Source organism: Ochotona princeps, chromosome 7 (assembly GCF_030435755.1).
Source record: "Ochotona princeps isolate mOchPri1 chromosome 7, mOchPri1.hap1, whole genome shotgun sequence".
Taxonomy (NCBI): Eukaryota; Metazoa; Chordata; class Mammalia; order Lagomorpha; family Ochotonidae; genus Ochotona; species Ochotona princeps.
The window spans coordinates 14,062,996-14,351,353 of record NC_080838.1 but is presented as its reverse complement, the minus strand read 5'-3'; the positions used below and the strand labels follow the sequence as shown (position 1 = coordinate 14,351,353).

At 42.2% G+C, this 288,358-nt stretch overlaps 2 protein-coding genes across 9 annotated transcripts; both read left to right on the top strand.

The window, feature by feature from the left end:
* Positions 1 to 67,316: 67,316 nt before the first annotated feature.
* GAB1 (GRB2 associated binding protein 1) lies at positions 67,317 to 201,901 on the top strand. 7 transcript variants are annotated; one of them, XM_058666812.1, is made up of 12 exons: positions 67,317 to 67,453; positions 160,655 to 160,949; positions 172,012 to 172,234; positions 172,565 to 172,645; positions 176,253 to 176,854; positions 178,430 to 178,515; positions 178,710 to 179,013; positions 189,826 to 189,915; positions 191,506 to 191,599; positions 193,646 to 193,769; positions 197,692 to 197,814; positions 201,096 to 201,901. In XM_058666812.1, the coding sequence occupies exons 1-12, from the start codon at positions 67,382 to 67,384 to the stop codon at positions 201,252 to 201,254; spliced, it is 2,253 nt and encodes a 750-aa protein (XP_058522795.1). In that variant the 5' UTR covers positions 67,317 to 67,381; the 3' UTR covers positions 201,255 to 201,901. The 7 variants fall into 7 exon arrangements, with proteins under 7 accessions (XP_058522795.1, XP_058522797.1, XP_058522796.1 ...); XM_058666817.1 differs by lacking the exon at positions 67,317 to 67,453 and adding an exon at positions 77,518 to 77,761; XM_058666816.1 differs by lacking the exon at positions 67,317 to 67,453 and adding an exon at positions 120,561 to 120,650.
* Positions 201,902 to 241,273: 39,372 nt separating this feature from the next.
* On the top strand, positions 241,274 to 283,389 carry SMARCA5 (SWI/SNF related, matrix associated, actin dependent regulator of chromatin, subfamily a, member 5). 2 transcript variants are annotated; one of them, XM_058666810.1, is made up of 24 exons: positions 241,274 to 241,603; positions 244,798 to 244,872; positions 248,746 to 248,912; positions 251,779 to 251,879; positions 253,654 to 253,754; positions 254,926 to 255,105; positions 258,210 to 258,365; positions 258,455 to 258,586; positions 261,837 to 261,905; positions 265,070 to 265,179; positions 267,108 to 267,334; positions 269,274 to 269,395; positions 269,474 to 269,626; positions 271,029 to 271,161; positions 272,908 to 273,056; positions 273,212 to 273,331; positions 274,658 to 274,768; positions 274,981 to 275,094; positions 275,790 to 275,912; positions 276,624 to 276,756; positions 277,677 to 277,795; positions 278,146 to 278,358; positions 281,697 to 281,804; positions 283,093 to 283,389. In XM_058666810.1, exons 1-24 carry the CDS (start codon positions 241,418 to 241,420, stop codon positions 283,156 to 283,158), a joined length of 3,168 nt encoding a protein of 1,055 aa, XP_058522793.1. In that variant the 5' UTR covers positions 241,274 to 241,417; the 3' UTR covers positions 283,159 to 283,389. The 2 variants fall into 2 exon arrangements, with proteins under 2 accessions (XP_058522793.1, XP_058522794.1); XM_058666811.1 differs by lacking the exon at positions 244,798 to 244,872.
* The last annotated feature ends 4,969 nt before the right edge of the window (positions 283,390 to 288,358 follow it).

Sequence of the window (288,358 nt, the reverse complement as noted above, 5' to 3'; positions counted from 1 at the left end):
CAGTGAGATTGGTCTACATTCAGAACTCTACTAACAACACCTGCTAGAATGGTTGAGGGGAGAAAGGTGTCATCCTTTCACTGCTAGTAGGAGTGCAGACCTGTACAGCCATTATGGAAGTGAGCATGAATAGTGCTAAGAAAATTGAAAATTGATCTGTTGAATGACTCAGCTGTCCTACTTCTGGGAATATGTGGAAAGAAACTGAAATCTACATATGAGAAAGTGACCTGCAACCCTATATATTGATAGCAGCACAATCTACAATAGCAAAGTTATGGAAACAATTCAGATGTCCATCAAAAGAGGAATGGATAAAGAAACTACGGTACATCTACTCTATGGAATACTATTCAGCCACTATGTAGAAGGAAATTCTACCATTTGCAACAAAATGTTCCCAACTAGAGACCGTTATATTTGGTGAAATAAGCCAACCCCCAAAGGACAAATATGTTCTCTCTGATATAAAACAAACTTCATGTTAAATACAAAATCAATAGATAATGTGTGTAAACATGTATAGCCATATATTCATCTGGAGGAACTGTGTTGTGGAGACTAGAATACCAGGAAATGATTATATGGTTGCCATTTGCATCTCTACTCCTGAATAAAAGATGGACTCCCAGTGAAACTGTTAAATATGTTGACAACATGATACTAGGTTTTCTGCCATTGCCTATACCTACAATGCCATGATATACTTAAATAGCAGAATGATATACTTGTGATATGGGGGGAGGTGGGAATCTTGGTGGGGATAGAGTGAGTAGGAGGGAAGAGAAGGTTGAAAGGCGACAACCTATATCTGTAAAAGCATATGATGAAAACAAATAATAACACAAAAATGAATCTTGGCTATTAAACAAATGTTCCAACAAAAGTCTCACAGTATTTCTGTATAGTTAGACGTTTTCATTAAAATGTTAAAAATAAAGATGAAAATAAAATAAATACCAGTGATTCCTAGGGTAGCAACATTAGCATCATCTGGGATGTTGGTAAAAAATGCAAATGCTCAAGTTTCACCTTGATCTTGCGGCAAAGTATGACGTAATTAAACAAGCCCTGCTGGTGATTCTGATGCACACAAAGGTTGGAAACACTGCTCCATACTTATCTTGATTTACTTTGAATTGCTTGAAAGAAAGATAACTCTCTGTCGTTGAAGCCCTTGCCCAATCCTACATAACCCAGGAAGCCTTCCAAGTCTGGAGAGACTAATTTCAGTTTCTCCTGTCCTCTGGAAAGGAACACCTCCCCCAAATCCCAGCCTCTCCCAGACTATCCCAGCACAGGATATTCACACTGTTCCTTAAAAGACAAATAAATAAATAGAGAAAACTAAAATCAAAACTTCAAACCAACCACAAAAGCACATCATGTATGTTTAAACAAAACGGGAATAAACATGTGATATGTTTATTTTATCATTTTAAACCTCAAATTCTGCTGTAAAGGATCTATAACATGCTTTTTAACACTGGCTAATAGTAAAACCTCTCCCTAGTCATAATTATCTGCTATAGAATCACACCACTGGATTCAAACCATGTGAATATCATTTAAATTTAAAAATTGTTCCTCAGAGATTATCTCTCTGTTGTGCTCTAGTCGCTGCATGGAATATATGGCAGTTCTAACCCTATTCCCGTGGCCTCTTCCCCCTGGCATTCTGTGCTTCTGGCTTAGCTGTCCCTGGGAAGAAAAACTGAAAACTTTCTTGGTACTGAGCCATGCTCCCATCTGGAATGGAGATTAAGGAAGAGGAAAGAGCTCTTGTGCACATTATAAATGCCAGATGCTACCACTTTAACAGCCCTGTAGATCCCAATGGTCCTTACTTCAAACTTTTGATTTTCCAGGCCTTACTCAATAGAATGTGTTTATAATAACCATCAGCAGTCACAGAGGAGTGGCTTTCTGCATTCATGAGCACTTACTCCAAGTTTGCCACTGACAGATTAAAGAGAAATCCCTAGACCTTATTGTGGCTTATCAGCTTTCACACGAAGCAGTGTTTCCCAGATTGGAGATTGCTATAGCCCAGGGAATCATGAGAATTGCTGAAGAGGTCAGTACGTCGGCTTTGAGCCAAGAGGACATAAACCACTATCAACAACAAGCGTTTAGCCTCCAGAGTTAGTGTTGACTTACAGCAAACCACTCCGTTATTATAAATAAAAGGGTTCTTTGATCACATTCCCTGCAAAATCGAGGAAGAGCAAATGGGTCAATGCTGATACCCAGAAAGGGGAAAAAATGTGATACACAACAGAATAAAGGGAAACAGACAAATCCAAGAGAATGTGCAAAGGTAAACAATGAAGAGGAGCAATATAAGAGCAGCAACACTCATCGGCACATTTTCTTTTGTCTGTACTCTCCTCTTTCTTTTCCTTCCTTCCTTCTCTCCTTTCTTCCTTTCTTCTCTCTTTCCTTCCCTCCTTCCCTCCTTGGTTCCTTCCTTTCTTCCTTCCTACAACACAGATCTTCCATCTACCCATTCATCCCTCAAATGAAACAGAGTTAAGCCAAGCCGGGAATTCCATTTTTGTCTCCCACATGTCTGCAAGGGATCCAAGTACTTTAGTCATCGTTTGTTGCTTCCCAGCATGCACACTAGCAAGAAGCTGGATCAAAGCAAAGAAGTAGAACTTGAAGCACATGTTCCCAATTGGGATGTAGGTTTGTTCCAAGTGGCAGCTTAACCATTATGACAAATGCCTACAGTCAACTCAATTTTTAAGTCAATGTTTTTCACTACAGTAATAATTTTAGGCACATTCTTTAAGAGAGAAATAGTTATGAGGGAGCATAAATAAGCTCTATTAGATCAGTATTACTGTGTTTTCCTTTTGGCTTTAGACTCCAGTATATATTGTTATTTATCCTATCTTCATGAACAGCTTCAAAATTTTGTCCATGATGAATTTTCTTGCATTAATTTTAATTAACTTTAAAGTATCTCATTAAAATATAGTTTATCTTATTACTGAATTTTTTGGTAGTCCCTGAATTCTACACCCCAGGCAATTGCCTCATTTGTCTCATCCTGATCCAGACCCCACTTGTCATACATTTCTTCAACATTTCATTTGGTGCTGATAGAAAAGCAGATATTTCTCTTTTCAAAGTTTTTAAACTTTATTTTTACTTATTTTAAAGGGAGAGAGACAGAGAGAGGTGTTCTAGCTGCTGATTCAGTTTCCCAAGTTCCGCAGCAGCCCAAGCTGGGAAAGGTTGAAGCCAGGAGCCCAGAATTCAGTGTGTACTTCCTGCGTGGGTGCCGTAGATCCAAGACCTTGAGACATCACTTGCTGCCTCCCACAGTGTGTGTTAGCAGGAAGCTGAAAGTGCATGCGCCATGGAATATGAGCCTATTGGCATCTTAACCTCCGTACAAAACTTCCATCCCAATATTGCTTTCTTTTTTTTTTTTTTTTTAAAGATTTATGTTTATTGCAAAGTCAGATATACAGAGAGGAGGAGAGACAGAGAGGAAGATCTTCCGTCCCATGATTCACTCCCCAAGTGAGCCGCAACAGGCCGGTGCACGCCGACCCGATGCCAGGAGCCAGGAACCTCCTCCGGGTCTCCCACGCAGGTGCAGTGTCCCAACGCATTGGGCCGTCCTCGACTGCTTTCCCAGGCCACAAGCAGGGAGCTGGATGGGAAGTGGAGCAGCCGGGATTAGAACCGGTGTCCATATGGGATCCTGGGGCTTTCAAGGTGAGGACTTTAGCCGCTAGGCTACGCCGCCGGGCCCCAATATTGCTTTCACATGGAAGATACGAGTATCTAGATTCAAATGAATACAGGTTTTCAGGCTAAAAGGATATTTTCACAAATTATGCAGATGAAATAATGATTGTGCCTTGAAGATTTAAGTATGCAAACTTACTCTGACCAAATTTTTTTCTGGGTGTTCATTTACATATCTGCAAAATCAGGCAAACTCTGGTCTCATGATTATCTCCTGCTCTTTCACAGATCTAAGGCCCTGACATGAATGCAGATTCTTGTCCTGCCAGTTCTGGTGAAAAGGGCAAACCAGAAACTTAACCAACTCTAAGGTAGGAGCTGTAATTTGAACCTGATAAGCTTCTCCTTGGAATCAAGTAAGAAGGTTCAGGAAAAACATGTTTTGAATGTTATCCCTGTGGGAAAGGATATAGAGAGCTGGCTTCATTTTAAGTGTGGATCTGTAGACTCACAGAAAATGGCAGAAATACACTTGGAAAAATTTTTGTTGAGTAAAACTAAGGAGACAAACCTGAGGAAATATGATTTTCTGTGACTTTGAAATAAATGTGTAATAGTGTGTTCCTCCTGCAAATATAGGCAGCTCTGAAATTTGGTTCAAATGGTTAATGATAATGGTTTTTATTAGTTTGCTCTCATGTTAAGGAAGAAGAGAATACTGGGAATTTTACTTACATTACAAGAATCCTTCAGAAGAGTTCATGGAAGGTACCTGTGCTATGGCAGCTTTATGGATTAAGCCTCTATTGTGATGCCAGCGGCTCTACTTCTGATGCACCTGCTGATGTACCTGGGAAAGCAATGCAAGATAGTCCAAATGCTTGAGCCCCTGCCATTCATGGGGGAGACTTGAATGGAGTTTCAGGCCTTTGGCTTTGGCCTGGTCTAGTCCTAACCATTGCTTTGGCCGTTTGGAAAGTAGAAAAATAGATGGGAGATTCCTGTCTTGCTCTTTGACTCAGCCTAGTTTTCTATAGCTCTTTCAAATAATTTTTTTAAAGTTCATGAAAAATTGAATTAAAAGATGTTTATTGGGCCTGGCTGCGTGCCCAGCGGCTAAAGTCCTCACCTTCAACGCACCGGGATCCCATATGGGCACTGGTTCTAATTCCGGCAGCTCCACTTCCCATCCAGCTCCCTGCTTGTGGCCTGGGAAGGCAGTCGAGGACGGCCCAAGGCTTTGGGAGACCCGGAAGAGGCTCCAGGTTCCCAGCTTCAGACTGGCGCGCACCGGCCCGTTGTGGCTCACTTGGAGAGTGAATCATCGGACGGAAGATCTTCCTCTCTGTCTCTCCTCCTCTGTGTATATCTGACTTTGTAATAAATAAATAAATCTTTAAATAAATAAATCTTTAAAAAAAAAAGATGTTTATTTTGGTGCAAAGCATTTTGAAGTTTATGCATAATATTAGCATAATATACATTTCCTATCATTTTTTGAAAATATTTGTATGTATGGGTTTCCAAAAATAATGCAACAGTATAAATTTTTTTCATTTTACTCAAGCATTTTGATGTACATTAATATTATTTTTAATCTCCCAAATAAGCAGGAGTAGGATATTTTACTCTCCCCATTTCCACATGAGGGAACTAGAGCTTAGAAAAGTGAGTTTTCTGCAGCCAAATCAAACACCTATTATCAGTGGCTGAAGCCAGATTTTTATCCCAACTCTGGCTAATTTTAAAATCCCCATGCTCTAATAGGGATCTGCCAGTTAGCACGCAAAAGCCAAGTTGGCTATGCCACTGCACAGTCTACAAGCAAAGGATGGTTTATACATTATAAAATGGCTGAAAAATATTAAAAGAATACTTCTGTGGCATTTCAAAACAGCATGATACTTTAGATGTCAGTGCTCATAAGTCAAGATTTACTGGAACATAGCCAAGCCCATTGCAATTCCCTGTGGCTGCCATCACCTTACAATGGCAGAATTGAGTAGTTGTTACAGAGATCCTATGGCCTGCAACCCTGAAATATTTACTGTTTGGATCTTTAAGACAAAGTTTCCCAGCATCTGCTTTACATCACCTTTCCTCACAGCTTTAACATTCTTAATCTCCTCTTTGTAAATAAAACCAAAACTTCACATTAATAGTTAAATCTCCCTGCTTGTACTTCTGATCTGCCAGGGAAGTCTTTGTCCTACTTAATATTCTACCAGTCATGTCAAGTTTACCCTTCTTTAACTTCATTCTACTCCTCCATTTTACTTACATGTAAAATGTTTTGTTTTCTTTCCAAACTTAACAGCAACTTTGGTCCAATGATCTCAAAGCTTTCTGCAAGAGTAAAGTTGTCCAGCAACCAGGACATGGTTGTGACTACGACAAGCCAAGAATTTCTGTCATAATTCATTGTGGAAACCTTAAGAAGCCAGGAGACAGCACACTGAAGTAGCAACAGAAGAATCCTTTTACAAGCTGTGTAAGTCCATGAGTGAAGAATATCAAAGTTATGGCAAAGTAAACACCAACGCACCACATTACAAATGAAAATAAAGGAGCTATTGCAACGTTCTGTTTGAATCTTGTTTTAAACATCTAATTCCAATGGATTTTTGCTGCCTGCATTTCCTTTGACAGTCACTCTGCTGACCTAGCATCCCAGACATCATGATGTAAAATGTTCTGGGAATCCAGCAGTCAGGTCTGAGCGACTTCGGTCTGTCCTCCAAGTGTTATTCATAATACTAATGTCATTGCTATGAACCAGTTGTGTTCCCATAATTCCCTTCCTTCATGGGAGGAACAAAACTCTAGAGAAATGTTTACCCCTGCATATGGGCACTGGTTCATGTCTCAGCTGCTCAACTTCCCATCCAGCTCCCTGCTTGTGGCCTGGGAAAGCAGCTGAGGACGGCCCAAAGCCTTGGAATCCTGCACCTGTGTGGAAGATTGGGAGGAAGCTCCTGGCTTCAGAACTGCTCAGCTCTGGCTGTTATAACTAGCTGGGGAGTGATCCAGTAGACAAAAGATCATTTTATTTGTCTCATTCTCTCTGTAAATCTGCCTTTCCAATAAAAAGCAAAAAAGAAAAACAACTAAACCTTAAGGAGAAAAAATACATTGGACTAATGTGAAGTCTTATTATTAGAGCTGGCAGAATGCGTTTCTGTGGATCATGAGGCAGAAGTTTCTATGCCAAAATAAATTTTTGTAGGTAGAACGTTTACATCTTTGCCTAATCTTCAACACTTTAATTTTACTTTTACCAGTCTTTGGCCTTAGTCAAATCATCTTTTCATCAAAAAAATGCTCCCAGCCATCTAACCACACAACTGACTTTCCATAAAAATAAATCCTATTTCTTCACTTTCCTGGCCTCCCAGGTTTTTAACACATTTGATATTTACGAGAGTCTGCCAAAGTCTCAGGAATTTTTTAAACACATCATGCACCAATCTGGTTTTCAAACCAATTCAATGGGATGAAGTTGAATTTTGACAGGCTAGGAGAAAGGAAATGACTTAAATCAGAAGCAGGCTTGGTTTAAAACTGTCTTGTCTGTGTGGTTGGTTATTTTTTCCTAGCTTGTTCCAGAAAAAATAGATTCTTGAGTGTCTACTTTGGAAATTGCTTTTTCCCTTCTCTGTCTTTTCCTGCATGATCCCAGGGGGCCAGGGAAGAGTGAAGGAGGAATCAGGGAAGACCCATGGCTCTTATCAACTTAACCCTTTCTCACCCAGAGTGGCAGCATATGAGGGAGTTGCCCTGTGAACCAGCAGTGGAATCCCTATTAAAGGCTCACCTGGCTCCTTGACATCCATAAAATGTCTTTTGGTCCAGAACCCAGAACAGTTTGAAAGCTTACGTTAAGGATCTGAATAATATATCAGAAATGACTTAGAAATGGTTTAGAGAACGAGGTAGTTCTAGACCAAATCTTTAACATCCAAAGTCTTTAGGGAAAAAAATAGGCTTTTAAACAAGACAAACCCTAACAAGAGCAGAGATAACACTTTAAATTGTGGGAAGGAGCTGAGTCAGACCCCCATCAGCAAGCTTCACTGAGTACCAGGAACTTGTAGCAACATGTTTTGTTTTGTTTTGTTTTGTTTCCAGACTTGACAGCAACTTTGGTCCAATGATCTCAAAGCTTTCTACAAGAGTAAAGTTATCCAACATTCCACTAGAGGGGCCAGGATGTTACCACTGTCACCATAACCAAGGTTTCTCAGTCAGCACTATTGACATTTTGAGTTGGATCACTCTGGTGTGTGAAGTGGGATGTTTAAGAGCATGCCTGCCTACTGCCCACTAGATGCCAGTAGTAAACACCTTCTCTGAATTTGATCCCTGTGACAATCAAAAATATTCCTAGACATTACCGAGTATCATCGGGAAAAGGGGGCAAAAGAGCCCACACTTGAAAAACACCTTTCTACATGAACACCTCAAGGCACCAAGCAGCCAGTAGCACACAGCCAAGTAGTATTTGCAGAACTGGAAGAAGAAGCTGATGGCTCTCCAGTGCTAAGCACATGAGCTGGCTTATACCACCACTGCTCCCAACCTACATCAGGAGAGGCTCATCTCCCAGACCACCTCTGAGCGGCAAATTGGTTCCCATGGTCAATCAGTTGTCAGTATATATTTTCCCACATGCTACACAGAACTGTTGGCTGTGTTGGCTGATTGGTGTTATTCTCCTGGGAATCCCTCAGTGAATTCCAAGCCTAACTTCTGTCTCAAAGGGGAGAATGTGCCTGTGCCACATGAAATGGACAAGAAGCAAGCCAGTAGCTGCACATGCAGGATCATTCATAGCTTAACCACCAAAAGTACAGAGCCTCTGGCTGGACAGAAGGAGTGGGATAAGGAATCTTTAGAATGACAGCCTAGCATATGAACACTCAAGTGTTATCTTTTTTTGCACAGCACTTCTTGGAATTGGTTGCAACATGTATGTTTTCCTAATTGATTTATTTAAACAGAACATTTTGTTTCCATATAAATTTTTTGATATGTCAGTACTTGCCGCAATAAATTATAAAATGCCTGTCCCCTCCCAGTTCTTTATTCCCATCAGCATGTGAACTTGCTGATCCCTCCAAATGAGTCAGTGAAAGCAGTTACAGATTAACTTGAGCAATGAACCACCTCAAGTATTTGGGAAAGAGACAGGTGTAAAAAATCAGGTTTAAAACCGGAGCTCCAGCAGACACAAAAGGAGCATGAGATGCCTTGCCTTTATAGCTTCTATGCACAGCTGGGTGTGAACGTGCTCCACTTGACTCTGCGTTCATTAAACAGGCCGCATAGCTACTGACTGCAAGGCCCAGTGTTAATACTATAGAGAGTACAAGAAGACTAGAAGTTAGGCTTTGCTTTTTTTTTTTTTTTTTCTGGCATAAGCTAACAGAAGGGTGTGCAAAAGTATTTATGCTACGAAGCAGAAGGCAATCAGTAATTTAAAGGAAAAATAGGTGAAGCATGTGTTTTTGGAATTCACACTTTTTGGCCTCACATAACCACAAAGAATTAAATTTTCGTGAGGAGAGAGCAGGTGGTGGATAGCTGAAGGTGCCCTAAATTTAGGATTTAGGATTGAAGAGCTGTAAGCCGTGATTTCTCCATTTTCTAGTTTTGTTTCTGAGCAAGTGACATCTGTGAGCTTCTATCGCCTCATCCTCAGACAGAAAACAACTGTGCCTCCAAGTGTAATTATGAGCAGCATAGCTTCTGCTAAGTCTTCAGATGGATGTTACAGTTTCGAGTGTTGTGAGTCAATAATAGCTCTACTCTGTTACTTCTTACCTTGTACAAAAGCCTTTAACATAACCTACACAATAATCCTATAAAATAAGTATTACTAGTCTCCTTTTATAGATGAGGAAATCAAAGCCCAGAGAGGTTGAGAAAGTTGTTTAAATGACACAGCTAGCCTTCAACAGATTTCATTATGCCAATCAGACTCAAAACAATGCACAATTTCCACACCTCCCCATGGTCTTTATTTTGCATAAAAGAACAAAAAATATGAATAAACACGTTAGCATGGTGCCCATTGACACATGACCATTTCCAAAATACCCATCAAGGATAATAATACTAAGTTATCACATTTCAAGAGCAAAAAATCAAAACAAATACAATACCTTCAATTGGACACTTACCAAAAATGAGACAAAATTAACTTCAAATTTGAGACGGAAAGTCAAGTGTGAGGCGTGAACAAAGGTCCTGTCCTTTCTTTGAACTAATGAGTTCCAACACATGAGTAGAATGAGGGCCAGCAAACTTAGCAGCTTTTCCAAGTTCACATTTAAGCTCAAAACCCATTTGCCCCTCTCTTACGAAGGGAAGAAGGAAAGCAGCAGGCCAAATCTATATTTCAGGGTATAAAGAAAAAGAAAAAAATCCAACCAGCTCTTCTTAAAAAAATGAAGATTATTTTTCTTTTGGTAGGTCATGAGGAACCTATGAGATGAAAATAGCAGATTTCTACATTTTAAAGATTGAAAACATGGAGACAGAATCATGAAAAATAGTCAAGGTCATACCTAAGAAGCCGTTGAACTTGACTGGACAATAAGATGCTGGACTCTATGTTTGGTATACGCTTGCAATGGGGGAATCTCAACTGAACTTGAGCTGTGGTTATGCAACAAGGTGGAGGAATCCACCATGGTGGGAGGGTTTGGGCAGGGGTGGGGAGAACCCAAGTATCTATGTAACTGTGTCACATAATACAATGTAATTAATGAAGTTAAATAATAAATATTAAAAAAAAAAAAGAAAAATAGTCAAGGTCAATACGGATTTATTTTTTTTTTTTAATTTTTTTTTTAAGGAACACAGACACATACTTACACACAGTACCCTATTTTTGGGTTGGCTACATTAGGGTATTTCATCTAATCCTTATGAGAATCATGTGAAGGACATACCCCTTCACTAACTTGTCCATGATAAAATAGAGGTGCAGTGACCTTTATTTCTCTTAAGCTATCACTGAAGTAGTCATCTGTATTGCTTTATGAGAACTGGCCAGCTGCAGCATTGGACAGTGTCCTCTCTGGCTCCTCCCAGGACTGCTTGTTCCCCGAATATGGTTCACGACCCACTCAGCCTGCTCCACATTTCACTGTGCATTGTCCCTCTGGCTCAGAGAGGGAGCGCCAGCTGATATGTAAAGTAACCCTGTAGATCTCTCCAATAGCATGTGACCCTTGAGCTAACCAATGTGTCACAGTCAACCCTCAATTATCTATAAAAGGCTTGCACATCTTCTTGGCAAAATCCTGCCAGACAGATTGTATTCCCACAACTAAGTGAATAATTCTGACAATGGAAGGGCATTTTTATCTTGGCTTATGCCAAGTACCAAGATAGATTTGCAGATAAAAGGAAGCATAGAGGTCTCCAAAGTCAAGGAGAAATTTGTCCTCTTTGGGTTATCTATTGCTGTTTTCCATTAGGGCAGACATTTGGGGTTACCTAAATCTCCTCCCTTACGACACTACTGAAAGCTAGGTATTAATCTACTTTTATAGGTGATGAAAATGAGTCCCAGAGGTTAAGCAATTCGCCTTGGGCCATATGGCTGTTGGGTGCCAGAACTGAGACTCTTCGACCTCACTTACCTTTGTTAAGGTACTCCCCTCCCAATAAAACAAACAGCAGAGTGAAATGAAGGGAAAACGCTCCTTTGTTTTAAGGCATAATTATAAATAATTGAAGTTTTTGACTCAATTCTCTAGTCACATACTTTCCCAGCTACCTGTGCTGAAAGTTATGTCCATTAAATTTCTGTCCCCATCAATGCATGTGCTTATTGACTAAGGGGTAATTTTAATATTAGCCCAAACATATATAATTGCAAGGACAAAATCAGAGATATGTGAATCATCCCAAGTGAAACAGGAATATTTATTAATTGCAGATCTAGGTTTGAGTCTATCAATTTATTTATATCAACAGTAAATTTCTCATTAAAACATTGATTATGTTACCTCTGATTTAGAGAGTAAAGGTTATTATTCCAATATCAACTTGAGGAAATTTAAATGAAGTAAGCCACTCAAGACTATTGGCCTAGTAAGCACTAGAACCCGGATGCAGACCAAGGCCTTTCTTTTTTTTTTTTTTTAGCACTGAGCCTATTTAATGTGGTTCCAAGATGAATACAAAATCATGGATCAGGAGCGAAAGCAGACCAAGGCCTTTCTTACTTGCAAGTCTGCAGTCTTACTATTGCACTAACACCCATGGAAAAGAACTGTCTGTATGAGGATTTCAAAAGGCTTGAGGAAAACTGGAATAAAAGAGAAGTTTATTCTGGTGCAAAATGCTTCTTAAATTAAATATGGAAATCTTTATATTGTAACTTTTCAGTCTCTCAATAAATAGCAGATAGTAGAAAGGCTCAAGACTTCACTGCTGAACTGGCTTAACACTTCAAATGTTCATTCTGCCAGTCAGTCAAGCAGAAGAGCTAATTAAATGTAAGAGTAAGTTGGAATAGACAGAACCAATGAACTTGCGGGAGGAAAGTCCTGAAACATACTCAGTCAAAACAATTCTCAGTGTACCCATGGCAGGGTAAGGGCACTGAATAACCAGAAATAGCAAATATCCTCAAAGACTAGCTAGGCTTGCCCTGGTTGGGGAAACTCCAAGCAATGCATAAAAATTACTTGTGTAAAATCTTTCAATAAAGTAGTAGTTAATCCAGCATTAGGGCTCAGAGTACTATCTGCTCTTCAATAAGGCTAGTGTGTCTATACCATGTCTGCAGGAAACAAATTGTCAAAATCCTGATTGCGAGGTAACCAAGTGTTCAGGCTACCACATGAGTGTTAGCAGCTGCTCTCAGTAAGTTTTTTGGTGAGACTCAGGAGCAATAGGGAACACAGCAATCTTCACATGGAAGATTTGGAAAATTGCAGATTAGCTGGAAGAGGAATGAAGACAAAGCCATGTTTGTGGACAGGAAAACATCATAGAGAAACTGTTTGCCATAGGGAGAAGTTTAGGCAAAAGAGAGGACCATGTGAAAGACAATGGAATAAAAGAACCTGAAGACATTTTAAAGATCTTTAAGACTAGCCTTCCCTTCACAGGCTGATTGAGTGTCAATTTATTTCAAATTTCTTCCAAATTAGAGTCTTTTCAGGAATGAGCCCTAGGGAACTCTCCTGCCAGAGACCAGCTCCAAATTCTGGCTCACCAGGTCTGGATGTGGCTCCAGTTGGGGGAATATATTAGCACTGTCTCCATGGTGCTTTTCTTAAAATTTTATTTTTCATTATTTTATGATACAATTCCATAAACTCTGGGATTTCCCTTACTCCCTCCCCAAATCCCATCCCTCCACTGATTTCCTCTATGTTATTACAATAGTATAGTGCTTCATAAGCAGTCATAAGTCCACCATTCTGCTACATAAGTGAATCCTGATATTGTGGGTACCTTTTTTACAGGTGTACAGAATGTGGCTTCGTGGCAACCTTCTCCATGGTTTCAAAAGCGTGGGTAGTTTAACAGAGCCCCTGCATGGAGCAGTGTGTAGTGGAGCTGTGAGAGTGGGCCTGCAGAGAAAACAGCCCAAAAACAGAGGTAACCAACAGTAGGACACATCCACTGTGGAAAGCTGCAAGCAGTGAGGGAGATCAGCCGGGAAAGCCAAAAGTATTAACGGGTCACCTCAGAAAGCAGCCATGTGGACCAGGCCCTAGATGGCTGTAGACATTGGAAGTTTGAACCTCTATTTAAAAGGTCCCTCATCCCTAATCAAGGCAATAGCTAGTGGAGCTGCAAAGACAAGACTCAGATCTGCCGACAGTGGACACTGGCTGTGTTCAGCAAAGTTGTAGAGACAAGGCTTCCCAAACCATCAGGACCTTGGCCTTCAGTACAGTGAGAGGAGGCCAGACTCAGAATATTGAGAGTTAATGTTTGCCTAGCTGGTTTTCAATCTTGCTCTGGCCCAATGAATCCTTCTTATTTCCTTGTTTCCCTGTGTGCCTCCCTCAGCATTATAACTTAGAAGTGAATAACTTGGGCTCAGCACAGTAACTTAGTGACTAAATCCTAACTTTGCATGCCCAAAATCCCATATGGGTGCCAGCTCATATCCCGGCTGCTCCACTTCCCAACCAGCTCCCTGCTTGTGGTCTAGGAAAGTAGTAGGGGATGGCTCTAAACCTTGGGATCCTGCACCCATGTAGGTGATCTGGAAGAAGCTCCTGGCTTCAGATCGGCTCAGTTCTAGCTGTTGTGACCACCTGGGGAGTGAACCAGCAGACAGAAGATCTCTCTCTGTCTTTCCTTTTCTGTAAATCCACCTTTCAATAAAAGCAAGATAAATCTTTTAAAAAGGGGGTGGGTGGAGAGTGAGTAACTTGTTGTGGTTATGCAGGTTCACAGCTAAGATAGTTTGCTTTGAGTCTTGGATGAGACTATGGAAAATGGACTTTTAAATTAGTATTAGACTGAGTTAAGGATATGGAACTTCCGAGACTAAGTGAATTGTGCTTGTATGAGACAAACTCGTGAGTTGTGGGAGTTGAGAGGCAGAATTTTATGGACTGAATAGGACTTGTCTCTCCCAAATTCATGTACACTTAAACTCTGATTTCTCAACATCAGTGGTTGGTGGATTGAGGGTAGAGAACTGAAGTGGTTACAGCATCTGAAAGTGAACCTTGTGGAAGATGCTGAAGTCATTGGGGGCATGCCCTTGGAGCGTAGGTCTCATGAAAGGTTCACGATTTGAATCTCAGTTCTGCTTCGCTTTTTCTGCTTCCTAGCTCGCTACCTCACTGTTCCTCTTTGTCTGCCACATCCAGCCTCCCCAGACACCAACTCTGGGACTGCCCGGGGCCGAACGAAAACATCCAAACTGCAATTTGAAATAAACATTTTAGTTACCAAGAAGTTCTGTTGTAGATTTTTATTTTCGCATTAAGATGTTAGTAATGCTACAACTGTTTTGTGTCACACCTCTTACTCACTGCTGGGTCCTTTGTCTTAGGACCACAGAGGGTGAGGCACATGGATAAGAAAACTTGAGAAACAGGAAGGAAGTGTATGAAGCGAAAGAGAAAGAAGAAAGCTAAAGAGGAATCCTGAGGATAGGATAGACACAAAGGGAACATGCCTTGGGCTCTTCAGGGGTCCTGAAAGAGAGGCTCTTATGGCAAATGAGGCGTTGTACAGTGACTGTTCTGATTGGTCCTTGGGTATGGCAACTGGGTAAAAGTTCAGTCTCCAATAACAGAACTTGGCTACCTAACTTCTCTCATTTTGTCTGGTGCTCATGATCGAAGAGTGAGAAGAACCCAGCTTGGTCCCTGTCCACCCTGCTGAGGATCTATTTCTCTATCAGCTCCACTTGCGCATTTCAGTTAAAGTAACAAAAAACAAATACAACCGCACTTTCAAAATCTCTGTAACACACGTTCATAATTCTGTGCAGCTTGCTACATCCCCAGAAGCAGGAGGAGACAAGGTAAGTTCAAAGACATAAGGGTTAAAGCAGCTGGCCAACCTCTCCTTTTCACAAAAGGTTAGAGTTCTTTAATTCTCAATCCTCTCATTGCACCAGCCACATGACAAGAAAAAAAAAAGTCAAATGAAGCATCTGAGAAAGCAAAATAAGTGGCGCTTCCCCCCATAAGCTATTGTATGCAGCAGAGTAGGAAAGTTAGCCCTCCCGTTCCTCTCCCACAAACCACAACCCCCATGGTGACCCAGTGATGATCATTTCTGTACAAGATCTAACCTGAAGCTTGTCTGTGTCATTCACAAGGGTGCTAGTCACATGCTTCACCAGACAAGTGACATTTTGCAAATTCTTTCATAGTTACATAAAGAAATTGACACATCTGCTAAAAATATCAGCGTAGAAATGTTTGACCACCAGAGAGAAACACACAGACATGATCAACACACACAAAAGTAGTCAACACTGGCACCCTGCAGTTATTTTTCCTCCTTGACCTGTGGTTTCTATACTTTCAACCATGCAAATTGGGGAAGTTGAGGTTAATCCCACAAGGCACTAGATGGTTGCTAGGATAACTATTGATTTTCTTTCACCTCAAGTGACATTCAATTAAGAAACATGTACAAATTGTCACTGCCTCTGGCTTGAGTGATAATTTATGAAGTTTAGCAACTAGGACATTTAAAATATTTTCAGCTTGGAAGATGTGATGCAGGCTGGAATGTTTGTGGGAAATGTTCTCTATGTGAAGAATTCCTGCTCCAAATATCTTGATTAATGAACAGCACTGCTTTGAGGGAAACGGGGACCAGCATCTCACCTCTGGCAAGGCCTTGGCTGGACACTGACAGGTCCCTTGCAGGATTTTTTGGAAACTTCAGAGTGTGCCAAACATATTGGTCAGGCCTCTTCCATTCACGGCTGGGCCAGGTCCAGAGAAACGCCTGGGGCTTGGGACTGCTCTGGAAAAGCTCTGTTCTAGTTGGCAGCCAATCAAAATCCTTTTCTGCTGCTGCTCCCTGGTCCCCTGAGAGAATGAGTCAGCTTGGAGCTCTGGAGGTGTGGGCTGCTGAGATCTGGAGGCCCCGTTAAGAATGGCTCCATTACCTTGCTCTGCTCTCTGCGTCTGTCATGGAGAAATCTCAAAGCAAAATGAAGCATTGTAGGAAAGAAATATGGTATTTACTGAGTGTTTCCTGCTGAACTTCTTAAACTTACTTAAAACAAAATTATTTTATTTATTTGAAAGGAAGAGTTACAGAGAGGGAGAGACAGACATCTTCCACCCACTGATTCACTCCCCAAAATGGCTGCATTAATAGGGAGCTGAATCAGAAATGGAGCAGCCAGGGCTGTGATGATGGCTCGACTGATTAATCTTCTACCTCCAGGCACTAGCACCCCATACGGGCACCAGTTGGTGTCCCGGCTGCTCTACTTCCCATCCAGCCTCCTGCTTGTGGCCTAGGAAAGCAGTCAAGGATGGCCCAAAGCCTTGGACCCTGTACCCACCTGAGAGGACCAGAAAAATCTCCTGGTCTCCCAGCTTCGCATCGGCTACCTGAAGAGTGAACCAGTGGGTGGAAGATCTTTCTCCCTCTCTCCTTCTCTCTGTAAATCTGCCCTCCCAATAAAAATAAATTAAATTCTAACAAAAATTCTTTTGAGCATCTGGGATTCAAAACAGTGCCAATTATGGGATCCCAACACTGAAGGAATCAGCTTTACCCACTATACCACAATGCCAGCTCCTCAACTTACTTTAAAAATTATTTTGGCCTCAAAAAGTTATTTGGTCTCACATTAACCCTCAGAAATGAGGATTATTGCAAGATCTCCCATAATGAGGGAAGATGAAGGAAGATGTGCTCGAGAGTTTAAGTCCTATTTCCAGCATCACACATGGCGCCTCATTGGTAGAACCATAATTAGGACCAGAGTCCATTTCACTCTTAAATCACCATCTTCTCCATTAGATCACTGTCATTTTCCCACAAGAAAGGGGACAATTCAGAGCAGCTCTATACTATTTAAGCCATTTAGACACAGAGTGAGAAATCCATTAGTTTGGCGGTTTTTCTCCTTGTCAGAGATTGATTCGTGTCACCAGGACCTTGGATAACACGGCAAAGAAGATGATGTTGAATTTGTCATATCCTTTCTCTCAATTTCCCTTTCCTATTCTACTTCCACCACCTGAAGCCCTGTTTTCTTCTCTATCAGAGCTCCCCTCTAGCTGCTGAGCTTTCCTGCAGCCTGATGTATTTCCCATCCAATGTCATAAAGCCCATTTACTCGATTTATTGTCCTCCACTCTATACAAGTAGAAATCCGTCTCATAAAAATCTTGGTGGCAGGCATCCTTACTAAGAAATCAATCCTTTCTCTTACCACCAACACAGTACCAATAAGAGGGGTATTCAATAAATTCATGGAAAATGTGCACTATCTGTTAAATGCACTTTGCCATGAACTTTCTCACTTGATCTTTTTTTTTTTTTTTTAAAGATTTATTCATTTTATTACAGCCAGATATACACAGAGGAGGAGAGACAGAGAGGAAGATCTTCCATCCGATGTTTCATTCCCCAAGTGAGCCGCAACAGGCCAGTGCGTGCCAATCCAATGCCGGGAACCTGAAACCTCTCCGGGTCTCCCACACAGGTGCAGGGTCCCAAAGCTTTGGGCCGTCCTTAACTGCTTTCCCAGGCCACAAGCAGGGAGCTGGATGGGAAGTGGAGCTGCTGGGATTAGAACCGGCGCCCATATGGGATCCCGGTGCGCTGAAGGCGAGGACTTTAGCTGCCAGGCCATGCCGCCAGGCCCTGATCTTTTTTTTTTTTTTTTTTTTTAAGATTTACTTATTTTTGTTGGAAAGTCTGATACACAGAGAGGAGGAGAGACAGAGAAGAAGACCTTCCGTCCGATGATTCATTCCCCAAGTGGCTGCAATGGCTGCAACCTGAGCCCATCCTAAGCCAGGACCCCGGAGTTTATTTCAAATCTCCTACGTGAGTGCTGGATTCCAAGGCTTTGGGCCGTCCTCCACTGCTTTTCCAGGGAGCTGGATGGGAAACGGAACCACTAGGATTAGAACCGGTGTCCATGTGGGATCCTGGTGCATGCAAGGCGAGGACTTTAGCCACCTGGCTACCACACTGGGCCTGCTCACCTACTCTTATACTTCCAATGCTTCCACATACCTTGTTTAACTTGTGAAATGAAAGTAAAATGCTATCTGAGTAATCTGTAGCACTTAACAGTAAGTTCAACTGTTGAAAGATATACCTGTATTGTATAGGAAGTACTTTTAGTGAATTTTGAACTTTGAGCAACTTTCTTTTTGAGAAGTGAAATTGTTTATTGCAGTAGCTATAAAGCAGATGTTGATATGTATTCTAATTCAATTTTCAAAAATCTGCTAAAGCAGTCGTCACTTAATTATTAAGAATAACTCGTTAAAAAAAAGAATAACTCGTTAAGTTTGTTGTTTGTAGTTCAAAAATTTGGGCAAATGGTGTTAGCATATATTTAAGTCTGTAAGTATAAAAAGAGAATGTGAAAATAAAATGTAGATTTGGGAGCAAATTCTCTTCTTTTTTGTAAACATGTTTCCTCCCTGACTCAACACTTCTCACTCCCATTTCCCAGGCAGCAAGTGAGCAGTCAGGGAGCCAGTATCCTTCCAAAAAACATGTCAAAATTCGGGCCTGGCGGCGTGGCCTAACGGCTAAAGTCCTCGCCTTGAAAGCCCCGGGATCCCATATGGACGCCGGTTCTAATCCCGGCAGCTCCACTTCCCATCCAGCTCCCTGCCTGTGGCCTGGGAAAGCAGTTGAGGACGGCCCAATGCACTGGGACCCTGCACCCGCGTGGGAGACCTGGAAGAGGTTCCAGGTTCCTGGCTTCGGATAGGCGCGCACTGGCCTGTTGCGGCTCACTTGGGGAGTGAATCATCGGACGGAAGATCTTCCTCTCTGTCTCTCCTCCTCTGTGTATATCTGTCTGTAATAAAATGAATAAATCTTTAAAAAGCAAAAAAAACAAAAACCCAAAAAAACAAAAAAAAACATGTCAAAATTCTATCTGAATGGTCTCCGTTTTTGACTTAAGAAAAACTTCCTCGTCCTGTGGTTTATCCTGAATAAGAAGATTTGATATTTTAATGAATAACCTTCTACCTAGGAATGGACTAGGGCCAAGAAAACACTTCAGAGCTCAGAGATACATGTGGTTTCAAACTTCCAAGAATTAAATTGGCGCAGTCTCCCTCAGATATATTATTAAACAGTATATATCAGCAAACATTGTTCCCTGTTCTTTTTTTTGTTTGTTAAAGTAACAAAATTGTTCTTTATTCTGATAGGCTACTTGCTAAGGATTATTGAAATTAGCTGGTCTTATTTAGCTTGTCTTATTAGCTAGTTTTATTTAGCACTGAAATGCATGTAACTATAGCTAGTGCAATTATGAGAAGGTAAATCATGTTAAACTTGATGTTTAATTTCAAATCAAAAGCCAGATAGCAGTATCTATTGCTTATTATTAAGGATTAACTGCCTTGTAGTTTAAAATAAGGCACTATGCTTTCCAAAGCAGAAAGGATGAACAATCCTTATTAGTATGGAAGACGAAGCTTGCCTCTATAAAAGTTCAAGATTAAGGGGAGGGGAAATATGAATCTGTGAAGATGTGGAAAACTCTGCCACATACTCTTTTTTACTCAATTAATCAGTCAATGCCCGACTAGTAACTCTTTGGACATCTTCTGTAAGTAGCAAGCTGCCTTGGTGTGCCGGAGAACCAGCTTTTACAAAAGATTGCTCCAGACTGACTCTTCCAGACACACCATCCCTTCAGCCCCATTTCCCACCTGGCTGTTTCTCAGTCATACTCATACTGCAGCCACATCCTCTACCAGGCACATGCTCACCAAACCTCCATCATTCTTAGGCTGACTGCATGTTATTCATATTTTAATGACCCATTTCAAACGTTACTTTCCTCAAGTTATCACATGATTCCGGAACGGGCACATTTCTCCCTAATGGGGGTCAAACACTGCCTTTGCATTTACCAAATCTGTTACAATTCTTTGATTTCTTCTTTTCGTTTGTTTTGCTTTATTTTTATTTTTAAAATTTTCTTGCTTTATTTTCTATTTTAGTTTTAATGATGTTTACATAGTTGATTAGGGTGGGAAGTTTCGAGGCTTAGATGAAAGTGGGTGAGACCGTTGTTCCCCAAATTTTTCTTCTTCCTGTATCTGGGGGAGGGAGGAAGAAAGGGGAGAAGCTGCACTCAGCCTTCCAACTACCTCAGTACCTGGGGAAGAGGAACAGCCATCTGATGTCATCCCAGGGTCCCCAGTGCGGATCATGCTCCAAGGATCTGCTCAAGTGGAGTGCTGAAGTGCTGTATGAAGTGCTCCAAGGATGCGCAAATCCTTTCAAGGTCCTTTGGCTGACACAGACCACCTTACAGTCTCCATTCATCCATATATTTGTTGTCAACAATTGTCTGGGATGGTTGACCAATTTGTTCTGCCCTCCTTCCTCTGTTATGCTTCCAAATGTCCTCCCTAGGCCCCAATGGACTGCTGTATCTTCCATGTGCATCTGAGTATGCCATACACTGCTGTGTCTTAGCCACTGAAGAAGCCCAGTTCTGACACATGCATCCCATGATTAGACCACAGATCCTGCAGTTCTCGCCATGGTTGGAGTTCTAATTCTAGTGTTTCTGTTGTGGGGGTTCCCCAAGAAGCCTCAGCTGAAGTGATCCCAGACCTGACTTGTGTGTGCTTGCAGTATGGGGTTCGCCTCAATCCACAACCACATCAGCCTACACAAACACTGGTAATTGCTGAATCGGTTCTATCTCCAGCTTTATCTCTTATGCAAACCAATGGATGCTGTGGCCAATCCAACCCAACCCACCACACACTTTGCCCTCATGTACACCAGTGGGAGCTGTAGCCGTATGGAAGCAACCCCCAGCTCTAGTTCCTGTGTTTGCTGGTATGTGCGATTGACTGGTCTGGTCTGTCACACATTCCATTCAGCTCCCGTACATATCAATGGACATTGAAGCCTAGCTCAACCCAACTGACCCCACTATTCAGCCCTCACTTGTGCTCAGAGCCTACATAGTCAGCACCATCCCCGCCCTTGTCCCCAATCCTGGTTCTCATGCTTACCAGTGGTAGTCACAGGCCTTCAGAGAGGTGCCCACAGTTTCCCTACTGAACCTACTCCCAATCCCAGATATCCCACGTTCCAAGAAGTTCTGTGTATAGCTTGACAGGATTTGCCACTTGTCCCAGCACTTGCCAATTGATGCTTTAGCAAAGCTCAACCAGACTTCACTTACTCTGGCTCATGCATGCACCAGTAGATACAGTGGGTTAGCCAAGCCTGGCTCTCCCCAACCCAATTCACATGCAAACCAACAGGTATTGTAGTACTGCCTGCCCTAATCTGCTCCCAGTTCTAGTTATCACATCAACTGTAGGAGCAGTGGCCCAGCAGGGTAGTCCCAACAGCCCTCCATCAGGCTCACACACCAGCCCCAGGTTTGTGGGGTTGTGGGGGCCCAGTCTGGCATGGCCTGCCTCACCTCAGCATTTGCTGGCAGGTTTTATAGCCTGGTCCTGCCTGATCTGCCCACAGTTCCAGTTCATGCTACTGGGTGCTACAGACTAGCCCAGCCTAGCCAGCCACCAGTCCCAGCCCTAATGTGAACTGGCTGGTGTTGTGGCCTGACCCAGCTTGTCCTGTACCCCATCCTGTTTCTCAGATCAGACAGTGAGTATTATAAACTGAAGTAGCTAGCCTGCCCCTAGACATGATCCATACCATATATTGGTGTGTACTGTAACCTGGCCTGGTTTAGGCAGCCTCCACCCTTGGTTCTTGCATTGATCTGCAAGGACTGTGTCCTGACAGCAGAGTTCCCCAATCTCCTCTATCAGTTCTCTTCCCAGTGACAGAATCCGCACACACTCCTGGGTCCTTGGCTCAGACTAACTTAGTTCACCTTTTATCCTGGCAGGAACAATGGCCTTGCCCAAATGCTTTGCACCCATTCCAGTTCTTACTGTTGGGTACAACAATTCAGCCACTCTTGGTCCATTTCCAGACACAGCTCTCATGTGGTTCTGCAAGTGTTGAGACCTAGCCGAGTCATTCTACAACCACTCTGGCTCTTGCAAATATCACTGGGAGATGGAGTCTAGCCCAGTTTGACTCATATCAGACCCAGTCCACACCCATGCCAAGGGACACTGAAGTCATGTCCAGCCCAGATCACTGCCACCCCAAATCTGGCTGTTGCCTTCACCAGTGAAAACCACAGCCCAGCTTTTGGTTCCCCAACCAGGCCTATCCCATCTACAGATCTTGCATGCACCAGTGGTTGCTCTGACCCAGTTCTGCATTGCCCATCTCCCATCTTGGCCTTTGCCATTGGATGCTTCAGCCTGGCCTGACCCTGCCTGTCCCCAGTCCCAACTCTTGCTGGTGGGAGCTGTAGCCAAATCCTGCCCAGTCTGCACCCATTCCCTGGCTCATACAAACCAATAGGCATGATAACCTAGCCCAGAATGACCCACACTCCAGCTTAGCTCTTGCACATGCCAGTGGGCTAAGGCTTGGCTAGGCCTACCCAATCTATCCCTGTCCAGAAACAACCCACACACTTGCCGACATGTGGATCTACCTTGCCCAGCCTGACAAACAACAAGGCCCGAATCACATGCTCACCAGCAGGAGCTACAGCCCACCAGGGGAGTTTCCAAAGTTCCCCCACCAGGCACACTACCATACCCAGATCTCACAAGCACCAGCAGGTACTAGACCCTTACCCAGCAGAGTCTGTCTCCTCCATCCCAGCCTTTGTATGAGCTAGTGGGTGTTGTAGTCAGACCTATTCCATTCCCTATTCTTGGGTGTGTCTCTGGGTGCTACAGCCTGAACCAGCCTAGCCTGTTCCTAACCCAGCTCCCATGAGTGCAGGATGGCTACGTGGTTATGCCTAGCTCAGCTTGTCACCAGCCTCAGCTCTTAAGAAATTTAGCTGGTATGGCAGTTTCACAAGGATGAACCCACATATCCCCCACAGTATCTGTCCCCCAGTCCTGGTTCTTTCTCATATTGGTAATGTCATGCCCAACCTGACATAACCCATCTCCTGTTCTGACTCTCTCTGGTAGGTAGTGTGATCTAGCTCTGCCAGGTAGATGCCCAGGTAGATGCTAGCTTTAGTGTGTGCACTGGTGAATGGTAGTCAGCAATGATCTATGCTGACTAGCCCAGCTCATGTCTTCCACGTGGGCTAGTGCATCGGTCTGACCCAGAAAGGTCCTCCAGTTTCCCCCTTCCAAACTACTCAGTCTAGTCCCCTCACTTGCCTGCAATTACAGTGGCCTTGTCGATGGAAGTTCTTCAGAAGTCATTCCTCACCTGCAACATTCCCTGTCTCCCAGTGGAGATTTGTGCTGGCCTGGATCTCTTTCCACCCACTAGGGTCCCAAGTTCATGGCACATGTGCTGCCCTGGGACCTTATCCCTCCATGCATCCAAGATCCAGGTCCATTCACAGTTCCCCAAGCCTGGTCCACCAGCACACCAGGCCATCATGCTGACCTGGGGCTCTCCCTTCCCCTCTCCCTACTCCACCAGGGACCAAACACTTGCGGAAATCCCCAGGATCGCTCCACCCACTTGGATGTGAGTCCCAGGTCCCTGCACACTCTGCCAGTCTCATCCCCCAGTCCCCCAGCAAACCTTCACCCTAGACCCCACGAGCCTCCTGCCCTGGGTGCGCAAACACCTGGTATTTTGATTTCTATACCTCTGCGCTCGTACTAGAACTCCAACCAGAAGAGTTGCTTTCAATGAGATCTGATACAGGGTTTTGGATCAAAAACGTGAGTTCATTTTCCAATGGGAGAGAAAATTGCAAAAGGGTAGAAAAGAAATATGCCCAGAACATTTCTTCCTTCCTTGGGTAAAGGAAACAGAAATCATTCTTAAGCTTGCATTATCTCCCAGGACTCTTACTCTTCCTTATTTCAAATAAGAAATTAAATAGGAAATTTGCTTTCTTCTTTTCAGATTTTTCCTTCTCTCAAAAATAGAAATACTGATCTTAGAGTTGACAATGGACATGAACTATTCTTCATCATTGGAAAAGAGGAGTAACAAGAGACCAGAATTTGGTTAACCAGAAATTCTTGTTTCCCACAGTGACTCACATTGTGGCCTTGTAAGCCAATCTATTAATTAAAACTGCATATCTAGACTGAAAAAAAATTATGGTTAGCCTATGATTTTACTCACATTAGGAGACTTCCAACAACAGGATCTAACTAATGATATTTATTTATTTGAATGGCAGAGAGAGATTTCACATCTACTTGGTAGCTCCCCAAGCTGCTTGTAGGAGCTGAGGCTGGGCTTAGCTCAAACTGGGATTAGAAAACACATTCTGGATCTCCCACCTGGGTGCCAAAGACCCTAGTGTTTGACTTGTCCCTTGATGCCTCCCAGGATCTACACAGGCAGGAGGCTGAAATGGGAAATGGATAGGCAAGCAGTTAGGTTGTTCTATTAAACCAGGGGTCACAAGCTCCCATACATAATTTTATCCTCCTGTTTGTCAATCAAGGTTTCCCCCTTTGCTGGGATGTATTGCTTCATCAGAGACCTAAAAGAGGGTGCCATGAAAATGCAAAAATTAAGCCTCATGTGATCCTTGTGGCTTGGTGGCTTCATGTCTAGAAGCATCACCCTTTTCCTCGTAAAAGACCAAGAACTAGGAGGGACTCTCTGTCCTCCTCTGTGGGCTCTGGTTACAAGGGAGGCTGGGAACTCTCTCTCTCTGTTTCCCCTTCCCCATCTTTCTCTTGTCCTGTATTCTGCTGGCCCAGTGCCCACTCCTGACAGGTAACCCATGCCTCTGTGTGTGTGTGTGTGTGTGTGTGTACACGCACGCACTTACTTTCTCACATTGTAGACAAATTCTATCATTTTGTGGACATTATATACATTAGCTCTTAGCTTATTTATCTTTGCCCATGGCAAGAACCCAGAGGAAAAAAGTTAATACCCTTACCCACAACAGAATCAGGAACAGAACTGGGACTCACACATGTGCACTGCCATTTGGGAAGCAGAAGTCTCAAGTGATTTCTTAAATACTGTGCCAAATGCCTACCCTGACTTAAAAATGAAAAATCAAAATGTAACTTTAGATAACACACAGAAAAGATTCTTTAAGGTGAGTTTCTGCATCTTTACTGCTTACCCTTGAGGCATTTTAACATGGTGGCTTGCTGTATAGCAAGGGATTCTAGCTTTCTGCACCCACTGCTACAAAGAGTCTTCTGTGTCCACCACCTGTGCCTTCCGCAGCCAGGGGCACAGCCTCCTAAACCCTGAGGGAGGCCTGTTCCCAGATGGCCTGGCCTGCCGACAAGAAGGCAGTGTCCACCAGGGCAGTTTGTTCAGTGTCTGAGAAGCTTTGGCTGCTCTCCTGGGGTGATATGAGTTAACGAAAGGCTTGCCCTAGGCGCCCATGCGTCTGTTCTGGACACTGCCAGGCAATGTGTTCCAGGACAGCCTCCTTCTTCCTTTCCCACCATCCTGTGCACCCTGGCAACCGTGACTCCAGCCAGGGAACTCTCTCATAGTCTCCCTTTGTTACAGTAGAAGCTCCAGGGTAAACTCAATAACCTGTTTTCACTATTTAAAGTCTAGATATGCAGATGAAAACTGGATAGAACCCATGTTTCTTTAAAAAAATTTTATTTATTTATTTATTTATTTATTTATTTATTTTAATCGGAAAGGCAGATTTACGGAGAGAAGAAGGGACAGAGACTTACCATTCGCTGATTTACTCCCCAGGTGTTCGCAATGGCCAGAGCTGAGCCAATCCGAAGCCAGGAGCCAGAATCATCTTCTGGGTCTCCCATGTGGATGCAGGGTTCCAATGCTTTATGCCATCCTCTGCTGCCATAAAGAGGAAGCTGGATGGGAAGTGGAGCAACCGGGCAACCAACTGGTGCCCATGTGAGATGTTGACGTGTAGAGGTGGAGGATTAGACAGTTGAACTATTGCCTCTTCCCCAGACCTGTTCCTTCTTTTCTGGCTTTGTCATCTCTAATTTTTCCCAGGGAACAGGACAATTAGATGCTGCAGGGACCAAGCAGAGAAGCACAGGCAATAGAGGTGATGCTGACAGCTTAGAGCAGCAAGGTTTTCTTCTGCAGGAATACCTGGGCACCTTCTGGATGAATAATTAAGAGAAGAGGAATTTCCTTGTTAGCTTGGCTCTGAGGGTCTCCTGCTCCTTCCCCTGACTATACACACACACACACATCTGTACCTGCTTTCAAACTTCCCAGCCTCAACATTCTTTCCCACGCATCCCTCTTTCTCATGCAGCTGCGAAAGCCCATGGATCAAGCTGCTTTTGCTTGATTACAGACCAAGTGAGAAAATGCTAAACTTCTCACGTCAGTGCATTTTCATCTATGAAAACAGTGGCTCTGTTGCTACATTTGGCATACTGATGAATGCCCTGCTGGGATTCGAGTGTCCCCTCTTAGAGTCCTTGGGTTTGAGTTCTATATGTACTCCTGATCCCACCTTCCTGGTAGAATACACACCTTGGGAGGTAGCAGATGATATTTCAAATACTTGGGTTCCTGCTACTTATATGGGAAGCCTAGATTGGATTCCCAGCTCCCAACATAAGCTTGGTCCAACCCCAACTGTTACAGGCATTGGAGAATATGTGGCTGAAGTAACTCTCACTCTCTTTTTCTTTCTCTCTCTCTCCTCTTTCTCTCATCACATTTTATCGTTAAATTGATTAAATGAAATTCTGAAAGAAAAGAGTGGTGCTACCCAACTGCCCAAAGCATGAAAGCAAAGTTGGAAGAACCCATGATCTTGGGGTCATCCACATTCTCCTGAAATTTATCTTCAGCTCTTTTGCAGTACTGAAAGCTGTGCACAGGAGAGATGCGATACTCATTGGTTCCAATAGAGGTCGGGGCTCAGAAGAGAACCAACCCAGGGGTTAAAACCATCAGCTGATCGGAGTGATGGACTGTGGCGGGCACTGTGCTTACTAGTAATACATGTAGGAGCCTGGACTGGGAATGCCTCAAAGTTTTTTTTAGGGGGATTCCCCTGAACAAAATGGAGGAATCAAAGCATTAATCAAAAAAAGATGGAAAATGGAGTAGATGAATCAACCACCTCAGCTTTATGCTTGCAGCGGAAAACTGGACAAGGGGAAACCCTAAGACGGACTATGTCAATCAGTGGACTCTGCACCAGCCTCATCATACCTGGACTGTTGCTGATGATATGTTGGTGCTTCTAATTGATCGAGGTGACGCTCTGCTGGCTCTGCCTACAAACCTGAGAGGGCCTCCCTAAGAGGCGGTTGAACTTAAACTGGACAAGTGGGATGCTGGACTCTGTATAGTGTAAACTTTTAATTAGGGAATCTCAACGGAACTTGAGCTGTGGTTATGCATCAAGGTGAAGGAATTCATGATGGGGGAAGGGTTTGGGGTGAAGGGGGGGGAATCCCAGTACCTATGAAATTGTGTCATGTAATGCAATGTAATTAATGAATAAATGAATATTAAAAAAAAAAAAAAAAAAAAAAAAGAAAGCTGTGCACAGAGGTGCTGTTGTATGCCCCACAATGGGAACACTAGTTACCTGGCATGTGATGTCACTTCCTGGGTGCACCTAATCTACATCCCTTGGGCAGTTTTTCCTGGTATGGGGGGATATTAAGCTTGTCTATGTACATGTTTCTTAAATGACAGAGAAAATGTCATGTTAACACGTTTTTAAATCCAAAGCTGAGAGACAGCATAACCACTATGTGTTAGGCATTGGTTTTGCTTGAGAGACAGAGACAGAGTCAGAGGCAGGGAGCGCCCATGTTGGTTCACTCCTCAGACACCTGCAAAAGCCTGCAAGAAATGCAGTCCAGATCACCTATAATGGTACCAGGAGCCCGATTTCTTTGACCATCACCTGCTGTCTCCCGGTGTGTATTTACAGGAATCTAAAGTCAGGAGTGCAACCAAGACTTGAACCTAGGCAGTTGAATATGGCAGGTGGGCATCCCAACTGGCATGCTAGGCACTGGGCCAAACACCCACCCATTGCAGTTTTAAAATCAGAAAAGTTTGCATTTAAATGGTGAGTCTATAATTTGTTGCATTTTAAAAATCTTTTTGCTATTGTATCACCCACTGGTTTTATGACAGTGAGCATGATGTTTTGGCTTTCTTGACCTTATGTCCTTCAGTTATTGCTAGGAGCTGTGAAGATAGGGCACGTGGTCAGCACAGCAAAGACTCTCTGGAAATTATTCCCAGTATTGGATGAAGACCTAGTCCATCTGGTCTCATGTGTGAATGTGTTCCCTGGAAGTGCTCCATGAAACACCTTCAGAAATGCTTTACCCTGAAGCCCTGGAAAGATGCAGGTAGAGGCGAGGACCCTTGAAGGTACACATAAAACAGAACTTATATAACTAATGGGTAATTCAGTAGTTGCAATTACATTTCCAATTTTGCCAAAGTATAAATTTGGTTCAGGGCAATTCTGGGGTTTGAGAGGATGCATGTTTTATTATTTTTTCCTACATCAAGGGAACATAATGATATGTTGCAGAACTGATTTAAAGACTTGTGTTTGTGATCAAATGAACACCTTGGACTTTTAAAAAGAACACCGTACAAACAGAAGGAAACTTTATAACCATGCATTTATGTTAGGAAATAGGAGAATTTCTGAGTAAAGTACAGGAGTTGCCAATCAAATAAGACCTAGACAGAACAATCAGACATAATTGTTACCATCATGAAAGCTTCTGGTATAAAGAGAAAAGGTTCTTAACCTGAGAATTATGAAAGAGTCTCAGAGAACCCACAACCCCAACAGTCAGACACACAACTACATTTGTATTTGTAAACAATTCCTGGTCAGAATGTCCAGAACTTTCTTTAGATTCTCAGGGGGATTTTAAAAACGGGCCTTAATAATCACAGGTCAAAACTAAAGAACCATATAAGGTTAGTAAATTTTCTGTGAAATGCTACTAAAAAGAGCTAATTGTACTCATCAAATTGGGGTTTCTCTCACTGGTTTCAAGAAAGGGCACGTTTACTTTTTAGGCTATTGAATTTAAAGATAGGATTTGTCTTCCACTATCCTGTGAGTAAAGGAGTTTTCAATATATTTGAGATTCTCAGAAATTGTTCACAAAACTTATGCCAAGATTCATGCTTCCCATGGTGTTATACTTGGGCTAATCTGAGCCACACGGTAATTTATGACCAGCCCACTGTGTTGAGCCCTTCTCCCTGTATGACTAACAGGAAGGGAAGCTTGGCAGCAACACTGCCTTAATGAATGAAAAATGCAAACCTTGCAAATCCCTCTGCATTTAAATCCCCCGGAGTCCTGATGCAGACACATTTGCAGAAAGCCTACATTTCCAAGATGAAATTTACTGCCTTTACAGGTTCACTGTGGGCCACCCGAAGTACTAGGGCATAGACCATAATAAAATAGACTTTATCAGACAGATATGGTGATTTTTATTACAAAGCAGGAAATTTGATGAAATGAGAAGTGATAATCATACATGATGTTGCATGCTTGTTTCTATTGTACACAGTATGGACAGTGGAAAATAGATCTCTGTTTCTACATTGCTTCTCTGCATCCCATCACAGTATCTTAAAGAAAGAAGATGTCTCCAGACTGCCTGTCCCCTTGCACAGGGAACTCATTACAAAAACAGTAGTGCTACAAAAGAGAACTTCACTTGAATTGTCATGGGCAGAGTAACTTCTAACAATGGCTTTTCATGTGTTGTGGGAGACTCTAGGAAAGTGTGGATAGATGAAAACGCCTTTGTTAGTGTGTAAACAATATGCCTTCCTGAAGCATAGTAGCACAGTTCATCTGGGAAGAGGGGCTTATTATCAAGTGCAAGACACAAATCACAGTGGAAGTCCAGGGTTTATTATGTAAAGCCTTTAAGGCCAGGTGTGTTTCAGAGTCTGGAATTTTTTATGTTTTTGAAAGAATAACTTGATGCATGGCCTAGGTGAGGAAGACAGGGGGCAGCCCACAATCACCCAGGCTCTCCATTTTCCCATCTGTCAATAACACAGAGTCAATTGTGTCTCCGCTCAGGGTCCTACAATGGAGATGGGTATAAAAGGAATGAGAACATCGCTTTCATACCGTGACAACCATAGCAGAAAGAAAGGTCAGAGCTTCACTTTATCTCTCTTTCTAATCAGAGAAAACCTGTTTTCTAAAAGCTCCAGAGAGATTTCCCCCTGGTATCTTTGCCCAGAGCTGGGTCTCAGACATAAACCAGTACAAATTCCAGAAGGACATTCACTCCCTGCACTTGGGGAGCACGTATCTTTCCTACGTATACTGGTGCTCTAAATGAACACAGCCAATGCTCTTAGAAAAGGAATGGCGAAGGAAAATTCCATTGACTAAGGCAACACGTGGGAACTAATGCCCAGGTCTATTCAGAAAGTCAAGGCAGAGTGGCAGTTCCTAGAGTAGGAAGTACAGAAATCACCTAAGTGGTATTTCATTAAAGAATTAGCCATTCAAAGGCCCAAATCTGTATGTCTCTTCTAAGGAGACCTCATGTATTTTTATTTGTTACTCAAGTGCACAGACTAACTTATGTGACTTTATCCATCAAAGATTAGCATACAATCTTAGGGTTTTGTATTATGGTACAGTGCCTTACCCTCAATGAAAGGAGAGATACGAATGAAAATAGAGGAGGTGAGAACAAGAGTGTGAAAAATAAGGCTATAAGATAAGTTGCTACAATGTGGACAACCTATGGTGCTTGGGCCACATCTATCTGTTGCCTATTTTTGTAAAGATCTGTTAATATGCAGTGATACTCATTGGTTACTTGTTGAACTAAGTTGAGCTAAGTAATTGCAACCGCATGCCTGCAAAGCAAAGATATTTTCTATTCAACCCTTCATAAAATTTTTTTATTAATCCTAAACTGTGGTACTTCTTGAGGCCAGGTGATAAGTAAATAAACGTAAGAAGATGACAATCTCCATGCTCAGATCACAGGAATGGCAGAGTGATTAACAGATCACCAAGATGGGCTAGTGTAGCAACACAAAACTTAGAATCAGTGCCCTATAGTCTAGGTAAAAGACTACAGGCATCTGAGAATTCAGTCATCACCACTAGGAGAAGGAAATTGCCAGAGTAATGCTGCATCCTAGAGCTCACAGCAGGACCAAAGGATTAAAACATAGCTTGGATAAGAGCTTGACATGAGGATGGTTTTTTTTTCCCAACCAGGCTTCTGAATAAAAAAATAAGGGAAGATGATTTTGTGTGTGTGTGTGTGTGTGTGTGTGTGGTGTGTGTGTGTGTGTGTGTGTGTGTGAATTCAGAAACTGAAGGCAAGAATTCCTGTTTGGGGCTAGAATACTAAAAATAAGCAAATTACAAATGGAAGAACTATAGTGGTCAACATAGATTTGTTGTACAGAACCAGATTTTGGACATTTTTTAAAAAAAGATTTGTATTATAGCAAAGTCAGATATACAAAGAGGAGGAGAAACAGAGGAAAATCTTCCATCCGCTGCACTCCCCAAGTGGCCATAATGGCCAGAGCTGAGCCCAACCAAAGCCAGGAACCTGGAGCCTCTTCCAGGTCTCTCATGTGGGTGCAGGATCCCAAGACTTTGAGCCATCTTCCACTGCTTTCCCAGGCCACAAGCAGGGAGCTGGATGGGAAGTGGGACTGCCGGGAAACAAACCAGTACCCATGTGGGATCCTGGCGCATGCAAGGTGAGGACTTTAGCCACTAGGCTACTGCACCAAGTCCTGAACATTTTATTTAGAACAAATCTGAAGAGGTGAACCTGCAGCAACTGAAATGATTCCTACTTCATGTTGTCACTGCTTTACAAAGTGCCCAGGACTGAACCATGCTGGGAGAGATGTAGTTCAGCTGAGAGTTTCCAGATCCAGTAGAAGTAGGGTGCTGAATAAACCTAAGCATTTTGGTTTGGGGTTAATTAACTTGCAACAGTGCATGTAGGATTACCATCTACTTTTGGTAGTACTGAAGAAAACCAATTATATACGCTCTTGTTTCAGGAAGCCTCCTGTTCGCGGAAGTACAAATACATCAACCGCATCCTTCTTTGTCATTCTGGGTTTTAATTGGGTTGTTGCAAAATGACGTATGATTTTATTTCAGGTAAATATTTCTTAGAGGTGGCTGGAAAGGTAGTATCAATATTGAAAATACTTAGAAATTGCATGTTCAGACAGGCTTCCTTTGGACTCTAAATCCACTCAACAGAGTGAGGATTCTGACAGTTCTATCAAAGAGGGTGTTTCCTTCTGGCAGGTGGGTCCTTGCCTTGTGCTGTTTTTCCATAACTCAGATTTCATAAAAAAAATTCTCTGGATCTTAGAGATTTAGATAAACTTGGCTTGAACTCCCAGAGTGGCAGCTTATGAGTTCATGCTTCCTTAACATTTCTAAGATATCCTGGCCTTCTAACTTCATGGTTCCCTTTATGTTCTCCTCTATGTATGTTCTGTAAACTGAGTTTCATTCTGCCTGAGTCAAATGATATCCTCCAAGAACAATGGGTCAAAGTTTTATTCTCAGCACCTTAGAATGTGATTCAGAACCAGGTAACCATACAAAGTATGGTTCAGCTCAAAGCAAGCTTTATTGGCAATGCTCCCCGGTGAGATTCATGGGACTGGTACAGACCTCTGCAAAGATACGTTGAGGCTAGTGAAGTTTTCTTGTGTTGTTTGTGGCCAGAGGGAGGCAAGAGAGAGAGATAGCACCAGGGCTCCATCTGTTGCTTGGTGTCCCAAGGTTACCAGGTGTTCTGGCTTGTGATAAGTTTCCTTGTCCTCTGATGTACTCAGCCGCTTCGGGAGTAGCTTCTGCTCAGCCCAACAGGTTCAAATCCAATTATGATAGATATCCTTATAAACATGGGAAATATGGGCACAGAGACAGGCCCACACAAAACGAGACTGAAGAAACGGGTTGGTGACTTGTGGCAAAGGGTGGATTAGTGGGGAGGGATAGGAGTGGTTTCTATCTATAAATCCAAGAATTCAGAGGCTACTGGAAGTTAGAAGAGATTCTTAGAGTATCAGAGAAAGAACATCCTTGTTGCTATTACCTTGGGACCTCAGACCTCTGACATCCAGAACTGAGAAAATATGCCTTTGCTGTTATAGGCCATTGAGTAGCTGACACATTGTTGCAGCAGCCATAGGAAGCTTATACTCACAGTCAACTGGTCCCCTGCCTGGGAAATCAAACAAATCTGCTTTACCAGGCCTTTCCTGAGTTTGTTACTCAGGGTTATCAACAGCAGCAGCTCTACAACCTCTACATGGCAGCCCCTGCTAATTCACAGCCCTTGCTCCACACTCTGATTCAGGAACAGCCTCTAGAGCAGGAATAGAGAATGCCTGGCCTGTGGGCCACAAAATCATTTGGTCTGTACTTGCCAAGACAGCAGCAGGTGGGACTTGAAATCAGTAGCACTCCAGTAAGCTAATTTTTAAGTTGATAATTCTACAGGATGATGCCAAGAAGAACCAAATGGCTCTTGGCAAAAAAAAAAAAAATCTTCCTTGGAAGTACAGGCTAGGACATTATCCAAGTCTGTCTGCCTTCTTAAAAGCTCCCCAAGTTCTGGAGAACACTTTCCCTGATTGTAATGCTTAATCCTGGAGTTCAGGATGCTATCTAGATTTTCACCTGCAGGCTCTGCCTGTTGACACACAACAGAGCAGTGACAGGATCTAGATGCTACAGTTAAGAGGTAGTAAAGGAAGGGCTGGGAGTTCCCTGGACTGTTGAGAGACAGTGCAGCTGCTGGATCTGAACCTGAGCTATTCACACAGTGAGCATTCGGCATGATCAAGTAAGTACAATCTTTCTTTTTTTTTTTTTTATTGCAAAGTCAGATATACAGAGAGGAGAGACAGAGAGGAAGATCTTCCATCTGGTGATTCACTCCCCAAGTGACCACAACGGCTGGCACTGTGCCAATGCGAAGCCAGGAGCCAGGAGGATCTTCTGGGTCTCCCACGCGGGTACAGGATCCCAAGGGACTGCTTTCCCAAGCCATAGGCAGGGAGCTGGATAGGAAGCAGGGTTGCCGAGATTAGAACTGGTGCCCATATGGGATCCCGGTGCATTCAAGGCCAGGACTTTAGCTCTCAGGCCACTGCACTGGGCCCAGTAAGCACAATCTTGATGCCAAATGGCTCATAGAAGAGATTGACTTATTTGTCACATGAAATAAAATTGCTGAACATATTGAAGTACTCAGGTCTTTATGACCAGGATGACTTATAAATACAAAATCAAGATGCTTGTTTAAATCTTTTGATTGTGGGGGCCCGGCGGCATGGACTAGTGGCTAAAGTCCTCGCCTTGAAAGCCCCGGGATCCCATATGGGCGCCGGTTCTAATCCCGGCAGCTCCACTTCCCATCCAGCTCCCTGCCTGTGGCCTGGGAAAGCAGTCGAGGACGGCCCAAAGCTTTGGGACAATGTACCCGCGTGGGAGACCCGGAAGAGGTTCCTGGCTCCCGGCATCGGATCCGCGTGCACCGGCCCGTTGCGGCTCACTTGGGGAGTGAATCATCGGACGGAAGATCTTCCTCTCTGTCTCTCCTCCTCTCTGTATATCTGGCTGTAATAAAATGAATAAATCTTTATAAAAAAAACTTTTGATTGTGGCAATTCAAAGTTAGACACAACTGAGTATGAATTATAGTTCTGCCAGTTAATGCCTTTATAATCTTATGCAAGTGCAAGAGCCTCTGTTTTTTAATCTGTAAAATGAACATCAGAATGTTGTACTCATTACTGTCATAATCAGTTATAAGAATTATAAGAATTCCCAGCGGCATGGCCTAGCGGCTAAAGTCCTCGCCTTCAAAGCCCCAGGATCCCATATGGGCGCCGGTTCTAATCCCAGCAGCTCCACTTCCCATCCAGCTCCCTGCCTGTGGCCTGGGAAAGCAATCGAGGACGGCCCAAAGCTTTGGGACCCGCACCCGCGTGGGAGACCCAGAAGAGGTTCCAGGTTCCCGGCATCGGATTGGCGCGCATCGGCCCCTTGTGGCTCACTTGGGGAGTGAATCATCGGATGGAAGATCTTCCTCTCTGTCTCTCCTCCTCTCTGTATATCTGACTGTAATAAAATAAATAAATCTTTAAAAAAAAACAAAAAAGAATTATAAGAATTACACAAGGTAGCAGGATTGTTGTACACTGAGGTAAGCTGCCACTTTCAACCCCAGCATCCCATATTGGAGTGTGGATTTGAGTCTCAGCTGTCCAGTTTCCCAGTCAGCTTTCTGCTAACATGACTAGGAAAGCAGCAAAAGATGTGCCAAGCACTTGAGCTACTACCATCCTTCTGGGAGATGCAGATGGGGTTTCTATATCCTGGCAGCCCTCTGGCTCAGATTTATCTGTTGTGGTTATTTGCCGGATGAACCAACAGACAGAAGACTTATTTTTCTCTCTCTCCCTCCATTAGTCACTTTGCCTTTCAAATGAATAAATACATCTTTTTCTTAAAAAGAAAAAAAAGGATTACAAGATTCAATAATGCATGCTATTGTTTAGTGCTGTGCTGATGGGGGCAGGGCTGTGGCTGCCAGATGGTGTCAGCAGTTGTGTTTGGTTGCTGCTAATGGGGACTCAAAGTAACAGTGGCTTAAAAGCAACACAAGCCCTTCTCCCTCCAGTCTCTCTCATCATTGATGAGCATCTCAAGGCAAGGATGGACAGCTCAAGGCATGACCATGGACTCACACTGTTACCACTTTTTGCTCAGCTGTCATTATCATGTAGCTTCCTTCTTTAAAGTCACTTCATGGTACAACTTAGAGTCTCAGTTCTTACATCAATACCATAGCATAACATCTATTCTTTCCAGGAACCTCCCCAGAGACTCAATTAAAAGTTTCTGTTTACATTTCATTAACCAGAATAAAGCACACGGCCACACCACACCTCACTGCAAGTAGCCTGGCAAAGGTGGTCTCCTGGTTGGACACCTTGCTTTTGCAAAAAAATCTAGAATTTTCTTTTTAAGGAAGAAACAGATAGTGGATTTTCATACCCAAATCTCATCTTAAGAACAAGAAAGAACCTTTCTCTTTTCTTTTCCTAACTTCATCTTCACACAGCTTGGAGCTGTGGGGGATCTGAGTCCTGTGATTTCAGGAGAAAAGCCAGTAGAGTGCCGAGCCTTGGAGATGAGTCAGGATCTCCTTCTGTAAAAACAAGTAATTTTTGGAGGAGGAAGAACACCTACAGGAAACAAAGGTTGTGATTTGATGGATGTTCACTAACTCTAGAGAAGCATTTGAGCAACTCCCTATGTCACTCTCCTTAGGAGCTAGTGCATTTTTAATGCCAGCAGTTACTGTAAACCAAACCCTGGACGAGAAAACCTGGCTCTGAATTGGCTCCATTGCTCTCTTATGGAAGGCTTTGAATATGTTCTCTCCTTCAGAACAGAAGAGAGGAAAGGAAATAACCTTGACTGCCCTAGCTCAGAGAAGGATGGTATTTGTAGTCTTACATTCTTTACATCAGATTAGCCTACTGCTGTGGTTTAGATATCAGCCTCTATGTCAAATGACCTCCAAAGATCCATGTGTTAAAAACTTGGTCTCCAAGGTGGTGCTGATACAGTGTAACTAAACAGTTGATAACAGTTTAAGAAAGCTTGAATTATCATACCGCTGCCATGTAACCCTGTCTCTTTAACTGTTGATTTGATATGCTAACCTTCCTAGGACGTACCCCTCATATCTGAAACCTGGGCATATGCTATGACTCCATCTCATTTGTATATACAATTGGGGTACCACCTCCTTCCTTTTACAAAGAGCTGGAACGAGGAACAGTGTGTGCTTTCAACTGTGGGCCTTACTTAGAGGTGTTGCTCCCGTTTTCTCCCCACCACAGAATGTACTGGGACATGTAGGTCTCATTGGCACTGGTTTCTGCTGCAGGCTGCCTAGGTCAGACCTCTCCTTCCTTCCAATTCTACTGCCCTTCCACTTGGATGTGCCTCCCCATTAGAGGTACTGTTTTTGGATTTTCCTTCCTCTGTAGTTTCCAGGTGGCTCTTTCTGCCAATTGAGCAGTGTATTTCTCTATGTGTTGTGGCCCACACCCATGTGTGACTATGTGTTTATTCCCTCATTGCTAAATAAATTCTGTTCCTATTTACAAATGATACCAGTCTCCATTTAGTATTTCCTTCTCTATAGAAGGCAAGAACCTGGATTAAAATTAATACATTCATTGCCCACATGAGGGCTATTGGGAGCAGGTGCACGAGTTTTAGGAGGTGAGGCTTCATGGGAGGTTCTTAGATCACTGGAGACTTTTCAAAAGGGTTGTTAAAAAGCCTAAGTTTGGGTTCATCCACTCTGTCTGCTTCATGGCTTACCATGTTCTTTTTCTGTACCTCTTCCACCACTGACATTCACAGCCTTCTAGAGGGCAAACAAATAGGGCCATCCTGTTTTAGACTGGAACTCCAAAACTGTGCGCTAAATAAATCTTTTATCTTTATAAAGTTATTTGTCTCAGATATTTCATTAAAGTAACAAGAAGTTGACAAATCTGTCAGCAAATAGGTACTCTTTAAAAAAAAAAGTTTGTTAAATTTCCTTAAAAGGAAGATTGATAGAGCTCCTGCATCTGCTGGTTCACTGCCCAATTATCTGTTGTTTCCAGGACTGGGCCAGGCCAAAGTCAAGAGTCCAGAACTCCATCCAAGTTTCCCATTTGAGTGGCAGGGACCCAAGCACTTGAGCCAATATCTGTTGTATCCTGGGATGCTTTAGCAGAGAGACTGGATGTAAACCAACACATCTATCGGATATGTGGTGGGTAGCGAAGTCCCCAAGAAGGGATACAAGCCTTTCCACCACAATGCCCACCCCAAGGTAGATCTATTTAGCCTTCAAGCAATAGTAAACAAACTGAGAATCACAGAAGTTATGTAAATTTCCACAAGTCCACTCAAGTAAGAAGTATCCGAGTCAGGTTGAAACTGAAAGCTGACTAGAGCTCAGTTCTCACCCACTGACATGGCCAGGCTCCCATGTCCTTCTTATTTAGCTTTGGCAAAAACTTTCAAGGGAAGTGAGTGAACTGGAGTCCCAAGAAGCTCAGCAAATTTGATCAAAACCTAAAAATTCTTCCTGTATACATTTTGCTGGGCATTCTCTTGATTTTCTTATAGTGCTGTCATCTCAGGCACCCTGTTAGTTGATGTTAATAATGACAACAATGACATGATGATGGCTGGTCCTTGGTCTTCATCCTCTTGAAAAAACAAAAGGGTTTAGTGGTCATGACCTTTAGAAAATATGCCGTATGATAGCCCCCTTTGTAATACTCTCAGTGCATAAAATCTCACAGCAAGTAATTTGATTTAATTTAACCTGCATGTTTAAAAATATTTTGTTTTAGCAAATTTTATCTTCCATCCCATTACTCATATTAGTCACTGTCAGACTCAATACCCACTCACTGCCTCCCACACATACTCTGCTCATTGTTGCATTCTCACCTGCCACCAGCTTGGTATAAGTTTTCTAGTCTCTGTGTAACAGCTACTTAATTGGATTTTTCTGCTTCCAGATTGTTTCTCTTCCAATCCTGTACTCCATATGATAGCAAAGGTCACCTTAAAACAGAAAAATCACCTTGCTATGCAAATCTTTTGAAAAAGGGTGGGGTCTCATGTGGGCTCTGGTTCAAGTCCCCAGCTGCTCCACTTCCAATCTAGCTCCATGATTTGGCCTGGGAAAGTAGCAGAGGATGGCCTGAGCCCTTGGGCAGCCCTGTACCCATTTGGGAGACCAAAAGAACCTCCTGGCTCCCAACTTTGGATTAGCACAACTGTGTCCATTGTAGCCATTTGGAGACTGAACCAGAAGATGGAAGATTTCTCTCTCTCCTTCTGTCTCTCTCTGTAACTGACTTTCAAGTGGATAAATCTTAAAAAATAAAAAGGGCAGGGAGTGATGGCATCCCTTAATTGGTCCAAACTCTCACTCTGGTAAAAGCCTTGATATAGCTCCAGTCACACAGAAATCTTCTCAGGTGTTCAAATATCCTACACGATCTCCATTCCATGCCTTTGTGTAACCTCTGTCCATGCCTGACAGAGTATTCTTCTCCCTCTTCATCTGCTCAACTTTAATGTGTCCTTCAGGTCTTGAACGGTCCCTTCCCTCAACGTTAAACCAGAGACCATGGGTTTCTACACATCTCCTTTAACTTGTCTTGACTTTGAGAAATGTCCTATTTAAAAGCTGTCTCTCTAGTGAGAGCAGAGCTGATGACCCTTTTTACTGCTGAAATATCCACTTCTAACAAAAACACTGACATGGTCTAAGTTTCTATAAAACATTGGTGAAAATTCATGAATTATTTCAAATTAATTGGACCATAACATTATTTGTTGATTCAGATTCACCACCACTACCCCCTCATATTGGAAAACATTATTCCACATGTTAAGACAAATCTCTTTCTCAAAGATTTCAGGCTTCCCAGAGCTTTTCCTGCCTTCCAGACCCTGTTGCCTAAGCTCACCTCTGTGTGTCTGGGCCTTGATAATATTATTCTCTCCATCTGTAATGTAAGATTCTTGTATCTTATCAGACCGAAATGTAACCATTCACCAAGATCCAGCTCAGATTCAACCTCCTCCACAGAGCCCGCCTTGTCCCCACAGCAAGAAAGTATTTTCTAATTATTCCTTCATTTTCTTTTTTTTTTTTTCCTAAGGTTTATTTATTTTCATTGGAGGTCACATTTACAGAATAAAAAGAGAGACAGAAAAATCTTCTATCTGCTGGTTCACCCCACAAATGACTACAACAGCCACAGCTGAGCCAATCTGAAGCCAGAAGCCAGGATCATCTTTTGTCTCCCACTCTGGTATAGGGTCCCAAGACTTTGGGCCATCCTCTGCTGCTTTCCCAGACCAAAAGTGAGGAGCTGTATGTATAGTGGAGCAGCCGGGACATGAACCAGTGCTCATATTGGATGTTGGCACTTGGAGATGGAGGATTAGCTAGCTGAGCCAGCCTCTCCTCCATTTTCTAAATAATATGTAAAAGATCATGCCAATAAACTGAATTCAACTTTTTAAAAGATTTATTTATTTATTTTGTTTGGAAGGCAGACCTTCAGAGAAAAGGAGATACAGAGAGAAAGATCTTCCACCTGCTGGTTCACCCCCCAAGTGGCTGCAATGGCTGGAGCTAAGCTGATCCAAAGCCAGGAGCCAGGAGCCTTTTCCAGGTCTCCCACACAGGTACAGGGTCCCAAGACTTTGGGCCATCCTCACCCATATGGATTTCCAGTGTATGCGAGGATTTAGCCACTAAGCTATCATGCCAGGTCATGAATTAGATTTTTATGCTCTTTCTGTATAGACTACAAAGTTTGGTATAAATGGGTAGGCTGAAAGATTGTCTTCCTAACTTCTGCTTCTACTGCTGTATTCTGACTCCAGTGCTTACATGTCCATCTAATATTCCCATGATAAATATGTGTTTCATCTGGGACCAGGAGGGAGGAGACGCCACGATGACCAAATTGAAGTTCATGAAGCTCCACAAGGAGACCCCATGAAACTTCCAGAAAGCCTCATGTCTACTAAGCCCTACTATATCTCACTTGGATATTCAATTAAGGCACCACCACATAAAGGAGGCCTGTTACCATGAGAGTGGTCCTCATGCTTTCTGGCTTTTGGTCGTTATTTGTTCCTTCCCTGGCCTGCTCTCATGTTCCGTCCTCATCAGCAATTCTGACTCGCCCTCCCTGTGAGGTTGCACATACTCATGCATGAATATACATTCACTTGCTTCTCAATAAATCCTGCTCTCAATAGTGCACCTTACTTATACCTCTGCCTTAAATTCTTACATTTGTGGAGGCTAGAATTTGCAATAAAAAATGAGGCACAGGCTCATAACATTCCAAATTTGCAGCTTTGAACAGCCTTACTTCTCAAATACTAGCCACTATTTTCTCCCTGGGTTACCTGATCAGTTTCTTTTTCCACCTTCATTTAAGCACATAGTCAAATCTGAGTTCTGGGTACAAAGAATCAATTTCTAGAGTGATTTTAAGAGTGAACCTAAACAGGGACTGGCATTATGGCATAGCTGGTTAGCTGCCTGTAATGCCAGCATCCCATTGGGGTGACAGTTTGTGTCCTCACTGTTCCACTTCCAATCTATCTCCCTGGTAACATGACTAGAAGGTAGAAGAATATGACCCAAATACTTAGATTCCTGGACCCATTAGGCAGACCCAGATGAAGCTACTGGCTTCCAACTGGTCCATTGCTGGCTACTGTAGCCATCTGGAAACCAGCAGATGGAAGATCTCTGTCTCTCTATTTCTACCTTTCTTTAGGCTAACGGTAGGTCCCAGATAGAGTACTTCTTAGTCTATTCCAGGAACAGAACCCAAGGGGTATGGGAATGGAAAACAAGAGGAATTTCCAGTGATATTGTCAGATCACAGAGAAATTGCAAGGTATCTGAGTAGATCAGAACATTCATGAACATCACAAATACTCTTCACCTCTGTTGGGTGAAGTAGGAAGTAGAGTAATCTCTGGGCCTTCCAGGCATAGCATAAGATTGTTCAAGCGATTTGCAAAGCCAAAGGGGAACTTCGTATTAAGCCAGAATTGATAGATAGCCCATTCTGTTTGAAGAGAGGTAGAATGCAGGACACCTTAGCAGCAATTTATATGCAAAACAACTGGAATCACTCAAGAAACAAGCGAGATCTTTTCCAACGTCTTGGAATTGGAACTTGGACAACCTGGAGGTTAGCCTACTAGAAAATATACACCTTGTTTGAAGGGAGTTCATAGAATTTCCTCTTGGAATTTCTTCACATAGTATCTAGGGTGGAATCTTTTACAAGAAAAAAATTAAATAAATATGTTCCCTACAAGGAAATTCCAGACTAAAACTGGAATCTCCCAGAGCTTATATAAGAGGAATGTGAGTGTACTTCTGAAAGTTTATAGAGAATGGAATTAAGTTTATTTTTCACTGATGAAAAAGAATTGAAACCCATATACATTTTTTTTCATAAAGTGTATTTCCCCTAAGCCTTTCAAAGACTCCTATCAAATTTCTCTAAATCAACTTATTAATGTCTCAAAGACTAGGTAACACATTGAATACCAAAACCTAGTAAAAAATAAACTATTTCAGCCCATTCTGGAGAGGAATTCAAATGTTAACACTGAGAATGCCTGCTGTTGCTCTACGGGGCAGGATGGTGAATGACTATTTGGTGGCCTTGTCTTACCTCATTGTTATTATTTCTTTGTTATAAGAAATACAACTCAATTTTTTCCCAATTTCTTGCCTCCACAGAGATAATAATTCAAAGCAGAGCCATAAGTAAGGGTTATGAATAAGAGTAGAATTTATTCAGAAGTGCAAGAGTGAATATACATTCACAGGGTGGATGTGGATGGCACCGTAGGGAGAGATATCCATCATGAATGGGCCAAAGCGTTGCCTATGAGGACAGACTGTGGGAAGAGGCCAGAAAGAGAACAACAGCAAACACAGGAAGTCACAAGGCAGAAAGAGCTGCTTTCACAGGTACTGTCCCCTTTATGGGTGACACTTGGTTCCTAAATAAATACAGATGAGGTGCAGTTTGGGCAGGACTTTGCGTGTGTGAGGCTTTCTGGGAGTTTCATGATACCTCCACACGGATCTTAGTTTCTACTCATGCATTACAGCATCTTCTTCTTGATTTGAGAGAAACAGGTTCATCTTGTGAGAGTGAATATAGTAGACTGACAAGAAAGAGTTTGGGGTTGCAGCACAGGACTGGAGGCGAAATGGTGAGGACAATCTTCCAATTTTCCTAATTGTCCAGGTTATCTTCCCCATATCATCTTTTCCATGACCAGGAAGCCATGTAGAGAACAACATTTCAGGTGAACCTCAGAGTTCTGACTTTTCTTGCATTCACCAGAGAAGACAGACCTAATGTCTACAAGAAGTTCTTCTTTGTGTTCTATTGGTAATGTATGAGTTCCCATCAATTTACTGAAAAGTTTTATTTAGTGCACATTTCTGCACTTTATTGAAGTGCAGGAATAAAAAAAGGTAGGAAAAAAAAACTTCTTTCATAGAAAATACTACTGCACAAGCTTAAATAACCACAGGAAAAGTTTAAAAATAAAATCCTGAGAAAGTATAAAAGAATACCAATGGTTTCATTATTCACTCAAAATAGCATATATTTACGTGGCAAAAGCATGAAAAAACTTGAGGATAAAATAATAAGATAATAAAACCTTGACTAGAAAGTAATGCTACTTTTGGAGGTCACAGTGTACAAATTTTAATATGTTATCTTCCATTTTATTGACCAAAGTAGCTTTAAGTTGTAATAAAATAACTATGTTTTTTCTCTTAACCTTTTGTTTTTGCTAGCTTCAACTTGCTTTCTTGCAAGTTGAAGATTATTCATCACATATCCAGGAACTCAAAGATGTAACTATTTCCAAATAAATACCTCAAAGTTTTTCAGTGAGGAAATCTCATCTCTTAAAAATTTGTAAAGAAAAGACAGAGAAGTATCTACAAGGAACTATATGACTAAGCAATTTGCTATAATTTGTGCAAAATAACTTTTACATGAACACAACTGGTCATTGGGTTCATGAAGACATTTTTTTTGCAAATGCTTTTTTTATTTTATAAATTTTATTTTTTAGAATATTTAAACAGTGGATCAGGGTGGGAAGGATTGAGGTTTAAGGAAAATTGAGTGTACCCATTGCTTCCAACTTTGCTATTTCTTCTTGTTGTTTTGGGGAGAAGGGGAGAGACAAGGGGAGAAACCACTCATGACTTTCCACACGTCCCAGTATGCAGGGATGAGAAAGCACCACCTCATATCAACCCAGAGTCTCAATGTGCACATATTCTGAGGGTTCTGTCCAAGTGGTTTGGATAGTTCTGAAAAGCTTCCAATTTCACCGATCTGAGGATGATGTCACACTCTCAATGTCCATTGGCTCCATTAACCAAGATTTTTTGCTGTCATTATTTGTTTGGGATACTTGTCCAGTTAGTTCTGTTCTTCTGCTACAGCACTAAATAAGCTGCCATATTTTCCTTTTGCAATAGGGTCTGTGTCCACTGCTCTGCAAAAGTAGGATTTTTGCATTAAGTAGGATATGTTCTTGCAAGTGAGTCCAAGGACCCGGGCCAGGCGGCCCAAGCCCTGCTGGGTCCGCCCCCCCTGGGGCTCATGTACCCCTCCCTCACCCATCTAGAAGGCAGACCCCAGGACCCAGGCCATGTCAGATCTCCCACCCCTGGGGCTCACGAACCTGGCCCCCACCACACAGGTGTACCCCAGGACCTGAGCCAAGCTATGCAAGCCCTGTCAGATCCCTTGTGCCTGGGACTCATGAACCCAGCCCCCATTGTGCCCAGGCTGGCATGACTCACCTCACTTCAGCATCTGCAATCTTATTGTGCAGCCTGGCCTAGTCTAGTCTGCCTCCTGTTCCATCTCCTCCTGGTGGGTGCTGCAGGCTATCCCAGCCAGTCTGGTTGCTGTCCCAGTCCAGATGTGAACTAGTTGGTGTTGCGGCCTGATCTGGCTCCTCCTGCCCCCTGTCCTGGTTCTCAGTTCTACCAGTGGGTGTTATGTGCTGGCTCAGACTGGTCTGTCCTCAGACCTGACCCACATGTATGCCAGTTGGTACTGTAACCTGTTGTTGTCTGGGCTGCTACTTGCCTTGTTTCTTGCACTCACCTGCAAGGACTCCATCCCAATGCAGGAGTTTCCCAAGCTCCTCCATTGAGTCTCCTTCCAGTGGCAGTTCTCAACCACACCATTGGGTCCTTGGCCCAAGTTGACTTTGTCCACTTCCTGCCCTGGCAAGAACGGTGGCCTTGCTCAGTCAGCCACACCCATTATGGCTCTTGTTGGTTGTTGCAGCCCATCAATACCTGCTCTGCTCCCAGACACAGCTTTCACATAGTTCAGTGGGAGTCAAGACCTAGCCTGGCGTGTTCTACACCCAACCTGGCTCTCACAAGTACCAGTGGGAACTGGAGTCTAGCCCAATCTGACATTCCACAGTCACAGTGCACACCCACACTGGTGCAGGCTGTAGCCATGTCCAGCCAGGCCTGATGCCCCAATCCTACTCTCATCCTCACCAGTGGGAGATCCAATCCAGCTGTGGCTTCCCCTTAGCTCCCCAGCAAGGCCTGACTGCATGTGCAGTTCTTGGGTGAGCCAGCAGAGATTGCAGTTCTACAAGAGTGAGCACACATTCTGCCACAGATTCTGCTATCAGACCCACTTCTCTTACTCTCGTTCTCCCCTCCTAACCAATTTGGTGTCAGCCCCCTACTTACATACACATGTCGTGGACTTGTCTGTGGAAGTCCCTCAGCTGTAATCCTAACCTGGGCGTAAAAACCACAGGTCATTCTCACTCACTACCACCTGTAGATTCCATCATTCCTCTGTAAATCAAGACCCTTCAAACCATGAGGATGCACCGCTGGGTGGCCCGGGGCACCAAAGGCATTGGGCAAAGCCACCCCAGGCCCTTGAGGGGGAGGGGCAGCCACATGGCCTGGCTATAGCACCTGTGCTGGTCAAAACCAAAACCAAAACCAAAAACAAACAAAAACTTCCAGGATAGGGTGGTCCTGGAAGCCCGCTGAGCGTCCACCTCCTTCCTCCCTCCCTCCCCTCCAACCAGTGTGCTCAGCTGTTTGTACCTGGCCAGTTAGAAAAGCCTCCAAGCAGGGAGTTCTGAAGCACCTACCAGTAGTGCCCCTCTGCCAAGGCAGCCACACAGCCGGGCTACTGAAAACACGTTTTTTAAATGGGGAGGGTTTGGAAGCCTGGAGAGATAGAACTGGGACTTGCAAGTGGCCCTGTCACTACAAAATACTCATCAGTCTCCTGTAGGCTCCTCTATCTCCTCTTTTTGCACCCTGGATTCTCACTTCTGTTTAGATTTGTCATCTCATTGTGTATTAACACTAAACTTGCTTCTTCATAGAGTTCTAGACCTGAAAACACCCAGATCTTTGGTGGAATTGTCTTTGATGCTGTCCTGATCAGCATTTCCATGGAACGCGTTGGAGGATGAGTCTCATACTTCAGTAAAGAACTACTACCCTGGGAGCAGTTCAGCAAGTCAATGAGGCAATGGATTTCACCTGCTCAAGTAGATGAGGCAATTTGAGGAACAAATCTTCTAACAGTATAACTTGGTTTCCCATCCCCACCTTCTAGGTTACTGAACTTTGTATTTGCAATAATCCCAACACTAGTTATTTTACTTGGTATGTAGTTCAACTTTGCTCCTGGCTCCAGATTTCTGACATTTCCTAGAATGTCCCTCAGTGCTTCTCAGGAGAATATCTGTTGCCAGTACAGCCCTGTGACCATAGCCCAGCCTTTCAAACATTGGGTAAGATCTGATACAGAAGTGGGACTGAATCTAAACCCTGACTGGGTTTTAGACAAGTCTAATTTATACAACGGTAAAATAGACCAAAGTTTTCAAATCTGTGGGCGAAACAAAGCTAAAAGAGGTGGCTCATATATGGAGACTGTTACAACTTATGGGAGCTTAGAAGACTGTTTCAAGAGAACCAGAATGGATTTTAACAATCCTGAAGTTGGGTTCCAGATACCAGCTTGTAAATAATGATGGTGGGGAAAAAAAATGTCTTGATTATTTTATGTGAAAAAACCTGTTTGTGTTGATTAGAAGAAGGTCAGTGTGATGTGACTTAATTGCTCTAAAGGTTAATCCTCTTAGGAGCAGCACTAGTAAAACTGAATACAAATCGCACAAAGCAGTCATTTCAGTTTGCTCACCTTCAACTAGTCTAACACCAGCTGCCTTCTCTGTTGTCATCTCCTCCCTGTAAAAGGGTCGTTAACGATAAAGTAACCAGGAGGAGGAGGTAAAGATAGAGCAGCCTGAGCTCTTCGTTGAACAAGGAATGGTTGGGACAGCTATTCGGCCAAAACAGAGTCTCTATGTCCACAAAAATTCTCTTGGTTCAACAGGTAAATTGTTGGCTTAAGCAAAAAGGCAATCTAACTCAGACACGGCTATCATTCAGATGAGATGCGTAAGTATGGCTGAACTGGTTGTTTATCTCTGGCATCTGTTCGGATTCTTTGGTTCCCATAGAGTATGCCTTTAAATATTTTGAATATCACCCCTGGAAACAAGTGTGTCTCAAAGAATCCAAGGATAGGAATACAGCTGAGCCTCAGTGAGTGTTAGAGCCAGGAAATGGAATGTCACTGGGAATGCTGGCAGCACTGGCTCTGTGCACCTCCCCTCTGCTTCATTCTCCTTTGTCTGTGTGAGACAGCTTCCTCCAGACCCTCATCTACTTGCCAGGAACCAGCTGCCTCTCAGTCCCAGTTCCAAATCCCCAAAAGAAGGGATTTGCTTGGCATAGCTCGGGTCAAGTACCTACCCTGTGTCCATGGTCAGTGGCCAAGTGGCTGCAGTACCTTGAACAAACATGGCTGCTAGAAACCTGCCAAGGTGAACTGAGCTCAGCATGATAATGAGACCATTTTGTGGCCGACAAATGCCCTCAAATGTATCATATCCTTTTCTCAACCTCCTACAATGTTATAGGACTCCTTGAGAAATAAAAAAACATAAACACACAATTTTGTTTATATTTCAAAGATGTTCCAAGAATCTTGGGGTGTAGCCATTGATTCTGAAATATGAAACCTTGACCTAAAGAATGAAATAGTTATAAAATAACTGTCAAATGGCTTACAAATTATTAGGGAAGGAAATTAAGATATGCTTATGCCTAATAAAAAGATTGTACTATGTGAAAATGAAAATACAGTTCTTTTTGGAGGTAATATAATAAATGATTCTTATTTTTTGTGTATGATCTTCAGTTATCCTACTAGAAACATACATGGTTACTTTTATAATCAGATAAAGCATAACAAAAAATAATTAAATTTTCAACTGTCACAGAATCTAGAATTGCAGATGAAATTGGCAAGGGCTCAGACTTGCAGCTAGTACTTGTTACTGGTTCCTTAGGATAAATCACACTGATTCTGTGTCTACCCTAGCCTTCCTGTAATCTGTCCTCAAAACAGAAGCCAGTTACATTAAAACCCAAGAGTGTGTGCCTCTTTTCAAACCTTTGCAAAGGCTCCTGCATTCACTCAGCATAAAAGCTAAAATGCTGGGTCCTGAATTACAGTGTAGTAGGTGAGGTGGCCACCTGTGATGTGAGCTTCCCACACTGGAGTGCTGGTTTCAGTCCCAGCTGCTCCAGTTCAGATCTATAGCAGATGATGTTCAAGTGCCTTGGTGCTTGTCACCCACATGGGAGACAAAAATGGAGATCCTAGCTCCTGTGTTTGCCCTGGCCAGTCAATGCCAAGATCAATCAATCTCTGCCTCTTCTCCCCAACACCCTCCTGCCCTTTCTTCTGTCTCTTGCTCACCATGTTTTTCTGCCTTTAAAGTAAATTATTTTTTTAAAGACCTAAAAGGGGCCTCACATGATAGCCTAGTGCCTAAATCTCTGCCTTACAATGTGCCAGGATCCCATATGGGCACAGATTCATGTCTCAGCTGCTCTACTTCCCTTCCAGCTCTGTGTTTGTGGACTGGAAAAGCAGTCATGGACAGCCCAAACTCTTGGGATCCTGCATCCATGTGGGAGGCCCGGAAGCTCCTGGTTCCTGGCTTCGGATCGGCTCAGCTCCAGCAGTTGCAACCACTTGGGGAGTGAACCAATGGCTGGAAGATCTTTCTCTCTCTGTCTCTCATTCTGTCTGTGAATCTAACTTTCCAATAAAAATAAATAAATAAATAAAGATCTTAAAAAAATACCTAAAGAGGGCCAGCATTACGGTATAGTGGGTTAAACCAGCACTACCTGTGACATTGGCATCTCACATGGTTGCTGGTTTACCATTCTGTTCCCTGCTAATACAGCTAGAAAAGGAGTGGAAGATGGCCCAACTACTTTGGCCTCTGCACCACTCTTATGGGAGGTCCAGAGAAGCTCCTGTGGCCTGGCCCAACACTGATGTGACCATCTGAAGTGTGAATCAACAAACAGAAGATCAGTCCCTCTCTCTCTCTCTTCTCACTCTCTCGCTCTCCAACTCTGCCTTTCAAAAAAATGAATTAATCTTTAAAAGAGCTCAAGTATTTTCGTTGACCTACAGTTTACAGCTTGCACAGAACTTGGTCCTGGCTATGCCTTCTCATGGAGTGATCTCTAAAACTGTCATATGTTCAATGAGGCTCACCTTATTTTAAATTGTAATACTTCTCCCCATCACCATTACTTTCCTTGTCCCTAACTCTACTCCTTTTCTTTTTTTTTTTGAAGATTTAGGCCATCCTTGACTGATTTCCCAGGCCACAAGCAAGGAGCTGGATGGGAAGCGGGGCTGCCGGGATTAGAACTGGTGCCCATATGGGATCCTGGCGCGTTCAAGGCAAGGACTTTAGCCGCTAGGCCATGGTGCCAGGCCCAGATTTATCATTTTCTAACATACTGATATAAATCAGTGATTTATATATACATACTTTTAAATGTATTTATGTAGTTTTTATTTGTCTGAGAGACAAAGAGACAGAGATTGCTCACCTGCCAGTTCATTCTCAGAAAGTTCTGTAACACCCAGAGGTGGGCCAGGCCAGTGGAGAGTGCAGTCATGTGGGTCTCCCACGTGACTGGTTTGGCCAGGACTCAATGCCTGAGTCATAACCTGCAGGAAGCTGGAATCAGGCAGAGCCAGACTGGAACCCAGGCACTTCAATGTAAGAGTTAGTGTTCCAAGCAGTGTCTTAACCACTGTGCCAGATGCCTGTCCCAACTTTCTTATGACATCTTTCTTATGTCCTAGTGTGTTACATTTCTCCTCACTTGGATATAAGCAGAGAATTTGTCTTTTTATATATTTGCCTAATTTGTCTAATGCCAAGCACCTAAGTTTGCACTTGTTGAACATTTGTTGGAGGGAGGGAGAGAGGAAGAGACGATAAGAAAGAAAAATGGAGAGAAGGAGACAGGGTGTGTGAGGGCAATCACTTAGAGAAGTTGAGCAAAGGCGGAGCCACTCTCCCAGTGAAGGGACTCCTGAAATGTGGGAGAAGTTCAGTTTGGTTTGGATAGCTGGAAGTTTCCTTGCAAAACTAAGATTCTATGATAAGATTCTCACTCTCTGCCACCACCACCCAGGCTTGTACTTATTCAGATTTAGTACTTGCCAAATGTTTTAGACAAGAAGAATTTGGGTGCAAGGAAGAGAGGCTACTCATGTTTCATTAAATTAAAAAAGGGAGGCTTTCATTTAACACTTGAAACCCTATCAACTACAAAGGCAAGGCTTCCAACGCAGAAGCCAAGATGACCCTTTGGCCTTTGTGATGTTTCATAAACATTCAGTCGCCTTCCCTCAGCAGACTTCTCATGTCTAGGTAGTGAAGACCTACCAGACACCCAAGCCCCAGAGACCATCATTAACTAACTAGATGGTCTTCCAATTCCAAATTCTTGAAGAACCAATCTGATAGGTTTAGCGCATCTTACCAATTGTTTCCCTAAAGTTCAAGTGGTAGCATCAGCTAGCACCAGAAATAACAGCAACAGAAGAGTAGAACCATGCCTAGAGTCTACCCTGGGGGCAGGCAGGGACAGGGAGGCAGTTTTCAAGGAAGAAGCCTATGAGCTGAACAGGCGAATTGGCTAACATGCCAAGGAACCGCTCCACTAGAATCTCACTGCATTAAACATTCTGAACAATCTAATTGTGTTTCCCAAGCAATTTCCTGTCTGGAAGAGGTTGCTGATTTCTTTGAAGCTAAAATAGGCACATCCCTCACTTATAAAAATAATAAACAGCTTTCTGAGAAACTTCTGAGAAAATATTTTTTTGCCACCTGGAAAAGCACAGTGAGAGAATTCAGCTCCCAGAATAGGAGTGGCAGAGATTCCCCTCAACAGAGCTGACAATTTGTTGTGAAATTCTGCACCGTGCCATGCGTATATAATTTTTATTACAAAACGTCTTTAAGTTGAAATATAGCATGCATCCAGAAATATGTGCAAATTTTAAGTAATCAGCTAAATGAATTTCCTAAAGAAACACTCCCATGTCACCAGACCAAGATATCAACATTATCGTCCTCTGGAAACAGCTCTTCCCTCCCTCATATCACCCCAAAAAACAGGCCTCCTCTTGACTTCCACAGATTAGTTTTGTCCAAAATTACTTGTTCAAGTCTTTTGCTCCTTTTTCTTTTTGCAGCAAGCAGCCTTTTATTTTTTAAAATAACTTTATAATGGCACATTGACATTCAATAAAATACACATTTAAAATGTGTAATTTAATAAATTTGGGCATATATACAAGCCATGAAATCCATCATTGACATCACCAAGACAGTAAATGTGGGATCCTATGCGGTGGTACAGGGTGTTGCCATCACCCTGACTATTTTTCTTCCAATACAGCTTCCTACTAATGTGCCTGGGAAGGCAGTGGATGGTAACCAAAGTACATGAACCCTTGCCACCCATGCGGGAGACCTGAATGGAGCTCCTGGCTCCTAGTTTTGCCCAGGCAGAGCCCTGCTTATCATATCTATCTGGCAAATGAACCAGCACTGAAAGCTCTTTGTGTCTTCCACTCTTTGTCATTCTGTTTTCCAAATAAATAGTAACTTTTAAAATATGTATATATAGTATATTCATTCGTTTCAACTCCATAAATGCTAATGTACCTTCTGTCATTCTAGAGTATATATTTTCTAGAATTTTTGTATAGATGGAATTATATGGTAGGTCTTTATTTTTGTCTGACTTCTTTCTTGAACATCCTGATTCTGAGATTTCTCCATGCATTACATGTATCCTAGTTTATTCCTTTTTCTTACTGAGAAGTGGAACATTGCTTGGATATGAGATACATTACTTATCCCTTAACCTACTGATGGGCATTTGGGTTGCTTCCAGTTTGGGGCTATTTGAAATAAAGCTACCCTGACCATTCATACACAAGTCTCTGTACAGGCATATGCTTTCATTTATCTTGAGTAAATATTTGGGAGCAGACAATTTAGATCATATGGCGGGTGTATATCTAACTCTATAAGAAACTGCCAAAATGTCTTCCATTTTGCAATCCCTAAATCAGTGTATGAAAGTTTTAGTTGCACAATATTCCCACAAACATTTAATGTGACCCATCTTTTAATTTTAAATATTCTGATATAGGTATAATGGTATCTCATTATGGTTTTAATGTGTACTTCCCTAATGAATGGTGATTTTTGAACACATCTTTTGATGTGTTTATCTCTCAACTGTGTGTCCTTTTTTTGTGAAGTGTCTGTACAAATCTTCTGCCTATTTTTAAATGGATTGTTTTCTTATTAAATTTTTGTAGCTCTTTTATCATCTGGATTCAGTCCTTTATCAGATGTGGTTTGCAAATATTTTCTGTTTGTAGTTTGCCTTTTCATTCCAAGAAACTTTTAAAAACACAGATTCTTGATTTTGAGAAAGTCCCATTTATCACTTCTTTCTTTAATGAGTCATGCTTTGAAAGTTGTATCCTTGCTTGATCCAGTGTCACAAAGGTTAAGTCGTTGCTTAGGATACCACATCCTGTATCACAGTGCCTAGTACAAAACCCAGCTCCTTTGCTTCTGATCCAGTTTCTTGCTGATGTGCACTCTATAAGGCAACAGATGAGGGCTCCAGTACTGGGTCCTTGTAACCTATATGGGAAACCCAGACTGAGTCTCTAGTTCGTGGCTCTGGCCTGGCCCAGCCCATCAGTTGCAGGCACTTGGGGACTGAACTAGCAACTAAAACATGTGTGTATGTGTGTGTTTGTGTGTGTGTGTGTGTGTTTAAATATCACACAGATCGTTTGCATTTTCTTCTAAAGGCATTAGTTATGTCCTATATGTAGGTCTGTGATCTGCTGTGAGTGCACACGCATTTGCTGCAAAGGCCGGATCACAGTTTCAGTTTCTCTGTGTTTACATTTGCATACCCAATTGTTTCAGCATCTTTAAAAAAACATCCGATTGTTCACCTTAATCACGGACAGCGAGAGATGGATAAATATCTTCCTTTTGCTGATTCATCCAGAGTTGGGCAGGCCAAAGCCAGAAGCCATAAACTCCATCTGGGTCTCTTAGGTAGCAGGAATTTGGACACCATCTACAGCCTCCCAAGTGCATTAGCAGAGAGCTGGGTTGGAAGTGGAACAGCCAGGACTCAAACTCAAGCAATGACTTAATTTGCAGCACCATTAACAGAAGATCCATCACCAATTACTACACTTCATCTTCACCAAAAGGCTGAGAAGCAATCTAGCATCAATTATTAAGAGGTGATCCTTTCTCTTTTGATTTCCTGTGTACTTTTATTGAAAATCAGTTGACTATATATGTTGGATCTATTTCTTCACTCTATCAAACTGTCCCATCAATCTGTTTGCCCATCTTGACAAATCATTGCTACCCCATTTCCATTATTGTGGCTTTGTAATAAGTCTAGAAGTCAGTAGTATGGTCATTTGCTTTTGTTTTCAAAGTTACTTTAACTTGTCTAAATACTTTGCATTTGCACAAGAATTTTTAGATCACCTTATCAGTTATCCAAAAGAAAAAAAACCAAGGTTACCTGCTGGTAGGAATGCCTGGGTATTGATTGGGGTTGTCTTGAATTTATAGATTAATCTGATGAACTACTAACAATGTATTTTGATTCTGAACTCACCATACTTAGTATTTTACTTTTTCTCAGCAATGTTGTCTCTTAGATCTAAAGGATTACAGTTGTGAAAAATCCAGATAATTCTTGTACACTTTCTCGTAAAATTTACTTCAACACTAACCACTCCTTAACCCCTTGAGGAATCCATTGATTATTTTAACTGGTCCTATTTTCATTAATGCATAGCTCTTACTTTGTCTGGTTTTTCAATTCTCTATATTCAAACTCAAGAATCATCTGTGTATTTAACCTATTATTAATCGCTTGCAAAATGCCTTTCATGCCAGTTACTGTATTTTACACTTTTGGAAGTTTGATTTAGTCTTTATGGTATCTTCCACGTGACCACATAACTGGTTAAGTCATTCCTCTAACTTCCTTGAACAACTACTCTAGTCTTTTGGCCACTGATTTTATCATCTAGATCATTTCTAGGTTGGTTTCCACTCATTTTGGATCATAATTTTCTGCTTCCTTGTAATCTTTAATTGTATTCGAGACACTGAGACACTTGAGATTTTAGGTTGTTGAATGTGAGCTCTTTTTGTTCTTTTTGGGTGTGTATTCAGTTTTGTTCTTGGACATAAGTGAGTTACTTCGTAACAATATGAACCTATAGAGTTTTGCTGTAAGTTTTCTTAGTCAAGACCACAGTGGCATTTGGTGTGGGGCTAACTTTGCACCTCCTGAAACAAAATCCTTCAGAGAACACTGCAGTGTCCTGTGAATTACAACGTTTTCCACTTGAGCTGGAGTGAACAGAAACTTCTCTTGTTGTGTGTGATCCCTGCTGATTTTGTCCCCACTAATCTTTTCCCTACTGTCAGGTGGTTTCTTTACCTTCACTTGCTATCAGTATTTAGCTGAAGAGTCTAGGGGGAGCCACTTGCAGGGGCGTCACCAGAGCCCCTGTCTGCAGCTGGATGCTGTCCAGTAAGCTATCCTTCAAACTCTGTCTTTGCCTTACTGTACCCTCAGATCTATGGGCTCAACTCAGGAGACCTCCACACTCTCCAGGCTGACTCTTAGAAAGTCCCTGCAGGCAGTAGGCTGGAAAGAGTGCTTGCCTTGCTGATTTTCTGTCTGCAGTTCTGATGCCCAGGGTCGTCCAGGGTCATAAACACTGGTGTTTTACATATTTTAACCTTTTGTTTTTAAGTTACTACAAGGCAAGTAAATCTACTCTCTTTTACTCTATTTTGATAAGAAGCTTGAGTCTTAAGTTATCTATCATCACATAGATTCTGGAGGCATTTCATATATTCCAATGACAAGCGTTTTGACAAATACATGTACTAAAATAGCTTCATCTGGGTGCTGACATTATGGTGCAGTGGGCTAATCCATCACTTGCGACATCAGCATCCTATATTAAATGTCAGTGAGAGACCCAGCTGCTGTGCTTTCAATATATCTGCCTCTAAATGGGTCTGGGAGAGAAGTGGGAGACGGCTCAAGTGCTTGGGGTCCAACCACACACAGGGAAGACCTGGATGAAGTTGCAGGTCTCTGTCTTCAGCCTAGACCAGTCCTAGTCACTAAGGATAACATTTGGGGAGTAAACCAGCAGGTAGAAGATCTCTTTCTTTCTCAGTCTGTTCCTCTCTCTGTCTCTGCCTTTCAGGCAAGTAGAATAAATATGTATATATATTTAAAAGAAATAAAAATATCTACATCTACTTCATGACCTATTTTTCCACTATTTTGGCTTTTTTTAAAAAGATTTATTTATTTTATTACAAAGTGAGATATACAGAGAGGAGGAGAGACAGAGAGGAAGATCTTCTGTCCCATGATTCACTCCCCAAGTGAGCCGCAACGGCCGATGCTGCGCCGATCCGATGCCGGGAACCAGGAACCTCTTCCAGGTCTCCCACGCGGGTGCAGGGTCCCAATGCATTGGGCTGTCCTCGACTGCTTTCCCAGGCCACAAGCAGGGAGCTGGATGGGAAGTGGAGCTGCCGGGATTAGAACCGGTGCCCATATGGGATCCCCGGGCGTTCAAGGCGAGGACTTTAGCCGCTAGGCCACGCTGCTTTTGATTAAAAAAATGTCAGGGGGTGTTTGTTTGCTTCTGGGCTTAAGATTTATTCATTTCAGGTCCAGTGCAGTACCCTAGTGGCTAAAGTCCTCACCTTGCACATGCCCCAGGATCCCATATGGGCACTGGTTCTAATCCTGGCAGCCACACTTCCCTTCCAGTTCCCTGCTTATAGCCTGGGAAAGCAGTTGAGGATGGCCCAAACCCTTGGGACCCTGGACCTGTGTTGGAGGCCTAGAAGAAGTTTTTGGCTCCTAACTTTGGATCAACTCAGCTCTGGCCATTACGGTCACTTGGGGAGTGAACCAGCAGATGGAAGATCTTCCTCTCTATCTCTCTTCCTCTCTGTATATCTGATTTTCCAATAATAAATAAATGAATGAGTCTTTTTGAAAAAAGATTTAGGAGCCCAGCACAGTGGCCTAGCAGCTAAAGTCCTCGCCTTGAATGCGCCAGGATCCCATATGGGCACCAGTTCTAATCCTGGCAGCTCTACTTCCCATGCAGCTCCCTGTTTGTGGCCTGGGAAAGCAGTCGAGGACAGCCCAAAGCCTTGAGACCCTGCACCCTCATGGGAGACTTGGAGGAAATTCCTGGCTCCTGGCTTTGGGTCGGCTCAGCACCGGCCGTTGCAGTCACTTGGGAAGTGAAGCATGGGACGGAAGATCTTCCTCTCTGTCTCTCCTTCTCTCTATATCTGACTTTGTAATAAAAATAAAATTAATCTTTTTTTTAAAAAAGATTTATTCATTTCTATTTAAAAGGCAGATATTAGAGAGAGAGGGGAAGAAACAGAGAAGGTCTTCCATCTACTAGTTCACTCCCCAAAAGGTGGCAGCAGTTAGAGCTGAGCTGATTGAAGCTGAGAGTCAGGAACTTCTGCCAAGTCTCTAACACAGGTGCAGGGTCCCAAGCACTTGGGCTATCCTAGCTGCCTTCCAAGTTAATAAACAGAGAGCAGGATCAGAGGTGGAGCAGCCAGGACACAAACATGGGACACTGCATGGCGCTATGCTGGTCTGAGATGGCATATTGATGTTGCTCAATGGATGACTTTGTAATTTTAGGGTTAATGTATTCTGTGTTGATTTACCTTTCACCCTCTAGATTTAGAAATATTCTAATTTTTTTCATTCTGATTTTTAAATGTATTCTCAGAATTCTTTTTTGTATATGTTAGAAAGCACAGGATAGGAGTGCTTTTTATTTTTTCCCATATGGATATCCGGTTGGGCCAGGATCATTTATAGAAATGTCGTTTCCGCACTGTACTTCAGTTGCAACTTTTCATAAGGAGTCTGTTTCTTGGTTACTTGTACTCATCCTATTAAATTTACCTTCATAATTAGCAGTAAGTTGAAGTAGTCATTCCTAATTTTATGTTAAAAGGAAAACTGAGTTAGGTAAATGCAAAGTTGTACTTATTTACAACTTTATATGGATAAAAGCATTATTGCTTATCCAAATGAAGTACATTTTGAACTCAAGTATGAAAAGGTAATGATTAAAGCAGATGGTTCTAGCAATATAAATAGAAAATATTATGTGTAATATTTTCCGGTTAAAACCACAGAGGAATTTTTTTAAAGATTTATTTATTTTTTATTGCAAAAGTCAGATATACAGAGAGGAGAAGAGACAGAAAGGAAGATCTTCCGTCCCATGATTCACTTCCCAAGTGACTGCAACGGCCGGTGCTGAGCCGAACCGAAGCCGGGAGCCAGGAACTTCCTCCAAGTCTCCCATGAGGGTGCAGGGTCTCAAGGCTTTGGGCTGTCCTCGACTGCTTTCCCAGGCCACAAACAGGGAGCTGCATGGGAAGTGGAGCTGCCAGGATTAGAACTGGTGCCCATATGAAATCCTGGCGCATTCAAGGCGAAGACTTTAGCTGCTAGGCCACTGTGCTGGGCCCCTAGGAATTTTGTATATATTTTCAAATGACATCTCTTTTAGTCCAGTGAGCAGTTTAAGTTTTGAAATGCTAGGATAGAAAATAAAAGTATACAGTTTAGGCAAATGATACCATAATTTGTTTAAACTGGTCATACCAGAGTAGACATTTGGCACATCAATTAATTCGTCAGGTGAGACACCTGCACCATTATAATGTGCTTGGGTTTGAGTCTCACTTTAGCGCATGTGCACCCTGGGAATCACCAAATGATAGCTCAAGTACTTGGGTCCCTGCCAAACATGCGGGAGACCTGAATAGAGTTCCTGGCTTTAGCCTGGACCAGACCCACCTGTTGCTGACATTTGAACAGTAAACCAGCTGATGGAAGCTGTCTCTTTTTCTGTATTCCTTTCTTCTTCCCTTCCTCCCTCCTTTCTTTCTTTCTCTCTTTCCTTCCTTCCTTTCTTTTTAGGATGTATAAGTGTCCAAGTTATGGAATAGGAAGCAAGGAGAGAGAGGAATTGAGATATTCCATGTTCTGTTTCACTACCCACATGACCAAAATGGTAAGGTAGGAATAGAACCAGGCCAAAGCCAGGAGCTTCATCCTGATCACCCGCATGAGTAACTCAAGCCCAAACATATAGGTTGTCTTCCATTGTTTTTCCTAGGTCATTAGCAGGGAGCTGGAACAGAAATAGAGCAGCTGGTACATGAACAAGTGCTCATTTTGGATATCAGTGTCACAGGTACTAGCTTTAACCACTATGCCACAGCACCAGTTCCACCTGTATTAAAAATTCATTTTTTTTTATGTGAAAAGCAGAGTTAGAGAGAAAGATCAATCTTTTGCTCACTGGTTCACTCTTCAAATGGCTTCTTCAACAGCCAGAGACAGGTCAGGTAAAAGCCAGGAGCCTAGAGACCCATATATGTCTCCCACACGGATGAGAGGGGCTCAAGTACTTTGGCCATATCCTCCGTTGCTTTCCCAGCTATTCTCAGCCAACTGCATCAGAAGTGGTGCAGCTGGGATTCAAAACGGTAATCTGAGATGCCAACATCACAGGCAGCAGCTTAACTTACTGTATCACAAATCTGGCCCCATCTTTATCTTTCAAGCTGAATAAGTAAAACAAATAAATAAAGTTGGGGTCTCCTTACCCTGGGTTACACAGGCATATCTCTGTAGTAAAAAGACTTTTTAGGGACTGGCATTGTGTAATAAATAAAGCCACCACCTCTTATGCCAAGGTGTATCAGTTTGTGTCTTTACTTCTGATCCTGCTCCCTGCTGATGGCCTCAGTAAAACAACAGAAAAGACTGTGACCCCTGCCACCTCTATGCCACTTGAAGCTCTTGGCTCCTGGCTTTGGTCCAGCCCAGTCTTGGCCATGGCAGCCATTTTGAGGGAGTGACCAATCAAATGAAACATCTCTCTCTCTCTCTCTCTCTTTCCCCTCCTCCTCCTGTTCCTCCTCTCTGTAGCTCTGACTCTTCAATAAGTAAATAAATAAATATTGTAGAAAAGACATTTTAAATAAAGAAAAAATGTATCACATCCCCTAATTGTGGTAATTAAATGTTCTAAAAACAATCTATTTTTATCACTGTTTCAAAAGGCTATTTTATTATGTATGTGATTCCAAGATTTAAATACAACTTTTCTTAGAAATACTTAGATGTGTGAAAATCTCAACTTAGGCTTAAAAAATTCTTAGTGAAAAGATATTCAATGGCTTTCACTTATCATGGCTTGAAGTAAAAATTTTCTTTATGAAGTAATCTACATCTTTTATAAATAAATCATCAAATAGATACAAGATAAAAATTTATGAAGGAAAATAATTACATCTTTAGATAATGATAAGAATCATGATTTCTTGGGGCAGAGATGTGGTGTAATAAGCTAAGCTTCTGCCTGCGGCACTGGCATCCCATTTAGGCACCAGTTAGTCTCCCGGCTGCTCTACTTTGGATGCAGCTGTCTGCATGTGGCCTGAGAAAGCAATAAAGGTAGAGGATGGCTCAAGTCCTTGGACCCCTGCACCTGTGTGAGGGACTCAGCAGAAGCCTCTGGCTCCTGGCTTCAGATCAGCTCAGCTCCAGCTGTTGCAGCCATTTGAGGAGTGAACCAGTGAATGGAAGATTTCTGTCTCTGTGTTTCCTTCTCTCTGCAACCATGCCTTTCAAATAAAAGTAAATCTTAAAAAAAGAGAGCAATTTTTTTGTTGTTGTTAAAAGAATCATGATTTCTCTCCTTTGATATCTGTCGCGCTACTTCCCCTCCAAGTCTGGCATTGTTTCTTGCAGCCATTAAGCAACAAATAAATGGCACTGGATCAAAGTCCTTCCTTCTTTCCTTCATTCATTCATTCACTCATCTGGCAAACACATTTCATATGCATATACACGTACATATATATACATACACTTAGTATATTTATATATTTTGCATCTATCAGGCACGTTGCTATACATTAGAGGTCTTGGTAAACTAAATAAACAAAATAGATTCAATCCTTTTCCTCTCTAGAATCCATCCTCCAGTGAGAGAGGTATTAATAAAGCAGGCACTTGAAAAGATTAAAAAAAAAAAAAAACGGAAATAATCATACACATTCCACGGGACAGGTGCACAGGAGAGTAAGGGGGTAGGAAGTATGACTCAACCGGGGTAGGAGAAAAAGGTTTCCCGTGGGAGAGAAGGCTGTCCTGGGAGCTGGAGGGTGGGCAGGAATTAACCAGTCTCAATAAAATCAAGGGGATGGCAGCATGCCAAGCACAGCAACAACAAGAATAGAAGCCTTGTGGTGCAAAGAGAGCAGTGTGTTTGAGGAATCTGAAGGCCTGAGCAGCGGAGCCTGGAGGGAGACTGTAGCACACGGGACCCACACAAGCTGGAGAAGACACGGCATGCTCTGTTTGGCAGGCCAGGCTAAGGATCTGAGTCCTCAGCTTATGCTCAATGGGTAATCACCAAAGTGATCATACCTATGTTTTATAAACATCAATGGAGTTAAAAATTTTGAGAGTCTATTGATTAGGGAAAGAATATGTAGATGCACCAATATGAAATCCAGATGAAATACTAAATAGCTAGAAAAAAAATTGGGAAAGGGAAATGGATGGATGGAAAAATATTCCACAGGCAAGCCAACATTGGGTAATGATGAGAGACGGAGGTAAAAAGGATGATTCTACAGAGCTATTTAAAGAGACAAACTGAAAGAGGACACAAGATTTGATGCGGTGTGGGGAGGAGCTCACGGTTCTGTGAGGCCAAGCAGTCAGAAGAAGGCAGTTACAGTTACAGGTTGGTTACTGGGCGGGGGATAGGGGCTTGTGGAGTGTCTGTGTCTGGAGAGTAATTTATGGTACCACACACACGAGGGTGCAGAATAAGAAAAAAGTCTTAAGATCAGCATCAGAAATGCCTGCTCAAAAATCCGAGATAGAACAAGCAGATAGAAATGTTCAAAACTGTGATATCTCACACACCAAAGTTATGAAGGATCTTTGGAAGGAATACACAAGAAAAATCCATGTCTGAGGTAATAATATGCAAGTTGTTGGGAGTGACCACGCGAGGTAATTTTGGCAAGAATGAGGGAAATGTGATGGTGACCAGAATGTGGCCAATGGAGAAGTGAGTGAAAGTTGAGTAAGTAGTGATAGACAATGTTACTAGAAGTCTGTGAAAGACAGAAAAGCTAATGGCTAATAAAGAAATATAAAAGGAGAAGGTGTTCTTAAAACTTCCTTTTTTTATTATTGGAAAATAGATTTACAGAGAGAAGGAAAGACAGAGAGAAAGATCTTCTATCTGCTGGTTCACTCCTAAGTGGCTGCAACAGCTGGAGCTAAGCTGATCCAAAGCCAGGAGCCAGGAGCCTCTTCCAGGTCTACCATGCAGGTGCAGGGTCCCAAGGCTTTGGACCATCCTCGATTGCTTTCCCCCACAAACAGGGTGCTGGATGGGAAGCAGGGTAGCTGGGATTAGAACCGGCACTCATATGGGATCCCGGTATGTTCAAAGTGAGGACTTTAGACACTACGCTACCATTCTGGCCCTGGATTCTGTACTTTAAAAAGGTAAATTTTGGGGCCCGGTGCAATAGTGTAATGGTTAAGGTCCTCGCCTTGAATGTGCCAGGATCCCATATGGGTACCAGTTCTAATCCCAGCAGCTCCACTTCCCATGCAGCTCCCTGCTTGTGGCCTGGGAAAGCAGTCGAGGACAGCCCAAAGCCTTGAGACCCTGCACCCTCATGGGAAACTTGGAGGAAGTTCCTGGCTCCTGGCTTTGGATTGGCTCAGCACCGGCCATTGTGGTCACTTGGGAAGTGAATCATGGGACGGAAGATCTTCCTCTCTGTCTCTCCTCCTCTCTGTACATCTGTCTTTCCAATAAAATAAATAAATCTTTAAAAAAAATAAAGGTGAATTTTGTAATATATAAGCTGTATTTCCAAAATGTCAGTTAAAAAAAATATTGCAGGGGGCCCGGCGGCATGGCCTAGTGGCTAAAGTCCTCGCCTTGAAAGCCCCGGGATCCCATATGGGCACTGGTTCTAATCCTGGCAGCTCCACTTCCCATGCAGCTCCCTGCTTGTGGCCTGGGAAAGCAGTCAAGGACGGCCCAAAGCTTTGGGACCCTGCACCCGCATGGGAGACCCGGAAGAGGTTCCAGGTCCCGGCATCGGATTGGCGCGTACCAGCCCGTTGCGGCTCACTTGGGGAGTGAAACATCGGATGGAAGATCTTCCTCTCTGTCTCTCCTCCTCTGTGTATATCCGGCTTTCCAATAATAATAAAATCTTTAAAAAAAAAATATTGCAGGGCCTGGCACAATGGCTCAACAGCCTAATCCTCAGCATTGCATATCAGCACTAGTTCATGTCTTGGCTGTTCCACTTCCAATCTAGCTCCCTACTTATGGATTGAAAAGGCAGCGGAGGATGACTCTAGTCCTTGGGCCGCCCCTGTATCCTATATAAGATTGCTTTTTGAGTCCCTGCTGCTCTGCTTCTGATCCAGCTACCTGCTAATGTGCCTGGGAAAGTAGTGGAAGATGGCCTAGATACTTGGGCTCCTGCAACCCACGTGGGAGACCTGGATGGCTCTCTGGATTCATGACTGTGCCAGGACCCACCCCAGGTCATGGAGATAATTTGGAGAGTAAATCAGCAGATGGAACACATCTTTTCTGTTACTCTGCTTTTCAGATGCATAAATCTTTCAAAAAAAAATATGACTTGGCAGTTAACTTAAAAATGGCATAAATGAAGTATGTCCAAAAATGAATGGAAAAATAAGATTCAAAGGTCAGTTTTGAAGACTATGTCTTTTCCAGGAACATTTTGAAGATCATTTCTGTGCATGGATTTCAATTTTTTTGGGCCCCAAATAAACTTATCTTTTAAAGGCAATTTTAACGAAGATTTTATTTTCTTGGTAGGCAAAGTGACAGGGAGATGCAAAGGGAGACACTAGCTCACTTTCCAAATGGCCACAATGTCGAGGGCCAGGCCAAGTGTATGCCTGGGGCCTCAAATTCCATCCTGGCAGGGGCCCATGCACTTGGGTCATCATTGGTTTTCTTCTCAGTGCATTAGCAGGGATTTGGATCAAAAGTGAAACAACCAGGCTCAAAATTGCGCTCTGATAGGCAATGCTGCATTGCAGGCAGTGGCTTAATCAATAATGCAACAATACTGGCCTCTACACTGAGGCTTTAATTCTGTTTTCCATGGACTTTCTGAAATACTCTGTTAACGTAAAAGTAATGGAAATTTCTTTTTGAAAATACTATACATACATAGAAACATCTTAAACCTCTCTTAAATCCAGATTTGATCTCCAGAAAGAAACACAAAGGACAAAAGCAAAATCACTTAAAAGGACGTCTTATGGGGAAATAATTATTTACTACAAAGTGGGGATGGTGTTTGGCACAGTGGTTAAGACACTGCCCCCTGGGATGCCTGTATCCCAAATCAGAAGCCTAGATTTGAGTCTTGGTTCTGCTCACTGCCCTCTCCAGCATCCTAAAATGTGTACCTTGGGAGTTAGCTTAAGTGTTGGGCCTCTGCCACCCACAGATGTGACCTGGAATGAGATCCTGGCTCCTGGCGTCTGTCTGACCTAAACTATTCCTGGCTTTTGTGGGCCTTTGGGGGAATGGATGAGCGGATGGCATATTTGTTTCTCTTTCAAACAAATAAAACTAATTTTTAAATAATAAGAATTTGCAAAGTCCAAAAGCTAAATAATACAAGCTATATTACATTTTTCCAAATAAGAAACACTTCATAGGAAGAATACAGGGAGCAATAAATTGGCTAATGCCAGCAGTTAATTGTTGACAGGTCTTAGCAATGCTAACTAATTCAGTGTACACACTGCCTTTGGGAGTAGTCGAAAACACATTTGGTGATTTCTTTTCATTTGGAAGACTTGTGGGATGACTTAAGTTAACATACTTTTACAGAATTGCTTTGGTTTATTAACATTCATAAAAATTACACTTGCTTGTGTTCTAAAATGCAGTAAAATCCTCTGACATCTGCACAGCATTTAAAATGGTATCATTTCTAATTTTCATTAAAATCCCTTAAAGTCAGTATTATTTCCATTTCACGTACCAGGAAAGGAAAACTCAGAGACACCGTGTACTTTGCCCAAGGTCACAAGTACTAAACTGGTGATTTGAGAAATGAAACCAGATCTGGAAGAAGCTTCGTCTTCGTGGTACTCTGAAGGACTCACCAACAGATGAAAACCCCAACATAACCAGGTCTCCTCAGAAGTATTTTCTACTAACGATGCTCTTTATAGAAAGTAGCTTATGAATGCCAGCTTTATTTTCCGGTCACCTACTCGGTTACTTAAGTAAATGTCTTCTATGCTCAGGATATTTCAGAGACTGATGACGGTCACAGAGATGGGAATCCAAAGGAGAGTTGGGGGAGGATGAAACCAACTGAGTATAATGGGGGTGTCTCTTACCAGCTTAGGGGGCTGCAGCTTGGAGCACTCAGCACCTCGCTGGCTTCCTACTGCCACGTGTGCTCCTCACCAAATGACACCTTTGTTGCTTCCTTCTCTTTCAGACTTACACTTTGTGTTTTATTTATGGAGGGAAAAAAGCTAAGAAAGCAGAGTCTCCTTTCTTTCAAGCCTGTAGGCCTGTGGCAAAACACTTCCTGGAAGAAGACAACCTCCTCATCGGGTCTAGTCCCACAGCATGATTCTTTCACCTTGCTGTGTTTATCATCACAAGAGCACACATGTTTGCTGCACTGTCTTGCTGACCTTCTGTTTATTGTCCTGCGCCACCACCTCCCACGGTTGCAGGATCTTTGTCCAGTCACCACTGACACCCAATTTTTAAACTCCACTCAGGTAACATCTTGCACTCACAGGAACTCTCGAATATGAATGCTGTGCTAACAAGAAAACGCCTGAGGTTATTTTTTCCTAGACATGTCCGTTTATCTCCCCCCATATTCTCAACTCTTTTATCTGATTATCTTTCAAAATGCACACGGGAGCTTTGCTTTTCAGAAATAATCTTAAAAGTGTTCTATTATAGGGTCGTGACCAGACATAACTGTCAAACACGCAAGGTTAGGCAAATAGAACCAGGAAACCCAGGAAGGTTCATTTTCCTAGCCAGCGTCCCGAGGGTAAAATTTAAGCACCCAGTGGTGCAAACAGGCACCAAATGTAGGGAATCCAGCCTGTCCCAGACAGAGCTTGGCGCCCCCAGCCCTCCTTGTGCAGCGGGACAGTCCAGGTGGGTCTCTGTGGTCCTCCAGTCTTGCAGGGTGGTCGCCATGGCGCGCTCCCCGCGCCTCGTCCCTAGGATCCCAGCGGTGGGGGGGGGGGGGATGGAGGGGGATCGCTGCCTCCCTTCTGGGCTGGTTTCTCTATAGGCTGTCAAGTCGGACAAATCCCCCAAACTTCAGGTCTCCGGCACTATTTAAACTTCAGCTGACACCTGGATGGAGTCAAGATGGCAAACCCGGGGCTGATTACTCGGATGTCCCTCGCCCCTCCTCTCACCCAGGCCCTGGCGGCGTCGCCCTCCGCTCAGGCCTGGACTGCCTTTCCCGCCGGGCGAGGAGGCGGTCGGGGGCCGCCGAGCGCCTGAGGACCCTGCTCCAGCTTCCCGAACTACAGATCCCAGGGTGCCTCTCGGACTCGCCCCCTCCCTCCCTCGCTCCCTCCCTCCGTCGGTCTCCTCCTCCTCCTCCTCCTCCCCGGCCCTTGTTGTTGTGGCTGGAAGCGCTCCGACGGAGTTTGCAGAGAAAAGTCTGGGCACCACACGGAGCTGGGCCCGAACGTGGGAAGGGGCGGAGGAAGAGGGAGCTCGCCATCCGGAGAGGGAGGGCTCGGGACCGGGGGCAGAGCTGCTTAGAACCTGCCGCGCGCCCCGGGGTGGGGGAGGCGGCCGGGGAGGAGCGCGAGGGGACGGGACAGTGGGATCCCTCCCAGGAGCCGCGCTGCCGAGCGCCTAGTTCCTCCGCCGCTCCCCGCCCTCCTCGGCGGCCCCGAGAGTGGACCCACCCTCCGGCCGGACCCGCGACCTCTCCAGCGCCTGCCCGCTCTTCGCCTTGGAATCGGCAGCTCCCTTCCCTGGCCTGGGACCTTCCCTGCGTCCGCTGCCCGCGGGGAGCTTGGCGGTTTCCCTTTTCCTCCCCGCTTCCCGGGCGCCGCTGGAGCAGTGACCCGCCCTCCTCTGAGGAGAGGAAAAAGGAGAAAAGATCGCGCCGGGCACCCCGCGACCGAGGGCGGACAAGTGGGACTGGGCTCCGTGTATGTGTGTGTGTCCCGCTGTCCCTTTCGGAAAGCTCTTGGCGGAGGTCCGGTCCCTCAGGGGGCGGAGCGCAGAGGACCGAGGCTCCGGCTCCGTGTCGGGGCAGAGTCCCGGGGAGCCCCAGCGCTGCTGAATTCAGCGGCGGCCGGCGGGACGGCGAGGTGGGCGCGCTGAAGACAGAAGCCGGCGCCCCTTTGGTCCCGCGGCAGCCCCGGCTCACGTTCCGCTCCCGCCCGGGGACCTTCGCGGGAGAAGCTCGATCTCACCGCGCCAGCGCGCCGCCGAGCCTTGCCAGCCCCGACGGCCCGGGCTGCGCCCACCCGCCCCTCCGCCTATCCTGTCGAGAGCCCGATAGGCGCGCACCATGAGCGGTGGCGAAGTGGTCTGCTCGGGATGGCTCCGCAAGTCCCCACCGGAGAAAAAGTTGAAGCGTTATGTAAGTAAGAACCCCGGCCGCCGCGCCCACACCCCTCCTCGGGCGGCTCTTCTCGGTTTCTCCCCCGGCCGCTGCCCGGGCAGCCTCGGGACTCCAGTGCTGTTCACTGTCTCCCTGGCTCCACTTGGCCAGGAACTTTACAGCTTCCGATTACAGCCGTGCTGTTTCTCGGGCCTCGTCGCCCCATCGGAGGGCCTGGGCTTCCAGCTGAACGCTACTGCATGTTTTCCTTATTCCTTGCAGCAGGGGTGGGGTTCTTCGGGGAGGGGAGCCGTAACCTCGCTTTGATAGCTGCCAGTCTGGCCCCAGATTTCGCGTACTAAGAAAACCACCGCCTGCCCGCCTCTAGTCCATTTGTCGCTCCTTGTACCCTCTAGGCGGACCTGAGAAACTGATAGGAAATACCAGCATCTCGAATGCGCGCAGAAGGGCAAAGAAAGGAAAGTTCTTAACGCGCCCTGCCGTTTGCCTAGCAGGGTTCACATGTTCGCGTTTTTGAATTGAAAGACAACTGAGGTTTGGCTGGAGAGCTTTGGCGGTTGCTTGCGAGAGGAGGGCGCTGGGGGGAGCCTAGTGGCTGGTGTTTGTGCGCGTGGGACTCGCTGTCAAGCCCCGCAGGAGTGGTGGGGAGTTAGTTGGGCAGCTGAAGGCAGAGGGTTTCTGTATGCTGCGGTCTTTTGCCAGGGCAGCAGAGTGGCTTATGGTATTTCTGTAATTGCTACAATATGCAGACTTTGTGTGAAGTCGTTTTAGCTATTAGGAACAATGTTCCTTGAAAGAAGCAGCCTTGCTAGAGTGGGAATCAGTGCCCTCTTCAGGACTCTGCTGTCTTAGTCCGTCTGCTCTTTGGTTCTTTTGTCCCCGACCCCTGCCCATATCTTTCTCTAAGATGTGTTTTCCAAATAAAAGGAGGACTCCTTGACCTCCAGAACGCTACTGGTGTGAGTGGAACCTGCTTCTTGCAGAAGGACACCTACATTCCGTATTGAGCACCAGTTAATCCTGTTAGTCAACTGTTGACTTGCATAGCAGAGTGAAGTGTGATATTTAACTTCAGTGACAGCTCCCTAGTGAGTTTCTGGTTTACTTTCCATTTGTTATGGAAAACTGATGTTGTAGAAGGATTGGATACCACCGATCAGAAACCCGGCCTCTCCATCACTCATATCCTGGCGAAGGTGCATATTTTATTCCAAACATTTAGCAGAAGCAAGGGCAGGGTGGTTGTTTTGTTTGCTTCCGTTTTTAAATCCAAAGGGAGGATAGATGTATTTGTCTTGAGAAGGTGCAGTTTAGGAAAGACATGAACCTGCAATTGGGTTCTTGGGAGAACTAAAGAGTAGAGCATTAGTTAAACTCGCTAGAGGTTATAGGATTGAGTGCTTTCTTTTGCATGGTTAGTTTATGACTCACTCAAATAGACATCAAGTGTGTACTAGGCACCAACCCTAGTGTTAGAAAACCCAATGGGAAAGAACCCTGCCTCTTAAGCATGCGGTGGTAGGTAGGAGTTCTCAGGAGGGGGCCAGTGGGTTGGCGCAATTGGCTAATCCTCAGCCTCCGAGCAGTGGGATCCCATGGAGCACTGGTTCATGTCCCAGACAACCCATTTCCCATCCAGCTGCCTGCTTATGGCCTGGGAAACAGTGGAGGACGGCCAAAACTTTGGGATCCTACACCTGCATGGGAGACCAGGATGAAACTCCTGCCTCCCTGTTTGGATTGGCTTATCTCTGGCTGTTGCAGCCAATTGGGTAGTAAGTCGGTGGATGAAAGATCTTTGTCTCTCCTTCTCTGTAAATCAGCCTTTCAGTTACAGAAAAATTCTATTACATATATATATATATAAAGTTGTCAGAAAGAAAAGCAACCAAAACAATTACATATTGGGCCCAGTGCAGTGACTCAGTGGCTCAATCTTTGCCTTGCATGCTCCGGCATCCCATATGGGTGCCAGTTCATGTCTCATGTCCCAACTGACTGCACTTTCCATCCAGCTCCCTGCTTGTGGCCTGACAGCAGCAGAGGACAGCCCAAGGCCTTGGGACCCTGCACCTGCGTGGGAGACCTGGAGGAAGCTCCTGGCTTCAGATGTGGAGCTCAGAGTTGGCCATCTCTAAACGTGTATTCAGGATCTAGTCTCTGACTCTGTATTAGTTAATGCAAGGAACAGGTAGGCCATGGCTCAGGTGCACAGCCCTGGTCTTTGCCTTCCAATAGATTAGTGAGTCTGTAGGGTGATGAGATGAAACTATGTGAAAACATTGGCTAACAGTGACCAGATGAGTGGTTTAGATATTTTATAGCTTTTTTTAAAAAAAGATTTATTTCTTTGAAAGGGTTACTGGAGGGACAATGGAGGGCAGTAGGGAGAGAGAAACAGAGAGAGATCCATCTTCTGTCCTCTGCTTCACTCCCTAAATGCATGCCACATCTGGGCCAAACTGAAACCAAGAACCAGGAACTTCATCCAGGTTACCAAGTAGGTGGCAAGGGCCCAAGCACTTGAACCATTTCCTGCTGCTTTTCCAGGTACATTAGCATGGAGCTGGATAGGAAGTGGAGCAGCCAAGACTGGCACCATATGGGATGCCAGTGTTGCAGGCTTTGAATTAACTTGTACCACAATGCTGTCCCCTTTATGGATATTTTAAAACATAAGCTTCTGTAGACTGAAATCCTACAGATGCTTGAGGCAAGCCCTAAGTGTTATTTTTTCTTTTTTTATTAATTATTTTGCATTATGTGACAGTTTCATAGGCTCTGGGATTCCCCCCCACCCCTCCGCATGCCCCTTCCCCACGGTGGACCCGCCCCCCCGTTGCAGCATTACAGTTCAAATTCAATCAAGATTCTTCCCTTGCAAAAAGATGCCAAGCACATAGTCCAGCTGCTCATTGTCCAGATGGATTGAACAGCTTCTTGGGGAGACTATTTAGCTGCAATCAACCCCTAGTGGTTTTAATATTTCTCTAGTTATGAATCACTGCCAGTCTCGCCACTCCCAGCTCGATGAGGTCGTTGCAGAGTTCACTGATTGACACTGTCCCTCATAGAGTCTTCTTTCGCCCAGTTTTCGCTGCCAACATATATCTGAGATGGTTGATTGACCCGTTCTGTCCTCTGTCTTTTCTTGGCTAGGGTTCTGAGTCCAGCTGGTGATCGCCACAATCAGCTTGTAGGTGCAGTTCCTGGGCTGGTTTTGTTTTCGGATTGCTAAGTGTTATTTTCAGTAGTGGGTAGTATTTGCTGGTGCAGCAGTAGTTTCCTTTAAAAAATTTTTTGTAACATGTATTTATTTTATTGGAAAGGCAGATTTACAGAAGGTAGAGGAGAGACAGAAAGATCTATCCTTTGGTTCACTCCCCAGATCGCTGCAGTGGACAGAGCTGAGCCAGTTTAAGCACAGGAGCCTCTTCTAGGTCTCCCACGTAGGTGCAGGGTCCCAGGCTGGGTCATCCTCTACTGCTTTCATAGGCTGTAAGCAGGGAGCTGGATAGGAAGTGGAGCAGCAGAACACGAGCTGGCACACATATGAGATTCTGGTGCGAGCAAGTGGTTAGCCATTGAGCTATTGTGCCAGGCCCAGCAGTTAGTTGGTTAGTTAGTTAAGTAGTTAGTTAGTTAGTTTCTTCCTTTCTTTTTTCTTTAAGGTGTGTGAGTTATTAAGAGAGAGATCTTCTATTTGCTGAGGTTCACTCAACAATTGGTCTTAACTGCTGGGGCTGGGCAGGGCTGATTCCAGGAGCCTGGAGGAGTTTCACCCGAGTGTCTTAGGAAGGTGTAGGGCTCCAAGGATTTGGGCCCTCTTCAACTGCTTTCTAGGCACATTAGCAGGGTGCTGGGTCAGAAGGGAGCAGCTGGGACTTGAACCTGCATGGGATGCCATTGCCGGTGATAGCTTTATCTGCTGTACTATAATGTTGGCCCTGGCAGTTGTTTTTTTATGAGTAGCATGCATGCAGATAGTATAGTAGGACTGTAGGCAGAGAGCCTCAGAATTGACGGCCCAGGAGTGTTTCCTTGTTGTATCTGTTGAAATAGTTGCTTAGAATATTTTGATTTGCTCAGATTAATGATCTTTTGGCTTTAGTATCTGCCGGAGTCCAGCTCCGGCCCGGGGTTCGGAACTCGTGAAGTGTGCGTGGAGTCGGCGCAAAGAGAGAAAGAAAGAGACGGACCACTAGGATTCCATGATGATTGTGGACTACGCAATAAAGCCGTCCGCTTTATTTATACAGAATCAAACTCTGGCTCAGACTTTCCACGTCATGGTCAAGTGGGTGTTTCTAAGGACAACCCTGCCACCTGCTTTACCCAAAAACAATGGAAGTTCCTGCTACAATTCTTATTCTACAACTTCATCTTGTATCACAAAGAAAAGGAGAACCTAAAGATCAAGGAAAGAATGAAACCCTAAATATAGGTCCCTTGATTAGCATAAGGTCAATGGGGGACAGCCAAGACAGTAGGAATGATAGAAGGCCCTTTTGTAAGACATTATTATTGATATTAACCTCCAAGCTCACATTGTGTAAAAAGCCAGTCTCACTGTAGCAAAAATGCCTGGACAGATTAAAATTCTTCCGCAGGATGGTCCGGTATCCATGCAAAGGAAGGTGGAGCTGCATCCAGGTGGCTGTAGATATCCGCTAGGCCCTGCCTCAGCGGAAAGTTCCCTGTGGCCCTGCCTACCATGGAACAATGTCTTCACACCCTCATGTCCCCCACATCCACTGCACGGACCCCAACAAGTATCTAATTAGGATGCTTTCTGCTAAGTAAGTTTTGGTCATGGAAATGCAGGTATATACATGGATTTTCTGTGCTTGTTTTCATGTGGACTATTTTTTGTATAAAAGGGAGCATTGTTGGCTACCCAGTTGGAAAAATATTGCTTGATAATGGATTTTAATGAATGGATTTTCTGTGAATGGATATCTTGAATGGCTTAGAACTATAATTATTAAATAAGAATTCTGGCATTTAAGAACATCCTGATTCCATTGGGAAATATTTCCCCCATGGGGTTTTGTCAGTTGTCTCAATGTTTACAGTGTTTATAGAGTAGTACAAATACTGATTACTGTAGTATTAAGGGCTTTGAAAATGAAAAATCATTTTAGTTTTATTTTTAAAGATATCTCAAATTATGGCCTTCTGCAAGTCCTTTTACAAATCCACAATAAGGTGGTCATTTCTTGGTCAATTTCAGCAGCGTTGTTTCTGTGCATATTGTGTATGCATATACAAGCCTCTCTCGAATTTTCTTAACTTTTTAGATGTGTTTATTTACATATTTGAGAGGCAGAGAGTGATCAAGAGTGAACCCTGGCCCTCTATGCTGGTTCACTTCCGTGCCCTTGCCACCCAGTCTGACTCTGGAATAGACATGATCCAGTTGTCCCACACTGGTGGCAGGAGCCTAGTCACTTGGGCCATCACCTTTGCTTTCTAGGGTCTGTATGAGCAGGAAACTGGAATTGAGAGCTGGAGCCAGGATTTGCATAGAGGTGCAACTGGTGGGTTAACTGCCAGGACAGACTCCTACCAACTGAGGTTTCTAAAGAGAGGGAAAGAGATGAAATAAAAGCAAAGAAGTTGGCAAAGACTGGAGTGCTAAGCAGATGCTCTAGCTTTTTCTTACGTTTTTATTTAAATATTTATTTATTTTTACTGGAAAGGCATATTTACGGAGAAAAGGAGAGACGGAGAGAAAGATCTTCCATCATGTGGTTCATTCCCTAAATGGCCACAATGGCTGGGGCTGAGCCGATCTGAACCCAGGAGCTTCTTCCAGGTCTTCCATTTCCCATGTGGGTGACAGAGGCTCAAAAGAACTTGGGCCCTCTTCTATTGTTTTCCTAGGCACATTAGCAGGGATCTGGATGAGAAGTGGAGTCGCCAGTACTAGCACTGGTGCTCATATGAGGTGTCGGCTTAATGCACTGTATCACAACATTAGTCCCAGTGAGAATCTTTTATTTCTATTTATAGTCTTTAAAGTCTACTTAAAACAGAAGATTGAGGCTGGCATGGTAGCCTGATGGGTTAATCTGTTGCCTGCAATGCCAGCATCCGGTGTGGGTGCAAGTTTAAGTCCTGGCTACTCTACTTTTTTCCCTTGTCTTTTCTTTCTTCTTCTTTGTTTCTTTTTTCTCTTTCTTTCTTATTTCTGATTTCTCTATTTTATTGGAAACGCAGATCTACAGAGAGAAGGAGAGACAGAGAGAGATCTTTCATCCTCTTTTCCATCTGCTGTTTCACTCCCCAAATGTCTGCAACTGCCAGAGCTGAACTGATCCAAAGCCAGGAGCTAGAAGCTTCTTCCAGGTCTCCCACACAGGTGCAGTGTCCTAAGGCTTTAGGCCATCCTACATTGCTTTCCCAGGCCACAAGCAGTGAGCTGGATGGGAAATGGAGCAGCCAAGACATGAACCAGTGCCCGTATAGGATCCCGACACATGCCAAGGCGAGGCATTAGCCACTAGGCTATTGTACCAGGCACTGCTCTATTTTTGATTCAGCTCTCAGCTGGTGTACTGGGAAAGTAGCAGAAGATGGCCTATTACACCATAGTGCTGGCTCCTCTAAAATTTTCTTAAAAATGCTTTGTTGAGGTTCGGAGTGGCATGGTATACTGATTACTGTTGTTAGGGTTAAATAAAACTGTTGGCACTGTGCAGTCAACAGCAGTGCTCAGATTTTTAAGAATTAGAGAACTAATGGTGGAATTTTCAGCATGCCTTGAACTACTGTGTAAGTCTCTAAACAAAGGATTGCTTGAAGCCATATGGCTACAGCTAAAACCCTGCAGGAGGTGCTTGCCTGCAGCTTGCCACAAGCTTGGACACCAAGTTCAGGATCCTCCCTGGCCAAGCTATTGGTGCTGGGCAGGTGCACACCTCAGCAGGAAAACCTGCTTCTGAGGACAAAGCAAGTGGCCGAGGAGCTGCCAGCCAGCCTGGGAGCAAGGCTCAGCCTGTTCTTAGGTGGGTAATCTGTGCTCAGCTTGGGCTCTGTCTGATCTGCAGCTGTCAATTAGTAAGACAGCTCTTGTCTGGACTTTGAGAACACACCCCTGGTTCTGGAAATGTGCCTAGAAGCAGAAGTAGCCCCTCCTGCTGGGTGAGCACCTGACATCTGACATGAATGATGGAGCGTGGGCCAGCATCTCCTTGGTTCAGGGACAATTGAGAACCTGTGCTGGCGTGTCACACAACAAAGTGATGTCTGGAAGCTCCTTCTGCCCGGTTCAGCAGAAGCAATCACAGATGCTGATCTTTTACTTGGTGACCAAATGAGCCTAACGATTCTGTTGACGGGAGTATTTTCTTGCCCTCTTGGTGTAAGGAAACATTTGATTGGGAATTCCTGATGATTTCTTTTTGCCTTTTCAAAAGTAGCAGGAACACTAACTATTAGCAAAGCATCAATAATTACTTTAAGATTTTATGATAGTTAGTTGTTTCATTGTGTCTAGGCTTAGTGATAAGTACAGAACTCTTCATGTAAAATTTGCTGAATCTTAATCTGATTGTTGACTACTGGGATTGAAAAATTACTCTTAGGAAGGCATATCAACTGGGAGAGTAGTTTTAAAATTTTCCTGCTTTTGCAAAAAATTATTTTTAAAAGGAGCAATATAGTAATATGGCAAGAACTACCCTTTCATTGTATTTTGCTTTAATAAGTCAGTTAGGAAATATGCAAAATATAAAATGACAGGAATCTAGGGAGTACAATTCCATATTCTGGACTTAATTTTTTCTTTTTAAGATTTATTGATTGAAAGAGTTACAGATAGAGAAGAAGAAATAGATTTTCCTTCCTCTGTTTCACTGCGCAGTTGGCCACAACAGCTGGGTACAGGCTGAAGTCAGGAGCCAGAAATTTCCTCCAGGTCTCTAACATGGGTGCTGGAGGCCAAGGCTTCGGGGCATCCTTTGCTGCTTTCATCCCTGTGTTAGTCAGCTGGATTGTGAGTAGAGCAGCACCCACAAAGAATAAGGTTTTCATAAATCCCAGATTGAGAAGTGTAAGAAGTGTTTGATTCAAAATGTTAAGTGCCAGCATTCTGATTTGCTTACAGAAATAGAATGTGATAGTAGATGGGGTGGAGTACCATTTACTTTTGCAGGATTTTATTTTCACCAAATCTTTTGACACAAGCACGGATGCTTCCAGTGCTGGAAGGAAACCCACGCGGAGTGTAAAGACCTGCACTCAACTTGGCTTGGCCACACACTCATTCACATGTGATGGTTTGACGCTTGTGATCCAGTCCTCCTTTATGGGAGAGAGGGAAGAGCCCAGATCATCCTGCAGTTTAGTGTTCCCCTTTGCAAAAGTTTGCTTGAGTACAAGAGGGTAGAAGGGGGGAACTTTTTTGGTAGGCTTCCTTCTGGGGAAATAAATCTTAGCGTATTGTTTATCTTGAAGAGTTCAGTGAATGTGTGGGGAACTGATGAAGCAGAATTCTTTGGGGCTTGGCCAGTGTTTGTCTTAACGGAATACAGACATGCTCACTGGCAAGGGTTTTGGCTGTTGTGCTCCTGTGCTGGGTGCAGGATGCAGTCCCTGGAGAGGACAGTGCCTGGTTCACAGTAGAAGTTCAAGAAATATCCATTGACTGAATCAATGTATTGAGGAAGCTTTTGTATCATGCCATGCGTGTAGTGTAGTGAAGGACTCATGCCCTGCCATGCAGGAGTTTCTAATCTGTTTGTGAAGACAAGCTGTAAATGCACAAACATTTAAATAATTTTACAAGAGATATGTTACAAGGCCATGTATGATTAAGTGTCAGATGAGGGATACAGACTGTAATTGCCTAAAGAGTTGAGATTTTGAGTGGAAGCAGAGGAGGGCTGCCAGCAAGGAGTTCCCAAAATGTGTTTCAGGCTCTGTTGTTGGAAGAACTGAGTTAACTGCTGGCAGAAATAACACTAGCAAATGGGAAGGCTAGCTTTACAGGGAGGAGGAGGAGGACTTCCTAGTGAAAAGAACACCCCAGTTTCAAGCCTAGAGTTTGGATGTCAGCAGTAAGTTCTAGCTTGAGAAGTTTTGGGTTCTGCCATGACCCACTGCTGAGGTTGGGTTCCCAACAGCAGATGCATTTTCTGCGTCAAACCAGAAGCAAACAAACAAAACAACTTGTTTGGTCACCTGAACTGATTAAAATTCAAAAGGGCATGCATTATTTAAGGTTTCTTTATGTCTGTTTTGAGCTAAATAATTCATTCTGGCAAGCATTTCATTTGCAACAGAGAGGGAGCATGTTCTGGTGGGAGGAAGAATAAAAGAGCCTTTGATTGCCTTGCTTCTGAGTTCCAGCAGGAGGCCAGGGCCGCCCTGGGCTAGCGTCTTATTTTGGACGTTGGAAGCCATCTTAGCCCAGTGTGGGAGGGCCAGCTAGCGCTGGAAGAAAGAGAATAATGCCATCGGATCACATCACATCCTTGGGGCTGTTGATAGAGGAGTTTCTCTCATTTCACATTCCTTGCGTAAACATGTGGTTAATTTCCACCAAGTTAAAGCTGTATCTTGAATGTGCCATTTGAACTTGTACTGAAGTCAGAATATCTCTGTGACTCCTTTTATCTCTTGTCTGTCAACCAAGAACAGAACACTTAACAAGTCACAGGTCTTTTTACCCTGCCTTTTTGGACTTGAGCACAAATAATGTTAGCATTCTTTTCTTCTTTGAATTACTCTGGTAGGGAGAAAAGTGGCCCACTGTACCATGGATTTGCACACGTATTAAATAAGTAGCCTCTTCAGTTGCCAGCTTGATGGTTCCAGGATCCTTAGTGCCTGTAGCTGGCAGTGCAAGCCCGCAGACTTGCTGGCAAGAGGCCTTTAAGAACTGAGGAACGTCCAGGCTTTATGTGTGAGCACCTTAACTAATACAAGAATGGACAACGCCTGAACTGAAACAAAGAATCTTTTGTATTCTAGGCAATTCACTTATTCACAGGTCAAAGGCTCCCAGTTCTTATTGCTGAATGGCACCTAGAAGATCTAACCTACCACTTTTTGACACACACACACCCTCCCCCCCTCCAGCAAGTTTTGGCCCAAAAGAGTTAAGACTGTGTGCACTGTAATGCATATTTGGGTGTTATCTCTGTTACATTAGCTCTTGAAGCATTCTGATTACAACTTGTAGCTGCCAAGCCCTGTCCTGCAGTATTATCTGGAGCAAAAAATTTTCCATGTGGTTGTACTGCAGAGCGTCTGTATGCATGAACACATTGCATATGAAGACGTACGATATAAAGGAATGGTGCTTTTAGGAGGGTAAATGTGAGTTAAAGTTTTTTTTTCTTTCACCTCATTGTTCTTTGCTTACTTCTTTGCATGTTTTTCAGAATTGTTTATCATATTTCTAAATTAAGTTTTCTTTTTTATGTACTCAAAAGAATGCCAAATTTAACGAGTTTTTATGTGATGGTGTTTTTTTCCTCCCAGTTTTTTACTTTGATTTCGTATTTTGCCTAGAGACTGCCCTAAGTTATGTGTTTAAAAAAAAAACAAAGCACAGTGTCCTGAAAGGAAAAAACAAATGGCTACATTGTTCCATGAATTAAAAACAATATACTTAGGACACGGGGTCCAATATTTCTTTTCACTTTAAAATCTTAGGTCTTTTTTTTTTTTTAAGAAGAAAAATACTAAACTTTCACTATCCTGTTCATTATTTTTCCTTTCCCTTTCTTATTTATTTTCTTTTGCTTGGACTTGTATACTTTAAAGTTTCTTGAACTAGTTTCCTGTGCTCTTCTTTAAGGCGGTTCTTTAAGAACTGTGACTACTGAGAGAAACCATCTCAATTGTATTTTACATTTCAAGGAAAATGAGAGGAGGCCATCCTCTGGTCTGGTGGTGGGGTGGGGGCTGAGAGGAGAGAATGTCAAATGGCCCCAAGGTTTTGTGTGACTTACTTTCATGTTGCTTGATCACATTGAATTCATCGTTGTCGCCTAAAGATACTAAGCTATTTACAGGGGTCCTTCAGACAACTCTTGGGGAGAAGAAAGGAATTAAAAGATTGTGTGCATTTTTCCGTGAACATTTTGAGGCCCTCTCACTTGGCTGAAACTAGCAGATAAGTGATAATTTACAAGTTTGTTTTTGTGAAAGGTATGAGCACAGGGCAGCATTAGGAACAGGCAGGAGAATGCAGCCAGTTTTTGTTTGGGTTTTTATTGTTATATGCAATGCACCCGTTGGCCTGTTGCTGTCAAGTTTTATTTGCAAAACAGCTTTTTTAAATAGGAGGAAGGTGAAAGTACTCTTTATCCCTTGGTTGCCTGTTCACCCTGGCTCTTACTGGTTTTCACGTGTTCCTCCGTTAGAGAAACCTAGCCATCAGTATCATGAGTGTTTCTGCGGACTTCAAACATACCTATTCTTTTGCCTTTTCTCTGAAAGAGGAGCGGTGTGAATTTATATTGCTGTGAAGGAATGGTGATGATCCACCCAGCACACACATGGTTTTCTTCTCCCAAAATCCAGTTCTTAGTTACTACTCTATTGGGAAATGTGGTCAGCCCACTTTCTGACTAGCCGGAACTCCTCCCTGGGGTGACTAAAGAACTAAGTGTCTGGTGGGTTTTCTCAGCCCCAGTCCATACCCCACACCCGTGGGTGCTTCGTCCAGATGATTGCCTTTCTGGGCTGGAGGAATGATGGACACTGGGATCACTGGGAGTAAGAGAGGTGTTTTCATCCTTGCCTTTGGGAAGAAACATTTAGTAAAATGCTACTTTGGTGTTTGGAATTCCAATGGTGTTGTGTAGAGCTTGATGAGGAATAATTACCTCATTCAGGTAGGGAGGTATTATTTGAACCCTCTGCCTTCTGGCAAAGTTATAATTGACCCCCAAAGTTATGTAGGAGTATTTGGAGTTGACAGGTTTTGCCTGACGGTCTCGGGCTGCAGATTTTGGAGCACTGATAAAAGGTACAAGAAAATACTGACTGGTAAGGAAGGTAGTTGTTTCTAGTGATGCTATTTCATAAAACCAAAGCCTTGTGAATAGTGTTAACTGGGTTTATCCATCCCCAAAGAGAATGACATGCAATTAAATGGGTGCTTTTGGACAGTATTCTTTGTTGTCTCTCTCTCTTTTTTTTCAATGAAGTCAAATCAGGAGAGGGTCAAATTTATGAATGTCTGGTGCTTCAAAAAGGAAATGTAAATCTAATGTATTTTTGTAGGTGGTTTTCATAATGACCCACAGCATGCACGGTAAAAGGTGTATACATGTGATCTGTTAACAGAGAAAATTACAGCTTTTGCTTATCATTCTCTAGTGTTTGTAATAGGATATTACTTTCCAGGGGACAAAGATGGCATTTGTTCTTTGTTTAAAATGTGCAGTGTGGTACCTTGTACAATCTCTTGAACAGCATGATCAAATAGTTCTAGAATTTTGAACCTAGATTATAAACTGTGTTGTCCAATATTTCTCTAATTTTTCTAACTCATTCCTGTATTGCTAGAGCATCCTTTTGGCTTTCAATCCTGTCTTACATTCTACGACTTGTATTACAACAACAGTAAGTACATGGAGTATCTTTTTCCCAGTTCCACACATCTCCTCTTCCACTGGAGGGAAATCCAACCTCATTTGACAGGGAATGAAAATTTGCCCCTGGGTGACTAATGGATTTGTCCAGAGGTCATGCAACTTAGCCAGCTGTTCTGTCGGGGTCAGATCCCTCACCTGCCTGGTCAGTCCCTTCAGCCTCTGATGGACGGCCTGCCATGAGAAGGAACCGTGAAGAATTCAAAGGGAGCCAAAAGGAGACCGTCTTTCCCTTGCAGTTTACGTGCTGCTAGAGAGCGCAGGGTGCACCCATTGTTGTGAGTTGCACACTGTGCATGAGGTGAGCACGGAAAGGCTTGTTGAGGGACTTTGTGAAGGCTCCGTGAAGTCAGCTGGTGTTACTTAACCAGAATTTATTCTAAGATAGGCACAGTTTTCGAAGCTGGGACTAGAGTGAGACATGATTTCTCTTTGTCCGTTTCCTGTCAAACTCATGAGGTTGGCTGGGTACGCCATGCTGCTCCTCACTGTCCCTGGCACTCATTTCATAGTGGAATGAAGCACGCGTGGCTCCTTTTCCCATCACCCTGGCCTAAATTGTTCTTGCAACGTTCCCTCAGTGGCCTCCTTGCTGTCAAGTTTAACAGACACGTATTAGTGCCTGTTTTTCATGGGACTGTAGAGTTACATGTTGTTGGAGATGATCCGTTTGTCTTCTCAAAGTGTTGTTTCTCCTCTCCCTCACACCAAGCTCTAATTTTCTTAGTGTCGGAGTTGCTGAAGATTTCACTGTTAGCCCTGGTTGGGCTGTCTTTCCCTCTCTGTTAGTGCTTTGTCATCAGTTGTAAGGTTAGGAACTCCTGTGAAAATTTGATAAAAGCTCTGGGCTCTTAGTCTCCATGAGGCTTCTAGACACATACACATCATAGGCTGACATTTTTCTGATCTTCAAAGCTGATCTATGGATTAAAAAAAGTTTATTTATTTATTTACTAGGCAGAATGACAGGGAGAGAAATAGAGAACGGGATCTTCCCTCTGCTGGTTTATTCTCTAAATTGCTACAACAGCCAGGTCTGGGCAAGGTGCAAGCCAGGTGGCAGGAACTCCTTCCCATTCTTCCACAGGAGTGACAGGGACCTGAATACATGGGAAGTCCTCTGCTGTATTTCCCTAGTGCACCAGCAAGAAGCTGTGTCTAGAACTGGAGTAGCTAAGACTTCAGTATGGGATGCTAATACTACAAGTATAAACCACTGCACCACAATGCCAGATCCCTGTGTGGCTTTTCATGCCCCATTACATGCCTCCAGGTTATTTGCTGATGATTGGAGTACTCTGCTTCTCAATCCAGACCTGTTGACCTACCTGGTTAGGTCTGTAACTGCGTAGCGACCCTGGCTACTGAAAGTCAGCCTGTCCTTTCCTTAGCTAGCTCTGATCCTCCTTTCCTCAAACCTGGTGCTCTTGGTGTTCCCACTCTCACCACCATCCGTTATCAGCCAGTGGCTTAAGCCAGAGGTTTTCTTCAGCTTTTTTCTCTCCCCCATTCTCCATGCCCACTGACCAGACCTTGTCAGTTTTACTTTGCCAGTGTCTCTTGACTTGTTAGGGCTTCTGCTGTGTGAGATACTTTGCCTTTCTTTGAGGTTGCCCCTTGGGTCTCTCTGCCTGAGGCCTATGCCCCTCAACACTGTCTTCATGAAGGCAGCTGGAAAGGCCTTTGCAAGACAATTCTGATCCTGCCCTTTTCCTGCCAGAAGCAGCTCTGTGGCTTTTCTTTTTTAGGAAGACCTTGGGCTGTTTCCTCTGCTAGCAAGCTTATCTGAGAGGGGCGCTGCTGCAGGTGTCCACAACCGCTGGGTGCTGCCCTCTGCACACTGTCAACCTCAAGCCTGCTGAGCCTTCATGATCCAAAAAGGTCCTGGGGGTTCCCACTCTGGCCTTTACCCCTTTTGTTTTCTCATCCTTTTTCCACCTCTTCCCCACCCCTCCCCCGGGCCCCTCTGGCAGTTTCCCCTGAACCCCTGCTTCCCTAGCATAGCACCTGTCACACTGGATTCTGTCTGCTTGGTTGATTGTCCAGGTCCCCTTAGATGAAGGGATAGGACTAGGCGGGTGGGTATTGTGACTGTGAACCCCAGGCACTCTGGCTGTCATGTGTACTCCTTTCTTCTCTTAAAAAATTAAAAATTATATTCTGTAGCTATGTTAATACAAACATTACAACCTGGATTGGTCATTATATTCCTTATTATCATATGCTTATTGAGTTTTTTTTTTAAAGATTTATTTTTATTGCAAAGTCAGATATACAGAGAGGAGGAGAGACAGAGAGGAAGATCTTCCGTCCGATGATTCACTCCCCAAGTGAGCCGCAACGGGCCGGTATGCGCCAATCCGATGCCGGGAACCAGGAACCTCTTCCGGGTCTCCCACACAGGTGCAGGGTCCCAATGCATTGGGCCGTCCTCGACTGCTTTCCCAGGCCACAAGCAGGGAGCTGGATGGGAAGTGGAGCTGCCGGGATTAGAACCGGCGCCCATATGGGATCCTGGGGTGCGTTCAAGGCAAGGACTTTAGCTACTAGGCCACTGTGCCGGGCCCTATTGAGTTTTTTTTAAAGATTTATTTATTTTTATTGGAAAGGTAGATATACAGAGAGGAGGAGAAACAGAGAGGAAGATCTTCCATCCCATGTTTCACTTCCCAAGTGGTTGTAACAGCTGGAGCTGAGCCAGTCCAAAGCCAGGAACTCTTCCAGGTCTCACGGGTGCAGGCTCCCAAGGCTTTGGGCCGTCCTAGACTGCTTTCCCAGGCCACAAGCAGGGAGCTGGATGGGAAGCGGGGCTGCTGGGACTAGAACCAGTGCCCATATGAGATCCGGTGCATGCAAGGCGAGGACTTTGGCCACTATGCTATCGCGCTGGGCCCTGCTTATTGGGATTTTAAAAGAAAGTTATTGTTGAGACACTTTTGGGTACTCCTCAAAGTGCCATCAAACCCTTCTGTGTCAAGCCCATCTCTGCCTTCTGTGTCTGAGGCAAGTGTCAATTCTGTTCAATGATAACCTTGGGGATGAAGTTGAGAGCATCTGTCAGCTGATTAGGACTGAGAAAGTTAAGGAGACCACTTAACTCTGTTTTCTTACACTTTTGTAACAGCTTAGTGCACTGAACAATCATGGTTTAAATAAAAATTATTTTGTTTGGTTATTTGCATAGGAGAGAAAGAAAGAAAGAGTTTGCTTTCACGTTTGGCTCTCAGATACCTGCAGCAGGCAGGGTGGGGCCAGAAACCAGGAACCTGATTCAGGACTTGCACGTAGGTGACAGGAACCTGCTCTCTTATACTGTCACTGCTACCTCCCAGGGTCTGCATTCACTGGAAGTTGGAATCGTGAGTCAGAGCCAAGAATGGAACTTAGGTACTCTGACGTGCAGGAATGTCTTTGTTGCTAGGACAAACTTGTGTACCCACAGAACTTATTTTTAAAACAAAGTCCATGATAGGTTCTATGAGCTGCTTTACTAACAGGCATGTTTCTTCCTGAGGTTCATGTGTAGAGCCAGCGTTTCTACCAGGGTGTAGAAGCTAGTTTGACCCTTTCCGGGGGACATTTAGCATTGCCTGGAGCATCTGGAGATCTCTTGCCAAGTGCTTCCCATGCCAGTTACCAGCAGCAGAGGTTGGCACAAGCAGATGTAGCTGACCTAAATTTCAGCATGTCCAAGATGAAAAACTTTTGCATGGAGCAATCTTTCTGAAAGCTTGATGCTTGCATCTTTATTCTTTAGTTCTCCCCTAACCCCACTCCCATCATTTCCGGTAGAAGTCATGATTGGGACATAGGATTGCATCATGTGACAAGAGCCGGGCGTTGATTCTTCTCACGTTGCTAATGCTGAGGAGGCTGCACTTGGGAATGCTGGAGGTCGGGAAGGGTTTCTGTGATAGGGAAGTGTCTTTCTGCAACAGGCCGCGGCCATTTAAATCCTTACCAAAACACTGTTTGCCCTTGCCCTTCTAGTTGGAGTACAACCTATTGTTGTCTGGGGGAGGGGGTGCTGAGTCATTTATTCATGCTTTTTATTACCTCTTGGCTGGAATATCACCATTCATTGTTCACAAGCTGCCCTGCTTGTTTACTTTTTTATAAATTACATGTAATCAAGTCCTCTTGCAGGTCTGGCTACTGTAATTGGCAGTAGCCACAGAGCAGGGCTGACGAGTCTGCTTTGTGCTGATGTCTCACATTCAGTTTAGGCTCCACTTGCCACACTTTCTTGCCTCTCGTATCTGTAGTTTAAAAGGAAGGCAGGGACTGGTGCCATGGTGTGGTAGGCTGAGCTTCTACCTGTGTCACTAGCATCCCATTGTGTCCCGATTGGTGGCCCTGCTGCTCTGCCTCTGATCCAGCTCCCTGCTTACGGCCTGGGAAAATGGAGGAGGAAGGCTCACCTTCTTGGGATCCTGCACCCTCCTGGGAGACCTGGAAGAAGCTCCTGGCTCCTGGCTCAGTGCTTAGGATTGGCTCAGCTCCAGCCATTGTGGCCATTTGGAGAGTGAACCAACAATGGAAAATTCTCTTTCTCTCTCTCTCTTTCTCTTTCTCCCCTCCACCCCAAGTAATTGCCTTTCAAATAAGAATAAAAAGGAAGGTAAGAAGGGTACTGCGCTTCTGTTGTTTTCCTCTCAGATCATCTGAGGATACCAAGAGCCTGTGTTCCTCGTTTTAGGAAGGGTTTTGGGTAGTGGTTCTCAAACTTGAGTGTGTAACAGTCACCTGATTCACTTGTAACACGGAGATTCTTCATTTTCGTGTTCTCCCACATGTGATATTTTTAGTGAGTGTAAGTGGGTTAGGGCAACTCCATTTCCAACTTTAACCTCTGCTGACTCTGATGTGGATGTTTCTTAGGTCACAGTTGGTGAGATTCTGTGTTGGCATGCATGGGGAGGAAGATGAAAGAGAGAAAATCTAATAGAAGTAAATACAGAGGGATTCCGGCATTGTGGCACATCACGTTAAGTTGCCACTTGTGACACAGGCATCCCATGTGGCCACCAGTTCTAGTCCTTGCTGTTCCACTTCCAGCCCAGCTCCCTGCTGCTATGCCTAGGAACGCAGCAGAAGATGGCCCAAGTTCTTACCATCCTGCCATGCCCATGTGGGACAACAGAATGGAGTTCTAAGCTCCAGGTTTCAGCCTGTCACAGCCCCAGCTTTTATGGCTATTTGTGGAGGGAAACAGTGGATGAAAAAATCTCACCTGTCTCTAACTCTGCGTTTCAAATAGAGAAGGGAGATACAGAGAATGTAATTAGCAAAGAAAGGAAGAATTAAAACTCAAAATATAACTGTAATCTCTCTTCTGCAAGATGAAGGTGATAGCTGTGATCCTTTAAAAAAAGAAAGAAAAAAACAGAAGGTATGGTGATTAGTATGGTTAAGCCACTGCCTGCAGCAGTGGCATCTCATATGAATATATGTTCAAGTCCTGGTTGTTCCACTTCCTGTCTAGCTCCCTGCTAATGTGACTGGGAAAGTAGTGGAAGATGCCCATGTACTCTAGCTCCGGATACCCATCGCCCTTGTAGGCGATGGATGGAGTTCTAGGATCTTAGCTTCAGCCTGGTCCATCCCCAGCTTTTGCAGCTATGTGGGAGTGAACCAATGGGTGGAAGATTTGCTCGCTCCCTCCCTCTCTCTGTCTCTCTCTTCCTTCTCTCTCACTGCTTTTGTCTCTCCCTCTGTAACGCCACCTTTCAAATAAATCTTTATTTCAAAATAGATTTTTTTGCTGTTAATGATTATGATTAAACTTTCATAGATGACTTCTAGAAAGTATATGACAAAAGTGAAAGGGGATTTTTGGAAAGGTTAGCATAGGAGAAAATACCTAAGTATCACTGAGTATTTCAAAAAAACTTTGTTCAGTCGCAAAGGTATTAAGTAAGTATCGATTTAAGAAAGAATGTGCATTCCTGAATCAAGAGTGTATGGATGGCTTATAGCTGAAGAGCAGAGATGAAGGAGGCTCAGCTGTGTTCCAGAAGTACTGGTTATTCTGGTTATGGAGTCTGAGAGCTTGTTATTAAAGAAAGCATAGTCTGCATTTCCTGGAATGGTTCAGAATTCAAGTATTTTTGCTCTATTCTATGCAGCATACTTCTTGTCTTAATTGGTTGAGATGTGGTTGACTTCAGCTTGGTGATTGTGCACTTTTGTGTTTAATGACCATATTAGAATCTATGCCTTTTTTAAAAAAAAAAAGCTTTATTTTATTTTTATTGGAAACACAGATATATAGAGAGGAGGAGAAACAGAGAGGAAGATCTTCCATCCGATGGTTCACTCCCCAAGTACCACTCCCCAGGTACAACGGGCAGAGCTATGCCGATCCAAAGCCAGGAGCCAGGAGCCTCTTCCAGGTCTCCCACATGGGTGCAGGGTTCCAAGGCTTTGGGCTGTCCTCGACTGCTTTCCCAGGCCCCAAGCAGGGAGCTGAATAGAAAGTGGGGCCACCTGGATACAATTCGGTACTCTTATGGAATCTTGGTGCACGCAAGGCGAGGACTTTAACAACTCGGCTACCGCGCTTGGCCCCGAATTTATACCTTTTAACCTCGACTTTGATTAGAGAAGAAAAGCCAGAAAGCAAGAGACAGACTATATCTAAAAGAATGGTTAAGAAGTAGACAAGGTGGAAATGGTTCTATAATCCTCAATGGCGGTATAATGGATTTTGTTTCCAACCGTGTGTCTACTAAACTTTTGTAGAAAGCTTTCCTTTTCTTTTTTTTCAATGACATTGCACTTTCTTCAGGGGAGAAATTTGGGAGTTATTTATAAAATAATGCAGATAATGCATATCATCATGCTTTGTTAAATCATTGATCTTTCCTCAACCACATGTGCATAAAAATATTCATTTTTCCATAAATATATGCTGGAAACCCATATTGTATTTGAGGACTTTTCACTGCTATAGCACTATATTAATTAGTTTGGTCATCTTTCTTCCCTTCCTTTTTTTTTTTCGCCATCTTTCACGCTTCCTTCTTCACTGACGTCCTCAGGAGTGTGAGTTCCCTGAGTTGCATTTACCTGCCATCTGCCCACAGATCTTATAGAATCTTCACATCTGCTTTGTAAGTGTTAAGGATCATTATTGTTATTAAATGGAGTGTCTACCACACCCTCTGCTTGTGCTGAAAGCTCCGGTAGGTTTGGTTAGTAGATCATTTAGCTCCTGAAGTGAGAAGGGCTGTTGCTATGTGCTGGTGGAGACCCAGGACCAGCTGCCGTTTATTCTGGCAGCCAAGGAATGAAGACACCCCCCAAACCATGGTTCCTATCCTGCACTGAGAATTACAGACTGGACTTGACTTACCTTCATTTCAGGTGACCTTGTTTTCCAGCTCGCTTGTATTTTTTAAGGCATGTTTTGGTAGATTTTTTTTTCTTACTAGCTTCATAATATTCCAAATTACTTTTTTCAGTTTCAACCCCTCTGTTTATTATACTGGTGGGTGTTTGTATTTACTGAAAACAAGCACAGGTGCTCTTAGCAAGAAGTGCGAAATTAAGTAGGCACCCAAGTGCAACATAAAAAAGATACTGCCGATAAATATTCAGTGGGAATATTTTCTCTGATGGTTTCCTTTGGGTTTAGCATATGGAAAAATGGGTTATAAAAGGTTAGCAGATTTATTGCTGTTTACATGAGTTACTAAAGGAAAGTGTTTCCTTAATGTAGATTTCCCATTGACTTATAATATTTAGACTCATTTTTATATTTGAACTGAAAATGTAGATATGTTGACTGAAAATTGGTACTCATACCTCTTTATCTGTTTCTTCCAATAGTTTTAAAACAGATAATAAATGTTTTATGAGAATTGTATGCATACTAAGGATTATAGTGAATGTGGTGCGGTTTCTGTTTTGCTTTGTTTTGTTTTTGCTCAAGTGGAGTATTAGCTACATGTTGAGAAAGTCATGCTCTCACCAGGGAAATGGAATGTGGATGTGAAAGATCTTTAATCCTTCAGATAAGTTCTAGCCTCAGAACCGTGCGTATGTATTTTCACATAGGGTTCTGTTGTGTCTTAAAGTCATGTATTTCTAAAGCATGTATTTAAAAGACAAAGTGACTCAAGGAAGATACAGGGCAGTTAAAAAAAAAAAAGAATGAAAGGGCAAACGTTTTATTACTTCTCCTATTCTTAAAGAGAAAAATGAGGCTCTTAGGGGAGTTAGGCCTCAAAAGTACAGAGCCCAAAGCCATTGGCTTTCTACAAGTTTGATGCCCAGCCTAGAGCTATTTGCAGTTTTCCACATCTTCCTTTGTCCATCATCAGGGAATTGTATAAATTCTAAAATTCATACCCCTGTACATTTCAAGAGCCTTCTAGCTGCCTCTTAGAGTAATAGCAGTATCAGAAATTTGTCCTGAGTTCTTTTACCTTTCTTTCTTTCTTTCTGCATTTTTTGGTAAGATTTATCTATTTATTTGGAAGGCAGAGTTAGCTCTTCATCACTCCCCAGATGACTGCAACAGTTGGAGATGGGCTGGTCCAAAGCTAGGAGCCTGGAGCTTCATTCTGGTCTCCCTTGTTGATGCATTGGCCCAAGCACTTATGCCAGCCTCAGCTGCTTTTCAAGCCCATCAACAGGGAGCTGGATCAAAAGTGGAGCAGGTGGGACTAGAACTGGGACCCAGCTTGCCAGCTAAGCTCCAATGCCAGCCACTATGACTTTTAACTGTGATTAAAAAAAAAAAAAATACTCCACGTAGTATAATGATGGATCACCTCGACTGTCTTAATGTGTACAGATGGAGGTATGTTGCTGTGCCAGCCCAGTCCCTTGCTTCTCCATCCATCCCGCACAGCCTCCTCAGCGGCTTTGTAAGGCGCTCTAGCACAGATATCTTTCAGGAGGGCATCTGCCTCACCTGCGCTTCCTCCGTCCCAGCAGTAGGAAGTCAATTATGTGGGATTTGCTCACTTGATCCACACAGATGATCCTACTTGATGCACACTGAAAATCCCACACCCCTTTCTGCCCCTAGGAAAAGTTCCTTCCTGATTTTAGATTCGGTGGTGTTTAGCGTTGGGCATATGAGGATGAGTCACCGTGGGTAAGTGTGTGATGCCATTCGTACCTTCTTTCCAGCTCCCCTTTAACTTCCGAAGATGAAGACACTAGGTTCCAGTTTACTTCGTAAGGCCTGGTGATGTGGAGACAAATGTAGGGACTGGGAAGTGTTGAGATGTTTTTGGAACCAATGCTTTCTGTTCCGAAAAGGAAGCTAGCATCATGGCCTGAGTTCTAAAATTCAGACTATGTGTGGAATGTCTGTGTGGATGAAGAAACACGCTAATGCTTTTTTGGGGGAGGCAAGGAGAAAGAGGAATGAAACTTTTAAATGTTGTTTGATTTTTTTGTGGGGAAAATACTGGAATTTTTGAAGTATGTACAAACCAGAGATGAACAGGGAGTTGCTTTGTGATCTTTTTATTGTGTCCATGCAGGAAATAAGAGATAATTATAGAATAGGTAAATTAACTGATTAATCACTGTGTCCTAATCTTGATTTCATTCCTCAATACAGTACATAAATAGAATTTTCATTTCTTCCTTCATGGAAGAAATATTTCACCAAGACATTATTTTTAGAAGAATTGTCAAGTATGGTGGAATGTTTCGGTACTTTGAATATGGTTCTCACAGAATGCATGTTGCTAGTGCTTATGTTTCTGCACTGTGAGAGGAATATGGGAATGGGAGTGATTTGAAGAGCAAAATGAAAAATCTGTATCCGTTTATAAATGGAACATACATTTCAGGGAAGTCATTCTCCCTAAATGCTTATTTTAAATTGGCAGTTGTTCAGCCAACAGCCAGTAATCTCACTTAGCAAATGTTTGGCACGCCTGTTTTAACCTGCACAGGTTCAGTTCACACAAAGAAAGGGAGGGTGGGGTTATGTGATGCAAGCACCACGTTAGCCTCATTAACATATTTTGAATAACTGTGTTTGACTGTCTGCCAGCTGCTAGCCTGTTTGGAGGGCTGCCAGAGGAACAGTGGGAATTTCTGATAGGAATGCAGAGATTTGAGCCTGTAAACTTCTCACTTTTTCTTCTTGTGGGGAAAGATTGTAGAAAGTGCTAATTAGGGTACTTCCCTTCCTCTCCCAACAGAACAATCTTTTATATTATTGTCACTATTTTTTTTATTGGTTCTGCATAAAATTTCAGTCTTCTCATTCCACTGCATTTTTATGTATTATGTGTTTTTAAATTTCACACCGTGGGACATGTCTTCAGTATACCTATTGATGTCCTCTCCCGGGTGGATTTGAATGATTTGAATTCCTACTCGCGTGTGTGTGTGTGTGTGTGTGTGTGTGTCTGTCTTTCTTTGCAGACTGTGGGAGGCTGGCTGGGCAATCTCATCTATGAACTGATCCTGTGAACACAGATGGTTGGAACAGGACAGACAGGCTAAACTAGGGTGCCTGTGGCGTCAACTCCTACTTAGTGGGTGCTCAGATCATAAAGATGCCAGCTTGGTCAACTCCCTGTAGTATAAAATGGTCTTTACAACGTTCTAGTTCTGGGGTCGGGGTTCTGCATTTTTCCAGAAATAACTTTTTTTGTTTGTCTTTGATACCTTTCTGGCCAAAACCACAACACTGGGTTCTGAGAGTAGAAGAGGATGGAATCAGTTTGAAACCAAGGGCTCTCAGGTGTTCCATCCTACAGGGCTTTAGGAGTGAGACGGTAGTTGAGGCAAGATGTACTTATTTTGTGGGCTAGGTCCCGGGAGTATCAAAGTCACCAGAGAGCTTTTTTAGAAACCTTCTTCCCCTACTTGCACTTCCTCCAGCCTGGTTACCATTGTGGTGAAGGGTGGGTTAGGATGACAATGTAATGAGCTGGTACTTGAATCTAAGATCTGCAGAAGGTGTGGGTGCTTACCACAGTGTGGTAGTTTCCAAGGTTAGGGCCAGTTTGCAAGCCTGCTTGTGCTTATTTAGTCTTGCGTATGGTAAGAGCCTGATGATACTGAATCCCACTCTTCCCCACCAGAAGAGGGCATGACCAACCCTGAAGGTATCTTTCTCCTGTATTTCTTCACCGGTGACTTTTCGGTCTTCCTTTTGATCACTTTATTGGGGTATCAGTAACAGGAAAGAAAACATTTAATAGTGCTATCTCGTTTTGAAAAATTTACAAAAAAATAGAACCTAGGTAAGAACTCTAGAACACTAAATCAGGTCCTAAGTTTTTATCAAACATGAGTTGCCATAAAGTATTTATTTTCATTATTTAATTGGACTATTTTAATATATTTGTGACTTACATGTTAATGATGTGTGATACGCTTTTAAATGTCTAGATTCAGGCTACTAAATTTCAGATCTTCTGTTAAGTTTCCATGATTCACTTGAGCTTGGCCAATTTCATGTCTGAGTCTCAGTTATGATCATCACCTATTTTGAACTGTGTAACACAATTACATTTTTCACAATTTTTAAAAAATCTATGACAGCTTGTTGAAAAAATTTATAGGTGATTATAGCTATTACAAATCAATATAGATTAAAGAATACCTTGGATCACATCAGTATTTTTCCTTTTTATTATAAAATCTTAAATATTTCATTTGTAGAGATTCTCTTTGTGTCATTTTGTCTTTCCATAGAAACAGTTGAAGAATTTTACCCGTTTCCCTATTTACTATGTCCTCAAAAATCTCTGAAGGTGGTAGAGACAAACTGCTTTACAAACAAGCACACGTGTGAAACTAAATTTATTCTAGTCTTTAAAAAACTAGTGAAACTCTGGTACTGACTTGGGGCCCATTTAAAGCTGATAGAATGTGCATGTGTATTTAAAGAAGGTACGAATTATTGATAATTTGTTTAGGTGTATTCATTTTATCAGGCCCAAATATGAGTTACTCAATTGGAATACCAGATTTTATTTATCTTTTATCTTTATTTAAATATTTATTTATATTTATTGGAAAGGCAGATTTTATACAGAGGAGAGACAGAAAGACCTTCCATCCGCTGATTCACTCTCCAAATGGCCGCAACAGCTGGAGTTGAGGCAGTCTACAGCTAGGAGCCAGGAGCTTCTTCCAGATCTCCTACATGGATGGAAGAGGGTCCCAAGGCTTTGGGCCGTCCTCGATTGCTTTCCCAGGCCTGGGTCAGGGAGCTGGAAGGGAAGTGGAGCAGCCAGGACAAGAACCAGTGCCCATATGGGATTCCAGTGCATGTAAGGCAAGGACTTTAGCCACTAAGCTAACGCGCTGGAATAGCAGATTTTAAAAAATGAAAATAGTGATTTTTGTGACGTACTAGTTGGTATTGTCAAGGACATGAATAACTTGTTAGCAGTTTTGATGTTCTGCATATTTTAGCTTATAAAGCACCAAGAGGAGAAAAGTGAAGAGGCTGCCTTCAGGTGTAGTAAGGTTGAACTCATTTCGCCACTGTTGGGACTTGTCAGGCTCCAGCTGGCTCAGTAACTCATTGGCTTATTTACATATTGTATAATCCAGACTGGCTGGTCCTGTTTTGTTGGTTTGTTATAAAGTGCAGAGCTAAGTAAATGTGTGATAACATTTTGAATGGAATTGGAAGTTAAACAGTCCTTGAGGAGTGACAATATCAGTAGGCCCCAGCTGTCAGGTGCCCCCAGGTCTCCTCTGGGACACTTCCATTTTCTATGAGTAACAAGAAGTCAATCTGAAACTATGGTAACTAGAGTAACACCTGGTCGGAGTTCTCTGCTTCATGCAGATGGCACTCTGCCTGTTGCATCTGGTATTGAAAGTTAACTCTGCCCAACAATGAGTTTTCTGCATGAGCCAAACAGACAGAACTGGTAGAATCATTTTTCGTCTGTTAAGTCCCTACATGAAGACAAGGAAGGCTAGACAAATCCCATCTCCTATTTCAGTATGTAACAAGAGAACACTTCCATGAGCTTTGTGAAGAGGGTCTGTAATGGCTGCAGGATGCTGTGTTGCCCCAGATTCAAGATATTTGGTTTCTGAAAACCTTCACGAGTCCTGTCTGACTCCAGGAAAGTTGGACCTTGTTCCTAAGACCTTTGCAGGGCTGTGTGCCCCGAGTAGCTGTTTTTGTTGTTCATTTTAAGTCAGTGTAGCGGCAGAATGGGATCTAATAATGTATGTGGAAGTCTTTCCCAGAGCACCTCGTCTCTTCAGAGTGGACCTGTTGGCAACTCTAGAGGTCCTAGTGCGACATGTTTGTTGAACTCAAGAGCCTGCCTTCCTTGTTACATGGTGTAGACTGTCACCTGCTCCCATCCTGGGGCTCCTCACTGGAGAGACTGCAGAACTCTCACTGGAAAACTTCAATGTAACAAGCAACCAATTTTCTTTTTTTCTGTCTTTTTAACCCATGAGTCACTCTTAGTTCAAAATACCCTAAAAAAGATTCTTATTTCTGTAGGCTAGGCAGGTTGCAGTCTGCTTGATTTTTTTTTAGTATCTTTTGTTTATAATAATTAGAGAATAGGAGAGGAAATGGCTGAAATGACATGGTCTTGTGCATATGACCTAGCTTCATATGAATCCTGACTTCAGTGCGTGTTCGTAGTGTCCTGCTCAAACATGAAGTGAGATGGCACACAGACCGCATGAATGAAAACAACTGGAATTCAAGAACAGTCAAGTTTTTCAGACTCTTTTTTTTTTTAAAACACTATTTTCCCTGTTTTAAGGGTGCTTTTATTATTTGAGGTTTAAAAAAATCATTTCTTTTTAACTTGATTTTTGGAATAAAAATTAAAAATGCACATTTGTGGAATTACCATCATTTTAGTGGTTAACTGTTAGGCTTTACAGTAAGAATGTGGAGATCTTTAGAGGACAGAATGGAAAAATTAAATCCGATTTGAGGGTAAGGAATTCTGCTTGGACATTGCAAAATAGGGAAAAAGGGGGAATGAGTAACTGGCAACACAAACCCCTTTTCCTGTAAGTTCCTTTTCCCTAAATTCTTGCCATCATGCTAAAAAAAGGTTGTTGTTTTTTTTTTTTTTTGAGTTGATTTTTCTCAGAATCCTGCTGCTTGCTGTTAATAAGAATTTTTCCATGTGCCAAAGTTTTGCTTTTCATGTGACTTCTACAGCAATTTGTGTCTTACCAAAAAGACTGATTTTACAATACAGTGATGGAGGTTATTGGTAATAAGTGAAAAGGAAAATTTAATAAAAATTTCTATATAACTTAAATGCAGTGACTACAGGAAAACAAATGTATTGTGACACAAGTTAGTTTTTTCTAGGAGAAATATCAATTCTAATTCACCATAGAGTATGTATATCTAGTTTCAGAAATCATCTTTCTTCCTTTTCTTTTCTTCCTTTTCTTTTCTTTTCTTTTTTTGACTACATAGTTGAGAAGGCTGCATCCCCATGTGGACCACTGATTAGGATGGGAAGGGTTGAGGAGTAGGTGAAGGTGAATGAGACCGTTGTTTGCAATTTTCTTTTTCTTCCTGTGTCAGCAGGAAGGGGAGAGAGAAGGTGAGAAGCCACACCCAGCATCCAACTGCAACAGTACCCAGGGATGGGTGACAGCAAAGTGATGTCATCCCAAGGTCCTGAAGAAATCACATTCTTTATTATTATTTTTCCCTTCTATTTTATTTTTAATTTTATGATACAATTCCATAGACCTTGAAGTTTCCCTTACCCGCTTCTCAAACTTCCTCCTCCCAACTGAGGGCAATCACATTTTAAAAAATTTCAACCTGACCTTCCCTCTCAATGATGTGTTTTTTTTAAAAATTTATTCATTTAAATTATTTTTATTTCTTGAAAGGCAGATTTTACAGAAAGAAGGATACATAGAGAGATCCTCCATCGGCTGGTTCACTCCCCAAATGGCCTGAATGGCTGAAGCTGAGCCAATCTGAAGCCAGGAGCTAGGAACTTCTTCTAGGTCTCCCACAGGGCTTGGGCCATCATCCTTCACTGCTTTCCCGGTCCATAAGCAGAGAGCTGGTGGGAAATGGAGCATCTGGGACTTGAACTGTTACCTGTATGGGATGCTAGTGCTGCAGCTGAACAATCTGTTTGATAGATTCAAATTAATCATTTTAGATTACTGCTATTAAGATAGCATGGTTGGGACTGGTATCATGATATAGCTGTTAAAGCCACTGCCTGCAATGTTAGCATCTCATATGAGTGGCAGTTCATGTCCTGACAGCTCTACTTCTGACACAATTCCCTGCTTATGTGCCTGAGAAAGCAGCAGAAGATAGCCCAGGTCCTTGGGCCCCTGAACCCTCATGGGAAGTCTGGAAGAAGTTTGTGACTCCTGGCTTCAGGCTAGCCCAATGCTGGCTGTTGTGGCCATCTTGAGTGGATGGAAGATTTCTCTCTCTTCTGTGTAACTGGCTTCCAAGCAAATAAATCTTTAAAAAACACTCAGCATGATTGTGTATTCACAATATTCCTTTTATTATTTAATTTCAAAACTGATTTTTGCTTCTTGTTTTGAGTAGCGGAGAGACAGGGAATGACAAAGAGCCAAAGCTGAAAGCTAGGAATTCAATCCTGGTCTCCCTGTTGGATAACAGGAGCCCTCACTGCTGCCTCCCAGGGTCTGTGTTCATAGGATTCTGGAGGTAGATGCTACAGCCAGATATTGAACCCAGGCACTCCGTTGTAGCATGTGGATATCTTAGCCCATAGGCCAGATGCCTACTGTTGCTTGGTCTCCTTTATGATATGACTTCGGAAAGGCCAGTAGCATCCTGCTCAGCAGCACACCCTGACACCACTACTTACTGAGAAGCCCCCACTGTTCTTGTTCACATTATCCTTTGACCGAAAACAGTTAAGACGTTACCTGACTTGGGAGATCCATGTGGATTTGAAGTTGTTGGAAAATGGATGTCTAATTCAATCAGAAGAGTGTATTAAAGACATTAGGTAGTTCACAGCCTGGGAAAGCTGGGAGGCAGCTTAGAAATTCTTCACCCAGGAACAGAGGCACTGAACTGGTCCAGGGAGCACAATCTCTGTGACCATTGCTGTGGTGCCCTGGTCTCCCACGGCTGATGACCAGCGATGCCAGCCACTGAGCACAGCCACTGCCACTGGACACGGTGTTCACTGCCCAACCTGCAAACCAGCATTCTTCACGGCCCCTGCTTTTCTGTAGCTACTTGAATTTAGGGTGCATGTATTGGATAGGGCCAGTGTACCTGAATTGTTTGCCTGCATTCTAGATGTAAGAGCAGCAGAGAAAGCAGTGATTGGCTTTTATGGTGCTCGGGTGGATGGGAAGCTCATGAGCCACATGAAAGCATCAAATATCTCCCGCATCTAGATCACTGTCATTTAGATAAATGAATACATCTTTAAACAATAATCTAATAAATTATGAAAAAAGTTACAACAAAGTATGTAATTTTTCAGAATTTTTGTTAACAACAGTATCCACAGATATAATGAAAACCAACACTGTTCGTTAAATAGCTGCTAGGTACTGAATAGCATTTTTTTTTCTGTTTATTCCTAATCCACACCACTACCTTGAAAAGTACACAGAATTGCCTTCGTTGTTACAGGTAAGGAAATTCATGCTTGGACCACTTTCCAAAATGATGTAGCTGGTGTTTGGGAGCTATGAGAGGCAAACCATGCATCTAATTCACAAACCTCGGTTCTTGGCTGTGTGTCCATTTTCCTCTGCTGGTACTCAGGAGAGGGCACAGTTGACGCCCCTGAGTTAAACTAGAAACTTTCTCAGGTGCTTCTACATGGATTCCCTCGATCTATTGCTTATTGCTTATCAGGTACTGCAAGACTCTGTCCATTTCAGAAGTGATTGGAACCTGAGAGTCCCTGCATGCTTTGGGTATCAATGATGCAGTCCTGGAAGAATTTGTAGAGTAAGAGATGATGAGGCCTAACTAGTTTTGAGGGTGGGTCAAGGAAGACAGTGGTTTAGTACATGGTGAGAAAGCCAGATTAAAGGACCCAAAGAGGATGGTTTCAGGAGGAAGGTGTGATCAGGAGCCTGGCACTAAGGGAATCCAAATAGGATAAGATGGAAAACAGGCCAGTGGAGTACACCTACCATGCAGGAAGTTATGGTGGCCGTGTGCAATTGAAAATCGTATTCTGGAGTTGACTGTTCCTACTGGTGCATGCATAGGTCAGAGTGTGTGTGCATTGGTTGGGCTCTGCCGCAGCATCAGCTGGCAGATGCTGGCACGGGGGCAAATTCTGTCAATTTAAACTGCCGAATCACCTAGAGTGATTCCACCTGGGAGTGGAAGTGGGTCAAGTAGGGAAACAATCTCCCTCCTGGCTTGCCACTCCGACTGGTGAGCATGAGAACCAGGACTGGGGCACCAGGACTGGGGCAGGCATGACTAGACAGAGTGGTACCCATCGGCAGGCATGTGGGCTGGATAGTGGGGCTTGTTGGGTTGAAATAGCCTTCAGTGCCCATTGACATATATGAGCTGAATGGGATGTGGAACAGACTAAACCAGTCTGCTGTACATACTGCAAGCACTGGAACCGGGCAGGGTGTGGGCCTGGTGGGGTTATTGCAGGTTGCTCCGACTAGCTGTAGCTTCCATTAGCGTACATGAAGGCCAAGTGGGTGATGGTCAGGATTGGGCTGGGTTGCAATACCTACTGGTTTGTGTAAAAGACAGAGCTGGGGACAGAACTGACCCAGCAATTGCAACCACCAGCATGTGCATAAGCTGATGGGGCAGTGAACTGTGCCAGATCCTGTATCAGCAAGCACACACAAGAAGCAGGTCTAGGATCACTTCAGATATAGATTCTTTGGGGGATTCCCCCAAACTAAACTGCTGGACTCAACCCCAACCATGAAGAGAATTGCAGGTTTCATGATCTGATAATGGAGTGCATGTGTCAGAGTTGGGTCTCCTCAGTGGCTTAACCGTAGCAGTGGATGGCATGTCTGGGTGCAAATGGTAGATATATGGTGGTACATTGGAGTCTGCAGAGGACACCTGGTACCACAGCAGAGGATAGAGGTCAGAACAAATTGATCAACTACCCCAGCCAAGTATTGGCAGTAAATAACTGGGCAAATGGAGACTAAGGTGTACATCAATCAGTGGATTCTAGAGAGATTTCATTGTGCTTGGAGTGGCAGTAATTCAGAACTGTTGAACTATCAAAACCTCATGAGCAGGACCCTCAGAGCATGCCCCACATTGGGGACCCTGGGGTGGTGTCAGGTTGCTGTCCTCCATCCCAGGGTGCAGAGTCGTTTGGGAGGCTTGGTGTGGCTTCTCTCCTTCTTTCCCTCCTTCCCCTAGATACAGGAAGGAAAAAAAGAGAATGTGGAAATAGTGACATCACCCACCTTCCTGTAGCCCTTGACTTTAGTCACCCTAATCAACTGGGTAAAAATCATCAAAAATAAAAATAACTTTAAAAGAAAATCATATTCTGGGGGCAGAGCTGTGATGCAGCAAGCTAAGCTGCTGCCTGTCACATCCATGGGCTATTTTTGTAGTACAGGTTCAAGTCGTAGCTAACCTACTTCCCATCCAATGCCTTGCTGATGTGCCTGGGAAGGCAAGTGGAAGTTGGAGCAAGTACTTGAGTTCTTGGGAGTCATAAGGGAAAACAGAGTAGAGTTTGCAGCTCTTGGCCTCAGCCTGGGCCAGACAGACCTATGGAAAGTGAATCAATAGATTAAAAAAATCTTGTGTGTGTCGCTTTGCCTGCCAAATAAATCAGTCTTTAAAAACGAAACAAAACAAAACCATTGATTCTGACACAGAAAAATTAAAATCATATTCTTTGGATCTTCCCCTTCTGTATAAATCTACCTGAAGGGCAGTGATAGAAACCCTGCACTGTTTTAGGTTCACATCCATAAAGGACATGTGCAGTTTTGTATTTGAATTTTGAGTTTCTTCTCTTTGATGCTCTTAGCTTTTTTTCTACGTTGTTTTGCTGGGCTTCTGGGGTGCACATGTGAATTTTAGGTGCATTCGAGTGTTTCTTTCACCTCATTCTAGAGTCACAGCTGTTGTTCTCAAGGCCACGTGCCTCAAGGATGACTTGCATTAATTCCTCTGAGACTTGTTTCTGCCCATGTTTAAGCTAATCAGCCACTTTCCTTCCCACATTCATGGCCTTGTGGGATCACGCAACCATATATGCTACTTGTCTGTCTTTTGGTGAGTCCAAAGAGCCTAATGTTACACATAAGCATCTTTATAATTGAACTTCAGAAAGGATCAGACATTTACCATTATTTAATTATCTCTCTTGAGAGTTCACAGGCATAGGCCTACATAAGAATGGACATATTCCCAAATTTGTTGTAGAACCTTGTGCAGAAAATCGGATTTGTGTTGGAACAGATTTTAACATCTTCAAGGTTGACAGCCAGAGTCTAATCTGTTCTGGATGAACCCCAGGCAGGATAGCTTTTTCTGACTTAGATGTGGTGTCATCTTGCACATAGCACCATTTCCCCCTTTGTCCTGGGGTCGTTGGATTCCCCTGCTTGTAGTCCTCCCCTGTTGCCACTACAGCCCCACTGTTGGCTTGTCCAGTTGCTCCACCCCACACCACTCTCTTCAGCCCTGCAGTGGCTGTCATGGAGACCCGTTAAAAAGGAATAGAAGTAGGGGAGACAAAAATAGAAGCTCTCCTTGCATCTACTTTTTCGTTGTTTGTTTCTGTTCCTCATCTCATCTCACCACGTGATGACATGGGCACAGATGGGGGAAGAAGCAGAGGGAAATGATACCTCCGATTTCTAGTATTCATACAGTGCCTCCCCTTCCTCCCTTCTCACATTCCCCATTTCTCTTTTGTAATCCTTCCGTGTCTGTTTTCTCCATTGGCCCTTAAACTCCAGGAAGATTAAAAAAGAACAAACCTTTGTCAGTGATGGGTTTTGCTGGGTCCCCTGGGCCTAGCAGAGAACATGGGGTATAGGAGACTTATAGGAAAAAGTATGCTTGCGTGATGAATGAGGGAGCAGGAGGGGAGTCGGGAGGTAACCCATCTTTTACTTAGCAACACTTCCCAGCTCTGATTTCGTTCATCTTGAACAGACCTGCCCGCTGGGGAAGCAGATGATTCCCACAGTGCCAAGCTGAATGCATTTTCTCACGCAGCATTTTTCTGCATGGTGGTTAGTGTCAGTTGGAACTGTATACTTAAGGAAGCTTTTTGTGGGCTGGTCAAGGAAGTGAACCATAATGTGCAGTGTTCCTGCTATGGGAAAATGCCTTGTGAGCTCAGCGAATCTACTTACATGCAAACTTTGAGATTAACAACCTTCCCATTAATTGGGAACTGCCGTTACATGTTTTCCCACCCAGGCTTTTTTGTTCATTGCTCTTATATAAATGAACAATAAGCAGTTTCTTTGGAGAAGGACTAGAGCTAGAAGTCCTTCTTTCTAGGTTTATAAATTATTACATTAAACTGAATTTCATTCATCCAATAGACATTGACAGTTTATTTCAGATGTGTCTTCAGAGTCCCTGACACATGAAAGGCTTTGTGGAACAGGTTCACATGTGAGTCAGGTAGGGACTCTGTCCTGGCAAGGTCCCAGGCGGTTTTCCCTTAGATAGCCCAGAAGGTCACTTAGCTGTGAGATTCAGCAGTTCTTCATTTTCTGAATTGTTGTCTTCATTTGCCCATTTTCTTTGCCATATGTAGGTCTGTTGTCAAATTTATTTTTAGATGATAGTAGAAAAAACATTGACATTCTTAAAAAAGAACAGTTGTAACCCCCACCTTTGTATCTTTTAAGTATTACTAAATTTGTCTTTCTTATCAACAGTAAGAAATTCAGAAACAAACTTTTTTATCCTAGCTTTTTGTCATAAAAAGAATGGAGAGCCACATGCATTATGAAATTCACATAAAGATAGGAAATAAAAAAATTTTCTGGACAAGTGGGATTGAAATATAAGCTTATGTTCATAGAAAACACTAAAATCCATGTGAAATTTTTTGTAATAGACTCCTGCCATGAATTGTTTGAAGACCCCCCTCCCAGAATGACAGGATGATTGATAGAAATCACTCCAGAAGCTGATGCTTTCTACAAGGAGAGTGCTCATAGATTATATAGGGATATTAGGGCTACACATTTTTTGTTGTTCTTTCAAAACTGTTTTCTGTAGGTTCTAAGCTCATATCAAGTGTGTGTTATTCCCCTAAAACAACTATCATACATGTTCATGCATGCAGGGCATATAATCCAATATTTCTTCAAATATATTCAGTGGCCTAAGTTTCTTTCCCTAAGGTCATTTACCCCATGTATCTCAATAAGTTTTGATAGAAAAAAACCTGGTTTCTGGGAGCTGGAATGTGGGAAGTCTGGATGTTTATCTACAAAATTCTGCCAGTATTTATAAAGTGTCCTGAGAACTCCCTGGAGTAAAACATAAGTCTTTTTGGAGCTTTCAGAATTGTAACTTAGATTATGCAGAAAAAGACCTTTTCTTCTTTGAAACGTGAAAAAACTTACCTAATCTTTAATTTCAAATGATTTGAACCACAAACCTCTCTGTTAGTGAATCTCTTTGTTTTCAGTTCAAGTCTGTAATTTAAGTGATGTATTAACTGTTTCTGGCAGATGAGCTAATGACTATATCCTCCCAGAACCAGTTACTGTCTCTAGAATTCCACTTAACAGAGTCTACACGTGGTGATTCCTGAATCAGTACTTGAATTTGAAAATACGTCTGAGAGTGCTCTTTTTCTTCTCTGTAGAAACCACTAATAATAAATCATATACTTTATTGCCTTGTTAGTTTTATTGTTTTCAGACTTTTGAGAGGCATAGAGAGAGAGACCACTTCCGTCCTCCATTTCATTGCTCAGACTTTGCCCATGCCCAGGGCCCTGCCAGGCCAGAGAGGGAGCCAGCAGCCAGGAACTGAAGCCAAGTCTCACAGGGGTGGCAGGGATCCAGCCATCACATGCTGCTCCGGGGAAGTGTATCAGCAGAAAGCTGGAGTTGGGAGCAGAGCCGGAACTCAAACCCAGGCTGTGATACTCTATTTGCGTGTCTTAGGCATTAGGGACAATACGCACTGTTTCTTTGTGAGTTTCTTCATTATTTTAGCAGTTTCTTTAATGTGAAAATCAATTTATATTGTAGTCCCCATAATTATGTGAAATTGAAAACTGACATTTAAGTAATTTATTAAGATTTATTTGTTTTTATTTGAAAGGCAGAGAGAACTGCCATCTGCTGGTTCATTCCCCAGATGGCTGCACATGCCAGAGCTGAACCTGATCTAAAGCCAGGAACCTGGAGCTTGTTTCTGGATCTCTTGTGTGTGCAGAATCCCAATGTTTGAGCCACCCACACTGCCTTCTCAGGCCATAAGCAGGGGGCTGGATCGAAAGTGGAGCAGGCGGAATACGAATTGGTGCTCATTTGGGGTGCTGGCACCACAGGTGGAGGATTAGCCTGTGGAACCACCATACTGACCTGAGTAATTTAGTTTTAGTGAAAGAACAGTCCTTAAATCCTTCAGTGATTCACATCTGTGAATATTTGCTGTTCTGCTTACTACAGAATGACAATTTTTTTTTAGGATTTATTTATTTTCATTACAAAGTTAGATATACTCATCTAACTCCCCAAGTGAGCACAACGGCTGGTGCTGCACTGATCCGAAGCCGGGAACCAGGAACCTCCCCTGGGTCTCCCACACGGGTGCAGAGGCCGTCCTCGACTGCTTTCCCAGGCCACAAGCAGGGAGCTGGATGGGAAGTGGAGCTGCTGGGATTAGAACCGGCGCCCATATGGGCATTCAAGGCAAGGACTTAAGCCGCTAGGCCACTGTGCCGAGCCCAGAATGGCAATTCTTTTTTTTTTTTTTTTTTAAAGATTTTTATTATTTTTGGAAAGCCGGATATACAGAGAGGAAGAGAGACAGAGAGGAAGATCTTCCATCCGATGTTTCACTCCCCAAGTGAGCCGCAACGGGCCGGTATGCGCCAATCCGATGCCGGGACCAGGAACCTCTTCTGGGTCCCCCACGCGGGTGCAGTGTCCCAAAGCTTTGGGCCGTCCTCGACTGCTTTCCCAGGCCACAAGCAGGGAGCTGGATGGGAAGTGGAGCTGCCAGGATTAGAATCGGCGCCCATATGGGATCCCGGGGCTTTCAAGGGGAGGACTTTAGCCGCTAGGCCATGCCGCCAGGCCCCAGAGTGGCAATTCTTAAAGATAAACATAGTCATGTTCTATTGACAAAAGTGAGGTCATTATCAAGAATTGGCAGTAATTTTTTCCTATTGTATACTTGATTAATTTTTTATAATCCATACTTTTTCATCATTATAAGAATTAAAAGTACAGTATATTGATAAGCACATTGGAAGTTTTTTTTTTTTTTTTAAAGATTTTTATTGAGCCTGGCCAAATAGCTCAGTGGCTAAATCCTTGCCTTGCATGTACCAGGATTCCATATGGGCACTGGTTCATGTTCTGGCTGCTCCACTTCCCATCCAGCTCCCTGCTTGTGGCCTGGGAAAACAGTAGAGGATGGCCCAAAGCCTTGGAACCCTACACCCGCATGGGAGACCCAGAATAAGGTCTTGGCTCCTGGCTTTGGCTTGGCTCAGTTCTGGCCATTGAGGAGTAAGCCAGCAGACAGGTCTTTTCCTCTGTCTTCTCTCTCTTACTCTGTCTTTCCAATAAAAATAAATAAATCTTTAAAAAATTAAAAGATTATTTATTTACTTACTTAATTTTATTGGAAAGGCCCAGTCCCAGAAAGGGAAGAGATCTTCTGTCTGCTGGTTCACTCCTCAAAAGGCCACAGTGGCTCAAGATGAACCAGTCTGAAGCTAGGAGCCAGATCTCCCACAGGAAGTATGGAGACCAAAGGACTGCAATCCTCCACTATTTTTTCATGCAATAAGCAGGGAGCTAGCTCAGAGGTGGAGCAGCTGCGACATGAACCAGTGCCCATGTGGGATGCTAATGTCACAGGTAGAGGCTTAACCTACTGCGTTGGGGTGCCAGTCCTGAAAGATTGTTTTAGAGGCAGATTTGTTCCTTGGAAAGAAAGAAAATCACATCACTGCAAAGTATAGAAATTGAAAATGAGTGAAAAGATTTTCCTGATAAGAGATACACTAATAAATAATAGTTACATTTATGACCAAGAAGATAAACAGAAAATTAAGACCATCCCTCAAGCCACTGGTTTGTACTATGGAGAGTGTTTTCCTTGTATTTGTCCCTTAAGTGTTAAAGTATTTCTGAACACTCTCAGAAGGAATGGAAGTAAAAAGTAGGTCTAGGGATGGGCATTTTGCCCAGCAGTTGAGCTACCAGGTAAGATACCTGTGTCCCCGTGTCCTGAGTATCTGGGTTCAGCATACCACTCTGACTCCAATGTCCTGCTGCTGCGGTGTTTGTGTTTGCTAGACAGCGGGGTGGCTCGCATAATTAGGTTCTTGACACCTATTGGAGAGACCTAAGCTGAATTTCTGGCTCCCAGCTTTCGTCCAGTTCAGCCCCCCTCACTTTGGTGGAAATTTAGGGAGTGAGGCAGTGGATAGGAACTGCCTCTCATCTTCTGTTTAGGTCTGTCTGCTCGTCCAATAAATAAATGAATGAAAATTGTTTTAAAATATAAGGTGGTTTTCATAACATGCATTTTCCATAGACTTTTTGAAGTTGTTTCATATGTGCAGATAGAGTATTTTATTTTTTTCATGTGCAATTTTTGCACTTTCATTTGTTTTTTCTCAATATTAATTTTTTGCTTGTAATGCATCAGGTTTTGCTTATACTCGTGCTTTTTTCTAACATCATTGTTAGCAAAGCAAAAAATCAGAATTTAATGGTACATGTGAGAAGAGGAAACTTGTGATTTTCCAAAGTCTTTGGATTTTTCTCTGCAATAAAGGCATACTGAATTAAATACTAATGTCAGACTCATTTTCTATCATTAAGAGCAAATAAATGAACTGGACAACACAAAACAAAAAGTAGCATCTGAAAATTTCTCATGTTTCACTTTGAAAGATTTTTATGTGTTTATATTTTCATTTTTTTTTTTGGAAAACAAAGAGACAAAGAAGCCTTTCATGTGCTGATTCTCTCTGCAGTGACCACAATGGCCTTGTAAAGGATGCTGACTGCTCACAGTAGCTATGGCTGAGTATGCCTCATGCAGAATTCTGGAACAGAATTTTGGGTTTTTTGGATTTTGGAAATTAGCAGCTGTAATGAGACGTCTTAGGGGTGGGCACCATGTGTGAACACAGAATTTATATATATTTAATACATTCCCTGTACACCCAGATGGAAGATAACTTTTTGTGTTTATGTGTTTTTTTAAATACGCTTGTGTTTTCACTACTGCAATCCGTCACAAAAGATCACGTGTGGAATTTTCCACTTGTGGTATCATGTTAACCCTTAGAAGTTTCAGATGTTGAAGTATTTCAGATTTCAGATGAAGTTCCTAGTTCTTGACTTGGAGCTATCCCAACCCCAGGTGTTGCAGCCACTTGGGGAATGAACCACCTCTTAGAACATTCTCTCTCTCTCTCTCTCTTTCTCTCTTCTTCGCTCCCTTTCTATAACTCTGCCTTTCAAATAAATAATTCTCTACCAAAAAAGGGGGAGTGGAGAAGGTAGTAAGAAAGGAGAGAGAGAATAAAACCAGAGATCTCCATGCCTGCAGTAGCCAATGGTAGGCCAGCTGAAGCTGGGAGCACAGAATTCCATTCCAGCCTTCCATGTGGGTGGCAGGAACATGGGTCGTTGAGTTATTATTTGCTGTCTCCCAGGCTGCCTGTTAGTAGAAGCTGGCATTTGTAGCAAAGCCAGTACTCCAAGGCAGGTACTGAGAAGGGAAATGTGGGTATCACACAGAGAGTCTTAATTGCTTTGTGATTTGGCATGTTTTTAAGGTTTGTCCATGTTGTAGCATGCATCAGGGCTTCATTCCTTGTTATAGCTGAATAACAGTGTGTTTATGATTCAATCACAACTTGCCCATCTGAAGTAGATTCAGCTTACTTTCAAACTGAAATGTCCTGATCTTCATTCAGTTTTCACGGGCTCATTTCTCTTACTTCTGTCTGCCCACATCCCATACTTGTCATTGCTGAATGTTGTACTGTTTCCTCTTCTGTGGACTGCCTAGAGTGCTACTGCCTTTCGTGGTGTTTTCACCTTGTCTTCCCCTTGAGCTGTTGAGTAACAAATCACCTCCTCCCCTTCATTACCAAAGTATTTATGCATTGCACTCTAGGAGCGTGTGAATTTGATTATATATTTATCTCTTTCAGATTCTGCCCTATGAGATAAATTCCTTTCTGTTACTATCAAAAGTAGCCTTGCAGCAGTCAATAAATTGCTTTGAAGTTAATGAATGAAATTGTTAATGTAAAAAGTAGAGAGACAGAGATCTCATATCTGTGTGTTCACTCCTCAACTACCCCTTAACACCCAGGTCTGGGCCAATCCAGAGGAATTCAGTCTGGATCTTCCATGTGAATGGCAGGGACCCACGTGCTGCTTCCTGGGATACTCATTAGCAAGAAGCTGTATGCGATGTAGTGGATCTGGGTCTCGAACCCAATTGCTGTGATGTGAGCATCCTGAGAAGAATCTTAAAATCTGCCTCAAACTTTTTAAAAAAGATTTATCTATTTTTATTGCAAAGTCAGATATACAGAGAGGAGAGGAGGGGATACAGAGAGGAAGATCTTCCATCCCATGTTTCACTCCCCAAGTAACTACAGCAGCCAGAGCCGATCCGAAGCCAGGAGCCAGGAGCCAGGAACTTCTTTCAGGGTCTCCCATGCAGGTGCAGGATCCCAAGGCTCTGGGCTGTCCTCGACTGTTTCCCCAGGACACAGGCAGGGAGCTGGATGGGAAGTGGAGCTGCCGGGATTAGAACCGGCGTCTATATGGGATCCTGGCACATTCAAGGCGAAGTCTTTAGCCTCTGGGCTACTATGCCGGGCTCTCAGACATTTTTTTTTAGAGTTATAAATGTTTTGTGTTTATTTGAAAGACATAGCTGGTTAGCAGGGAGGTGGAGGGAGAGGGACCTTCCACCTGCTGATTCACACCCTAAATGCCATAATAATCTGGCCTGGGCCAGGCTGGTGAATTAAATTAATAGATATCATTTGGGTTTCACAAGGTGAAGGCTGTAACGTAGAATAACTGGTGGTTAATGTTTGTAGTTGAGATGCCACAAACTTATGTCTTAAGGATTAAGAAAGACAACTTCGTTTCTGGGAAAACCCATCTTTCTATTGTTAGTGCAATGGTCTGGTTCCTGGCACATAACTAGAATTCAATAAATGTGTGTTGAATTGGACCCAGTATCTGTTGGCAAGAGTGGGGAAAATCTCTGTCTCTGGAAAGGAAATTCTGCATTTATTTGTATACTTAGAAGGCCCAAGTTGAAAAGGGACACAGCATGAGCACTGTTGGCCAAATGAGGAAAATGTATGGTGAATACCTCTTTGTGGGGCAGAGGCCCAGGACAGCTGCTTTTTACTTTTGTGCTTCCTGCTTGTGTAGGACCCTTCATTTGTGCCGGGAGAATGTTTGGTTTTTCTTTTCTCTTCCACGAGAGTATATTCTAGTTATATTCTGGTTATTAATGAAGCCTTACTGGGACAGAGTAGAGTTCTCCAAGTGCAGGGGCTGAGGCTGCCCTTGTACCTTTTTCAGGGCCATGATTTGGTCTACATTAAGGTAGAGGGATGAGGATCTTCAGGCTGCAGGCCCCAGAGCAACCTTCTTGGATGCAGGTTGAAAGGACTTTGATTTTGAACTACTTTTCTTAGCCACAGCCACAGGTCTTTGAAAGAGAAGAATGATGTTTTGATAAAAAGCGGAAATAGGGGTTCATTTCAGGGTAGCAGAGAATTTCTTGTACCTTGGTACTGATGACTTAATGTGTCTCAAGAGCAAAAGGAGCCTTCAGCAGAACCACAGTGCAGTGGTGGAAGAAGCATGCATCAGTCTTTCAGTGTTCTCTTAATTCCCGTTTTTCTCACAACAGTCATCAAGTTTTTTGGAATGTGCTGTTTTTGGAGACATGATGCTGTTTGGGATTGGCTAAGACCTAGCTAATTAAGCAGTTTGAGAAGCTGTTACAATCCTATAAAACTGTTGGAATTATAAAATTATTGCAGCTTTTTTCTTGTTCATTGCCATCCTTCTGTAGTTATTTAGATTCATACTTAATATCTATATATCTATACTGTTTAAGTATTTCTTCTCTGTGTAATGATTTATAATGTTATTTTATTCCCCTTTGTTGAAACATATCTTTTAAAAATTATTTGAAAGACAGAAGATAGACATACAGACTAACCCAAAGAGGTATCTCCAGTCTTCTGGTTCACTTCCCCAAATGTCTGTCACATCTATGACGGGTCTAGACAGAAGTCAAGAATGAGGGACTACTGTCTTACAGTGTTGGCATTAGCAGGAAGTTTGAATCATGAGTGGAGCCAGGACTCAAGGCCAGGCAGATATCCCACGTGGTGTCTTAACCACCATGCCAAATGCCTGCCCCATGAATTCATCTTTTCTCATGCCATCTGATTGCTTGTTGCTTAAGTATCAACCCTTACCAAACATTTTACTTGATTTTATACCTCTCTGTAATAAAAAAAGACAACATTTTCCCACTTCATATTAATTTATAAGGTAAAAATCAATGCAGGTGAAAATATGTTGTCCAGGGGCCAGTGTTGTGGTACAGCAACTGCTTGCAATCCCAGCATCCCACATTGGAGTGCTGGTTCCAGTCCTGCCTGCTCCACTTCCAGCTTTCAGCTAATGTTCCCAGAAGGTAACCCAAGTTCTTGGGCTTCTGCCAACCATGTGGGAGACCAGAATGAAGTTCCTGGCTTTGGCCTGGCACAATTGTGGCTACTGTGGCCATTTGGGAAGTAAACCAACAGATGGAAGATTTCAAGCTCTCTTCCCCACCTCTCCATCTCTCTCCACTCTCATTCTCTCTGTCTCTACCTTTCAAATAAATGCATGCTCTTTTTTTAAAAAAATACTTTTATTGGAAAGTCAAATATATAGAGAGAAAGACAGGAAAGAGAGAAAGAAAGAAACAGAAAGGAAGATATTCCGTCCGCTGATTCACTCCGCACATGGCTGCAATGGTCGGTGCTGAACTGATCCAAAGCCAGGAGCCACGAGCGGGTGTAGGGTTCCAAGGCTTTGGGCTGTCCTCCACTGCTTTCCCATGCCATAAACAGGGAGCTGGATGGAAAGTGCGGCTGCTGGGACACGAACCGAAGCCTATATGGGATCCTGGCCATGCAAGATGAGGACTTTAGCCACTAGGTTATTGTGCCGGGCCCAATAGTGTTCTAAAAAGAAAAAAAAGTAATAATTTCCACAGAAAGTCAGCTGTAATAATAAAAGCTGAAGACGCTTGATGGTATTTTTCCTCTTTCATAAACTTATATCTGAAGCAGGAACACAATATATACACGATTTCCTGATTACTGCCCTGGGTGCTCCAAATCTGATGGTTTTGCGTGATAACCTGTCAGTGCTTCCTGTTCCTGAAGGAATGATTGAATGTGAAGCCAGCAAGTTTGCTTAACCCAGAAACTAAAGCCCAAGAAGCCACAGAAAGTCAAGCTGCTTATGCAGTTGTGCTGAGATGGCTCACGCAATGTGACTTGCTTGTGCTACGTGTCTCCCTATTGTAGTGACTGGAAAACCATTTTTAATAAGAGTATTTCAGCAGTGCTGAAAACTAATGAGTAAGAGTTATAGCATTGGCTGAGTGTGAAGGAGACACAACTATCCATCAGAGATGTGCGACACAACTCCCTCCCCTGCCTGAAAGTGTTCCCATGGAAACTGGATGAGCACCAATGAGGTCAGAGCCAGAATATTGCAAATTGGGTAATTTGAAGACAATTTTATAAAAAGACGATGAGAATGTGTCCATCATAGGATAAGACTGTCCATGAGAACACATGAGAGCATCAGACTTCTGACTTTGAGCTCCTCTCTTCATCTCTTGTACTTTGTTCCACATTGGCCAAACCCATGGAAGTTGGAGAACAAAGGGTGTCTGCGGTCACTAGCACTTGAGCCTTTGCAGATTAGAACCAGGTAGAAGCAGGTGGAGAGGTAGCTGGAAACGGCCCAACTTGGCTGTGATGAATGGAAAATCTCTATCATCCCCATAGCACTACAGAACTCATTTCTGTGAAGAGTCATTGGTTGTAAAATGCCTGAGTTTACCCAGGTAAAGTATCTTTAACATGCAATTTCATGCAACATGTAGATTAATACTTATTGAGAACAATGTCTTAACTCGTAGAAGCATCTTGTTCTGTTGTTTGCATAGGCTTTTGTTGAATGAAACCCCACCATCTCAGGAACAGGCTTCTAACCTAGCAGGTGAGATGCCTGCATTCCACACTGGAGTACTTGGATGTCTAGATCTGACCTCCTAACTCCAGTATCCAGCCAGTATAGACCCTGGGGGGTAGCAGGTGAAGGCCCAAGTGAGTATGTTCCTTCTACACACCCAGGTGAGAAATCTGGCTCAAGTTCCTGCTTCCTGGCTTCCTTCCTGGCCCAGCCCTGGCCATTGCAGTGATTTGTGGAATGGACCAATGGGCAGGAATTTTTCTGTATGTCTGTTTCTCTTTCACTGCCTCTCAAAGAAAAATAAGAAAGAATTCTGCCTTCTTGTAATTTCCCAATACCAGTTCTCTTTTGAAGTCACACCAAAAGCAAAACCAAAAACGTTAAGTTGCTTTTTGTCTTTTATCCTCATAGCTTTTTGCTTGTTTAATAGTCATCTGTTTGCACAATACATGTTGTTGAATGTCTACTGTGGGCCAGGACTTGTTCTCAGTGCTGGGTATAGACTGTAAGCAGGACCAGCTCCTGCTTTCCCAAAGCTTGCACTGTAGTGTGGAGACAGACAGACATGGAACAACCAAGTGTCTTTTGGTGATGACTACTGAGTCTAACACCAGCTCACCAAGGTCCTAGAGAAAACTGGTTGAACTTGGGTTTGAACTTGTTAGAAGCCAGCTGGGGAGCATAGTTGCCAAAGAGACAAATTTCATTTTAGGCTGTTTGAACAGCATGCCTGGCTTCTGAGAAGTCCCGTTTGCCTGGAGTATTGCATTGACATTTGGAGAGACACTGCAGACTGGACAGTGTTCCAGAGTGTCCCCACTATAATCTCTTAACAAGTTGAGGCTAGCCATCATATTCACATGGAGTTGTCATTAGGCAAAACCCTCCTCGTTTTGTCAGAAGTTTCTCATATGATGTGATTTCTATACTCAACCATTCCAGTCTTTCTTCCAATAATTCATTTTCTCTTAAAATGCTGTTCCCAGAATTTAACTAATTTTTCCAGATGGGATTGAAACTAGGATAATATCTGTCAGATAATTTCTTCCTTTATACAGGGTGTTTGATTTTAATAATGTAGCCAAAGATTGAATTCCCTTTAACACACACACACACACACAGACACACAACATAGTTGTGTTACCACTGTCAGTACTGATGTACCGTTAAACTTAGTCTCTGGTATTTCTATATGATTTATTTATTTAAATACAGTACCAAGCATTTCTATCAAAATGTCACTTCATTGTCATTCTTACAGTATTCAACATTAAGAGCCTTTTGAATGTTATTTTTTGCCTAACAGTGTCACTTGAAAAATTAACAAGCATGTACTTAAGGTTCATAGTTGTGATTAATTACTTAATAAAAAGTTAAAATATCAGATCATTATTTTTAATGTTTATTTTCAAATTTGTCTTCATCTTCTTGAAAGGTGGAGCAAGAAAGAGATCATTCATCTGCTTGTTTACCCCACAAAGTCTCACCACAGCCAGGGACAGGCTGGATCAAAGCTGGGATTCATAATGCCTTCCTGCTCTTCCATGTGGGTGACATGCACTCATGCATTTGAGCCATTATTCATTGCCTTCCTAGGTGCATTAGCAGGAAGTTAGAGCATAAGTGGAGTAGCCAGGACTCAAATTAGCACTCTAATATGGGATGCAGGTCTCACAAGCTGCTGCTTAATCCACTGTACCACACCATCTACCCCTTAACCCCCCCCACCCGGGACATTGTTTTTGATTACAAGTTACTGGCACTTCATTCTCATTTAGGATTGCATTTTAAATAACTGTGAACACTTTTAACAATGTCATCCATTTCATTTTGCATCATTTTCTCCAAAAAATTTTCAAGAAATAAAAATTCTGTTAATATTTCCTGATTTATACCTAGCTCATCAAAAACGAAAAATTTACTCATGGAGCAGTTGCTGTAGATTAAGCTGCAGCTTGAAATTCCTGAATCCCATATTGGAGTGCTGGTTCAAGCCCTGGCTGCTCTGCTTCTGATCCAGCTTCCTGCTACTATGCCTGAGAAGGCAGCAGAAGATGGCTCAGTGTTTATGCCCCTGCCACCCACATAGGAAACCTGAATGAAATTCCTGGCTCCTGGCTTCAGCCTGACCTACTCTCTGGTCTTTGTGGCCATTTGGGGAAGGAACAAACAGATGTGTGATCTCTCTCCTCTTCCTGCCTTTCTCCTTCTGCTTTTTTTTTAATCTGAAAAGCAGAGTGACACAGATATATACATAAATATCTTTTAAAATATATTGGGCTAATTTGACATGATATTTGAAATACAGAAGCAATTTCTGTTCCTTACCCACATCAAATCTTTACAGTCTGTCTAAATAAACCCAAAGTTGAAGTTCCATCTGACTTGATACCAAGATTGCCTATCTGTGGTTTACCCTGCCTGTATCTAGCCTGTTCATCTCTTCTGGAGCCACAGCCCTCCCTTTGTGGAGTGCGTGCAGATCATGGCTCCTTGGTTCCTTTGAATGAGGCAAGGTTAACATTTGGAATGGGTTTTGCCCTGTTTTCAGCATGGACTGTCATTTCTAGTAGTAAACCCCTTCCTAGATCAAATGGACAACATTGAAGTAAAGTAGGAGTTGAATACTTCCGCCTCTTATGTCTGTGAAGGTGACACAAGATTCCCTAGGGTCTTTACCTTATTTCTGATAAAGCTTGAAGAAAAGTGGGAAAGTGGGTGTGCTGTTGTCCTTGCCCCCCGCTGCTGTTGCTCCTGGCTTTGCCTGGGTCTGTGTAGTCTCACTAACCTTCCTATGGAGAATGAACTGTCTCTTGCTTTCAGGCCCAGTTATGTGCTCAAAGCACCTGTGTACATTTCTGGTTTGACTTTTAATTTGCAAATTCTGTGTGAGGCTACCGTGCTTTTTTGTTTTTCTGTTTGGGTTTTTTTTTAAGCCCTTCCTTATTTATGAGTTAGTGTCAATAAGACAGAGAGAACACTGACTTTATTCTTCCTGGGAATACTTTGTTTTCCAAGGAGTTTAATGTCTCTCCTGTTGTGTAAATTTTCTAGGTTAAACATGTAACATCTTGGCACCATTCAAATGCCCATACACTTGGCTAGAAGTGTGACTTTCAAGGGGTGAGCGCGGACACTGTCTCTTGCCCAGTATAAAAGTGTCCATGGTTCAGAATGTTGTTGAACATGCAAAACCTGTACTGTCAAGTGACTTTTCATTGAAGGTTTGTATTGGCAGCAAGTACGAGAAATGTAGCTATGTGGACTGGAAGGTCAGTGTATAGAGCATGGTGAAAGAAAAGAAACCTTTGAATAGTCTCTCTTCTCATGTGCTACAAGGGAAATGCTGAATCCCATCTGGCTCACACTATTGTAGGATTCCTTTGCTGTAGATTCTGAAACAAAGTATATTCGTTTTCTACATTGCTTATATAGTCTCTGTGGATTTATACATGTCAGGTTGGGTTTTATTTGTTTTTAACTGATTTTTATAAAGATTTATTTGTTTATCTGAAAGGCAGAGTGACAGAGACAGAGACCTCCCATCCACTGGTTCCCTCCCCAGGTAGCCCCAGTGCGTGATGCTAGACTAAGCAGAAGCATGGAACCCAGCGTTCCACCTGTGTAGCAGGGATCCAGATACTTGAGCTATCTTCTTCCTTCCAAGGGGCATTAGCAGGGAGCTGGATCAGAAGTGGAGCCACTGAAACACACTCTGATGTGGAATGCTGGCATTGTACCCACTCTGCCACAATTTTAACCACACTATAACTGATTTTTGGTTCTCTGGAAGTAGCAGCCTTACTTCAGTATCTTACTGTCTGTGGCTATTATGATTCATCTGGGTTCATAGGGACATTATTGTCCAACTGAAGGGGCTTCAGATGTGCTGCATGGCTCCGAAGAACACTTATCCTGGAGCAACTCCCTTTCAAAAGTGTCTTAATTGGAAGGAAAAACTGTGTGGCTCCCCTGCGTGTGTCCCAGAGTATGCTATAAAGCAGGTGTTTCCTTTGTGCAGTCACTGTTCTGACCTCTAGCCCTCCCTCATTCCCTCCCTGGAGTGAAGAATCAGAATGAAGTATAAGGCCAGAAAACCTAACAGTTCTTAGATTCTATTAGTCTTGGAGGGGTGTTTGAGTATATCCTCCCTTAGAACGATCAAGGGAACAGTCATAGGTGAGAGGCAACTTCCACCATTTTGGTAGAATGAAGCCACATTTGTCAAGCATGACTGAACATTTCAAGTCAAATTGATCTTTTAGTAATTTCCCTTCAAGACGCCTCTATAAAACATGCTGATTAAATGCACATTTGATATCCTAAGAAAAGTCATAAGGAACTTACTCTGTCTGGACACTTCCATGATGATTTTGAGAAAGTCTTGTAGTCTCCTGCCTGGGAGATAGCACCTGCAAGAGAAGGGACCCTGCTTGTCTTGCCTTTCAGCACTGATCATTCCATGGGTGCAGATGAGAGGAAGATAGGAGAAGAAAGGGAGCCAGAAACAAGCTCTGTTGCTTTCTGTTTCTCTTAGAGGAGCTGATGTCCCTTGAGCTACCTGACCAGGGCAGGAGGGTAGCAGAGAGTTTAGAAACCAGTCTCTGTTGGCCCAGTGCAATGGCTCAATTGGCTAATCCTCAGCCTCTAAGCACCAGCATCCCATGTGGGCACCAGTTTGTGTCCCGGATGCTTCACTTCCCATCCAGCTTCCTGCCAGTGGCCTTGAAAAGCAGATGAGGACGACCCAAAAGAAGCTCCTGGCTCTGGCTATTGTGGCCATTTGGGTAGTGAACCAGCAGATGGAAGATCTTTCTCTCTCTTGTCTGTAAATTCACCTTTCAAATAAAAATGAATAGATCTAATTGATCGGGATGATACTCTGCTGGCTCTGTCTTCAGACCAGAGAGGGTATACCTAAGAAGCCGTTGAACTTGACTGGACAATAAGATGCTGGACTCTATGTTTGGTATATGCTTGCAATGGGGGAATCTCAACTGAACTTGAGCTGTGGTTATGCAACAAGGTGGAGGAATCCACCATGGTGGGAGGGTTTGGGGAGGGGTGGGGAGAATCCAAGTACCTATGAAACTGTGTTACATAATACAATGTAATTAATGAATTAAAAATAATAATAAATAAAATAAGTAAAAATAAAAAAAAATGAATAGATCTTAAGAGAGAAAAAATGGTCTCTGTAATTTTCTGAATGTGGTAAAATAAATACTTTAGTTCCTCTGGGTCATTGCTTGGCACCTTAGCAACACAATGTTTTGGCCTGGATGAATCGGAGTCAATGGGGAGGCCTTGTGGGATTGGTTAGTTAGCAATGAAACTGGTCTTAACCAGCTAGATGAGGACGGCCCATTTCAATCCCAAATGTGCCAACCGAAAGTGACTCTAGATACTGCAAGGTGTCTCTTGGAGGCAAAAGAGCAGCCCCCCCACTACACGCCCCCATCCCCACCCTGTTGAGAACAACTGCTGTGCAGAAGTTCACAGCTGAAAAAATACAGGTCCAAAGAACTAGCAAATATGAGAAATTTGACTTTGGAAGGGAATGTAGAAGTCATGTTACTTCCGTATTAGCACACAATGCCATTTAACACCCAAAGAAGCAATGACCTAGGGGAATAACTGGATGGCAAAGGGGATTTACTGCAAGAATATGAGGTGTGGCTGTCTGGGGACTATAGGGTTATTTGCACAACTAGAAAGGACGTGAAGGTGTATGTTGAATATTTTGGAGATTGAAGAAAGTAATCAGCTCACTAGAATGTGGCTGGATTCTCCAGCTCAGCCCTGTGGAGCAGGCCAGGTTTGGTATTATGGTTTTTCAAGTGTGTGCATCAAGAACAAGACGGAGGACAATGCTCGCAGTCACAATAATCTGTCTCATCCAGAAGTGATGTGTTTGTGGAGCTGGATCGCAGAGGGAGTGGTCCTAAAGGGATAGCTAGGTTGCTCTGTGTTCTAAGGGCATTTTGTGTCTAAGAATTCTCACATGAAGGTCAGAAAACCAAATTAAATATTGGCTGCTTGTGGTTATTTTAAGACTCCTCTCAATAGCCAGGAGGATTTGATTCTCACACTTTGTACCTTTTGATTACAAACAGCTTTAAAAAAGGTTTATGTTGTACTTCATCGAAAAATTATGGTGCATTGGCAGACTGAGACGCTGTGGGACTGAAACGAGGCAATTCCGAGCTTCTCATGCGTGTTAGCCGCTTTTTGTCCTGATCCCTATCATGCTTAGTTGTTTCTTCAAAGATTCTGTGGGAGGGACTGCTCTTGGGGAGGGCAGAAGAGAAAATGGCAGGATATTGAGCCACCAGGTCGACAAAATACCTGCTCTCTGAGGTAGAGTAAAAGCTGCTGACAACTCTCATTACTTTTGGCTGATAGTTGATAATATTTAATTAGATCTAATCTAAATTAATTAGATCTAATCTCATGGTCCTTTGGTTTGGTTTGCTGTTTAGTTTAAGGCTAATGCCATCTTGTCTGAACTTTACACAACACAAATGTTTTTGAAAGTACTGAACAAATCCTTTTTACCAAGTCATAAGAAAAGCATCAGGAGAATTTGTTAATTGATCCTGCTGTTCTGATTGCTGCATAGATGCAGTGGTTATAACCATGCTTCAGTTTGTCTCTTTGTTTAGCTGACTTTGTGTGTAGGGGGTGGGGGCTGGAGATAGGGGTTGTTTTGTTTTGCGGGGTTGGGGGGCAGATAGCTGAAACTTGATACCACAATTCGTTGTGACAACTTTCAACCACAGATGTTCACAATTTGTTAAGTTTATAACTGAGAACTTGCCACTCTGCTTTTAGTGTTGAAATTCCTTCCCAGGGAAACATTCTTTTCTCAGAACAAATCTCTTAGAGAAACTCAACAAGTTAACTATTCTGGTGAAAAAGTCCTTTTTGAACTTTTTGGAACATTGCAGTATATTATGCTGATTTATCTAAAAAATGGGTTGTGAGTTGAATCACTGTGTAGTCCTGGCAGACACGAGCATGTCAGATGTCTTGGCACAGCGTTGGGGTAGAGGGGACTTTCTCACCCATTTATGTAATCCACCATCATTGTATGTGGGAGTTTTATGAAGTTTCTTCTGTTACACTGAATTGCTCAGTTTTTTATGTTGTGTGTGTTACTCAGTAAAAACAAGCTGTGTGTATGTCTGTTTAGGTTTAAATCACATGGAAAAGAAGCAAAATCCAAGAAACTGCTTAAGCTTGCCATGATTATTTTTAGCCATGTTCCCCTGTTCTCTCTCAGTGCTCCCTTTTAGGTCCCTCCTTAGGAACAAAGCTTCCCAGGCAAACAATAGTGGAAGCCCTTAAAGATCATTTAACCCATTGTGTTCCAACGTGTTTTGCAGTGCCTGGGGCTTATGAAAACCCTGTTTAATACTGTCCACACTGCAACCAATATCATGGTAGGAATGAAATAAAATTGGGGAAAAAAAGCATGAAGAGGAGCAAGTATTTATCTTGCATGGTGACTCTAGAGGAAAAGTGGTCATAAAGAGACTCAGTGGGTGAGTGGAAGAGTCTAGGAGAACCTGAAGATGCGCTTCTTAGAAGTTTGAGCATCTGAGACAAGTCAGCCTGGTGAGGCCTGGTGTCTTCTGATGTCAGGGCACAATTGTGAGAATGAGAGAGTTTTCCCATGAAAACATGGTCTGTGAAGTTTATATGAATCTACCATCCACATTCTGCTTGTTTTAACTATGAAGAATCCTATACCTTGGCCTCTTTGACTCAACACTTGTGTATTAGTAGCAAAACTCTTCACTGGTAACAGCACTGAGGAAGACTCCTTTTGCTCAAATATAACTGCATTTTTTCTTGACTCCTATGGGTGACAGAAACATTTGGATTTGTGAAGTAGTCGATTGGAACTTGCAAAGGTGATGTCCCCTTGCGGTCTGATTTTTTTGTTGTTGTTGTTTGTTCTCCAAATCTTTACTTTCTTTGTCTGAGAATCTCTTTTTTAATCACATTCTCCAGTTTCGGGTTACACACCAGAGCTCAAACAGTGAGACCTGGCCTCTCTCTGACCTTGTGGCTCTGGCCTTGGACCAGCCCCACACCTTTAGGCCCCGCAGTTGACCAGTGTGCTGTTAAAGATCACACTGAAGCAGCCACTCTGTGGCTGTAGCTTCAGAGCAATGTTTCTGACTGGTAGGCTTGGCCTAGCTGTACACACTGATGCTGGGACTACAACCAGAACCACCCCCTGCTTCTAATCTCTCGGTCCTGAGAGATTTCTGGCAGAAATCGTGGTAGGAGGACAAAGGGATACTTGGAACTCAGTGGCCCTTTACAGACCAAAGCGTGCCTCTTGCATCACGGTTCGGGATCCACCAGCAAGGCAAATCAGAAAGGGCTTAGGTTTTTTAATCTAACTTAGAAAATTGATGGAACAGACATAAAAATAACACCAAACGTTGGGAGATGACTCAAAAGATCAGGAAGAACAATGTATTCATTGTGGGTTGGAAGTATCATAAGCCTGATAGGTCCGAGTCCTTCAGCAGAACTTCCTGAAGATCACAACTCTGGGCCTGGCTACTCCTTCTGTGCTCTGTGAATCTCGGCACTAACTCTGCAATTGTGAACTGAGACCCTAGGAATTTAAAAAGTCTACAGACCAGAAATGAACTAGGCTTCACTCCCGCTTGCCCCTTCTTCCTACAAGGAGAATTTGAAACTTAGTAATATTATCAACAAGGCAATTTTTAGGAGCTATAAAACAACACACACATACATATACACACACATATATACTAATATTATGTTACATTATTAGAACCCTTTCTAACTTGTACTGAATTAAGTGTTGGCATTCTGGGTTCTCGCTTTGAGTCATACATTGAATTTCTTCCAGAAACTCTAGTTAAGATTTCAAAAAAGATCATTTAACTCTGTGAACAGAGGAGGTGAAAAAGCCTCCAATTGTGAAGGTTATAGTTTCCACAAATGGAACCAAAGGCTAGTAGTATCTGCCTCTTTAGGTGACTGGAGATAACACATGTTAGCATGCTAATGCATGTTAGCAACCCCTGACACATAGCCTGTCTCAATGTGTGCTCTAGTCTGTTCCAGAGAGGGTCACTCAGATACTAAAAATCTAATGCAGGGACTAACATTTTGCCATAGTACGTTAAGCCTCTGCCTGCAGTGCCAGTACCCCATAAGGGGGCCAGTTCTGAGTCTCAGCTCCACACTTCCCATCTAGCTTCCTGCTGATGCACTTGGGAAAACAGCAGGAGACGGCCTAAGGACTGCCACCCACATGGAGGATTCAGATGGACTTCCAGGTACCCAGCTTCAGCCTGGTCCCACCCTGGCCATTACAGCCATTTTAGGAGTGAACCAGCAGATGGACGGTCTATCAGGGTCCCTCTGTAACTCTGCTTTTCAATAAGTATAAATAACAAATCAATAAATCTTTATAAAAAGTAATCATGAGCCAGGCATGTTAGCATAGTGGCCAAAGTCCTCGCCTTGAACGCACCTGGATCCCATATGGGCGCCGGTTCTAATCCCTGCAGCCCCGCTTCCCATCCAGCTCCCTGCCTGTAGCCTGGGAAAGCAGTCGAGGACGGCCCAAGATGTTGGGACCCTGTATCTGTGTGGGAGACCTGGAAGAGACTCCTGGCTTCGGATTGGCTCAGTACCAGCCGCAGCAGTCACTTGGGGAGTGAACCATCCAATGGAAGATCTTCCTTTCTGTCTCTCCTCTCTGTATATACCCCTTTCCAATAAAAAAATAAATAAATCTTTAAAAAAAAATCATGCAAACTGTTTTTTTTTATTTTATCTAACAATGCGTGGAATGCCTTTAGGTTGCATAGACACAACTCCTGTCTCTTCCAAGGGAGCTCTTGCTTCTGAATGTTCTTGGCTCACTTCTTTACCAGGAGCAAGCTCTGCTCTTACAAGCCTGCCTCAGTCTTTCATCTCTTCCCCTCTCCCTGCGTGTCCACTCTGTAAGGCTTTTGTGATTAATGTGGAGCGGTTGAAGTCACTGACTTGGGTGCAGGCCAGGCTAACATTACTGAGGTCATCTATTACTTTCCTGGATGCTGGTTGCGAACAGGATGATGGAAGTCAGAGGAACAGCAAAGCTGCCTTTTTGGGCAGCCACGTGAAAGGTGTGTTTGTTTCCTTCATCATATTTGTGCTGATAGATCAGAATCGTGTGTTTCATCTCGTGGTAATTTTTTTTTTCTACAGCCTTTACCATGCTGCTCTGACATTTTGCTTGTTCTCAGGTTAGACTGTTGTATCCTTGCCCATTGTTTGATTGTTGGAAGGCTTCAGCTCAATGAATTCATGTTTGGGGCAGGTAGAATTTGTCAGTGAAGCTGTTTGTTTCTGTAGGTACAGAGACATTTGAGAATTGTGCGGTGTGTGTTGTTTTCGTCTCTGGAAATGAGATAATGACCTTGTGAAGAGAGTATTCATTGAAGCAGCACGTGAAAGAGGCTGAATGTCTCTCAGGCAGTGTGTAACTGAAGAACAGGCTTTTATTTTCTGCTCCGCTTTTGTATTTGGGGCTTGGGAAACCGTGTTTCTGTTGTGGAAAAGCAGTGGAATTTTATCAGACATTTTCCTGACCCTCCCTACTTTCCCTTTTTCCTGAACTATTTCTTTCAAAGACTTGTTTTGCTCCGCTAAGCAGACCCATCATTTAAAAACTAAAGGAACTTGGCTGCTGTTGGCTGCTCTGGTCATCTGTTGGCTTTGCAAGAGCAAAGCTTGTTTGTCGGAGAAAGATAGTCTGAGAAACAGCACTCGGGGGTCATGTGACCATTACCAGTGGCTTGTTAACATTTTGTCCCTCGATATCTGCAAATACAGGAGGAACTCGGCCCTTGTGCCTTTTGCTGACTTGACTGGCTGCTGAGGATAGCATTCTCCAGGGTTCAACTTTGTCCTGACTTCTGCGTTCTAGCTGTAGGGATTTGCCCTGGCTTCAGTAACTAGTTGTGGAGGAGGAGCTGGTTTCTAGTTTGGTTGATCTCCTGCTCAACTGTGACTACACATGCACCTTCTTAGTTCAGCTGTTGTTTTCTGCTGTACTCTCAGTTTGGAAGCAGTCATCTTGAACCAGAATTCCTGGAAGCATGCTTCTTCCATAATGATATGTCACAGATGTTTGAGTGCTGTGTGCACTCGCCTCTCCATCTTGAATGTCAATTTAGTGGAGCTGAGACGTGGATAATAGCTGCGTTGTAATGGGGCTGCCCCCCCTTCCCTAGGGATGCCGTGTTTCCACTTCACGAGGTGCCCTTCTGATTCTTCTGAAATATCCACCATCAGGTCCTTGAGGCCTGTATGCTGTTTTGTGAATGCGCTGCTGAGATTTCTGGGTATGATCTGGGCACAGCATGGTTTGTGTTCTTCCCAAGTGACTTTCTGCATTCCCTTATACCTTATAGGACACAGTGAAAGGAGAAAACTGGGCCTTTAGGGCTGTTAATGTTCTTCATGCCTAGTTCTTTTTTTTTTTTTTTTTTTAAAGATTTATTCAGTTTATTACAAAGTCAGATATACAGAGAGGAGGAGAGACAGAGAGGAAGATCTTCCGTTCCATGATTCACTCCCCAAGTGAGCCGCAACAGCCGGTGCTGCGCCGATCCGAAGCCGGGAACCTGGAACCTCTTCTGGGTCTCCCACGCGGGTGCAGGGTCCCAATTCATTGGGGCCGTCCTTAACTGCTTTCCCAGGCCACAAGCAGGGAGCTGGATGGGAAGTGGAGCTGCCGGGATTAGAACCGGCGCCCATATGGGATCCTGGGGCGTTCAAGGCGAGGACTTTAGCCGCTAGGCCACTGTGCCGGGCCCCATGCCTAGTTCTTTAAAAAACATAGCCTGTTATGAGATATCAGACAATTTAGAAAATTCTGAGCAGCATATAAAGAAGGAAATAAAAACAAACTTGTAGAAAAATTTGTCAAAATTGTGTGGTCTTTACTTCCAGACTAATTTGCAGCATGTATTTTTATACATATTCATGTGTTCTTTTTACACAAATGATTAAAAATGTTTTAAAATCTGCCTTTAAAAACAAAACATTTATTTGTTTATTGGAAAAGCAGAGTTGCAGAGATAGCAGGAAACACACAGAGAAAAAGATCTTCTACCTGCTGGCTTACTCCCAAAATGGTCACAGTGGCCAGGGATGAGCCAGGCCGAGACCAGGAACCAGGTGCTTCTTCTAAGTTTCTCCTCTGTCCAGGGGCTTAAACACTTGTGTCATCCACTGCTTTTCCTAGGCCGTTAGTAGGGAACTGGATTGAAAGTGAAACATCCAGGACACAAAATGACCTCCAAACAGGCTTTTTTTTTTCTAATATAATATGTATAAATGCATTTCTGCATTCCAAAATATTTTTTGAAAATAAATTTTTCATCATTTTTATCTTATACCATTTATGGTTTTCCTATGATAAGAGTTAATGAGAGATATGCTGATTAAAAAGTCCATTTAGGAGACTAAGTTCTTCTGAAATTTAAAAATTTGTTCAAAAGAGTAACTGAAAGTATGTTAATTCTGTACTCTACTCAAGATGGATTTATTTATTCAATGCAATATATCTAACAAAGTGAAACCTTTCTTTTAGATAATTCTTAGAAAAAACAGTAACTATAACTCAAAATAGTTATCCATTCATTTATTCGAAAGGCAGAGGAGCAGAAAAGAATGATGAATGAGAAGAAGGGGAGGGATGGATAGATGGACTTATTGACTTACTTATTTGAAAGGCAAAGGAACAGAGAGGGAAGGTGAGAGAGATGGGCTTTCACCTGCTGACTAATTCAATCTCCAAGCAGCTTCAACAGCTAGACCTGGGCTAGGCTGAAACGAGTGGCTGGGCACTCCATCTGAGTCTCTCACCTAGGTGATAGGAGCCCAAGTACTTAGAACCTCTTCCACTGCCTTTCCAAGAGTGTGAGCAGGAAACTGGACTGAAAGCCAAGTAGCTCAGATTCGACTTGATGTTCCTCCATAGGGTGTTGACATCACAAATGGCAGCCTAACTGGCTGCACCACAATGCTGGCTCCATCTTGTTCACTTTTCAGTTAGTAATTCATAGCTGGTTAAACCAATAAGGTTTTCAGGAAATCAACTTTTATACTGCTTTCGGAAATTAAACCAGTTTTAAAAATAGTTGTGTCTCTTAAATTCACAATAAGGTTGACATTTTCTGCAACTGAATTTTGTGTTCATTCACCATAGTCAGTTGGTGCCATTGGCTGTCCTGTAGTTTTGAGGTTAAGGTGACTTTTCTTGAGGGTCCCCTCAGTGCAAGACAACGCATTGTTGTAGAGGTCAGAGAAATGGAGCCAGATGGTCCCCGTGATGGATGCCAAGTCCCTAGCAGACTTGGCTGCTATGCCGGACAGACGGGGGCCACCACACATGGCAGTGAGATTGCTCATCCTCTCTCCTGGAAAGAGATGAAGCTCTGCGCTTCTGCTGGCACCTTGTGGAGCTCTGTTCACTGGTATAGCAAGTGTCTGGCAGTTAACTTCTAATGAGCAGTGAAGGAAGTGGCAGTGGGGCTGATTCGCAGCCACTGGGACTGTCTGATGAAATCCACGTTTTGGCATTCTTGAGGTCCTTTCAAAGGAATCTGGGTAAGTCATTTAACCTTGCATCATTTTGCGTGACTCTTAGCAAAGGGAGCCATTCATCACCAGGGTTTTACTGCTGTTTTTCTGTTGAAAATGAAGCCTGGTGCCATAGAGCCATCTCTAAATGTCACACTGCAACCGGTAATAGTGCTATCACTGTGGCTTCTCCAGAATGTCAGGGAATGGCTTTGGGGGAAAGACAGCTCAAGCACACTGGTCCCTCCCATAGCTTATGGAGCTTTTGGAGCCATATGGCTGCTTAGTAGCAGGGCCACTTCAGGCATAGAAGCCACCTCTGAAATCCCTTAATACAATAAGGATAAAGTGGATCTGGCAGTTTCTAAATGCATGGCACATAGCAAGCCATCGCTGCATGTCTCTTGTGATAATCATATATAGTGCTGAGTCTCTGACTCCATGGTGTGGGTATATGGTTGTTTGCTGGAATTGAGTCATCCTGTGCTGTGAGCTGAACTTGACAATGCAAATACTTATGGAAAAAAGTATCCTAAATACAGTGACTGAAACAAGTTAAAGGATTTTATTGTATTTTCCCTCTCGTTCTGTTATCAGAACAGTCTGGGTAATCCATGTTGGGCTTAGACTAGGGTGGTGCCCCATTGGACATTTGGTTTCCATCTTCTTTCTCGACTATCCTGAGAAGGTTGCCCTCATCGTCCCCAAGATATCTTACCAGAGTCTCATTTCAGCTCAAGAGAGTAGAGATGATCTAGAAGTTGTATAGGCCCTTTTCACTTATACCCTTATTGATGAGAACAGTCACGTGACAACAGTTAGCTGCAAGGGAGTCTGCAAATGTAGTCTTTAATAAGCCAGACACCCTATAAAGGTTCTATGGCTGTAGAATGGGGGTAAGGAAGCAGTGTCTGAATGCTGAATCAGCCAGCCACCTGCAGTGGTAAATGAAGTTGTATTGGAACATAGTCAAGCCCCTTCATGTATACCCAGAATATAGTGACTTAAGTTGAAAGGATTTGGGTGTCATTTCCCTCTCATTCTGTAACAGAACACTGCTGGTGAACCATGTCTGTCTGCTTTCAACATTACAGTGGAAGAGATCAGTAGTTGCTTCAGAGATCGTATGCAATACCCAGAGTATCTACTATATTGCAGAAAAAATGTGCTGGCTTCTATTATAGAAAATGAGGAAATGGATATTGGGAGCAGCTGGTACTCCCTTCCACAGAAAGTGACATGGTAAGCAGAGTGAGTCACCTTGGAAATGCAAGAGTTAGGACTTTGTACTTGTGGCAACCAGTAAGTAGCCCATGGGAGAATGGAACAACATGCAAGTGATTGTTGAAGAAGTTGTTTTCAGAGGTAGGTATAAGGAGCCAGACATGAGATAGGCTGGCAAAGGTAGAAGGAGAGAGTGTAGAATGTTACCACCTTCTATGAGCTCTACCTGTATATTTCTTTTTATTCTTTTCGTTTTGTGTAAAAGACAATGGCAGAGAAATCTTCTATCTGCTTAGTTCTCTTCCCAAATACCTTAAACACCATCTGGATCTCCTACATGGGAACAAGGACTTGCATACTTGAACCCTCATCTTCTGCCTCCCAAGATGTGCATTAACAAGAAGGTCGATCAGAAATAGAGCCAGATCTGGACTAGGCACTTCAGTATGGTATCTGGACATCTTAATGTTGTGCCAAGTGCCCACCCAGCTTCTCTGTCTTTAAAGTACAACATCCTAACGCAAGAATGTCCCTCCTCTCTAATGCCTACTGCTCTGTCTTGCTTTATCCCTACTGTACTAGCGTAAGTCAGACCTTCTCACAGGTCTCCCTGTCTAGAGCCTCAACCTCTTCCAAAGCTACCTTCTATAAGTGTGTACAAGTGTGGCTCTTGAGTCTCCATCACTTACTCTGTACCTGCTCAGTACAGTCCATGCTCCTTGGTTTGTCACTTCAGGTCCTCCCACTTCTCGACCCTCTCCCTCATATCCTACTCTGCTACCCTTCACAGGTCAACACTCTCTGACTCCATCCTCACAGACATACTTGGTGTTAACTTTACACCTGGAAGTCTCCCGGAATTTGCCCATTTGCTGCCTATCTCAATCCAAAGGTTTGGGGATCTGGGATCTATGGCTCCCAGAGAGACAGAGAATCTGCTATCCACTGGTTCATTGCCCAAATAGTTACAACAACCGGAACCAGGCTGATTCTGAGCCAGGAGCCTCTTCTGATTTGGGTGCAAAACTCCAAGACCCTCTTCCTCTGCTTTCCCAGGCATATGATCAGGGAGCTAGATCAAAAGTGCAGCTAAGACTTGAACCAGAACCCAAATGGGATGCCAGCACCACAGGCAGAGGATTAGCTTGATATAGCACTGCACTGTCCTCCCCAGTGATTTTTATACTAGTTTTTGGCAGAGAAAACTAAGGTTTGTTTTTTTTTTTTAGATTTATTTATTTTTATTACAAAGTCAGATATACAGAGAGGAGGAGAGACAGAGAGGAAGATCCTCCGTCCGATGATTCACTCCCCAGGTGACGCAACGGCCGGTTCTGCGCCCATCCGAAGCCAGGAACCAGGAACCTCTTCCGGGTCTCCCACGCGGGTGCAGGGTCCCAATGCATTGGGCCGTCCTCAACTGCTTTCCCAGGCCACAAGCAGGAAGCTGGATAGGAAGTGGAGCTGCCGGGATTAGAACTGGCGCCCATATGGGATCCCGGGGCTTGAAGGCGAAGACTTTAGCCACTAGGCCACGCCTCCAGGCTCCGAAAACTAAGGTTTTAAACAATTGTTTGAAGAGCTAAAGCTGTATTTGCACACATTGATGTTTGGAAGTTTTTCTTTGAAAAGCCATGACTGAGCCAAAAATCAGAGGGAGCTTTGTGAGACATACGGAGGAGTGTGTGGGCAGAAGCTTCTGTGAGCGCAGGAGATGGAGCATTTTCTGCATGGACTGCAAGCAGCATACTTGACAACACCAAGAGCCACCTAGACCCACTCACATCGGACTCACACAAGATAGGGTTTTCATAACTTCCTTTGTCCACAGTGGATAAGCCAATGTGGAAAGAACCTTTCTTCCCTTGTCTTCTTAATTCATGCGTAAAATGGGAAGATTGGTATCAGTCTTGAAATGTTTGCTTGTGCTGGCAAGGGACTCAGTGATGTTCACTCATATCCTATTAATGGAAACCTAGCGAGGTTGGCCACAGTGGGGGGAAGCATGAATTTCCAATGTATATTCAGACCTTCTGGAAGGAAGGGTAGGAAAGATGCCATGCAGGTTAGGTGCTGAGACTTGTGAGTTTCCTGGATGCCCAAAGCTTCCACACACCAGGTCCCCAGCCCCCTCTGCAGGGATGTCTGACAGGTGAGAAGGAAAAGCAAAGGAAGTCTCTTTGTTGTGGCCTTGTGCATTCTGAAGCTGCTAAGCAACAAGACTGTTTATTCTGGAGTTTTTTTTACTCAAGTATAAGTTAGGATAAGCACCATCACCTTTGTTGTATAAAAGCAACTGCCATACTTCCCCGTCCTCACTCTGCTTTACTCACTCTTCTGTAACCAATGACTGGCAGAGAAGTTACCTGGCAAAAAGTTCTGTGTCCGTATTGAATGACTAAATAAGAGTTTTGGCAACTCATTATAAGTTTTCTGAACATGACAGAACTCAAGCAAAATTATCTTGTCAAATGCAAAGACAAAAGAAGCTTGTCTTGCAGTCTCTTTCCTCCTGTCACCCTGCCAAATCCCTCTTATACATTCATCCATACCTTTCTGTTACCTCCCTTGATGGGAGGATTTGGGGTTTGCATTGATAAGCTTGTCTTTTTAGGGTTTTTTGTTTGAGTTTTTTTTTTTTAATTGGAAAGGCAGATTTACAGAGAGAAACAGAGATAAAGATCTTCCATCCACTGGTTCACTCCCCAGCTGGTTGCTACAGCCAGAGCTGAGCCAATCCAAAGCCAAGAACCAGGGGCTTTCTTTGGGTCTCCCATGAGGTTACAGGTTCCCAGGGCTTTTAGACCATCTTCTATTGCTTTCCCAGATCACAAGCAGGCAGCTGGATAAAAACTGGAGCAGTTGGAAGACAAACTGGCACCCACACGAAATTCCGATGTTTGCAAGGGGAACAGTAACCATCACACTGGACCCATTGTTTCTTCGGTTTTACTATTTATGGTTAGAGTTGCAAATGCTGGGGAGGACTGGAAGTCTGTGGCCTCATATTACTGAATGGAAAACCCCCCGTTATCTCATAACAGTGTTTCTGGGACTCTTATAATATACAGTATTAGTACAGTTGAATGTGTTCATTTTTAAATTAACAATCCTATGCAGATTGGCCATCTTTTATTCAAAATGTTTGAGAAAAGGGAACATTTCAGATTTTAGTATACCTGTGCAAATGTTAGTCATTGAGCATCCCCAATCTGAAATTTGGAATTCCAAAATTTTTGAGTATTATGTTGATACTCAAAAACCTTTGGATTTTGAAGCATTTTAGATTTGAGGTTTTTGGATTAGAGACGATCAACCTGTGCCACACAGTGCTAAGTTGAGGTCAGATCCAGGCCTTGTGTAGAACATAATTGAATTTTAGAAATGGAAGGAAAAAATGTCACCCAGAAAGCTGTGTTTTTATTGACTTGCTGGATGATTCCATCAGTTTTACAAAAAGATTTAAATCTTTAGTATTACAGTAAGGGTATTTATACAATTTGAACAATTTATAGAAATTTGTATGGTTTACAAATATTTATACAATTTAAGGGATTTATAAAATTTATAGAATACAAATCTGTATAAATTTTTGCAACAGAAGAAAAAGCTCAGAATGAGAGCATTTGTAAATTGATCAATGTTAGATTTCCTTTAAGGCAGCAATGTACAGTAGTGGTCAGATGTTTGGACTTCACACCATGCAGACCTATAGTTAATCATATCATCCATCACTATTGTTGGACCTTTGGAAAAACTCACCTGACTGCAACTCTGCATCTCTTCATCTGGAAACTGGGAATAGCAACACTACCTTTCACAGAAGCTAATTCATGAAATAATTCAGAACAGCACCACACATAGTCTGTATTGATGTCCATTATAATAAAGCCTTGCCTGCTAGAACACAGAAACCACGATATTCTTGCCCTTATAACAAGAAGGCATTCCAGGCTAGCATGCCCCTTGCAGAATGCCAGGGCCCAGGTTCCTCCCCACTGCAACCCAGCCCAGAAAAGGCTCTCGTCCCTGCCACTCCCCTTCCTCCAAGGAAAGCCACCTGGCTATCTCTGTTTACTGGGGAGGCTGAGAAGTGTAATTTCTAGCTTGATGACTATGTACCCATGTACAGCTCATTCATTGTGGCAGAATAGAAGAACAGATTTGGATAAGCCACTAGTGATCTGCACCAAGCCTTTTCATAGGTGCAACTGACATTTATTTATTTAAGAAGTTTCTAAATTTTGTTGTTTTAAGGGGAAAGACATTACAAAGCTGCTTAGCACAGAATTTGCATCTCCCATAGGGGATCAGTTGTCTGTTTTGGAGAGGGATTTCCCTTATTTTTGGAAGCTCAAATCCAGGGGAGACCAGATGATACAGGTGAAAACTGGGCGGATGCATGATGGAAGGAAGGAAAGTTGATTTGGGATGCTCTCCTTTCCATCCCCCAATCCACTCTGCCAGCTCTGTAAGTTACACTTAACCCTTATCTGACCTGACTAGTACAAAGTACAGCGGCTTCCAGAGCAACTTTTTTTCTGGGAGTAGTGTGGTTATCTCAAAGCACAGGAGAGGGCAGAAACAAGGAGACTTGCACAGGGTAAAACTTCAGCAGTCAAAGTCCTGAACAACATACTTGTTAAGATTACCTCTGACTCCTCACTGCTGCCAAAGAGAAAACAAAGCCTAAATATATGCATTTCTACGTTGAGAAGAAAGTACTGTGGATAAAAATTAACTACTAAGTAAGCAACTTTTCTCAGCAAAGAAAATGTTCAAGTTCTTTAGGGCAGCCAAATGGTGAGGGAAGATTCTAGTGTTATAGCAAATATTGTTGAATACCTTATAAAGATTACCTCCTTGAATGTTTTGTTTTCCTTTCTTGTGTATTTGGCAACTGCTAAAAACAATGAGAAGGAATGATGTCTTGAGTTACTGCCTGGTATTTTTAAAAAGCTGTATTTTTAGGTCTGCCCAGTAGCATACCCTGCACACTCTTTAAGCTGGAAATGCTCTTATTTGCTTTAAGTGGAGGCATCTGTTTTTATAGGTAGCCCCTTGCCTATGTGACTGGAAATAACTGCAGTTGTTTTAAACAGCTGATCCCATGTTAACAGGAAAGAAAGTAAAAGTAAGTCTCTTCTCCGTGTCTTCACCCCGCCCACACACACACAGAGAAATAACAAATAATGGAGAATAGAAGAAGTATTTCTAAGAAATGGAATTTGTGTTGGAGCTGTTTGTTTTGGTAGTCATGAGCCAGTATAAGTTGCTTCAATTCCTACTTTAGGGTCTTTTTAAAATGATTGTTATGTTGTTGAAATAAAGCTCATGGCTTTTAAAAGATGCGTTGGAAGTGCATCATCGATGGAGCCTTTACAGAAACGTGTTTATAACATGTTGAAGTGTGTTCAGAGGGCGGTAATGTGCTGGCGATTTATGTGAGTTGGGCTTTACCAGTTTACTAGGAAAGAATATAGGTTGGAAACGTTTGTAGTTTTTTGATTTCCAGATTTATCAGGGATGTTGAGCTAACAATTAACCTATTGCATTTCTAACATTGAAGAGCATGAGTATTTTGAGAATGTAACTATTAACTAATATTTGTAAGGGACTTTGAGGGAGGGCACCGTCTTTGGCATACAGATACTGTTATCCATAAGGAAATAGATGACATAGTTGTCCCTGTTTCCAGCAGATAGAGAAGAACTTTTTACTGTTGAAACACTTGCCTATTGAAGCTAAGATTTATTTTTTTATTACCTCCCATTTAGTAGTAATTAGATATGATCATATCTATGAGCTGAACGTCCTTGTGTCTGTCCATAAACCTGCTACAGCTCTTTGATTTTGAGAGTTTTGCATTTTTTCCGCCTGTGTTTGTTCCAGTGGCTACTCACAATTAATAGTTTGCAAGTATCCACTGACCATAGATTTGAAGCTTGCCCATCCAGAATCTTTCATTTTTGTTTCTGTCTGAATTTGTGCTAGACTAGCTCATTTGAAATAATAGAACCATACATCACAGATTGGCGACCTACAACCCCTGGTCATGATTTTGTCCAAGAAGGTTCTTCACATTTTTAAAGACTGTTAAAATATGAAACAGAAGCCTTGGGTAGCCTACGAGACCTGAAATGGTCACTGTTGGGCTATTTACAAAAGTGTTTGCTGCCCCTAATTTATTAAGTGGTTAAGGACATGAGCTCTGAGATAAGACTGCATTGGTTTTGTCAAATCCTGGCCTTGCCATATCCATTATGACCCTGGGCAAGTTGTTTAATCTCTGTGACTTGTCTCACCTATAAAGGGGAATAATTACTGTCTATCTTATAGAATTGTGGTGGGGATTAAGTTAATATATAAAACTCTGTATAACAATGTCTGGTACTTAATGGGTACTCAGTAAATGTTAATTATTATTGTTACTAATAATAATAACAGTCTTTTAAAAAGTATTGAAGGATCATATAAAATAGTTCTTGCTTTCACCTGTTCAGTGTCCAGGCTATCAAAAAGCATTTTCTGATTTCTGTGTCAAGAATGGAAGGCTGTTTTCTTTTTAATCATACCTACTTTCCTGGAAAAAAAAAAGAGAGAGAGAAGTCAAGACAGTCCCACACTTAAAGATGCTTAAAAACAACAAAAGAAAGAGTGCTAGAGAAAAAAAAGAAAAAAAAATTAACTCCTTTTTGATAAGAGCACATTAAGTCTCTTAAGAGGAAATAAAGAAGGAATAGGAGACAGGGAGAAGGAGATATTGTTAGAGAAAGCAAGCTTCAGAGAAAATAAGAAAATAAGAAAGACAGCAGGGGACAAGGGAGACTTAGGTCAAAAGAGAGGCGGGAGGGCTGTCCAGGGTGTTCAGCCCTCAGTGCTAACATCCCCTCAGCCCCAGTTATTCTGTGTGTCCACTTTAATTGCTCCTGTTTAGAGGAAGGTATGGCTCCTTTGGTTCATTTTCTATTGCACAAATAAATTTTCAGTATGGAGTCACTATTTACATTGCATATAAATAAGGTTGTTCTCCAGAAAAATCAGTTACATGTGTATACAAAGTCATCATTTAGTGTGAGGGTAGATCAAAAAGTTCATTTAATTGGAAGTAAGAGATTGTGATTCTGAAAGAGTAGAAATATGTACGTAGTTTTTATTTTCTAATTATAATACACATTTTCACTGAACCCTTTCTGTGTTTGGATCTCAGCATTTTCCCACCAAATTTTATTTTTTAATTCTGTTTTTCTGAACCTTTTTGAGGTATCCTCATATGTTTTCTAGATCAAACCAGTTCTCTTCCCTTTAGCCACTTGCCTTAATCATCGTTATTGCTTGTTGAATTCCAAAATACTTCATCTTCCTTGATACTTCTGTTTGCTCTACTTGTTCTTTCAGGTAGGAGGAGAACAAGCAGAGCTCTAACAAAGTGTCAAAGTGTTTAGAAAACAAAACAGGTAATGAGGTGTAATTCTGTCTTCTTTCTCCTCCTTTTTTTGCTTGGATCATTGTGTTGATGGATATTGGACTGGAGTGGTGAGTGTTCCGGGATGAGTATTTGATGATGGCAAGGGACTGAAGTAATGGCCTTGCATTGAGATTACACAGTGAAGCCACGCATCGATTACCTCATCTTATTAGCTGATGGAGATGTTCAGAGGACAAGATTGAAGAGCTTTCAAGCCCATTGGCTCCCAGGATCTGATCCTAAGAGCTTGGTAATTGCCGTTGCCCAGAGGGACTGAATTAAGAATGGTGGTGGCTCACATCTACTAAAAGACATTTTATGGATGGTGTTAGGACAGTTCCCCACCTCCTTTGGGTTGATTAGGTAAGGTGATGACTTGCAATCAACATGAATTTCCCTTCGTAGCAGTTAGATGATTCCAAAATGGATGTACATGTTTTTGTCCTCCTCCACTAAAATTTATGTTCTCTTAATTTTCTTTCTCAGTTTCCTTAGTTTTCTTTCTGAGGTGACAGATTTTTGTTTCTTAAACTGCTATCCCTCCAGTGACAGCAGTGACACATGTAGGTGCTTAAATATTGTTTAATGAATAAACAGACCAGATATAATTGATCATTTACAATTCAAAAATCTCCCCAGATGTATTTAGATTGCCAGATTTAGACTTATGTACATTTTAAATTTAGGATGAATTCTGTATAACAGGTATACAGTTGAAAAAAAGTAAAAAGGAAAATTGAGCATTACCTCCCATTCCTGGATTTAATTTTTTGCAATTTAAATGATGAAATGATGATTGTTGGGTACAAATAACCCACACAGAGAAGGCCTATGATTGTAAATTCTCAACCCACCAAAATACTTGAGAGATCTTTTTAAACTTTTTTCCCTTTATTCTAAGATACTAAGTTTTGAAGCTGTGTTTGCCCACATAGAAATGAATGGATAAACACTGTTAGTAGCCCCTCTGCCAGTCTCCCTCCTTTATTTAGCACATGCCTTCTGCATGCTTCCAGGACTGGGATAAAACAAAGCAAGGAGTAAACTGAGAAAGAGAGTCATGGCATGCTGAGATGGGTGGACTGCCCTGGGAGAGCCATGTAGGTAGTTGGAGGATGAAAGCTACCTCCAGACTGGTTAGCAGCCACTCCTGAATGGAGAAGAGGTGTGGGATGGGACAGAGGCGAGAATGGAGAGAGATTCCAGCAAGGGGCTCTAGGAAAGGAGGGGATTAATAATTTGAAAGTGTAATGGGAGCCTGAAGCTTAGGAAGAGTTGAAGATTCAATAAGCAATTGGTGAGTTTAAAAATGGAAGGCAGGAAGGGAGGGAGGAGGAAAGAAGAAAAGAAAGAAGGAAGGAAGAGAGAAAGAGAGGGAGGGAGGGAGGGATGGAATCTGTTGGAATTTGACCCTAAGAGCATTCTCCATCAAGTGACACCAGTAGTGATCCTGACAAGCAGAGAAGTGGGTGTCCTACCCTTGGTTAGGGCATCCATGGTCATGGTAGTGTGAATGCTGCTTATTGATGTAAACTCTGTGCGTTAATCTTTAGAATAAAAAGTCATAAACAGTTGAGCTAATTATAGAAGAAAATGTAAATTTACTCATCTTGGCAGTGCATGGCTACCTTGGATGGATTAGGCAGTGGAAGAATGTAAGGCAAGAGGGAGAGAATGAACATTAATTGTCCTAAGAAAAATAGAAAGTGAACTCTAAGACTGAAAAACAGTGGTGTGGGTGTGTGGCTGAAGCAGGTGGTATGGTAACTTTGGGAAAAGGAAGAGAAGCGAGCTGTCCAGGCAGGTATTCAATGGATGATGTCCAAGAGTGGCAAGTCCTATGTAAGCCATTTGGAAGCATGAGGTGTCTCATCTAGTTCCCTTATGATAAGACACGGATTCACTCCCAGATGCATCAGAGTGAGATTTGTATGAAAAAGCTACTTCAGTGCTGTCAGCTGGGTTTATGTGAGGGTGCTAACACTCTTAGGGTTGATGGACAAAGGAAGAAATCATAAATGCTAATTTTAAAGATTGTGCATACAAACCCAGTGAGGGCTAGAACAGTAGGAGAGCGGATGTAATCTGATGGTACTCTGGTCGGAATGTCAGTGGCCACTCTTGGAAATGAGCAATGGGGGGAGTTAATAACACAGAGGGTCAGAAAGTGGGCAGAGTGAAATGAAAGAGGCCAGGTGGATATTAAGGGAGAAGGCCCAACTGGTTTCCCACCCACCCCAGGTCTCTTCTCCCTTAATATCCCCCTTTAAACATGAAGGAAACAATATGGAAATAATAGTCTTACCCACTTTGCTGTAGCCCTTAAACCTTTTTATCCTAATTAACTACGTAAAGATTTTCCAAAATATAAAAAATATTAAAAAAAAGAAGCTCAGCTTCCTAAATAAATAAATAAAAAAAAAGAGACCAGGTAAGGGGGGACAAGGGCTAGCCCACAGGAGAGGTAAAGTAAGAAGCCAGCACATCCATGATACAGTTCTATTTAGAGTAGAACTGGGGATGCAGGTGCCTGGGGCAGAGCATTGTGTTGCTTCTGAATCATAGGATGGTTTAACTCCTGCAGCACACTTTTACATGACTGCTTGTATTGAACACCTATTATTTCCTGGAATGTGCTAGGAGCTCAGTGGACAGTGGTGACTCAAATGAGTATCTGGCCTTGACTTGCTGATAATGTGATTAGAGAAACAAGATGCTGAACTATTCAGCAAAAACGTAAGAAATATGTCTAAAAATTGTGCCTACAGACTATGTGTTTACTTAAAGCACATAGAAAACCCAATGCTGTATAAACATTTAAATAATGCCCTGCACTAATAGTTACAACATAATTCTTTGGGAGTAGGAGCAGTTCTTCCCCGAGTAGCCCGTTTTGCTCTGTTTAACTATAAATACACTACACACTGCAAATCCAATATACAATTGCAACAGCTGCTCCTTTATTGTTGTGTTCTTTGTTTCTCATTTTAATGAATAATTTGAACAGACTCCAAGACATTAAATTAGATGTATAAGCATGCTTTAGGGATTATATCATAATGTTAGTGTATTTAAAACTTCATGGTGATGTCACCATCTTAATATAGTAGATTTAAAGAAAGTGAATTATTTGATGCACTATGATTAGTTTGGCAGTACAGCAGATAAGGAATAAAAACTGAACTCAAGAATCCATGCCCAAGTCGAGAGAACTGGGAAATCCCCAGCACCCTGCTAGTATGTGAACTTCGAAGATTGTAATATATCCATTGAGCATTGTTGGCTGAAATTTGCCTTTTCTGGTAGAAATCTAAGCAATGACAGAGACATTGGGGAAAGCTTTCCAAGCAAAGGAATTTTGTTCTGTCTTCCTTGGTACTTCCTATTACTCAGATCTTGCCCGAAGGGAAAGAAATGGAGAGAAGAAAATGAGTGTCTGCCCTCTGTGTCCCTCCTCCTTTTCACAGCAATCACAACAGTCTGAAGAAAAAAAAAAAGCCCAAATCCAGTGTCCCTTGATCCTGAGCAGGTGCTTGTTCAGATGAGTGTTTGAATACTTCATCTGCCCTAATTTAGGCTACAAGCTGATGAGAGTCTTTTAAGCTGCTGCTACATACATGCAATCCGTAGTCATAAATCACTAGATGCTAACTGCTTTTAAAACTTTCTCAAATTTACTATACTCCTGCACTTCTACAGAGAGTGTTAAAAGTGCTAATTTAGTAAACACTTGTTGAGTGCCTCTATTCCAGAATATTTTTATATAAATTTTCTCCTTTGATTGTTCATACAGTGCTGAGCAACAGAATTCCAACTGCAGTAGGAGTCATTTTTCTGTGCTGTCAGACACAGGAGATCTTGAATTACCTGTCTCTCTCAAGATGATTGTATTTATCACAGTTAAGAGTAAGAAGGCATTGTGGTTGTTGTAGAAGTTAAGAAACTGACTGACTGAGTCACTGAAACCCAGAAACTGTGCCCATCACTTGAATCTTCCCCCCCGCCCCCGCCCGGCACCCAGTTTTGCTCAGTGCTGTTTGGAATTCTGATTGACATCTTGCACACACATCACAGTCACAAGGAGGAGGTCTACTGATGGGTTGTCTGCTTATGTCGTTCTGTGTGTCTACCTTGTTCATATTTAAAGAAGTGTGTATGTTACTGTGAAACTCGAGTGTCGAATGAGTCGCTGATTCTGGGAGAGTCGGCTGTTGCTGCTGATGAGATCATCGGCAAAGCCCACACTGCCTTCTAAACATAAAGATCCCCACGGGGATCTTCCCAGAGGAGTCACACAGCCTCACCCTCCGGCTCCAAACCCATGTCTCACTGTACCTGTTCTTTACTTCAACTCCTATGAAAAGGAATTCGTAGATCTCAGACTTTTCTTTGCAGAAATGGTTGTTTTATTTGTGCCTGTGTAGAATGCCTGAAAACCAAAAGGAAAGTTTTCAGACCATGTTGGCTGGCAAATCAGTTTTGTTATCTTAGATAAAGCCATAAGCTACCTAGATACCGTGTAGGTGTCGGCACTTCCTTAAGAGGCTGTGTTGGAGAGTCCAAAGGTGCATGAGGAAATTGTTTAACCTATCAAAGTTGATACCAAAGTTTTGTCTTTAAGTCAAAAGTGTCCACTAAGAATTCAGAAACTACCTTTTTGAACTTAATTGTCTGATTTGGTAGACGTTCGAGGTCACCTCTGTGGGCTGTGTTGTTCTCTTGTGGTTTTCCTAGATTTGCTTGTTAACACTCCACTAGAGGGCAGGCAAAAGAACGAAGCAGCAAGGACCTTCACATTTATGACACATTTAATTCTCCATAGACATCTTGGGGGGGAAGGGTTTTCTGCTTCATTGTATTTCATAGAATGGCATCTGAAGTGTCATGTGCTTTTCTTTTTTTCTTTTTTCTGTTTTAATTTTTTTTTATTTTATTGTATTGTTGACAATCTTTACATAGTTAATTGCGGTTTAAAAAAAAAGGTTCGGGGGTATAGGGAAGTGGGTAATACCATTATGTCCATATTGTTTCCATCATGTATCCGAGGTAAAGGGGGATATTGAGGGAGAAGCCCCACCTGGTTTTCCACCCACCCCAAGTCCCGGATGTGGGGCATGCTCTGAGATATTTGCTCAAGTGGTTTTAATAGTTCTCCAGTTATGAATCGCTGCCAGTTTCGCTCGATGAGGTCGTCCACTGATTGATATGGTCCATCATAAAGTCTCCGTTTGCCCCATATTTTGCTGCCAACATATAGCTGAGATGAATGATTGACCTGTTCTGTCTTCTGTCTTTTCTTGGTTAGAGTTCTGAGTCCAGCAGTTCGATTGGGGAGATCTCCAAAGAAACATTGAGGTATTCCCAGACCAGATTCTTGTATGTTCTAGCAAGCACAGGGCCCGGCACAGTCCATCACGCTGATCAGCTGGTGGTTGCAATTGCTGGGTTGGTTCTGTTTCAGTCCCAAGTTGCACTGGAACCAATGGGTGTTGCAGTCCAGTCTGGTTCTGCCCAGCACATACTTGGCCCTTACATCAACCAGTGGGAGCTGCAGCCTAGTTGGGGCGACCCACAACAACCCCCATCAGGCCCACCCCCTACCCTGGTTTGCGAGTATGTGTAGCAGTAGACCGGTCTGTCCCCCATCCCATTTGGCTCTTGTACGTGTCAGTGGGAATTAAAGCTTAGTTCCATCTAACCAACTCAACCATCCAGCCCTCACGGATGTTGTTGAGTGCCTCTCGGTCTAGCCACCCCAGCCCCCATCCTAGTTTTCATGCCCTCCCGTGGGACTAGTGACCCAGGAAGGGGGAACCCACTTTTTCCCTCCCAGGTCTCTCTCAGTCCCGGTTTATGCACTCTTTAGGTGGTTCTGTGATTTGACTTGACAGAATTAGTCCCCAGTGCCAGCTTCTGCCAGCTGATGCTGCAGCCAAGCCCAAACATCCCTCACCCACTCTAATTTATGCTTGCACCAGCAGGAATAATCAGCCCAGCCTGGCTTTTCCCTGATCTAGTCCACATGCAGCGCACAGGTGTTGCAGCCTTGCTTAGTCTGGTCTGTCTTCATCCCAGCCCACGCTCTCCAGTGGGAGTAGCTGTCCGGTGAGGGGACCAGCCCCTTAATCCCCCTGCCAGCTCTGTCCCTCCGTTCCTGGATCTCACGTGTGCTGGTTGGGTGCTGCATTCAAATCCAGTACAGGCAACCTCACCCTCGCATTCCATAATGTGTACTGGTTTTGTCGCGACCAAACCCGGCTCAACCCACACTCTGTTCTGGTGTTCGGATTTACCAGTGTATTACATGAACTGATTCAGCCTGGTCTGCCCCTGACCCATGCTGAATGTGTGCCAGTGGGAAACTTTCCATGGCCTATTCTGGGCTGTTTCCTATCATGCTTCTTGCGCTTACCTGCAGGGACTGTGTCCTGCTAGAGGAGTTGCCCAGGCTGCTCCATCAGAACCCCTCCCAATGCCAGATTTTGCGCATACCAGGGGGTCCTTGAGCCAGCCCTACTCAGTTCACCTCCTGTCCTAGCAGGAACAGTGGCTTTTCCTGGCTGGCTTTCACCCCATTCTGGTTCTTGTTGTTGGATGTTTCAGCCCAGCCATGGCTCGTCCATACACGCATACAGCTCACACATGGCTCAGTAGGGGGTTGAGACCCAGCCTAGTCAGTCCCACATCTACCCTGGTTCTCCATGACACCAGATGGTGTTGGGGTCTGAACTGGCCTGGTGTATCCAATCCCAGCCCACACTAGTGCCTAAGGTGACTGCAACTGTTTCCTAGATAGAACGCAGCCCCCATTCCAGCACACGCGCACCTTGGTGGGAACCTCAACCCTGTTAGGGTGTCCAACTAGGGGAACTTGTATTTCCACAGGGTTGGGCCCACACAACCCCATAGAGTCTACCCCCAGAGCAAGTTCTCTTGCGTGCTGGATACAGTTTTGACCCTGCCAAATGTGACCACTCCACCACTCCACCAAACAGTTGGGTAATGGTACCCATCATTGCCAAAGAGGCCCCCATCCATAGTATTGGTGTGGGCTGGTGTGTGACGATCAGTGATGTTCTAGGCAAACAGGCCATTTCTGTATTCCGAATTGGGTTGGTGTATCTGACTAACCGTAATTGTCTCCTGGGTACTTCCCTCCAAGCCACCAGGTCTCAGTCCCCACGCATGCCTAAAACTTCCATGACCCTGTCACTGGGAATCGCCCAAGATTCAATACTCACCTACACTAAAATTGGACTTAGTCATGGGTGTCCCCAGGCAGCAAACATATCTTTAAAAACCCCAGAATAGGCCGCCAGGCGGCCAGCAGGCAAAGCCTGGCACCACATGGTGCACTGGCCCCCTGGGTGAGGCCGAGGACTCGTTCACTGCCTTGCGGCAGTGTCTTTGGTGTGAGCCCCCAGCATTGGGTCCGACCAGGCTGGGGCACCCCCCATAGCCGCCACACTGTGAGGAGCGGCACTTGCCCCCAAACCCAAAGCCCGAACCCCTTCCTCATGTGCTTTTCAACCTGCATTTAAAATGTAAGCTCGTGTCCCCAAGTTTAATGATAAATCTTCATTGTTGTAGAAGTTTTTCCTCCTTTCTGGTTTGTCCCCCATTCAGCCACTTCATACTGAACACTGTATGATTGCGTATTGATGACAATACTGATGATTCTCGTAGGGTTCATCTTGTATTGCACACCTGTACCCTTACCCCTTCATTCCCACGTCTCAGAACACGTTTGTTAGTCATCGTATATGTTCAGTTTTCAAAATAGAATGATGGAGGGAAAGAGCCTGGGAGACTAAATGAAAGCAAATGGTTAGTGCTGGCTACCCTAGAAGCTGCTGGTGGGAGAACCAGGTTGTGAGAGGAAGCATGAGAAATTCTTGGTAGTTGCAGTGCTGAGTTGTTTTTGTTTCTCAAAAATTTTTTTCAAATGTCTACTCATTATAAGGCTATATGAGTATAGAGTGGGGGCAAAGGTTGTGAGAGAGGAAGTCCTTATTATTATTTTTTTTTAGGATTGTAAAAATCTGCCTTTCAAACAAGAGAGAGGTCTTCCATCTGCTGGTTTATTCCCCAAATGGCTGCAATGGCTAGAGCTGAGCTGATCGAAATCCAGAAGCTTCTGTGTCTTCCCATGCAAGTGCAGGGGCTCAAGGCTTTGGGCCATCCTCCACTGCTTTCCCAGTTCATAAGCAGGGAGTTGGATCAGAGCTGGAGTAGCTGGGACTCGAACCAGTGCCTATAAGACCTACCAGCACCGCAGGTGGAGAATTTTTTTACTATGCTACTGCACTGGCCCTGTTTTTTTGTTTTTGTCTTTTCTTTTACCATTTATTTTTATCTGAAAGGCAGATATTTACAGAAAGAGATGGAGGAAGTCCTGGCTCTTAACCAATAAAGTTACTTCTAGGAACATGGCAAAAGATGTGGTTTCTCACTCTTCCTTTATCTGAACCCTTGCAAAAACAGTCCAATTACAAAAAAAATTATATTTCCTGCCAACCTAGAGTTACATTATCTTTAAAGAGAAATGTCATGGCTTTGCCTTTTCACAGCCAATTTTCTACAAAATACCAGGTGACGTTTTTACTTTTATTTTTTTTAAGCCCAATCTGAAACAGAGATGTTTTGTTTCTCCTCCCAATGTCTGTCTATTTTTGGAATAAACCATTCTTTGTTCATTGTAGATAACTGTAAGTAGACTGGGTAATCTTTTGATTTTTTTAATTGTAAACATTTAAATGGCTAAAGGGTAAAGATATTTATTCTCACAAGTCTTAGGTTATGATGCCTACCAAACTGAATATCAAGAGATTTTGTTCTCAAGGAGTAAATTCTTCATTTATTAAAAAGGGTTAATCCATTTTATATAAGATTATAGTTGCTATATTGGTAAACAAGGTAATAGCATTACAGTTGAGGATTGTGTGTATTTGTTCTAGTCATTAGTTACTTAAATTATTGACTGCATACTGTACCAAATTGATCAAGTATAACAGAACATTCTTGGAGTTATAACTGGATAACTTAATTGTTAGAATGTATCTAGAAGTTCTGCTTAGTTAGGTCTTTTTTAAATAAATACCTTTGGTTTTTACAGTTACTAAATCCATTTGTTTTATTGACTTTCAAAAGGCATTTCAATCAGGGCTTCATCTTTCCCTTCATAGTTCAGGTATAGTAAACATAGACCTGGGAGAAAGAAATAACAGTAAGTAAAAAATTAATGAACTGAAACTTTATACCTGCCACAGAAGGCTGGAAACATGGCTCAGGAAAGTGGAGATACATTGACTTTGAATGTAAAAACTAGCTCATTAAAGTATATATGTGTGCGTGTGTGTAAATTAATACTAGATGAAATATTTTAAAAAGCATGTTTCAATGGCAGTTGGATTTTAGTTATTTCCTAATTTTTCAGCTGACTTTGTTTACGCTAATAGTAATAGCTAATATGAATTGACAAAAACACAGTTTTGTTCTAGAGAACACTTTGCTACAGTTGGACAACCCTCAGAAATACAGATATTCTACCACAGTGCTTTATGGGCACAGGCATTTTAAGTCTGTCAGAAGTATAGGACTTAGCTTGTTGCTGCAGGTTTTTCTTCCTTATTTTCTTAAGTTTTATATAATTAGCAGCTGTTATTTGTTTGGAAGAGAGAGCAACAGAGCAATGGGGTTGGGATTTGTCCTTCCATCTCTGGTTTGTTCCACACTTGTCAACAACAGCCAGGGGTGGGCCAAGCCACAGCCAAGAGCCAGGAACTCCATCTGGGTCTCCCATGTAGGTGGCACGGGCTCCAATATTTGGACCATCATTCCCTGCCTTCCAGGCAAGAAGCTGTATTGGAAGTGTGGAGTAGTCAGGACTTGAACCAAACATTCCCATATAGGATGGGGGAAGGTGTCCCAAGAGGCAACTCAATTTACTATTGCCATACCACCTACCCCAACAGCTATTAAATTTTTAAGGTTTCTTATTTTGTTTTGTTAATTGATTCGTTTATATTAGAAAGGCAGACCTACAGAGAGAAGGAGAGACAAAGAGATCTTTCATTCACTAGTTCACTCCCCACATGGCTGCAACAGCTAGAGCTGATCTGAAGCTAGGCACCAGGAGCTTCTTTTGGGTCTCCCACATGAGTGCATGCTTTAGGCTTTGGACCATACTCTGCTGCTTTCCCAGGCCACAAAAAGGGAAGTGGAGTGGCCGGGATATGAACTGGTACTATATGGGATACTGATACAGATGGAGGATTAACCAGTTGAACTACTGTGCCAGCCCTAAACTTAAGATTTCTTCGAATTGAAGTCAGAACATAAAATTAAAGTCAGTACAGGCCAAAAATTAATATCAAATGGTTTTACATACATATAGAAGGCAAATAGACTCATTTCTTACACCACTAAAATACTACAGTTGAATCCTTTATAGTCCATATCCAGCTGTCCCAAACCATTTTGTTTAATGTAAGCATCATGATTTTTAGCTGGAACATTTCCCCCATACTTGATATTGGATTCTGTCACTTTTCAGGAACAGAACAAAAGTTAGAGTGGCCTTTTACTTGCCTAAATTAATGTACCAGCCAGGGTTGGGGGAATTTGTGTACCTGTGCCTGGGTTCCACTTGACTTCATACCTACACTGCCTGTTGCAGCACCACCTATAGCTTCCATGTATAGCTTTGGGGACTAGGGCCCACTGGAGTGCATATGTCAAATGGAAAAATACAGACATGATGTCCTTTTTCAGAAATTCATGAAGGTCAGGCCCTACTGCAAAGAGCTGGGGGCTGGTGGCCATCTGAAGCCCTTTCATTAAAAGGAGGAGTGGTACCATCTTCTCCTTCCTGCTTGCATTCTTCCCCACCCCAAATCCAAGCATCCTCGACACCAGTTAAATACGAGCAATTGTATATTTAAGGTCAAATACTGAAATGTAAATTTCTGTGGTGAAATGTGGGATGTCCTGATGACATCTCTGAAACCCCAAAGTGAAGCTCTAAACTCCAGACTCACGGTTTATATTTAGAAGACTGTTTTGTGGATCCTGTATTTTTAAAATGCTGTAAACATGTTTGTGTGGTTATTTTTAGCTTTTATAGACTTCAGTGAACTTCCAAGTTGGCTAGTCACAGTTGGTTGTCTTCTGTTGCCTCAAATGTCAGCCCTTGGTGAATGACTTTGCATGTCTCCCAGGGCTTGAACCAGCTGGGTGTATAGGTTCTCTTGTGTCAACAGCACATGATAGATCCATATACCTGTGGTTGTGTTACTGTACTGAACATGCTTTTTTTCCTCACTTGTATTACTGTGTAACTTGGGTAAAACATCAGTTGGATCCTGGTAAATGACACTGTCGTTCCTTGGACAGCAGTAGTCTATCTTCTCCTTCCTGCAACCCTTGGAATCTGCTAGTCCCCAAGCATGCACTTGGGCAAAGACAAGTCTCTGAGGTCTCTGACACTTTTATTCCATTATATCTACTTCTTGCGGGCCAACGGTTATGGGTCTTGAGTGGCAAAAAGGAGATAGAAAGTCGGAAGTTGACACACACACGGAAAAAAAAAAAACAACAAACAGACAAAAAAAAAAAAAAACAACAACACTCAGTTTAGAGCCAGAACATGAGAGAATGAGCAGCCTAGCACTTGGATCTGTTAAAAAAGATAATGGGTGAGTGAGCACCAACAGCTTTTCTTGTGCACTGAGGTCATTATCCACATGATGCATTGATGAACAAATCACTTTTTCTGTTTCCAAAGAGTTTTTTTTTTAAAAGATCCATTTTATTTTTATTGCAAAGTTAGATATCCTGAGAGGAGGAGCCAGAGAGCAAGCTCTTTCATCTGATGATTCACTCCCCAAATGGCTGTAGCGGCCGGTGCTGCTCCGATCCCAAGCCAGGAGCCAGGAGCTTCCTCCAGGTCTGCCACACAGGTGCAGGGTCCCAAGACCTTGGGCCATCCTCGACTGCTTTCCCAGGCCACAGGCAGGGAGCTGGGTGGGAGGTGGAGCTGTCAGGATTAGAACTGGTGCCCATATGGGATCCTGGCGCGTTCAAAGAGAGGACTTCAGCTGCTAGGACACTGTGCCAGACCCATTCCCAAGAGTTTTTATGAGAGGGTGGAGAGTGAGCCCCTCAACCCCTGGTAGCCTCATGGAGAGACAGCAGGAGGGGGGACAGCATCATCGCCAATCTTTAGGCTGAGCCTTCCAGGCACACACGCGTGCATTGAAGATGCTGGACTTTATGGTCCATGCAGTGACTTTCGTCTTGTGTTCAACTCTGTACTTAGCTCCCTCTGGTTAAGCTTATTCATACTGACCGGTTGAACTTAATGGGTTTTATAGTCAGTGACTCCAGGGCACATGATTTATTTCTTTGAAAATTATGTCTTTCTAAGGAATTTTTTCATTGCCACATGTCCTTGTTCTAGAAATTCTAGATTAAGTTTTAGTTCAGAAGAAAATAATACTGAACATTGTTTTGACTTATTACATCTAAATGTAATTATGAAAATTTGAAATTTATTTTTTGATATTTCAGTACTTTTGCTCTAGTTGTTAATCTGAAACTATTGTTTCTGAACTGTGATCCAAGCCTTAAATATGTTTTATGTTACTGTAAATTTTAAATGTTTAGTAAGAAACTTAGGAAATGGGAATGTTTTTCTTTTGCTGGAACTCATATCAGTTCTACCCCAGAAGTAATTATTTTAGATTGGAAAACTGAACAGGAAATAGAAATTAAAAATCTGTTGGTTTATGGAAAATACATATTGTCTTAAGGATTTATTTGTTTGAGAATGAGAACTATAGAGAAAAAGGGGGATGCAAAGACATCTTCCATCCCCATGGATTCACTCCGCAAGTGGCCACAACAGCCAGGGCTGAGACAGGCTGATGCCAGGAGTCAGGATATTCAACCGTGTCTTCCACGTGGGTGGCAGGGATCCAAGCACTTGTACCATCTTTTCCTGCTTTTCCGCAGCCATTATTAGGGTGCTGGATTGAAAGTAGAGCAGCCAGGACTTGAACCTGTACCCATGTTTGTTGCCAGCGTTCCTGGCTGTAGCTTATCTGCTATGCCACAATGCCAGAATCAAAAAAATTTTTTTTTAGTTTCTTTCTTCTTTTTAGATTATCAGTTTGAGTTAAGTATGTTCTTTTCTCAAATATGTCACTGATAACATAGGTGGTATATGTTAATAGGGTAAACAAAAAGTTTGTGGAACACAGTTAAATCAAGAAATAGGTCCATGTACTTGATAGAATCCCAGTAAGAAGACACAATTTAAAATTTGTGGATTTTCTTTGTAAGAGCTTCATTCTTTTCGAATGTTTTTTAAAACTGGACTGTGTAGGGGGTATAAAGTTTGATCTGCTTCTTGGGGACACCTGCATCCCATATCAGAGTGCGAGTTGGAGTCCTGCCTACTCTATTTCCAATTCAGCCTTCTGCTGATTCACCTGAAGGCAGCAGATGATGGCTCCAGTGCTTGAGCCCCTGCAACCCACATGGGAAACCCAGATTTTTCTGGAGTGCTGGCTGTTGGACCAGTGGATAAAACATGCATCTCCTATATCTCTCTGTCTGTCTCGTTCTCTGACATTTCTAGCAGCTACTCAGCCAACAACTTCTAGCAACATGTGACTTTTAAAATTTGTTTTTCAGAAGATTATTTATTTAAAAGTCAGTTAAGAAAAAGAGAAAGAGGGAGTGATCCTCTCTCTGTTGATTTACTCCTAAATAGCTGCAACAGCCAGAATTGAGCTGGCCCTAAAAGCCAGGACTCGGGAGCATCTGCTAAGTGTCCCACACGGTGCAGAGACCCAAGACTTGGGTTTCCTCCTGCTTTCCTTGGCACATTAGCAGGGATTTGGATCAGGTGGAGCAGCAGGGACTCGAACCAGCGCCCCTAGGGGTTTCTGGATCTATAGGCAGAAGCTTTACTTACTATACCACAACTCTGTCCCCATGACTAACTTTAAATTAGAAAATGAGGTTCTGATGCACCAGCTCCCTGTCGAGTACTGTGGAACCAGACACAGATGACTGGGGAGGTCCTGTGACGGTGCAGTGCTGTGAGGTTACAACTAGAGTTTATATCTGCATGAGAAGGTTTTGTCTTTGAGATATAACAACAATTTCCCACCACATTTACCACATTTTTTTAAGTAAAAGGCTTCTTTCTTGTTCTTCGTTCATGTTTATTGGCAATGAGACTTTATGGCATTTGGCATTTCATCTTTATCCTCCATGATAAAATTATGGTGAACTCTCAAAACCCAGAAAGCTGTCACATACATATATAGAGAGGGAAAATGCGTTTGTGTATGTTAAAGGAAAGCTATGTAACTACACGTGAAAATATGCATTTACATCAGGTTTTATAACTAAAAGGTGTGACCCCTTTCATGGTGCTGTCTGAAATGACAGGCATCTAATACTGACATGTTGGTGCAGTTCGATTCCCAGGGTGCCTGTGGACTTGGCCATTCAGTAAGGTGTGGTTTTAGTGTGCTAAGCTTGGGTGGGTAGAGATTGATGGAGTTCATGGCTGAATTCTTAACAGCTCCCCATTGGTTTGTGCCTCATGCATTCCACCTGAGAACCTACCTGAGAACATTTGTTCAGTTATTCAGGTAGCAGTTGCCATGCATATCTTTTAGCCACCACATCTTCTTCTTCTTCTTTTTTAAGATTTATTCATTTTTACTGGAAAGGCAGATTTACAGAGAGAGGCAGAGAGAGAGGTCTTCCATCTGCTGGTTCACTCCTCACATGACTGCAACAGCTGCAGCTGAACTGATCTGAACCTGGGAGCCAGGAGCTTCTTCCAAGTAAGTCTCCACCGTGGGTGCAGGGTCCCAAGGATTTAGGCCATCCTCCACTGCTTTCCGAGGTTATAAGCAGGAAGATGGATTGTGGTGGAGCTGTTGGGACATGAACTCATGTCCAAATGGGACACCAGTGCCAGCAAGCACAGGATTAGGCTGTTGAGCTACCATAGAAAACAAAGGGTTGACTCAAGTGCAAGAGAAAGCACAATGCTGAAGATTTGCACAAGGTATAACAGACACCCTGGAGCAATTGGTGACTGCTGTGGAGCCAGAATCATGCAGAAGGAAAGCTGTTGCCAGCATTCCTCAACACCAAAGTCCACTTCCTCCACATGGAAAAGACAAGTTCTTTGCCATGACCTCTTAATGTTTTGGAAATGTTGCAGTCTGTGGGAGGGAAAAAAAGAATCTTTAAAATGCCAGTTCTAAACTACATCTTCATGACTGTGTCTGACATCTTTATGGGAATGTGTCATAATTTATGCACACAATTCCCTGCTGTGATCAGCTATCCTCATTTGCCCAGGACTGAGAGATCTCCCAGGATGTGGGGCCCTCAGAGCTAATGCTGGAACAGTCCTGGGAAAACTAGGATGTTGGGTCCTTCTGCCTTCTGTTAAATGTCTAAACTAAGATACTATCAGAGACAGCACTGTGTGTGTGGAATGTCTTGGGACCTAGGTACATAGCTCTATGTGGTTGTGTTCTTTCCTTAGGTGAGATGATTAGGAATGGACTTAATGGCTCAGTAACTATGAGCATGCTTGGATTGCGTGATGATGCTCATGCCACTTGCCTGCTGAGCTGGAGGAGTCGTCCTGGACATGGACATGCGCTTTACTCCTCACACCACAGGCTCTTGGGGAGATGCGCACAGGGGAGAACCAGATACCTTTTCTTCCTTAGTGCAACTCCCATTCCAAATCAGTTCACTGACAACATTGACTTAGAAACTCCAACTACCTTTTATCAAGGCTGGAGCAGACCAAAAGCTGGTCTGAAAAATGCTGAGTTGGGGCAGGCTTTGTGGCACCACTTTGGGATGTTCCCATCCCAGAAGAGTACCAGGAATAAGTCTAGCCTCTGCTACTGATCCAGCTTTCTACTGATGTACATCATGGGAGGCAACAAATCATGGTCCAAGTACCTGGCTTCCATTGGGAGGTCTGAATGGGGTTCCTGGCTTGTGGCTTTGGCCTCGCCCAGCCCTGGCTGTTGTGGGCATATGGGGAATGAACCAGTGACTAGCCCATTTCCTTCTCCTATCTCCCCCTCTTTGAGTCTCTCCTCCTCTTGCCCTGCTCCTCCCACTCTTGTTCCTCTCCCATAGTTTTTGTCACTCTGCTTTTCAAATAAATAAACTGAACTTGAGCTGTGGTTATGCAACAAGGTGGAGGAATCCACCATGGTGGGAGGGTTTGGGGAGGGGTGGGGAGAACCCAAGTATCTATGTAACTGTGTCACATAATACAATGTAATTAATGAAGTTAAATAATAAATAATTAAAAAAAATAACAATAAATCTTGAAAAAAAAAGAAGTATCCAAAGGGAGTGTGTGTTTAGACTAGTGCTTAAGATATGCCTGCAGGGCCCAGCACAGTGACCTAGCAGCTAAAGTCCTCGCCTTGAATGCGCCAGGATCCCATATGGGCGCCGGTTCTAATCCCGGCAGCTCCACTTTCCATCCAGCTCCCTGCTTGTGGCCTGGGAAAACAGGAAAGCCTAATGCTTTGGGATCCTGCAACCACGTGGGAGACCTGGAAGAAGTTCCTGGCTCCTGGCTCTGGACTGGTACAGTTCCAGCCATTGCGCTCACTTGCATCGGATAGAAGATCTTTCTCACTGTCTCTCCACCTCTCTGTATATCTGACTTTGCAATAAAAATAAATAAATCTAAAACAAAAAAAAAGATATGCCTGCATCCCATACTGGATAAAAAAAAAAAAATAAATAAATAAACAGAAAGAGAGGGAGGGAGGGAAGGAAGGAAGGAAGGAAGGAAGGAAGAAAGAAAGAAAGAAAAAGAGAGAAAGAAAGAGAGAAAGAAAGAAAGTCCTGTTCTGCTATGCTCACATCCTCACTTGGCTTTTTGTATATGGTGCTAAGAAATGGATGAGACTGGTAACTGATGCTGTGGCATAGCCAAGTAAGCCTCTGTCTGTGGAGCCAGCATTGTATATCTCAGTTGCAACACTTCCAACCCAGCTCCTTGTTTGTGTCTTGGGAAAACAGCAGAGGATAGCTCAAGTTCTTGGGCCCATGCACCCACATAGGAGACCCAGAGGAAGCTCCTGGCTTCTGATCTGCTCAGCTTCAGCCATCATGGCCATTTTGGAAGTGAAGTAGCAGATGAAATATCTCTCTCTCTCTCTCTCTCTCTCTCTCTCTCTCTCTCTCTCTCTCTTCAAAACTCCTCCTTCCAAATGAAATTAAGTCTTTTTTTTTTTAAAGATTTATTCATTTTATTACAGCCAGATATACAGAGAGGAGGAGAGACAGAGAGGAAGGTCTTCCGTCCGATGATTCACTCCTCAAGTGAGCCACAACGGGCCGATGCGCGCCGATCCGATGCCGGGAACCAGGAACCTCTTCCGGGTCTCCCACGCGGGTGCAGAGTCCCAATGCATTGGGCCGTCCTCAACTGCTTTCCCAGGCCACAAGCAGGGAGCTGGATGGGAAGTGGAGCTGCCGGGATTAGAACCGGCGCCCATATGGGATCCCGGGGCGTTCAAGGCGAGGACTTTAGCCGCTAGGCCACGCCGCCGGGCCCGAAATTAAGTCTTTTAAAAATCTACATTAAAATGAAAGAAAAGGATGATGTACAATTAACCCAAGGCAGGTGGTCTTTCTTTCTGATAGCCCTTCGATTGTGCAGTCACCTGAGGCTTCTGTCCTATGCACACAGAATTCTGCTTGCTTGTCTTGGGCGGACTCCCAGCTGGCCTCTTGAAACTCTCTAGCCTCTCCCAGGGAGGTAGGAAGCCTGGAAAAGCCCCAGAGTCAGTGTGAACAGAAGCCCCAACAGTTGGGAATATGATGAAAAACACGAAATAGTAGAAATAGTGCTTACTAATGGAAATACATATGAACTGCCTCACAATGCTCCATTGAGAATTAATGTCATAATTCAGTCACTAAATTGGGTCCAGGACAGATCATACCAACCTGTTGTCTATGGTAAAAAAAAATATTGAAGTGAAGTCCTGTTTCAGGGGTTCCAGGAACCTGGAACTGTGTACATTACACCTTAGGTCCCCTTTTCTGTAAAAACACGTTCCACTGCTCGTGTTGTTTCCTCACAGAAATTCCACAGCCCAGAAAAGGTTCTAGGTGAAAGCTCAAAGGCTTACCCGAAAGGGAAATGTTAAATAGTAAGGAGTGCTTATCATTGCTCTTCTGTGTTCTATACTCATGCCTAGGCTTTTTAAAAGCAAAATTCAGCAGGGAAATTATATGCACTATTGAGAATTCAAAATTCTCTGAATTTTTCCAGATACCATTACTACTTCTGAGTTGGGTTTGGGGAGAGAGGTGAGGTGTATGTGTGTGTGGGGGGGGTGTGTGTCGCTTTTTGGGTTTTTTGTCTGGTTGGTTTTTTGCTTTTAAGAAATCATTTCATTTCCAGCTAATTTGTTTTCATCCAGGCAACGTATGTAAACTCCAATACTGAAAAACTTGAGTGGTTGAAAGCCTCCATCTAGGCATTGTTCTGCCTTATGTTCGGTGTATTCTTTTGTTTATATTTCTAAGCTAAAGTTAGCACAGATAGCACAAAGCTAGAAAATGGTGACAATAGTTGGAAAACAGGAAATTTTAGGCTTGTATGTGTTTGGAACAGATGAACATAATGATAGAGCTGGTGGAGTGGAAACTTCCACCGAACCTGTTTTTTCCTCATTTTCCTCTATGTGAAAAGATGGTGCTTCCTGGAAAACAACTCAAGTATTTTAAAGCAACTGCTTTGCTTTTGTCCCAGCCTCAGGCTTAATTTGTTTTTCTTCATTAAATTTTCTCAATCACTAATAATAAAGGCATGGAATAGTTTTAGTAAATAATTCCCAAAGTACTTATTATAAGTATTTAAGTATCAGAATTTATTGCCATTAGACCATATGTTTTTAAAAGTCAAAGCAATAGGAATATCATAATCATTGAACTTTCAAGGACAGAGAAGAAATTTGTTCCTTGATTCTGATGTTCCCAGTTTTTCTTGTTTGTTTTTAACCCTGTAAGTTCCAGTTTGTAAAACAAAGTTCCTAAGCTTTATTTATTTGACCAAAATTCCTTCCTGCTGTATCCTGGAATTTTATATATATATATTTAAAGGATACATTAGTTCATTAGTTGTGGAGTGATAAGAAAGGGATGTTTCCATAATTTTTTGTAGTTTAATTTTATGTATATCATTTTTACATTTTTATACTAGTAACTTTGTTTCATTGGCATGAACTTTTTGAGTCAGCGATTTAAATTTTATTTGTTTATTTATTGATTTGCAAGGCAAAAGGACAGAGAGGTAGACAGAGTTCCCATCTGGGAGTTCACTCCGTAGTTGCTCTACCAAAGCTGGGAACCAGCAACTGGAAGTCCAGGTGTCCCACATGGGTGGCAGAGACTCCGTTACTTGAGCCCTCCTCACTGACTCCTGGCTCTGAATTGGCAGGAAGTTGGAGTCAAGAGCCAGAGTCAGGATTCAAACCCCGTTACTCCAGTGAAGGGTGTGAATGTCTTCACCGCTAGGATAAACACCTGTTCCCCAGAATTTCTTCTTAGCTCTTACAAGCAAATGGACTTTTGTTGATAGACTACTCAGGTGCACCAAAGAACAAGAAAAGATTCTTCATGCAGGGGGAGTTGAGGACAGCTTTAAATAGATCTTAAACAAGATATTCAAGGATGAGTAACTCCTTGGGTAAAGCAAAAGTAGTTGTTTCAGATCACAAATAAAAGAAAGCATAAAGCCATTAGAATAAAAAGGCATGCTGGTGAGAGACTGGAGAGGTGAGATCAGTAATTTTAAAAAGCCTCATATGCCATCCTATTAAATGCAGGCTTTCATAACAATTTTGAACTTCTCTTTTTGTTGAGATCTTTTACTTTTAGTTCAGTGGCTCTCTGTGATCATTCTGATAAGCAGAGAACTTTGAAGGCCCTCATCAAGGCTTTGCCTGTTTATAATGTGGGAAGCACTGCTGCCAAGATAAAGTGAAGAAAAAAGTTGAGGAATGGCCTCAGCTTTCAGCTGGGTTGTTGGGAAAATAATATATTCGCATTCAGAGAGTTTTGAAATGTGAAACAACTGGCTGTTCCAATTTCTTCCTCCTCAGCAATGCGAAAGACATTCATAATTGATTGCCCAGGAGTGTGAAGGGGAAGGTGTGGGGAATAGAGAAGGCTTGAAATACTTTGTCTTGAATGAACTGGATTTGAAAGCAGCTCAAAAACATTTATATATTAAATATTATGGACGAAAATACGGCAGTGCAGGGGTGGGCACTTGTCCTGGCAGTAAGGATACTAGTTTGGGCACGCTTATGCCACATTGGCAAACTGGCTTCAGACTTCAGCTTCCGGCTGATGTGCACCCTGGGAAGCAGCAATAGTGGCTCAGGAAACTGGGTTCCTGCTACCATGTGGGAGACATGGATGGAGTTCCTGGCTCCCAGTTTCATTGTTGCAGGCATTGAGAGAATACACCAGCAAAGGGGAGTATGTGTTCTCTCTCTGGTCTCTGATTCTTAAGCAGGGAAATAACTATATAAATTTTTTAAATCATTTCTTTATTTGAAAGGTTGAGTAACATAGAAAATAGAGGCAGAGCGAGCTTCATCTCCCATGTTCTGATTAACTCTCCAAATGGCTGCAATGGCCTAAAACCAGGAGCTGGGTCAGAGAAAGAGCAACCAGGCTTTGAACCAGTGCCCAGATGGGATGCCAGTGCTAGGCAATACTTTACTCACTATGCCACAGCATCAGCCCAGAAATAAAATTTATAAAAATGTGGAAGTGCAGACAGCAGGAGCAGAGATTGTGGGAAAATAAAGAATTAGGAACTTGAAAAGACCTGTGTTTTTTAAATTTTATTTGAAGTAACAGTTCTGTGCACTGTTTGGACTTACAGTTCTCAATCTTGTTTTGTTTTTAAATTGCTTTCATTGATATAAAAAGTTGATTTCATATTTTTCACAATATGGATTAAGAAGCTGAGGGGCTCCTCTCTCCCTGCTCCCTCCTCTTCTCTGTCACCAACATCCCCCTCCTTTTTCCCCTGACACCATTACAATGGCACCTTCCTTCACTTTACAGTAACAAGCTTAATAACCTGGTGTTTCAATCATGACATGGCTAGTAGGCAGTTCTCAACCTTAATGGTGTGTTAAAATCACCTGTTGATTTTTTTTAAACAAAAAATTTTTTATTTATTTGAAAGGCAGAGTTATGGAGGGATGTAGGCAGGGTGGGGGTGGGGGTTAGAAATAGAGACATCTTCCATCCACTGGTTTACTCTCAAAACCTCTGGAGTTGAGCCAGACTGAAGCCAAGGGCCAAAGGCTTCATCTGTGTCTCCCATGCGGATGCAAATCTTGGAGCTAGATTGGAACTGTAACTACCTCTGGTACCCATATGAGATTCCATTGTTGCAGGCAGTGCCTTAACTGACTACGCTGCAACACTGGCCATGCCTGCTGAATGTTTAAAAACTATCTATACTGGAGATGACCACCACCACCACCACTACCTCTACCACTATCCGCCAGAGCCCCCCGCCTCAGCTGCTCCTCTCCCCTCCCCAGCACCATGGCGAGTCACAGGCTTTTTTTTTTTAAGTTCTGCAGGTATTTCATTCTTGTTTGAGAGAAAGATATATCTCCCATTTCGTGGTTTACTCCCCAAATGGCTGCAACAGCCCAGATTGAGATAGGATGAAACTGGGAGCTGAAAATTCAACTCCGTTCTTCCATAATAGTGGCAAGAGATCCAACTACTTGAGCTGTCACCTACTGCCTCCCTGCTGCATGTTGGCAGGAAGCTGGAATAATAAGTAGAGCTAGGACTCAGACCCAGGTACTCCCATATGAGGTACAGGTGCCCCCAAGCAGCTTCTGAAGCACTACATAGAACTCCTGCCCTGCCTGGCACTCATAGTGTGCACTGAACATTTAGGGACTACTGGATGACTCTGAACTTTGCTCTGCTTTGTCCTTTCACCCTCTCATAGGTTGCCTATTTCCTCAATAATTCACTGTTGCAGTAAAGGTGCAGATTAGGAGTCAGCAAACACTGTAGCAGGCATGTGTTTCGTTGCGTATACCTTAGAGAGCTCATAAGACAAGTGTGCAGTAGTTAAAATGTTTTTCTTAAAAGCTAAATCCATTTGCTATTTGGATTAATAAAGTAATTTTTGTGAATCTGTTAATGTTTCTGTAGGTAATGGTTTGGAGTGAATCCAAGTCAAACATTGTTGTTTGTCATTAAAGAATGAGATTCCGTCTGCACTTTTTTGGTCAGAATATACATACCACCATCCTTGATGGCATGTAATGAGACTATCTTAAAACCTAGTTTTAGCATAACAGGTTTGTCCTCATTGCATCCAATTTTCTTAAGTGCAATAAGTTAAAAAAAACATGGTTGTTTAAACATGAAGCTTATAAGTGCTTCTTACATCTGTAGTTTTTTAAACTAATATATTGCTTATACACATTTACCCTTGCCTGATAATTATTGAACAGGTTGACAAAATGAGAGTGATGTCATTAACCCTGGAATATGTGCAGTGAGAGAACTTTCATTGTTATTTTTTTAACAGTTGATATATTTTTATTTGAAAGGAAGAGTTACAGAAAGAAGAGACAAAGAGAGAGAGAGATCTTCCACCTGCTGGTTTACTCCCAGGATGGCCACAAGGGCCAGAGCTGGACTAGTCCAAAACCAGGAGACAAAAGCTTCTTCTGGGTCTCCTATGCCCAAGAATTTAAGCTGTCTCCAGGCCATAAGCAGGGAGCTAGATCGAAGGTGGTGCATCCAGAACAAGAACCAATGCCCAAATGGGATGTTGGTGCTACAGGCAAATGATTAGCATAGTATGCAAAGATGCCGACCCTGAGAACTTACTTTATTCTGTGCTTGCCTAAATGAGGTTTTGAGTTAGGCAGCAAGAAAACAAAGATGAAAATTAAAAAATCAAATCAAATAAAATAACAACCTGACTCCAGCTCTCAAGAAATCCCTAAGTGGGGATACCAGTTATGTAACTGGGAGCATGGCAGAAACCATATCAGGAATGGTGGCTGGCTGGAAGGGGCTGAGTGAAATCCGTAGTTTGGATCCTGTCCCCTGAGGGCCACATACGTCAAGTGCAGTGGTGGGACAGAGCATGGTGTTAGGGGGATGGCAAGCATGTCTCATGTAGTTAAAAGGCAAAGAGACAAGAAGCAAGGTTTGAAAATTTAGGGACAGCAGACAGGAGCTTGTTGGAGGTCCAGAGGCCTTGTAGGAAATAGAAAATCCCCGAGCATAGGAATTGGGTGCTGGTTTTTTCAAGCTACTTCACACTGAAGGTTTGTTGATGAAGTAGTGCTACTACATTGTCTATTCAAGTAGTGTTACTACGTTGTCTATTAAAATTGAAGTGACTTAGATTGTATATAAAGCATGACAACAAAATAAGTTTTTGCTTACTACTTCTCAGTTATTCAAAAGTCTTTGCAGATTTTATCCTCATTACCTGCCTGTGATGGAAGCCAAATAGTTGAAGTGGTTTCTCACATGAATTTTTATGAAATTGTTTTGAGTATTTACTTTTGGGGGAGTTCTATAAAACTTGCCCTTTTTTTGTTACTGTTCTACAGGGATTGGCAAGCCAGGGTACAGCTTTCTCTGGGGCTACCAAGGCAGCAAGGATAAAAATAGGACAAACTTTAAGAATCCCAGATATTTTCAGATAACAAAGACTGATTTATATGGGCCCATTTTGTGCTCCGACAAAACATAGAGAAGCTTTTGTGCTATGATTACCAAGAGTGCTGATGTCAGTTCTCTTGTCAAGCATCAAGCTTTATTCTGTGGCTAAATTGTGCTTTGTACCATAATCCAGAGAACCTTTGTATCTGCCTTATTAGAGTGTGTAGTTTATGTAATTGCTTTTGTTTTCCATGTTAATCTGTGCCAGATTCAGTGAGAGTGACTCATTTTGTGACTGAGACAAACATTCACATTTGGACCACGTTAAAAATAAATAAATAAGTGGCAGGTGCTACTTGGCAAAAGTCTGTATTTTCATGCTGTCATTTCCTGCTGTAAGGGTTCACGTCTCATATGAAGTCTACTCAGCCTGTAATTGCTGGTCCCGGCTGTCCAGTGCACCTCAATTCATGGCCGCTCACTGCTCAGCTGTTTTTGTTTCTAAGGGGATTTTGAATGTTAGCAATGTGATTTCAACAGGGAGGTAAAGGAATGGCTGGAGGAAGTCACAGGCACCCAGAACTCAAAGTGTGACACTGAAGCCGTAGCAGATGTTTTTGTCATTTTCCCAAGGTGGTTTTGATGTGTGTGAGTTTCATTGTGTGTATGTTTAGTATCGGAGCTTTTTTTTTTATAATAAAAACGTTTTGGAAAGTACTCCTGTTCATGCAGTACATAAAACTTACATTTTACAAAACTTACAACTTTATACTCTTACAGGTGTATTTAATTGTTGTACAAATATTTTTGAGTACAAGGTTCTGTGCCTTGTACTGAGTGTATAATGGCAAATACTCACTGTCTTCTTGGGCTGTCTGATCTAGTTCAAAGCATTAGATGCCAAACAAATACATACAAAGAAACATTGAATTACAGAGTTAGAAAAATCACGACATTGCCAACAGAGCCCCTACTTTACCTAATAAGTGGCTGAGTTGAGTAATTAGGAAGCAAAACCCTAGTGATTGGAGCTGTCCAGGCAAAAGCTGGGGGAAGGTGCATAATGCTTGTGGCATGGGCTACATAATAGGACTAGCATGTGCAGATTCCCCAGAGCAGGAAGAATTCAGCCCACTGCAAATGGTGTTGTCTGAAGAGACAAGTGACAATTAGCAAAATCTGCATGATAGCAACACCAGAAATCCATATTTCAAAGATCATAGATGGACTATCTAATCACAGCACATGATGCCCCATCCTGCTCCACAGCCCCTGAGTGCTTCATTAAAGCATGGTTTAGGAGGTGGTGCCTGTGACACTTAGCCTGAATCTTTGGGAAATGGGTGGATTATGTTCAATGAATTATGTAATAAGGCACTTTAGAAAGTTTCCCACACAAGAAATTAAAGTTTTTATAAGTCATTTTTGTGTTCAGCGCTGGAGCCCTCACTTATCTAGAGAGGTTATTAAAAGGTGCAATTCTGTAATAGCCTGGAGAAATCACTAATACTATATTCCATTTTTCCTTGACTTCTCCATTGCTTTTTCAAATTTATTGCTTAATAAGCAAACATCTGTGAAAGGGGCAGTTTTATCAAGAAATGGTACTTATTTTTAAGTAAACAAATACATATTAAATGTATTCTGGAACTTTTTAAAACTTTTTGATTTTTAAAAGTGAGAGATAGAGAGAAAGATCTTCCATCTACTGGTTCACTCTCCAGATGATAGCAACACTGCTAGGCCAGGTTCAAATCAAAAGGCGAAAAAAAAAGGCAAAATCTTTATCCAGCCCTCTCATATGGGTACACAGGCAAAGACTTGGGCGGTCTTCTGCTGCTTTCCCAGTTGTATTTGCAGAGATGGATTGAAGTAGAGCAGCCAGAACCAAAGCCAGCACTCATATGAGATAGTGGGTTGCAGGTGGCAGCTTTAACCCACTATGCCACAATGCTGGCCCCCATATTATGGATTTTTAGAATCCAGAAAGCAGTGTAAATTTATGTAAGTCATATACTTTATGACCCTGTTGTATCACAATGGTGATTTTGGTGATTCTAAATTTAGCAGATGTATTAAATAAACTATGTATATTTATATACATATATATAAGTATATATGTTAAAATATTGAAATAACAGTTGCGGAAATTGGCTTAGGTTAACATTAGTAAGTAACATTAGCGTTCTTAATTGTATTAGGCTGCCTGTACAGCACCGAACCCATGTACTGATATGAATATACTGTCAATATCAGAGCTGTCATCCCAGTTTTCACAAGAAAGGAGTGACATTATTTCACAAGGAAGAATTGATATTATTTCTGGTTCTATTTTTCCACAGTGGAAGGATTAGAGATATCATGACAGGTACTCAGCCACAACCTCCAGGTGATCAGAAGTGGACAGTGCCTGGGAAGAATGTTTGATTCCACTGGAGTCATGAGATACCCTTTAGCCCAGTCCTTCATTCCCCAGAGTAACATCTCTGGGTGACCTTACCTTGCATGTTCTATCTGCAGTGCACAATGTCTCCTACTTTCCATGCTCAGTCTCGATGTGAAATTTCTCCTAGTAGGCAGCTGTTGCTAAAACAGGTCTTCGTTCCATACAGCTGACTGTTCCTGGGGAAGAACTTCAAGAAGGAGCAAGGCATGATTTTGTTCAAATCATTTAGTTCTGCTTTTGTTTGATGAATACAGACTTTAAGGATAAGGATAGTGAAAGAATTTTAGGTTTCTTAAGGCACAGTACTACACAGTCAAATTTACCAAAACCTTGGAGGTAGTGTTTAATGAGTGTATTTCCAGATTGCCAAAATATGGTTTGGGGGAAAGGAAGAGAGAACGAGCAACTGTAATACTCCATACTCAAGAATACAGATCTACAACAGTCTGTCTGGTCAAAGAAAGAAAACAGTGCCATTGCTTGCTTCTCATGTGAGAAGCCAGAAAATTGTAATCCATTTTTCTCCTCAATGCTCCTTTCCCCCACACCTAAACACAAGAGGAACTTATAGCTCAAAAGTGATAGAATCTTTATAAAGAAGCAGCTCTGTGTACATTCTTCAGGACATAATAGCAAGGTATGAAAAACTATTACCTTTTATAAAAATTGTGCTAAAATATAGATGGTATAAAATGTAACACTTTAATTAGTTTTTGTGCATGCAAGGTTAGTGTTATCGGGTGCCTTCCTGCTGTCATGTGGATCGGCACCATCTGTCTCGGGAACTTTTGCAACTTCCTGGTATGAACTCTAGGCCCACTAGCCACTGAGTCTCCTTTTGTCCTTTCGCACATTCCTTGGCAAACACCCTGCTGCTCTCTTTCCCAGAGTCCCTCCTGTTTTAAGGGATGTGTGCATCATTGGTCCTTTTGCATCTGGCTTCTATTCACTTGGCATAATATCCAACTTCATGCTTTGGCATGTGATATCCAATTTTTCTTACACTATTTCTTAAAAGTATGACTTTTGGGGGCCCTGGTATGGTGGCCTAGCAGCTAAAGTTCTCATTTTGGGTGCACCGGGATTCCATATAGGCACCAATTCTAATGGGTTCCCATCCAGCTCCCTGCCTGTGGCTTAGGAAAGCAGTCAAGGATGGCCCAAAGCTTTGGGACCCTGCATCCGTGTGGGAGACCTGGCTCCTGGCTTCAGATCAGCTCAGCTCTGGCTGTTGTAGCTATCTGGGGGGTGAATCATCATATGGAAATACTCCTCTCTATCTCTCCTCTTCTCTGTATATCTGTCCAAAAAAAAAAAAAAAACCATAAACCTTTTATTAAAAACTACGACTTTTTATATTTGGTAAAATCCAACCCTTCCTTGGTTTGTTGATTTGATATTATATTAGCAGGAGATTTAATATAAGATACTAAATATATGCACGTTGCTAAATTAACAGAGTCCTGGCTAGTCCTGGTTAAATTAACTGAGTCCTGCCGATTTTTCAAAGTGGCACATTATCCTATGAAAACAAAGCAAAAGAAACCATTATGATTGGTGCATTTATACTTAGTGAAAATTTACTCTGAATACTAACTGGCTATTTTATTTTTTGTTTTTGTTATTAGGCATGGAAGAGAAGGTGGTTCGTGTTACGCAGTGGCCGTTTAACTGGAGATCCTGATGTGTTGGAATATTACAAAAATGATCATGCCAAGAAGCCTATTCGTATTATTGATTTAAATTTATGTCAGCAAGTTGATGCTGGATTGACATTTAATAAGAAAGAGTTTGAAAACAGCTACATTTTTGATATCAACACTATTGACCGGATTTTCTACTTGGTAGCAGACAGTGAGGAGGAAATGAATAAGTGGGTTCGTTGCATTTGTGACATCTGTGGGTTTAATCCTACAGAAGAAGGTAAGTTCAGGATTTTATCCCTTTATTTTGATAAAGGCCATATAATTATTTGATATCAATTAGGTTGTATAATATAATGTTTTGTTTCATAACAGGAATGTGGCATTTGGAAAAAGCACTAAGCCCTCTAATCCATTTGGGAAGAAACTTTCCCCAGAATCTAGAGGGAGGAACTTAGTAATGATGGGGCAGTGTCTAAATTACTATCCTGAGGAAGAAGATGGCAAGAAAACACGTTTGACAGCTAATTTAGGGAGTAACATTGTGGTATAGGGGATAAAACTGCTGCTTGCGACACCAACATCCTATTTACATCCCAGCTGCTCTCTGTTGGTGGCCAGGGGACACAGTGGAAGGTAGCTCCAAGTGTTTGGGCTGCCATACCCATGTGGAAAACCCAGATGAAGATCTTTGGTTCATCCTGGCACAGCCCTGGCCATTGTAAGATTGTGGAGGAAGAGCCTACAGATGAAAGATTCTTTCTCTTTCTCTCTCTCTCAGTCTCTGTCTCTCTGTCTCTGAGTCTGTTCCTTTCTTTGCGACTCTGACTTTCAAACAATAAGTAAACCTTTAAAAATGAGTTTATTGGGGCCCACCGGCGTGGCCTAGTGGCTAAAGTCCTCGCCTTGAAAGCCCCAGGATCCCATATGGGCGCCGGTTCTAATCCCGGCAGCTCCACTTCCCATCCAGCTCCCTGCTTGTGGCCTGGGAAAGCAGTCGAGGATGGCCCAAAGCCTTGGGACCCTGCACCCGTGTGGGAGACCTGGAAGAGGTTCCTGGTCCCGGCATCAGATTGGCGCGCACCGGCCCATTGCAGCTCACTTGGGGAGTGAAACATCGGACGGAAGATCTTCCTCTCTGTCTCTCCTCCTCTCTGTATATCCGGCTTTCCAATAACAATAAAATCTTAAAAAAAAAAATGAGTTTATTGAATTCCAAGATAAGTATTAAGAAAACTAACACTGCTGATAATTTGACTATTTCAACCTGCCAAAACATTTTATGTGGCTCCACGGAATTACTTAGGTCTTATTCTTTAAAAAACTACATTGCATTATGAAATTATAGAATAACCAAAGTGATTATCAATACTCCTACAAAAGCAAATGAGACTCAATTACAAACCACAATGAAAAAAATACCTAACAAATTCCTCAGCACAAATTCTGAAAGTAATCTGGAGGAGAGAAGATCCTCTGTGCTTTTCTGTACTGTTTTCTCCCTGTCTTCTTCTCTGTTTCTCTCCTTCTTCTTCCTTCTTTCTTCTCCTTCTTCTCTCCTCCTTCTCCAAGGAGAGACAGAAAGATCTTCCATCCACTGGTTCACTCCCCAGATGGCCACAACATCCAGGCCTGAGCCAGTCTGAAGGCAGAAGTCAGGAGCTTCTTCCAGATCTCCCATGTGGGTACAGGGTCCCAAGGCTTTGGGCCATTCTCCACTGCTTTCCTAGGCCACAGGCAGAGAAATGAATCAGAAATGCAGCAGCCAGGACATAAACCAGCATCCATGTGGGATACCGGCACTTGAAATGGAAAGTTAGCCAATAGAGCCGTTGTGCTGGTCTCCTCCTTCTCCTCCTCCTCTTTGAATACTCAGAACCCATGTAGGGTACTCCAAAACAAATTTAGGTACATAGAGCTAAGCATCAGAAATAACAGTGAACTCAGTGAACTCCTTATTGTTTTTGTGGTAAGACAGTCATTTGCCCTTATCCACAAGCAGTTTGTAGCAGGACCTATCCAGTGGATGCCTGAAATTGGGGATGCTACCAATTCATATATATACTCATTTTCTTAGATACATGCCTACTGGTAGTAGTTTAATTGGTAACTTGGCATGATGAGAGATTAGCAATAGCAATCAGTAAACAATTATGGCATATAAATAAAACTGCCAGCATCCATTGTTATGTCTGGGGACCAGTAATAAGCAACGTAAGGGTTACTTGACCGTGAGACCTGTGACACAGCAGTCAATCTGGCACCCAGTGGCTGTTGAGTGACCAACAGGTGAGCAGGCACAAGCGCACCAGACTGGATGATTCAGTTCCCTTCCCCACCCACCAAACAGACTGACACTTAAAACTTAAGATTGTGGAGCCAAAGCAGTGGCATTTCAAGCTAATCCTCCACCTGCAGTACCAGCATCCCATATGGCACTGGTTTGTGTTCCATCTGTTCCACTTCTGATTCAGCTTCCTGAATATGACCTGAGAAAGCAGCAGAGGCCAGCCAAAGTCCTTGGGCCTTTGCTCTCATATGGCAGATCCAAAAGAAGCTTCAAGCTTCCATTTGGCCCACCTCTGACCATTATTGCCATTTGGGCAATGACCCTGCAGATGGAAAATGATCAATCCCTCTCTCTCTCTCTCTCTCTCTCTCTCTCTCTTTCTCTCTCTCTTTCCTTTCTGTAAAATTTGCCTTTCAAATACAAATAAATCTTTAAAAAATTAAGAATTGCTTACTTCTGGGATTTTCCATTTAATTAAAGATCTACTTACTTATTTGAGAAGCAGTTACAGGGGGAGAGAAAGCTATTTTCCGCCTACTGGTTCACTCCCCAAATGGCCACACAGCTGGGGCTAGGCTAAGTCAATGCCAGGAACCAGCTCTCCCGTGTGGGTACAAGGGAACGAGTACCTGAGCCATCTTCCATTGCCCTTCCCAGGGACCTTTTCAGGGAGCTGGATCAGAGCAAAGCAGCTAGGGAATCAAAACTGTACTCTCATGTGGAGTTCAGGCGTCCCAGGCAGTAGCTTAACTTGCTGTGCCACCACACTGGCCCCTCAGATAGTATTTGACTGAGTAACAAACCTGTCTGAGGGGAGACCACCATCTTCACAAGTAGGAATACACATATTCTGATGTGCGTATTCAGGTTGTGCTGCTGGAGAGTCACTGAAGGCTGCAGCAGTTGTATCAGTAATCAGTGTTGAGATTTGGCTTGGTGGCATGAGCCCTGGTCAGCCTGCTGCTTGCCTTCTGACCACTTGATGGCCCTGGAGAAAAGCAGCCTGGCCTGGGCTGTGGCTGACCCAGTGGGGCAGCAGAGAAAACCCAGAGTAAGAGGGTCTTGAAAGCCCATGGGAGTAGCAGAGAGAGGAAAGGGACAACCTAGTTCCCCTGGTGTTGGGGATGGGCTAATGATGAACTTGCAAGCCCCTCTGCAAAGCCCTTATGATTTCAAGATTCAGAAAGTTGCTCATACGGGGACTTTAACTTTGGTTAAACTCTTCCTTTCCTGTTTGCACCACAGATGGTCTGTGAGTGCAGCACAGGGTTTTACAGTCACAGATGAGGTGACTGTCTTTTTTTTTTCTTTTTACCAGTCATTTAGCAACTGATTAGTAAGGATGATTGTCACATTTCAGCACCACATTGGTTACATTGTGTCATGGGCTTTCAGTTAAAGCAGATTGTCACTCTATTGCTGCTCTGGTTGTTTTGCCGGCTACCTTTCACTCATTAACTCATTTGTATATTTGAAAGGCACAGTTATGAAAAGAGAGAGCATGTGCTTACCTCAGCACATATACTAAAAAAAGAGAGTGAGACTGAGAGAGCTTCCAGCTAGAGGCTGGAGCTTTGCCGGTCCAAAACCAAAAGCTTCTTGTTGGTCTTCCACGTGGGTGCAAGTACCCAAGCATCTTCTTCCGCTTTCCCAGGCTATTATCAGGGAGCTATACCAGAATTGGGACCAACCAGACATGAATGAGCTCCCATAGGGGATGCAGTGCCACAAACAGCAGCTTGACTTACTGTACCGCAGCATCTGCCCCAACCTTACCAGTTTAGAATTTGTTTTGAGCACAAAGGTCAGGCTCATGTCTCCATTGGTTACTTATAGACTGATATGTTCTGAAGGGATAAGTAGATCTGTGGCTTTTTTTTTAATATAATCATCCTAACTGTATTTAACAAAGGAAATGAGTTGTCTTAGAAGAAAAATGTTGTTCAGTCAAATTACTGAATTCTTGAAACTGCATTTGAATGGTTAATGGAGTAATTCCAGAATGTAGTAGTAGTTCCAGAATGTGAGATCAACATCGCAGGTGCTACAGCTCTGAGTCTATTCTCTTTGGCCACCAATGAGCATTGCTGTCCTGGAGCTTGATGAGTACCCAGCAGTGCTCTCGGGAAAGAAGAAAGGCAGGACTTGTGGCAGGAAACTGATTCACGAGCTCATCTAACTACATCAATTTTTTCATATTCTGCTTGGCTCTGGACATTAACTCATGAATGTGTATAAGAGAAATAAATGGTAAAAATGTGAGTTCATCATCAGCCCATCTCCAACCCCAGGGGAACCAGGTCGTCCCTTTCCTCTCTCTGGAACTGAGCCTGTAGTGGAGGAAGATTCATGTAAGAAACTAAAATAATTCATGGAAGTTGCTGAGTGCAGCTGCATATATGTGTGTGTATATACATAATAATTTGTGTGTATATATAGAAAAGAGTAATAGTGTGGAAATGTGAATCCAGCTCTCATTCTCACAGAGCTCGCGGTCGATGGGGCAGACAATCCACACTTATACCACCAGTTAATAAGTGTTCTGTCATTAAAAGAAAAAAATAGGTGATCACAAATAGCAATGCCTGGTTTAATTTTAAGAGTATGAAAAAAAATGTAGGTAGTTTCAAAAGGCTCTTACTATAATGAGAACATTGTTTTAAGGGGTTTTTTTTGCATTTTTATTTTTATATTTTCCATGATACAGTTTTGTAGCTATAGGGTTTCCCCCCTTCACCTCCTCTTCCTCCACTCCATTCTCCCCACCACCACTATTTTTACCTCTGTTACTGTGACAATATGGTCCTTCAGCAACAGTCACACGTCCAATATTCTATTTAAGTGTATCATGGCATTGTAAGTGTAGGCAATGTTGGAATATCTAGTATCAAATTGTCAAGCTATATTTAACAGTTTCATTGGGAGTCCTTTTGTTCAGGAGTAGAGATGCACACTACACTGTATCTCTACTTACAGTGTGTGCTAGTGTCCACTATACAGTTCATCTGTGAGAATATGGATATTCACATGTTTACCTATATATTGTGCTTAACAGAACATTGTCATTGATTTTTAAAGGCAGGTTCTTTCAGTCTCAATGAATGTGTGATTTTACATTATAAATCTTCTACCAATATAGGAGGAGGTGACTTAAAAGCTGCAGTGATCATCTTAAGGGAGAATTCCCAAGTTCTTATAAAATGGACTGTATTATGAAGCATATTTGAGTTGAGTGAAACTCTTTATTTGCATACTTATTTTACAATGTCAAGGTGTGTGAATGGATGCTAAAAAAATAAAATTCGTAGAATGATAATCAAATTTAACACGTATAGTCTATGACTCAGTTACCAAGAAAATAGCTATGCATTTATGAATCATTGATATCCGCTCATTATAACGAGCCCCTAAGGACTTTAATTTGCCAATACTTTCCACATTTAGTTCATAAAATACATCTGAATGCAACTGTATTCATTTTTTTAATTCCATAATTTAGCTTTTTCGCAACTTCAACCTAGCTATCTCGCCAGTCACAGTTAGCAATGTCTTCATATACTGTATTAGAATATGTGTTGAGTTCCTTGGAATAAACCAGTAAAACATTCACACTTCTAATAGGTAGCACCCTGGAGCCAAAAGTTATTTTACTACATTCTGCAGTTTTAATTTTTGAGACAAGGTGGCAAATCTGAAAAAAGGACTTAAAAGGCAGCCCCTCTACTTCCTTAGGCATTTGTAGTGGCTGATTTTGAAAAGCATTTTGTGGTGGAAAAAAGCCGAATTCACTCATGTAAAGATGTGTTTTTTTTTTTTTTTTAAAGATTTATTCATTTTATTACAGCCAGATATACAGAGAGGAGAGACGGATAGGAAGATCTTCCGTCCGATGATTCACTCCCCAAGTGAGCCGCAACGGGCCGATGCGCGCCGATCCGATGCCGGGAACCTGGAACCTCTTCCGGGTCTCCCACGCGGGTGCAGGGTCCCAAAGCTTTGGGCCGTCCTCAACTGCTTTCCCAGGCCACAAGCAGGGAGCTGGATGGGAAGTGGAGCTGCCGGGATTAGAACCGGCGCCCATTTGGGATCCCGGGGTGTTGAAGGCGAGGACTTTAGCCGCTAGGCCACGCCACCGGGCCCTAAAGATGTGTTTTAAACTGTAAACAGCAAACAACCGCAGTTACCTTTTGTAATCATAGTCATAACATCAACAGTAACAAGGTAATTACCACGCCATCTTTAACTCCTCTACTACCATCTGTTTTATATTGTCTTGTTCCCACATAGACCTCACCACCAATCACTTAATAGTTGTTTTTGTTTTCACCTGTACCTGTTCCCTGAACGCTGTGCTCTTCTCAAGAGAGCTGAATGTGCTCCCATTCTTGGCTGGAAATTGGCTAATATCATGAGATGATTATTTTTTCCACTACACTTAAATTTCAGGCTCAGTATGGGAAGAAATGGACTGTTCTGGGATACCACAGTCTGAGAAAATAAGTGTCCCTAGTCCCTGTGAGAATAACTAATTTTCCCCTGAAAACAAAAGGAAAGGGGAAAAATCTGACCTGTGTTTTGATTCCAGGAACCTCTCAAAATATCGTTCCCATGTTATTTCCGCTGCCCCAGGTGACTGCTGCTATTATTGAATACTCAGAATGCTGGCAGGCTCTGTCTGTTTTTAAATTTGAGCTCATTGAGCTGTGTGTGTGGTTCCTATGAATGCTTTCCTTTCGCAGAGGAGAGGAGAGAAACCAATTTCTTTTGTTTTTCTTGGAAATGTGCAGATTTATTTTTGTTTCTGCAGCACCAAGGTGGAAGCGATTCCATCGGCTGAACAAGCGGTGGGAAGCTAAGCCCTGCATGGGACTCACCAGCTACATGTGAAGGACCACAGTCTAGATTCAAGATGTCAGAGTAGAAAGCTGCCTCCTGCTTACTTTTCTCCAAATTCCCAGATTTTAGTGCCTTCATTTAAAAGAAAATTCTCCAGCTTTATATTCTTTCTTTTTACATAAGAGTAAATTGGCATGTAAGGGTATACATATATTTCCTTTCCTTAAAGCAGGTTTTCTTTAATCAGGGGCTTTTTTTTTTCTTGCGAGGTATAACAACAAGGAAGTGCATAAATCAAGACATCTATTAACTCCCCCTCATTTGTGCTCTCCTACGAGATTTTCTGAGGACTCTCCCCAGGAAAACCCCCATGCAAGTGTAGCCTTTTCCCTTTGTGTGCTTCGATTACCGTAACTTGTTCTGCCTATTCTCGAAATAGAAATTGAAACATTCAGTCTGGGCTCCTTTTTCTCCAATATGAAACAGTTGTGGTTGGCCCCTGTTTTAGCATACGGCCATTCCTCTTCATCCTGTGTGGCATTCCATTGATGGTATTACCACTTACGAGCATTTTGGATTTTTACAGTTTTCAATTGATAGGAAATACTTTAGAAAGTTGATCCAAACATGAAATTACAAGTTCTTTTTTTTTTCTCTTAATATGCACTTTCCAAGAACTTTTGAAGCACCCTTGTGCAGATAAGGCTATGGTAAGCATTCTTGTTTGTGTCTTTTGATGGACATAAACACTTAGTTCTTTGGGGTATACATAAGAGTGGAATTACCAAGGCATAAGATGCATATATATTTAACTTTTGTAGATTTTGTTGTTTTCTAAGATCATTGTTCCAGTTATTTTTCTACCAACCCTATATATTTACTCCACTCACATTTTCATTATCTGGTCGTGGCAGTGACTAATTATAGACACTATAATGTGTATATTTGGTGATATCCAGTAGCTTTGATTTGCAGTTTTCCTAGGGACAATTCAGCTACTGAGTGGCTTTGTTTTTTCCTTTGTGTTTTATTACACATCTTCAAGCTATTTCCTTGAAGATCTTGGTTCGTTGGGCACCTATGTTTCTCAAAAACTCCTCAAGTGATTCTGATGTCATCACACCTCAGGATAAGAATTATGGCATTTGTCAGCATTAGCTGAGAATTTATTTTAAAGTCTACAGGAATGTGTTCACAGTCTTTTAAGAAGACTGTTACGGCAGATATGAGAATAATTTTCTACTTAAAATATATAGATCATGCTGTATTAGGAGTCTTCAATAGTTGTTTAAGTAAAATGAAAAGACTACAGGTTGCTTCACTGAAAATCACAACCACTGCTATTTCTTGCTTTTAGATTTGCCTTTATAAAATGTTTTTCCTTTCAAAAAAATGGCCTCAGAAGTGAGAAAGGGATTATATTTTAGTTTGAATAACACATCCTTGTAGGTTCTTATTTGCTAAATAAGACATGAATCTGTTCAAAATGCTTCTCTTTAAAGAAAGGAAAATTTTACAACACTCTGGTTAAATCAGTTACCTGTAGAAATAGTACTCTTGACCTATTTGTGAATTGTGAACATAAAAGTGATTTACAATAAACACCAAATACATTCTTAGCAACAGAGGTAGCCTTCTTCAATCTTCTGCTGGTAACAGTGGGCAACCCCACCATACTGTCATTGTGTTCTTAGATATACTAGATTGATGGTTAGAGCTCTGAAGAACCTATCACCTTCATAATGATACTATGCTATATCTTACGGAAGAACAGCATTGTATTCTAGGCCTTGGGCCATCTCATTTATCCTCAAAGTGATGGTTGTGAATGTTGAAAGGCATTTCTAGGTACCCCAACTCTCTGAGGGACATTAATGCCGGCTTTTGAGTGCTAAGTAGTGTAAATCAGTGTGTCAGGTTGGGGATCATCTGGATCAGTTTACCGTTTGTGGCGCTTATCACATATCTACTCTGGAAGCTTGTTTGCTGAAAGGTTTTCCTTAGCGATACTTATTAGATTTTCAAGTAAATTTCAATTAGGAATTTGCTCTAGCACCACTTATTAAAGATCTGCCTTTAATGGGTGTTAATTATACTCCTTATACCTTCTGAATTAAGAGCTTGGGAATACTTTTATACACATAAGCAAACTTTACACCAATGTTTGGCTCTTAGAAATAATATCAACAATACTTAAAGGAACAGAAAGTCAGAAGCTCACACAAGGTGGAAAGCAAAACAGTCTGTTCCAATACTTGCAGAATAGAGGAAACTCACAAATCGTGCCAAAATAGAACTGTAATTTGTTTTTTTAAGCCACTTGTTTGTTTGACCAGAAATTTTGTGTTAGAGAATAAACACAGTGGAATATTTGTGCAGATATACTCAGCTGATTATAAGAAACATCTTCCCAAAAATTCACAGGAATGTGTATGAATGGAAAAAAACTATGCAGAGATTTCAAAATGTTTTGCACCACAATCAACTTATCTTTTGATCCCATTTCCTATTAACTTTTTGAGAGCTCTACATATATTCCAGCTAAGATTCAAATACAAGTTTCTTGGCTTGTTATATCACCAGAGCCAGCAGATGGGCATTTCATGCAGCAGTTCGGATGCCCAAATGCCTTAAAGTGCCTGGGATTATGTCTCAGCTCTGCCTCTGATTCTGGCCCCTGCTAATACACACCCTGAGAGACAGCAGATGTTGGCTCAAGTACATCTGTCTACCACCCATGTGAGAGACCTGGATTGAGTTCCCCATTCCTGACTTCGGCCTAGTCCAACTCCAGCTGTCGCAGGCTTTTGGGGAATGAACCAGTGAATGGAAGAGCACTAGCTTACTTTCTCCATTCCACTTTGTCTGTTCTTAAGTCTTTCTCTGTATGCCTTTCTGAAAATATCATCCCCAGAGAAAGAGGCCAAATGGCAATTCTGGTTTCTTTGGGTTCTTAGGATAAAGCCCACATGTTTTGGATGTAGTTATGTAGTTAACCCTATTTATGTACACACCATGGAAAATTTCACTTACCTCAATTTACAGCTCTTATTCACAGGCATAGATTATATATCCTGTGAAGCTTGAATTACTGTAAGGCTTTTTAGAAATAGCAATACATCTCTGTGGGTCCCTGTAGCAGACAAGGATCAGAACACCTGTTCTGATAGCCTTACATGTGGTAGGTGGTGGGGAAAAAAAATGTTGCATTCATGAGCTATCAACTCACTGAGCACTTTCTCTGTGTGGGTTTTACAGAAGACTAAACAAGGAGTCAAAATCTGTAAGAATCGTTCACCTGCATGTACAGTTTGGGTTTTGCACCTCAAAATTTTGTGTGCTTTGCCAGATGCTAATTAATTAAAAACTACTTTCAGTTTGAGAATTTGGCATGAGAAAATAGCAGCTGAGCTTATTTCTGAATTTTTGTCACTTCATTCCATGTGTTGTCAACTCTTCATTAGGCACCCTTAGCAAAATGTAACCACTTATGTCAAGAGTTAATTCATTCTTTCTTGTGTATGGGAGGTAAGAAAAGTGGATTTTCATGTATTTATTTAACATAATGCCATAATTTCAGTGTTGACTTGTGATAGCTGTAATCACATTTATCAGATATTGATTATAAAATGTTGTATACAGCATACACCATAAAGTAAATGTTTTGTTGTTTTCATTCAGCTAAAAATATTTAGAGATTTATTTAGAGAATTTCAAATGCCACAGATTGAATAGTGACTTAGAGTAGATCCTTGTGGGACTGAGAGAAGTAGAAAAATATATGCTGCCTGGGAGCAAGCAGGAAAAGCACAAGGATCAGAAGGCAGCCAGTGTTGCACAAGTTGTATTTACTAGTGGCTTCTATGTACTCCTCAGACATGGCCTAGGAAGTACTTTATCATAGAAAAATGCACCTGTCCTCCTAAGTCCACACAACACCTTCATTCCAGTAGACTCAGAACTAAAACCTGCTCAGACCAGGCTAGCCATGACTTTTTAAGAGCCTCTGGGATGGAGAAGGCCTCCTGCCCTTAGATCTCCTGGACAAGAACCAGTTATTTCCTGTATAAATGTTACATTTAGGGAATACTTGTTTAAACTGACATTTTTCATGGTCGATTCTACTTTAGTGTGTTGAAAAAGTTTGTCTCCATACTTTAAAGTAGCTTTGTTTTATAACTTTAAATGTGATAGACTGTCGAACATTGTGTTGCAGATCCTGTGAAGCCGCCTGGTAGCTCCTTGCAAGCACAAGCTGATTTGCCCTTAGCTATAAATACAGCACCACCATCCTCCCAGATGGACTCCTCCGCTCTACCTCCTTCCTATCAGCTCATTAGCCTTCCGCCACCACATGCGGAAACTCTTGGCATCCAGGAGGATCCCCAAGACTACCTCTTGCTAATCAACTGTCAAAGCAAGAAGCCTGAACCCACCAGGTAAATTGTGTGTGCATACCTACCTTCTAACCTGATTACCCTTAATGTGAAGGCTTTCATGAACCGTTTATACAGGTGTCTTGATATATGTTTCAGCACCATAAGACGCTTGGGTTATTGTGTTAATGAGTACCAATATTCAGATTTTTTATTGAAGAAACCCAGTGTTTGCTGTCTAGGGCAAAGACAGTTGTGCCTACAGGGCTCTTCTGGAAAGCTGTCTGTTGATGCCATAGTCTTTGTTACAGACTCACAGTGTGACTTGCTTAACAGATTTCACTGATTTATAAATGGTGATCTTGCTCCATTTCTTATGTGATTGTAAACCAGCCAAGGGTCATCTTTTGTTTCGGAAGAAGGAGAGGAATACCTACTGCTAGAAGACTTTGAGAGCAAAACGATTCCGTTGCAGTGAGTGTGTTGTGATTGGTTTGGATTTGTGTGAGAAATTAATCATACAGGTAAAATCCCAATATAGCAAATTTTATGGAATAATAGATAAATGGGGCCTTAGTAAATTTTTAGGAAAGCAAATAAACTCATAAAACTGGACTGAAGCAGAGCTTACTGCAGGCTTTGACTTGACTGCTTTCTAGGTTGAACTAAATGTGTGGGTTTTCAGGGCTTACCCAGAGGGTCAGTCATGAAGCATTATTCAAAGCCTTGCCCCCACACCCTTCTCCTCTTCTAAACCATAAGGTGTTTTAATCTGGTCAGCTTTGCCATTTGATGTTGCGTAAGGCTCAGACTGACAGGGAATTTGAGAGCAGGTGTGCTTGCTTACTACTTAACAAAAATCAGTGGCGTGAGCATTTGGTAAAGCAGTTGAGACTCCTCTTGGGATGTTTCCATCCCAAATCAGTATGCCTAGATTCAAGTCCTGCCTCCACTTCTGATTCAGACTTCCCGCCCTACATCCTCAAAGGCAACAGTGATAGCTCAGTTGGTTAGGTCCCTACCTCCCTCACTGATGTGGGAGACTCAGAATTCTTAGCCCTTTGCTTCAGCCTGGCCAAGTCCTTGCTGTTGCAAGCACCTGTGTTGAGTGAACCAGCAGATGGGAGATCCCTGTCTATCAGCCTTTCCCATAAAAAGTAGGCATTTTGGGGACACAGCAAGGAAGCAATATTCAACAGACTAATTTCTGCTTTTAATAGCTGTGTGACAATTACTGATATGATTCATTGGGTGTGTTGTTTACAATAAAAAAGTGGGGTAAGTTGTAGAGAAATAGATAAACAAGGTGTTTTTTAAACAGAGTCATTAGATATGAAAGCTTTGCTTTTCTGGAAGTCATTTTTGATGTAAAAAGTGATTATTCTGTAGCATCAAAGAAAGCACTTTAAAAATTTTTTTTTTGCATAGAAATTGTTTTGATCCACAAAGTGGTTTCTCTGAGCCATTCTGTGAGGTGATGAATGGAAACAACTTAGAAAAGTTCCAAAGATGGGATTCTGAATGTTTGTTGTAATGGGATTTTACTTTTAAAAAAAAAAGAAATTTTTAAAATAAATCAACACTAGTTAATACTATCAAATTCTAACTTGATTGTGCTTGTTTGCTGTGAATTTTTAAAATTACACACTTGCAATTTTGTTACCTATGCTACTAACTTTTTATGTTAGGGAGATTCACAATTATCTTTCAGTATCAACTGTAAAATGCCAACAGCTAAGTGGCAGCTTTCGGCACATTTTCTTTTGTGTAGCATTGTTCTTTGGTTTCTCTTGGATCACGTCTTTCCTGGTACAGTAGAAATTTTGAGCAAAATCATCACTCAGATACATTTTGCAAAAGTGACAGTTAAATCACAAATATTATGAGGTACTCACTATGTGCCTGCTATTATGTTTGGCGCTATCAGGGTACAAAATAATTACGTAAGACACAGTCCCGTTAAACAGAGGTGCCTTTGAAGATGACAAAGAAGACTTGTTAAGAAGTCACAACTTTCAGTATGTGACACATTCAGAAGATGACACATGAGAGCCACCTTACCAACTGTTCATCCTACAAGATTCGGTTCAGACACGTGCTGTTCTGGGATGCATTCCCCCTAACTCATGGTGTGGAATAAACGTTAGAGTAGATTTGTATAGCACCCTAATTGTGCCTCCCTATCTCTGTTTTATCACAGTATTAGAAATAGTCTGCTATTTTTACTTGTTCACCGCTAAGCTGGTCAGAGCAGGAAACTTGTTATTCATTATACCTTAGTTTCTCTTAGTGCCTGCATTTGAAGTAAATGAAGTATGAACATTGGAATATGTGTGGGTACATTAGAAATTCCTCAAAGGGAGAGTACTCGTGCTTTTAAGATGGGGGAAAAAAAAGAAACTTCATCAAAAGAGTAGGATTTTGACTAGACGTATACCTGGTAGATGAAGGAAGGATATCATTGGTAATTTGAGAGGGAAGAGGAGGGTGAGGATAGCATGTGGGGGCAGGGCTCTACTAGGGAGAGGTAAGCCAAGTTATTAGTTGTCCTTATAGTTCTGGCAATCTATAGAAAACAGTAAGTGATCTACGGTTTGAAAATATTGGTTTATGGAAGTGTAGAACTGTGTTCCCATGGGTAGACTGGGAAAGGGAGAAACTAGAAGAAAGTTCAGTTAGGAGAGCTCAGAAATGTAGGTTGCAGCAGTCACAGGCTCAAAGTTCAGCAGTGGCAGTGAAAACAAGTGGAGCAGTGGATGCTGGCAGAGGGCAAGACTCAGGTGCTGATCCAAGGGAAGAAATTGGGTTCACTGGGTTTTGAGCCTAGAGAATCGGGGTAAATCAGAATAATGCCAGTGAAGAAGGTAACTGAATTCAGTCTTGGGCACGTGAGCAAATACTGGGATTAACAAACAGAAATACCAGCTTGGAAATACAGGACTCCAAATTTTATAGGAAGATGGGAGTTTGTGTTCAAAGGAGGTGAAGTTGCAGATTAAGAGCATTCTTCTTTAGGGGCACATGTAGGAAAGGGTTAGAGCAAGGAATTCTCAGGGCTGTTCCCAGGACAGGAGGCAGAAGGAGTAGCCAGTGAAGCAAGAGACTCATCAGTGAGGAAGAAGGAACATCCAATTAGCACAGTATGGGTTTTTCCACACACTGCAGAAGAGAGTTTTAGTGAACTGGACCAACCAGAATCAGGTATTACTATAAAATCAAGACAATTGAGCCTTTCAAAAAAAACATCCCAAGTTACTTAAATAATATATATTGCTTAAAGTCCTGTGGAACTTGGGACAACATCTATGAGTGCCTCAGGTGTCTTTGTTAATATTGAGAAAATGAGTGTGCTTTATTGTTCATCTTGGCTTATACTGCGGGTGACAACTCCAAGTGCAGAGACCACACATGTGTCCAAAGCCTAAAATACACTCCCATGGGATTCCTTGAGGTTGAGTGTTGTTTGAAGGTGGTTAACTCTCCGAACCTGTTTACAGTGTTGGCTAAATATTTGATAACAATATTAGTAAAAGAGAGAATAGATGAAACCTATTCAGTTGCCCCCTCACTGTGGGTCATGTTGAATTTATTCATATCCAGGTCATCACTGGACTTGTAGTTTCACAGGACAACAAATTTTCCACTGGCAGGTTCAAACGCAGTGGATCAGCTATGTAAATTGTCCTATACTAGGTCTTTGCATGTTCTCCAAGGAAATGCGCTTCTTTATGCCTATCCCTTAATTATTCATCTTCCCCGGAGTTTTGTGATGTCTGATTCCAGTGCTTCCGGGGTTGCGGTTTTATGTGTGGCTTTTATTGGGGATCCTTGGGGATGCAAGCAGATACAGGACAAGAATTAAGGATATGCTTTTGGTGGGTTAGTGGTGGTGGTTTTATTGTCTGATACATAATCATAAAAGGCTAAAGATATTTTTTTGCTTTAAATCTTATGGATCATGCCCAAAAAATCTAATGAGAAATGCCATTTATTTGATTGCAAAACTGTATATATGTTTGTCAGAGCTATATGATTCTCATCTTCATCATGTTTTTCTTGTTTACTAACAATTTTTGTTTAGAACACATGCCGACTCTGCAAAATCCACCTCTTCTGAAACAGACTGCAATGATAACGTCCCTTCTCACAAAAATCCACCCTCCTCCCAGAGCAAACATGGAGTGAATGGCTTTTTCCAGCAGCAAATGCTGTATGACTCTCCCCCATCACGGGCTGCCTCTGTATCCATAGACCCCAACCTTTACAACCTGCCCAGGAGTTACTCTCATGATGTGCTACCAAAGGCATCTCCCTCAAGTACTGAAACAGATGGAGAACTCTATGTTTTTAATACCCCATCTGGGACATCAAGTATAGAGGCTCAAATGAGGCATGTCTCCATCAGCTATGACATTCCTCCAACACCCGGTAGTACTTACCAGGTTCCACGAACATTTCCTGATGGCACCTTGGGACAGACATCCAAGCTAGACACTATTCCTGATATCCCACCACCTCGGCCACCGAAGCCGCATCCAGCTCACGACAGATCTCCCGTGGAAACGTCTGGGCTCCCACGCACGACTTCCGACACCGACAGTAGCTACTGCATCCCTACAGCAGGGGTGCCGCCATCACGTAGTAATACCATTTCCACTGTGGAGCTGAACAAATTGCGAAAAGGTCAGCTGTGTTTGGCTTCCACTCTGCTAGAGGTCAATGAAAGAAAACCTGGTTTTTCTAAATATCTGCTTTTTTATATATAGTATGATTGTACCTGACAGTCCCTTTTTCTTTTTTCTTCAGTTGTAAAGTTAGCCACTCTTATAGCAGAGACACAGAGTCTCAGTAGGTCACAGGATGGGTGTGTGTGTGTGCGTGTATGTGTGTGTGTACACCCATGTTTACTCTGCTACAAGGTTCAGCAAGTTTGTACTTTATCATTCTGGAAGAGGACAGCCTTCTTGATGCCTTCCTGCCTTAGGATGCACATACCTGTCTCTGCCACTTTTTCTGTTTCCTGGGTGTGCAGGCCCACCCTTGGGGCAGAGCAGTAGGAAGTAGCCCAGCCAGAAAGCATCTCCAACTCACGTCCTTTCCTATATGTGTGTACTATTATGGCTACTTTTGTGTCACATCTGTCAGGTCCTATTTCCTTCCTTTTTACACAACCAGATTTTACATTGTGTCTAACAGGTGAGACTCTGTACCAGTCATGCCCTTATGCATTTTGTTAGTGGGATTTTTGTTTATTTTTGAAGTACTGAATCTTCTATCCCCTTACCACTGGCTGTTTCACATCCTGCTAGCGAGTATACTTTCCCTTTACTGCCGCCTGACCTACAGCCTACTGACCAAAGGTTACAAGCTTTGAAAGGAGAAAAAAATGAGTGTAGATTATTCTCACAGATTCTAGAAATGCATAAAAATAGAAAACCAGTGTTTTTGACACACATACCCTAAAAGCTCTGGGCTAAACTTTACATATTTTGGGATAGTTTTCCAACCATCTTAAAGAAAGGTAGATATTTAGTATATCAAGGATAGTTCCTATTTTAGTGCCTATGTACCCACACATTCAGTACCAATTTCTAAACCCCTTTTCAAGGTTACTGCATAAGCTAGCTGTAAGGAAGTGAGACATAAATAAGGATGAAGGTGGCTCAGAAGATAAGAAAATAGGGGTGGCCATTTGTAACAGTGATTAAGCCATCACTTAGCGTGCCAACCTCCCTTATTGAAACACCTGTATTCAAGTCCCAGCTCTAACATCCATTCCAGTTCCTATGAATGCACACACTGGAGGCAGTATATAATAACTCAGGTACTCTGGTTTCTGCTACATGTATGAGTTCCAGGCTCCTGGCTTCAGCTTCACCCAGCCCTGGCTGCTGCAGGCATACAGGGAGTAACAGGTGATTCATTCTCTTTCTCTCATTGCTTTCAAATAAAGAAACAAAAATATTTAAAATAAGAGGAAACCAAAAAGTGCTGTTTTCTTTCCTATCTTTAGTTATAACCCATCTCATCCCAGGCTTAGGCAATCTTCGATAATCAGATACTGGTGTGGGCATTAGTTAGCATTTATGTGTCTCTTTTCTAGTGATTCCATATGCTAATTTGAGATATTTGAAATCTGTGTGTGCATACACGTATATCTATGTGTGTGTCTGTGTAGAGACTGGTAACCTGGTTCATTCCTTCCTACCCAAAATCTGATAAAGATGAGAAGAAATGATAGTTTGTTCTTTATTTTAGATGCTAGTTCTCAAGACTGCTATGATATTCCACGAACATTTCCAAGTGATAGATCTAGCTCACTTGAAGGCTTCCATAATCACTTTGTAAGTATAATTGACCTTGGCATCTTTGAGTGCATGTCATTGTCAAAATCTTTGTACTCAGTGTCCTGAGACTAGATGAAATCATGAAGTAAAAGTAACCGTGGATCCCTTTTGAATAGATGTGACTCAATGATTATGTTTTCACATATAATGGTAGTTTCTATTTATTAAGACAGATGTTATGTGTGTTTTAGAAAATCAAAAATGTGTTGACAGTGGGAAGTGTATCAAGTGAAGAACTGGATGAAAATTACGTTCCAATGAATCCCAACTCACCACCACGACAACATTCCAGCAGTTTTACAGAACCCATTCAGGAAGCAAATTACGTGCCAATGACTCCAGGGACATTTGATTTTTCTTCATTTGGAATGCAAGTTCCTCCACCTGCTCATATGGGCTTCAGGTCCAGCCCAAAGACCCCTCCCAGAAGGCCAGTTCCTGTGGCAGACTGTGAACCACCGCCGGTAGACAGGAACCTCAAGCCAGACAGGAAAGGTAAGAGGAGCCTGGAGAAAGAGAAGGGTGGGAGGATTCCTGTCACAAAATCCAAAACAGAGCTGGGACTAGAATGTCTGAAAATGTTCACGAAGCAGCGCTGATGTTGGTACCTTAATTGTTTTTATAGCATGTGTTGATGCCTCGGTGAGATTTCTTAAGTCTCTGATCTCTAGAGAAGAGGTTACAAACTAAAATGCTCACAGGGGTTTGCAGGAAATATGAGTGTCCTTACGCTCATCTTAATAGAGCAACGAATTGCTGCTCAACTGCAATCTTTTGTCGAATTGTGAAAACAGGGGCCTAACCAGGCATGCCTTTTGTTATATCAAGACACACAAAAAAATGGAATTTCGTATGCACTATCTTCTGAATTCTAACATTCTAATTCAAATATTTTTATATAATTACAATATATTTTTATGGAACTATTTAGAAAAAAAAATTGTAAAACCAAGCATTTCTCCAAGCTAGAAAGTTACCATTTTGTAACCTGTTCTCCAGAGTGTATGATACCAAATCAAATTTTAAAATTGTTAATGTACTTGACCTAATTGTTTAAGATCAATGCAGTAGCCTGGATAATGTTTCTATTATGCTGGTATAACAGCTTTTTAAAAATTATTCTGCCTTTGCTGGAGAATATAAATAAGTGCTTCTCTTTTTTCATACTGGCCTTCTAAAGTAGCACTAAATTTTAAGGTAGCATGTTCTGTTAGGAACTTTGATATTAAAAAAAAAAAACTTTTCAGCCATGTTGGTTAATATCCACTCAAGTTTTTCAAATTTGTGTTAAAGTGGTTAAAACATAGACAACTTGCTGGGTTCCCACATACTACTTGTGTGATTTAATCTTGACAACCAAATAAATTGGCATACATATGGTAAGTGGCACAATTTCTGCAGGAATTTTTAACACATTTAAAAATTCTCATGCTGTCTGCAGTTTTTTAAGAACATGTACTGTATGTTTCTCATTAACCTTGGCCGAGATCACTAGTACTGGTACTGATGAAGGTCCAGCCATGGGAAAGCAACCTACAAACTATCTGAGTATCTTAAGGGTTTTGCTGTGTTTGTGAGCACTCTTACAAACCAGGCGATTCTAGGAGACTGTCCTGCTCTCCACCTTCCTGTCTCATGGGATATCTACCTCTGCTTTCTTTCATCTCCTTCCCTTCCCTGTTCCGCTCTGTAACTGCTGCCTTCCTTGGGTTCTGCCTCCTGAGGTCTCTGACCTGCCATGTGCCTGAAAGGCTGGACCCCTCCTCCTGGCTCCTGTGTATGTCCCCTGACAGCCTTCGCGTCTGCTTCTGACTCCTTCATCCCTTATTCACTCACTTGGGATGACTTGATTGGCCTAATGTCTTTACACAACAGGCCACCTAATAGTGTGGCTGTGAGTCCAGGGTCGATCTTTGATCCAACAGCTATGAAGATGGTCGTGTTCAATGCCCAGAGCCATCCAGACTGCCTGGGGAGCAGAGCCATGGTTGGGGTGATTATCTGAGAAAGAGAAGGAGCTTTCTATTGGGTCAAGTTTCTTTTCTCTTTGTCCTAATATGTTGCATAATCTATATTTTCGAAATGAGTTATTTTCCTCTTTGCAATATGCACAAGTGTATTTGAACATGTACAGATTTGTAATTGATCACAGATCATGGAAAGATTCAGATTGGATGTGCAAACTCTGAAATATTTGGATATTCTATTTTCATCTTTAAACTAAAACTTTAATGGATACATGTTGGCAGCAGATCACTGCCTTTTTAAAATAGACTAATTTATTTGTTTTAAAATCAAAAAGAGAGATCTTCCATTCACTCGTTCACTCCACAAGTGGCTGCAACACCCACGACTGAGCCAGACTGAAGATGTTTTTGTGGTGTGTGATCATTGTTTCCAGGTTTTCTATTTCTTTTTCCTATATCTTTAGGGAGAGGGAGAAACAAGGGGAGAAGCCACATCTAGCATCCCACCCGCCCAAACACCCAGGGATGGGGAACAGCCATCTAATATTTACCCACGGTCTTGATGTGGCTTATGCTCTGTGGGTTCTGCCCAGGTGATTCCAGTAGTACTGAAATGTTGTTCTCGCCAATCCAAGGATAGCGGAACACTTTCAGTGACCATTGGCTGACATAGTCTTCATTCACCCAGATGTTTACTGTCATCCTTGGGCTGGAGTAGATGTCTAATTTGTTCTGTTCTTCTACTGCCATGGTAAGAGATGTCTTCTGCAGGCTCCCATGGGCTACAATGTCTGCCATGTAGATCTAGACCAGCTGTCTTCTACTCCATCTTTTCTACTGAGGAGGACCAGTTCTCACAGGTGGGCCCAAGAGTCCAGGATAGGCAACTCCAGCTCTACCAGGTCCCCGGCCCCCCTGGGGCTCTCAGATCCAGCACCCACCATACAGATTTTAAAGCCCAAATTCAGATCCCAAAGCCAAGTTTAGAAGTCTCATTTGGATTTGAAATTCTTAAAATTATTCACAGCATCAGATGAGTACTTTAGTTTCAAATTTTGTTACATCATATAAATGCCTTAATCTGCTATTCTATCATCTTAGTAATTAAAACTTAATAAGGAAACTTATTTCTATCAGTTATGGCTTGATTTATTTCAAAACGCGTTCTAACTAGCTCAGCACCCAATATCGCTGATTCAGGTCTTTGGAAGGATTTACAATAAATGAGTGACATTCTAGTCTTATTAATATGTCCAGTTGTAGTTTATAGTGAGCATAATAGTTCACATACTCTTGAGTCAAACAAGCTATGAAAATACACATGCCGTGGATACTGACATGTATTATCATGGCATCTTTGCTGACACCCAATCTGTAGCAGCCATGTCCATGATTTCACCCTACCATTTTCTTTATAAAGTTGCAGAAATCCTCTCACCTCCATTCATCTGTTTATTAGACTGACTTTCAAACTGCCTTTTGATTTCTTTGGCATTGTCCATCCATACCTTTTTGCAGTAGCTCTCAACATTAATTATTGTACTGATTCTTAATAAAGCAGTGCTGGCTTTCTTAGGGTGTTTTTAAATGCACCAGTTAGGTTAAAGTAACTTCAGGCCCAGGTCCCTACTGTGGTATCTAAAGAATTGAGAGTATCAGCCCTGAGGAGCTTCTTCCCCAGGTGCATTCTTTTTTATTAGGCACATTGATATAGCTGCTCTCAACACTTTTTTTTTTCCCAAGACAGCCCCCAAAGAAGTCTTTGAATAAGAAATTGCAAAGGTGAAAATACATGTGTAAGTGACAAATGAATGATAGTAATATAACTAGGCTTTTATGAACAGGTGTTAAAATTTGAATCTTAAGTCAGGTTTTAGGTTAACAGAGCAATTTTTTTAAGATTTATTAATTTTTTATTGGAAAGGGACATTTACAGAGAGAAGGAGATATGGAGAAAAGATGTTCCATCCTCTGGCTCAATTCCCAGGTTGCCACAATGCCTGGAGCTGAGCCAATCAGAAGCCAGGAGCCAGGAGCCTCTTCCAGCTATCCCACATGGGTGCAGGGTCCCAAGACTTGGGACGTCCTTGACTGCTTTCCCAGGCCCCAAGTATAGGGAGCTAGACGTGAAGTGGAGCAGCAGGATATGAACTGGCACCCATATGGGATTCTGATGCATGCAAGGTGAAGACTTCAGCCACCAGGCTATCATGCTGGGCCCAACACAGAGCAGTTTAAAGGCAATAAATAATGCACATTTTTACAGCTAGACTTCATGTGAGGCTTTATTTTTCCCAAGTATTCTTGACGTTCAGATTTGTATATCAGCATTACTTTACTGTATTCCTCTTTATTCAATGAGACCACTAAAACAAGTATAAAAATTTTTCAGTACTGTATATTGATAAATTTTGTGAGTTAGCAAAAGGTAATATTGTGAAATACTTTTCTCTCTTGGTTTTGGGCATACTGACTAGAAATGGCATAATTTCCAAAATGCTTGGAAGATTAATCTGTACCACATTATACCTGTAATGATACAGAAAGTAAATTTTGCACATTAAATTGAATTTATTCAAGCAACATCTACTACTAGAGTATGGCACAGTATTCCATCAAGTTTTCAAAAAGGCTTGCCTGCTTAATTAATCATGACCATGTGTGGCTACTTTGATCATATTTGAGAACCAGCTGGGGGAAGAAAAACTGAGTTGTTCCTCATTTCTTTGTAAAAGATAAACAAGCAGAAATATGTGAAATCGACTAGATTAATTGCCACCAACTTTAAAAGAAAGGCAGTTTAGCAACATTCTATTCAAGGCAGATTTAAATGCCTACCGGTTACAGCATAAAGTCATCATTGGGCCTTATTTCTCCAAAAACGGGGAAGGAAAAGGCTTCTTCCCTAAAGATGCTCACTGTCTCCTGGGGGAGGCAGAAGAGTAAACACATTATCATAATGACCATGGAAGGGGCTGTGGTAGAGCGAAGCTCTTGAAACTGGTAGGGATGCTCCCCTGAGGAAAATCTGAGTTGCAATTAAATGGTGCTGGAGGTTGCAGAACTGAGAAAACATGAATCAGAACAACCTATTTGGATGCTTTGAAAAAGAGAGCTACAACAGGCCCGACATCTTGAGTGGTGGGTGGGCGGCTGGCAGTCAGTCTGTGCACAAGTGGAAGGAAAGCAGCAAAGGAAGAAGGAATGCCAAATCCCTTGCAGGTGCCTGATCCTGAGGGCGTTACAATCCATGCTAATGAGTTTGGACTTCATTCTAAGTACACTGTTATGCTGGCAGGTAACTTAATCCGGTTGGCCCTAGAGTGTTCATTCTGATTTAAGATTGCAGTTGAAAAAAGTAGCTGCACCATAATGTAAGTGTTATGAAAACCACACCGTTTCCATCATCCCCCTCAGAGGATGCTTTGTTCTGCTTTCCTGTGGAGAGTTCCTGAAGCCTTGGTTGAGGCAAGATCACACAGGAAAGGCCCAACAGAAGGCCATGATCCGCTTCCTTCAACTCTCAGTATAAGTGGAGGTCACATAGTTATCCATTGAGAGGGTATGCTTTTCAGAGAATCAGTGGGTAGGTGAAGTACACTCAGAATTAAAGAAAGACACATGGTGTTTTTTGTTGGTTTTTTTTTCTATTTTCTAAAGCAAATGTGTGAAACCTCGTATGGCCTTCATTTTAAAGAACAGCAATGGAAATGCCAGTTCAAGTCCCTGTGTCACATCTGATCCAGCTGCCTGTTAATGTGCATCCTAAAAGGCAGCACATGATAACCCAAGTACTTGGGTTCCTGCCACTCAAACACTCAGATGGAATTTCCAGCTCCTGGCTTTGGCCTGACGCAACCCTGACTGTGGCCAGCATTTGGCACGTGAACCAATGGATAGAAGATCAATCTCCTTCATCCTGTCTTTTGAATAAATGAATAAAAAGAGCAACCATTGGTGCTGCTCCTTCTCGGGGTTGAATGAGAGAGGTGGTGCTATATTGTGGCTCTTTTTGCCTTGAGATCACTGCAAACAAACAGACAAACAAAAAAAGGCATTGGTGCACTGCACTTTGCTAGGCTTTTCTTCAACATGCAGAAGAAAGGTTCTTAGAATAAAAACCATCTCACAGTTTTTGATGGATCATTTTTGCTAAGATCACTTGACTTCTTTGAAAATTACTTACTCTGGGGCTGGTGTTGTGGTATAGCAGGCTAAGCCTCTGCATGCAATGCCAGCGTCCCGTATTCAGCCCCTGCATCCACATGGAAGGTCCAGATGAAGCTCCTGGCTCCTGGCTTTGGCCTGACCCACACTCCAGCTGTTGCAGCCATTGGGGATGGAAGATTCTCTGGCTCCTCTTCTCTGTAACTGTCTTTAAAATACAAAATATTCTGTGTAGTTTGCAGCATCATGATCACCTCCATTTTACGTTTGTCAGTATTTACTGAACACTCCAAAAATGGGTTGGAGGAGTTGTTCCAGAACCCCAAAACTCAGTCCGCTTGACCAATGCAGAACAAACTCATCACAGACTAGAGTGAGGGGGAAAAAAAGCAGGTGGTTATGGCAAATCACAGAGCAAGGAGTCAGACAGCTGATGCTTAATTCCTGGACTGCCCCCGGTGAGTCAAGGCACTGGATACTGTCATTCATAGCTGGGTGTGATCAGTTCACATGTGGCCTTCTGACTGGTCTACAGTGCATGTGGCCTTCTTTTGATTGGCCAGTATGCTTCCTTTGGATTGGCAGAGGTGGATTCCAGGCTGTCTGAGTCCAAGGGAAGATTGGGTGTTAGTTTCTTTGATCAGGTTCTGTAAATGTCTACAAAAACTGTAAGAGTTAAGATGTCAAACATGAGAGGTTTAGGCACAATTTCTGTCTTTAGAGTCTGTGTCACTCCTTTAAAAAGTCTTCTCAGAGCAACTGTAAGCTGAGGAAGAGAGATGGAGGCATGATAAAGTCTACATCAAAGGCATTAGGGGTATGGACTTAGCTCTGTAATGACTGACAGGAAGTTACTGGTCCTGAAGCTAAAGCTTCCAGAGAAATATAATGATTTTAAATATCTGTTTAATGTTTGAAGTACTTAAGATTTACTTGGGAAGACTCACGTTGTATATAACCGCAAAACAATTCAGATCCTCTCCTATGGTAAGGATTATTAGACCAGAATAGGATATAGGAATGATGGAATTCTTTATCTAGATTCTTTTTTTTTATTGTGTTTTATCTAGATTCTTGATCCAAAAGATTCAAATATTGGCTCTGTTTGTCACCAGCTGTATAACTCTGAGCAAGTTACTCAACCTCTCTCTCTAACAAATGCTGTAAATTAGCAAAGGGATTCTAATTGTACCTTCCCTACAAGGTTGTTGTATTACATGAGGTTTTTTTTTTTTTAAAGATTTATTTATTTTTATTGCAAAGTCAGATATTCAGAGAGGAGGAGAGACAGAGAGGAAGATCTTCCATCCAATGGTTCACTCCCCAAGCGGCCGCAGCAGCCAGAGCCAAGCCAATCCAAAGCCAGGAGCCAGGAACTTCTTCCTCCAGGTCTCCCACGCGGGTGCAGGGTTACAACACTTTGGGCCATCCTCAGCTGCCCTCCCAGGCCACAAGCAGGGAGCTGGATGGGAAGCAGGGCTGCCAGAATTAGAACCGGCAACCACATGGGATCTTGGTGCACGCAAGGAAAGAACTTTAAGCACTATGCTATTGCACCAGGCCCTACATGAGGTCTTTAGCATGCCCAAAACCAAGGAGTCCTCAATAAATGTTCATTATTAATGATTCGGTGTAGTGGTTTTTCTCAGGGCACTCTCAGTGTGTTAAATAGAAACCATTTCAGTGTTGTATAGCAATTCACAGACACGGATCGGTAAAGCTGTGATAGAAATTGATGGTAAAAGAGGAAAGAACTGAAATAGAGAATAATCTCACCAGAGAAACACTGTGGTTCAAAGAACCCAACATGCAAATCACGAGAAGCTTTTCCTTGCAGCGTCTTCCATGTCCTGTAGGACTTCTCCAAATCATGACAGGATTCTGTGTCCTGTGGAACCATTTGTTGTCTTGGAATGGAATTTATTGAATAGAGCTTGAAAGAAGCTGGGCCATGCGTTAGCACTTTATCTCCCATAGCAGGCTCTTTAATGCATTCTGTTGTTGCTTTTCAATTTGAATATCATTCACCTAGCTGAAGAAGAATAAAGCAAGATAGGAGTTGACTTTCTTTCTCACTCTCTTTTTCTATTAAGACTATTTTTCTTCCTTTCCAAGCAGTAGATTTGTCTTGGCCTTGTTCTTCTACCTCTAAGCATAAGTTTCAGAAGAGCCTTTCTGTATTTTTTCTTAAGCCTTTCCTTTCGTTTCAAAAAGTTGGCGTCAAGCCAACATTTATCCAAGCTTGAGTAACTTCTTTCTGACCTTGATTATCTGCGTTCTCCATTTCAGTGGCACTCACTTGAAAAGTACTTTTTGTTGTCATCTTGGCAACTCGTTAGTGTTTCAAGACCAAATATAGATGTAGGTAAGAGAAATGACTACTATATTGTGACTGAGGCTGTAATCCTAGGGACCCAGGAAATGGTACCATTACTAAGCCTGGGATGGTGAAAATCGTGTTGGTTTAGAGAAGAAATGATCCATTTGGTTTCAAGTATAGAAGAGGCATTTGCAAGTGACTTATTACAAATGATGGGAAGTGGGGGACTGAAAAAAAAAGTGAGAAATCATAACTAAGCAAATGAGGCAGCCAAGCCTTGGGTATTGAACCAAAAACTTGAATCAGATACTCAGGCTGTCAAGAAATGCAGAGTAGGGCCTGGCACGTTGGCCTAGCAGCTGAAGTCCTCGCCTTGAATGCACCGGGATCCCATATGGGCGCCGGTTCTAATCCCGGTGGCCCTGCTTCCCGTCCAGCTCCCTGCTTGTGGCCTGGGAAAGCAGTTGAGGACGGCCCAAGGCCTTGGGACCCTGCACCTGCGTGGGAGACCCGGAGGAGCTTCTGTCTCCCAGTTTTGGATCAGCACAGTACTGGCCGTTGCGGTCGCTTGGGGAGTGAATCATTGGACGGCAGATCTTCCTCTCTGTCTCTCCTCCTCTCTGTATATCTGACTTTGTAATAATAAAAAAAATAAGTCTTTTTTAAAAATAAAAGGAAGAAATGCAGAATAACCATGGAGAGAGAACCACAGTGAAAGAAATCAGGAAAAAGTTGCAGAATTAGTGAAAATGGGTCTTTCAAGAAAAGGAAGGTTATGTGGGAGACCTGGAAGAAGCTCCTGGCTCCTGGCTTTGGATAGGCTCAGCTCCAGCTGTTGTGGCCACTTTGAGAGTCAACCAGCAGATGGAAGATCTCTGTGTCTCCTTCTCTTTGTGTATATGACTTTCTTTAAAAAAGAAAGAGAGAAAGTAGTAAGTAAGAAAAGGAGGATGGCAAGGACAAATTGGGCAAACATCCACAAGCCAAAAGTGGTTACTAAAGCTTCTCATAATTATTACACATCACATCGTGCATGTGTTAGCCACCTGTGGCTTCACGTGGATGTAATGCTTCAAGTACCTCCATCTCGTCACACTCGAGTGAAGCAATAAACACACATTTCTTTTCTTCTGGCTGAATTTTCTACTTTGTGATTTTGTGTGATCCCAGAGGAGTTCCAACTGAACTCCAGATGTCCTTAGAGTCCCCAAATCCCAGCAGGCATAGACATGCTATATAGAAAAGGAAGCACTACACCAGTAGGTCAGAGAGGAAGCGTTAATTTTGCCTCTGATTAAATGTAAGCTGAGCATTTCCCTTCTTTATGTCCTCTGGGAATATCTTATCCATAAAATAAAGAAACTGGATTTGATTTATGAGGTCCTAAAATGTTTGTAATTTTTTTTTTTGAAAAGTAGTGCACTGTTTGGGAGACTTTAAAAAGTTGACTTTTTCTGACTTCTAATTAAATGCTCTGCCATTGTGGATCCTGGATATCATTTGAGGTTAGTAAATGACTGTTGCCTCAGATTTCAACGTTACCATTTTAAGCTAGGCCTGCCTCATTTTGTTGCTGCTGTCGTTGTTCCTGAAACATTTATTTGAAAGTCAGAAGTACAGAGCAAGAGCCTCCGTCTGCTGTTTCGCTTCCCAAATGTCTGCAATGGCTAAGACTGGAGCACACAAAAACCACTTTCCAGTTGTCTGACTCAGGTAGCAGGGTACTTGGACCATCTTACACTGCTTTCCCAGAGCATTAACAGAAAGCTGGATCAGAAGTGAAGCAGCCAGGACATGAACTAGACCCATTTGGGATGCCAGCATTTTAGATGGAGACTTTACCCACTACACCAAAATGCTGGCCAGCCCCAGGATCACCTTATTTTTAAACAAACACATTGTATTACTTATCTAACTTACAAAATTGGTTAGTTTGAGAAGTTTTATCTTTTATAACCTGGAGAATAACATTGTAAGGAGACAGGAGCTAGATAGCTTATTGAAATTTTAATAACATGCCAACTTTGTAAATTCCAGTAATTAGGACTATCTGGTACTACTGTGACTGGGGTAGATTACATTATCCCTTCAGATGATATTGCTTCTTCGTTGATGAACTAATAGGGAAAGTTCGATTACAACAACGGAAAACCAACTCAATGCTTTCCATGGGGCTTGCTTGTGTGTGACAGAGATTAAAGGAATGGCAACTGGATATATCTAGATTAAAGGTGGACAGTACCATAATCTAATTGTGAGCATCCACTGAGCATTGAGGAGAAACAAATAAATGATGGTGTTGGCTTTGGGTTTGAGAAATACAGTGGAGGTCCTGCCTGCAATACAAGAACTATAGTCTGGAGGCATAAAAGTAGTCAGCTGGAGTTCTAAAGTTATCTACAGCAAATTATAAAAGTCATATTATCAGAAACGCATTATCAGAAACATAAGAAAAATTTGAGTTTTCTTAGAGACACCAAACTTCAAAGAAAAGATGTCACTGAAATCTGAGGGATTCTATAACTTCTTCTTTAATCCCTTGTTATAAGACATGTTAGAAGAAAACCTAACATGGCCCATGCTTTTCCTCCCTTTCCTCAAAGTTAATTACTAACCAGGCCGGTGACCCCGTTCATCACCCTTTGCTTATTACATTGGTGCATGCAGCTTCCCCCTTCCCATGGTGCTGAGCATGCAAGAGATAGAGCAAGACTGGAATATGTTCCACAAACTGATATTTACGCTTCTAAGATGTAACATTTCTGTATGGGGCTTTGTTAACTTTTTTTACAGAATCCATTTTCCAATTTAAAAATAACATCATATTAAGAGAGTCTTCTTTTTACCAATTAGGTCAAAGCCCTAAAATTTTAAGACCCAAACCCCATGGTTTAGAGCGAACTGATTCACAAACCATAGGTGACTTTGCTACAAGAAGAAAGGGTATGTACTTCAGCACCGCATGCCATATGGGGTGTTGGGAATTTATCTTGCAATGTTCATTTAAAAATAAATAGTGAAAAAGAGCCTTAAATACTACTGCTGTTACGAATAAAACTCTCCAGCATGTTGTTTGTAAAATGAATGCTTCCTGTAATATGCCATTAACAGCAGCATGTTATATATTGATAATATGTGATATTCAGACATATCCTTCTGTGTTATTCTTTTAATTCTTTGGACAACATAATGTGTTCTTTAAGCTTGTAAACTGCTTTTGTGTCCTGTCTTTATGTGTGTATACTCTGTCCTGAAACAATAAAAGATCATTTCTTGCATTTATACCATTACTTAGAGGTGAACAGCTATATTGCTGTGTATTAGCTTTGGAGTATCAAAAAAAGTACATTAAAAGCATACCTTTGATCAGTATTTTATCTACATGTCTATTTTAAGAATATAGAAAAAATCATTTTAACTCAAATTTAATCAATTTGGTATCACTATATTTAATGAAAATGCTTACTCATGAGCCTCACTGAAACTGTGTGGTTCTTGAATATGACTGTCTATTTTGTGGTTTGATGATAATTATAACTGTTAAAATTACACACATAAGAACAAGAACTACATTGCAAACTGAGAAAATAATTTTTCTTTAAAGTGGCAGGATTAAATAATGCTTAAATATTCTTCTAAAGTATAATTAATATTAACAAATAAGATTATTTTAGTTATTTTGCTTACTCTAAACAATCCTGCAATCTTAGTAAAGGGCTAAGCACCCTATTACACATACTAACATAATAATTATTTACTGTCACACTGAGATAAAGACCACTTATAAATAAAACTAGAACAAATGTTAGCATTTACTAAATTTTATTTAATTGGTATTTATTGACTAAATTAAGCTGAAAATTTCAGGTAATGATTTAGAAAGTATGGCCTTTTCCCAGAGCAGAGTTTGAGTCTAAATATACAGTAATTATGGGTTTGCTGTTTCCAAATTATGCCTGAGTTGTCACAAATGGTTTGATTATTTCTCTGGACCTCAGCAAAGTTGTGCCTTCTTTTTAACGAAGATTTGTTTTTCAAACTTCCTGCGCATCATTTTTGTGTGTAACTTCTAACTGATACTTCAATACTGAAGAATAGGAACTCTTTACATAGATGATTAAATTTCCATATTGGCAATTTAAAATTAGTGAAAAGAGTTCGTGAAAGAAAGAGATGTGTTAATTGAGCACCAATGGAAGAATTGGGTCCTGTTATGCTTCCTTGTTCTCAGTTTATGTTCATAAAGTTTTACTTAAGGAACAACATGTCAGAATAGAGCGTGAGAAAAAATTTTAAAAAAACTAATAAAAAAAGAATAGAACGTGAGACCTTGAGTTATTAATAATTATTATGAATCATTTAGTTTTTGTTACTAGTTATTTGGATCCTTGGAAAAATCATTTAATATCCCTCAACCTCATTTCTTGTGTGAAACAAGCTGACTACTTAATATAGTCTGAGATGTAAACGGAGGTTCTTGTCATGTTTTCCAAAGTTCTGTAAACTAAAAATCTCTTCTGTTTGTCTTTTCAGCCAAGCCAGCACCTCTAGAAATAAAACCTTTGCCGGAGTGGGAGGAGTTGCAGGCCCCAGTTAGATCTCCCATCACCAGGAGTTTTGCTCGAGAGTGAGTCCTTTGTTCAGAACACCTTATTGGAACAGCCACTATCTGGAATTGTTGTTATTGTGGAAAATATCAAAAATTAACAAACTTTAAAAATGGTCTGGGAAATGCCACCTTTTTGGGGTTGTTAAGTCCATTTTCGTTCATTGTTGCTTTTCCCACTCCACTTCTCCTGAATCTATCATGCAATTTTCCATAGGCTCCATGGGATTCCATTGTGACAGCTAGCAGAATACGTATGTGTAGACCTTTGTGTTTCAAAAGGGTTCTACTTTCATTTCTGTTATGATAAATATCAATAGATATTTATGTCACGTAAATAGAAGTTCCTTGGGGTTCTCAATTTTTTTTTTTTTTTTTTGAAATGTGAGGTGTTTATGAAACTAAAACTTCCTGAGAACAACTGATCTGGAAATTTTTTTTTTGAAGATTTATTTAATTTTATTGTTTTACAGTAGCCTAGCGGCGAAAGCCCTCACCTGGAATGCGCCAGAATCCCATATGGTCACCAGTTCTAATCCCGGCAGCCCCGCTTCCATCCAGCTCCCTGCTTGTGGCCTGGGAAAGTAGTCGAGCATGGCCCAAAGCCTTGGGACCCTGCACCTGTGTGGGAGACCTGGAGGAAGTTCCTGGCTCTGGATCGGCATAGCATCGGCCGTTGCGGTCACCTCCATTTTGGAAAGGCAGATATACAGAGAGGAGGAGAGACAGAGAGGAAAATCTTCCTCTGATGATTCACTCCCCAAGCAGCCGCAATGGCTGGAACTGAGCCAATCCAAAGCTACTCGGGTCTCCCACGCGGGTGCAGGGTCTCAAGGCTTTGGGCCATCCTCAACTGCTTTCCCAGGCCACAGGCAGGAAGCTGGACGGGAAGCAGGGCTGCTGGGATTAGAACCAGCACCCATAGGGGCCCCATGATCTGGAAAATTTTTGTTTGAGAATCATGTAATTGAGATTTATTTAAATATACATATAGGGTAGTGAGAATAGTTTGTGAAGCTAGAGGAATACATTGAATATGTGTTTGTGTTTTATATGCATTGTTATATATATCTTATATGTATATGTGTGTGTATATATATGTATATAAGAATTCTTGGAGTGAGAGTGGTGACATAGCAAGTTAAGCTTAGAACCTTACAGCCTATACCTAACGCCTGGTTTCTGCCCTGGCTACTCTGCTTCTAATCCTGCTTCCAGCTAACTCACATCCTGGGAGACAACAGGTAGTTGCTTAAGAGCTGGAGTGCCTGCAACCTACCTGGGAGACCTGGATGGAGTTCCAGGCCGTTGACCTCAGCCTGACCCAGCCCAGATTGTTGTGGGCATTGGGAAAGTAAACCAGGGGCTAGAAAACATCTCTCTCACATTCTTGCCCTTTCAATTAAGTAAGCATTTTTTCAAAATAGTAGTTTTAAATATTCCTTTTTATATTTATGACTTCCTACTTAATGACTGAGTCACTGATGATGTGTTGTTTAAAAGTTGTATTTATTTGAAAGGCAGAATTACAGAGAGGGAGTGGGAAAGAGAGAGAGAAGGGGAGGGGAGATTTGAATAGAGAAAGGGGGATCTTCTATTCTCTAGTTCATGTCTCAGATCAACAGCTGGGGCTGGCCAGGGCTGGGCCAGGGCTGGCCAGGCAAAAATCCAGGAGCCCAGTACTCTCTCTGGATCTGCTTGAGATGTCATCTGCTGCTCCCTCAGCTGGTCCCATTGCAGGGAGCTTGACTGGAAGCAAAGCAACCAGGACTCAAGCTAGTGCTCTCATACAAGATGCTGGTGTTTCGGGTAGCAGCTTACTACAGTGCCACAACCAGCATTATATTTTTTACATCCTTTTTTTTTTCCTTTGTTTTACACAGAATAATTTGTCCAGAATATACAGCTGTTGGTGTTCTGTGCTTGGGTGTATATAAGTAAATAGTGTCAAAATTATAAGTACAAAGGAGTATTTCTCAAAGAATGCATACTGTCACTTTTATTTTGGATGTGATTTCATACATTTTAAAAAAGGTTTTGTGTTACAATGGTAATCTCTACCATTAGCTCCTCTAGGTTCCCTCTGTCGCCACGACCGGATTCGGTGCACAGCACAACATCAAGCAGTGACTCACACGACAGTGAAGAGAATTACGTTCCTATGAACCCAAACCTGTCCAGTGAAGACCAAGTATGTAACAGCTTCCTCTGGGCCTCTGTCTTGAGTAGCCTTTTCAGTCTTCTCGATTTTCTTCTCATTCATAAGACTTCCCTCACATCTTTCTTGATGTATCTAAGGAAAAAAATTGTAAAGACAGCTTTTCAAAATACTTCTAGAAAATGTGTTTTTATTATTTACCATGACAGCATTTTGTAGGGTTAAGGATTCTTCCCTTCTCTTCCCCTTCCTCCTCATCCATTGTACCCTGGATTATCATAGTAGTATAGTCCCTTAGTAACAGTTAAAAGGCCAACTTTCTGCTGTCATGACATGGTAGGGTATATTTGTAGGTTATATATGTATGAATATATTTACAGGTTTCAAAATGGAAATCTTTTTATTCAGGAGCAGAGATATGTACTGCAACATAACTTTACTTCCTTCTATGCTAATCTCTGCCGTGTCGTTCATCTGTGAGACTATATCTGTATACTTGATTACCTATATCTATCTACTTTATAGTTTGCCTTAAGGCTGTCTTGTATCAGAGAGAACATATGATATTTGTCCTTTTGGGACTGGTTTATTTCATTAAGCATGATGGTCTTCAATTGGGACCATTAAAATTAAGAAAACTACTTAATATTTTTAACTTATTTATTTTTATTGGAAAGGCAGGTTTACATAGAGAAGGAGAGACAGAAAGATCTTCTGCCTGCTGGTTCACTCCCCAAGTAGCCACAATTATCAGAGCCAAGCCAATCCAAAGCCAAGAGCCTGGAGCTTGTTCTGAGTCTCCCACGCAGGTGCAGGGTCCTAAGGCTTTGAGCCATCCTCTACTGCTTTCCCAGGCCACAGATAGGGAGCTGGATGGGAAATGGAGCAGCTGAGATATGAACCAGTACCCATTTGTGATCTTGGCAGATGCAAGGTGAGGATTTAACCCCTACGTCATTATGCCAGACCCTTAAAACAAGTTTAAAAATAGTATCAAGAAATCTAAAACCAATAATGAGGCTAATCTGATATCATTTTTTCACTGTAAATTAGCTGGAAAAACCTAAAAATGTTTTCTACTATATTTAAGGTGTGCTTTTTTCTTAATTTTCAAGAAAATATATAGGAAACATTTTAGTATGCAGCTCTCAGGCACAGTTCATGCTCAAATGGTCATATGAAGGAACTCTACATAATTCACTTCAGATTGGCTATTTTACCACAAGGCAGGAAAATTTTCTAATAGTATCAAGTGTTTGGTTTCCCAAAAGTCACATGCTTGCCAGAAATAACTCCAGATGCTTAAAAATAATCAACTAATTCTACAAGCATTTTGCTTTTTCTCAGGTTTAAGACTTGTTCTATTACTGGGTTTTAGCGTATAGAAATATCAATTAGGATTAGGTTCACCTCTGCACTAACAGAAATAAAAAAATGTGACAAAACAGAAAAAGCTGACTTCTTCCTGGCAACGTTCAGAGAGAGTCGATGCAAGACTGTAGGGGTAGCTCAGTTCTACAGCATCCTCAGAGACTCGGCTCCTGCCGGCCCACTCTGCTGTCTGCCACCGACCTGCCACTCCAGGCATGGTCCACATACTCATGAACTAAGATGGCATCCCCACACCACCTCATGGAGTCCCATGCCAAGATTCAGGATGAGGAGGGAAGGAGCAACAGAGACTGCAACATACCTGCCTCATGAAGAAGGTTCCTGGAAACTGCCATGGCCATACCACCCACCAGAACCTGGCCAGCACAGCCACACAGACACCAGCGGAGCTGAGAGGTGCAGCTTTTGCTCTGCTGAACAGAAGGGCCCCCTGAAGTGGGAAAGGGGAGAGCTGGTGTCAGGGGACAACCAGGCAGTGTCAGTCAGAATAAGCAAGTATCATGTGTCAAAAATGGAAGTGAGGGACATTTTCATGACTTTTATTTCTCATCTTTAATAGACTTAGGTCAGAAAGCTTGCTTATGTATGTCTGTTATCAATGAGTAGTATTAAGTGATCTATAAACTTGATTTGGTACTTTGAAAAAAAAAAGGATTTTTTTATTTTACTTGAAAGAGCCATCCACCCACATACAGAGGAGAGAGAGAGATCTTCCATCCGCTGGTTCACATCCCAGACTTCAAGACAAGCATTAGGGCAATTGTAACACACATTAAAACCAATGGAACAGATCAGAAATTCCAGAAATGAACCCACACATCTGCAACCAACTAATTTTTGACAGATGAACTGAAATCAGTCCAGGGAGAAAGAAAAGTCTCAGCAAATGGTGCTGAGAAATTGGATCTACACTCGCATAAGTACGAAACAAGACCCCTACCTTACACCTTATGCAAAAGGCAACTCTAAACAGATCAAGGATATAGATCCTATGACCTGATACCATCAAATTCCTTGGATAATATTGGTTACACTTTGCAAGCCACATGCGTCAAGAAAGGCTTCTTAGAAAAGAATCCAGAAATACAAACTAAGAAGCTTCTACACTGTAAAGGAAACTACCAACAAAGAGTCAACCAAGAAAGGGAGAAAACATTTACAAATTATACAACTGGTAGAGAATTAATATCCAGAACCCGTGCAGAACTCAAGAAATGCAACAATAAAACAAAGCAATCCAGTTAAGAAACAGGTGGAAGTGTAGACTAGTGCAACCGTTATGAAAAACCATTGTGCAAAGATACCTGTTTTCTAACTCAACCATCCCACTCCTGGAAAATCTATGTAAGAGAATTATCTGTACCCCCATATTCATATCTGTGCAATTCACAAAAGCTAAGATTTGGAATCACCCCAGATGTCCACCAACTGATGACTTGATAAAGAAAATCTTGGATCCATATACAGTGGAATACTGTTCAGCCATTAAAAACGGAATCTTGTCATTTGCAACCAAATTCAGTTGGAAACCATTATGCTTAGTGAAATAAGCCAGTCTCAAAAAGACAGCTATCCTCTTTTCTCTGATTAGTGACAGCTAATACACAGAGCAAAAAAAGTGTGATCTTTATAAGTGAGACTAACATACTGAAATTTGATTACTGTCAAGGGCCTTTGTCTGTACCATGAGTAATAGTAGGATATTTTTTCTCTCTACTTGCTCTATCTTTACATCTTTACCTACTAAAGTGTTAGGTTTGTGATTGTGAAGCAAGGGAAAATATACCTTGTAATGATTAGGAGGAAGAAGGGAGGAGATAAGGCAGAGTTGGGAGGGAGGAGTCCCACCATGATTTGTATCGTAAAATATGAGAAATTTACTTTGTAAATTTGTATAAATGAGAAAACTGTAAGAGTACATCCTCTAATTATGTATATAGGGGCATAGTTTATGTCATCCTTTCCTTTTTCCTTAACTTTCAACTTCAGCATCCTCCTAGCCTTTTTCTTTTTCTGCCTTCGTTTTTTCTTGCTGTTTATTACTGTCATCTATCTTCATGTTAACTTTATCTTGTTTTAAAGAAAACTCTTATTGCACAATTCTTTTTAGGACAGAAGGAATCATGCTAGGAGAAGACAGAATTATAGATGATTGAAACCAAATAGGCTTTGTAAGTGAAGTCCTTATTCAGAGCTGTTAGTTGAGAAACTAGTTTTATTTTGAAGCTTTTTAGTAAATATAGAACATGTATTAATTTGCAGGTAATATAAGGATCCTACCTAAACCTTTGAGTGCAAGTGTCATTTTGATAATGTTACTGCTGAACTGTCACAGCTGGCCTCAGCTTGATGCTCTAATCAGTTTGAACCATGGTTAACTTTTGCAACTACTTTTAAGCTTGCTCTAAATTGCAGTTGATTTTTAAAATATCATTTCCTCCAATTCTAAAAGTACCTAATTTTCTAAGCAGACCTTTCCTTAAGTCCTCTTGGAGCAAATTTATGACAGAGAAGGTGAGCAGGACCTCTGGCGACCACTGACGTTGTTGTATTGTGCTTTCAGAGTCTTTTTGGCAGTAACAGTCTTGATGGAGGAAGCAGTCCTATGATCAAGCCCAAAGGAGACAAACAAGTGGAATACCTAGACCTTGATTTAGATTCTGGAAAATCCACACCACCACGTAAGGTAAGTGAAGCCCTGTTGTATAAATTCAGGTAACTCAGATTTTAAACCTGAAGAATAATCTCCTTTGGGAGGATTTTATTATGTTCATTTAGTAAAGCTCATTACTTAATGCTGTCTTGTAAACCACACCAAAAAATTCTAGAGATTGACAAATTCTTTTTTTCCTTTCTGGTGATCACTATAAAATTCTAAAGTTAGTGTCTTCATGCTCTTGAAACTTCACTCAAATTATATGCTGTGTTCTAAAATTTTAATTTCCGCTTTGTGTTAAACTCATGAACAGTACAGTAATACTGCTCTTATGGGTGTTTCTTTTTTTTTTAAGATTTATTTTTATCTGCTTGAAAGGCAGACACGGAGAGAGAGAGAGAGAGAGAGAGAGAGAGAGAGAGAGAGAGAGAGAGATCGAGATCTTCCACCCACTGGTTGGTTCACTCCCTAGATGACTGCAACAGCCAGAGCTGAGCCAAGATGAAGCCAGAAGTTTCATCTGGGTCTCCTACAATGGGTGCAGGGGCCTTCTGCTTTCCTAGGTGCATTATTAGCGGGAAAAATGAATTGGAAATGAAACTGTTGGGGCTTGAGCAAGTGCCCCTATGATGTGCTTGGCATCACAGACCACACCCTGCTGCCCCATAACACCAGCTGCAAAAATCTTGACTATATAAGGAATGTTCATTTGTGTTTTCCTGTGGTTGCCAACTTCCTGAGCATCACTCATGTCTCAGTTTTCCTTTCCACTGAATTACATCTCAATAGAAGTCTGTTAGTGGTTAATTCTACCAATTTTTAACTAGCATGGCTTTATTCTGCCATCATTCTTGGAAAAGTGGTTTTATTGAGTTTAAAGTTCATGTATGGCAATAATTTTCTGTCAGCACTTGAGAAATACTGTTCCTCTATCATGAGGCATCTGTTGTTCCTGCTGCAAAGTATGCCTTTAGCCTGACTGTAGCTCCTTTATAGAACTCTTTTCTGTTTGATTGGTTTTAGGATCTTTTCTGATTTTCTGTTGGTTTACTGCTGTGTGTTTGGACACTGATTTCTATTTATCCTGCTTGGGGCCAGTTGTGCTGCCATTTTTTCTTGTTTTGTGTTTGTTTTGTTTTCATTCTATAAACATTTTAGCCATTCTGGCAAAGTTTTTGTCATCTCTTTAAATACTGCTTCATTATTCTTTTTTCCCTTAGATATGTTAGAACTTCTTGCTTTGCTTTCCATGTTTTACCATTCCATATTTGTTATCTTATCATGGTATTTAATTGAATAGTATTATTAATTTAATAGTAAAATTAATTTAATTTTGATTATATTCATTTCTAAAATGAACTCCTGATTCTTTGATTTTTGTAATTCTTTATTTTACTATTTTAGTCTATTTCCTTTAAATATGTTATTTAGTTTATGCTTTAATTTCAACAGCTGAAATTCTTTCAAGTTTCTGTGTTTATTATTTCTGCTGACTTACACCCTTCCTGGCTTGTGTCCTTATATGTTCTGTGCATTTTGATTGAAAATTTGTTTTTCTGAGCCCAGCACAATAGTTCAGTGGCTAACTCTCCCTCCAAGTGCCAGGATCCAAGTTGGGCATCGGTTTGTGTCCCAGCTGCTCCACTTCCTTTCCTGCTCCCTGTTCATGGTCTGGGAATGCAGTGGAGGACGGCCCAAAGCCTTGGGACCCTGCACCCACATGGGAGACCCAGAAGATCCTGGCTCCTGGCTTCATGTCTGTGTACCTCCAGCTGTTAACGGCCACACACTAGAGGAGACAGAAAATCTCTCTGTCTCTCCTTCTCTCTGTAAATCTACCTTTCCCTCCAAAAAATTAATTATAAATAAGCCCCCCCCCCCAAAATAAAGAAAATTTGTTTTGCTGAACATCTCTGCAGGAATACTAAAGACCTAAATTCCCTCCAAAAAGGATTTCTGTTTGGTTCTGCTTGAAAGCAGGAGTGGCCACCACCTTCAGCCAACATCAGTTAATCTATCAGGACCTCTTAACAAGAGAGTCTCGGTTTCCTTATCTCTTTCTGATGGCATTGCTCAAATCCAAATGTATCCTGTGGACAGCAGTGCCTCCTTTACCATCTGGAAGCTCCATCTAGAAGCTCCCCTTGCGCCCTGGTTCTCTTACACCCTAGTTACCAACCCTTACTTCACATCTGGCAATGCATGACAAAGTATGTTTATCTAGTACCTAGTTGGATTTTAGAATTAAAAGGGACCATCAGGCCCGGCGTGATAGAGTAGTGGTTAAAGATTTATTTATTATATTACAAAGTCAGATAAACAGAGAGGAGGAGAGACGGATAGGAAGATCTTCCATCCGATGATTCACTCCCCAAGTGAGCCGCAACGGGCCGTTGCGCGCCAATCCGATGCCTGGACCAGGAACCTCTTCTGGGTCTCCCACACGGGTGCAGGGTCCGAAAGCACTGGGCCATCCTCGACTGCTTTCCCAGGCCACAAGCAGGGAACTGGATGGGAAGTGGAGCTGCCGGGATAAGAACCGGCACCCATATGGGATCCCGGGGTGTTCAAGGTGAGGACTTTAGCCGCTAGGCCATGGCGCCGGGCCCAAAAAATAAATAAATCTTTAAAAAGAAAAAAAAGTAACCATCAACCTGCAAGCTTTTCAGAAAGTATTTCTTACCTCTGCAAGTAAACACTAGTACATGTTCTCCAGGCTTGAAGCAGGGCAGGCACTGGGCAAGCATTTGGCACAACAGTGAAGATGCTCCCTGGGACCCCCTACCCCAACATCCCATGTCAGAGCGCCAGGTCCAAATCTTGGCTCTATTCCCAATCCAGCCTCCTGCTCCTGCACACCCTGGCAGGCAGCAAGGTGGCTCACATAGTTGAATCTCTGGTACTTACATGGTGTTGAATTCCTGGCTGCCAGCTTTGGCCCAATGAGAGAGTCGATCAAAGATCTCTTTCTCTCTGCTTCTTAAATAGAATGAAAATATTTTTTCTAATCAACCTTAATTTATAGCGATAATCCAGCTCTGTGTGGTTACAATTAAGGTATCTTCTGTCCTTATTTTCTGCATATGTTGTCTGTGATAGGGATAGTAGTTTGAATGCTTATATGTAATTTTAAAGTTAAAGGGAAATATTCTGTAGATAAGATAGAGGAAATCATTGTTGAATTTGGCAAATTTTTTGGTGACCCAATATAACTTCAAGAGTATTCTTGGTACACTTTTGTGTATTGCTGTAAGAGTGAATTTCACTTAAATACTCCATTACACATGTGACCTTTTCTCTTTGCATTTTAGCAAAAGAGCAATGGTTCGGGCAGCAGCGTAGCTGATGAGAGAGTGGATTACGTGGTGGTTGACCAACAGAAAACGCTGGCTCTGAAGAGCACACGGGAAGCCTGGACAGATGGGAGGCAGTCCACAGAGTCGGAAACACCCACCAAGAGTGTGAAGTGAAGGCAGTGCCCTGCCATTTCTGAACAAGAGAGAACTGCCTTGTACAGATAAATCCTGTTGCAAGATGACATAGCACGTCTATACTAGGTAGATCCTTCTAGAATTGAAGTCAAAGGACCTTTCAGATAAAAGTAAGCAATTTAGACTGTAAATGGTGCTTTGTGGTATCTGAACAGTTCATAATGTGTAAATAATGTGGGGAAATAGTATTGTTTAGCTCCCAGAGAAGCATTTGTTCCATAATTAACACACTTGTAGTATTATTGTATTTATGCACTTTTTCATTTAAAACATCAATCTGGGTATTCCCAATGTACTTTAACAAAATTCCTTCTTGTTTTGGTTTTGTTTTTTTTTTCTCCCCTCCCCCACACTACTCTATATAACAATACTAAATTAACTAAGTACTTTTTAGATTTGGAAGTACTATGGTCTAATGACATTAAAACGAGAAGTAGATACACAAGTTAGCTTTCCCTGGAGCATCAAGTGGCAATGATTAGCTTGGATGACAAAGTAGAGTAGGACTCCTCATTCATTGCCTTCCAAAATGCCGAGGACAATGCATGTCATGTCCTAATGGTGTCAGGACCTGGTTCTCTAGCTCATGTACATTTAGTGTTTAATGTTATATTTTGTTCATTACAAAGTTTTTTTGTTTGTTTTTGTTTTGTTTTATTTTGTTTTTTGGTTCATGGAGTGAAGATTCTGCCAGGTAGGATCTTACACTATTCAAAGACTAAATAACACTATCAAGTAAGCCTGCAAATCATTGATGGTGTGCAGTGAGATGTACTCTTCCACTTGTTAACATGTATTAAATGTTATTTGCAAAAGGTAGATTATATAACTAATCAGGTACGTGCCAGGCACTGATGCGCTGATACACAGATCAGGTTTCGACCATGAACTTTGGCTGTGTTCTTCTTCATCCTAATATTGGTTCCCAGTTTGGAATTAATGAAACAGTTGACATTCACTATTAGCTATAGCTACATACTGTGATTTTTAATTTGACAGTAATTCAGATTTATTACTCTTATGGATGAGATTTTATCTTCTGACACCACAGTTCCCTTTCTGATTTTTTTTTTAACTTTTTAACTTTTTTTTTTTTAACTATTCTTCTTGGCCTTATATTTAAATCCCTATGCAATTAATATTTTATATCTACCTTTTTCTAAGAAAAAAATGTTATCTAAGTGATTTTCCTATGTAGCACCTGTTGCTTTTTTCATAAGAATTAAAGATTTTGTACTGTGATTTGTATTCACTGCCCCAACTCAAGAAATATGAAATATTTAAGCCTTGCTATAAATAATGTGAAATCTTACAGTCATGGACCTGCTTCCACTTAGATTTCTGAAACTACCAAAGGAATAGTATAATTCTGTCTCACCTACAACATGGTCCTGTAATATGGATATCAAGACCACAAATTTAGTGAGGCTACAATTATATTCATCTGCCTTGCTATTGCAACATAATTTAGAAAGCAGGTATAGTTTGTTCACTAAGTTACTTGCAATTTCTTATGGGTTGATTTGACACTAACAGTTTTAGAGGGAACATGCATGTAGACACGCTCATGGCTGAGGCAAGACACCCCTTCCCTCCATCCTTCCACCGAGATGCTCAACTGGTGCCTGAGTACACATATGTGCCGATTTTTGGCCCCTGGCCATAGTACTGTGCCTAATCAGTGTAATGGGTTTGTTTGCCCATCCACAAACTAAAAGTGTTTATAACAAAATGAATTGTAGACTAGTAACATTTAATGCTTTTAAATGTTTGCTTCTTTTTAAACAAAAGCTGAAGTCCAGAAGTGAATTTTAAGGTGAATTTTTAAATAAAAAAGATTGTTTGAGTTGTGTGCATGTCTTTTTATAATGAAACAACAAAAAATCTGAAACCATTGAAATGTATCAAAACACATGTTCATATGTAAAGATACTAACTTGTGTTATCTGGAGGATGAACATACTTTGAGGCTTATGACACAAAAGTGTATAATTCCAAAAAAAAATGGAAACTTTTCTTTAAAGTTATCCTATTATCAGGGCCCAAAACAACTATGACTGTGTATATTGTAATTTCTCCTTGCTTTTTACAAGTTAACTCGCCCGATTTGAAGACCTATAGCACTCTGATCTGTAGACATTTTCCTGTTATGCTGAATAATTTAAGAGTTGAAATGAATTAGAAAGGTTGTTTGCTTTGGAAAACTAAATCCAATTAAACATTGTTTTAACAATAGATAAGTTCTTATTAAACAGCATTTTCCAGGTATTTTTTTATCAATAGATTTTTAAGAAATTTTTTGTTATCCAAATACATATAACCTGAAAAGTCCCTTTTGCCAGTATATTTATAAATGTATTGGGTTCCCATGTATGTTTATTTATTTTAGTCCATTACTAAGAACAAAAGATTTCTGAATTTCTGAATAACACGAAAGAGTCATGGGAAATTTATAAAATCTCAGCAGCCAATTCTTTGTACCTTATTTGTATTCACTCAGCAAATTTTGGTTCACACAAATACAAATGCAAACAATAATAGCTTTCAAAGACATCTCAGGAGACTATTTAGAAACAGCTAAAGTTGTATTCTAAAGTCTATACAAAGATAACAACCTGGTAACAAAAGTTAATACAGAATAAGTTTGTAACATGGTATAACAGGGAGTGTAACACATTAGAAAATTTACTTTTAGGTTTTAAAGTAATGTCCTTCTAAAAACTGAACTGATTCAAAGCCCTTAGTTCACCCCTAACTCTTTAAGCAACTAGATTTTGGCAATCAGTTGAAAGCTCATTGACCATGTGAACTAAGATTTACTGATTTTATTTGGCAGTCAGATATTTTCCATTCACTGGTTCACTCTTCAGATGGCCACTACTGTGTCCAGTACTGGAACCAGGTTGAAACCAGGAGCCAAGAGCTACATGTGGGATACTGGTGTCACGGGTGGCTGCCTTACACGCTGCACCACAACACCAGCCTCTGTCCTCAACCTTTTTTTTTCTCCTCTGATTATGACAAACTAAAGCTTGATGAACGTTTAAAATGCCAAAGTACACACTACTGTGCTTTGAAAACCTCAGTTCAGGTTGGAAGACTATAAGCAATGGAACCCCACAGAGCCTTTCCCCAAGTAAGCTATAAGGGATGTTTGAAATCTTCTCCCTAGTTTAAATGTTTTAATTTTAATCAGTACCACATAAGCTACCGTGAGCATTTTACAGAGTTCCATAAAGAAACTGTGAATGTGTTCTTGTGTGTAAACAGAGAGCTTGATCTTGAATCTTAGAAAGCATATAAATCTATTTACAAACACTGCTGTACCCGTGCATTCGGATCAGAACTTCTTCTGTACTTTTATATTCAATGTATGAGGCTCACAATCTTGCTAGTCTGCTTTCTCCCTTTAGGAAAAGTAGCATTTCTAAATTCTGTTAAAATGCTTCCTGCTTCAATGCCTGTGGGCTACACGTTGTCAGTACTGATCATCCTCCTGAGATGTTCACAGACATTGCTGGTGTGTCTGGGTCTGGGCCCACTGAAGGTGTAGATGACAGTGTGTTGAATGATTCCGGAGCTTTCAGTGTCACAGAAACAAGACCTGTTCTTACCTCCGGATTGTTCTAACACACCTCAGAGACCCCCGTGGTCAGATAAACAGTTTGTAAGAGAAATTGTGTACACAGGTACAGGAGCAAGAAAGAACCATGCAGCCTGGTGTAAGAGTGATCATCAGTGACTTCTGTAGCAATATGGAAATTACTACATAATTTCATAACCTGACCAATGATATAAAAAGCCATGGTACAAGGGAAGACACTAGACAGCATGGACTTGATAATGGTAAATTTGATTTGGTAAATTAGGTTGCCAGGTTACTGAGATAATTAGCTTTAGTCTTTCTAAATGCAGGTTACTATGAAGTAATCTAATTTGTCTTCTTTTACATAGAATTATTCTGTGTAAGGTTCAGTATTGTCTGTTAGGAGTTTCAAAAATTAGTCAAGGCGTTAACATAGCTCCTACTGTTTTCAGGTAAAAAGACATTAAGTTGTTTATGAGTTTTAAGTTGAATGTTATCATCCCAAATTTTAACAGCAAAAACCTAATGTGTAATTTTATTTCTTACACATCATCTTTTGTAAGCATCCAGTTGCACATATTTTCTACTACAAAATAAAACTTTTCAGTTTGGTTTCAAGACCTTAAACACACAGAGTGAATACTGAATTGTGAACTAATGGAAGCATTTGTATCTCACATCTATATTTAGTCTTTCTATGGGGTAAAAACCCAGTTTGGGGGCTGGTGTGATGGCACAGTGGGTAAAGCTACTGGCTGCAATGCCCGTACCCCATATGGGTGTCAGTTTGTGTACCAGCTACTCCACTTCTGATCCCCCTGAGAAAGCAATACAAGATGGCCCAAGTGCCTGGCTCCATGCACCCTACAGGAGACGCAAAAGAAGCTGTGCTGCAGCCTGACTCCGACGTGGTCAGTGAAACCATTCTGGTGAGTAAAACAGACAACTAAAGATTTCCCTCTCCCTTTGTTCCCTCTCTTTCTGTAACTCTGATTTTCAAGTAAATTTTTTAAATATTTTGAAAAAAAAATTGTGGAGGTAGCACCATAGTGTGGAGGGTTAAGGCACTGCCTTCAATACTGGCGTCCCATATGACCACTCTGGGTCCCTGCTGCTCTGCTTAATATCCAGTTCCCTGTTAGTGACCTGAGAAAGCAACAGAAAATGATTCCAGTGTTTGGGCTCCTGCCACCATTTGGGATACCTGGATGGAGTTCCAGGCTCCTGGCTTGGGGCTGACTCAGCCCTGGCCATTGCAGCTATTTGGAGCATGAACCAGCAGATGAAAGACTTCTCTCTCCCTCTCACCCTCCTTGCATTTCAGTCTTTCATCCAAATCTTTACGAAAAAAAAATCACACCATATTTTGCTATCAGCTGTATTTCCCAACCCTGCTTTTCCAGGATCACTTTCCACAACAAAGATCTCATTTAATTATGCTAAAAGATGTTATGATTGGGTCAGATAAAAGAAGAAAGGTTCTGAGGTTTTCACCATGTGAATATGCTCTATTATTTGATCCAGCCAGTGCTACCAGTAATTCATTGAAGGAAAGCCCAAGAAAATTACCTGGATACAAACTTTTTCACCATAAATTACATTTTGTGTGTAAATTACGATTTAGGGAAAAGATTCTATGTATTAGTTGACTGGACTTCATTTCTGTGAGAGTTTGCAAATGTCTCCAGTATTTTATAAAATCCCAAACATGGATATAAGTCAGCCCCTTTATCTGCTCAGCCTAGCAATTTGTACCTTTGCCTTTCACTAAGTCATATTTAGGAAGTTAAGGGAGAGTGAGATTATTTTCTTTGAGGTCATTCTTATATTTTGACCACCTTATCAATAATGAAACTTACGAGTAGCTACATGTAACTCAGGGGAAGATGCGTCCTCTGATATAAAGTTTTGAGTTTCAATTTTGTTCAAAATATAGAGAGAATTACTTGGAAACTCTGTGAATGCCATTGTATATTTTAAAGCTGGATCAGTATTGAGAAGCATTTCGTGTTTGTTTGTTTTTGGTTTTTTTAAGGATTTATTTTTATTTGAACAAGTCACAGAAAGAGAGGGAGAGAGAGATCTGTCTGCTGTTTCGTTCCCCAAATGGCTACAAAAGCCGGGGCTGGGCCAGCCAAAGCCAGGGGAGCCGGAACTCCATGTGGCTCTCCAGTATGGGTAGTGGAGGCCCAAGTACTTGCAACCAGTGGGCCGTTTTCCAACGCTTTCCCATGCACATTAGCAAAGAACTCGATCCGAAGTAGAATGCTGGGCCTTGAGCCCGGCACTCATGTGGCTGCCACCATCACAGGCTGTGGCTTAACTTGTATAATAACACAGGCCCCATGGAAACCATTTCAACTGTTGATTCCTCCTTTAGTTCCCTAATTTAACATTACAATTATTGTTTTAATAAAATGAGTGAACACCTATGGCAAAGTACATTCTTAAGACATGTTTCTATATGACATTAGATAGAATTTTATTATTATGACTCATGGTTACTGTTGATGATTAACTCTTGGCTCAATGCTTCTCTGATTTTGTGATCTGCACAGTGACTTCAGCCAAGCAGTTGGAGAACTTAGGTGAAAAGCTGGGGTTTTCCAAAGAAAGTTGTCTGCCTCAGGACTGTAATGTGTTAATTCCGTTGGAGTTTCTAGCCTGCTGGCCTATGCTGCTAACTTTGAACTCACCTTTTAGCTATGTTTCCAACCTACTGGCCTACTTCATGAATTTCAGATTTGCTAGTCTTCACAAGCCTGGAGCCTTCTTTAAAATTCAGTTAGGTGGACAGATTAAATAGACTGTCTTGCCTGGGCCTTTATGGCCCAGAGTATCTAATGAAAATGCAGTCACCAGGACCAGCTGGTGGTGCAGCATGCTAATCCTCCACCTGCAGCACGAGCAGCCATAAGAGTGCCAATTTGTGTCCCAGCTGCTCCACTTCCCATCCAACTCCCTGTTTGTGGCCTGGGAAGGCAGTGGAGGAAGGTCCAGAGCCTTGGGACCCTGGATCCACATGGGAGACTGGGAAGAGGCTCCTGGTCCAGGCTTTGGATTGAGTGAAGCAGCAGATGGAGGACTTGTCTCTGCCTCTCAGAGTCACGGCAGCTGAGGCTGCAGTCACCTAGAGTGGGAAATCACAACTGGCACTCGGGCAGTTTGTTGCTGGGAGCCTCTGGTCCTCTTCGTGTGCACAGAGCCGCGTGAGTCTCCTCATGGCATGGTGGCTGCTTTCCCCAAAGCTAATGATCCAAGAGGCCAACAAAGACCACAGGAATATTTTGGGAGGTGACACACTGTCATCTCTGTGCTACTCTCACTGTGCAGTGCCATTGAGTCCTCTTGATTCATTGTGGGAGGAGACGTAAAAGATGTGAAGACCAGGAAAAGTCAAGGCATGAAGGGACTGGTGTCAGTATATCACATTAGACCACCACCTGAGATGCCAATATCCCACATGGATACAGGTTCAAGTCTTGGCTGCTCCATTTCTGTTTCATCTCTCTGCTAATGGGCTTGGGAAAGCACAGGATGGTGGCCCAAGTGCTTGGACCCCTGCCACTCATTTGGGAGACCTTGAAAAGTCTTCTGGATCCTGTCTGGCCTGGTCCAGTCCCAGCAGTTGTGGCTGTTTGGGGAGTGAACCAGCCCCTGGAAGAGCTCTCTGTCCAAAAGTCTGCATTTCAAAGAAACAAATCTTTTAAAATAAAAATAAATAAAATCCTTAAAAATCAAAAACAAAAAGGAGTCCAAGCAGGACTCAAATGCCTTGAGAATCTTAGTCATCATGGTGAAGCAGCGCACGGGAAGAATATACCACATGAAGTCAGTTCTCCACCTAGGGCTATATGTTTAATAATATATTTGTATAAATGACAGAGCTGAGGGCTAGCACTCTGCCATAGCTGGGTAAGCCCCACCTGTGACACAGTATCCCATATGGGTGCCTTTTAGAGTCCCGGCTGCTCCACTTCCCATCCAGCTTCCTACTAATGGCCTGGGAAAGCAGTCAAGGATGGCCCAAGTCCTTGGGACTTTGTACCCATGTGGGGGGAACTAGAAGACGCTCTAGGCTCCTGACTTCAGACAGGCCCAGCCCCAACCATTGTTGCCAATTGGGGAGTGAACCAGCAGATGGAAGATTTTCTTTGTTCTTTCTTTTCTTCCAACTCTACTTTGTGCCTCTCAAATAGAAAAATAAATCTTTACAAATAAATGAACTTCGTAGTTATTAAGACTCTGTGAGATAGGTAAAGTTAATTTTAGCAACTTTCAGTTTAAACAATTCCACAAGGATTTCCTTTGGTCTCACCAACCAGAGATTGCAGCTCCTACCTCTGAAAGTTAGAAAATTTTCACACATTTTTTGTGTTATCTTTGGAGTATTACCTTTTGGAGTAGTAGTCTTATCTTTTGGGGCTGCCAGCAAAATATCACAAGCTGGATTGTTTAATCAGACAAAATTTATTTTTCACAGTTTCAGAAATGGAAAATTCATTATGAAGGAACAAGTATCAGTTTTCAAAAATGCATCAGCTAAGAAAGCGCTTAAATGTACACTTACACGTCAGTGTCTCTCGGACACTTGGAACCAAGTATGCCCACAATCAGTCACCGCTTAGGCTCAGTACCACATCAAAGGGTTTAGCCACTGGAAAGTATAAAAATGGGACAAGCAGGCACTGTGGTACGATGAAACAGGCTGTCATTAACAATAGCTACATCCCATATCAGGGTGGCTAGTCAACGCCCTGGCAACTCTGTGCTTGCAATCTCACTCTCTGCTAATCTGCTAATCTCTGGGAGGCAGCAGATGCTAGCTCAAGGCCTGGACTCCAGCTGCCACATGGGAGACCATAATAGAGTGCCTGGCTCTTGCATTTGAATGGGATGTGCTCTAGCTATTGCAGCCACTTGGAAAGTGAACTAGGGAATACACGATCTTTCTGTCATTCCTCTCCATAAATCTGATCTGCCTTTCCAATAAAAATGAATGCATTTTAAAAATCTAGAGGCTTCTAAATACCAGACAGCAAGATGCACAGCAGAAGAAAGTCTGAGCAGTGGCACAGCACGGGTGTCTGGACCCCTAGCCATGTGGCTATAGCTGGGGGTACCCGGGCCGACCCAAACTTCCTGCTGGAGATCCTAACTCCCCTGCAGTGCTGCTAGGTTGCTTGGGAGGTAGGGGAGGTATTGTCCTGGGCTTGTCCAGGCCTGAGGTCCAATAATTTCCTCCGTCCACAGTGACTATGCCAGACAGCTCTGGGTTCCACCCACCACTGCCGTGTTCATGGACAGAGTCCAGCTAAGTCTGAGTAGCGGCATGGCACAGGTGGCTGGGGGTACTCATGCCAGCCCAGACTTCCTGCTGGGGATGCTAGCTCCCCATGCAGTGCTGCTAGGCAGAGGGAGGGGCCTGGGCTTGTGGGCAGCCAGTGTGCCAGTGTGTCAAGTGGCACCAGGCTCTGCCGGCTGACCACCCAGCGGCAAGGTCCAGGGTGTTGGGGACATCCCTATGAATGCCCAGGGACATCCATAGATAAAGCCATAGTAAATGTAGGTGAGGATTGAATCCTGAGGGACACCCAATGACAGGACCACAGTACTTGCAGGTAAGCAAGGAGAGAGACTGAGACCTGGTAGTTTGGAGGTGAGAGACCTGAAGATATTTTTGAGTCAGACTGATGCACCAGCCCACATGGAAGTCCCAGGTTGGGCTTGTTAGTATGGAACATGGCTGACTACCACATGCCAGTGAACACATCAGCTATGGCAGGGGGCCTGTCAGAAAGGGCTAGATCCCAGTCCCTGACAGTGAGTGACAGATCATGGAATGAGCCACATTAGACTAGGACATGACACAAAGCAGCACGCAACAGATCCAGGTCTGGAGGTGGATTGTTTGAGGAATATGTGGGCCCAACCCTATGGAACTTTAAGTCCTGCTGGTTAGCTTTAGAGTTGGGATGGTGATAGGGTGAGCTAGACATGACCATGAAACTCACCGATGCTCGCCAGTGCTGAGGCTGGGAACAAGCATGCATGTCCAGGCTGCAGCACCCTATGAGCACCCTAAAACAGGGTGTGGGGCAGGCCAGATCACACTAGCTCATACAAAGGCCAGGATGGATGGGGCAGACCATGTTGGGTAAGAGCCAAGCACCCACTGGCATGAGTGAGATCTGGGTCTGGGAGTGGCCTGATCAGGGGAACCTGGGAAACTCCACTATGGGTCATAGCTCCTACTGATGAGTGGGCATTGGGCAGGCTGGGCAGGGCAGCTCCATCTGTCGGCAAGTGTGTGAGTTGGTTTTAGAAGGGGGAAGAATGGGCGGGGCCGAGCAAACCAAAGCCCATTGGCAAGTGCAGAAAACAGGATGGAGTGCAAGTCATGCCAGGCTAGGCTGCCACACCTACTGGTTTGCATAAGTCAGGGATGAGAGTAGACTGAGGAGGGCCGGGTTCTGGCACCTGCCAGTGAGAGTAGGGCCTGGGGGCCAGCTGGACCAGGCCAGGCACCTGGCAGCATGCAAAGGCAAAGGTCAAGACATGGAAGGGGGTATGCCAAGCTGGGTCAGAGCAACCACTGGCACACGTGAGATCAGGGCTGAGATCAGCTCTGGTTGGAGAGCTAAGGGGATGCCCTGGCTGGGTTGTGGGTGCCATCAGTAAGTACAGCGGCCAGAGTGGGGGATGCAATCTGGTCAGGATACAGATGCAGTTTCCCTCAGCATGAGTGTGGACTGGGTCTGGTACGTGCCAAACTGGGCTAGGCTCTAGGACCCATTGGAGTTCATGAGAACCAGGATGGGTATAGGATGGGCTGAGCTAGGTCTTTGCCCCTGCTGAGCCATGTGTGAGCTGCGTCTGGGTGTGGACCAGGCTAGACTGAGCTGTAGCACCCAACAATAAGAATCAGACTGGGTGAAGGCCAGTCAGGAGAGGCCACTGTTGCTGCTAAGACAGGAAGTGGACTAAGCAGGGCTGGCCCATGGACCCAGTGGTGTGCTCAAGATCTGGAATTAGGAGAGGTTCTGATGGAAGAGCTTGGCAACTCCTCTGTCAGGACACAGTCCCTGCAGGTGAGCACATGAACCGAAACAGGAAGCAACCTAGACGAGGCCAGGTTACAGTACCCACGGGCTTACATTTGGCTCAGATCTGGGGCGAGCCTGACTGGACCAGTTAACATCAGCCAGTTCACACTAGGGCTGGTACTGGGGGCTGGCTGGGTTGGCTAGAATGTAGTCCCCACCAGCATGTGCTGGAGTTGGGGGCAGGCTTGGTCGGGCCCGGTATACAACCCACTGGCAAATGCAGAGGTGAAGCAGGCCATACATACCAGACTGGGCCACAGCACCCAACCTGCACACGTGACACCTGAGGGAGAGTGGGCAAACCTGGTAGGGGGCTTCAGGGCCACTATTCCCACTGCTGAGCGTGAGAGTGGGATCAGGGGCAGACCAGCCTGGCATGGCTACAGCACCTTTTGGCCTGCATGTAAGCTGGGGACAAACCAGGCTGGGCAGACTGTACCTACTGGAACATGCATAAGCCAGAGTGGGTAAAGGTTGGTTGGGCGCTTTGCCACAGCATCAGTTAGCAGATGCTGGCACAGGGGCAAATTCTATCGACTAAACTGCAGTACCACCTGGAGAGTGCAAGCTCTGGGGATGGGAGTAGGCCCACTAGGGAAACAGTGAACACTTCCCTCTTGGGTTGCCACTCCAACTGGTGAGAATGAGAACCAGGACTGGGACAGGCATGACTAGACAAAGAGTGGCACCCACTGACACATGTGTGGGCTGGATAGTGTGGCTGGTTGGGTTGAACTAGGTAGGCTTCAAAGCACATTGATAAGTAAGAACTGAATGGGATGTGGGACAGAAAGGACCAGTCTGCTGTACATACTGGCAAGCACGGGAACCAGAGCAGGAGGCAGGCCTGGTAGGGGTTATTGTGGGTTGCCCCGGCTAGGCTACAACCCCCACTGGTTTGCATGTGGGCTGAGTATGCAGTGGGTAGGATTGGGCTGGACTGCAACACCCATTAGTTTGTGTAGAAGGCAGGGCTAGAGACAACTGATCCAGAAATTGCAACAGTGTGTGCATAGACTGTTTTGTGCGACAGACTGTGCCAGACCCTGTATTGGCATACACATACAAGAATCAGGTCTGGAATCACCTCAGATGAAGTTTCTTTGGGAATGAAGTGCTAGACTCAAAGCTCCAACCATAGAGGAAATTGCAGGTTCCAGGGTCTGACCGTGAAGGGCATGTGTCAGAGCTAGGCCTCCTCAGTGGCTTAGATGGAGCAGTGGACAACATATCCAGATGCACATGGGGGATATGGCAATACGCTGGAGCCTGCAAAGGACAACTGGTACCCAAACAGAGGACAGAAAAAATTGATCAACTACCCCAGCCAAGAGTTGGCAGTGAATACCTGGGCAAATGGAGACTCTAAGGTGGACTATGTCAACTGATGGATTCTGGAGAGGTTTCATTGGGTTTGGAGTGGCAAGATTGGCAGCAATTCAAAACTGTTGAACTATCAAAACCACTTGAGTGGAGCTGTCGGAACATGCCCCACATCAGGTACCCTGGGATGGGTGGGAGGCTGGATGTGGCTTTTTCCCTTATCTCTCCTCTTCCTGCAGATATAAAGAGGAAAAAACTGAATGTCAAAAAAATTTTTTTTAATTAAAAAATAACAACAAAAAAAAAAACAAAAAAAAACCTGAATGTTGGGCCCGGCGGCGTGGCCTAGCGGCTAAAGTCCTCGCCTTGAACGCCCCGGGATCCCATATGGGCGCCGGTTCTAATCCCGGCAGCTCCACTTCCCATCCAGCTCCCTGCTTGTGGCCTGGGAAAGCAGTTGAGGACGGCCCAATGCATTGGGACACTGCACCCGCGTGGGAGACCCAGAAGAGGTTCCAGGTTCCCGGCTTCGGATCGGCGCGCATCGGCCCGTTGCGGCTCACTTGGGGAGTGAATCATCGGACGGAAGATCTTCCTCTCTGTCTCTCCTCTGTATATATCTGGCTGTAATAAAATGAATAAATCTTTAAAAAAAAAAAAAAAACCTGAATGTCAAAACAATGGTCACACCCACTTTCCTCTAGCCCTTGACCCTTCACACCCTAATCAAATATGTAAAAAGTATCAAAAATGAAATTTATACAGTAAAAATAAAAATATGTACAGCAAGACAGCTGTAATAAAAGCAGCCTGGAACTGTTATAAAAACAGATCCGAAGATGAACAGAATAGAGTAGAAATCTGAGGAGTGAACCCACACAACTGCAGCACTCAAGGAATTTTTGACAAGCAAACCAAAATCAATCCAGGGAGAAAAGACAACCTCTTCAACTACCGGCATTGAGAAAATCGAGTCAATGTGTGCCTAAGTATGACACAATACCCCCAGCTTACATCCTATATGGGCACCAGTTTACTCCCAGCTGCCTACTTCCTGTCCAGCTCTGAGGGAACGTACCCAGGAAAGCAGCCTAAGATGGCCCAAGTGCTTGGCCTCCTGCAGCTATGTTGGGAGATTGGGATGAAGCTCCCGGTTCTGGCCTGGCCCAATGTCAGCCACAGTCAGATTGAGAATGAACTAGCAGATCAAAGACTTCTCTTCCTTTGTCTCTTTTTTCTCTATATATACCTCATGCCTTTTAAATAAATAAAACAAATCTTAAAAAAAAAATAGGGCTCGGCAGCGTGGCCTAGTGGCTAAGGTCCTCGCCTTGATCCCATATGGCCGCTGGTTCTAATCCCAGCGGCTCCACTTCCTCTCTGTCTCTCTTCCTCTCAGTATATCTGACTTTCTAATAAAAAATAAAATAAATCTATAAATAAATAAATAAATAAATAAATAAATAAATAAATAAATAAAGTACATACGGGGCCCAGCACAATAGCCGTTGTGGCCATTTGGGGAACGAACTAACAGATGGAAGATATTTTTCTCTGTCTCTGCTTATCTCTGTAAATCTGATTTGCCTTTTCTAATAAAAATAAATACATCTTTAAAAAAAAGGCATAGTACAAAGCCGTAGTAGTTAAAACAGCTTGATGATTGGCATTTAAACACACACACACACAGAACACACAAAACATAATAGCCCAGAAATTTATCAACTTTTTTTTTAAAGATTTATTCATTTTATTACAGCCAGATATACAGAGAGGAGGAGAGACAGAGAGGAAGATCTTCCATCGGATGGTTCACTCCCCAAGTGAGCCGCAACAGGCCGGTCCGCGCCGACCCAGTGCCGGGAACCAGGAACCTCTTCCGGGTCTCCCACGCGGGTGCAGGGTCCCAAGGCTTTGGGCCGTCCTCGACTGCTTTCCCAGGCCACAAGCAGGGAGCTGGATGGGAAGTGGAGCTGCCGGGATTAGAACCGGCGCCCATATGGGATCTCGGAGCTTTCAAGGCGAGGACTTTAGCCGCTAGGCCATGCCGCCGGGCCCAAAATTTATCAATTTTTTAACAAAGGAACCAAAAAACATGCATTGGAGAAAAGAGTGCTTCAATAAATGGTGCTGTCAAAACTGCAATACTGAAATACCACCATACAGCCCACAAATATGGATAATCATTGCTAATAATTTTTTTTAATTAAAATTGTAGACAAACCAAATTTAGGTCATCTGAGCAAGAAAACAATTAGTAGTTGGGCAACACCTTGAACGAGTCAAGATTGAGAATTCCACCCAGCAGGCAATGTTTATGGACCTAAAAAGGAAGTGCCGCATTTGGACATGTCTGGACAGTCTGCAGTCTGTGTTTGGCTGAAAACTCAGCCACTGCAGCCGGCGGAGGCTCAGCTACTGCTCACACACACACAATCTCAAATAAGCGTGCAGGGTTTTTGCATTTTAGGTTAGGTTAGCATTCACTGCATTCAGAAACAACGATGTGACCAATTTAATAGGATACATGAATTGTATCTAATTCTGACAACTCATGTTTGTAAATGAATAAATCCACTCACAAGCACTTGCATAAATCTTAAAAATATAATGTTGATTAAAAGAAGCTCCACACAAGGAACACTTAGCACGTGCTTTTACACACAGAAAGTCCCAAAACAAATTAGCTCAAGATCCAAAGTACGGTGTTTAATGTATGCGTCAATGGAAACTACACAGGAACTTGTCACAGAGTCAGTTTCCATGCAAATGAGAATGGTAAGCATGTTGAAGGGAGAGGAACATGGGAAACCTCCATTCACCGACCCCACAGTGGTTACATGACATGTGACACCGGCACTCATTGTGCTGCGTTTTGCTTTGTGCATTTCCCTGTTCTATTTCATAATAAAAAGGCTTAAAATAAAAAGATTATGGCAGCATTATGCCTTAGCTAGTTAAACTGCTGCCTATAACAGCAGCATCCCCTACGAGTGCTGGTTCATGACTCGACTGCTCCATCTGTTTCTCTGTTAATGGCCTGGGGAAGAAGCAGCGGGAAGCCCAAGTGCTTGGGCTCCTGCAACCATGTGGGAGACCTGGAAGAGCCTCCTAGCTTTCGGCTTGGCCTGGCACAGTCCCAGCCATTGTGCCCTTTGGGACAGTGACCTATCAGATGAAAGATTTGTCTCTCTATCCAACTATACCTTTCAACTAAATTTTTAAATTTAATTTTTTGGGGCCAGTGCAGTGGCTTATTGCGTTAGCACAGGCATCCCACATGGGAGCTGGTTTTAGACTGGGCTGTTCCACTTCCCAACCAACTCCCTGCTTGTGGTCTGGGAAGGCAGCAGTGGATGGCTCAAGTGCCTGAGACCCTGCACTCATGTGGGAGACCCAGAGATACTCCTGAATCCTGATTTTTGGACCAGCTCAACTCTGGCCATTGTGGCCATTTGGAGAGTGAACCAGCAGATGGAAGATTTCTCTGTATCTCTCCTTCTCTGTAAATCTGATCTGCTTTTCCTATGAAGATACGTAAACCTTCAAAAGAAAAAGATCTGGTGATTCCGAACAGCTCATGTTCTGGCTAATCCACTTCCAGTTCAGCTCCCTGCGAGTGCTCTAGGAAAAGCAGAGGAGAATGGACCCAATGTTTGGGCCCTCTACAGCCCACAGGGTTAATCCTGATGAGGTTCTGGGCTCCTGGTTTAGGCCAATTCCAGGCCAGCTTTGTGGCCATCCAGGAAGGAAGCCAGAAGACAGAAGGGTTCTCTCTGTCTCCCACTCTTTTTCAAATAAGCAGATAATTGTTCAGAATGTTTTCCAATATGATAGCAGTATTACAGCAATCTCGTTGAATATTCTCCAAATAGATCTATATTGAAAAATATAACATTATTGCCTCTCGGTCTTTTGACTAAGATTAAGTGAAAGCTATAACATTAGGCCAAATGAGGTTCCTAGTTCCTAACTTGACACCAGTCCTGCTCCATTGTAACCATTTCAGAAGTGAATCAGCGGGTGGAAGATCTCTGACTCTCCTCTAAATATTCCTTTCAAATAAGAAAATTTGTCTTAAAAACAAAAAAAAACTAACACAAAAGATCTCCTCGCCTGTGTTTTTGTTAAGTGTCTTCTCAGACATTTTGTGCTCTGGTAGTGAAATTCATACATATTAACTCATGTATACTAATGAGGATTTCAAACTTTAATTATCTTTGGTGTTTGTGGGATTTCCATCCCAAAATCCTACTTCAGTGTTGCCAGCAGGCATCGAGTTATTTTGGTGGACAGCGCCCTCTTGTGCATAAAAGTGAAACTTCAACAGAAGTCTGAACTAGAAGTGGAATAAATCTGTGATCATTCATTAACAAAAAATGTATTTACTTTTTTGAAAGATGGAGTTAGAATGAGAAGCGGGTATAAGGAGGAGGAAGGGAGAGAAGGAAGAAAGGAGAGAAAGCGATCCTCCTTAGCTGGTTCCAATTGTCCCTAACCAACCGGGCTGTGACAGGCCTACAAATCCATCCAGGCCTTCCATGTGGGTGCAGGGGATGGAGAAGCTGAGGTGTGTTTTGGTGCTTTGCTTAGGTGCATGAGCAGCACCTGGATCAGAGATGGAACTGCTCAGAATTGAACCAGTGTCTAAATGAGATACAAGTATAGTGTAGGCATTGGTTTAACCCACTACAGCATAACTCTACACCCCTCCTTTTTTTCCAAAGATTTGTTTATTTTTATTGGAAAGTTGGATACACAGAGAAGAGCAGTGACAGAGAGGAATATCTTTCATCCGTTGATTCACTTCCCAAGTGGCCGCAGCAGCCAGAGCTGCGCTGATCTGAAGCCAGGAACCAGAAGCTTCTGGCAGGTCCCAAGGCTTTGGGTTGTCCTCAACTGCTTTCCCAGGCCACAAGCAGGGGGTTTGATTGGAAGTAGGGCCGCCAGCATTAGAGCCAGCACCCATATGGGATCCTGGCATGTGCAAGGCGAAGACTTCGGCTGTTAGGCCAAGTGCCGAGCCCCATTCCCCTAGCCCCTTTTAAAACTATTTAATGGAATGCCTTCATTAACTTGGTTTTGATCAACTCCAAAATAGGAGTCCTTGCCTTTAAACCTTCCAAAGACGTTATTTCCACATTTGCCTCGCTGGACTCCCATTTATTTGTTTTATTACTATTATTATTATTATTCTTTTCCTTAATTTTTACATCCACAATATTAAAACAGGACTTACTGCTTTTATTTCCTATTCAGACAGCGTTGATCTATTATACCTGATCCATTTAAGGTATACAACTAGAGCTAATATTTAGCCTAGCAACTAAGACACCAGTGAGTGGCTGGCTTAATGATTCAACTAGCTAATCCTCCACCTCTAAACCTCAGTGTCCTGTATAAATACCAGTTCACATTCCTGGCTGCGCCACTTACCATCCAGCTCCCTGCTTATGGCCTGAGAAAGCACTAGAAGACGGCCCAAAGCCTTGGGACCCTGCACCCACGTGGGACACCCGGCTTCAGATCAGTGCAGCTTCAACCATTGTGACCATTTGGGGAGTAAACCAGCAGATGGGGGATCTCTCTCTCTGTGTCTCTCATCTTTTTTCTCTGTAACTTTTTCAAATAAAAATCAATCCCTTAATAAAATAAAATCTAGGAGCAGGCATTTGGTGCAAGAATTAAGGTGCTTGCATCCTGTATCAGAGTGTCTGGGTCCGAGTTCTTGTCCTGCATCTGATCAAGTTCCTTGCAAAAGGCCACTCTGGATGCTGGAAGGTGGTGGCTTGGGTAGTGGCATTCCTGCCATGCTCGTAAGAGACCCGGAGGAGTTTCCGGCTCCAGATTTCAGTCTGGCCCAGTCCTGGCTGATGGAGAGTGAACCAGCAGATAAAAGATATCTCTCTGTGCCTTTCTCTGTCTCCCCGTCTCTTTCCTTCTCTCTCTGTCTCTCAAATAAATAATTTCTCCAAATTTAAAAATATAATTTATTTTCATATAACTTCAGTACATTACTTATAATTTTATAGGCAATATATGTAATATGTTTGCAGAGTCGGTAAGCAATATCATAATCTCTCGGAAAATGTTTTCATCACTCTGAGGGAAAAAATTGTACCCTTTCCCAGTCACTATCCATTCACCCAATGCTACCCCAGGCTTCAGCAGCCACAAGAGAACCTGCTATCTCTCTAGATTCCAATTTTCTAGACATTTATTACTGTAGAAATACATACTATTTACAAACTACTACAGATCATCCTTCTTTTATAGTTACAAAGATGGAAATCTTCTGAGCTGAAAAGATGACCCAAAAGGTGACAAGGAAAACTTCAGTGTCCTCCTAACCAACACTAGCACCAGATTATTTTAGCTTTCTAACCAATGACCATTTTCAGTGGCCAAAATTTAATAACACAGATATCTGTATGAATGAGGTAATGCTGTTAAGTACCTGAAAACGTAGCAACTTTAAATGCACATCTATAAAATCAGTGTATAATAATTTGCAAATTCTCCAAGTATGGAGAATTTGGAAGCAGATTGCACAACTAGTTCTGCCTGGAGGACTCAGGTGAAACTGTAGCCATGATGCCTGCCAGAGCGCAGAGCCATCTGCAGGCTAGATTGGAGAAATAGCTTGTGACATGGCTCCCTTCCAGGACCGTCAGCAGTAGCTTCCCTTCCTCATCTTGGATCCTGGCCTTGCAGCATCTGGCTAACTGCCTCCTGGAATGTTCCTTTTGTGTCTGTCTCAGTATTCCATGCATAAGGCAAACTTCTAAAGAAAAAAAAGTCTACAAGAGGATTGAATTGTAAAATAAACCTTCTGTGGTCCTGGCGCAATAGCCTAGTGGCTAATCATTGCCTTGCATGCACCAGGATTCCATATGTGCACTGGTTCATGTCCCAGCTGCTTCCATCCAGCTCTCTGCTTGTGGAGGGGGAAAATAGTAGAGGATGATCCAATGCCTTGAGATCCTGCACCTGCATGGGAGTCCTGGAGGGAGCTCTTGGCTCCTGGCTTTTGATCAGCTCATCTCCCACTGTTGTGGCCTCTTGGGGAATGAAGCAACAGTTGGAACATTGTTCTGTCTCTTCTTCTCTCTGTGTATCTGCCTTTCCAATAAGAATAAATCTTGACAAAAAGAAACGAAGGAAGGAAGGAAGGAAGGAAGGAAGGAAGGAAGGAAGGAAGGAAAGCACTGAGCACAAATTGGGAGTGGGTATGTAGGAGAATTATAAGGAAGCTATGGACATTGAATTCCTGAATTCTGATGAGATTTGTCTGCCAGTAATTGGTCCCCCACAAACACTTTCTTCCCCCCTCAGGCAACAGCAGTATCCTCCCCAGGCCCCCAGTAGCGGCTTATCCTACAGGAGCTAAGTGGTTTAGTTCTAAGGACTTGGTAATGGCCTCCCTGAGAGTTTCCAGGCCAGAGAGTGCAGCAGCCAGGATTCAAACTGGAGCCCAAGTGGAATCCCAGTATCGCAGGCCTTGTCTTTACCCATCACACCACAACATCCACCCTGATCTCATTTCCAGCAACACCGTGATTAACCAGCCAGTGCCATAGATCTACATGAGTCAGAACACTTTGAGGGCCAGGTATTGGGTGAAAGTGTATTTCTGAACCACTCTCAGGAGGGTGAGTAGGTTTTAAGGAACATATTCATCCTATTCATTCCATTCTCCGTAAGCCTTTGAATTCCTTACTCTATAGCAAACCAAGGGTGATCATAGTGGGCCAGGTTTTGATGCATAGTGTAGCCAACCAAACATTCTTTTTTTTTTTTAAGATTGACTTTTTCATTTCAAAGAGTTACAGGGCCTGTTGTGATGGCTCAATTGACTGATCCTCTGCTTGCAAGTGCTGGGATCCTATAAGAGCACCAGTTCATGTCCTGGCTGCCCCACTTCCCATCCAGCTCTCAGCTTGTGGCCTGGGAAGGCAGTAGAGGATGGTCCAAAGCCTTGGGACTCTGCATGCACATGGGATACCTAGAAGAAGCTCCTGGCTCCTGGCTTTGGATCAACTCAGTCTGGCCATTACAGCCATCTGGGGAGTGAACCAGCAGATGGAAAAATCTTTCTCTCTGACTCTCCTTTCTTTTATGAATCTGCCTTTCTATAAACATAAATGTAAAGTTACAAGAAAAAAAGGAGCTATAGAGAAAGATTTTTCCATCCTCTGGTTCACTCTCTAGATGGCCACAAGAGCCAGGCCTGGGCCATGCAGAAGTCAGGAGATTCTTCTGAGTCTCCCATGTGGATGGGAGGGGCCCCAGAATTTAAGAAAAGTGGAAAATGGTTCAAGCACAGGAGCCTAGCTGTCTGCAGATAGAGGCAGAGCCTTGCTCCATTATCTTAAGGATTCCCACTGAAACTCACCTGCAAGAGTCTGCCAAGATCCCAAACAGTATCACCACCTGCCACTGACACCAGGTGCTATTGGATTTGTGGGATCATTTGGGCCGAAAGACAGAGCAGCTTGCACAGAAGCCTTAATCTGTTCCAGAGCCTTCTATTCTGAAACTGTCGGCTTTCCAGGCTACTCAGTACATGGGCTTCAGTTATACACCCAGATGAGGAGTGTGCTGACTCCAAAATCCAAATAGGCACTTGTGCTTCTTTCTTGGCTGTAGGAGGAGCCAGCTGCAACTGCTTATCCTCTGCCTTAGAAGGTAGAGGGCTCAACCTGCATATACCACTGCTGGACTCCCCTCCCCAAAATTCACAGGTGTAAAAGGCTCTTGCATTCTAGGCAGGCTTATTTGCCGCCCTCTGATAAGCACATGTGCAGAGTATTTGCTCCTTTATGCCTGCTGGGCCCCATAAGCACAAAATCTTAGATGTAATGGGCCAGGATGACAACCAAGGGAAAGAGAATCCAGATCTCTGGGTCACAGAGTTGGAGAGTTGCTATTTCCCATGAGGTAGGACCATGAAGGTGTATTGCTGCTTTGAGTGGATCAGGTACGCCAGATCGATAGTTACACACCACACACCGGAAGATGCGTTCATCTGTTCAGCTGTGAATAGAACCAGTTTGTCATAACACACTATCACTCCCCAAGCCGAAGAGGAGAAATTAATTGTACAACCTTGAGGCTGTCCCTCCAGGGATACAGCATTGCATTCTACTTACTACCTTCCTGCATACGCGCAACTCTAGTGTCTTCCACTTGGTACTTCCCACAACGATCACCACTCACTTACAGGTCAGGAATCCAATGAGAGGATCCTGGTGGTTTCTTTCTTTTTTTTTTTTTTTAAAGATTTATTTATTTTTATTGGAAAGTCAGATTTACAAAGAGGAGAGACAGAAAAGAAGATCCTCTGTCTGCTGATTCACTCCTCAAGTGGCCACAATAACCTGAGATGAGCTGATCCACAGCCAGGAGCATCTTCCGGGTCTCCCATACAGGGTCTCAGGGCTTTGGACTGTCCTTCAATGTTTTTTCAGGCCACAAGCAGGGAGCTGGATGGTAAGTGGAACAGCAGGGACATGAACCAGTGCCCATATGAGGATCCTGGGACGTGTAAGGCAAGGACTTCAACCACTAAGCTACTGCGCCAGGCCCAATCCTGATGGTTTCTCCGCTTATTTTAATTTTGTGTCCTGGAGTCAACTAAGAAGATGATTGTAGGATAGGTTGGGGGACTCCCAGGACCTTCTGTGGCTCAGGGCTGAGCTCAGGCTACCCTATCCCCTGTCTTCCCTCTGCTCCTACTCCAACTCATGGGCCACAGTAATATTTTAGGTCTCCTAAAGTCATGTCAATTTAGAGTCAATGTCCAATAGTCTCCCTTGTCCAATATAGTTAACCACGTAAAAGTCCCTGTATGAGCTTACAGAAGTGTGGGGGGACAGCCCTTGGTCTTCTATGACACAGTTGTAGAAACTGAAAACTTGACCATGTGACACCAAGTGACCTGAGATACCCATCATGACTTGCATGTCATGAAATTGAGCACAAGCAACAACACTACATCACTAAATGTAAATGGTTTGAGTAGGACCTAAAGGTGCAAAATAGTTACATGAAGAAGTAGCTAGGTGCCGACACCATGACGAGGCAGGCTGAGCCCCTGCCTGCGGTGCTGTTATCCCATACGGCTGCTGGTTCCTGTCCCAGCTCCAGGCTGGTGGCCTGGGAAAGCAATGCAGGGTGGCTCCAGTCCTTGGACCTCTGCACCCACGTGGGAGAGCTAAAGGAGGCTCCTGCCTTCAGATAGTCTCAGCTATGGTCATTGTGGCCATTTGGGGAGTGAACCAGTGGATGAAATATCCTTCTCTCTCTGTCTTTCCTTCTCTCTGATAACTCTTTCAAACAAAAATAAAGTAAATCCTTAAAAAAATAAAAAAAAAAAATTAGCCCAATTGGGTCTGGCAAGTAGCCTAGTGTCTGAAGTCCTTGCCTTGCACGTCCCAGGATCCTCATGTGGGCACCAGTTCTAATCCCGGCAGGCCAGCTTCCCATCCAGCTCCCTGCTTGATGCCTGAAAAAGCAGTCGAGGACGGCCCAAAGCCTTGGGACCCTGCACCCACGTGGGAGACCTGGAAGAAGCTCCTGGCTTCGGATTGGCTCAGTTCCAGCCGTTGCAGCTATTTGGGGAATGAACAGTGAATAGAAGATCTTCTCTGTCTCCTCTCCTCTGTGTACATGACTTTCCAATAAAAAAAATGTATTAAAAAAAAAAAAAAAAGCAGCCCAGTTGTGAGTCGTCCTCACTCCTCTTACTCATGGGTAGTTCCCTGTAGTCAGATGACAAAGGAAGAGACCAGGACCTACCTGGCTTACAGGTAGGTCTGCATGTACCACTGAAAAGTGGACAGAGGTAGTACTTACTATAGCCTCTCTGAAACATTGTAAAAGACCGTGGTGAAGGGCTATATTCTTTTTTTTTAAGATTTATTTTTATTATTTTTATTGCAAAGTCAGATATACAGAGAGGAGGAGAAACAGAGAGGAAGATCTTCTGTCCGATGATTCACTCCCCAAGTGACTGCAATGGCCAGTGCTGTGCTGATCCGAAGCTAAGAGCCAGGAACTTCCTCCGGGTCTCCCACGTGGGTGCAGGGTCCCAAGGCTTTGGGCTGTCCTTGACTGCTTTCCCAGGCCACAGGGAGGGAACTGGATAGGAAGTGGAGCTGCCGGGATTAGAACCAGCGCCCATATGGGATCCCAGTGCGTTCAAGGCAAGGACTTTAGCCACTAGGTTTAACGCGCCGGGCCCGAAGGGCAATATTCTTAGAATGTTAAACACTGCGCCTGGCTGTGCACTTTACTTAAAAGAAAAATTGGCAACACATGTGATTTAAATGGATTCATGGACTCTAGCTCATAAATTGGCTAGATGGTCAGGAACTTGGAAGGAACATGAATAAAACATTGTTGTCAGGCCCAGTGTGGTGGCTCAGTGGCTAAATCCTTACCTGGTAAGCACCAGGAGCCTACATGGGCATCTGTTTTTGTCCCGGCTGCTCCACTTCCCTTCCAGCTCCCTGCTTGTAGCCCAGGAAAGCAGTAGAGGATGGCCCAAAGCCTTGGGACCCTGTACCTGCTTGGGAGACCCAGAAAAAACTCCTGGCTCCTGGCTTTGAATGGGCTCAGATCCAGCCACTATAACCACTTGGGGAGTAACCAGCAAACAGAAGATCTTTCTCTCTGTCCTATTCTCTGTAAATCTGCCTTTCCAATAAAAATAAATACATCTTTTTAAAAATGAGTGACAAAGAAGTTTGAATAAGAGGAGAATGTGAATAGATCTCTGTTACCTAAAGATAGACAGATATTTGTTAAATGCCCACTAAAGGATGGCACTAAGAGGTTATAACAGCCTCTTATGTGGATATCAGTTATCCTCGTTCTCCGGTCAACCCATTATTGCCATAGTGACAAGGGTGGAGGTTATGCCTGGAATCAGCAACATAGACTGTCACCCAGCAAAGCCAACCTGGCTCTGGCCACTCCTGAAAGTTCAATTTACCAGCAGCTGGAAATGAACACTGAATCCCTGATCTGAAACTGTTCCCCTTGGTGATCAGCCAGCTACCCATGTACATATTGATGATATAGAATTGGAAGGGAAGTGTGTTATACTTGCTAGCACAGAACTTGATAAGGATTTGCCTTCCCAAGAGTACCACCTGTGGAATCATGATTGCTTCAGCCACACAGCATTGTTTCTGACAACAGGACTCACTTCTCAGTAAAGAAATACAGCAATGTACTCATGTTCGGTGTTACAGTATTCCTCATCCTGAGGCAGTTAGTTTGACAGAACAGCAGAATGACTTTTTGAAGTCATTGACATGGTTCCACCTGTGTGACAATACCTCAAAGAACTGGGGAAACTTCCCTGGAAGGCTATATATGCTTTGAATCAACATATATTATTTCTCCCATAGCCATCATACACAGGGCCAATAAACAAGGTGATGGCAATGGAGTAGCACCTTATATCATTACCCCTAGCAATTTGTTAGTTAATAATAATAAACCCTTTTAAAAAGATTTAATTATTTGGGCCTGACTAGTGGCTAAATCCTCACCTTGCATGCATCAAGATTGCATGTGGGCACCAGTTCATATCCCAGCTGCTCCACTTTCCATCTAGTTCCCTGCTTGTGAACTGGAAAAGCAGTTGAGGATAGCCCTACACCACCAGAGAGACTTGGAGGAGGATCTTGGCTCCTGGCTTCAGATTGGCTTGGCTCTGGGCATTAAAGCCACTTGGGAGGTGAACCAGCGGATGGAAGATCTTTCTATTCCTCCTTCTCTCTGTGAATCTGACTTTCCAATGCATATAGAATTATTTTTTTTAAAAAGATTCATTTTATTTTCATTGGAAAGTCAGGTAAGATTCATGGAGAGAAGAAAAGGCAAAGAGAAGCAACATTTTTGCTTCCTGTTCTCTTGATGTTAGGCTCTGTGGGTCTATGGATCTTTGTCCCAAAAGGAGCAACGCTTCCAGGGCACGCAATAATTCCATTGAACTACAAATTAAACTGTCCACTGGCCAACTGGATCCCTCATGCTTCTGAGTCAACATGCTAAAAAGGGAGTTCTGGTATTGGCTGGAAGCATTGACCTCCTAGGACCTATCTTACTGCTTATTATTATGCCAATGGTGAAGTGGGAAACTAGAACAACTCACAAAGACTACAAATAGTCCAGACTTCCCAGGAATGAAAGAATCCATTAAGCAAAGAACCACCAACTGACACTCACTGGGAGCAATGGATATAGGAATAGATGGTAGGACAAGGCCAATGTAAGTACCAGCCTCAACCATGTGACCACTTGCAGAAATCAAGACTGTAATTGCCATGAGTGTTTCCTTTCTGATTTAAAAATGTGTAAGAAGAGGAGCAGCTGGGCCCGGCGGCATGGCCTAGCGGCTAAAGTCCTCGCCTTGAAAGCCCCGGGATCCCATAAGGGTGCCGGTTCTTATCCCGGCAGCCCCACTTCCCATCCAGCTCCCTGCTTGTGGCCTGGGAAAGCAGTCGAGGACGGCCCAAAGCTTTGGGACCCTGCACCCGCGTGGGAGACCCGGAAGAGGTTCCTGGTTCCCGGCTTCAGATCGCCACAGGACTGGCCCATTGCGGCTCACTTGGGGAGTGAATCATCGGACGGAAGATCTTCCTCTCTGTCTCTCCTCCTCTCTGTATATCTGACTTTGTAATAAAAATAAAAAATAAATCTTTAAAAAAAGAAGAGGAGCAGCTGGGATTCAAACCAGCACCCATGCAGGATGCTGGCATCACAGGCAGTAACCCAATGTGTTTCTATGCCGTAACACCAGCCCTCTATGTATCAACTCAACTGCAGTAGATACACCCAGAGTCCTGAAAACATTGATTGTGTTTGTAAGGATGTTTGCAGTTGAGATCAACTTTTGAGTCTGAGTGAATGTGTGTGTGTGTGTGTGTGTGTTATAGGTGGTGGTGGGTTCAATGTGGATAGGCATGATCAATTAGCTGTATGTAGAGAGAATAAATATAGAAGGTGAATTGATTTATTGCTTAGGCCTTGGACACCCCCAGGTTTGTTAGCTTTTGGATTCTGCAACTTACACCAGCATTCCCATTATGTGTACTTCTACTTTTGGTCTTTTTAAAATTGATTTATTTGAGAGGCAGTTACCGAAGGTGGGAGGGGAGAGAGTGAGATAGAGAGATTTTCCATTTGTTGGTTCATTTCTGAGTGGCTATAATGGCTAGGATTAGGAGTCTGGAACTGTCTGGATCTGGAAGTAGAGCAGCCAGGACTTGATCTGAAATGCTGGAGGCTCAGTTAAGAGTTAGTGGCTTAACCTGACGCACAACACTGGCCCCAAGGCTTTTGGTCTTTTTTTTTTTTTTTTTTCCCAAGATCTATCTATCTATTTATTTGACAGAGTTCCACAAAGAGGGGAAAGCAGAGAAAGATATCCTCCATTCCCTGGTTCACTTCCCAAATGACCGCAATGGCTGGAGCTGAGCCAGTGTGAAGAACTTCCAGGTCTCCCATGTGGGTGCATTATCAGGGAGCTGGGTTGGAAGTGGAGCAGCTGACACTTGAACTAGTACACATATATGAGATGCTGGCACCATAGCCACCAGCTTTACCTTCTCAACCACAGTGCTGGTACCCGTCTGTGATCTTTTTTTTTTTTTTGGAGGGGAGTTGATTCTCCATCCGACATAGCGGCCAGGAGGCTTTATTGTACACACACTACACAGTCCGCATGACTGGGACAGAGGCGCCTGTGGTTCACGGGCCAACGGTGCGGTCTCCATGTTCTGGGTGAAGGAGCAGGGGGACGCTCCGGGGTGGATGGGCCGGGTTCCCTCCTGCCGCAAACATCTACTTGGACCTCTGTCGCATCTTCCTTCGCTTGCGCTTCAGCCTGCGCATCCGCTTTTTCCTCCACTCGACTCTCATTGCGTGGAGGTGTCCCCGAAGATGGCGCTAAAGATGAGAGACTCCGTCTCTGACCGTAAAGAGTTAAACCAATTCGCAGTGGTGTCCTTGGCAGTTGGGATGTAGTCCTTGGTGCCCGTACTGATAGTCCTAGGTGAGGATCCGGGAGTCTCCAGGGTTGGGATAAAGCCTCCTCCTGTCCTCCTGCTCCACTCTGGGGTCCTGCCTGCTCTGTGTATATGACCTCCTGTTAAGAGGTTGTCAGGATCGCTCTTGATTCCCCCTGTATGTCTTTATAGTTTTGCTAATGTCTAATGCTGATTCTAGTCTGTTGTCCATACGTTACCATGACTAGGTATGAACTGTACTACTGCAACAGTGCGGAGGAATCCAACATGGGGGGAGGGTATGGGGAGGGGTTGGGGGAATCTCAGAGCCTATGAAACCGTGTCATAAAACGAAGTTTTTTTTGAAAAAAAAGTTAAACCCTTAGTCTGCCTGGTTCTGAGGCTTTTGACTTGGACTGAGCCACAGTCCAGGGTCTCCAACTTGCACGAAACAATTTCCCCAATGAATTCCCTTTCCTGTATCCATTTATGTACATATTCTATCAATTCTGTCTCTAACGAATACACCTAGGAATAAGTCACTTCATACACATTAGGTTTAAGATTTGGGGGCTTTAAAAGCATTCAGACATGACCAACCAAGGCAGAAAATTTCTATTTTAGCAGAGCCAGAGTAGTAGGGTCTGAAGCAAGGTGTTCGGCTTCTTTGGAGACTGGCACTGGTCTTTCTAAGCTACTTGTCGGTGGGGGGTCATGTGCATGTGCAGAATGCCACATCAACCCTGATATGTTGAACTTGGCATTTGCAGAAAATCCCCTGATGCTTGTAGACCAAAGCCCCTTAACTGCAATGTATTGTCTTAGCAGTTTGGAATGTCCTAAGCCAGATGCTTAAAAAAAATTTCTATTTGTGCCAAACTTAATTAGGATTGGGATTAACTATTTGTGCCCAACAGCCTAAGAGACACTGACAGTGAAGTATTGGTCACCAACTGGAGGAAAATCAAGAGAAAATAACGCTCCTAATGAGAGGTTGGACTGGACAGATCATTTAGGCAGTAATCAGCTTTAGAAGTATGTATGAAAACACAAACTTTGCTTAAATGAAGCAGAGGCTTGTACTATATTTAAAACCTAGGATTTACTGTCGGTGCAATACCATTTGGCTGGGAGCATGTGTATCCAGGGAGACATGGTAAGAGAAAAATTTATTTCATGTTAACACAGACACATGTAATTAAGAGTGTTTAAAATGTCATCAGCAAGACCAACTCATCTGTCTTTATGCAGCACGTATCTGGCCTCACTGCCACTCATTTCTCTAATTTTCGAGCACCTAATCTCCATGCTATTGTTTTTTTAACAAGGAAACAGCATTGATAAAGGAGGAAATGTTATCGGGTGCGAGCGAGATCACAGTAGACATGACTAAGGTTTATTAAGGAGTCTTTATTAACCATGTTTGGTGATAACAGGACCCACTAGATATAGCAAATCACAAGCCCATTTGGCAATCTAATCAATTGTAACCCCAAGAGGAACAAATGGTCAGTGCCCTCAAGTCCATCCATTAAGCTAAAGACCTATGTCCCAGCTTTCCCAACAATATAAGTTATCCTAAGAGTCATGCAACAAATAACCTGGACACACTACAGACATTCACCTTTCCCTGACTTCTCTGCCCACATTCCACTACTGCTAGGCCTCAGCTCCCGTGGAACTCCTGACAGTGCACAAACCAGAAATACAAAGCAGCTTAGCATTGCTTTCTTCATTGCCCTGCCCAAGCAGTGAACAGAGGATGAGGATTACAGACACACAGGGGCCATGCTCAGGGGATACCTGTCCTCAGAGCTACTGGGGAGGTCAGGAGTCAGAGTGCCAGAGCAATGGAAGCACAGGACCAAGAGAGTGAGCCTTTCTTAATCATGAGCCTATGAGGGGAGTGGTTACACAACAATGCAATACCGCCCCCTCTCAGGTGATAGGTGAGAGTCACAGGTGGGCTGGAGGGAACACCAAGGTAGTGAGGGGAGTGTCTTCTAAGCTCGTGACTCAGGAGTCAGAGTGCCAGAGCAATGGAAGCACAGGACCAAGAGAGTGAGCCTTTCTTAATCATGAGCCTATGAGGGGAGTGGTTACACAACAATGCAATACCGCCCCCTCTCAGGTGATAGGTGAGAGTCACAGGTGGGCTGGAGGGAACACCAAGGTAGTGAGGGGAGTGTCTTCTAAGCTCGTGACCATGAACTAGCTGACTACCTCAACTACAGAAAATGTTGCCAAGGTTTTTTTTTTTTAAGATTTATTTATTTTTATTGCAAAATCATATTAACAGGGAGGAGACCAAAAAAAGATCTTCAGTCCACTGGTTCACTTCCCAAGTGGAGGCAAATGGCCAGAGCTGAGCCGATCCAAACCCAGGAGCTAGGAGCTTCTTTCGGGTCTCCCATGTGGGGGCAGTGTCCCAAGGCTTTAGTCATCCTCAACCGCTTTTCCAGGCCATAAGCAGGGAGCTGGATCGGAAGAGGAGCAGCCAGGAAAGGAACCAGTACCCATATGGGACCCCAGTGGATGCAAGGTGAGTACTTTAACCACTAGGCTAACACGCCAGACCAGCTTTTACATTTCTTACTTGTAGACGGAATTACTTTGGGACCAGGTTTGCTGTATGTGAAGTCAAAAAGGCATTTGCATCCTCTGGACTCCTTAATACATCCTAGACTTGTCTAGGGTGATCTCTGTCAGACACCTCCCCCACCCGCAACATTTGTAAGGATTGCAATCAGCATTCTTGATTTTCAATTCTCTGACAACTGAAAGGCTGTTACAGAGAGGACACTCCAGGTCACATTCTTTTTGTTTGTTGAGATAGTCAGCATTCAAAGACAGCCTTAAGCATGGGGAGTGGCTTTGTCAGAACTGAAATGGGCCCACCAGATATCTGACTTTGCTTAAGGAACGTTAAGGAACAGACAAGCCTGGTTATTTATATTTTAAACTGCAGATTTAAGCTGCAGATTTAAGGGTGAAAATCATAAATTTTCATCGACACGAAGTTAACAAACATGCTACAAAACTAGAAATGCATCATAGGAGTGGTGAAAATGGGAATCAAAAACCTTCTTGTAATAGATGCTAATGCATGACCCTTTTGGCCCTGAAGGAATTACAATTAAAAACTAGACCTTGGGCCCGGCGGCGTGGCCTAGCAGCTGAAGTCCTCGCCTCGAATGCCCAGGATCCCATACGGGCGCCGGTTCTAATCCCAGCAGCTCCACTTCCCATCCAGCTCCCTGCTTGTGGCCTGGGAAAGCAGTCGAGGACTGCCCAATGCATTGGGACACTGCACCCGCGTGGGAGACCCGGAAGAGGTTCCTGTTTCCCGGCTTCGGATCGGCGCGCACCGGTCCATTGCGGTCACTTGGGGAGTGAATCATCGGACGGAAGATCTTCCTCTCTGTCTCTCCTCCTCTCTGTATATCTGACTTTGTAATAAAAATAAAAAATAAATCTAAAAAACAATAACAACAACAAAAAAACCAGACCTTCATTATTCACGGTATGTAGCAAAACAGTATTGAAATGGACATTTACAATCCATCTTTTATGGATGATCAATTAATGAATGACAATAACTTAAAGGGAAAGATACATATAACTAAAAAGTGCAAAAAGATAAGATTTACAGCAAAAATAATTAGACTTGACACTATATGACTGTGAGTTGAAACAAGAAAGAGCTATCTATAAGCAGGTGAGCCAAACAACCCTTGTCATATTAACATTGAGATTTTTAATGGGAAAAAATAAATATTAATAATAAAAAAGAAAGTAAGTAAATGGAGCAGCTGAAAGTTGAATAGGAGCCCCTATGGGATGCTGGTGCTATGGGTAGCAGCTGAAGCCACTTCACAAGAGTGTTGGCTGAATGGTCCATTTCTCTTTCAGGCACCTCATAACAGAGTGGGATCTACTCTACAATTGATATAAGCAATAAGCACGGAGCTAAAAAAAAAAAAAGTTAACTGGAAAAATGTCCCACAATTTCCGTGTCTCAGCCCTGTATTTTAAACTCCACCCTCTTTATTTTATTTTATTTGAAACATTTATTCATTTTTTAAATCAGAAAATCAGATATGCAGAGAAGAGGAGATACAGAGAGTAAGATCTTCCATCTGCCGATTCACTCCCCAAGTGGCCACAATGGTTGGAGCTGAGTCAATCGTAGCTATGAACCCGGAACCTCTTCTGGGTCTCCCACACTGGTGCAGGGTCCCAAGGCCTTAGGACATCCTTGACTGTATTCCTAGGCCACAAAGAGTGAGCTGGATGGGAAGTGGAGTGGCTGGGACATGAATCAGGGCGTATATGGGATCCTGGCACATGCAAAGCAAAGATTTAGCCATTGAGGCATCATGCCAGGCTCTGTATACTTTTTAAATATTTATTTATTTGAAAGGCGAAGTGAAAGTGAGGGACAAGAGTCACACAGAGAGATTTTATTTTTCTGCTGCTTGTTCACTCACCAAAAAGCTGCAACGGACAGGGCTGGGCCAGGCTGAAGTTGGGAACCTGAAATTCCATCCAGTCTCCCATTTAAGTTACTAGGACTCAAGTATTTGGGCCATCTTCTGCGTCTTTTCCAGGCATATTAGCAGGGCACTAAGCTGGAAGTAAAGCATCAAGGACTTGATCTGGCACTCTAACATAGGATGCTAATGTGACAGGCATCAGCTTAACCTGTTGCCCCAGACTGGAAGCCACTCATATTCTTGAGTCCAGATGATCTCTTACTTGTTATCACTCATTTCAAAGACTTATTTGGAGCCTTTGTATTGCCAGAATGGTTTCTGTCATAACATGTTGTCCTAACTCAGAACATGTTTTCTGTTCATGTCTTCCATCCATAAAGTTAATACCTTTCCCATATGAACTAAATAAAATGCATTATTGTCATAACTTTATTTAAAACAATTTATTGCAGTTGAAAACCTGAGTTAGAGAGACAGAGAGAGTGAAATAGAACTTCCATCCTCTAGTTCACTCTCTAATTGTCTCAATGGCCAGAGCTAGACTGGTCTGAAGCTGGGAGCTGGAAGTTTCTTCTAGGTCTCCTGTGTGGGTGCAGGGCCCAAAGACTTGCTCCAGTCCTCTGGTGCTTTCCCAGGCCCTAAGCAGGGAAATGATTTAGAAATGAAGCATGGGCCCGGCGGCGTGGCCTAGCGGCTAAAGTCCTCGCCTTGAAAGCCCCGGGATCCCATATGGGCGCCAGTTCTAATCCCGGCAGCTCCACTTCCCATCCAGCTCCCTGCTTGTGGCCTGGGAAAGCAGTTGAGGACAGCCCAAAGCTTTGGGACCCTGCACCTGCGTGGGAGACCCGGAAGAGGTTCCTGGTTCTCGGCTTCGGTTCGGCGCGCACCAGCCCATTGCGGCTCACTTGGGGAGTGAAACATCGGACGGAAGATCTTCCTCTCTGTCTCTCCTCCTCTGTGTATATCTGGCTGTAATAAAATGAATAAATCTTTAAAAAAAAAAAAAAAGAAATGAAGCATCTGGGACTAGAACCAGAACCAGCCCGCCATAATTTTTATGAAATTTAACAGCAAAAGTAGCATAAATACACTTTTCCTTCATCACAATTTCACAGTAGATTTTAGCAACCTCCGCGCTGGTTTGTATCCTAGCTACTCCACTTCCCCTCCAGCTCCCTTCTTGTGGCCTGGGAAAGCAGTAGAGGGTGGTATTGGGACCCTGCACCTGCCCGGGAGACCAGGAAGAAGTTCCTTGCTCCTTGCTCCTGGCTTCAGATCAGCTCATCTCTGGCCATTGCGGCTACTTGGAAAGTGAATCAGTGGACAGAAGATCTTTCTCTGTATCTCTTTCTCTTGGAAATCTGCCTTCCCAATAAGAATAAATAAATCTTAAGAAAAATTTGTTTTTCTGTTCCTAATTTTAATGATTTCTCTTCCCTTTACTATCTCCTTTTCTTTACTTAATCTGGGTTTGTTTTTCTCACCTTTTTTTTCTTGGCTTCTGAAGTGGAAGTTTAAATTTGGTTCTATTTCCTTTTATGTACAGAAGTATTTAGTGCTATAATTTTCTTCAAAACACTGATTTTTTTTGTCTTCCATAAATATCAGCATATTGGATTTTCATTCAGCTCAACAACTTAAAATTTCTTTTGAGATTTCCTTTTTGACTCTTGAATAATCTAGAAACATCTAGTTATTCTTCGTAACTTTTAATATTGATTTCTAGTTTGATTTCATTGTGGTTGGAGAGCACATTCAAGATTTCAACTCCATTAGACTTGTCAAGATTTGTCTATGCTCTGTCTTGCTATGTTTTATGTGGGTTTTTGAGAATCTTTTTATTGTTATGTACAGTGTTCTATGAATTCAACGGTACTGTATAAGTTGATTTCTTCTGTATCATTGTTTTTTTTTTCTATTTGTTCTAGTAATCAATTGACACATGCTGTAGTCTCCAGATAATTGTTCATTTGTCATTTCTCATTCTAGCTGACAATTTTGCTCTACTTTTTGGTACATAAACATTTCAAATCGCTGTCTTTCTGGTGGACTGACATGTTCACCATTGTCTTTTGTAATTTTCTTGGTTCTTGAAGATCACTTGATAAGGATATGTTCACTTCCCCTTTTTTTTTTTAAAGATTTATTATTATTGGAAAGCCGGATATACAGAGAGGAGGAGAGACAGAGAGGAAGATCTTCCATCCGATGTTTCACTCCCCAAGTGAGCCGCAACGGGCCGGTGCTGCGCCAGTCTGAAGCCGGGAACCTGGAACCTCTTCCAGGTCTCCCACGCGGATGCAGGGTCCCAAAGCTTTGGGCCGTCCTCAACTGCTTTCCCAGGCCACAAGCAGGGAGCTGGATGGGAAGTGGAGCTGCCGGGATTAGAACTGGCGCCCATATGGGATTCCCTTTTCCTTTGATTAATTTGTGTGGTATATATTTTTCCATCTTCTTACCTACTTCAATTCCATTAATATTTGGTTCCTAGGAATATTTTAACCTAGATTCAATCCAGTAGAGAAATAATTCCTCACATATAGGAAAAAAAATACTGGGAAACTTGAACAATTTGAATTGAGTAGGTAAATACATGTAAGTACATTTAATGGGTGCAGTCACTCTCTGATGTGACTTGGTGATTGAAAACGGGAAGAATGTGTTCAAGCCTTAGGTATGAAAGCCTCTAGTGTTTCTGTTTAATTGGAATCTGCACCCATTCACAAATGAGCGGTGTTGGAGCATTCTGAAAAGAAGTTATGATCACTGGTATCTGGTGTGGGAAATCCCATTCCTTCATATTTACAAACATTATGCTCTTTTATGTCCTAGTGACCAGACTTTCTCAGGATTCTACAACAGAAGATGAGCATGCGTGGGAGAGACCTAACCTTCCTACTGAGGTTCCTACTTGATTCTTGATAAAAGTTGAACTGACTCCTTTCAGGTACCACTCAAGGTCACAATGCTGAGTGATTCCCTGCTCTGACTTTTTATGCTCTGGCAACATTTCTTAGAGTATATAAGGTTCTATCCACAAAATCTAACCAAAGGAATCTGAGGTGTAAACAATGGACATTTAATATTTGAGACAGAACATTGACATCATAGTTTTACAGTGTAGCATTTTTTCTTTTCTGGGAACATGATTAAAGCACTAATTTCTCCTTGAGCTTTCTTACCACCATCTTCTGTCCTAAAGAAAAATCATTAGGTTTCCTTTCTCATAATTAGTCCCTGGCACTTTGTATCTTCAGGATATGAATATTTGCACTCACTCGTTGTATGTCCTGCACTGTATCAAGCCTCTACATGGATTAGCTCTCTTAATTCTCATGACACCATGATAAGAATATTGTCTCATTATAAAGCCTGAATAACAATGAGAAAACTGGGCCCAGCGCCGTGGCCTAGCAGCTAAAGTCCTCGCCTTGAAAGCCCCGGTTTCCCATATGGGTGCCGGTTCTTATCCCGGCAGCTCCACTTCCCATCCAGCTCCCTGCTTGTGGCCTGGGAAAGCAGTTGAGGACGGCCCAAAGATTTGGGACCCTGCACCTGCGTGGGAGACCCGGAAGAGGTTCCAGGTTCCCGGCATCGGATTGGCGCGCACCGGCCGTTGCAGCTCACTTGGGGAGTGAATCATCGGATGGAAGATCTTCCTCTCTGTCTCTCCTCCTCTCTGTATATCTGATTTTGTAATAAAATAAATAAATATTTAAAAAAAAAACAATGAGAAAACTGATTTCAGAAAGACTAGATGACTGCATTCACACAGCTCCCAATTTTAGAGCTGCCCTGGAATCTTGGCTATCTTGATTCGTCAGCCTCGTCTCTTACTACTATGGTAGTTTTATAACATGCTTAGCTGTTAGTTTGGCTTTTGAAGAAAAAAAAATCCAGTGGGCACACACGTGGAAAGCCAGTGTTACAAGTGGTACTTTTACCAGTGTGCCACCATTCTGGTAACTTCTTTGGTCAGTTAGTTTATACCTTTAAGAAAGCTGGAGCGGGCCATGTTGTGGCAAAATGTGATAGGTTGTGCCTTCACACCAGTATCCCATATGGACACCAAGTTGAGTCGAGTTGCTCCACTTTCTGTCTAGCTCCCTGCTGATCTGCCTGGGAAAGCACTGGAAGATGGCTCAAGTACTCGCACCTTTTTTCCCCACATAGGAGACTGGGATGAATGAAGCTCTTGACTCTGGCCTGGATAAACAGACATATGGCAAGTGAGCCATCTGATGGAAGATCTCTCTATCTTTTTAAAATATTTATTTTATTTTTATTACAAAGTCATATATAGAGAGAGGAGGAGAGACAGAGAGGAAGATCTTCCATCTGATGATTCACCGCCCAAATGACCACAACAGACGGTGTTGCAATCTGAAGCCAGGAGCCAGGAGCTCTTCCAGGTCTCCCACATGGGTGCAGGGTCCCAAAGCATTGGGCCATCCTCGACTGCTTTCCCAGGCCACGAGCAAGGAGCTGGATGGGAGGCAGGGCCACAGGGATTAGAACCGGCACCCATATGGGATCCCGGGGCGTTCAAGGTGAGAACTTTAGCCGCTAGGCCACTGTATCGGGCCCAGATCTCTCTCTTAATAGGCAATTTTTTTATAAACATTAAAAAAGTTGGAAAATTTTAAAAAAGATTTATTTAGTTTTATTCGAGAATCAGATATACAGAAAGGGGGAGAGTCAGATCTTTCTGCTGATTCATTCTTGAAGTGGCTGCAAAGACCACAGTTGAGCCAATCCAAAGCCAGGAGCCAGGATCTCTTCCAGGTCTCCCATGGAGTGCAGGGTCCCAAGGTTCTGGGCCGTTCTTGACCACTGTCCCAGGCTACAAGCAGGGAGCTGGATGGGAAGTGGGGCAGCCGTAGTAGTATCCATATGGGACCCCGGCAGGTGCAAGGGGAGGACTTTAGCTGCTAGGCTACCATGCTGGGTCCGGAAAATTTTTTTAGTTTTCTCAAAACAATAATATGTAAATTTAGAAAAACTAAAAACATAGCCATTAAAAATAATTAGGCAATATCAACAACAAGCACTTTTAAGTCTTCCATGAATATGCTTTTATACTCATGAACTAATTAAACATTTCCCAGTGGTGGCTGTTTGGCCCAGCAGTGAAGACTGGTGGTTTGGGAACAAACATAGTTGGGGAGCTGCATGGTACTCCCCTGTTGGACCACTACCCCCACTAGTGAGTGAGAGCTGGGATGGGCAGACCAGATCAGGCAGGACTACAACATTTATTGGCCTCATGTTGGCTGGATCAGGGGAAAGCTTGACTGGGTTGACTGTTCCTACCGGTGCATGCATAAGTCAGAGTGGCTGTGGATTGGTTGGGCTCTCCTACAGCATTAGCTGGCACAGGGAAAGGGGCAAATTCTGTCAAAGTGCAGAATCACCTGGAGAGTGCAAATCCAGGGGTGGATTGGGCCTAGTAGGGAAATAGTGGCACTTCCCTCTTGGGCTAACACTCCCATCGGAGAGCATGAGAATCAGGACTGGGGCAGACATGGCTAGACGGAAAGTGGCACCTACCAGCAGGTGTGTGGGCTGGATAGTGAGGCTTGTTGGGTTGAACTAGGCTTCAATGCCCATTGACATATAAGAGCTAAATGGGATGTGGGACAGAAGAGTCTGCTGTACATATTGCCAAGCATGGGAACCAAGGCAGGGGCGGGCCTGTTGGGGCTTATTGGGAGTCACCCCAACTAAGCTGCAGCTCCCATTGGTTTATGTGGCCAAGTGTGAGGTGGGTAGGACAGGGCTGGGCTACAACACCCATTAGTTTGTGTAGAGGACAGGGCTGGAGACAGAACTGACCCAGCAATCAGAATCACCAGTGTGCATGTAAGCTGATTTGGGAGACAGACAACACCAGTCCTTGAACTGGCAAGCACACACACAAGATCACCTCACATGAGGTTTCTTCGGGGATCCCCCAGCTGAACCACTGGACTAGGGAACTTCAACCATGGAGAAAATTTCAGGGTTCATGGTGTAACCATGGAATGCCTGTGTCAGAGCTGGGCCTCCCCAGTGACTTAGAGCAGTGGACAGCATATCCAGATGCACATGAAGGATATGACAGTACATTGGAGCCTGCAGAGGACACCTGGTACCAGAACAGAAGATGGAGGACAGAACAAATCGATCAACTACCCCAGCCAAAGGTTGGCAGTGAAAATCTAGGCAAATGGAGACTCTAAGGTGGACTATGTCAGTCAGTGTATTCTGGAGAGATTTCATTGTGCTTGGAGTGGCGAGATCGGCAGCAATTCAGAACCGCTGAACTATCAAAACCACTCGAGTGGAGCCATTAGAGCATGCCCATATCAGGGACTCTAGGATGCGTGGGAGGCTGGATGTGGCTTTTCCCCTTGTCTCCCATCTTCCCCCAGATACAAGAACGAAAAAAATGAATGTGGTAACAATGGTCTTACCCACTTTTCTCTAGCCCTTGACCCTTTGTGCCCTAATCAACTGTGTAAAGATTATCAACAAAACAGAGAAAAAAAAATCTCTGTCCCTGACTCTCTGCCTTGCAAATAAATGAAATATTAAAATGTTTTCCAGGTACAACTTCAAAACTGCTGGTTTTCTGAATTGTTGTTAAAGGATCAATAGTTGTTTCTGTGGGTGTACTAACTTTAAAATCATACTTTCTTGATGTATTATCCTGGGCTGACAATTTTTTCTTTTAGAATCTGGAATATGTCACTCCATTCTCTTCCTGCCTGTAGTTACCTGTGAGAGATCTCCTGTGAGTTTAATTGGCATTCCTTAATATGTGAATTGATTTTTTTCACGTGCACATTTAAGGATCTTTTCCTTATGTTCAATTGAAGAGAGCTTGATGATCATGTGTCTTGGTGAAGATAGCTTTTGATCAAGCCTGTTGGGAGTTCTGTGTCCCTCCTGGATGTTGTTTCCCAATTCTTTCTCTAGATTAGGGAAATTTTCCAGAGGATATTTAAAAACAAGAGAGGACAAAACGAAACAAACAAAATCAGCAACGGAGATAGCTTTTTCTTAAGCAACACACATCACTCTGGAATACCAAAACTTTGCCAAGACTGAGGCGTCACAGCTCTCACTGGCAGCAGCACACTTGACACGTGAAGGACAGCACAGACCTCCAGTTATCAGTTCACACAGAATAACCTCGGGCCCAGCGGCATGGCCTAGTGGCTGAAGTCCTCGCCTTGAACCTGCCAGGAATCCCATATGGGCACCGGTTCTAATCCCACCAGCTCTACTTCCCACCCAGCTCCCTGCTTGTGGCCTGGGAAAGCAGTCCAGGATGGCCCAAAGCCTTGGGACCCTGCACCCACGTGGGAGACCTGGAAAGAAGTTCCTGGTTCCGGGCTGCGGATTGGAGCAGCACTGGCCGTTGAGGTTACTTGGCGAGTGCATCATCAGACGGAAGATCTTCCTCTGTCTCTTCTCCTCTCTCTGTATATCTGACTTCGTAATAAAAATAAATCTTTAAAAAAATAAATAAAAAATAAAATAAATAAATAAATCTTAAGAAAAACCCCACAGAATAACCTCGTCGTGTACCGGTCGGGGGGTGGGGACGCCTGCACCCTCGCCATAGCCCCAGGGGCACTGGCACCCTCGCCAGTGTCCCGAGGTCTAGAACACAGGGCGGCCCGGGGGGCGCCTGCACCCTTGCCAAGGGTTCGGGAGTCGCCTACACTCTCGCCTTAGCTCCTGTGGGCGCCGGAGCCCCGGGGGTCGCTTGCACCCTCCCCATAGCCCCGAGGGACACCGGCACCTTCGCCATAGCCCTGAGGGACGCCCGCACCCTCGCCAAGGGTTCGTGGGTCGCGTACACCTTCGCCTTCGCTCCTGTGGGCGCCTGCACCCTCCCCACAGCCCCGAGGGATGCCTGCACCCTCCCCACAGCACCGAGAGGTACCGGCATCCTCCCCACAGCCCGGGGAGCACCAGCACCCAGGCCTACAACACAGCGCGGCCCGGGAGACCCAGCCGTTAAGAAGACAGCGATTGCGTCAAATCCAAGAGCCGACGCACACTGCGACGTCTCCCACGAGGCACCGCCCACCCTCCGTCCCGGAGCCCGCTAGGCGACCCAAAGAGGCGGGGCCGAGGGCGAAGCGAGGAGAGCGCGCATGCGCCTTGCGAGCCCAGCTCGCCAGCCCCCTAACAGTCTCGCGAGCGTTCCAAGTCGGCGGCGTAGGCCGTAATCTCGGATGCTGGCGCGGTAGAGGCTGTCTGGCAGAGCAGGGACCGCGGGACGCGGAGCCGCTTCCCCGCTTCCGCCGCTCCTTCGCTTCGCCGTGCCCTTGCCCTCACGGGAGCCCGCCTTCCCTGACCTCCGTGACCCGGCCGGCCCCGCCCACCGCTGCCGACGTGATTCCCGCCGTGAGGTAAGCGCCGGTCGAACCCGGAGTCCCGCGGCAGAGCGGCGGCGGCGGCGGCAGCTGGGCCCGGCGGAGGCCGGTGGCGGAGCCGCGCGGCGCGGGCGAGCACTCGGCTGGGCCTCTCGCTCCTCCGTCGGCTGTGTTGGCGCCGGCAGCTCGCCGCGGGCCTCGGCCTCGTCCGGCTCTCTGACGCAGACGGGAACATCATGTCCGCGGCCGAGCCTCCGCCACCCCCGCCTCCCGAGAGCGCGCCTTCCAAGCCCGCAGCCTCGGGCGCCGGCGGCGGCAGCAGCAGCGGCGGCGGCGGCTGCAACAAAGGCGGCCCCGAGGGCGGCGCGGCGCCGGCGGCCGCTCCTGCAGCCAGCGCGGGCTCCGCGGACGCGGAGATGGAGGTGAGGACGGCCGGGGGTGCGGGGAGGGCGCGGGAGGTGCACCTGACCCCGCCGCGCACCGGGCCGCGCCTCTGTCACTTCACGTGGACAGGGTCGCGTCTCGTTTGCCGCACGGAGCGGAGCTTGTTGATGTTTGCTGTGGCCGCGGGGGAGTTTCTCTGTTTCCGACCCTCCCCGGAGGTTCCCGTCATGCCCTCTCCTACCTAGGCATGTGGATGGCGGCTTCCATCAAACTTTGGGAGAGGGCGAGGTGTGTGGGTGGGTCGGGGTCGTTGCAAAGCGGCGCCTCCGAGGATTGGGGCCTTGTGGGGGCGGTCTCCGTCCTGGGCCCAGACAATGGCGAGAGCAGGATGGCCGGGTGCGGGGCGCAGCTGCTGCTGCTGCGAAGCCTGCTCTCCCTTGGGGGGGTGGGGTGTGAGAGTCCTGGGTGCCGGGGTGGCTCGGCGTCCAGCGCATTTCCCCTTTTGAGGTCTGTCTGCAGAAGCAAAACAGAACAAAAAAGTTGGTACTGCTCGCTGGTCTTGGGTTCGCCTCTGGGCCGGGGTTGGCCCCAGGGATGGTGACATTGCTGTGGGGGCTGACAGGATGGGGTCGCTGCCAGCTCAGTCTCTTGGATCTGTCCCTAGGGTCAAAGTGAATGCTCCTTCCGGTTTTTATTTTTTGTCTTGGACCTGTTTTGAAATATTTGATAGCCACAGGCCGAAAATTTCTCTGGTGTCTTTTTCCCCCTTAAGTCCTCCAGCCACATCTTTACGTAGATTGGAACTAAAAGCACTGTTGTAACACCAAACGTTGAAGGGGAATTAACACAATAAAGACTTGGTAGCTCAGTTTACTTACAGGTGTCCATCCCATGCAGTAACTTCATTTGGGTAGCTAGAGTGAACTCCCATACTACTTCACAAAGGAACTTAAGGCATTAGTGGAGTTGGAATTCTGGGATTCTGTGCTTTTCAGTGATGGAGATTTGTCTCAAACTAAAATATTCCGTGTTGCCCTTTCCCCCATTGAGGTTCTAAGTGGTATCAGGGCTGTTTAACTTGGATTCTTGGCTCCTGTCTTAAAGTGAGAGCCTGTGGCACAGGGAGGAATGGTGTGTAAGTCTGGGTTCTCTGCAGAAGTGTTTGCCTTAGCTTTCCAGAAGAATCTGCCATTCAACATTTTGGCATAACAAAAGCTTTGCTAGAAGTCTTTACATATCAGAAAGGAGGGTAAATGTAATGGCTGAACTAAATTGGGTTTTAAATTAAGTTTGAATTAAACTTACAGAAAGTATGAATGTGACAATAGCTACCTTATAAAATTAGTGTTATTTCAATTTGCCGCAATGAGGAGGTTGAGTCTTTAAGTAATACTCACATTAGAATTCCGGCCGGCCCCCCAAAGTGAACCTTTCCCACACATTTTGCTCTGGAAAAACTAAAGATGCTATTCATTTTTATTTATTAAAGAATGATTTGACTTCTTAACATACCAGTAATTTAATTTTTGTCCCATTTTGCCATGAATTTGTTTTGATTTTTGTCTTTATACTCAGTTTTCTATTTTTACTTGATTCAGAATTATTGGGATTCACTGCTAGAAATCTTAAGTTTGAGCACATATGAATCTGACAACCTTAATGTCTCAGAGTTGGAATAAAGATGGCTTAAAATATGTTCTTTTTTGAATGTAGAATTTATGGCAGATTTTTCCAAAATAAAAAAGCAAATGCAGGAGTTTCTTGTTTTTTTTTTTTTTTTCTAACAGCTGGTTTCTCAAAATGCAATATCCAACCTTTCATGTTAAGTTTTTCCTTTTTACTTGGTGCTGTTGGGCCAAGGGAACAAGCTCTTGTTTTAGTTATTACTGTATTATGGACAGTATGGTAGTTTTGTTCATTATTTTTTGCTACCTTTTTTTTTTTTTTAAGATTTATTTCTTTATATTGTAAAGTTAGATTTATGGAGAGAAGTGACAGAAAGATCCGCCATCCGCAGGTTCACTCTCCAAGTGGCTGCAGTGGCCAGAGCTGAGCCAGTCCAAAGCCAGGAGCCAGTTTTCCAGGTTTCCCACAGGGGGTGCAGGGTCGGTCCCATGGCTTTGGCCTGTCCTGGACTGCTTTCCCAGGCCACAGTCAGGGAGCTGGATGGGAAGTGGAGCACTCATGACAAGAACTGGTGGCCATATTGGATTCTGGTGTTTGCATGTCGAGGCTTTAGCCACACAGCCATCATGCTGAACCCCATTTCTTTCATTGACTGGACTGGATAGCTGGGTACAATGTGAATCAACAACTGTAGGACTTCACAGGCCTGGATCCAGAAGTTTTTTTTGTTTGTTTGTTTGTTTTTAAGATTGAAAGATATGGTGACCTATTGGAAAGTTCATTTTATTTTTGTAGGCTGATTATTCTTGATATTTAGGCAGAATTTTGTAAGCTGGAAAACTCAGTGGCTTTGTCATCACGTTTGTGATGCGTTCAGGGAAGTGCCTAAGTAGCTCAGCAGTGAAGTTAATTTTAAGCTGGGGCTATTTGGCTCCATTTAGTACCATACTAGACTCTCTGCACCTTTTTAAGTAGTCGCAAATAGCTTTTTATATGTATTGCCAAGCTAGATTTGTGCATAAATTTGCCAAAATAGCATATTTATTACCCATTTAGAGAATACTGTAGGGCATTAACAGTGTAGAGAATGCTGTAAAGTATTAAGGTTAGATTGTGTGTTAAGCTTTTTGTATTACTCTGGAGGATAGTAACCCAAGTGGATAATGCTGTCTTACCTGTGTGTTTGTGCAGTAGCATTGTAGTTAATACAGTTTCATGATGACAAGGGAATGTATTTCATATGTACTATTTAATCAGATTTCATAATTTTTATTCGGAAAGAAAAGCAGATTTGTCCAGAAACCGTTGGGCAAAACTGTTAGAAACAGTTTTATTTTAGGCTGATGTAGATAATATTTTGCTTTATTCTTGGTGGTGTCTGTGTACAACTTACCTTCATTGGGTTAAATGGTTATTATCCTTGTAGTGTTTAGTTTCATTTCATCAGGTTTCCTTTCAGGTTAAACAGTGGCCTTGAGTATCTAGAAAGTTGAGGGGCAGTATGGAGTGGGAGTATTTTATTTAGAATGTGTTTTGGGAGAAATTCTCTATGATGTTGTGTTGTCTGTTTTTGAGGAACAATTCCATGATTTTTCCTTCCTGCCAGGAAGTATTTGATGAGGCATCACCTGGAAAGCAAAAAGAAACCCAAGAACCAGATCCTACCTATGAAGAAAAAATGGTATGTTCTGGTACATTCATAGAATGTTTAATAAGGAAACTTCTCATTAGGTGCATCCTTGTGTACTTTTATTTTTATTAACTTGAAAGACTGAGTAACGGAGAAAGAGACAGACAGAAAGATCTTCTAACTTGCTGTTTACTCCTGAAATGGCCACAGTGGCCCTGGATTGGGCCAGACCAGTGCTAGGAGCCAGGAACTCCATCCAGATTTCCAGTGTGAGTGGCAGGGGTCCAAACATTTGGTCCATCTTCCATTGCTTTCTTAGACACAGTGGGGAGCTGGAATGCTGTCAGAACAGCTAGGATGTGAGTGGACCCCAGTATGGAATGACGCTGTCAGAGAGACCAGCCCTTATGTTTACTTGTTATAGTTACTGCACAAACATGGAATTATGTGGATTGTGGTATACTATAACTTGTGTGTTGTACTTGCCTGTGTAAGTCAAATATAAGTGTTGTGTGAACTCATAGGATACAAGTGGGCTGCCTTAACTAAACCTTGAAGAATTTTACCGAGAGGACAAGTGATTATTGAATTGTGTTTATTCTGTCTAGCCCATAGCATTCTTTTTTTAAAAAACATGTTTTACTTGTGCTTATCAGTTCACTCTGAATATAGCAGCCTGAGCTGGCTGGGCCAGACCCTCAGACTGGATCTCCCACCTGACTGACAAGAACCAACTGCTTGAGCCATCACTGCTGCCTCCTGGGGACTACACTAGCAGGGAGCTGCAGCTGGTAGCAGGAGCTGAAACAAGGACTTGGGAACAGGCATTCCAAGATATGGAAGTAGGCCTGTCACCCAACCAAAAACATAATGTTGATATGTACTTTAAGTTTTTTCTTTATCTTTGAAGTCATATGAATTAAAATTATTTTTAATTTTTAAAATTTTGTTTGAGCTGTAGAGGGGACAGGTTGCTTTCTATACGGTGGTTAATTCCCTAAATGACTGCCACGGATAAGGCTAGACCAGGTCAAAATCAGGGGGCCTGAGCTCAACCCTGATCTCCCATGTGCATGGGCAGGTACCCAGCTCCTTAAACTGTCACTGTTCCTACGTGTGCATACAGGAGGTAGGTATCCCAGGCGATGTCTTAACACTCAGCTGAAGAGTACCTGCTGTTTAAACCTAAGACAGTCTGCTTTAAGTCAATACTACTTAAAGCGTATTTATATTGACGCTATTCTGCTGAATTTAACTGCCAATATTGTGGCTTAGTTTTAGTTTCCTTATTTCTTTATCTTGCTCTTTTTAAGGTTGAACACCTGTGAGAAATCTTTGCTTGCCTTGGGAGACTTTTTGTTTTCTTCTCATATTCCATTTAGGTGATTATTCGTTTGTCTTTCTAGGTTAAAATTTGATAGTTGGAGTCCTATCGTTGGTTTTCACCTAAAATCTTTAAACCAGTTATTTGTGAATCTTTATCTGTGCTGGAGATCAGTATTTTTATTTGTTGCTAAATCCCATTCTTCAGAATATCAAGCTGAATTCATTGGTCGTATTTACTTCAAATATCTGCTGTTATCCTGGGCCTGGCGTGGTAGCCTGGTGGCTAAAGTCCTTTTCTCTCACGCACCAGCATCCCACATGGACGTGGTTCGTGTACTGGCTGTTCCTCTTCCTGTCCAGCTCCCTGCTTATGGCTTGGGAAAGTAGTGGAGGATGGCCCAAGGCCTTGGAACCCTGCACCAGTGTGGGAGAACTGAAAGAAGCTCCTGACTTCTGGCTTCCAATCAGCCCAGCTCAGGCCATTGCCAGGCTGCTTGGGGAGTAAATCATGAACATCTTTCTGTCTGCTTCTCTCTGTAAATCTGACTTTCCAATAAAAAAAGAAAAGAAGAAAATACACCCAATATTCCTATGACAGGATCTTTTCCTCCCCCCCCTTTTTTTTACATTAAGGTTTATTTATGTGTGAAATGCAGAGTTATATAGAGAGGAGAAACAGAAATTGATCCACTGGCTCACCCCCCCCCCCCCAATGAATGTAACAGCCAGAGTTGAGCCAGTCTGAAACCAGGAGCTTCATGCCCACTCCAGGTCTCCCAGTGGGTGCAGGAGCCCCAGGGCTTAGGCCATCCTCCTCTGTTACACCATGCCATAAGCAGGGAGCTGGATTGGAAATGGAGCAGCTGGAACAGGAACTGGCACCCTTATGGGATGCTGTTGCTACAGACAGAGGTCTGCTTCCCTAAGCCTTGGCACCAGGCCTAAGGTCTCATATGTTTAATGGTTTTGCAAATTGAGTTTTGTAAATATATATCTCTTACCATTTCCCTATGTCCCTCATTCAGTACTCAACAATTTCAGCACTGTTATTTGTCTCCTTTCTTTCAGATTTCTTCATATTTTTACAGAGGAGTGTTCATGACACAAATCTGAGTTCATTATGGAAATTTGTAGTGGTTCTCTAATGGTTTTCATCTTCACAGAGACCTTTTACTGGAACTCTCTTTGTCCCAAGTTTCTGTTTCTCAGCTTTACTTTGTTTTTTGATATGCTTTTTAAATTTCATTTGTAGAGCTTTCTTTGAACTAAGCTTTCTTTAGTCTGCTGGTTCATAATCATAAGTCTATCTCTTGAATCTGGAATACAGGATGTTAATGATCACTACTTCAGAAACTAAATCGTAGTGCTGGTTGATGACAGAATGTGTGGCTTTTGTTCTCTTGGAATTTCAGTGCAGCCTGCTTAGCATCTCCATTTAGCTAAAGTCTCACTACTCTGATCGGACTTCTGCACTTTCGCCACTCTTTGTCTGTTTTTAGTTTATTTCCTCTCTATTTCTAGATATATAAATATCTTGTTCTTTTTTGTTAAATTCATTTTCTTCTGTCTCAAAGAGTTCATTGTTACCCATTTTAAATCTCTGATTATTTGGTTTCTTTCATGTCCTTGTTGGTGCTGTAAGTAACAATTGTTTACTTTTTTAAGATGTTGTTTTTGTCCTTTCAGCACTTCCTTAGTGTTTGAGGAGCTCATTCTTTTAATTGTAAACTTCTTATTCTTAAAAGCAGCAAGGTGTTTGCCTGTTTTCCCCAGTGACACAAATAGCAAAAACCCCATATTTTTGAGTATTTGGATATTTTTGGACGCTGTACAATGGCGTTTTCCATGAATATCTGCGATTTTACCTATTTTTAGAGCTTATTTATGCCGATCTCAAAAATAATTAAAATAAGTGTTTTTCCCCCCAATATGTTCTAGTAGCATGTTCTTGGCTTTTCTTTTTATTATATATGGTTGAGAAATATAATTGTGCAAATTTTGTGGACATGTGCACACACAGATTTCTTGGTTCAGTACTTTAATAAAAACAGCTTAAAATCTTGAAAAGTATAAAGCGACTGAGGCTGGTCATTTATAGACATTACTGTGGAAAGCGTGTAATCTTTTCACACCCAATAAAAATTTGGCACAACCTACAAGATGAATAACTAGTGCGTTTCTCCACACTTCTGAATAAATTAACCTGTACTTCACAGGGTCTTCATGTTTGATTTTATTTGCAACTGTATTAAAATGTAATTTGCCTAAAATATGTTTGCAATTAATTTTTGCAAAAACGTGCAGTGCCTTAAAATGCCATCCTGCTAAAAATTTAGCTTTACTACTTCCTGTCTGTAGTCGGTTCTTGCCCCCTTGCCCTTGTCACTTGCATAACTAGTTAGCATTTCATATCCTTTAAATAGACGGACTCTTAAAGGATGTAGTCTTGTGTTTGGCATAAGTTATTTGGTATAGAGACTCATCCTTGCTGCATGTTTCAATAAATTGGTTTGTTTTATTGTTGGGTTTGTTGTGTGGGCACATGTTGAAACTTTGCTTCCTGAGATTGTGCTAAAATGTGTGTTTAAATTTTTACAGCAAACTGACAGAGCAAATAGATTTGAGTATTTATTAAAGCAGACAGAGCTGTTTGCGCACTTCATTCAGCCTGCTGCTCAGAAGACTCCAACCTCACCTCTGAAAATGAAACCAGGACGTCCAAGAATAAAAAAAGATGAGAAACAGAACTTACTGTCAGTTGGCGAGTGAGTATAGTTTTCTGTGCTTCGTAGTTGATCCAAACTTTTTTTCTGATTTGTTTATTTGAAAGAACTATGGAGGGGGTAGAGGGAGAAAGACGAATCTTCCATCTGCTGGTTTACTCCCCAGGTGGCCTCAGTGGTTAGAGCTGTGCCATGCTTAACCCAGAGCCAAGAACCTCTTTACTTTAGGTCTCCCATGTAGGTGCCGAGGCCTAAGCACTGGGGCTGTCTTCTGCTTTTCTCCAAGTTGTTGGTAGGGAACTGGATCAGAAGTGGAGCAACTGGGACTTGAATCAGCAGTCATGGAGTGACACCATTACAATTGCAAATTTACTTGCCCCGACACAATGCTGGGCCCAACTTCTTAATTTTTTTGAAAAGATTTATTTATTTTTATTGGAAAGTCAGATTTTCAGAGAGAAGGAGAAACCGAGAGAAAGATCCTGTCTTTACTGGTACACTGTCCAAGTGATACCAACGGCCAGAGCCGAGCTGATCAGGAGCTTCTTATGGGTCTACCACACGGCTGCAGGGTCCCAAGGCTTTGGGCCATTCTTGACTGCTTTCCCAGGCCACAAGCAGGAAGCTGGATGGGAAGTGGAATAGCTGGGATATGAACCGTTGCCCATATGGCATCTTGGATGTGCAAAAGGCAAGGATTTAGCCATTATGCTATCGTGCTGAGCCACATAACTTCTTAAATTTGTTGTTATTTTTTTAAGGTTTATGTTTTTATTGGAAAGGCAGATTTACAGAGAGAAGGAGAGACAGAAAGATCCTGCCGCAGGCTCTCTCTCCAAGTGACCACAATGGCTTGAACTGAGCTGATGTGACGCCAGGAGCCTCCTCGGGGTCTTCCACACTGGTGCAGGGTCCCAAGGCTTTGGGCTGTCCTCTACTGCTTTCCTAGATCATAAGCAGGGGACTGGAATGGAAATGGAGCAGCAAGGATTCAAACTAGTACTCGTATGAGATCTCTGTGCAAGGTGTGAACTTTAGCCACTGTCAGAAGCTGCAAGATAAACAGCTCACACCTTCTAATCCATTGCCACAGTATTTCAGATTCATCTTGGCCAAAGCTTGAACCTCAATCCTTGTTTTCTCTTGTGAGTGCTAAGAACCCAGTTACTTGAGCTGGTTATTGAACCAAGGGACTCAAAAAGAGAATGCTGATGTTTTATTTGGGGAGTTTAACTCCCTTGGCTAAAAGCCTATCATCAGTTTGTTTTGGATAGTCTTCAATTGGATAGTCTTCAAAAAAGAAGAAGAATAATCATTAAAAAGTGATTTTAAGGCTGTTATTATTTGATTACATTTGGCCTGGTAAGATATAGCTGTAAACATGTAGGTATATAAAAATACGCCTAATATATATTTTTAAAGATTTATTTATTTTTATTGGAAAGGCAGATATACTGAGAGGAGGAGAGACAGAGAAGAAGGTCTTCCTTTCTATCACTCCCCAAGCGGCCGCAATGGCTAGAGCTGAGCCAGTCCGAAGTCAGGAGCCAGGAACTTCCTCTAGGTCTCCCACATGGGTGCAGGGTCCCAAGACTTTGGGCCGTCCTCGACTGCTTTCCCAGGCCACAGCAGGGAACTGAATGGGAAGCAGGGCTGCCGGGATTAGAACCAGTGACCATATGGGATCCCAGAGCATTCAACACGATGACTTTAACCACTATGCTTTCGTGCCGGGCCCAAAAAATATGCCTAATATTTTTAAAAGCAGCATTATAGTTTATGAGTTGTGGCAACCGTGTTACATTCAGAATTCAGATGTTGCACCATTTTCTACAAAAAAGTGTTAGAACTTAAGTTTCTTGTTTAAGTATACTGAGGTGGTACTCTGGACTCAAATTGGCTGGCTCCATGTGTTGATTTTTGATAGAAATTAAACTATGAGTAGAGGTTTTTTTTTTTTAAGATTTGTTTGTTTTTATTACAAAGTCAGATATACAGAGAGGAGGAGAGATAGAGAAGAAGATCTTCCGTCCGATGATTCACTCCCCAAGTGAGCCGCAATGGCCAGTGCTGTGCCAGTCCTAAGCCAGGAGCCAGGAACTTCCCTCAGGTCTCCCACATAGGTGCAGGGTCCCAAGGCTTTGGGCTGTCCTTAACTGCTTTCCCAGGCCACAAGCAGGGAGCTGGATGGGAAGTGGAGCTGCCGGGATTAGAACCGGCGCCCATATGGGATCTTGGTGCATTCAGGGCAAGGACTTTAGCCACTAGGCCACGCCGCCGGGCCCAAATAGAGATCTTGATCCAGACATAGGTCACAGAAATATTTGTTGGAAATATTAAGGTGTAAAGCTGCAAGCTTCAGAATTGGGGAATGAGTTGTACTAATCTGAACTGTTTAGAGAGCAGGAAATAGGGCAGTATTACAATTTCAGAAAATGTTTCCCATAGGCACACTCTAGGAATATTAAAATCTGGACATAGAAACTTTAATTTTTTGAATAATTCTGATAAATCCTAAGGTGGAATCATTGCTTAAACAACTAAATCTTTGTTCTATAATTTCTGGTCAGAGTTGTAATTTTAAAAATGCAGTTTACAGAATTTTGGCAAGAAGGTAAATTTGACTGACATGAGATTTTTATTGTGGCATGTTGCTTTGAAATTGGACTCTCATGTTTGAACTTATGAGATACTAGCCAGTGTATGATATTACCATATTTTAACACCAATTTTATGTGCAACTTAGGGAACCATGTGGAAGATTTCAGTTTTAAACTACTGTTTATGTCTTGGTCTTAGATACCTGTGTAAAAATTATTGTACGGCCTTGGTCAGCCTTGGAAGTACGAAGAAATAGTTGTTAAGATTGAAGTGAAAACGCAGTTGATTTTTATTTTTAACTTCACAGCTACCGACATCGTAGAACAGAGCAAGAGGAAGATGAAGAACTGTTAACAGAAAGCTCCAAAGCCACCAATGTTTGCACCCGATTTGAAGACTCTCCATCATGTATGTTAAAGATATTTAATTACTTAGTTTAAAAAAAATGTGAGATTAGACTTCCTTTGGGTTATGTTAGAGAATTGTCTTATTTGTAATTTTTAAAGATTGTTTTTCATTGCTTGTGAAATGAGTTCTAATTTCTTTTGATGCAGATAGCAGAGTGTTACATAGCTGTTTCAAAATGTATAAAATATTCTGTTTATCAGTGCTGTAAGGTATATGCAAAGCCAAAATTTTGTGGCTTGCATTTGTTTCAGGATAAGAAACTAATTTAAAAAAAAAAGTCGTGACTTTTGCTGGGTTATTTCCTGGTGGTTTGTATTAATGCTTTGATTTCTTTTTTTTTTTAAAGATTTATTTATTTTTATTACAAAGTCAGATATACAGAGAGGAGGAGAGACAGAGAGGAAGATCTTCCGTCCCATGATTCACTCCCCAAGTGAGCCGCAACGGGCCGGTGCACGCCAATCTGAAGCCGGGAACCTGGAACCTCTTCCGGGTCTCCCACGTGGGTGCAGAGTCCCAAAGCTTTGGGCCGTCCTCAACTGCTTTCCCAGGCCACAAGCAGGGAGCTGGATGGGAAGTGGAGCTGCCGGGATTAGAACCGGTGCCCATATGGGATCCCGGGGCTTTCAAGGCAAGGACTTTAGCCGCTAGGCCACGCCACCAGGCCCAACGCTTTGATTTCTTAATGAAATAATAGTTGTCACTGGTTTAAGAAAGTGTATTTAACAAGGTTTGAGTTTTGCTTTTTAATTATCTTTATTTGGAAGGATCAGAGACTTCCCTCTGCTCTAACTGAATTTAGCTTGTTTTGTTTTATTTTGTTTTGTGTCATCTCCTCTGGTCACTTTAATTTGTGTGCTCCTAGTAGTTGCATTAAATAAACAAATGTATAAAGTTCAGTAGAAGTCATGCTATTTGGATTTGTTACTTAATTAATTGTAACTTTGAAGTACCAGTGAATTTTTTTTTTTTAAAGATTTATTCACTTTATTTGAAAGTCAGATATACAGAGAGGAGGAGAGACAGAGAGGAAGATCTTCCATCCGATGATTCACTCCCCAAGTGAGCCGCAACGGGCCAGTGCTGCGCCGATCCAAAGCCGGGAACCTGGAACCTCTTCCAGGTCTCCCACGTGGGTGCACAGTCCCAAAGCTTTGGGCCGTCCTCGACTGCTTTCCCAGGCCACAAGCAGGGAGCTGGATGGGAAGTGGAGCTGCTGGGATTAGAACCGGCGCCCATATGGGATCCCGAGGACTTCAGCCGCTAAGCCACGCTGCCGGGCCCAGTACCAGTGAATTTGAACTTCAGCTGGACAGATCGCTCATTAGAAACTTGACAGTCCCTTTACTGTGTATAACGTTACATTTTGGGCATGTGAGGGAGAAAGGAGGATTAGCTACTGTGTGCCTAGGGTTTTTTTTTTTTTTCTAAATAAATATTTTGGATAAGCAGATCTGCCAATCCTGGTTCATTTTCCAAGTGGCCACAGTGGCTGGAACAGAACTGATCTGAAGCCAGGAACAACTTCTGCATCTCTTGCACAGGTGCTTTCCACACCACAAGCAGGGAACTGGAAGCAAAGTGGATTGGCTTAGCTCTGGCCATTGAGGTCACTTGGAGAGTGAATCAGCGGATAGAATATCTTCCTCTTTATCTCTCCTCCTCTGTGTATATCTGACTTTCTAATAAAAAATTAAAAAAACTTTTTTTAAAAAGTGATGCCTTGTTACTTCTTGTCTTTAAAATGATCCCTCCTTTTTTTTTTCGTCCTTAGATGTAAAGTGGGGTAAACTGAGGGATTATCAAGTCCGAGGATTAAATTGGCTCATTTCTTTGTATGAGAATGGCATCAATGGTATCCTGGCAGATGAAATGGTAAGTGCTTCACAGGGTTTTCAAAACTGAGTATAGATTACAAAAGTCAGATAACGTCTTGTATTTTTATTTTAATCTGAAACAGTTAATCAGATTACTGTGAACTGATAAAATGAACTTGCTTTAGTTATATAAGTGGAGTCTCTTCTTTTGTGAATAATCTTTTTCTTTTAAGCTTATATATCTGAAAGGCAGAGAGAGAAGTAGATTCTATTCAGGAGTCAGAAATGCCATCCTGGTCTTCATAAGGGTGGCAGCGGCCAAGTGCCTGGACTGCCAATCATGCCCCACCCCCAACATGCATTAGCAGGAAGTTGGATGGGAAGCTGAGCAGCCAGAACTTGAGCTGGCCTCTGACTTGGGATGTCAGTGTCACAGATGTCCATTTAATAATCTGTTGTACAAGATCACTGGTCTCAAGAAAGTTATTTTTATTTGGCTTTTGTAATACAGTGATTTCACCATTTTTTTGCAGTTCTCTCTCTCTCTCTCTCTCTCTCTCTCTCTCTCTTTCTCTCTTTCTCTTGCATATTGAACCAGTGTTGTTTGTATTTATTTGGTTCTAATAATATAGATACTCTAAATATCCTTTCAGTTCTATTAAAAAAAAATTAAGACACGAAATGTTTTTCACTAGTAAGCACTAATTTTTCCCAGGTTGTTAGCTTTTAAAGTTCTTTCATGAAATGTTTTATTTCTTTACTATTTACGATGAAGATTTTAAATTTTCTCATTACTTTAGTGTTAAGGCAATTCCTTGGAAAAAGTTTGGAGTCACAAGAAATGTATTTCAGTTTTGTTGTTGCTGATGACCTAGGGTAAAATCACTTAAATTTTTTGGGCTTGTGGGAGTGAAAACAGAGCTTCTCTAATAGACTTACAAATGATATATGACACAACACCATTGGGCTGCAAAACATACTATATTCTTGCTGTATGTTAGCCTTAGATATCACTGTGTTTCCTTTATGAAAGTGCTGTAATAAACTTGTGTAGAATGTGTATTAGAAAAAAATTGTGAATGGATTTTGAAACTTTTGGTACCAGAACGCACTTTAAAATTCTATTTCTTACAAACTCTGAACTACCCTTATATACGTTAGTGGGAGCTATAAATATGAAAACAGTAATTTGTTTGTTTTTCATTGGTGATTATTTTGAAATCTTTCAGGGGCTGGGAAAGACTCTTCAAACAATTTCTCTCCTCGGGTACATGAAACACTATAGAAATATTCCTGGTCCTCATATGGTTTTGGTACCGAAGTCTACATTGCACAACTGGATGAGTGAATTCAAGAGATGGGTACCAACGCTTAGGTCTGTTTGTTTGATAGGAGATAAAGAACAAAGAGTAAGTTTTTAGTATTTGTTTTAGTAATTTTATTTTTAGTAATGTTTAGTAGAATTTTTTTTAAAGATTTCATTAGTATGTTATTAATTATGTTAATATTGTTGTTTAGTTGGCCGTGTGGGTCTCTGATTAGGATTGGGAGACCCACATGACCATGTGGGCATAGAGGAAGGTAGGTGGGACAAATATTTGTTTTTTTTTTTTCTTCTGTGTACACAAGGTTGGAGGATGCTTCTGGCTGTCAAACTACATTAGTACCCAGGGATGGTGGACAGTCATTTGATGACACCTAAGAGACCCCCATGTGGAGAAAAAAGTGTTCTGAAGATATTATTTGAGTGGTTTTGTTAGTTGTGGTATGTCATCCATTTTGTTACATTAGGGGTGAGAAGATCTTCCCAAGGTTTATTGGCTGACAAAGCCCACCTTAGTGTATCCACAGGCCCGGGAGCATGTTGCAAAGCTTGGTCAGAAGAGTGGTCCAACCTGTTTTATTTTCCATTCTCTGCTGAGGCACTTGACATGCTCTGCTGGCCTAAATGAACTGGTTGCCGTGTGCATCTGTGCACTCTGTCCACTGCATAGACATCAGGTGCTCAGGAGGCCCATTGCTGACACATGCACTCCAAAGTCGTGCCATGTATATTATGATTTTCCCTGTGGCCAGGGTTTGAGTCCAATGATGTAGTCACCCACGAAACCTGGCCAAGTTTGGTCTGTCACCTGCAGCAGCTGAGGCACAGATGGATGCAGCTGCCTGGTCAGTTTGCTCCCAGCCCCATCTCATGCAAACTGATGAATGTGGTGGCCTATGCAGCCCAGCCTGCCGTAGGCCTGGACCTTATGCACATTAGTGTGTGCTGCAGCCTAGTTTGACTGACCCTCAATAACCTCTACCAGACCTACCTCCATCTTCTTTCTTTTTTTTTTTTTTAAATTTAAATATCTGTATTGGAAAGGCAGATTTACAGAGAGAAGGAGAGACAAAGACAGCTCAGTTTTTGTGTGTGCCAGCATGTGCCATGGGCTGAACCCAGTCCATCACATGTACCATCTGATTGTCTTGTACACCCATGAATGCTGCAGCTTAGCTCAGTCTGACATGCCTCCAGATCCAGCCCACAGGTATTTGACAGGTGCTGCTGCCTTGTCCAGCCTGGCTTGCCCCTAACTCTGGTTCTCATACTGCCTGGCGGGGGCTGCCAACCTAGGGACACTGTAGTCTGCCTGATGTGACTGAACCCAGCTGGTTCTCCTGTGCGCTAGCAGATGCAGCAAGCTGGCCCAGTCTGGTGCCTTTCCACACTGTCCAACGCCCCATCCCAGCTCTTCTGCTCACTGGTGGAATCCGTGGCCAAGTAAGGATACCAGCCTTAAGTCTTGCACGTGCCAGTGGGTACTGGGGCTTAGTCTGAGATGGCCCACCCTCAGTCTTGGCATTTTCCAGCAGATACTTTTGCCTGGCCCTCCCATGCCCAAGCTTTTGTCAGTGGGTTGTTGCATTTTTACATTAAAATTAAGCTTAGTTGGGGTGTTAACTGAAAGAATGAAAGAGAAGGATCTTTACAAGTATTAGTAGCTTAAACATATGTCTTGATTAATGTTTAAGACTCTTAATGTGGATAAGGCATTAAGAGATTGTAGAAAGTAAGGATCTAATTTCTCCTTTTAGGGAGTGAGCATGCAAAAATCAAGGGCTTTGTTCTGTCTTAGAAATGTCTTGTTTTTAAAAGATTTTAGATGAGGTACTGGAAGATTTAGGGAGCTAGAGTTTTAGTCGTTTTATAGCGGTAGGAGTAAGAGTAGCATTTTTTTTTTTTTTAATTAAAGTTATCTGAAGGCAGAGAGTGAATATGCATATGAGTGAGCACTTTGATTTGCAGGTTGAGTTTTCCAAATGCTGGCAGTGACTGGTGGGCCAGGTCTAGCTAGGCTCCTGCAACTCAGTCTGTTTCTCCTGTGTGGTGCAATTCTGCTTCCCATATTGTTAATTTTCAGGGAATTTAGGATGGAAAGCAGAGCTAGGACTTCAGGTACTATAGTGGAGGATGTGGGCATTCCTGGAGTGTCTTAACTGCTGTGCCAAATGCCTGCTCCTGCAACAGTTTTGAAAAGATAGATTAAGTTAGTCACAAGAACTTCGTGAGTTGTGAATCGTACCAGAATGAAGTTTGATCACTTTTCAATAACCTTTTCCAGTGAAAATATTTGGAAATTGTGAATTGCGAATATAGAGTTCAGATTTAGAAATACATTCGTATAGTCTGAAATAGGTATTTTTGCTTTTCCTCATTGTATGAATGATGATTTGTTGTTATTTTCTTTCTCTGTTTATAGTTACTTTGGATATTTTAAGTTACCAAATTGTTTTTGTGTTTTGGGATTCGGTTACCTAATCTTTGGTTTCCATTTTTCATCTGTAAAATGAGGATAATAAGATAATATGTTAATATTTAAATAATCCTGAGGGAATGAAAGTTTATTTTATACTATGCTTCAGTCTTATTTAACAATGCCTTTTACTCTTTGCATAAAGCCACATCCTAAGAATTTCAAGACCTAGTGGGATCTTTCCAAGTTAGTCTTAAATTTTGCAGGTATCTACTTTGCCAGTTTCTTTTAATTTATTTACTTCAAGATTTATTTTTATTGAAAGGGCAAATTTACAGAGATAAGGAGAGACAGAGAGAAAGGTCTTCCATCTGCTGGTTCACTTTCCAAGTGGCCGCAATGGCTGGAGCTGAGCTGATCTGAAGCCAAGGGTTTCTTCCAGGTCTCCCATGCAGGTGCAGGGTCCCAAGGCATTGGGCTGTCCTCACAAATAGGGAGCTGCATGGGAAGCGGAGCAGCCAGGGTGCACCAGCTGGTATCCATATGCAATGTGCTTGGAGGTGGAGGATTAGCCAGTTGAGCCATTGTGCTTGAGCCACACTAGTTTCTTTGACACTTAAGTGATCAATGAAGTTAATTTAGTGATAGAAAAGTTTGTTTTAGCAGCTGCCCCTTTTTAATATGTCCTCCTCTATTTATGTAATAGATTAGTAGTTATCAGTTAATTTCATGTGTAATTGGTATCTCAATGATCTAATTTTCTTGTTACACAGGCTGCTTTTGTCAGAGATGTTTTATTGCCAGGAGAATGGGATGTATGTGTAACATCATATGAAATGCTTATCAAGGAAAAATCTGTGTTCAAAAAATTTAATTGGAGATACTTAGTTATAGATGAAGCTCACAGGATCAAAAATGAAAAATCTAAGGTAATTCAATATTTAAAAGTTCTCATATTTAAGAATTGGATTAGTTTGCTTTTATATTGTAATCATGTATCTTGGCTATTTTCTTTCAGTTGTCAGAAATAGTGAGGGAATTCAAGACTACAAATCGATTGTTGTTAACTGGAACACCACTTCAGAACAACTTGCATGAACTTTGGTCACTTCTTAATTTTTTGCTGCCAGATGTGTTTAATTCAGCTGATGTAAGTTTTTTCTTGGTTGATAACATTTTCTTTAATGGCTGTGTATTTCAGTAATAGAAGCGGCTTGCCTTTCAACTCTGCTTCGAATAATCATTTTTCATGCTTTAGTGTTAGTCTGACATAGCCTAAATTATCTTTGCATTCTGAGAATGTATTTTTGGATGTTTGGTTTCTACCTTCTTTCAGATTGCTGATTTCTTGACCTAGAATGACAGAGATTATCAGTCCTCTTTGATAGGTCAGCTGACTTTGTTCTGTGTTTTCAAGATATTGTGTAAAAGTATTCTTGAATTGAATTTTGGTTTCAAATCGCATGTTTAAATTTCAAAGATAGCATTCAAATGTGAAATCTGTCTAGCCATTGTTACATTATGACTTAACGACTAATCTTTATACATGGATAGATTATTTGCAGTCTTAGATGTAGTAGCAGTGGTTAAATAGCTATATGAACCATTAGTTGTATCGCTTCTCAGACTTCTGGCTAAGATCAAGTGTATGAACCATTAGTTGTACCTTAAACATAATATGTATGTTTAGAGTGGTGTTGGTATTTGCAGGATTTTCTTTGGTGGACCAAAGTTCATTTTTGAATCTTTTCGTCCCATAACTGGATTGGGGCTTGGGATTCGAAGAGCTCTGTTATTAAGTACATTTATGCAAATGAAAGTAAAAAACAGTCTCTTGGGGTATAGTGTTGAGGATCATATTAAAATAATATGAGTGGGAAGTCCTTGTTATAAAAGATTTACTCAAACTCTGCAGTTTTCGTTTTTATGTATTTTGACAATATAGAGAATTTCTGCAGTAATATATTAATCTTTGTTAGAACTTTGTTTTAGTGTTTGAATATCAGTGTCACTGTTAGTTTCATTAGAATTGACATTCCTCTGGAAACCTTGGCTTTGAGTAAGTGGGTCATAAACAAAGTTATGATGTAATTTTCTTTAGTTTTGAGCTTTTGTGAACATCAGGAAGGATGCTTTTCGAGAATATTTGTTATCTACTGTTTCTAAGACATCCTTTAAGGTTTTTTTTCCTCTTAAGATTTATTTTTATTGGAAAATCAAATTTACAGAGTGAAGTAGAGACAGAAAGATCTGCCGTCTGCTAGTTCACTCCCCAAGCAGCCGCAGTGGCTGGGGCTGAGCATGTCTGAAGCCTGGAGCTTCTTCAGAGTCTCCCATGCAGGTGCAGGGTCTCAAGGCCTTGGGCCATCCTCAGCTGCTTTTCCCAGGCCACAAGCAGGGAGCTGAAAGGGAAGCAGAGCATCCAGGATGTGAACTGGCACTCATACGGGATTCTGGCCAGGACTTTAGCCACTAGGCTACTGCCCCAGACCCAGGTGTGTTTTTTTTTTTTTTTTTATAAGGAATTAACACTGTATTCTCAAGGTCACAGCAAATGAATAATCACTACGACAGAATTTTTATCCATTCTATGTTACTGTGATATTACAAAGATAACTGATTCAGTACAGTTCACAGATACAGTTTGAAGACTGTAATGATATTCTCTTCCTTCATTTTTATTTTTTAAGATAACAGTTTTAATTGATTTGCATTCTAATTAAATAATTCAACAACTAAAATATCAGAAAACCCTACTTGTGTGGGAATATAGGCAAGTGCCATAAACCATCAAATGAAACTATGGCCATTTCACTCAATAGACAGTAAATTTAAAAATAATTATGTATCATTACAAGCTATGGTAATGTATCTTTCTTAAACATTGTTGGTTTGGTAAAGATATAAAATGAAGTTGGATCAACTATTTGCAGCAACACTTATACACAGTTTTTTTTTTTTCTAAGATTTATGTACTTGAAAGGCTGAGTTAGCGGAGTCTGCTGGTTTGTTCTCCAAATGGTTGCAACAGTCAGGACTGGACCAGCAGGCAGTAGCCACAAAGCCAGTGTTTATCTGGGTGACAGGGTCCCAAGTTTATGGGCCATCCTTCCACTGTGTTGGTGCCTTAGTAGAGAGCTGGGTCAGAAGTAGAGTAGCTGGAGCTTGAACTGACACTCAGATGGGATGCCATTGTCACACTGGCTTACCTTGCTGCTCGCCTGTTTTGTTTTTTCATTTCTTTTTTTTTTTTTTTCCCTTAATTTTTAGCTCCCACATGTAAGTGAGAATGTGTAATAGTTCTGTCTGGCTTATTTCACACAAGGTGATGTCCTCCATCATAATCAGTTTTTTATTTTGTAAATGATGGAATTGCATCCTTTTATAATAGTTAAAATGGTACTCCTTTGCATGCATATATACCACATTTTTTTTAAAATAGGTGATCTTTAGGTATTTTTTTTTTTACATATTTATTTATTTTTATCAGATTTAGTCAGATTTCCAGAGAGAAGGAGAGAAAGAAAGATCTTCCAACTGCTGGTTCAGTCCTCAAGTGGCCGCAATGGTTGGAACCAAACTGATCTGAACTAGGAGCCAGGAGCTTCTTCCAAGTCTCCCAAGCCTGTTCAAGGGCCTAAGGCTTTGGAGCATTCTCTACTGTTTTCCTAGGCCACAAGCAGGGAGCTGGAAGGGAAATGGAACAGCCGGGATAAGAAGCTTTGCCCTTACGGGATTCCAGCACATGGAAGGCAAAGACTTAACTCACTAGACTACCATGCTGGACTCACCACAGTTTTTTTTAATCCGTATGAACTCTTTGGTTGATTGAATGTTTTAGCTATCATTTCCAACTTTTTAATGGAAACATCATGTTGATATTTTTTGTTTGAAAGATTTATTTGTATTGGAAGATAGTTACAGAGAGAGGAGGGATAGAGATGTTCCATTTGCTTATTCACTCCCCAAATGGCCACAATGGCTGGAGCTGAGCTGACCTGAAACCAGCAGCTTCTTTTTGGTTCCCTTTGGGGCCCAAGAACTTAGGCCAGCCTCTGCTGCTTTGTCAGGATGTAAGCATGGAGCTTAATGGAATTGGAGCATCTGGTACTCAAAATGACCCCCATAGGGAATGCTGGTACCAGAGGCAGAGGCTTAGCTTGCTCTGCCAACACACTAGCTTCCCCATACTCACATACTAGCCCCCTAATACTGATATTTTTGAAAAAAATACTTAAATCATATGCCTAAAGGGCTTGTTGAAATTAGTGACAGTGACACATGAAAAAATAGACTTAGCATAAATGACTTGTGGATCAGAACTTAGATATATTGGTTTTAGAAATTGGAGTTGTAACTACATTATACAGTATTTAAGATATTGTTATTTGTTAATCTAGGACTTTGACTCCTGGTTTGATACAAACAACTGCCTTGGGGATCAGAAGCTAGTTGAAAGACTTCATATGGTAAGTATATGAGGAAATGTTTAAGTATATATAAATTAATTTATTTTTATTGGACAGGCAGATATATAGGGAGGAGGAGAGACAGAAAGATCTTCCGTCCGCTGATAACAAGTGGTGGACAGTGACTGGAGTTGCGCCATTCAAAAGGATCACAAGCCAGGAGCTTCTTTCAAGTCTCCCATGCAGGTGCAGGATCCCAAGGCTTTGGGCTGTCCTTGACTGTTTTCCAAGGCCACAAGCAGGAATTTAGAAGGGAAGTAGAGCAGCTGGGATATGAACTGGAACCCATATGGGAATCCTGGCACATGCAAGGCAAGAATTTTAGCCGCCAGGCTATTGTGCCAGGCACTTAAGTCTTCTTGTTTTTTTTTTTTTTTTTTTTAATTTATTTATTTGAAAGGCAGAGTTGTAGATAGCACACACTGGATTTTTGATCACTCTGCAGATGCTTGCAATGGCTGCATCCCGGTCAGGTGCAAGTCAGGAACCTGGAACTTCATCTGGGTCTCCCACATGGGTCACAGGAGCCCAAGCACTTGGACCACCTTCTGGTACTTGCCTGGGCACATTAGCAGGGAGCTGGATCAGAGTTGTGGTACCTGGAACTTAAGCCAGTACTTGCATGGGATGCCCGTCTTTCAGGTGGTAACTTAACGTTCTGTACCACTACAGCAACACCTATCCTTGATTGGAACCTGAGTGTAAGACACGGATATTAGACAGATTTTTATATATTGAGATTTAAAAAAAAATATTCAGAGGTTATAATTTCTTGGACGCATTTGACTCATTTAGACAGCTAAATATTTGATTTTGATTTAGGTATGTGAAGCATTTTGGAGTATTTATGTAGTCTTACTGGTGGAAAAGCAGGCAGAGGAGTTTGATGTTTCTTTTTGCATTTTTGTCTTAATTCTGTGCTGTTGATTTTTTTCTTTAGTAAATGGGTATTTGCATGTAGGTGAAGCAAATAAGCAACCCACATAACAGAATCAAGCAGTTTTTTTATTTTAAAGCTGTATTTATTTTTATTTGGAAGGCAGATTTGCAGTGAGAGAAGGAATGACAAAGATCTGTTTTACCCACTCCAAAAGAGCCCAACAAATGGAGCCTGCTCAGGTTGAAACTAGGAGCTTGGAGTTTCTTCTGGATCTCCCTAGTGGTGCTGGGGCCCAAGCATTTGGGATATCCTTTGCTGCTTTCCCAGGCATGCAAACAGAGCTGAATGGGAAGTGGAGCAGCTAGAACTTTGAATCAGTGCCCCAGGGAAATTAGCACTGCAGGGAATGTCCCCACTGCATGCTTTTTGTTTATAGGGTAGCTTGAAGATGCTTTGTCATGCCAGGATACAAAGATCTGGGATATTCTGCTTCTTTCTCTAAAATTCCCAGTATAAATGCCTGTGATAATCCAAGGCAGATTAAGGTGTCACCAGGAAGCTTAGGCATTAAATTACATAATTATCAGTTTTTTAATGCTGCCAAACGACACCCTCAAGGTCCTTCTCCACATACATGTTAATAGCTAATACATAATTTAATAATAAATCCAGAGTTTATGGATTGAGCTGGGTTTATCCAGCTTCATTTAGCTGGGAACTTGTGTAACGCAGCAAGTGGGGCAGAGGTCTTAACTCACCTAGTGGTTGTTGATGCTTGTGGACTACAACTAAAGCTCTCTTAAGTAGTGTTAACAAACATGTTTTGCTGATTTTTTTCTTGTTAGTTTTTAATTTATTTTGTAATACACCTGTTATCTTTATAAAGCAATGTAAAAATAATGATGTAACAAAAAGAACAAAGAATGGTACAAATTAGGAACAAAACATTTAAAATGCAACACAAATTTAACAGACATGTTGAATAAAGAAAATGGTATTAATGAGTGTATATTGAATGACTTTGTGTGTGTAAAGTTAAAAATTACAGGCTAAAGTAGTGTATTGTGTTTGAAAGTATGTATGTTGTTTACCAGCCCAGTGCAGTGGCTCAGTGGACAAGTCCTAGCCTTGCGTGCACCAAATCCTAGCCTTGTGTACAAGTCCTGGCTGCTCCACTTCACATCTCGCTCCCTGCTTCTGGCCTGGGAAGGCAGTAGAGAATGGCCCAAAGCCTTGGGATCCTGCATGCATGTGGCCTTCCAGTAAAAACGAGTAAATTGGAAAAAAAAAAAAAGTTTACCCTCAAGGAAAAGGAGGAGGATTGGTGACTAGGAGTGACTCGAGAAAGAGTCACTAAGGTGTTAGGTGTTAGGTTGTTTTTTTTTTTGAAGATTTTATTATTATTGGAAAGCCAGATATACAGAGAGGAGGAGAGACAGAGAGGAAGATCCTCCATCCGATGATTCACTCCCCAAGTGAGCCGCAACGGGCCACTGCGCGCGCTGATCCGATGCCGGGAACCTGGAACCTCTTCCGGGTCTCCCATGCGGGTGCAGGGTCCCAATGCATTGGGCCGTCCTCAACTGCCTTCCCAGGCCACAAGCAGGGAGCTGGATGGGAAGTGGAGCTGCCGGGATTAGAACCGGCGCCCATATGGGATCCCGGGGCTTTCAAGGCGAGGACTTTAGCTGCTAGGCCACGCCGCCGGGCCCTAAGGTGTTAGGTTTAACTAGATACTGGTTATGTTTACTTGATGAAAATTTAATAAATTACACCTGTAATTTGTATTTGCTTTCATAATTAAGCAGTTTCATAAATTAAATTTTTCACAAAATCTTATAAAATTTTTCACTAATTTCATAAATTAAGTATTACATAGATGAAATATTGTCTGCTTTCATAAATTAAGATAGTCAATTTAAAAGGTAGCCACAAAAATATTTATGTGGATGCAGCCATTCCTTAAGCAGTGTCAGCCTGTATTCAAGTAGCTAGTTTTAAACCTGAAGGATGATAAATACTGAACACACTATCATTAAAATTTATTGTGTCCTTTAGTGTTTTATGAGAGTATAGCAAATTATTCACATCACATGTTGAATAAATCTTATTATTGCTCTTCAGAAACCTAGTTGTAGTAAACTATATATTTGGAAAGGAAAACTCCTGAAACTGGCTTGATACTCAAACAGAAAGTGTGTTTTAAAAATATATTTAATAAATAATTTAAAAATTCTTGAAATGATACCACTATCAGAAGTAAGGATTTCTTTTTCTTTTTAAGGTTTTGCGTCCATTTCTCCTCCGGCGAATCAAGGCTGATGTTGAGAAGAGTTTGCCCCCAAAGAAGGAAGTAAAGATCTATGTGGGTCTTAGCAAAATGCAAAGGGAATGGTATGTATTCTGAGATGTGTTGGAGTTCATTCTGGACTTTCTCCTAAATTTCATGTGTGCAGTGGCTCGTTTTCCTAATTTGTATTTTCATGAAATTCTTGTTTGTTGGATTGAAATCAACTTGGGAAGAATTTTCTACCCATGTAATTGAAGACCAGTCCAGCAAATGTATGGTACAAAGTCTTGAGTCTTTAGATGGCAGGTTAAGGATGAAGGATAATCCAGAAATTGAATTTGGTATTTAAACAAACAGGGATTTATCTAAAACCCTTTGAACTTTCTGTTTGTTTTGTTGTGGTAAAACAAAACTGACAAATTGTGAGTCATGGAATAGTGCTAGCCTCTGATGCAGTAGATTGTGAAGTGTGAAAATACCTACATGTTCTCTTACTCTTTATTGCTGTATTTATCTAGTTGAAAAGGTTCTCCCTTTCTAGAGGGTTTTTTTTTTTGGCAGATAAAATGCTCTTTTTAAAATGGTGGTGATGATACATAGCAGTTTTTTTTTCCCCTCTCTCTTTTTAAAGACTTAGTTCGTTTTTGTTGGAAAGTCATCAGATTTACAGAGAGGAGACAAAGATCTTCCTGGTTCACTCCCCAGGTGGCCACAGTTTTCAGAGCTGAGCCAATCCAAAGCTAATCAGGAGCTTCTCCTGGGTCGGCAATGTGGTTACAGGGTCCCAAGGGTTTGTTTGACCTGACCCTCTACTGCTTTCCCAGACCGCAGGCAAGGAACTGAAAGGGAAATGGAGCTCTGAGACATGAACTGGCGCCCGTATAAGATCCTGACACTTGTAAAGCGAAAATTGAACCACTGAACCATTACACCAGGCCCATGGTAGCTCCTTTTGAAAACACAGGGCAAAGTTAAGTTGAAAAACTGAGTAGTTTTTATAGTTCGTTGCTAAAATCTGTTTCTTTCACAGATTTTTTGGATGTCTGAAATTTGAAAGGCTAGAAACCATTGATTTAGTGCTTTTTTGGAGAAAAAAGGCTAACATGAATTAGCAATGAAGTAGATACAATTAAACAAAACTTACCTTGTTATATTTTGACAGAAGTGTTATAGTCAAAGGAGGGAAATAGAGCTTCTTGGTGTCCTCATCATATCAGGTGTATTTAATTCCGTATTTCGTTTTCAGTATTTTAAAGGCTTCCCAAGTGGCTGCAATGGCTGGAGCTGAGCCGATCCCAAGCCAGGAACTTATTCTGTATCTCCCACTCGGGATGCAGGGTCTCAAGGCTTTGGGCTGTCCTCTATTGGTTTCTCTGGCCACAAGCAAGTGCTGGATGGGAAGTGGAGGCACTGGGACAAGAACTGGCGCCCATATATGATTAGCCCCAATTTTTTTTTTTTAAAAAAAGATTCATTTATTTGAGTGGAAGAGATAGAGAGAGGAGAGTGGAGATGAAGTTCTTCCTTCTGCTGGTTCACTCCACAAAAGACTGCAGTGACTGACTATGGGTCAAGGCTGAAGCCAGTAGCCAAGAGCTTCAGCTGGGTCACCCATGTGAGTGCAGGATCCCCAGGACTTGGGCCATCCTCTGCTGCCTTCTCAGTTTCATCAGCAGAAAGCTGATTGGGAAATGGAGGAGCTGGAACGTGAACCGGCACCCATATGGGATGTCAGGGTTGCAGGTTGTGGCTTAACCTGATAGGCCACTACACCAACCCTAGAATGGGAGCTCTTTGTCCCTCTTTCTTTCACTAATTCTTAAAAACAAAGGAACTATAAGCAGTACCCAAGGCATGAATGTCAGTATCAGGAGCACTGACAATAAAGAAGGAAATAAGTGGCTAAAAATGTTAACTTTCGGAATCACCAAAAAGTTTTTAGATTGTTTCTGACAAGTGACTGAGATGAGGGGGGCTGTATCTGGAATTGGTTGGAGATTATTTTCCCTTAAAATAATTTTCTTCTTAATAGGTATACTCGGATATTAATGAAGGATATAGACATCCTAAATTCAGCAGGGAAGATGGACAAAATGAGGTTATTGAACATCCTGATGCAGTTGAGAAAATGCTGTAATCATCCGTATCTCTTTGATGGAGCTGAGCCTGGTCCACCTTATACAACAGATATGCATCTAGTTACCAACAGTGGTAAAATGGTCGTGTTAGACAAACTTCTACCTAAATTAAAGGAACAAGGTATTTGTTGCTGGTATCTAATTGAAAAATAATGAAAACATGAAACAAGATAGTGGTGTGTATGGAGATGACTGCTCTTGACATGTTCCAGTGTTGGAATGTGAAACATTAAAAAAGTCTTTTACTAGCTGAGCTCACTGCCTCTCCCAGCCCTAATGTTAGGGCTGCTAATTGGTGGAACCATTAAAGTTGAAATTTATTCAGCTAGTCAAACTGAGGATTTAAGCCCAGAAACAACCAGTCATTGCTTGAACTGGCTGTGTCTCAGGCCTAATTCTGGATACATGATTTATACTTCTGTCACAGGGTAAGTACATGGCATCAAAATCAGATTCATGCAATTCAGATTTACATATAATTATCAGTCATATTGAAAGAGAATAACTCACTGAAAAAAAATTTTTTTTAAAGATTTATTTATTTTTATTGGAAAGTCAGATATACAGAGAGGAGGAGAGACAGGAAGATCTTCCGTCCAATGGTTCGCTCTCCAAGTGACTGCAACAGACGGTGCTGTGCTGATCCGAAGCTGGGAACCAGGAACCTCTTCCGGGTCTCCCACGTGGGTGCAGAGTCCCAAAGCCTTGGGCCGTCCTCAACTGCTTTCCCAGGCCACAAGGAGGGAGCTGGATGGGAAGTGGAGCTGCCAGGATTAGAACCGGCGCCCGTAGGGGATCCCGGTTCAAGGCGAGGACTTTAGCCACTAGGCCACACCGCCAGGCTGCAACTCACTGAAAATTGAAGAACACTTAGTGGCAGCTGTCAGACTGTATTATTGACTAAGGAAGTACATAGCATCCCCAGGCTCCAGCCACATGGGTGGCTATCTCTATGCAGGGAGAGGCAGTCAGTGGCGTTGTTTTCGTAACTCTTTCTGCAACAGTCCCCTTTTTGGTAGATGTTTGCTTGTTCCTGGCTCAGTTGGGGTTTATTGTAAAGTCCTATTACCTAGAAGCAGTTGCAGGGCATCTCTACTGCAAGGACTGCATCCTGCTTCTCTTCAAGTCCAAGGTGTTAGTCTCTTAGAAAGTGAACAGGAAATAAAACAGCCACACCTCCCATATTTGAGAGTCACATTTTGTATATGCTTTCCTAGGAATATCAGCTTTTTGTCATAAAATGCCAAGAATGCTTCTCTTGTTCAGACTTCCCAGGTCACTTTGTTAGGAGAGTACTTCAGGTATCCTAATGGGTACCATGGAAATTCATGAAAAATAGAATTTACAGAGGGTTTCTAGTGTGCAGATTTTGAAATCCATGTGTAACATTATTTTTCAGATGATCCCTTTTTGTCTATACATTGTACTAAAGGTGTTATTCGACTAGATAAATGGAACACATATGATTTGAATGGTGGCAGATAAAAGAAGGATGACCAATGTAGATAAAAGGCATACATTTATGATACTTCAGATAGGAATGGATCTTCAGAACAGGAATGACACTAGGGGTATGGACTTGGATGGTGGTGAACGTGGGTTAGTTGTATGTTGGTAAGAGTTGTCGAGTCAAGAAAAGTTATTTTTAAAATATGCAAAGTGCCACAGAAAATTTATCAATAAGTTAAATTAAGATTATTGTCTGACATTTTATAAATCCATGCGTGCTTTCTTCATAATATACATTTTATGAACTTTTAAGATGTAGGATGACAACATAATGATTGTTCCAGTCTTGGGGTGGCAAGACCTCTTATACCAGAGGAAACACTTTTCTGTTTACCCTAGTGTGCTGTACGAATACTGTTTGTATCTGTGCCATGATGAGAGTGCTGGGGAGTGATTGATTTGGACAATTAATAATGTGGACTCTGTCTTGGCTATGGATACCTTGGAATTGAGGGGGTAATAGGTTAATCTTAGTCATTTCTAGTTTTAAATTTTCAAGTACATCTTTGTTTTGAAAGTTGTAGTACCAAACTATTATATTCACCCAACAGGTTCACGAGTGCTAATCTTCAGTCAGATGACAAGGGTGTTGGACATTTTGGAAGATTATTGCATGTGGAGAAATTACGAATATTGCAGGTTGGATGGGCAGACACCCCATGATGAGAGACAAGTGAGTGAAATCTTGGGATGATAATGATTTATTTAAAATCAATTCAAATGTCTGACATTCATTTTATTTGTATTGTAGGATTCCATTAATGCATACAATGAACCAAACAGCACGAAGTTTGTTTTCATGTTAAGCACACGTGCTGGTGGTCTTGGCATCAATCTTGCTACTGCTGATGTAGTAATTTTGTATGATTCAGATTGGAATCCTCAAGTAGATCTGCAGGCTATGGTAAGAAATAACAAATACATTCTGTGCTTAGTAGCTTTTTATATAGGAAAAGCTAATTCTACAGATGACTTGATATAGTATAATTTTATTTTCCTTTTACCTGGTGTGAGGATTTTTTTGAAGATGTCTTTATCTAACTAGGATATACCTACCCATGGTTTAAGTGTGATTCTTACTGGTGCAAGGGGACAGAGATTTGATGATTGCTCAGGAAATTTTACTGAGCCAAACTTGGAAGTACTCCCACAATTACTCCTGAGAACTTAGATCACGTATGATTATAAGGGTAAATTACAGTAAAATTGTGTCCCAGAAGGTAAGGGAAATGGTTTCAGTTACTAACTCCTTGTATTGCCATGTTTTAAGATTTATCTGAAAGGCAAAAGGCAGAAGAAGAGAGAGTGGGAGTAAGATTTCAGTTTGCTGGTTTACTTTACAGATGACTTGAAATAGCTGGAAATGGGCCAGGCGGAAGCCAAGACCCAGGAATTCCATTCTGGTCTCTCCTATGGGCGACAGGGGCTTACGTACTTAGGCTGTCACATCACCACTGTTGTCTTAGGTAGTAGTGCTTTAGCAAGCTGGGTTGGAAGCAGAGCAGTAGATGTTAGGAACTGGCATTTGCGTAGGAGATGTATATAGAGGATATTGTTTTGCAAGTGTTGGCTCAGCCCACTGTGTTTTGCCATTTTAGATTCTTAAAATTTTTGTTCTGTAAGGAACTGTGGATAGATTAGAAAGATAGCTCTTACATTGAGGACTTTATAATCTGTAGGTTAATATAAAAGCTTGTAGTTTCTTGAAGCTGTTAATGATTTGATCCATGACAGTGGTTTCCAGATATCCAGTTTTGTTAAACTTCTAGCATCATTCACTTTCCTCCTGTAGTCCTTGTATCTAGTGAAAATTGATGAATTTTGAGAAGAGATGTTCTGGAGGAATGTACTTTGTGGATGAAGTAGATAGTGGTGTTAAATTTTTGACCGCAGGTGTTAACTGGTAATGTTTAAAGACAAATTTATGTTTACATTGCATGTGAAATCCAACTTTTCATATTACTTCTATAATAGCAATGTAAATTAGCTTATAATTTAGATAGAAAAACATTTTGAATTGAAATCCAAGTGAAAGATTTCATCTAACAAACTGATTTTTATTGTCTAGAGACTTGTGTTTATCTTCAGCTGATGATTTTTCGTAGATCTGGTGGTTACGTAATCTTTGTTTTTTTTTTTTTCAGCTCATTTGATTTAAACATTTTAAGAAATGTCAATATAATGTATATCTATTATATCCTCTCAAATAATTTACTGAAGGATATTTGAATTTTGTTAGTTATACCCATTCAAATGTTATTTAAGTGACACTGACCATGTACGAAATAACATGATGATTTATTTAGGACCGAGCTCATAGAATTGGACAAACTAAGACAGTCCGAGTGTTCCGCTTTATAACTGATAACACTGTGGAAGAAAGAATAGTAGAACGAGCCGAGATGAAGCTCAGACTAGATTCAATAGTCATTCAACAAGGTGAGCTGGGGACTTCACCGGTTTACTAGGTTGGGTGATAAAGTTTGTTTTTATTTCAACAATTTTTAAATTTGATTGTTACTATATGTTGAGTTGGACTCTCATAGCCAACATAGATGACTTTTATTTTAGAGAAACAATTTTTCATTTTCACGTGAAGAAGTTGGGTTATAGGTGCCAGTTCTGATCCCGGATGCCCCACTTCATCCAGCACCCTGCTTGTGGTCTGGGAAAGCAATTGAAGATGGCCCAAAGTCTTGGGACCCTGCATCGCGTGGGAGACCTGGAGGAGGCTCTGGACTCCTGGCTTCGGATTGATGCATCTCTGGTCTTAGTGGCTACTTGGAGTGAATCATTGGATGGAAGAGATTTCTCTCTGTCTCTCCTCCTCTCTGTATATCTGACTTTATAGTAAAAATAAAGTAAATCTTTAAGAAAAAAAGTTGTTTTGGAATCAGGAAAGTTGAAGCTTGAATAATGGCCTGGTTATTTAGCAGTTACCTTTCAAAACTTGATTCTTTTGCTTTATCTATTAAATGGAGTTGAAATAATTGCTGTTCAGTTTTTTTTAAGGATTAAAATATTATAAAGCATGTGACTATTTTGGGTGATAAGACTTTTTAAAGGGGTGGTGGCTCTGACTTAGTGTGCCATGCACCTGTGAGTATTCCGTTGGCTACTGAAAAAATCAGTCAAGAAATCTGGCTTCATTATTTTTTCTTATCTGCAACTTTCATTGCCCACTTATCAGATGCCAGGCTTTGTTTTGGATCTCAGGACAATGTTTCCTTGAATAAATTTGCAGTTTAGTGGAAGGGGGGGACACCAAATAAACAATTAAATAGGACTTCCAGATGAGAACAGTGGGATTTTATTTTGGATTGGTCGAATAAACTTCAAGCAGTCATTGCAGAGCAGTTTTTTTTTTTTTAATTAACTATTTATATAACTTTAAAGTCAGAATTACAGAGAGATCTTCCATCCCTAGGCTCACTCTTCATTCGCCAAATGGCCGCATTGGCTAGGCTGACACCAGAAGATAAGAGTTTTATCTGTTCCTCCTGTATGGGTGGAGGGTCCCAAGCAATAGGGCCCTCCATTGCTGCTCTCCCAGGCACCTTAGAAGGGGACTGGATTGGAAGTGGAGCAGTGGGGGCTTGAACTTGTGTTCCTGTAAAACATACCCAGGCTGCAGACAGAAGCTTAACTTGCTGTACCACATCATTAGCCCCTCTAAGTTCAGTTTTAAAGGAGGGCATAATGTCTTTCCAGTTAAAAGACAAACTTTTGGTTCTGTGGATCAGAAGGTTTTTAGAAATTAATGCTGCACAGTTCAGTTCTTTGTAAAATTTGGTGTTATGAAATCTTTTGTACTGAAGAATCTGATTTTGTAATATTAGAAATAAGTCCGCATATCAGAAACCTTATTTATATGCACATTGGTTGCAACCTGTGGGTTTTAAAATTGTGTGCAAATTTTTACTTTCAAATGTCCGCAAATTACTGTTTACCACACAGAACAGTATTCTATACTGAAATAGGACATAGTTGGCTGCTTTACTCAATATGTAACCCTCAGTAATATTTGAGAGCTTACCCGATGAAGATTGTAATCATGTAGAAATGAAATGGTCTGATAAAGAATAATGAGTTTTAAGACAAAATTACAACATTAAAACTACAAAATTTCTATTTTCCAGTAGCATACAGTTTAGTTGATTAATATGCAACATAATTTTTTTTCAGGAAGGCTTGTGGATCAGAATCTGAACAAAATTGGAAAAGATGAGATGCTGCAGATGATTCGGCATGGGGCAACACACGTGTTTGCTTCAAAGGAGAGCGAGATTACTGATGAGGATATTGATGGTATTTTGGAAAGAGGTGCAAAGAAGGTGAGATGTAGATTAGGTGGTAATACTTTTATGTGGATTATAAAGAGGCTTATTTGTATGATGAGAAGCTTTTGCCTCTGTAGAATTCTCACTTTGATTACTGATCTCATGCCTTTGGGTATTCAGATTTACCAAGGTGTTTCTTTGTTCTCTAGACTGCAGAGATGAATGAGAAACTCTCCAAGATGGGTGAAAGCTCACTTCGAAATTTTACAATGGATACAGAATCAAGTGTTTATAATTTTGAAGGAGAAGATTATAGAGAAAAGCAAAAGGTATTTTAGAACCTTGGATAACGAAAATCTTCATTTCACTGAAAACTTAGAATTTTAAGTGTTAGATGTTATGCTTTGTAATTTTGTCTCAAGTAGAAATACTTATTTACCTACAAATATTTTAATTATGCACAATGCTTTTAATTTGATGCTCTGAAATGTTTTTAAAGTTCATGTAATGAAGTTCAGTACATACTGTTAGGAGTAAAATATTTTTTCCTGTGTCTGAATTCAGTGATTGTGATGTGAAAATGAAAATAATTGGCAAAAAAACAAACCAGAAAATAGATAGTAAGGAAATAAATTGTTTCTTGTTTACCTTGTTAACTTTTGGATAGATGACAGGTTTTAAATGCTCATGTTCAAAGGTATTTTTTTTTAAAGATTTATTTATTTTTTTATTACAAAGTCAGATGTACAGAGAGGAGGAGAGACAGAGAGGAAGATCTTCCGTCCGATGATTTCCCAAGTGAGCGCAACGGCCGGTGCTGCGCTGCTTTCCGAAGCCGGGAACCTGGAACCTCTTCCGGGTCTCCCACGCGGGTGCAGTGTCCCAAAGCCTTGGGCCGTCCTCAACTGCTTTCCCAGGCCACAAGCAGGGAGCTGGATGGGAAGTGGAACTGCTGGGATTAGAACCGGCACCCATATGGGATCCCGGGGCATTCAAGGCGAGGACTTTAGCCGCTAGGCCATGGTGCCGGGCCCCAAAGGTATTTTTTATATATATTTTAAAAAGCTATGCTTGATTTTTAAATTTGCACCAAAATAAGCTTTGTTTTAGTACAAAGTTTTTGGAGTGCTCGTAACAATTTTTCTGAGTGCTGAAAATTACTCCATTTTCCTTGGGTTGTAGCACACATTTTGTAGCATTTCACTTTTTTTTTTCTCCACACGGGACCCAATTTCGTTTTCTTATATTTTGAATTTTATGGTACTGTTCTGTTTAGTCTGGGATTCCCGCACTCCCCCAAATTCCCACCCCCGACTGATTTTCCCCATAGTTACAATAGTATAGTCCTTCCTAAGGAGTTATAATTCCATCAGTCTGTTATTTGAGTGTGCCCCAACATTGCTGGTCGACAATGTCAGGTAGTCCAGCATCCCACAGTCTTTCATATCACAGTATTTTTAGTTTGGACAAGAAATAGTTACTGAATGCCTATGCTGTTTATTGGATGCTTTCCTGTATATTAATTGCATGGTATGGACCAAATTAAAGATGACCAGAGCGCCATACAGTTTGCAGTCCAGGAAGGTTTCAGTATGTTAGTTTTACAGGCATCACTCTTAATGAATTTTTGCTTTGAATTGTTTCCCACATGCTAGATTGCATTCACAGAGTGGATTGAACCACCTAAACGAGAAAGGAAAGCCAACTATGCTGTTGATGCATATTTCAGGGAAGCTCTTCGTGTTAGTGAACCAAAAGCTCCCAAGGTGAGTTGATGTAGCACAAAAAGCAACTAAAAATAATGAAACTGGAAATTATTATTTCTCGTGTTCTATCACTAATTTGATTAAAGTCAGATCATCTTAATTGAAAGGTATATCTGATTGCTTGGAGAATTGGCATAGTTTATCAAGTGATGACTGAGCAGATTAAAAGTGGAATTTCTTTCTGATGGGTATAATCACTTTTTTTTTGTCAGGCTCCTCGACCTCCAAAACAGCCCAACGTTCAGGATTTTCAATTCTTTCCCCCACGTTTGTTTGAATTACTGGAAAAAGAAATTCTGTATTACAGAAAGACTATTGGGTACAAGGTAATAGAAAGTCTCCACTTTCTGTTCTTTTCTATCCGGAAACAGTGGAGGGGTGATAAAAACATTAATTATTTGTTTAATTTGAGCCTAATTGGGAAAAGATTGTTGGTTTACTCTGTCCTTGTTGTATATGTTCAGTTCATAAACTTGGATCTGTTAAGTTTTAAAAGGAAAAACTTTGTGAATAACTATCCAGTTTTTTTTTTTTTTTTTAAGATTTATTCATTTTTATTACAGCCAGATATACAGAGAGGAGGAGAGACAGAGAGGAAGATCTTCCGTCCGATGATTCACTCCCCAAGTGAGCCGCAACGGGCCGGTGCGCACCAATCCGAAGCCAGGAACCTGGAACCTCTTCCGGGTCTCCCACGCGGGTGCAGGATCCCAATGCATTGGGCCGTCCTCCACTGCTTTCCCAGGCCACAAGCAGGGAGCTGGATGGGAAGTGGAGCTGCCGGGATTAGAACCGGCACCCATATGGGATCCCAGGGTTTTCATGGCGAGGACTTTAGCCGTTAGGCCACACCGCCAGGGCCAACTATCCAGTTTTTAAAAGATGTAATAAATGCATGATATCAGTGTTTCCTTTAATGCTTGAATTGGACCTTGCCAAGTGTCAATTAGTTTATTAGGAATTTAGTTCATTACATACTCTTAAAATTAACTGACTGATGGCATAGAAAAACGTCTTCTAGGTACCTCGAAGTCCTGACCTGCCAAATGCAGCACAGGCACAGAAAGAAGAACAACTTAAAATTGATGAAGCTGAACCCTTGAATGATGAAGAGTTGGAAGAAAAAGAGAAGCTTCTAACACAGGTATATAGCCTTCAATCAGTACAAAATTTACTAACAGTTAATTTATTTAAAAAAAAAGTGTTTTATGAAAAAGTGCTTGGGTTGAGTTGACATCACAAAAGGCATGTTTCTGCTTTCAGAGATGACACTGGAGTCAGTGAGGCCTGGGTAGTTGGAGGCCTGCTTATGTGGTCACTAGCTGTTAGGGTATTTGAGGAAATTTTAACACCTTACTTTTTGGTATTTCCTGTTTTTCCTTTGAATCTTTCCCATTACTGCCACATTGCCATTGTTAATCATAAATTTCAGTTTATTACTTTCTCAGCATCCTTCTGGGTTAATTCATGACTTTCTGGTACTTGAGCTTTAACCTTGCATTATTTTCTCACTGTTTTTTTTTTTTTTTTCTTCATGTTTTTCAGTTAATTTTCCTTAGCATATGTTAACTTGCCTGGAAACCTCTGAAAATCATTTGGAGCTCAGCAAAAATGTCACCTTTTCATGTAGCACTTGTTACTCTCAGACACATTTAGCTGTCGGGACATCTAAGCAGTAATGTAGATATATTGCTAATGCACACCTGTGTACATGAAGTTACCACTAAAAGTTAAAACCAGACTAGCCACAATTAGAATTTTGTTTTCAGTAATATTTAGATGCATTAGTAAATTCTCATAGCATTTTTTTCCTAACGTAATTTGCTGTAATTAATTTATTTCTGTTAATGTGAAGGGATTTACCAATTGGAATAAGAGAGATTTTAACCAGTTTATCAAGGCTAATGAGAAATGGGGTCGTGATGATATTGAAAATATAGCAAGAGAAGTAGAAGGAAAAACTCCAGAAGAAGTCATTGAATACTCAGGTAATTTTTGATTATTTTCATAGGTAAAAGATTGTTATGCTTTTGGAGTTTAATGAGTAGTTGGAGAAGTCATATCTTTTCTTACTTTGAAGTATAAACTAAAAGTAAGCTGACTTTACAACCAATAACTCAGTTTAGGTATTTAAAATTAGTGCTTTGTAAAAAAACAGCTATTTAAAAGGCAGAGCTTCAGAGAGAGAGCTTCCATCCTCTGGTTCACTCTCCAAATGACTACTATGGCCAGCGCTAAGCCGGGCCGAACCTAGGAGCCTGGAGCTTCTTACAGGTCTCCCATGAGGTGGCAGGAGCCCAAGATTTTGGGCCATCTGCTGCCTTCCCAGGCACATTGGCAGAGTATTGGACCTTAAGTGGAGTAACCATGACTCCAACTGCCACTGACGGGATTGTGTCACAGGAGGCCGCTTAACTCACTGCACCACAGTACCGATCCCATCTTAGTGCTTTTTAAAACAGCAGAAAATGTCCTCTAAAATAATGTAATTTTACATTTGCTTGTTTTGCAACCATGTTGAACTGTAGTCTGCAGAGTCGGAATTGATCACTGAGAAGCTGCTTTCGTCTCCGTTTCTCTGTAACTTCTCAAATTGTTAGTTCTCTTTGTCTTCATGAAGTAGGTTGCATTGCCAGGTTGAATATGTATGGTTAGGTTGAGGTGAGTTTGCTTAGACCTTTAGAATAGTAGAAATAGTTAGAAGTTATCTTTAGTCATCCCATTCAGTTCATTTTCTACATTTAAGGAAACTTGAGAAATTGTATGACTTAATTTCTATTATGAAATATAGAATAAGTGAAAATGTTTAATTCTTTACAAATAAACTATAGCAATATATGCCAGCATATCACGCTATTTTATCCTTTCTCCATCCATTTTCTGTAACCCAACTTCTACTGTTCTACAGCTGTGTTCTGGGAAAGATGCAATGAACTTCAGGACATAGAGAAAATTATGGCTCAGATTGAAAGGGGAGAGGCAAGAATTCAGAGAAGAATAAGTATCAAAAAAGCACTTGATACAAAGGTAACTTGTGTATTAATAAATGCAATTATTAAGTATATGGTAAATTGTAAAGTAAATATGTAAGTTAAACTTTTTCAAGGAAAAAATTTTTTTTCTGACAAAAATGCATAATTTTTACAGACATTGTCAGTAGAATATGTAGACTGGTAACATCTGGGTCCAAGGCACAGGATTCTAAGACTATTTCTGTTACCATTATATTAAAGACTATAAATATCTTTTAGGACAAAGCACTATAGATAGAAAAATTTTACTAGAAATATAATAGTTAAATTCTGCTGAAGCTGAGCTTGAAATACAGATTATAAAAGGCTTTGTATTAATAATGTAAAAACCTTGCTTTTTAATAGATTGGGCGATACAAAGCACCTTTTCATCAGCTGAGAATATCATATGGTACTAACAAAGGAAAGAACTACACTGAGGAAGAGGACCGTTTTCTGATTTGCATGCTTCACAAGCTTGGATTTGACAAGGAAAATGTTTATGATGAGTTGCGGCAGTGTATTCGAAATTCTCCTCAGTTCAGATTTGACTGGTTTCTAAAATCCAGAACCGCAATGGTGAGTGCTTATGACCTTATTGTATAGTATGTAAGATTAGATAAGTGTGTTCATCTTTGAAAAAAATTGTATGAGAGGCAAACAGACAAAACTCTTAGGATCTAAATGGCCTCTTTATATATATATATATATTTTATTCATTAATTACACTGTATTATGTGACACAGTTTCATAGGTACTGGGATTCTCCCCACCCCTCCCCAAACCTTCCCACCATGGTGGATCCCTCCACCTTGTTGCATTACCACAGCTCAAGTTCAGTTGAGATTCCCTCATTGCAAGCATATACCAAACATAGAGTCCAGCATTTTATTGTCCAGTCAAGTTCAACGGCTTCTTAGGTAGACCCTCTCTGGTTTGAAGACAGAGCCAGCAGAGTATCATCCCAATCAATTAAAAGCTCCAACATACCATCAGCAAATATTTACATCATTATAGAATTAATTGACATAGTAATGAGTAACCAATATGTTAAAAATAAATGCGAGTTCTTAACCACCTTCTGTGACCACCTCATTGACATTTCAGTTTTAGTTTATACACAACATACACATAACATAACATGTTATACATAGCATCATATCATCTTAAATTAAGGCAAACATGTGGTATTTAACCTTTTGGGATTGGCTCATTTCCCTTAGCATTATGGTTTCCAGTTGGGCCCATTTGGCCACACAGAACTGACTGCATTTTTTTTTTTTAATAGCTGAGTAGTATTCCATGGAGTAGATGAACCATAGCTTTCTTATCCAGTCTTCTGCTGATGAGCATTTTGGTTGCTTCCATGTTTTTGCAATTACTGATTGTGCTGCTATGAACATAGGGGTGCATGTTGGTTTCTCATGAAACAGGTGTTTTGGATATATTCCTAGGAGTGCTATTGCTGGATCATACGGTATGTTGATTTTGAGTTGTTTGAATGTTCTCCATACTGATTTCCATAGAGGCTGTACCAATGTGCAGCCCCACCAGCAGTGGAGTAGGGTTTCCCTTTTCCCCGCATCCTCGCCAACAAGTGTTGTTGGTGCTTTTATTCATGTGGGCCAGTCTTACTGGCGTTAGGTGGTACCTCATTGATGTTTTAATTTGGATTTCCCTTATTGCCAGGGAACTTCAGCATTTTTTCATATGTTTATTTGCCATTTGGGTTTGTTCCTTTGTGAAGTGTGTGCCCATTTCTTGAGTGGCTTGTTTGTTTTGACATTTTGGTTGTTTTGTAGCTCTTTGTATACTGGAGATTAGCCCTCTATCACCTACGTAGTGCACGAAGATCTTCTCCCATTCTGTGGGTTGCTTTTTTACTTTGTTGATTATTTCCCTTGCTGTACAGAAGCTTCTTAGTTTGATGAGGTCCCATTTGTTTATTCTGGTCTTGATTGCTATTGCCTTTGGTGTCGTTTTTAGGAAGTCGGGACCTATCCCTAGATCTTGCAGAGTATTTCCAACATTTTCTTCCAAAAGTTTGAAGGTTTCTGGATGTAGGTTTAGATCTGTTATCCATTTAGATTTGATCTTAGTGTATGGTGAGAGATGTGGGTCTATCTTTTTGTTTCTGCAGGCTATTAACCAGTTGTCCCAACAGCATTTATTGAACAGACCTTCCCATTTGCCTGGATTGTTGTTTGTCTTTTTGTCAAAGATTATTTGACTGTATCTGTGTGGGTTCCCTTCTAAAGGTGTTTCTATTCTGCTCTATTGATCTTCCTCTCTATCTTTGTGCCAGTACCAGGCTGTTTTGATAACCACTGCCCTATAGTGTGTCCAGAGGTCCGGAACTGTGATTCCCCCTGCTAACTTCCTGTTCTTCAGGATGGTTCTAGCTATTCGTGGTTTTTTGTGTTTCCGGATGAACCTTTGAATCAGTGTTTCCAGTTCCATGAAGAATGTTTTGGGCAATTTGATTGGCTAAATGGCCTCTTATACTTACTTTACTCACTAAATACCCGCAACAGGCAGGACCTGATTGGTCCTCCCACATGAGTGAGTGGAACCTACCTGCATGAGCCAGATCTTAGTTCCCAGGGTCTACAGTGATAGAAAGTTAGAGTCAAGGGCTAGAGGCAGGGCTCAGTATTGGACCCAGGTGTTCAGGTGTCTTGACTGGGGTTTTAACCTACAGGCTCAACACCTGCCTCTATTTCATACTTTTTTATTTTTTTTAACTTTTTTTAAAAGATTTATTTATTTTTATTACAAAGTCAGATATACAGAGAGGAGGAGAGACAGAGAGGAAGACCTTCCGTCCGATGTTTCACTCCCCAAGTGAGCCGCAACAGGCCGGTGCGCGCCGATCCGAAGCCGGGAACCAGGAACTTCCTCCGGGTCTCCCACGCGGGTGCAGTGTCCCAATGCATTGGGCCGTCCTCGACTGCTTTCCCAGGCCACAAGCAAGGAGCTGGATGGGAAGTGGAGCTGCTGGGATTAGAACCGGCGCCCATATGGGATCCCGGGGCGTTCAAGGCGAGGTCTTTAGCCGTTAGGCCATGCCGCCGGGCCCTATTTCATACTTTTTAATTAAGGTAACCAATAAAGTGTTTGGAAGTAGGGGCCAATGCTGTGGCACAGTAAGTTAATTTGGCACTTGTATTCTATGCAGTATTTTAGAATGATTGTATTGTTTTCTGTGTATCACGTATCATGCATTTGCTTTGTAAGGAAAGGAAGTGCTAGCCAACTGTGATATGAAAGACCTGCTGTTTACTTTAGGGTTATTTTACTATTTCCACGTTATGCTTTAAAATCCTTCTGGAATGCTGGACTTAAGACTTTTTGAAGGACTATACTGTCATAATTACATAGGGGAGGGAATCCCAGAGCCTGTGGAACTCTTATCATAAAAATAAATAAGTCGATACAAAAAAAAAAAATCCTCTGGAGCCTACGTAGATTACTGGTAAGAAATAAGAACTCACTGTCGACAGCCGTTTTTCAAATTTGGGAATTGCGTGTGGTGTGTCAGATACTGTAATTCTAGAGAAAATACTTTAAAATTTGAGTTGATTTTGACCCTATTCTGTGTTATTCCCTCAATTCTTAGGCAGACATCAAGCTGTAATATGTATTATGAGGTGTTCATTTTTACTGCTTTAATTCCTAATTGAAGAAGTTTATGAAAAATATATGCAATAGACTGCCTTTACAAAAATGAAGTAATGAATACATTGGCATTTTGTTTTCATTTTCATGGTATAAAATGTAGCTGGAAATTAATCCCTTGTTTAATAAGAGTATAATTTTTGTAGTACTTTGTTAAAATGTACCTTTATTTCAAAATGGAGTCACAAATTTGTAGATGAAAAGTACAAGTTCATCATATATATTGATTTATAACTCAGGAACTCCAGAGGAGGTGTAATACCTTGATAACATTGATTGAAAGAGAAAACATGGAACTAGAAGAAAAGGAGAAGGCAGAGAAAAAGAAACGAGGACCAAAGCCTTCAGTAAGTGTTCAGGGATATATAAAGATTATGTAAACCACATTTTCCTTTGTAAATGTTTAATATTACTAGGTTATCACTGATGTATTCGGCATTTCCCCCTATAACACAGTGATAATACATTTAAAAGTGTAAGTTTAAGTTGATTGCATTGTCTGGGGAAAGTAACATGATGGTAATCTGTTAAGGGGAGTCATGACAGTCCGGGAATTTATGTTACAAGTATACAAGTTACAGTTTTAGAATAAGGAATATTAGGAAAGCATTAACTTTGCAGCCTTTACTGCTAGCTTCTGTGCTTTTGCTTTTGGTCTGAATGGTCTTAGAGAAGTGAAGGCAAACATGATAAAGGAAAGACTTATATTTTAATAATGGCTAATTTTGCAGACATGATGAATGAATGTGTCTAGATGACATACTGTATTTATATAATATCCTTTTAAAAATCCACAGTACATATACATTTTAAAGATTAGTTATTATTTTTTGAGAGAGAGTTACAGAAAGGAGAGCCAGAGCTTTTCATTCCACTGTATCACTCCCCAGATGACTCTGGTAGCAAGGGATAGGGCAGGCCAATACCAGGAGCCAAGAACTTCACCCATATTTCTCTCCCAGGTGACAGGCCTCAAATCATTAGGCCATACTCTGCTGCTTTTCCCGAGCTGTTAGCAGGGAGCTGGGTCGGTGGTGGAGCAGTAGGACTTGAACTGTTGCTTGTATGTGATGCAGGCAGTGACTTTGGCCACTACATCATAATGCCGGCCCTACAAAATATTTCTTATTACTCGTTCCCTTTGAGAAAAGGCCTACTACATAATATTTTTATTGGATTAGTAGATAAATTGTTTTGAAACATCATGGTTTATTTTGAGATTGCCTAGTATAGGAAGAACCTCATGCCTTAAACCTGAGAACATAGGATATTTGTCCTTTTGGGCTTGGCATTTCACTGATTAGAGCCATTTTGTTGCAAATGGTAGAATTTTTTTCCCCTTTATTTGTCCCCACCTCCAAAGATACTAGTTTTTCTGGAAATGGCAGATCAGATTCATGGGAAGAAGGAGAGACAGACAAAGATCTTCTACCTGTAGGCTCATTCCCCAAATGGCCACAATGGCTGGAGCTGAGTTGAATCAAAGCCAGGAGCCAGGAGCTTCTGGGTCTCGCACATGGGTGTAGGGTCCCAAGGCTGTGTAGCAGTTACTAAATTCATACAAACGCTATAATGTGAAACTGTATTTCAAGTCTATATTTTGTCATAAAAATAACCCATCTTATCTATTTGTAGACACAGAAACGTAAAATGGATGGAGCACCTGATGGTCGAGGAAGGAAAAAGAAGCTGAAACTATGAGTCCTCCTTTGTTTCATAATCACTAACCTTACCAGTAGTTCTTTAATTTACGGGTCTTCATAAGATGTACTGTACAATGCTCAATTGTCATGTCATTCAGACATCAGATCCATCTGTTTACTGAGCTAGAAACATAGATGGTAGTTTCTCTTTTTTAAATGCAACAACTATGCTGAGATTTTTTTTATCATTAACACTTGAAAATAAAAATAGGCTTCATTTATTAATAAATGTTTCATTTGATTTATTTTTCTATAATAGCTCCATTTGTGAAGATATGTGACTTTTGCTTATCAGCTGTAATTTCTACACTTGGCCAGGCTTACAAACAAGCAAACAGGTTAAAAAAAAAAAAAAGGAAATTACAAATAACACAGCATTTATCTCTTCAGGCGTTCATTTAGTTGTGTAACTGTTTTAATTCACTTTGCCTTTGCAGAAATTTGGGTATTTTCTTTGTAGTGCTATTGAGTCTCATCTGGGATGAAGATGTAAATTGCATTCTCCTTATTATGTGGGTAGAATGGGGGGGAAGCAAGAAAAATTATAATTGATTTTTATGCATATTTGTTACGCTTTCTGTTTCTATCTTTGGTTCTGAAGTGAATATGCCATGTTCTGTTGGAACAGTGGCTTTTAGTTGTATAGCCAAAGACATTTAGTATTTTCTGGTTCCTTAAGGTGTTATTGTACCATTTTGTAAAAGGAATATTGTTATTATTTTTTTTAATAATTTGGTAAATATTTTGACCTTCTGAGGCAGCCACAACTTAGAAAGATTATGTCAAAACTAAGGTTTTTTTTTTGAAAGACCCAACCAAAAAAAAGGGGTGTGAATTTGTCATACTGTTAAATTGATTGATATCAAAATATTTCTTCTGCCAATTTATAATATTTTTGAGTTTTAGAGTAAATAAAGTTTTATTTTATTATATTTTAAGATAATTTCTAGGTGTTTGCAGCAAGACTGAGTATAATGCCAACTTTTATTTTCTATGGAACAGATTTGATAAACTGGAGTCCCTGAAGCAGGAATACCCAAATTATAGTGTCAGGATTTTAGCTGTACCAGAGGCCTTTATTGTGCTACACATAATTTGTATAAAGTTTTATATGTGCAAATTGGGTACATAAATAGTTCTCCATTTTTCTAAGGGAATGCAATAAATGTAGCATCGTGAATAAATATAACTTTTATAATCTTAAAAAGTGGTATTTTCTTTCTATTTCTTTCATTTTTTTTCTGATAATGTTTTATTCACTTTGTCCGTATGGACATTATCTGTTTACCTTTACTAAATCAGGTTTTTTTCCTCTTCATTTTATGTTGTTTCCATTTTATCCACAAGAAACGGAAAAATCACTTTTACTGTTCTAGAAATGTGAAGCAAAATCAGTGTTATTTCAAGTTGTAGTATCATTTGAATTTCTTCCTGTTCCCAAAATAAGTTTTCAAGTAACACTGGATTGTTAACAGTTAAAAAGAATAGTTAACCTTATTTGAGGAAAGCATAAGTCTAATGAGCTCGTTTTGGAAGGAGTAATTGAGGAAAATTGAAGGCTGAGAACTTCATGGAGGTCATAGCAATGGAGTTAAGAGTAGTGGAAGTTTCTAATGGGGGTACAAATTGAGTTAAAATAGAGCTGACGATAGGGCACTCAGATACAAAAGAAATTTCTATGAAAAGTGGTATGTAAACTAAATATTACAATTTAGTCAATTCAGGACATGCTTGAATTTGATGAGGCTTTAAAATTCCCTAAAAAGTCAGCTGTTCATTTGTCCTTTTAAAGGAAGAAACAAGAGTGACTGCGCACTGTTTACTAAATCAGTTTTTAATTAAAAAAAATTTTTTTTGTTACAAGAGAAATTGATGTGAGGTTATTGATATAATCAAAATTAAAAATTACCTGAGGAAGAAAAAGGAAGACCCAAACTGGTAGGATGATACCTGAATCCAGCATAGGAAAGGCTGGTCTTCTATAGATGACTGGGGTCATAGTATTCTGTTAATCAGAATATTTCATGTACTACTTTTTAAAAATTGTTTATTTTTGTTGGAGAGTCAGCTTTACAGAATGAAGAAGAGACAGGAAGATCTTTCATTCGCTGGTTCACTCCGCAAATAGTTGCAACGGTTAGTGCTGAGCCAGTCTGAAGCCAGGAGCCAGGAGATTCTTCTGGGTCTCCCACATGGGTGCAAGGCCCTGAGGACTTGGGCCATCATCTGCTGCTTTCCTAGGCAATAAGCAGGAAATTGGATCAAAGTGGAGCAGCAAGGATGCCTGCATTGTGGGTGGAAGATTGCCTGCTGTGCCACAGCACTCCTTGGAATCAAAAGAACATCAGTTTTGCTTTTTTATTGTATTTGGAAATCAGAGATTTCCGATTTTTTTTAATCCACAGATCCCTATATTGGCTGGGGCTGGGCCTATTGAAGCTAGGACCAATCTGAGCCTCCAGATTGGTCTAAGTGACCAAACTACTTGGTCATCACCTGTCACCTCCCAGAACTTGGCATTACCAGGAAGGTGGAATCATGAACATAATATGGCACCTTAAAGCAGGCACTCTGCTGCACCTTAACTGCTATATTAAATGCGGGCCTCTGAAAATAGGAATTTTCCCATTAACTTGAAGCTCTCATATCATTCGTGATGATTATATGAAAGGCAATAATTATTATCAGCTTCAGTGATATATTAAAGTTTAGTCTTTGGGGGGCTTGGTGTGATAGTGTAGTGGTTAAAGTCCTCGTGTTGAACGCTTCGGGATCCCATATGGGCGCCAGTTCTAATCCCGGCAGCCCGCTTTCCATCCAGTTCCCTCCCTGTGGCCTGGGAAAGCAGTTGAGGACAGTCCAAAGCTTTGGGACCTTGCATCCACATGGGAGACCCACAAAAAAGCTCCTGACTCCTGGCTTCGGATTGGCTCAGCTCCAGCCGTTGCGGCCGCTTGGGGAGTAAACCATTGGATGGAAGACCTTCCTCTCTGTCTCTCTTCCTCTCTGTATATCTGACTTTCCAAATAGAAATAAATCTTTTTAAAAAATGTGCACCTTCGCCTAGTGTCAAAAGTCCTCATCTTGACAAGCAGGGGATGCCATATGAGTCCTGGTTCTTGTCCTGGCTCCCCTGCTTCCCATCCTGGGAAAGCAGTTGAGGACGGCCCCAAAGCCTTGGGACCCTGCTCTCGCGTAGAAGACCAGGAAGAAGCTCCTGGATCCCGTCTTCAGAGTTGCTCAGCTCTGGCCGTTGCAGCTGCTTGGAGAATGAGTCAACGGATGGAAGATCTTTCTCTCCTCCTGTCTGTATATCTGGCTTTCCAATAAAAATAAGTCTTTAATGTTACAGTCTGGGAACTTAAAAAGTATTTTTATATTACTTTCCATGATACTGTTTCTAGATACAGGAATACCTCCTCCATCCCCTGTCATCTGTCCTCGTTCACCTCCGCCACTGATTTCCCCCTATTGTTAGGGTAGTAATAATGACCATCATGAGTTGAACGTTTTGCTGTTTAAGGGAATCATGGCATTGTCGGTATAGGTAATGGCAGAAAATCTGGTATTGTATTGTCAGGATGTATTTAATGGTTTCATTGTGTGTCATATTGGAAAATAGAGATGTATGATGCAACCTACTTACACTTTCCAGTGTGCTAGCCTCCATTATACATTCATCTATGAGAATATAGCTATATTTATTGATCATCTATTTTGTGTGAAGATTGCCTTATATCCAAAAGAGCAGATATTTGTCCTTTTGGGCATGGCTTATTTCACTGAGCATAATGCTCATTGTGGCCATTTTGTTACACATGGTAGAATATTTTTTCCTTAAGGATTTAGTTATTTTTATTGGCAAGGCAGATTTACAGAGAGGAGGAGAACGGAGAAAGATCTTCATCTGCTGGTTCATCCTCCAAATGGCTTGCAGTGACCGGAGCTGAGCTGATCCAAAGCCAGGAGCTGCTTCTGGGTCTTGCCTATGGGTGCAGAGTCCCAAGGCTTTGGGGCCATCCTCTGCTGCCTCTTCAGGCCACAAACAGGGAGCTGGACGGGATGTGGAGCAGCCAGGACACAAACATGGATTCCTTGCACTTGAAAGGGGATGATTAGCCAATGGAGCCATCATGCTTTGTTTGGGGTTTATATTCTCTGGTATTAATCATCTTCTCTGTTTCTGTACCAGTGTAGTTGGGATTCTGATTGGAATTATTCAATCTGCATATTACTTTTGGTTATATGGACATTTTGATGATACTGATTCTGCCAGTCCAGGGACATGGTAAATTTCACAGTCTTTTTGTTTTGTTTTTATCATAGCAATCTTCTATATCTTATGTTAGGTGTTGAGGATTTTTGTGTCCTGTGTTCATCGAGGATATTGGCCTGCAGTTCTCTATCTGGTTTTGGCATTAAGGTGATGCTGGCTTCATACAGTTTGGAAGGATTGCTTCTTTCTGTTTTGGATAGCTTGTGGAGGACTGGGGTATGTTCTTGAAATGTTTTGCAGAATCCAGCAGTAAAGCCATCCAATCCAGGGATTTGGGGGGCGGAAGGGATTAGTTACTGATTCAATCCTTGTCCTGATTTTAGGTCTATTTAGATTTTTCATTAAGTTATGGTTTGATTTTTGCCAGTTGTATGTCCAGGAAGCTATCCATCTCTTCTAGGTCTTCTGGTTTGTTGGTATATAGTTGCTTGTAGTAATTCTTGATTATTCTGTATATATCTGTGGTATTTGTTGTTATATTTCCTTGTTAATCTCTGTGTCTTGATTTTGTATCTTCTTTTTTTGATAAGCTGTGCTAGTGGTGAATATTTTACTGATTTTCGCAAAAAAAATCAGCTCTTTGATTTATTTATGCTATGTGTTGTTCTTTTTGTTTTTGATTTATTTCCTATCTTCATTTGTTTTTCTCCTGTTCATCTTGGGATTATTTTGCTGTTTTTCTAGCTCCTTCAGGTGTATGGTTAGCCTGTTTGCTTGGTACATTTTTAGTGTCTTGACATCGGGACTAATTGAAAGGAACTTTCCTCTTATCACTGTCTTGACTGTGTCCTGAAAGTTTGATATATTCATTCACTTCAAGCAATTAATTTCCTCTTGGATGACATCCTCTGTAACCCATTGCTCATTAAACAGCATGTTGTTCAGTTTCCAATGTTTGAATATCTTTTGGGACATTTTACAT

What these genes read in the sequence shown, in the direction of transcription:
- GAB1 (XM_058666812.1), top strand. Translation starts at nt 67,382, where the DNA reads ATGAGCGGTGGCGAAGTGGTCTGCTCGGGATGGCTCCGCAAGTCCCCA. An exon ending in CTTTGCTACAAGAAGAAAGG is followed by an intron (nt 189,916 to 191,505) that starts GTATGTACTTCA and finishes TTGTCTTTTCAG; the next exon opens with CCAAGCCAGCACCTCTAGAA. An exon ending in AATCCACACCACCACGTAAG is followed by an intron (nt 197,815 to 201,095) that starts GTAAGTGAAGCC and finishes TTTGCATTTTAG; the next exon opens with CAAAAGAGCAATGGTTCGGG.
- SMARCA5 (XM_058666810.1), top strand. Translation starts at nt 241,418, where the DNA reads ATGTCCGCGGCCGAGCCTCCGCCACCCCCGCCTCCCGAGAGCGCGCCT. An exon ending in ATTTGAAGACTCTCCATCAT is followed by an intron (nt 251,880 to 253,653) that starts GTATGTTAAAGA and finishes TTTCGTCCTTAG; the next exon opens with ATGTAAAGTGGGGTAAACTG. An exon ending in TGGAAAGAGGTGCAAAGAAG is followed by an intron (nt 273,057 to 273,211) that starts GTGAGATGTAGA and finishes TTTGTTCTCTAG; the next exon opens with ACTGCAGAGATGAATGAGAA.